This window comes from Agelaius tricolor, unplaced genomic scaffold (assembly GCF_023055355.1).
Source record: "Agelaius tricolor isolate 1412-34295 unplaced genomic scaffold, bAgeTri1.0.p SCAF_1, whole genome shotgun sequence".
Lineage (NCBI taxonomy): Eukaryota > Metazoa > Chordata > Aves > Passeriformes > Icteridae > Agelaius > Agelaius tricolor.
Window position 1 is genome coordinate 834,642 of NW_027269261.1, and position 209,474 is coordinate 1,044,115.

Genomic DNA, 209,474 nt, shown 5'->3' on the forward strand with positions numbered 1-209,474 from the left:
TGCAGCTGGTTTCACAGGCAGCACCTGAGGGTGATTCGGGGTGATTTCTTAACTGCATGCAGGTGGTACAGGGGTTAAATAGGCCCCCACCTGAAAGCAATCAGGTTAACGACTAACGGCCCAAATTCCTACACCTGAAACAATAGCAGGCTGCCTGGGTGTCACGACCCTCCCCATCACAGCTGAGCTGAATTTATCTGAAGCGATTCAGAGAGGGAAAATCTGCCACTTCCCTCCATGAAATTTCACTGAAGTGGAATCTATCACCCCGGCAGGGAATGACATTTTAAACTGCTTTAACTCAGTATCAATGTTCAAATTGATTAGCCTATTTCATCTCAATGGAAATTCTCACCTCATTACATTAGCGGCCAAACTTCAAATAATTTTTGAATCAAATACTGCTTAAACAGTATTTCAAAACACTTAGCTGACAAAATTCATCACTTAATTTCAAATTACTGCCTGCATTTTATGCTAAATTGTCAGTGGATGAAATAGGTATCAGTGTGGGGAGCAGAGCCTGGCAGCTGAGGTCTCCTGCTCGGCAGTTTCACAGAAGCCCATTTTCCTGTCTGAATTGATGGATGTCTCGCTGCTGGCTGAGCAGGGAGCACAGTCTCAGACAGAGGCTCTGGACAGTATTTTCTGCCCTTCCAAAACCTGTGTTTTCCCCTGAGGGGATGGGATGCTCACCAAGGAATTAAATAGGCAGGTTTGATCTTCTCAGGGACATGCCCTCAATTCCCAGTGGTTTCTTTAGCAGGGCTTTCCAGCCAGGCTCTACATGAGCTTAAGATGCTTCACCATCCAGTTCCTTCCATACCTGGTCTGTCATTTGCTCCTCCTTACAGGCTAAAAACCACTGCAGTAGGCAACAGTGTGCAATTCCAGCTCACGGCACTGTCTCCACCAGCTGTGTTTTAAGAGGACATTTTTAATTAAAAGAAAAATCATCATAAAAATCCTGTCCAGTATGCTCTGAAAACACTTCTGCTTCGAGCTCCAGCCAGCACTTAAGCCAGGCTTAGAGAGTGGCTCTCAGTACACAACTTGTCTTTTAAAACATTATAAAGGACCAGGAGCTACCTTCACAGGCTGTGGCATCAGAATGGGAATTCTGAATACTCATCCCAAGTCTGCTCCAACTCTGCTTTAAACACCTAAAGATTCACTGACCTCTGTCTCTGTTGCTGCTACACTGCACTCGGGTTGCTGCATTTCCAGGCTATGCTGCTGCACTCCACTGGGGCAGTTCTCTAGTGCTGCACAATGCTTCTATCACTTATATGAAATTAAAAAAAAAAAAAAAGACTCCTTTGACTAAATAAGCTGTGATAGAAATATATTTACACTATGCACATTTTTACAGGGAATACAACTTGCTAAAAATCTGCAATTAATACCACCACCCTGCAATTCACTGCAGTCAAAACTAAAGGATTTGCATTTTTAAGGTTTTTATTAGAGAAGTTGAAAGTTTCATCTCAGGACTGACAATAACATAATTATCTCTCTTCATTTATTTTGTTTATAGGAATATGTAGAATTTGTTTGTACAAGCATATACAACAAAGTAATTGGTGCTTAGTACATTGAAATCAGAAATCTGATTTGTTCTAAACTACCAGTTTTCCATGCAGTCATCTTTGAATTGGCAGCATGGACAAATTCCAAGCCGAATGCTTACATGCATTGTTTTGCAATATAACTACAGCAAGCTCTGGAAACATGCAAATTAACACTTTAGCAAATTGTTTTTATATCTAATGGACATAAAAAGGTTATTCCTGATATGAAATTCTGAAAATCTGCATAAATACTTCTGTGTAAAATTAAATTAGTTATGTACTTCTCTTTTACTACAAGTATCAAGAATGCCCACGTAATTAATATACACACATATATATAGAGACCTTGTAATGCTAAAAGTCTTTGTAATTAATCAAACAAAATTCTGTGCCATACATTTACTCAGTATTTACCAGCTAGTAGCATGACTGTGGTCATATAGTAGGCATGACAGCCTTAGTAGCATTTGTATCACATGCAAACATACTCTTAGCATTTCTGTTTACTAATTTTATCACGTAGCAACATGTATGTGATTTTCTACAATGTTGTGTTTCCCAAGTGTATAAATACTTTTTACATTTTCACAGTTACAAACTTTTTTTGCCAAAAGCCATTTAAACAATCTTTTAAGTTACAATGAACTGTAGTATCCGGGATCTGCAACAACAGGATCAAAATGCAATTTCTATACAAGCGATGTAGGATGTAAACTTTTCTTAAAGTGCCTAATACATAATTCCTCAGAGCACTGACCAGTTTTGGCACGAATACACTGTATTTCCCTCAGGTTATCCACTGCAGTGACTTCTACAGGATATTGGCTCCCCTCAGAATTGCTAGAGTTGATATGGCACTTGTGAATGACATCGTTAGGCTGCAGAAATACCTTGTCAAGTTACTGCTGCAGCTGATGAATTTGGCTGATGACTTTGTACACACTGTACTTTTGAATATACACAGTTACCTTTCAACTGTCTGCTGTCTGCTGCCTGAAAAAACCCATTTAAATATAATTTAAAATCAAACTCAACTCCTTACTATCCTAATTATTACTTGGCATAAGGTCCCGTTCAGTGGGCTCAGGGAACATCAGGTGTGGAGCATCTGACAAGGCATGGCCTGGCAGGGTCTGGCAGCACGGGGCTTCTGCACAGCACACATGAGAACACAAATGGGAAATTCCACCACTCGAGCTACAGCTTTGCTGCCATCTGAGATGATGTTAACAGTATCTCTTGTGTTTTGAGGCTCTGATCCTGGGATTCTGACGCAGGCAAGGTGCCTGGTGAGATACAGAAAGGGAAACAGGATGGGGTTTAAAAAGCTCTCTTCATCTTCGGGTCGGGGTTTTTCTGAACAAAGGAAATTCTTATGGAAATCCAACAAAGGAAATTCAGTGCCCAGTGTTAAAAAAGAAACCATGCAAACCTTAAGACTTGGTGGTCTGTAGCTACCCTCGATATATTAAGAACAAAAAAACCCAAAACAAACCCCTGCCAAAACCAAACCAAACCAAAAGCCCACTCTTCAACCTCAGCAATGTTATTCTGAATTTTGCTCTCATTTTAAGGATGCTGTGCTCTCCAACTTCAATTTGCTTGTTGAGGCTTTAAACCACTGTTGCTGGCCTGCGATCCATCTCTGCTTCCAGCTTCACCATCTGCTGCATCTCCTTTGCCTGCAATCCAAAATAACCGCATGAAGTGTTGCATTAGACCCTCTGCTCCCAGTGAAGCACGTTTCACGTGAGTGTCTGAGTGAAACACAGGCAAAGCACACTGAAGAGATATATAACAACATTATTGTTACACCCCTCATCCCCCCACCCCATGTCACTCTGTTTTCATAATTGGATGTAATCTGTATATCTACAAATTCTTAGGAATTTTTTTTTTATTTTATTCTGGGAGTCATGGGTTGACTTTCTAAAGAAGTGTGTGATAAAATGCAGAACCCCAGTTTTGGGGAAGAAGTTAGGCAGATGCCAATTTTTTTTCCAGATGGGAAATGTCTGGGAATGTATTCTTACTGCTGTTGTGAGAATACTGTAATGTGTTAACGCCAGAAATTCATCCATGATCTGGACTTGTTTCTTTCATAAAGACAAGGAACGACAAAAACCCATCAGTGTAACATCTCTCTTGCAGTAGGCAAGATTTTTAAAAATAGTGTATTTTTAAAAATTAGTATATTTTTTAAAAAAATCATTTTTGTCTGACCTGGAGATCTTTATGATTACAGAGGGGGTGTTTTTCACCTCAGGATTAGAGCACTGCTGTGTGCTCCACGGGATTACACACCCTGAATCCACCTGAAACACTATCCAAATGCATAATGCAAAATCCAGCAATGAATACATGCCAGACCTCGGGCTCTGCAGGCAGAGTTAAAGCTCTGTGTGTAAATGGTGACTGGCCTGGGAATCCCCTCTCAGAGGGCACTTTTTAAACTCCCTTCCTCTCTCTCTCTTAGATGCACACAGAGCCACACTCTCTCCTCCTCTCATCGTGTTTTGGTTTGAAACTGCAGTTTAAAGGAACTGAGAGTCAGCATCACCATTTTCTCTGGGGGTTCTCAATCTGGGTCCCTAACCCATCTATACAATCAAATTCATGTGCATTAGGACAAGTTTTAGGAAGAGACAAGCCAAGCACTATTTTCTTTGGTGTAATTGCTCTATTATCCATCATGCAGGCAAAAATGGTTAGGGGACTTGATTTATTTAAACTATATTGCCCCAGAAGTTGTAAAAGTTGCTTAGACAGGGAACTTGGCTATACAAGCTGCTACTTAAGGAGTCACCTATTCTGGATGTGCAAACACACATTTGCATAGGTGAAAATGGGCAGATGTAGGTCTAAAGTAATGAGGGTGCACCTCTATTCCTTTTGAAGGTAAATGTGGATTTATGCAGATGTGACATACCTGCCTTCTTGAAAAATCTAGCCCTGCACTTGCTTAATCATCCTTATCATCTTCTTGGGGAAAAAAGTAATTATGATAACAGCAAAGCAACCATCATAAATATGATTAAAAATTAATTGACATTCTCCATTTAAATGACTTAAAAAGCTTGAAAGTAATGAAGAAATAATTTTAACATGAAAATATGGAAACATAATAAATAAATCAATATGGACAACCTCTTCTGAAATGTTGGCTGGATTTTGCCTGTGTGTGAAATGAAACATCCAAACAGAACAAAACCCGGTGTTTTTTTCTCAGTGACTCACACATTTCACGTTTCAGGCTTGTGACTTGACTACAGGCACACAGTGTCCTATAAATATTCTGTGTCCCAGTGTACTGTCTATGGAATTCTTTTAGAGAACCTGGCTTCAAAGACCACATTAGCATCTAGCAGAGGAGCAGGATCTCGTCTGTGCCGTTCTGAGGCTGGGTCAGAGAGTGCATTCCAATGGGAACACACCAACCCAACAGGACAAGCCTCTGGAACCTACAGTGGATCAATGGAGTCAGGGGCAGCCAAGGGACTCTGCTTTCAGGGTGCTCTCTACTGAGACCTCACACCAGCTAGGAAACACATACAGTAAAAAAAAAATATATATTTTTCCCCTAGCCTAATGAGAGTTTTTTCATTATTATGTGTCCGTAAATAAATGTTGTTACAGTGGGTGCTGTCAGTAGTGCAAGATGTTATCAGTTCAAGGGAGTAATTCAGATCAGGCAGTGCTGCACAAGGGGATGTTCCAGCCCAGAGCAGCTCCTTCCCTTGGAAACACAGGGGTTAATAAGGATTTACTGGAGTAACGATTATTTAGGAAGCCACCGCAGCACAGCCACATCGTAAAGTGTAATTGCCAGAGCTTGTAACATGTTGGAATTTGAAGTGAATTTTAAAGTGCTCTTCCACAGACACTAGGAAGCTATTTCCAGCCATCTATTCTATATTTGGCTATTCTTAGAGTGGAATTACTTATTTTATTACCATACTGAGATATGTGGATACCCTTTGTCTGACTATCAGCATTAGCAGTTAATCATATGTGTGTTAACACTAAAATACTTTCCTTAGATCAATAGACACTCTCACAGACACAATTTAGAACTCTAAGCAGATCTTCCAGTAACAGCAGCTAATGTACAAGTTAATCTCTAAATATTTCCTCTGCGCATCTCTGTTCATATTCATCTGCATTTCAGATGCTAAAGCACAAATACTGCTAATATTGTGTCAGGCTCAAATATCTGTGTGCAAACAAGATTAGCACTGTGCTCACTGTGTCAATGGCACTTCCCAATGGTTGCATTTACAAGGAGGGCTCCAATGATAATGATTTAATTTAGAAGGAAAGCACACTGAAATAATAGTTTGCTTATTATACGTCCATCCTACCTTGTGTTTGAGACACTGCATGACAGGATTTCAAAAGCTGTTTGTACAAAAATAAAAATGTCAAAATCGAGTAATACAACAAGAAGCAAATTAAATGAATGAAAACTGAAGTGATATTGAAAAATTAATGCAAGAAAAACATACATAAAACAAAACAAATTTAAATTTACAACAGTTTGTACTGAAGGCTGTTTCCACCCATAATTCTACTTTTTCCATTGTATATTTGTATGAAAATTTTCTTGCCTTGTTCAATCAGGAGAAAAAAGTGTTTCAAAATCCACATTAAACAAACACCCCCTGGATCCAACTAACTTCCATACATCAGTGTCTGTAACAGTGATACCAGAGCCAGCTGTGGGATGCACTGGAGCACTTTTGGGGCTACAAGGAAATAGTCCAAACAGCATGTATGGAAAGATATATCCTGATGGATCAAATTAGAGTGAGTTAAAAAGCTGTTAAGGACAAGCCCTGTGGTGAAGGCCCCCACAAGCCCACACAGGAGTGATAACCAGCACACAGAGGAGCTTATTCCATTTATTAACTGACAATTTATCTAACTTAGATGGCAAATGAGCAAGCTCACGTAGGCTGCTGCCACCCCTCAGCTGCAGAGCTGTAAGCCCAGGTGAGGATGACTCTAACTGCTCCAAGAGGTGACCCTTCAGTGACTCACTTATCCCAGCTCCCTCACACAGAACATGGTTATCACATTATGGCCAAAACTACAATCAGAATAATTCTCTCCTCTCCTTATGTATCTTAAAAAATTGATCCAAAGCTCTCTGGAGCCAGTGGAAAGAAAGAACTGATAACACCATAGCTCTGGATCAAGCCCATCATTTTTCTGGCAGCTTTTACAGTGACACTACAGATCTGCCATGGTCCAAATTCCTCCCCCAGGTCCTGCCTCCCCCAGGTCCTGCCTCCCCCAGCTTCTGCCTCCCAGCCTTTAGATGCTGCTCAGGAGCAGACTGACTGCCAGCTCCATTCGTGCTGGATGTTGGAGATGGCATCTACAGCAGCCCTGTGAAGGATCAGGGTGGCACTCGTGGCTGTCACCCAGGAGGAGGTGCAGTGATCAGCAGAGCCGTGCTGGCTGGGGCTGGGTGCTGGCAGCCACCTGAGATCTCAGAGTGCTGCCACCCCCTGCAAGTGACCGGGCTGCAGCTTTGGGGCTCTCTCCTGACACTGTAAATACCTGATTTGCCTGTTCTATTCCCTTCACTATCTCTCTGCAAGACGGCTTTAATTTGTCTTCCAGAGAGTTCAAGTTCTGAATATTTACCAAACAAAGAAGTGAGTACATAGCCCTTAACAGTAGTGGGTATTAAATGCTCCCCTTCTCTCTCACCTCACTGAACTGCTGGGTATATTCCCCTTGCAGTTTACATTTTTAAGTGCAGTACTGCAAGTCCACACAATTATTCCAGCTCTTCTGGCTCAACCTTTCAGCAAGGGAACTGCTCAGAACGTAGCGTTGCTTCCACCAGAAGTAAGATTAGAATTTCCCTTTCCTTGCCAAGTAGTTTTTCAATTAAAAAAAAAAAAAGAGCTTATAAACTAGCAGAAAATAATAAGGTATTTTAATTAGGAAAGGGTGTACTAGTACAGATAAAACTCCCCATGCTACTGTACATCTCTAGAATTCAGTCCAAACTCACTGTCTCTCGGAGTTCAGAAACTCTCTGGGCACGTTCCTCCTCTAATTTTTCAATCAGTACTAGGAATGTAAATTCCAAAATGAAGTAAACCGACTTGCTTGAGTTACTTTTGGGGAGTAATTAAAATGGATATGCTGGGTCCTTAGTGACTGTCATATCTGGCTAAGGAGTATCAGTGCGGCTGAACAGCTGAAAGGGCACTCTGGCTGAGCAGCTCAGCTCCCACGGGCTCACCTGAAACAAACCTGGTGCTGCATCATCATTTAAGTCACCTCTTCATTTTGACTCCCAAAGAAGGCAGTGACCAGGAAAAGGTCCCCATTTTGGTAAGGACTTACATTCAGAAGGATTCTACTCAGCCTGACTCTGGTTACTGTTTTCTCTAGCTTGCTTTTCTCCTAAGCCTTTAAAACAAGATACCTGCTCATTCTGCTTCTCCAAGACTTCTAAGTGCTCGAGTTGAACTTTTTTTAACTGATCCATTTCCTTTGACTGCTTCATTGCCAGCTGCGATTGAGAGAAAATAATGGGGAGGGGGAGAATATAACACATTATTAACAAGTAAAATAAAAATCTGCTTGAAAGATACACACATGCATGCTGTCTTGCCCCATTTAGGTGGCATAAAACATCACAGAAGGCCTAGTATATCATCCAAACTTAATAAAAACTTAATATTATTATATTATTAATTAATAGATACATATTATACATATTGCACATAATACATAGACTTGGCAAACACACAGGAATGAGCAGTAATTATGTTAATTTAAAATAGCTTTGCCTTGTATAGATGTCAATCTTTTATTCTACAAGCATGTGCAACACAGCAAAGACAAAAATCTACAAGAGCTGGATTCTCAACACAGAATGAGAATCTTTTTCATTCTCTCAACAGAGGAATGAAAAAGAATGTCCAGAAGCAGTGCCCAGTGACTTTCAAGGTTATAGTTACCCTTTTTCTCTCTTCCAGGAACTTTTTTGTGTTGCTGCTGTTCAGTTCTCTGACTCGCCTGAAAAAATGAAAATGTTCTCCATGAAGACTCATTGGGAAAAAAAGAAACCCAAAACTGCAACATAGAAAATCACAAACTCTTCAGGTGTACTTTGTTTTCTGATTATCTGTACCAGGTGGGACTAATGGCAAATTATACACTCCTCTGGCTACAGAACTTTACACTCAGAGATTTCCAAGTGTATTGGCAGTATGACTGAAGGCTTGACTGCTGTGAATGAAGTTTGCTTTTTCCTTACTCAAGAGTGGTGGTCAAAACTTCAAAACAAATTGTTTAATTAATTTGTGCATCCCTTGCTGCATGCTGCTGTCAGTTTTGGTAAAAAAAAGTGCTGTGTGTCTTAAGAGTGGTAATAGAATAAAATCATCCAATGATCATAAGTGAAGTTATATTTATCAATACTGCAAACTTCTTAAAGCTGTGATTTATGTAAAATATAATATTCATAGTTACATAAAATAACTCAAGTGTCTCTGCCCAAGATTTCTGCCACGACAGAGAACAAAAATAGTTCAAACAGTTGATTCAGCCCACAAACCAGAACTGCTTTCAGATCTGGGAGCAGATTTACCTGGAGTCATTAGTGAGGTCTGACACAACAAAGCAAACGGTTACTGAGGGCTCTGACAGCTCCTCCTGCTCATGAGCTGGGGCTGTGCAGCACTCAAGGGACTTGGCTCAGGCTGTGGGACCAAAATAGCCCAGTGCCAGGGAAGGGATGTAAAAAAGGAAAGAACGAGCCAGATGGCAGGGCCAAAGCGAAGGGGAAACCCCAAAGGCTTATAGGCCATCATTGTGTAGATTCTGCTTTTACTCCCTTCTCAGTCAGGCCCCCATCTCACTGAAAAAGCAAAAAAAAAATACAATGCTCTTGAAGTACAATAATTAAAATTTAATAGTGTGATTGGACCTACTCTAGTCAGTCAAAGATGATCAGGGCATCAGAGTTAATAATGGATAAATATGAGAAAATCACATTTTTTCCTAAAAGGGTCATCTAAAAACCTTCGTTTCCTTCCATAAAGCATGGTTTTAATAGAATGAATCCACAGCTTCCCCTGTCAGCCTCTGGCAGCATTCTTCCCTTGTCAGGAAGGGATCCTCACCTCTCCCTCTCAGCTTTGTTTTTGATGGATTTGTCTTGGCTGATGGCTTTGCTGTTCTCCATGGATATTTTAGCCTGGTTGGCACGCATCTCCTTGCTTTCCCTGGGCAAAAGCAAACACAGTCATTAATGCCTGAGGTGCAACGTTGTGAGGTTGGGTTCCTCTGCACTGGGGCTGCTTTTCCCTTGAAGTATTAAGGAAGAGGAAGGAACAAACAACACTAAAATTCCCTTCCTTACACGGTTTGAGCAGGCAACCAGAAATCTCCATTTATTCCAGAGAACATAGTTGGAAAGATGAGTTCAAAGCATTTTCACACTTCGAATATTGCAAAAGGGTATAAAATACTCTCTTTTCTCCCTATTATATGAGTTGTCCTAGTACAAGCTACTATCAAAAATGCAATTTGTCTTTTACAACTGCCTAAAAAAAGTATGAATCCTGCATTCAGAAGGTAACAGCAGTACCAACAGTAATAATGTTTGCTAGTTGTGGTATGAGCTGACACTCTTCCTTTTAAAACTTCTCCTTTGGGCCTGTGGGCCTGAAAAGAGGGGTTTAGGCCATGGGCAGGCTTGTGTTTGGTTTCTCCTACTGGCTCAGTGAACCTTTTAGCCTTTCCTGTGAAAAGAGAGAGATTTTTAAAAATTTTTATTAAAGAGCTGTGGTGCCTTTTTTTTCCTTTTCTCTCCAAGAGTTCATAAGGTTGAACATTTCCTGGATACAGATTTACAAGCAGTGGTATCACAGCAAAAATTAGTCTGGGTTCCGAAAAAAATGATGTGTTGAAAACATATTTCACTCCAACAATCCTTTCTTCAAATGAAACCTTTTATTTTCCTCACTGAAATGGAAGTGATTTTCAAACACACTGTCTTAAGAGGAGTGCTGAAATAATTTATTTTGATTACTGTGCTGAAGGATATGAAAAAAGTCAGTGTAGGTGTTCAAACTGACTTAGCCTGTTTGCATCAGATACAAGTTTAGAGTGGAAGAAGTTAAGAGGATTAGAGGACTACTGTGCATCACTGATGATTTAGAAATGAGGCACTGGCCATGGAGGTGGCTGACAGGGCCAACACATCACGCTGTCTCCAGCAAAAACACTCTCCTCCCACAGGCAGTGATGATTCCTGGAACTGGAAGAAGTGGATAAGCCAGGATGGTAAAGAAAAGAAAAAGAAAAAAGGATTCTGAAAAATGTGGCACTGCACGATTTAGCTGCTGATTCCCTACTGAGTCATAGTGACTGCACCTCTGAAATTTATACAAACATGTCTTTTGAAGGGATACTTAACTTCCAGCATGAAAGTCTATCCTTGGAATTTATATATATATTTAGATGACATCAAAGTGCATTAACATGTCATTTTCTGACACCAGTATTGTTTGAATAAATAGAAATCTCTTTTTCTATTAAAAAAAAACCCACCACACAATTTCTCTCTCTCTCTTCTCAGGTTATTTTATCTGGAGTACATAATGCTTGTGAATAACAGCCTCATGTCCCCAGTTTCTGACCTGCTGCAGGATCCCCACCTCCAGATCAGCCAAGGGAACTCAGTCTGGGGAGGCAGGGGGCTCAGCACCCCTGCAGCTCAACAAGCTTCAGGTTTTGAGCACTATCTGCTGCCTTCTGCTTTGTTTTTAAATGAGCCCAAGGCACAGACAGAAATTGCTTTTTGTGCTGCCATGGAGGGAAAGCACCTTTCCTACAGCAGGCATCATTGGGGATTATTGATCTCCGCTACAGCCCTGTGGCCTCTGCTGTGATATCCAGCTGATCAGCCAGCTCAGAGACAGGGAAGTGGTGAGCACAGCCTGCTGAGAGCCTGCTCTGCTCCCACACTGCCCTCACAGATCCCCCTGCTCCTGGGGACAGACCCGGATTGTCTCCTGGCCTCTAGAGATAAGGACATGTCCTCCTACACACAATAGATTACATTAAAAAGCTTACAAATTATCAAGTGTGATGCCTCTTTGGGGCATTATTATTCACATTTCAATATTTCACAGTCCAAATTCTTCTGAAATATTCATAGATTCCGACACAGTCTTAAATTTGTTTGTAACAGCAAAGTCCCCTGTCTGCACGTAATTCCCAAATAAGCAGAAACACACTAAATTGCAATGAATAAAGCAGAAAGAATATTGAAGGCTGTTGCTCCTGGGACAGCTGAACAAAGAGGCTTCTTGATATTTATATGGATGTAAATGATCAGATCTGGTTCTTAGTGCCTTTAAACACAGAGCAATACATGGACACAAATGATTTCTAGTAAGAAAGCAAAACCCATTGCTAAGAATATAAGAACCATGTACAAGAAATGATAGAGGGATGCTTAAACAACACACAGACACAGAAATTCTAAACCCAAACAGTAAAACGATAAGAAAAAAGCTTTTTTTAAAATTTAAAATGTTGTGTTAGTGTATATATACTGGTAGGCTGAAAGGACAGCTTCTAGCAAAGTTAAGAGAACATGGAATTATGTATGGAAAACAAAAAAATTACTTTTACAGGCCATATATCAGTAAATCATCTTCCAAGCATTCTGATGAATTTCAAGGAGGATGAAAAAAAAGACTCAAAAAAAAAAGAAAGTGACACGATTTCCTGGGCTGATGCCACCAAGTATGACTTAGAGGTACAGAACCAAGGACTGCACCTTCCTCTGGCTAATAGTTTTTGAATGATGAATTTGTATAATAATTTAACAGTTTGTGGACTTGCTATTTGACTGGGTATATTTTGCAGGACAGCCTGAAGAGATGGGTTAACACAGAGATTAACATAAAGATGAGCTCAGTACAAGCCTTTTGCTGGGACAATTCTCTGCTGGATGAGAAGCTTGCAGCTCCCAGCATGTGTTCTCTCTGACGCAGAGACACGCTGCTTTTTCACTCAGGAATTTAAAAAATCATTCCAATTCCTTCTTCAAATGTCATTTGTTTCATTTCTTTCCCACCCCCCCCATGATTTTTATGTGAAAGGTGCTGAAGACAATTACATACAAATCTACATATGAATACATATATTTTGTGTACACACATATTTTATGTCCATATGCTTATAGGCTGCTTTGGATAAGAGAACACAGAATAAAAAATGATTCCTCTACTTACCATGATTTTTAGCACTGTGACTATAATGTGCATTTATTTGATTTCAAATAGGCAGGATGGTTAATTACAAAAGCATTAGGGTCATGTAGCGTCTTCTGTGTGATTATAGCAAAATATTGTATGAAGATAACACATCAGTCTAAAGTAGCTTATCCTGCAGCCCCTTTTGACCTCACTTCTCATGGATGTTTCTTACAGCCAGCAGTGCTATAAACACGAGTCCCCAAAGGATATTTCTGTATTTTATACTTCTTGGTTTTCAGCCTCCAAATTGAAATTCCTGGGTAAAGTCAATGCAAACTACAAATGCTTCATCACCCCTGCTGCCTTTAAGGAGGTTCAGATGATCTAAATCAGCTAAGAAGCCCATTCCTACATCTACCTGTTGGAGGTTAGAATTTTCCTTTTTCTTTTTTCTTTCTCTCTGGGAATTTTGTCCCATTTGTTGCTAAGAGACGATAATGACCAAGTACCTAAGAGAAACAAAATAAATGGCCAAGGTGGGGGAAGGATGCAGGTGTACTCTCCTAGCTGAGGGGCTTTCTTCTGGAGGGCAGAGACAGAGGGGGATTTTGGCTGGGGGTGAGGCTGGGCTCAGCTCCTCTGGCAGGGGGGACGATGTGGTTGCTGTGGGGAGAATTTGCCACCACTGGGGGGTTCTGTCTGCTATGATATTCTCCTACTGCGAGCAAGGCTCTGCTCCTAAGAGCAGCTCTTGCACTGGGACCTTATTGACGCCCAACCTCACTGGAAGGGACCCTCACCATCTCAGGGGGAAATCCAGGACCCCGCGTCCCTTGGGAGCCTCTCTGAGGGAGCCTCTCCGGGCCGTGTTCGGAAGCCAGGCCGCGCCGTTCCTCTGCCCCTGCTCCAGGGGTTTTCTCTGCCCTGTAACCCCACACCCTGGCTCCTGCTGGAGCTGCAGAGTTTCTGCTGCATCTCCTGTGTCCCTCTGGGCCTGCTGGCCCTGCCCTCCCAGCCCCGCTCCGAGGTTCCCCTCAGCCCCGCCGCTGCCCAGCCCGGCCGCCATCGCCGCGTGAGGGAGACGCGGCCGAGCCCCGGCGCCCCCTGCTGGAGCGGAGTCAGCGCCCCCGCCCGGCCGGCAGCCAGCAGCGCCCCTGGTGGCCGCGCCCGGAACTGCAGCGCAGGGAGAGCGCCCGCGGCCAGGAGCGGCCGGGGCTGGGATCTGCTCTGGGGCTGCTGCTGTCTGTCTGTTTGTCTGTCTGTCTGTCTGTCACACACAGTAAAGAACTGCTGCTCCTTTTCCTACAGCTCTGCCTGACAGCCCTGTGATTTCAGAGTTACAATAATTTGGCGGTAAATGGGGTCATATTTTCCATTCCGAGAGGCTCCCGCCTTCCCCAGCAGACATGTCTTACACCAGGACACTACCTAAACCTTGCATGGCTGTTTCTTCCACTTCTACCCTACATTCACCCAGTGCCTTTGGAGCTATCAATGCAAAAAACTAAAGCATTACACAGAGCAGACCTAAACCAAGCGCTCATTATCTGGCAGCACTGCCCTGCTCACCTGTCATGGGAGAATTTCAGCTGCTGGGTTTGCTGTTCGTGAGCATTAATGAGCAGTTTCTTCAGCAGTTCGCACTGCTGGTTCAAGTGCAAGTCACGGATTTCCTGCTCCTCGGCGCTGTGCGTGTTGATCATCTCAGACCACTCCTTGGTGTGCTGAGCCACGATCTCTTTGACCTGCAGGGAGGTAACACCAGCTCTGTTAGAGGCTCCAGACAGAGCAACTCCTCCTGCTGCTGAAGGTGAGGCAAAGACAAGCATAAAACAGGTTCTAAAGAACAAAGCTAAATTGTGAAAAATGAAGTTGCACAAATGAAGCTGCTTCACAGACAGCAAAGCCACTGAGAGCACTGCTGGGTGGGTATAAAAACGATGTAAACCAAACCCTACTATTAAGACACTATTACCTAAAGTGCCCTGAATAGAGTGGCTGAATAAATAGGCTCTTCACTGTATTACCATTGTTTTAATACCTTCTCTAACATCAAGTGAATAATAAAACAGATTCACGCTTTTGTTGCCAAGAAAAATATATGTATGGAAAGTACTGAACTTAACAATGGAAAAACCTAGTGAGCAGGATTTCTCTGAGGGCTTAAAGATAGCCTTTGATTTTGTGGAGACAGTTTCACAAACACAGAGCATTTACAGAGAAATCCTGTATTTAGTACAACCTGAATCTGAAGATGGGCTACCTATTTTTGTTTTACAGTCATTAAGTCAGTAGGGAATCTGACAAGTATTCTTCTCTTGCTTATCTCCCAGGCCTCACAAGAATAATGAGATTAAAGTTTTGGAATGTTCCCAAGAGACAGTATTAAGAAGCCTAAATCACCAGAGTTGTTATTATAATATCTCGCGCTCATTGATTTCAAAAAGAAGTTAATAGAAAGATATTTTTTAATAACCTTTAATGATTATCTTTAAGTATTTTGATATGCTATCCTACTTTTCCATAAATGGTATACAAAATGGGCCTCCCAATAAATCCACCTTAAGGTAATCATTTCGACTACAACCAATACCATCTGGATCATCTTCCACAAAAGGAAACTCGATCCTTTTAACAAAAATTGCCACCATTTTGCTTAGAAAGTGAGAGAATGGTGAGAAAATGGAAGTGAGAGAATTATGCTAAATATCTTAGCTGGAGTTTACATAATGAAGTACAGATTGTCATGCATACAATGGTGAAGGTGAAAAAAGTGGAGATTTTATCAGCCCCAGTCTCCACTGTGCCCTGGCGAGGCTCCTCTGAAGGCCTCTCACCTAAAGCTCATGCTGCCCAATAAAGAAGGGATCTAATGAAATAAAGAAGTGAGTAATTCTGGAAAGAGCAGGATGACTGCTACTACCTGAAAGCCAGATCTGCACTTAACTACTAAAGCTAAATGGTGGTCTCATATCAAAACAGGTAAAAGCAGCTGATGGAGAGCAACCTGGAGTTTTCTGCAGAAAACAACAAAAGCCTTTTGAGGCAGAAGTTGGTGTGACTAACACAAACCCAACTGATCAGGATGCTTAAGAGTCACTGTGCCTCCAGCAAAATGAGCCATGCCTCTTTCTGTGCCTGTGGGGAAGTGTACAACTAAGCCCAGAGCCTGTCAGCCGTGAAATGATATGAAGGATGTGGTGCAGTTTGTGGGAGTAGTGTTTTTAATAAGGTGCTCATCAGCACTGCCTTCAGAGCCTGAAAAACATGAGGATTCAGTTTGAAAATGAGTACAAATAAATGCTTGGATGTTGTGAAAGAAGAAAAATGAATTTTTCAGAGGTTGAGGGGCAGACACTGCAGCTCACCCACAGCACCACCTAAGGCACTTCACTTTGAGCCAAGCTCAGCCCACGCTCCTGGTACTGCTGATGGGAAAACGTGGGCAGGTCCAAAGCAGGATTTATCACTCTCACACTCTCTGGAAATGACCCTCTCACATCTGCAGGGCCTCAAGCACCAAGACACTTGAGTAGGTTGTATCAATCTCCTCTCAACAGTGACCTCATCTGGCTTACCCACCCCGAGGGGGACTTAGGATGGACTCAGGACAGCTAAAAGTCATGGCTGAAGGGTTTAGGCAAACACATTCCTTATTTTCAATACAGAGCTTCCAGATGGAATCAGCTCCATCCACGATTTGAACTCAAAATGGTGCAGGTAGATCAGCCCAAAATGCTGGGTGTAATTTGGAGCACAGCAGCAAAGGGACTGTGCCCTCAGAAAACTCCCACAGTCACAGAAATTGTCAGTGTTTCCCAAAGACAAGTGCTGTTATGTGGCCCAGGCAGCAGGAGGCTGGGTGAGTGTTCACCACCACCACAGGCATTCAGTAAACAAACAAGAGTTTGCTTTTACTTAAGGCCTCCTTACACTGTAGAGAAAATGCAAAATGAACTTTGCGCAAAAAGAGAAGCATGACAATAAACTAAAATAAATAAATTGTGAAATAAATAGTGAAAGGCATGGTGGAAGTGAGTATTTTGTGACTTAATTGTAAAGAGTTTCCAAAGCCAGAACAAACACAGGAACAAAGACTCAAGGGCTCATTGCAAATGAATAATGAGATAATTGGTTTTACATGGTGAATGTTATAAACCACAGAGGAGCCTGAAGGCAGGAATTCTGAATCTCAGGTACACTGATACCACAGGATCATATCATATTCATAGAATTATTGAGTCCAGCTCCCAAAGACAAACCCTGCAAAGTGACAGTGAGGAATACTTAGATAAAGTATTTAATCTAAGAAGGAGGAAATAATCAGAAGAACACCCTGCCTGTGTTTGTGGACAGATGTGCTGTGATGTGCTGCTAATTCCAGAAGCAGCAGGCAGTCTAAGAAGCAGGTACACCTCCTTGTAAAACAAACTTTCCTGTGAAGCTTGAAATGTGAAACTTTCTTTTATTCCATCTCCACCAAGGCAGAAGTCTCATTTCAGGTACAGCAAGATATAACCTGTGAGATGGATGCAAGGGATGTGCCAAACACCAGTCACAAGACTTTAAATACCCAATTTTACTCAGATTCTGAAGAACTTAAAACTCATGGCCATTAAATCATCTGAAATCCAGTTCTGCTGCAGATCTGTGATACACTTCAAAGTTCAGCTGTGGTAAATTCAGAGAGCATCCCTGCTTGTCTCCAATTTATTAGCAGGATAGTTGAAATGACTATTTAATTTTTACTGGGCTGTGCTCTTGTCCTACTTTCTGCTATTAAGGCAGTGTTGCTTGTCCTAAAGGATAGGAAAAACAACCATTAGCTTCCTTTCCTCCTTCCTGTTCTGCAGCCTGAGTTTGTAAGCCTGTCCTTTCATCTGTTCCTACACCGGGCCTAAGAGACTAATTAAAGTCCTGATAAGGAACCTTCTTCTGCACAGCATATATGCAAGAAGTTTGTTTAGTCACTAAGTTCAAGCAGGAATGATCTTTGAAGTATCTTTTTTTCTTTTCATCCTCTGCCCTCTTGATATTGGGACCTACTTTGCTAATGCAGGCGAGTAATTTGCATTTGCTAGGTTAATTGTGTGGGAAGTACACGCTGGGACCTTCAGATTTCATTTCAATATTTTATGTCAAACTCGGGCTGGATGTTTCCTCATGACAGGAGGAGCTTTGGAGATGAAAAGGTCTCTTTGGTGCTCAAGGTGTCTGCAGGCACAGAGCTGTGCTGGAGGACATGAGCTGTAATTAAAGATGAATTATGTTCGAATCTGATATATCAAAATTAGTGGGCCAAATGCTGAGAAATGCTGAACAACTGTTAATTAATCAAACTCCCACTATATCAGTGTAATGCATTCAGCATCTCAGAATTTAATCTAATTTAATTGCACCTACCTTCATCTAAGATAAGAGTTAATTTCCCTATGGTCTTGAGCACTATTTGCCAACCTGTTGCTTGCAAACTTTGAATGATCTCCAGGAATAATTCAAGGGGCCACATATAGCAGGTGAAACAAAAGAGGTTGGTGAATAATCTGGAGAATTTTGATGGAACTACAGTGAGCAGGACATTGAAAATCATTAGAGGAATCCTCAGAGGGGGATGACTTGCAGAGGAGTTCTTTGGGAATTATCCAATAATCAGAAGCTTGAAATTTCAAGTCTTATATTGAAGTCTTACATTTCAAATCTTACATTTAAGTCTCCTTTCAAAATGTCATCCTAAAACCTGACATGGGAGTGGACAAAAAAATCAATCTTTTTTTTTCCAGGTATGGATTAAATTAAAGGGAACCATTTTGAAAGCAGGAGTTTGAAAGGAACAGGGCTCAGAAACTGAATATATTCGTGGAAAGGGAGAACATGAGTCACATTTATTGGATTTGGAAGATTAATGAACATTTGGATGTTCCTTGTGTACAAATGACACCTAACTCCAGACTATGAGTGATTCAGGTGAGAGAGAGATCAGAGCAAATAGATTTCTGAGTAATGTAATTTCAAATGAGTTTTGCAACTCATGTCTGGATGATTGGGAGCCAGTGCTCCTCAGAGAGTTTGTTTCACTAAGAGAGGAATTAATTTTTTTGTTTTTTTGACTTAACTTAAAATTTGCTTTTATTTAAGGAAAGGGTTCTGGACTTTCATAGGGGAAGAAGATAGAGAGATAACAGAGTCCTTTAGGTTTTGTTCCTGGGGGGTTTGCCACATCTACAGCTGAGAGGGCAGCAGGAAGCAAACCTTGTTTAGAAAATGAGGATCTTCTCCCCATGAAATAATAAAACCAGAGAATAAAGTTCAAAGAAGGCAAGATAAAAATTAACTTCTTCTAGCCCCAAAGATGTGACTGTGCTCGTGTGTATTTTCTGTTCTTGTCCAATTCTTTTCAAAGGCTTCAGCTTTTACTGGGGTCAGTCTCCAGTACTGCCCTCCCTCCAGCTGACTTTGTACATGGGTGAGCTCCTGGTGTCCCTGGCACCCCTAGTCTGGCCAGCTTGCAAAGCTGTCAGCAGGTCCTGGATAAGCCTTCCAAAGGGACAGGAAGCCAGTGGACACAGCAGAGGGACAAAAGGACAGAGGAAACAGCTCTGAGCAGCTCCAGGGGAGCCAGGAGTTGGGAATAGCTTTTGCAAATCCGCTGAGGCTGAGTCCCAAGGCACTGTTATTCCCCAGGACCTTGGAAAAAACAAAGCAACAAAGCCATGGGAAAAAACCAAAACAAAACAACACTAGACATAAGAAGGCACTAGAAATAAGAACACTAGAAATAAGAAGGCATTTGGTTCAAGAGCAGCTTGGGCTCCTCATTCCCGAAGAAACTGAATACCAATGCCAAGGCAACAATGATGGAAAATGAAATAGAGACTTCTTTATGTATGTATTTCGGGAATGTGTTTAGCATCCAAATTTCATATAACATATTCTCTTTGTTTAACTAGAGCTGACACAAATGTCCAGTTTCACTTCACGAGGCATGAATATAGTACTTTCTTCAAAAATTTCAAAACAGCAGGAAATTGATGTTGCTTTAAAAAAATTTTTAAGAAACACTTTTAGACACTCAATTACTCCCATTCTTTTCAACGTGTTATTATTGCTGAAAATTATTCATATGCTTCCAAGAAAATTAACTACCACTTGGGTCTCAAAATCTCTCTTCCAGAAGTTGCATGTGTTAAAATTGGCTGTTTGCTTACCTTAGATTTGTGATCTGATGTTAGTGTCTGAATTTTAATTTCCGTTTCTTTCTTCAATTCAACGCAATTACTTCCTCTAAAAAAAAAAAAAAAAAGAAAAATTGCAAATGTGTGCCACAAGTTAAACATCTCCCCATTCAGTCAGCACTTACTAATTAAAATGTTAATCAAAGTTGAAGTGCTGCACCGTATTGGAATGAAATTATTTCTTCTGGCAATCCATTCACAACTTCCAAAATATTGTTGGATTAATGATCAGTCAATTCAAACACCACATGATTAATTCTAGATTGGCCCAGTAATTATTCTGTTGCTGAGGATGTGTCAGGCATCTCCATTTATGACACTTTGTTCCTTTTCCAGGCTTATAATACATTGCCAAGAGAAACCAGTTTCTGCCTGAAAACTTACAGGCCTATCCTTGCCATGATTTCAGACTCTGTTTTTAAAGTAATTTGGTTACTTACATTTAGTTTGAGGCAGAGAAAACCATACAATCTCAATAATTACCTCCCAGGGTGATGTGGGTGCACTAAATCTGGACACCTACAGAAAGTGTGGGTGTCCCTCTGTGAGAATAAGTGAATGCAAAGGAGGGGCCTGAATTATTACTGGAATAAAACAGCATTTTGAGAGAAGTCTGTCTGGACAGCAATGTAACATTTCTGAGTTGGATCACCACTGCTGCAGAGTGATGCAGCTCTGTGTCTGGACAGGGACATGTTCATTTATCAGCTGCAGCTGGCCCTGGTAATGATGGTCATTGCTGACTGCAGCCACATTAATCCATGTTTGCTCCAGAAGAGGAGATTTATTAAACTCTTAACAAGTTTAAATCCTATTTTCATATCAAAGTATGGCTAAACTTATGGAAATTAGCAGAAAATTTTATCATCAAACAGTACCAGGAAAGCCCTTACTGAAAATAGTGTGTCTTGTTTTCCCAAGGGCCACCAGTCATGTATTTTCTACCCAGAGCAAGGGAAATTTTGTCGGTATTTCTAACACTGATTTGACACTTTGGAAGCAATCTAAAGTCATAGAGAGAGGTTCTGGCCACTGTTACCTGTGCCTGAAAAGCCCAGCAGCTGAAAGGGAAGTGTCTCTGATAACACTGGGATCAGGGTGTGGCTGCCATGGAATGTTTGGTTTGGTGATCAGTATGAAGACACTGATTCTGAGGTGTGAATCAGACATACTTCATCCCAAAACAGCCTCATTGGTTCAATCACTGGACTCTTAGAATCCCAGCCATCCAAACCAGCAGCTGATCCTGCCTCTGGAAACAGCTTTCATCCCGTGCCAAGGCAGTTCCCAGCCCGTTTGGAGCCTGGGAATAATGGAAAGTGGGATTGTCCCCAGCTGGGGTGGCACAGCCCATGGCTGAACCACAGAGTCACAGCTGGGGACAAACAGCAAGGGCCAGCCCAATCCAGGGTCACCTACCAAGCTCTCTCTCACACATACACACACACACACACACACACACACACACACACACTTGGATTTCTGGGCAGTCCAATCAACCAGAAGGATCTTTATGTGCCCTGACTCCAGTTCAGAGTGGGAACACAACCATACCTATTCCCATATGCCCCTCTGGGATTTGTAAGCATTTCAAGTGCATGACAGAAATAGCACAGGGAGCAAAATCCTGTCCATCTGTCAGTGAATTAGCATGTAATTAAAAAAATCCTACTTTGCTGAACAATATGCAGTTGGCATTTGTCACACCATGTGGCAGAAATGGACCATAAAAAAAGTGCACAACAAGATCAAAAGAGAAAGCTGTCTTTACACCTATCAAAGGCCTTTTTATCAGGAAATAATCTGACAATTTCAATATGAATGCCTTGAAAACATGTTCTACAAGTTCTCTTACAATTTTTATTCCTTGCAAATGCTCCAGAATGATAGCCAAGGAAATGGAGCATGTCCTGTACCCACTGAACCCAGGACTCTGGATTCATCAGGTCATTTAAGCTGAATAAAATGTCTAAGTGTCAGCCAGTTCATTCACTTTTGAGCATGTCCTTTAATACCCTGCACAGCTGGGCTGGGCATAAGTACTTTGCAGGATGGGCTTTCAGGGCTCACCCTGGAGAAAGCCCTCAAAATATTTTGCTGTGGCATTAAAAAGTGTTTTCACAGCAAGTCTGTACTGATTCTGATTTGGCTGTTCATCAGATGCACACAGTTAGTGTTGTAAAACTGAAAGAGCTGTCAGGCGACTGGGAGCTCTGGAGTCCATGGAAGCATGGAACTGGGGTAAGGAATAGTGTCTGGCCTTGCACTGGAGCTTCTTCTGGAGTGGTCATCTCCAGTTTTACTTTTAACTCATAATATGAAACTAGCATAAAGGCTTTGGTGTCCATGCATTATAAAATTAAAAAAAGATGCTGCAGGCAGCCAATGAAGTCACCTCAAACTGTGAATCAAATTGTGGACTGCTCTGATACTTGTCCCCTTTTGGGGTGATCTGGAAAGCACTGTTCTCCAGGATTTCCCCGTATTTATTGCACAGACACAGCCACTTCCACCTTGAACTTCCTGGCACACCTTCCTTGGCTGTTTTGGCTGGACAGGCAGAGGCACTGGCTCCTTCCCAGGCCAACAAGAACACTGAGATTCTTAAATACCAGAGCTCAGGGAAACCTTTCTGCCCCCACAATAATTATGGTGCAAGGCCCAGAGCTCACTTCTCTGCCACTGTAGGAAATAACCTGACTGTAACCAAAAATCCAGCTGTATCAGTAACCTTCTGTGTTATATTCAATGAGATTGAATCAAAGCAACATTAAATTAATCAATCCTGCAGCTGTCCCCTCTCTGCCTGGAGAAGTAGTGATTTTCTGGAAGAAACTTCATAGATTATAAGTACTTGTGTGCTTACAGCTCTCCTGTCTTGAACAACAAAAGTACAGCATGAACTGTGAGCTTTCAATAATTCAGTGAGGAGAATTTTCCTTACCTTGTTTACTTCTGACAGTCCTGCTTCTGTTCCTTTGGCAGTTTACAACATGTGCACTCAAGACCCCTCCACCATTCCAAGTGATTTATAGAAAAAGCATTCTTGGAGGAATCCAGTGCCAAACAGGCATCTATGTTCAGTATTCAGTGAGGGAGCTGCTGCCAGCTGTTGTTGCCAGCTGACAACAATATGAAATTAGGAGCAACTGTTAGCATAGCTGGGTATGGAACTCAAGTAACTCCTGCTGTCTCAATGAAATTCCAGTGACACAGGAAAAGGTGGAGAGCAGAAACTGCTGCCAGGGCAGCAGCAAGGCAGCAGCAGGTCCTGCCACTGAGCTCCAAATTAGAATTAGGAATTCTAGTGAAGTCATCAGCATCTTCCAGAACCTTTCTGGGACAAACAGGAGACTCAGATAATGTCCCATCAGCTTGTGCAAGTCAAAACAACTCCACCCCAGGCAAAGGGGTAAGACTCATTTATCTCTGCTGAGGATTTGTAAGTTTTTTGTCAAAAAGAAACTTCAACTCAACAGCACAGCAAGAATCTATTATTCTCAAACATTCAGGATTTAAAAGCCAGTTTTTCCCCTAAAATCCAAACATTGCCACTTTCTGGTGACTAGAGCTGTTGAGGACCTGAGTGTGCTCTCACTGAACACAACAGTGACATTGCCTGGGGAGTGCATGAGATCACCCAGAACACAGAAATAAAATTAGAGGCAAATCCTTTGCTTTCAGTTTTAAAATTCTGACAGCAGAAGACTGGAGAAAGGCAGAGTGAGTCCAGCATTTATGAACCATTGCTAGAGCTCATTCTCAGGCTGAAGTATGATGCTGCTTCAAGCTGCCATGCCCTTTTTTATGAACACTTTATTACAGACCACAATAGCGTAAGAGATCAAACCTATTTTAAATCTAAAGAAAAAATAATTTAAAAAAATCTTACCCCTTCTTCTTGATTGCCTTCTCCAACATTTTCTCATATGACACCTTTTCTTTGTCATACTGGGCCACTATTTTGTCAATCTGTGTGCAGTGCAGCTTCTGCATGGCACTGTGCTCCTGGAAAACAGCAGGGCCCTACCATTAGGTCACTGGATATTTGATGGGCAATTTCCTTACAGCCTAGGAAATATCAGTGTACAAATGGCCAGTGCTGACAATGGAACGGTGAGCCTTGGGTGTTTGATGGGTCACACAAGGTGCTCCCAGCCTCAGGCACGCACACAAAGGGCTGCCCAAGGGGAAGGGTGCTCCCTGCAGCACATTTCAGTGCATGTAAAACATACCTGCCTGTCTTGGGACTCCAGCTACCATCCCTAAGTCTTCCCCTAAAATTGAATTAGGAACTGCCTGTGCTAGTGAGCAACTGCCTAAAATGAGGCTCAGAGAACTCTGATTGATCATACCTTGGCATGCTTCTTCTTTAAGGCATTCAGCTCTTTCTGCTGTTTCTTTAAATGCTTTATATAAGCCTGAAGAAAGAGAAGATGGATCAATTCTTCTGTGGTTAAATATTGAATTTAACCAGGTAAAATCCTGGCTACTTAAAACAAAAATTAGGAGCACCTCCTGAGAAGCTTGTGTCAATACTTACCTTCATTTGCTTTAAATCTTCTATCTTCACTTGAGGAATAAGGTCTATACCTGGGAAGGTATTGATACAGTTTATCTAAAACTTCATACATACTACTATATATCATATTCAAAATTTGAGTTCTACCACAGCAACCTACATTTAACTTAACAATTAATTAAGTAATGTTTTTCACCACATGAAAAAAATAATCACAGGTTAATGAGAAAATTATTCATCAAGATCTAGCTAAAATACAGTAATTTCCTTTTCCCATGGACTCTTCAATCAATTGCCTTGTGGAAAAAGAATTGAATCAATGAGTGTATTTTAATCTCTTATGGTTCTGGACTGAAGTGCCAAAACACAGCAACCTAAGAATTAAAAAAGGTCATTTTTGCAAACACAGCAAACCATTTATGAATATTAAAACACCTTCAGAATTTTGGTCCCTAGCTGGAGATTGCTCTGGCACCACTTCTTGCAGAGGGAATTTTCTTTTGTAGGGCTCTACATGACTACAAAACTGGGGCTAGGTGTGCTTCTCCTCGGGTTAAAACACAGGAGGGAAAATCAACTTGCACCCCGTGTGGTAACAGAAATAAAATTTGCACGTTGCTTAATAGCAGGCATTGGGAGAAGGAGCAGAAGTGTGCTCCAAGACTAAAGGAGAGTTAAAAAATGAAGGAGAAACAGAAAACCAAAAGAAGTGAAAATTCTGATAAAATTTCAATCACACAAGACTAACAGTACTGTGCAGAATGAAAATGAAATTAATGAAAATGTTTTGGTCACTTTAACTGCAATGCAAACAAAACCTGATCTTGTTTAATGTTTATACTTTAATAAATGCTTTGTGACATATTAAGGGCTTTTTGAAAACTACTAAGCACATCCTACATGTAAGTGTTAATAAAAATGTCACTACAATGCCATGAGAGTTGTAATTTTCAGGTTTTCCTGAGGTTTCACACAGAAATGTTGGCCTGTGCATAAATACACTGCAAACATATTTAGTTAACTGCTCTTAATAATGTCTATGGACTGTAAGATTTCCCTTGCCTTGAAAAGGACTTTCTGGCTTTTAAGGTGAATTTAACTGGAAAATGCTCAGACACTGGAAAAGGCAAAAAAAAAGTGGGGGGGGGGAGAGGTAGGCAATCTCCTTAGGGAATATGAATATTTTCTTTTCTTAGGAGCATAAGACTCTGCTCAAGTGTATGGTATCAACATTAGTCTAGTAAATGAGACAGGAGCAGATGCAGGCACAGATAGAGGCTGAAGTTTTCAAAACCACAAGTGACTTGACTCTTACTGAAAATCTGGGACCAAAACCCCACATTCTTGTGCATTTGAAAGCCTTCCCCATTTTGCTGCTCAAGTAATTTCTAACAGCAAGATGAGCTGTGTATTTTAACAGTGGTCGAATTATTCAGATCCTAGTAAATCACAGAGATAAGAAACACAAAATAAGGATCCTTACATGGGACATAGAAATGAGCAGCTCTATTTTAACATGCAAGAATAGGGATGAAAACTGCAGTCAGGAGAGTGTCAGGCACTGAGACCTCAGGCCTGCATCAGGCTGCTGGGTTTCTAAGCAGGCTTCCTCAGGATTTTATTTAAAGCATTTACTGCATAGAACCACTACACAGAACATTTCCTCAGCTGTCCAGGTCTGGCTCCATGGCCAGCAGGGATCTGTTGTCAACCCCAGCAAATTTCAAGCTTGATTAATGCACACTAACAATAACACTTGTGCACCTTGGTCATGACACGTGAAATGTAAATGCCTCACTGCATGGAGTGACCTGGGGGTCACACCAGGGAAGAACTTCTGAAGGAGTTCAGGTGCCAGAGACAACAGGAGTTCAGGTGCATTTGATTCACTGCCAAGTGACTCCAGAGAAATGGCACTTGGGTTCTCAGGAGATCCCCAGAGTGTACCCAGCCATGTGGGCTTAAATTTGAGACCAAGAGCCCTCTGTGCTCCTCCTCCCTCCTGGCAATACCCTTGGGCCAAGCTGGATGAGTGAGAGAGCCACATCCTAATTCTCGTGGCCCACCCACAGAAATATTTACTGTCTTTCATTCAGCTGTACAAATTTGCTTTCTCACTTAATCTTCATTACCTGTGATGATATGGGAGAAACAATCCCATTTGACTGTATAAAATGACTTTGTAGAGTGAATGGTGAAGAGTTAGGAAAAAATACTTACTCACTTATAAATGAGCACATCTAAATTTTTTTCCCCAATAAACATGCCATTTCCATAATCACTATTCAGAGTAAAACCACACTGTGAAAACATTTCTAATTGTTGGGAAATCTCTACAGATTCCAGTGAATTCTAAATACCTTTAATTACTTAACTCTGCAACCCTGCCAAGGGATTTGTGAGGGGAGAAAAAAAGCAGAAGAGTTTCTGTGGACTATGCCAGATAATAGTCACTCCTATTGGCACTCCTCCAGGAATCCTTACTAGTAAACCATTCCCAGAGCCATGCAGGTTATGTGTACAATACACAGATAAAATAAACCCCTAGCTGCTTACCAGAGGTGTGCAGCTACACCAAGAGGGCACTTTGTGAAATAAATGCCTCTACACAGGCATTTCAGCAACACAATGCATTCATTTGCAGTGAGCCAGAGACACCTCCCAATGGCAGGGTGCTAAGAAGGAGTGCAGCCCCAGCATGAAAGCTGACTGTGAGTGCTGCTGGGAGGCTCTGTGGCCCCTCAGGGCACAGGAGGACCTGGGTACCTTTCTTGGCGTCGGTGCCAGAGCCCAGGCCCGCGGTGGTGCTGGGCCGCAGCTCGGAGCTGCTCTGAGGAGTCACAGTGGCTTTGGGATTGTTGGCCTTCCCTTTCCTGTCGTTCTTGGAAGTGTCATTTGGTACATCAGCTATGTCACTCTGGAAGAGACATCAGAACACACTCACTGTTCTTTTGCCTTTTTTTGTAGTGTAAAAAGCTGGGAACATTTCTCAGTGGCTTACTTTAAACATAATGAAATTACAGTAAAGCATTTGTAACCTATTCCAAGTAGGTACTTACTAAAATACAACTTGGTCCCCATTTATTAAAATCTCTCCTCCTAAAGGAGGTATTAATGTGATCCACGAAAAGCCAGTCAGTATTTCAGTAATTGACATAAGGCAGACAAAGAAGCTTATATTTGAAAATGAGAAATGATAAGGTGCATTGATTGGAGAAGGACCAGTTCACTTTAAATAAAGAACATAGCATGCACAGAAATGGGTTGTGTTTGTCATTGATTCTACTTACAGTTTCAATGCCCATAGCTCTCATTTGGTCTGCTCTTTTTTCTGTGATAGACAAAAATTTCTTTGGATCTGATAAAGCATCCACAATATCTGTAAGAAAAAAAAATCAACTTTTTGTGAGCTTTGGAGGCATCTGGAAATGAGTACTTTACAAAAGCTTTATTTTATCCCTGCTGTTATGAGACATGGCTTGCAACAGGAGTCCAGCTTTCTGTAGTGAATTTGGCAGGACTGGAAGTGCTTATTCCCACAGCACCTGGAACATGGAACAGCTCTTAATGCACCAAGGTGTGGTTTTCATCCAGAACCTTATTTAGGAGAACCCAGCAACTCTGTCAGACTGCTCTAACTTCCTCCCAGTTACTGATTGCAGAATTTGGGACCAGGATGGGATCTCCTGAGCCACAAAGCACTAACTTTGTCCCTTGGCTGAGGGGTGCTGACTGACTCAGGACTGCAGGGAGTTGTAGAAAATGCCACTCTATTTCCTAGCTAAAGAGCAGTTTCAGGAGGATTAAAGCAATCAGGTAAATCTATTCCCAGCAGCCTTTGTGATATTCCACGTCTGGGACATGGCAGGCTGTGAAATGGCTTTTCTGGGCATGAATCTTGCACATGACACAGGACCACCAGTGGTACCACAGCCCTGGGTACCACACAGATCACTGAATCTGTTTTCCAGTGCAGTGATAAATGTGCAAGCACAGCTTCACAGCATGACAAAGTCCCAGCAATTTTTTACATGCATATCAAATAATCTCTTTCTGTTCCTAACTCCAACAGTCAAAAAAAAAAAAAATTTAAAATATCCAAGCCATCAAGAGGTTTGGCAAGAAACTTGTTGTTCAGAGTAGGGACTGGGCTGTATCACCTCCCTCCCAACCTGAGCTGTTCTGTGGAATGTTCCTCTGAAGCCACAGCTCAGACAGGACTCCCATTCCCACAGAAGTTGTATTAAGCACTCAGCACTTGAGATCTGTTTGTCTACATGAACAGGTCATCTCCAGTAACTGCTGTGACCCACCGATGTCTCCTGAAACTTATTTCACACAGACAAAAGCCATGTAGGATTTATTTTTAGCCATGGCAATGGCTTGTGGCTGAGCACTGAGTGTTTCTCCTCTCCCTAACCCATTAAGGATGTCCTCTTGTCCTTGTCAGCGCAGAGCCAGGGCCACCCTGGCAGCAGCGTGCTGCAAATGTCTCAGTTTCATCTGGAAGCTGAAGCTGATGGCAGGAGCTGCCAGGTGAGGATGCCCACGGTGCTTGGGAGAGCATCACCCCTGTGGGCTGTGTGAGGAACCCCTCCAGCACATCCCCAGGCTCAACCCTTCTGGGGGAGCTGACCCTCCCTGTCCTTGCTGCTGTTCCCTCTCCCAGGGAGGTGAGCTGGGCTGGGGAGCTGCAATTAAATGCACAACTCTGAGAGTCACTGCAAGAGTGCACTGCAGAGGGCACCCACCACCAAGCTGACAGCCAGGCTTACTCACTGCAGAGCTCCAGAATAGAAATTTGGAGAATGCTGCTTCATTTGCATCAGTTTGTGCCATTATTGTGGTTTTATTGGGAACAGAGGGGCTGATGCAAATAAACCACAAGAAATTGCAAAGCTATAAAATAAAAAAGTAAAGCACATCTTTGAAAGCCTACAATGCATCACCTTTTCTAGTTATTATTCAGGGCACATTTTAAATCTTAGTCATACAGGTTAAAAAGACAAAAAAGAAAGAAAAAAGAACGTAGGCAGCTACTGACTTCAGCTCTACCTTCCTACAGGTTTGCTGAAACAGCCCTGGAGATCCTAGTGATGGCTCATAAAACAATGAGCAGCTGACTGCAGAAGATAAGTAATTAAAACCCCCATGCCAGCAGAATACTAATGATTCCACCTGGGTGTCAGAAGTTACTGCCAGGTGTTCACCGTGCTGCTGCTCTGTATCAAGGAGGAAAATACACCAGGCACACACAGCCTGTCTGGGAAGGGGCAGCAGAGCCAGAATGGAGCTCACTGAGCTCCTGTCCATGCAGAGGCTGCTTTTGCCAGGCTGACAGCAAACTACAACCACCAGCCCTCCCTTCCAGCAGCATTTTGCTGTAACAACACTGTTACTGAGGGCTAGCAATGCTTTCCCACCTCTATCAAATAAACCACCCACAGCACTGCTGACACTGTAGCACACAATTTGCAAACTCTAAACTGGTGTTGAAATTCTCTTTGGAAAACAAGTCTTTCACTTCTGCAAGTGCAGAATGTAGTTTAAAAAATTAATTAAACAAATACTTTCTCCTTGTGCTTCCAGCACACTCAGCAGCTCAAGCCACATGGAACTCAGTGCTAAGTTTAAATTCTGTTCTTAGGAAAAGTCTGGTGCCATAGAACATCAATCCCAAATCAGAAGCACGTCCTTAGCTGAGAAAATATTTCAACTGAGTCATTTGCTGCCAAAAGCTTCAGTTCAGGTAAGAATTAAAGGGCACACTTAAACATGTCTCTTAGACTGATGGGTCAATTACCCTTGAGAATCTCAAGTTTAGGCAGAAGCTCACATTTATCTGGAGACAAAGTCCCTGTGGTTAAATACTGGGGATGAAATGTGCTGCACAATGGCACAGTGGTGGTCCAGGGCCCATGGCAAACCTCCAGCTGACTTGCCAGAAACCAGGATTCCACATGTGAACAATACAAATGCTCCTGGAACATTTTTCCATGAAATGTTACTGAAGTCTCAGCCTGTTAATTTTTTTAAGCCTGGATAAGCACCAGCAAACAGAGACTTGAAGACAGGTTAGGTCAACCTTCCCTTCCTCCAGTTTCTACTGTGGAAATCACACAGAGAAGTGCAGCCATTCTTTGCCTGGCTGCAGGTTGGAAATAGGTTTTGTGAAGAGAAAAGCATTGGTTTGATCAATATGTTTCATCAGCAACCCCTGAGGTAATTGCTGCAGAGTCAGAGCTCCAGCATTTTGTGCAATTCCTACTTTACAGTTTTAAATGGTTTATGTATTGTCCAATGCACAAGCAAATTTCATCTGGGGTGCAGAGGCCCTTTCTGTCAGGGGGAACTCAAGCATTACACAGGTTTCAGTGGTGCAATGATTATTCTCAGCTCTGTGCTCCCACACACAAGTGGCAATTTGCCACTGCTCAGTATAAATGACCACAGCTCTGGCAACCTCATCATGGAAATGCTCACATGAAATTAACTTTCCTGAGAGCCCAAAAACAATTAAACCACACTAAAGACTTGTAAAACTGGGGAAGAAAAATGCAGAGAGGTTCTGGATGCTGAATTATTTCACTGACATTTTACAAAAATACACCAATTTTCCCCAGAATAAAGAATTGGTTTTGTTTGAAAGAAACTATGTTTCTGCATGTACTTTATCTATATTGATTGGCCTATTGTTATAGGCCAATCAATATAGATGAAGTACATCCTAACCTTACAGACATTTATGTCAGAAAATATGTAATAAAATAAAAGACTCTAAATTGTCAACAGAAAAAATCAAATGGAGCTAAGTAGTAGTAGCTTATTTTCCACATTATTTTCTCATTTTAGTACATTAATGCTTCTATCATCAACAGAGACAGGCACTTGGTCAAAAAGCAGATTTCTCTCCTCAATATGCAGAGGTTCCAAGGAGCTACAGAAAGTTACCAATCCTGAACCTCCCCATCCTGCAGCACTGCACGTGGGCTCTGGCTGGCACAGTGCCCCTGGAGCACTTCAGGACTTGCACACCAACACTCAAGAGCCACAGCACGCTGAGCCAAGGGCTGCTCTCACCTCCAAACCCATCAGGCACGTAGGTTTTGAGCACAATGTTGCAGAACACCGTGGGAAGAGAGAGGGGCTTGTTGCCCTCGTTGCGCAGGGAAATGTGTCTGTAACCTGCCTGCAGCCCATCCAGAGGCAGGATCCTCTGCCCAATCAGCTTGTTGTTGTCATCATACACTGCTATTCTCAGGACAGCAAGGTCAGGCAGGATAACCTGGAAAGCCACAGAGCACATACATGTAATGGCACTGACAGAGCAGCTTCCTCCCCGCCTCCCGTGGGTGAACTCGGTGCCAGAGACTACCAGCACTGCAAGAGCCCAGGTTTCAAAATGAAATCTTTCCTAGAAAGGCTTTTTTCACCCTAAATAACAGGTAGATTTCAGGTTATGTGAATCCTGCAGCTCACAGTTATGCCAGCTAAATATTCTGTGTGTTTATTTCTCATGACTGAAGACTGGTGGCACTGATAAGAAGGCAGGTAAATACTGCATGGGAAATGACAGATACGGCAGCAATCAAAGGGCACGTAGTGCTGGATCAGGAGGAATTATGACAGAGAGATGGGATTTGGGATGCATCCAAAAGGGCAAGGAGAGTGCAAGCACAGGCTGCTGGGGATGTGTGAGCTGCTGCAATGTGTGCTGCACTCAGGACATGGCTCAAGGCATGCACGGGAGCAGGGATGCTGCAGCCTCCTGGCCCTGCCCAGCTGGGCTGACAGGGCAGGAACAGAGACCCCCCTGCCCTCCCTGCAGCACAGGGGCTGCCTCTGGGCATGCAGCAGCCAGAGGAGGCAGACCAGCAGAGTGCAGCTCCTCTGCCAGCCCACCCCAGTCATAGACTGGGACAGATTTCCCTCCTTCCCTCCCTGGTGCTACTCCCCAAGGCCTGTGGGATACAAGGGAAGAGCTCAGGGAGCTGTGTCTGCCTGCTCCCTTACACCTTCCCCTGCCACTCCCATTCTCAGCCTTCGGGGGCACAAAATAAAGGCTGCTCTTGGTCTCTGAACCCATGGGAGCAGCTCACGGATATCCTGCTCTACTCAACTACAGCTCAGCACTCCCAGCACAGGCCACCACCAGCACCTGCTCCCTCCTCCCCTCAACACAACAGAGGGACAACACAGAACCCAGGTCAGAGCAACTGAAACCTTATTTTAACTAAAATAAATATGAGAAAACGTGACAGGAGAACAATCAAACACAGTACCTGAGAACAACTGTGTGGGGTTAAGCATCAGCCTGAGGAGAACACTGCAACTCAAGCAGGGCAGGTAAGATGTTTCCCCTAAAGGTCACAGACCAGCACATCTTTCATTACATGATGCTCTTTGACACAGATTTGCCAGGGAGGGGACTGAGTTTATTGTTCCCTCTGCATTAATTTGTTCTGTGGCATCCTGCTAGGTATTTCCACCCTCTCATGATCTTTTAGCACTGTGCACCCAGTGCCTTCAGCATATCCAGCTGGGGGAATCCTTCCTGCTGTGTTCCTGCCACCCACCTGCTGGATCTCCAGTGGATGCTGATTACATTGCTAGCTATGATAAGGGCCTGAGGTGAAGAAAAATAATCTCTTGGCTGATCTACAAGTTCAAGAGAGTGTGCGACCACAGGATTGCTCACTGGAGAGCAGTAATGAGAAATACTGGCCTCAGCCTCTGTACCCATGTCCCAGCACACAGGCTGCACTGGAATTTCTGGCCCTTTTGATGTAAGAAATCAGACAGCAGCAGCTGCTGGTCACATGGCCAGCAAGCCATGGGCAGCCACATTGCTTGTACATGAAGCATCTTCCCTGTGCTCCTCACACACAGAGGAAAGCACCTGAAGTCACATTCCTTCCAGAATATGAGTTCAGAAAAAAATCTTGCATCAACTCAATTTCTCTTAAAAACTGGCAATGCTGTTAGGAAAGCAGATTAAGTGTGTAATATACCCAGGTGTGAAGAGCTATCACCACTCGGCAAAAAGTCTGACATTTGGACTAGGAGTCTGAACTTTGGAATAAAAGAGCAACAATTCTGCATGACAACAAAACAGGTGTAAGCAAAACAGATGTTATCCAAGACAGCACTGTAACACATGTAGTCTGGATGAAACTCCAGGCAACAGAAGAAAAATAAAATAAATGTGTATATATATGTGTGTATCACATATATATAAAGACTGAGAGATAAAAACTGAACACGGACAAATGGTCTCTCTCTTTAAATCCCCCATGCCAAGAAAAAAAGGGTTGTTTTTTCTTTCAGTATTGGAAAAAAATAAAAAAATAAAGAAGAAGGTACATGATGCACATGGACCACTGAAGGAGGGAGCTGGCAACACGCCTGAGGAACACAGCACCCTTCCAACTTTTCCATGTAATGACATTGACCTTAGCTTTGGATGCAGCATCTCACCTGCCCTCTGGGCTGAAGGAACAGTGCAAGATAGCAGCCACTGCCAGGGCAGGGAAGAAGGAATCTCCAGGGAATGATGGTGTCCACCAGCGGGGCTCACTCTGAGCAGACTGCATACCTTGAACACAGGCATGGTCACAGAGGAGGTGGCTACCTCCAAGTGGGAGGAGGAAGCAAAGGGGAGGAAAAAGCCAAATGGAAACAAAAACAACAAAAAAATCATGTGATAGCTACAGAGGTTATCCGTTAGAAAAATAAAACCAAAGCAAAACCAAAAAGAAAACAGAACCAAAACAAGGCAAAACCAAGCAGGCTCCTGAAAGCTGCCTTCAGCTTTCCATGTTCACAGCGGCAACCGGGGCCCTAGAACCCTGGCCATGGAGCAGCACTCGTCTGGGTGAGCAGGGAGGGCTGGCTCAGAGGGCAGGGCAGCCAGGGCACAGCAGGGCAGGCTGGGCCCTGCACAGACGCCATCCTACCTTCCTGAAGACAAAGGACTCCTCGTTGTACACGGGGTTCAGGCCGTTGTTCATCACCATGCGCGTGCGGAACTCCTTGCGGATGGTGTCCGTGGGCAGCCCGTACATGTCCACCTCCACGTAGGTGCCAATCTTCTTGTCTGACAGGAACTGCCCAGAGATCACCTGCAACACAGCAACAGAGCAGGGAAAGGCGCTGCAGAGCAGGGATATGGGAAATGGAGGTCATTTCTTACTGACATTGCTCCGAGAAATGGTTTACAGCTAACAGATGCATTTAGTTCCTCGTGCGCAAAGGGTGCATTTCAAACTGCACCTCCTTGGAAAAGCTCCTGGGATCAGACATGGAAATACAGCCTTCACCTGAAATAGTACTGCCAGCAGTGTCTCCCAGATATATGTATGAAAACACTGAATGGAACAACCAGAGCTGGCACTGCTATTCCACAACTTCTAACACTCTTCAGAAGCACTTTTTTCTATGATTTCTATAATTTTCTATGATCTTGAGTACAAAGGTGAAAGGAAACTCTTGCTCTGCTTTCACTCGGGTGAAGGTTTGAAGCTGATCACAAATCAGTCTGACTCCATATTATGTGTTTGGAAAGTGCAGGATGCTTAAAAAGTGAAAAAACCAAAACCCCACAGGATTCCTCAGTATTGTTAGAGATATGAAGATTTGTTGCCATTTCACCCCAAGTCAAGATTAATCTAGCCACAGCAGGTGATTACTCCAGGGAAAATTTTTATTTCACCAAGATGATCTATTATTTAAAAATACAGCTAATGTTTTCATTACTACAAGCAAGGAGGGAAGAAAAAGACTGAAACATGATTTCACAGACCTAAGCTCATTCCAGATCCTGTTGTTTGCATGACCTAACATCCTTCTGCAGAACACTCTGGATAACAGATCTGAAAAGTTTTGTGGCTGAGGGGTATCATTGCTGGCTTTTGCTCCACTCAACTCCTTAATTACAAAATTTGTATGGAATTTTATACTAGTTTTAGTCACAAAAGAAAGGTAACTGTCAAAATACATGACCTAGGAACCATCTGATCCCACTTCCTTCTGGGAGGGGCTGTGCTTTGATTACCATTTAAGAAAACATCTGGAATGCATGAGGAATGCTTGGCCAGCGAGGGTGTGAAACTGAAATGCAGCACATGAAAAATGCTAAATGAAAGGTGAGGTCTTTTGCTCACCAAGCAGGTTTCACCATTGTCAGCCTCCTCCCAGAACTGGGTACCTGACCATGCTGTGGAACTGCAGCAGGAGCTTTATGGACTTTGTTACTCACAGATAACTCCAGAGAAAGGGCCTGCCTCACACCAACATCTTTCTCCAATAATTTTGAAGATATCCTGTCCCTGTGTGCTCAGACTCCTCCCTGCTCTGTGGGGACAAGTGATGCTGTGCAATTCCATACTGTGCATGGGAAGGAACTTCACTCCTTTATCTGTTTGTGTGGGCTCATGGATTTCAAAAAGACCACCAAGGCTGTCAGAACACCACAATGTGTAGTAACACATCATTTCCAATTCTATCATATTCCACTCAGATCAAGGAAACAAAGGCATCTTAGCCAGCAATATTAAAAAAGAAAAAAAAAAGAAACCGATGTGCTGAAATCTGCACAGTCCAAGCACATTGAGTGCATATATCCAATTTCTGGTGATTCTAAATGTGCTCTTGGGTGTGATGGCAGCTGGCTCTGCTGCCTTACCTGCACAGAACACGTTGCAGCAATAACACCATCCACAGGAGTTTCAGAGAACGGGTCGAACGTCCTGTCTGGTCGTCGCATGAAATCTGGCTTTAGTAGGTACCTTATTGCAAGGGGAAAAAGAGAAAATTACCCTTGACTGGAAATTAAAGTGGTATTAAATGCATATGAAATGGATGTTCTGCCTTTAAACAATGAGCTCCCCTACAGCAGTGTAAAATACAGACTCATTCCAGCTGCAAGTGTGAGGAAGCAAAAGAAAGTACTATGGTTGTCTGGAACACAGATAAACACTAATTTTCATTTTGAATTACCAGCTACTGAGAGATGGAATCAATCTGGGATTTTAAGGTAAAAATAAATGTAATATAATCAAGGACATTTCAAAACAACTGAATAATACAGTTAAAAAATGCAGGGAGTCACCATGTAATAAAACACAGATGCTCTCATCTGTTTTAATTCTTTAACACTTTGGAAAATCACAGAGGGATTTTTCAATGTTATTTTTCCAGATGAAGCAGCTCCTTATGGTTCAAGACTCATACACTAAATTTCAGCTTGAAGCTGATTTTTTCATTGTGGTTACGAAACCTTGGGGGAAAGAGCTGATAATGTCAGTGCTGACAGATTGTTAATTATAGCAGCATGAAAGGTACCACCACAATAACACTCACAATGCCTCCCTGAGGACCTCACACTGCATCACCATATCAATGAAGCCAATTTGTGCTCTGGTGCACCAAAACCCAAGGATTCTGCCACCAAAATGAAACAGCAGTTGGTCACTGCAGAAAGGCTGCACATTACAGACATTCCCTTCCACTGATGCAAGAAAAGGTGCAACTGGAAAAATCTTGCTAATTCTGCAACCCTGACAGACAAAGCTGCTTGAAGATGAATTTTTATCCACCCTTAGCCTCTAGTGAATCACTGGTACACAATATGATAAAGGCCTAGACAGAATTCAGGGATTAAAAAAGGCTAGAAAAATTCCAGTGGAAAGAATGTCAGTGCTTTCATCCATTTCTTAATAACACTGTTTCTGTTTGGAAGTAATATTACTCTTTTTTCTTCCATTAAAAATGTTTTCCTTCCATTAGAAAAGTGATTTCTTAATATTTGGTTAATTTAAAGCAGGTTGGGGCAGAAGGGAACTAACTCTGCTTAGCCTCTGTTTTCAGCCTGCTGCAATAAGAAATGCTGAAATGACCTTGTTTGATCAGCATGAAAGCTGCAAATCTGAGAAAAGAGGAGTACAGGCAGAAGGAAATAGTTTTTCATTTCCCTTCTGTGACTGAAACACCACCACATTTACAATGCATATCAAACATTACCACTACATTATTATCAAAACACTGATGTAAGAACCCAGGAATTTAGTTGGTAACTTTGCCTGTCCTTCAGAGACTTTGGCAAAATTAAGCAGGTACTCTTTTACTAAGTTGGTGGGTCCAACAAGAAAGGAACCAAACTCTGGCATAAGAAAGCTTTGGTTTTCTTCTATTCTTGTTGTTTTGATTGAAATTGCAGAGTGCACCTTTGTCAAAGCCAAGAGCCTCTCCTGGAGTGCTCACAGCTGCAATAAAGGCATGGCATGGCCAAGCACTCTGTGCCCATTCTGCAAACGAGCAATTTTACCAAGCTCCATCTAGCCAGACTTTCTCTCTGAGTAAGATCTGCAGCAGTAAAAGAGTAGCTCCTTCCCTGGAAGAGTCTGCAGATTCTCATGTGTTTCTGGACTGCATTTCCTGTGATTCATTAAACTTCTCCTTTTCTCCTGCTGCTAATGACCAGTCCGTCCTATTAAGGTCTATCAACATTTGAGAAAAATCTATCAGCATTCCTTGAACATCCTTTGTCATGCAAAAATAATGAGCATGAGCTTAGATGAAACACTTCGGGATTCTCTGTGAAATCTGTGCTCCAATTAAGAGTGCACAGATTAAAAATATGTTCCCTATGCACTCAGATTCCACTTGTCCAAGTAAATTTGGCAATTCTGTGAACTGTGCAATGAATCTCCACTCTGAGGCACATCTTCAAAGAAAGGCTGAGAGCAGAAGGTGGAGATGGATTTGAATAACTGTGTACAGTATTCATGATCTTCATAATATGAACACAATGCCTCTTGGATCTCATTTAAAAACTGGGCATAATTAAAAGTATACTCATTAGAATACCTCCTTTTGGGGGATAATGCTCCCTGAACTCTGCTGATTTCTACTCCTCACCTAGCATCCCATTTTCCTTTTGTAACACATAATTAATAGTGACAAAATCTTATTAAAACTTTAGTGAAGGACCCTGATGCACAGTGACAACAGTTTAAATCACATCACTCACCCGCACGATCCATTGTACTCAAACTTTCCTTGATTCAACTGCATTGCTAAATCTGCCAAAAGAGAGAATTTACTCACTTTCCTGCTGAATAATGCAGATCATGAACTAGATCAGAAAATAAGACTGATTTTCCAGAATACTAAGTTTAAATAAAAGTTTAGTTTAATGCATATAAAACCTACAGCTAAGAAATAATAGGAAGCAACAGGAAAACTTCATATTTTTTTCACAGGAGTAACAGCTTTACCAAGCATGCTGAAGTCCATGCTGGGCTTAGGAAACAGTATTTCCCTGAATTCAAACACACTTGGCAGGCAGGGAGGTAACAGCTGTGGACATGCCAAGTGCCTGGGATGGGATTTCCATCATCTACCTTTTGGTATTTACAGTGCAGATCAGTATCTACATTTCTGCAGATCACCTTCAATAACAGAGTGATACAGGAGCTTTAACAGTGCAAATAACCTCAGAATAACAAATATACTAGAGGAGACAGCCTTGAGGAACGAATTCCATCACAATGACAACCACCTCTGATGAAGCTGCCTGCAGCCTGATGTCTCAAAGAAGGTGAGGTGCATGTCCCACTGGTTTTCTGAGGACTTAGCTGAATAAAATACCACACCAAGAAACCACAAAGATCACAGCAGCACTGCTTAGTTTCAACATTTAAAAGCATGTGAGTTTTAGTGAGTGCACTGTTACAGCACTGCTAGGGGAACACATACCATGTAACAATCTCCCTCTCATCCAGCCTTCTCCAGAACTCTGAAAAAATGAAATGTTTTCCTATAGCTTTCTACTTACACAAGAATACAACCTCCTGCTTTAGCAACAAAACAGGTATTTCTCTTGCCCAACTGATTGTACCTTCAAAGGGAACAAAATCTGTTCTGTTATACAAAATACAAGATTGTCCTATGCCCATACCAGTTATTACTGGAGTTACTGGGCAGCTGTAACTTTTATTTCCTCAGTCATCTTGACAGCACATCTGGATCACAGAAGAGGAACACAGGAAAGTTGCTGATTTCCACTTAGACAACTGCTACTCTTAATGTGCAATTTAAAGGGGTTGGGAATGACATGCAGTGGGCAGAGGCAGTGCTGGGAGCAGAGTGAGGTTTGTATTTCTGCTCCAGCCTCCCTGGCATGCCCACTGAACGCTCTACAAGCAGCAGATTCCAGTGTATCCCTTCTCCTGCCTCCTCAGCTGGTGAGCCTGGGGCACAGCTTTGCAGGACAGAACTCAGGGGATGACCAAGAGGAGTGTCTGCTGTACCAAAGACACTGTTCAGGGACAAGGAAATGAGCACAAAAGCACTGCCACAGCCAGAGAAAGGCAATGGGAATTGGGTCTGTTACATATCTGACTGAAAACATTCCCAGATAAATTTAAAAACTCAGTCAAAACAGCAGAAAGCCTGCCCTGCTATACTCACAGCTTCACTGAACAGGAACAGTACATCTCCTCTCAGACCACCCTGTGGAGAGGGCATTTCCATTCCCTGGCATCATTCTCTCAGCTGGGATCTCAGACCTGAGCACATGACTGCTAGCACTTCCCAACAACTGGTCTAGAAATGCATTTGTCACACAGTCATTACTTTTTACCATCTCAATCAGTGCATTCCATCTTTGCTTTGCAGACATGCACCCAACTGTGCCAGAGCTGTGTTTTGTGAAAGCACCGATTTCCCTGTAATTAACACTTTTTATTAATAAAAGCCATTTCAGTGGAAAGATGCAGCGCTCCATTATTTTTCCACAAAAGGGGACGGAATTTTCCTTCTGTGCATGGCTGTTTTTACTGCTCCTTGTCTCACGCTCCCGTGCTCCCACCCCGCTGCATTATTCAGCCATATGTCTGTTTCCTGCAGAAATGCCAGCAGCAAATCCACGGCATCTGGCTGGCAGTCACTGCCCAGGCCATTCTTTAGGAGAGAGGGTCACTGCTGCCTACCTGGGGTCTGATAGTTCAGTGAGACCATCTGGCAGCCAGCGTTCCAGAAAATCTGTGGCATGTAATTACTGGAATCCACACGGCCCCCCTTGGGGTAAATCCGACTCATCTGCCGCTTGTTGTAGCTGGGGAGTCCATCAAGGAAATCAAACAAACACCACAGAGGTGCAGAGGCATGGCCTATAACCTCCAGCATTGCAACAGCAAAACACTCCTCTTGTTACTCTCACTATCTCTCCTTCCTGAGGTACTTCCCCTTTCCCTTTGTAGACATGCAACACTAAATGTAGAAAGGTGCACTGGTTTGTTTTAGGACTGGCAGGAAAGTGGGATGAGGAGGTGAAAGGATACATCCCAAACTCAATGGCATGAGTCTTCAAATCTCACCATCAAATCTCACTACCAAAGGATACTTCCCAAACTCAATGGCATGAGTCTTCAAATCTCACTGTCAAATCTCAGTATCAAATCTCACCATCAGATCTCACCATCACTCCTTGCATGAAGTAGGAGAAATGCCCCTTTCCCTTTGTAGACTAAACACTAAATGCAGAAAGGTGCACTGGTTTATTTTAGGATTGCTAAGAAGGTGGGATGAGGAGGTGAAAGGATACTTCACAAACTCAATGGCATGAGTCTTCAAATAGCCCAGTCCAACAGACTCGTTGAAGGAGGACATGTTATGGTGAATATTACGTTCTAGAAAGAAAAGACAAGACATTTTAAAACACCTCTAATGATGAATCACATTCAAAATCATGCACTATAAACAGCAGGACACAGCAGTTTTTGGTCTCTTTCCCCATTATCTATTACTCATAGAATCAAATTATAGTGATAAGAAATTTCATAGAATCAAATTACAGTAAAGAGAAATTTCATAGAATCAAATTACAGCAATGAGAAATTTCATAGAATCAAATTACAGCAATGAGAAATTTCATAGTATTTCTGACTCGCTTCTCTGTTTCTCTCCTTGGGAAATCAACAACATTTTCCTTTTTTGTTTAGGACAACATTGTTATTCAGAGCCTGCACTGTGTGGTAGATAAGGCAAAGCAACATGATAAATTGTCTGGTGTGCAGTATCAGCTCACTGCTGCCCACTGTGACAGCTGTGCTCACCTAACTGCAGAGAGAGATGAACTAAAAAAAAGCATTTCAGTTGGGAAGGCCCACGGAAGAGAACCAACCTCAACAGCTTCCTGTTCTCCCAGTAACTGAGTGACTCCGTGTGGATGACGAATGGAATTACATGCTAGCTTCACATCCAAGGAAACAGGTCTACAAGCATACTGATGATGGTCATTAAACTATCAAAGTCTTATGCCTTTATTTCTAAATTCAGGAAATGTAGAGATTAAAAAGCTACCTAGGTTAAGCAAATACTTGTATTTCATTCAACCTTTTATGTTACCTTCTGCTACATCGAAACCTTGAAATTTTACAGGCTGAGCATAGTTGACCATTGTTGATAAATATGGATGTATATTGGTTGTGGCACCTACATATTTGTAAGATGCCATCCACGCTTGTTCATCTTCCACAGTTACTAAACCCTGGAAACACATTAAAAAGAACAATCACCAATTCTGTCTGCAAACACTGCTGCTGGGTTTTTCAAAGGTGGGACAAAATTATAGCCAAATCTGCAGAAGGTTAAAGACAGTGCAAATTAATACAAGAAAAGTGGAAGTTTAGTGTCACAAGTTAAAATTTATTTTCTTGCTGAGATAAGACTCTCAATTTTGCAGGATGCATGCAAGAGGGCTGATGATAGAAAAGCTCCTAAGCAATGGGCAAATATTACATGAAGTTAGTAGGACAACACTGGCATAAAAGCTAAATATTCCAACAGCCTAAACAATACCGGGAGATAATGATCCATCTTTGTCAAATAAATTCCAAAAAGCGTTATTTAATATGCATTTTCTGATAGAAACTGTGTGTACTTGGCACTCAGTAGAAGACACAGTACCAAGTTCATATTCTTATCCACTTCAACTGATAAAAACCTCAATCCATCACCTATATAAATATGCACTTTATTTATAACTGAACTTAAGAGTTTTCTACAAGTATCTCATCTGCTAGAAACCCACATCAGGAGGCATTTCTTAATTGGCTCTCCCTGTCCAATATGTGCCTTCCCCTAAACCAGTTTGAAACACATTCTTTTCACTGAAATGAAAAAAGAAAAAAAAATCTCTGTCAAGCTAAACAATCTCTGCAAATTCATCATGTTTTTCCCACACATGCATCTTCGGTTGCTCTCCTACCAAAAAACCTGCCTGTAGGCTGACAGTGACCTCCAGCTGGGAAGTACAAAGTGTATTCAGACACTCAGACTGCAGCTCGGGGCTTGGCAGAAGCTCTCCCCCATCACTGACTCAGGAAACAGTCAGGAAGAGGAAGCTGTACCAGGCCCTTGGAGGAAAATGCAGCTCACAGAACCTGCAATACTGCAGCCCATTCACTCCCTGAGGTGGGAGAGTAAAGGAAAAGTGAACCCACTTACCAGAATGGTGGCACATCCCCAAGAATGAAACCCACGTGAACCGGAAGCACTTATGCCTTGCTATGAGATGATTATAGTCACAAGGAACACAATTTTCTGACTGCACAGAATGACTGAGTTAGCAGAATGAGTCCAGGTACACATTGTTGTATGTGCATTTTGGACTGAATTAAACTTCCAGCAGCCCATGAACTGACACCACATTTTAATGCTGATCATCAGGGCTCAACCCAACTGCTTTTCAGAAATGTGCATGCTGAGGTTTCACAAATCTGATCCTAAAATATGCCCACAGCACATCCCTGTGTTTAAAAAAAAAAAAAAAGCCTGTTTTCTACTTTGTTGTTACTAGGTCAATAGCTGTTTATAGAGCTTAGGTCAAATTCAGGCCAGATTTATTCACTGAAACCAGTTCTTTTCAGTGTCTTAACTTCTGAAAGGCCATTAACTCAGGCAGAACCGATCACCCATCCCCTAAAGCCCAGGGCTCCTAAAGTGCCTGCTTTGACTGCTCAGAACAGCTGATCTCAATTAACTGTCCTGATCCACCCACACCTACAAGCAAAGGAGCCCCAGGGAAAAGGGAGCCCCAGGGATTGTGGTGCCTCAGTGCCAGGCAATGGCACCCTGCAGGTGCAGCCCTGTGACTGCATCAGTGACACTTTGGCTCTAAGACAATGCACCAGCCATTGGTTTTATCTTATTCCCTTGCAGACCCCTCATTTTTAGAGTAGGGCTATACTCTGCACTGTTCACAACTTTAAAACTGTGAGTTAAGAAAGGGGCAAGGATGGAATGTTTCCTAAAGTCTGCAGAAACAAAGGAATGGTTAGGCCAGCACAGGAGCCTTGTAGGGGATAGAGAAGACAAGAGGGAAAAGTTGATCTCCATGTCATTTACACCTCCCCACCCCTCAAGAAAAGCAGCAGAACTCACTTAGAAAACAAGACAGACTGAAACAACGTGTGGTTATGAACAGGAGCAGCTTGGATGAGAAGAGAAGGAGGAGGAGAGTGGAAAGAGGTGGGAAGAGTCTTACAGAAGGGATTCCTGGGAGAAGATAAATGCAGAAGTCCCAAGGGAAAGCAAAAGGAAGAAAGAGAGAGGAAAACAAAGTGCAGTCAGGGTAAGGGCAGAGGGCAAAATCAAGCAGGGATGATACATCTCAGCACCATTCAGAGAACAGGTTTCTCAGTGCATGAGATCAGATACTCCTAGGCAGGCAAAGGTCATGCACTTCTGTCTGTCCCCAGGTTTTCTGACAGCCCTGACCCCAGTATGAAAGCACAGCAGAAGAAGCCCTAGAGGACAAAAGGAGGTAGAGTCACTGACAAAAATAGGTGTGGTGAAACTGAGCATAAAATTGTTAAACCACTGAGAATGCATGGTAAGTAATATGCATGTTATATATAAAGCAATAAAATAAACTACATTACATCCTGTGTCACCTTTTTATTGTTTTCTTGCTCAGAATCTTCAACAGCCTGAGGGAAAAAAATATATATACATTACCCAAAGAAAAAGCAATAGGAAACACTCACAGTAAGGAGGAAAAAATCCTCAAAAAACGAATGCATTTAGCAAAAATTAAATCCTTTTTCACCTTCCTGTAAGGCTTTTCTGTTCCACACACTTTCAAAAATTTGTAGTCCATTCCAAATTTGGGTACACAAGATCTGATACTCAGCCATGGGAATAGGATGAAGGATGGCAGACAGTTAAACCAGAGCTATCACTAGATGCTGGGTACAGGAAGCTCCAGAGAAGAATGAAAGAATAACACACCCAGATAAAGATACCACAATAAAGATCATCTGATCTGGATGTGCAAACTGCCAGGCTCTGAAAACTGATGGTAAAGAGTGCTGTAAACTGTGCTTGAAATGTCCACACTGGAGAAGGCCTGTCCCAGGACGTTATTTGCAATGCAGCAGTCTGGTGCCTGCCTTCAATTAAAAGCTACTGAGAATCTCAGGTAAATACTGTCTTGGCACTGAGTGTGCATTCCTGCAGAATAAAGATCAAGTCACTGATCAGCAAAGGAGCAGAGAAGTTACCCAAGGACACGTGCTGAGGATGAGCAACTAATCTGGAAACAAACAAACAAAAATCCTCAAAGCAATAATAGCAACCACAAAAAACCCCATCCAACCAAAACAGCCCAAAACATTCAGGTAGTCAAGGAGCAGTGACTTAGGAAATGCAAAGAAGTGCAATGATACTGCAGTGGGAGGACCCATAAAAGCTGAGGAAGCAAAGTTGATGACAGAAGAGATACCCAGAGCAGGTCTGATGGCTCTGGCGCTGCTGCACACACACTGCTGTTTTCCACTCCTACACTTCTGTCTGCAGAAACATCCAAAGGAAAGCAAGGAGGAGGGAAGAAGTGGCCAGAACACTGGAGTGGCAGAGGAACACGATCTGCTAAGGTACCTCAGCCCTCACAGGTGGGCTCTGCTCTGTAGCCAGCAGCACTAATGCCTCCAGTGCCAGAGCAGCTTACTCCAAACTCCAAATCCTGGACCTGATTTCCATCAATGATATTCAAGTGACTGATAGCTGCAATGGTCAGGTATGAGTGGAATACAGAGAACCTCCCCCTGTCTGCCAGCAGGCTGTCTGACAGAGCCCCTGCCACACCCCACTGGGAATTACTGTCCTGTTTTGCCTTCATGCTGTAGGTGGAAAAGAAAATCCACTCTAAGGGTTAACCATGAAACATGATGCAGGAAAACCCTGCAGTGAACACACAGAGTGCAGCCCTGCCAAAATACTCTGAGCAAGGAAGCTGATGCTCCACCTTTTACTGGGATTCTGCACCTGAGATGCACAGTGGAACACCAGAGGCTGGAGCAGGGAACTGTTTGCTGCCTTTAATTGGGATTTCTGATGAAATCCTCCCCCTGTACACTGCTCCCTACACCCTGATTCTGCTTCCTCAGTGAGTGCATATCCTCCCTGAACAAGGGGAGAGTTGGCTACAAAGCTTTGTGCTCTCATGAACCTGAAGGTGAGGGGCACCTGGTGAAGATCTCAGGTTGGAATCTTCCAACAAGTGCTCTGATGTCTCCACAAAGCAGACTGCCTTTTGCAACAGCCTCCATGGAAAGTTTTCATAACAACATATATATATATGAAAGAAGCAATCCCACCTTTTTGACACTGATGGCAACAGCTTCTTTTTGACTGTAATCATCTACAAGGTCACTTCCAAACTTGTACTCAGGATGAGCTTCCTCTTCCTGGTCAGCTGCACAGAAAACAAAAAGGATCACTGCAAAAACCACAGCAGCTGCTGTTTTCTTTGCAAAGCATTAAACAAATGACAGCTGAACTCACAGGTTTGGGTGTGGCATTTCTTAAAAACAGGAATAAAATCCAGAGTATTAGATTTCTAAGAGTTAGTGAACTGTTTCCAAACTGTTTCCAAGTGCAGTAAATTACAGCTAAGGCCTGAGATGGTTAGTAAGACAAATTTTATTTTGCTGTATTTTTGAAGTAATCAGTATTTACACCTAGCAAAGGTGTAAAAAAAAAAAAGCCAGTAGCCTTGGAAAATAAGAACTGATGACAGAGTTCTTCAAATAAAGATCTAAGAAGATGCCAGTGGCCAGGCTTGAGTGCATTGTCAGGCTCCTTGTGTGCCCCCACTACAGGGAATTATTCTCATCTGCTTTTAGGGGGATTTTCCATTAGAACCTACAGTACTCAAAGCTGAAAAGTAAAGGGGAAAAAAAAAGTCAAATAAATGAGAGGAGCAGGTGGCAGGCTAAAGCTGGGACATTCACTGTGACACAGGGCACAGGCCATGGGCTCAGACATTGGCAGGTGGGGTGTGATTTACACCTTCTGAAGGTGCACATTTAAAACACACAGGGTGGATCACACCCTAAATACATGTACCCTTCTCTGCTGGCCACATCACTGGCTCAGAGCTGCACATTTACCCTGAGGACAACTGAGGTTTGGCAAGAAAAATCCTTCCCCTCATTTTATTCTTATACAGTATAATGCAATAATCCCCTCTGATGCTGACCCAAGTGTTAAACACAGTGACAATATGTGTTTTCAAGCAAAGATCACAACTTCTTAGCCTCTCTCTCTCCCAGACAGAATGAAAGCTGATTTGGTTGGTGCTCTAACACAACTTCCAACCAGTGAATGGAAGGTAAAATTGTCTGGGGTGAGGTGACAAGGCTGGGGTCTGTACAGATGGCCCTGCACTGAGCCCAGAGCTGCTGCTGCTGCTGCCACAGAGCACAGGCATGAGGGAAAGGAGCACCCAGCCCAGGGATCTGCCACAGGCAAGGTCTGAGAGCCTTCTCCAGGAAATCCTCACCACTTTCTATTTCCTCTTCGTTATCATCCTCCAGGATATTTACAGGAGCAGCAGTTTCCCCAGCCTCCATCATCTTCTTCAGAGCATCAAGCTGTTCTGTTAATATGAAAAATGAAATTAAATTAGTCGTGACATGAACAGTTTGTAGCACAAAGAAATACAAGAGAACCATCACAAATGATTCCCTGTTCCTCAGATCATTCTGTTTAATGAGTCCTCTGGCTTTTCAGTTGGTAATAAAATTTTACAGAGTAAGTAGCACCAATAAGCACAGATTGGTGTTAGATCTGAAAAGTGGTCAGCAGTAAGGGCTGTGCCCAAAGCTCAGTGAAGTGAAGGGAAATACTTCACAGAAGCACAGAATCAGGTTGGGAAAGGCCTCTGAGACTGCATCCAAGCTCTGCCTGAAGCACCACCTCTGCCAGGCAGAGTGGCTGAGTGCCAAGCAGCCCTTCCTTAACCTCCTCCAGGGACAGGGACTCCCCCACCTCCCTGGGCAGCCCATCCCAATGTCTAACCACCCCTGCTGGGAAGAACTTCTCCTAAACTTCCATAGGCTACCAAGGTCTCTGGAACAAGCCCATTACTCCCTCACAGGATAAACAGCCAGCTGTCTCTCCAGTGCTTGATCCCTGCCAATGGAGGCACAGTGCTTGGGTTTCCAGCTGTGCTCCCATGGGCATTCAGTCAGACACGAGGGGCACAGCCATGTACGACTGCAGCCAGTGCAAGGCCTGGGGGCTTCTCTTGGGATGGAGAAGGAGCAGGGTTTATCATTGCAGCCATACTGGGAACTAATACAGCAACATTCTTGTTACTGAAAGGAGATAAACATCACAACTGGCAACAAGAGCAAGAGGAGCAATTTGAAATTCCATTTCACTTCATGCTTATCCAGGAAGAACACAGCAATGCAAACAGCCTGGTGTTGGCAGAGCTGACAGGAGATTCTATCTGCCTCATATTTCAGCTCAACCAGCAGTGTGATAAAAGTCCCAGGATTACATTTCTGGGGCTGGCTGTGCCTGTGCAACATGCTGTTATCAAGGCCTAGACTGGCACTCACACGAAACACAAGGGCAAACCAAATGTTATTTACATGGAACTCCTATTCTTCCAGCACTAAAGTACAAACAATCTGGAAACTTTGGTAAGTCTGTGTGCAGTGATCTGGACTTTTGTTTATTTAGTATTTGACAAATGTTACTTACTCTTTTCTACTTCAGGTTTCAGCCTTTTATTCTTTATGAGAATCTTTCTTTTGAGGTCATTGGGAGATGGTAAGGCTTTACCTTGCTCAAGCTGTAAAACAATTCAAAGAAAATGCTCAGTAGTAACAACAGCCCTTTGGCCTCCCTGTCCCTGTTTGGGATCTGCATTTTAGGGCAGCAACCCCAAGGGGCAGTGAAGGAGCAGTGCCACCTCAGGCACAGCCAGGAGGCTGTGTGACTGCAGATCCACAGCCTGCTCTCCTCCTTCCCTGGGCCAGGGGGAAGCTGTGCACAGCTGAAGCTGCTGGAGCAGCCAGCACTCAGCTCTCCAGCCTGTGCCAGCCCCAGATGCACTGCTCTGAACGTTTTCCCACCCTCCTGCCTGGCAGAGGGTGTGGATGTGACCTGCACTCCTCTCAGAGGAATTCCTGCTTCCCCTCCCTCCCTGGCTCACACAGCCCAAGCCACAGCTCAGCCTGTTATCTATCATCTGATCTCTAAACAAGTCACCTGTTATGGTCCCCTGGAGCTGCAGTGACCCACCTGGAGAGTGCAAATGGACTGGCACTGGGGCATGGAAATCTACCCAGTCCTCAGCTAGGTAATGGGGACTGGTTTTGCCAGCAGGGTCACAAATTCACTACTTCTCAAAGGCAAAGGGGACACACACACACACATACACAAAATGAAGTAGTAATAAAAGTTCCAGTTTGGGGAAGGAGGAGAAACAGTATTCAGAAAAGAGAAAAAGTATGAAATCCTCTGATTTAAGCCCCATCACATCATTGAGGCTAAGAAACAGAGATTTGGGTAAGGTGATTAACACCCTCCCCACCTTAGGCTTGCTAAGAATATTATCCAGGGAGTTGCTGGTATAATCACAGGATATTCTGAGTTGGAAGGGACCCACAGGGATCACTGAGTTCAACTCTCAAATGAATACAGAGATTGAACCCACAACTTGGCATTCTTAGCACCATAACACACTGGGGTTTCCAGTGAAGCCTAAATTATACAGGAGCAGAAGGTATTTCCATAAACAGTGACAATTCTTAAAAGAACTATTCAGATATTCTGATCTCTTCATTCAAATCTGAGCTGGAGAGAAGCAGCACTCCAGGAGAACAAAGCACCATGAATTGAAACCAAATAAAGGCAGCAGAGGTGACAAATAGCAAGCCAGAAAAAAACCCCAAAACAAAACAGAAAACCAACCAAACAAAAAAACCCCCCCCATACCAACCCAGCCCCAGGAGAATGGGTGGAAACCTCCCTCGTGGGAGGGCAAGGGTCCTGCCCAGCACCCAGGCAGGCAGTCTGAGCAGGCTGGATGAGCACACCTGCTCCTGCCAGCACTGGGGCTGGGACTGCACTGGATGTGTCCCTCCCCTAGATGTGTAATGTAACTCCACTAGAGGTTCCACTAGATGTCAGTGCTGCAGAGCTCATCTCTGCCAGGCTACATTCCCACACAGGGCCACACTTGGATGCCCCTCAGGACAAACATTTGCTTTTACTTCGCACCAAATCTGCTCCAGCCAAGTGCCAAGTCTCTCCTAGCCTGCCTCCTTCAGGCCCTGCCCAGGTTCTCAGCTCCAAGCCCTTGCCAAGAGCTGCTCCTGCCGTCTCTGCAGCGCTTGAGAGCAGCTGGGAGTGAACCCACCCGCGAGGAGGAGGAGAGGACACAGAACACAGCCCAGGATAACTCTGGGCCCTGAGGCATGGCAGCCTTTGGGCAGCTCTGATTTAGCCTTCCCAGAGAGCTGCTGGGAGCTCTCTTTCTGTGAGGGACATGTCAGCGTGCTGTGAACCTCACAGGGGACACTGCAGAGCCAGCTCTTTGGGATGCACTTTTCACAGAACTCACAGAATCACTGGGTTGGAAGAGACCTTCAAGATCATTGAGTCCAACCCAGCCCCAACAGCTCAGCTAAACCCTGGCACCCAGTGCCACATCCAGGCTTTGTTCAACACACCCAGGGATGGGGACTCCACCACCTCCCTGGGCAGCCATTCCAGTGAAAAATTTTTCCTAAAAATTTTTTAGGATGAAAAATCATCTCTTTTTAAAAAAAAACTAATACAAAAAATAGAGAGACTGGCACAATATAACATACTGGATGTGTTTCTAGAGGCTGCTTCAACAGGAGATCTCCAAAAAGATCTTCACAGTATTTTGACATCTTGTACTGTTGATATTTGCTGGAAAAGATTATGGCAGTTAATTCTTAAATATAAAAAAGAAATCACTATCACTCAGCACAAAAGAATAATGCTAAGTAATGGAGACATCCCAAATTATATACTGCCCACTTTGTTTCAACTGAGAAGTATTACTTTACTGTAATTATACTGTCAATAAAAGTCTATTATTTGACATAGATGAATTTAACAAGACCAAAAAAGTAGAATAACTGAATCTCACACAGCTAATGGAACATCCAAATACATTTCACAGCTTTATCACAGATAAAAATATTGCCACTATTAAGCTACATGAAGATTGATGAGTATATTAAGTGACATTCAGTATGCCTGCATACCCCCCCACAGTTTTCAAGTATCATATCATAGTGTTTTAAACTATATCATCTCTCTCAGACAGTGCACAATTTAAAAATTAACAGTGGGCACTACACACCTGCAGTGATTTTCAAATGAAAGAATGACAGGGTACTCTGATGTTACAAATGCTGTTTCCTTAATGGCTTGAATTACATCCTGCAAAAAGCAACAACAGGATACAAGTCAGAATGGATCAAATTAAAAACATAATCAAAGGGTTTTTTTTATTATCCACCCCACCCTGAGAAACACAGAGATGTCTCAAATGTGCAAATGGAGAGAGAGGCAGAAAACCCCTGTGCTCTGATGCCCCCCACACCCTCCCTGCCCCTGCAGCAGGATGGCACCTCCACCCACAGCCATCAGTGGGGAATTCCCACTCCCACAGGAACTCCTGGCCTTTTCCACAGCCAGGAACTCCTCAGACAACAAAGATATTTACTCTGTGGGCCAAAGGGCCCCAGGGTGTGAAGGAGTGGGGCAAGAGCAGCAAGCCTGCTCCCTGCAGTTTCTGTGGGAAGGCAGACGGAGCACAGGTGCTGCAGGTCAGGAAAGAGCCCCAAAGCCTGGGCCAGAATCCCTGCCCCTGTCAGTGCATCCCACAGGAGCAGCATCCCAGTGAGAGGAGGGGAGGCTGCCCTGCTTGGCCTCCCCTGGGCTTTGCTGCCAGGTGTAGAGGTGTTACCTTGAAAAGGATGTCTGTGCACATTGCTTTGCCATGGGTTATTATTGGCTCTTGGTCTTCACCTTTGCCATCCCAACAGTCCAGCTCAACACACCTGAAGATCCAAGGAAAATAAACTTAGTGTTCTATTCCAGGTGAGCTACCTGGGACATGTTTCAGCACTGATGATCAGAGCAGTAAGTTGCAAATTAGTTTTGGGCATGGCACAACTCTTTCTAAGCTGTACATGTGCTATTTCTATAACTCTGGATATACCACCTTAAATATGGCATGTGTGAGTCAGTATATTCTCATCTGGACATTAATGTCTTTAGCACTGAGCCACTCTTCTTATTCTCATTCTACTAAGTCAATTAGAAATTAAGCAGGAAACCATAAATTTCCTGATTCTCATTAACATATAAACTTTGTCACTATAAAGCAGAAAGCCCTCTGAAATTCTTCAGCTGTCATTCTGAGATCAAACTTCTCCTAACTTTCCCACAAACTCTCCTTATATCAATTTCTACATTCCTCTGCCTGAAGGAATGCTTTTGGGAGAAAAGTAAGATTCTTAAACAAACACATGTGTTTTCATTTGCCACACCAACACATTTACACATTCAATTGTACAAAATATCAACACCAAGGTACATTATTCAGTACTTTTAAAGCATTAGATTCACAAATATGGATTATCTCCTGCTTCCAACCTGCATCCAGCCAAAAGCACTTGTCTGTACATCTCCACTGAAGACTTGCCCCCAAACTGCCTGCCTGTTAAATAGGTATTGTGAGAGGAGCTGATGAAGTAGTGAGCCAGAGGATGGTCCATCTCCTGGTACAGCTCCAAGCGGTCCAAGAACACGGGGGCATTCTCATCTGACATCAGGTACCTGCAGAAGCCATCACTGGAGATGACACCTGCAGGGACAGGGAGCCATGGTGAGTCACTGCCAGCAGTACAGGGTGCACAGGATCCAAACCACCTCCCAGGGCAGGAATCCAGCCCAGAACCTGCTATTTACACAGGTACCTGCAAGCATTCAGCTCTGCCCCTCCTCTGCTCCAGGCTGCCCAGCAGCTGGTGCCAAATGTGCCATTATGTTCCAAATTAAAACCAGGTGCCCACCAGCTCAACACCTGAGGTCCAGCGCTCAGCAGCAGCAGAGCTAAGGCACGAGAGGAGGTGCAGAAGGCAAACAGGCAGTGACATCTCCTCAGAACAGCCCCAACAGCTCTGATCTCTGGCAGCTCTGCAGTCAGGGCTGGGAGCTGGCATGGAGCAGGCTCCTGTGCCCTTCCCTGCCCCCTGTCACAGCCAGTCCTGTGCCACATCACTGTCACCCAGCCCGTGCAGAGCCTGCTCCCCACTGACACACACATGGGGACATGCACCTCAGAACCTCTGCAGTGCCTCATTCACAAAACACCAGGGACATCTGCAATACCTTCCATTTACTGTTTGAAATACATGCTCATACCTTTGTAAACAAAAACAGAAACCTACAATGAACATGGCACATACAGGAATTCAGAACACAGAATTAAAACACCTCTCTCTTATCTGTCTGCTGGTCTATGCTTATAATAAAAGTATAAAAAAATACAAATTAAGGGGTAATTTTTAATGAAACCAAGCCAGGAATAGTTAGTATGGCAATATCAGTTCTAAAGAGGTCAAGAGTCTGAAAAATGAAAATTATCTGTGATAAGGAAGAAGGGATTACTCACAAAGAGCTGCTGCAGGGAATGGTTACCTGGCACTAATTTTGACATTGCTTTCTCTGAAGTAATTTATGAACGTTCAGCTATTGTTAAGGCAAGGTTGCAGCAGTCCTATTTTTATTTTCTTAAAGTCTATTTTTCTCTCATACAGAGAAGTGGAGTGATCCCAGTTTCCATTCTACTTCTAACTTTCTGGAAAAAAAAGCCTAATAGAGCTTAAATTTCCTGTGCTTGGTGTCAGCCAGAGGTGAACTGCTCCAGAATGTTTTACTCAAGTCCTCTCAGCTGATCCTGAGTATGAAAGAAAGGGAGCAAAAAAAAACCCAATGTGATTTTGAAGGGGAGGTATTTTTTCCAGCAGAGCAGTTTCCTGGTCCAGAACCCTCCACAAGTGCTTGTCCCCACACCACAGGGACTGCAAACCCCCTTTTAAAAGCCTGAATGCTTCAGAACCAACAACTCCCCAAATGCCCAAACCCAGTGAACTCTGAATTCCCTCCCCCATTTACCTTTCCTCTTCAAGTCTTCATCTGGCTCATATGTCTCAATTATCTGCATTGCTCTTTTTGTGTCATAAAAGGGAAACAAAATTTCATTGAGCCGAGGATCTCGTTGATGCTGAGGTGAGAAAACAAGGTAATTCAGCAAAACAAGACAGTGCATGGCTATCACCCAAGAGCATTTCATTACTGCAGATGAGAAAGAAAGAAGTAGACATTTAAAAAAAAAAGAAAAAGCAGCCCTAAAATGTACAGATTGTTCAACAGCAACTTCAGCATTAGGTAGAAAATGAACTTTATCTTTCATAAGGAACCTAGGCAGTTTGATCACAAAAATATTTTTAAAAAGAAAAATCCAATGCAATCATGTAACTGGTCTTACTCTTGCTTATTTATGAAAATAATGACTGCACGTGGAATCTGTGCAAATGAGATGTGGAAAACAAATAGCTAAATGTCCCTTTGTTAATTCTCTCTCTCATCCTTTTTTTTGCAAAGACTTGACTGGTGGCACTGTAATCACCTCTCCAAAATGCAAGTCTTACACACTATCTACAGCTAAAGCAAAAAAGTAAAATAAAGCTATACTGTAAATACAGAATTTGAAATCTGAGTTTAGAAATATGCAAGTATTGGATGATTATTTGTGAATCGTGGAAACACTGTGTTTTTAACTATTCAAAAACCAGCACAGGTTCTTGGAGTAAATATGCACAAGAATTTCACAGCATCATCTCTTAATTCACAATAATTTGCAATATTAGGATTTCATAATATATGTCACGTTTAGGTACAATTAGGCAGTGATTTCTAATAGACTAATAAAATTCAGAATTTGTATGTTTTCACTTTGTAGTGTGCTATGCAACTTTGGTTTTTTTCTCCATGCTGGATTAGAGCTGCACACTGTGTGCCTGATTCTCCATTAAAAGAAAATTAAAACCAGAATTAACAGAATAGTGGCATGTAAGCAGATGCAACAAAACAAAGAAATAAATATGACTGTGAAAACACTCTTTTACCCCAGAAGGTGCACAGTTTCCAAGCTTTAGTCTCAGCAGAATTCAGAGATGTAAGAGGCCACCCCCATACTGGCAGTCAGTAATTTGGAGTGACAGGATGGTGTTGACATGGCTTACACAGCACTATCAGCATTTGCTGTAATTCCTTATGTGGAAACTTTTTAATAATGTTTTTCCCATAAGAAAAGCAATATCCAATCCAGTCTCTTTTCTTACAACCAATCCATTGGTCCATGTGCTTAATTAACTCCAAGAAATTACAACCAATGCCAAGTCAATCATGCAGTTAGGGAGGGATGTTTCAGGGGATGCCACTGGCAGTCTGCAGCACCTGAACACAGCAGGGTTATCCAGAGGGGCTGTGGGGATGCTCAGAACACTCAGATCAAACACCACAGGCTGTGGGGATGCCCAGAACACTCAGACCAAACACCACAGGCTGTGGGGATGCCCAGAACACTCAGACCAAACACCACAGGCTGTGGGGATGCTCAGGAACACTCAGAACAAACACCACAGGCTGTGGGGATGCTCAGAACACTCAGAACAAACACCACAGGCTGTGGGGATGCTCAGGAACACTCAGACCAAACACCACAGGCTGTGGGGATGCCCAGAACACTCAGACCAAACACCACAGGCTGTGGGGATGCCCAGAACACTCAGACCAAACACCACAGAGAGCAGATGGAGGCAGGACACACCAACACCACCACACACGGCATGCAACAGCTCCAGGGTGACAAATGACAAGGCTTTACACCCCTAGTGACAATACAGCACCTCAGAAAATGGCCAGAAACAGTGAGGAAGGCTCTGTGCTCAAGAAAAGGGCTCTTCCCCACTCACTTGCTTCTACAGTTAGTAATGAGCAAACAGAAGAAAATAAATGGGATAAAGCAAAAAGTCTCCTCTTGAGAAGAAGTCCCAGAGTTATCAGAAGGAGCTGAGAACAAACTATTCTTCCAGTAGCAGTGATCACTGCTCATTATTGATCCTCCAGTGGAACAGAAGGGTATCCTTACATTCACTTTGTTTAAAAAATAGAGTTGGCAGAAGATAAAGATCTACTTCTAAAAGTGATTCTATTCTCTAGTGTCTCTTGGGGAAATGTCCTGCACCCCAGAGCTTGGTGGCACAGGGAGCCTGCGTTTTGTTTTCCCCCAAAGCTGAAGTGTGAAACTTCATCTCGAAAGATAACACATCCAGGATTAAGTGTGCATGTGCAGCAAAGCTGTGTTTGGCTGTTCTGGTCACCCTGCAACACAGGCACTCCCAGCCAGGTGAGGGTGAGCTGACTGCCAACAGGGGCAGAAAGGGCCCAGAGGGTTTGCAGAGAGCAAAGCTCAGCCAGCCTGCCCCAGCACCTGGGAGTGGGCACACTCTGAGACACACAGCCCTTCAAAGAGTGCTCAGAGCAGTTCTGCCCAAAACCAGCACTGCCCTGGGCTGGTCAGAAGGGCCTTCTGGGGAGATGGACAGCTGGGGGATGGACAGAGGGACTGGGAAGGAAGCCAGGAACTGGGAATAGGAAAGGATCTCCCCATACCTCCCTCCCAGAAGAATGGATGAGCACCGGTCAGACTACTGAAAATTGCATTTGAAGTGTTGCTTGCCTTGTTATTTTATTGCTGTAAATGAACTGCAGGAGCAAATCTCAGTGGCAGTGATTTCAGTCCCTTTCTACTATATTTCCTTTTTTTTTTCTCCCCAAAATTTGACTTTAAAAATAGGAGATCTAGACAAAATACTCAGTGCATGACAACAATTAAGTTTCTAAAAACTTCCCAGAAGCTTTCATACTGAAGCACAATTAAATCATCTGTCAGCCAGCAGCATTTAAAAGTGAAACAGAGACAGGAGTTTGGAAGAACTCCAGGAAAGCTGCTCACTCTCCTCTCATTCCCAGTAACATACCCTTATGCTCTCTTAAAAACCCATAACACTTAGAGCTTCTGCAGCATGCCTTGGAGGTTACTTCAAAATAATTTAAGTTAAAGAGTCTCATGAAGAGCTGCTCTGCCAAGTGACTCCCCTCTCCTATGTAATGGCAATAACCTTTTTATATTGCCAGCAGTAGACACCACTGCTAATTGCAGGGCTGGCCAGCAGCCAAGGGACAGAAATGATCCCTCCAGGAGGCACATTCTGGGTCCTTTTGTGCCTTTCAAATTATGGCCAAAACTCTAAACTCTGTTTGCAGGCCAAAAGACCTCCAACACAGACCAAAGGCATTGCTTTCAGTCACCAGAATAAATGTCCTCCCCTAGAAAAAACACTTGAGTAATTTATCCCAGCTCTGGTCCTGATCCAAAGGGGCCCACCACAGGATTTCCAATTGCAAAATGAATTTTGTCAATATGAACGCAGTCAACAAGATGCATTTTTCCCCAGTACTACCTATAAATTCACCCAATACTACCTGTATTTACCTATATGAAATAATGTTTCTAATTCTGTAAAAAGAACTGCTGAAGTCACACAAAATTGAGAGCACAGCAACTCAAGCTTAATTTTTCAATCAGTTACTGGAGGTAGGGGGTTCTTACAAATGGTGGCAGCTTTTCTTCAGAAGTTTGGGCTTCAAGGAACTACACTTAAAAACAATTAGAGATCAATTTTAAAATGAAGATAAAACAGTAATTTACCTGACAATGAAGAGTGGCACTAAAAAATCCAAAGCTGGATGTGTCACAGCAGTAAGATTAAGCCTGCCAATGATAGGAACTAAGCCCCAAGCATGTACATGTAACCCCAATTATGTAATCAAGCTGTTCATCTTCTCTCTCTCTCTTTTTTTTTTTTTTTTTGAATACCCTTTCTACAAGTAATTCAGGTGAATTTGAATACCCTTTCTACAAGTAATTTAGTGAAGAGTAAGGCACATGTTCCGTGCTGAAAAATAAAATTATATTCTAAATTTGATATCTAGGGAATTTACAGCTTGGATCTTCAGACTGAACTATCCAAGAAATAAGCATGTATATGTATAAACGTATATACAATTGAACTATAACTAGTAAAACAATTTTAGATGGAGAGATTTTTTTTTTTTTTGGAAATGCACCTAAAAGTGTCACATAGTGAGGCTGGCAGCTTCCCATGTTCAGGATGACAATAATCTACTGGTACAACACCAACTGGGATGTGTCTGCTTTCCATGGGTGGGCTCTTGTCAATTCCACATACTGCATTTATTGCTGGAATTGCAAATGAGGCAGTTTTCTATAACTTACTGTGCTTTAGGAATAGAAAAGAGCCAAGCCCACAGTGTTTATTGAACTACTTCACACACTCATGATGCTTTTAAGAAATATTAAATACTTCTGCCAACAACTGCATTCTGGAAATACAGCAATAAAAATATTTCCTCCTATTCTGCACACATGGTATTTTAAAAATCATACACAAAGTCTTAAAATACCCTCTTAGCTCTTAGTTGTGTAACAGATTGAAATACTACTGCTGAGGAGAATGAAATCCCAGTTTATAAACACCTACTTCAGTTTTTCTACTATTCCAGAAGGACTAGTAGATGTATTTAGCTGGGTCCTACAGGTAAAATAACTGCAATCCAATACTGGGTGTATTTCAGAGGAAGGAGCAGCATAAACAGCACAAACCACACAGGACACACACCACAACACAGGCACAGGGAACCAGGAGGGGCAGCTGCAGGGCCAAGGTGTAGAGAGCAGGGGAGCACAAGGGCTGAGCTGATTTTGCCCCTGGATGTTGCCCCAGTGGGGGATCAGCAGGTCAGAAGCACAGCACACAAGGAAGGGCACGGGGCATGCAATGGGGAGCTGGAGGAAGCCACTGCAGACAGACTGGGATGGGAGTTAATGTATGAAAAAGCTTACTTCATTTAGAAAGCTCACTAATTGGTCTACCGTTAAATAATCAGTTTTGTCTCCATTGCTGAAAAGGAATTTATTAGAGAATGTGAGTTTTTGTACACGATGCTACAGTAGGTATGATTTACATGTTGACATTGCTGACACTTAAAAACCACCTACTATTTTCTACTTGAATGTAGCTGTATAATCTCAAAATGAACAGGCACAGAAAACATGCTGACTGTCTATCAGTATTCCCACAACATATCTTCCTATCCCTGAACAACATCACATCATCAAAACAACATGTAAGTCCTCCAGCTGAGAATAAATTTCAAATTTCTTACTTAATTTAATTAGTTCACATACTGTGTTAATCATCTAAAGGAGCAAGTTAAAATTACAGTAGTTAGTAAAGCCAATGCAAAAAAAAAATAGTTCCAGGTGCTTCCTTTAACTCATGTAAAAGTTGCTCTGAAATACAGAGTGAACTTTTACATTAACAGTCTGAGAAGGGAGGAAGGGGTAAAATATAGGCTGGAGCTTGTTCTAAAGTATTGCTGATGCCACTAGGATTCAAGATAGACAAATTTTACAGTGTTCTATCACTATCAGTTATGGACTAAAAATACAACAAAATGTCTTTAAAGCAAGATTATATTAAATTTGAACTTACATCTTCTTAAAGAGGTCCTCTATGTCAGTTCGGGGACATATCTTTTGGGTAAGCTCATAAAATTTCTCATAAGTAAAAGCTGCAGGCTCAATTTCATCATTCTGCAAAGAAATGCAAAGGTACATTTACCCAGACAAGAGAGCTTATGTGCTCTTTTCCCAAGAGAATACCTTATATCAGAAAAAAGCAACTGAGAACTGGTTTAGCTCCTTCCCAAGTATAAATTTACCTGGCTTCTTTTGTACTCTCTCAAAGTAATTCTAACTTCATCTTTATTGTAGATCTGTTAGATGTGCTTGCATTATAACCTCACACTAACAGTAATTCTACATAAACACAGAGCTGGAAAACAACCTATTTTTCTTCTGAAGCTTAAAAAAAACCAACCCAAACCCAAAACGTTCAAGCCATCCCCTCTCTGGGGCTGCTAGCAGGGACTCCCACTGCAAGTGGGACAGAGCTGGAGAGCAGCTCTGCAAAGGAGGGGAGCAAAGGGCAGGAGGAGTCCAAGAAATTCAACAAAACAATCCATTGCATGCATATCTTGTGCTCATATACTTAGCATAAATGAACAAAAGGTAGTTTGTGACAGCAAAGAAGGGAAGCCTCCTCTAGGAGGTTTAAGGACCTCTGTGTCATACAGATTTAATTACATTTTGGCTCTAGTAAACAACCTCCAGCGATTAGTAAGTAACACGCAATAGGCACGCTTTTTGTGATGCAAATGACTTCGATTACAGCTACAAACGTGAATGAGTCATCGCCTTATTAGTACACAAAAGCACTTATTCACAACCACTAAATACCTTTCCGCTGGGAAGACCCAATTCCTTCAGTGCCTGAAAGATCACTTTTTCTGTTTTACCTGATGCAAAGGTTCTGGTTATGCTAAAACGAAAAACAGTGGAGAGAAAAAAAGCAACAGAGAAATGTCAGTCATTTTTAAACAATCAGCTCTCTCTTGCTTTCACTGCCAGCACTTTCCTCTGGCTCCAGCTGATGAATGGAAGCAGCTCCAAGTAGGAGTGCAGTGGGAGAAGTGCCCTGAGCTGCAGAGAGCAGCACTGCTCTGCCTGCGAGCCATCAGGAAATACACCAGAATAATGAACTGCAAACAGAACAAACGAGGGCTTTTCCCCCAGTGCACTGGGGCACAGAGCCACGCAAAGCACCCTTCTGTTTGCTCTTGAAAGCTGTGAGGTGGTACAGTGACTGCTCCCAAAGCAGCAAACGCTGCAAGGGACGAGATTCCCTGGGTCATTCCCGGCTGTGCTGCCTTCCCCTCCATGCCAGGCACTGAACTGGGCTGTGCTGCCTTCCCTTCCACCCCAGGCACTGAACTGGGCTGTGCTGCCTTCCCTTCCACCCCAGGCACTGAACTGGGCTGTGCTGCCTTCCCTTCCACCCCAGGCACTGAACTGGGCTGTGCTGCCTTCCCTTCCACCCCAGGCACTGAACTGAAGCTGTGCTGCCTTCCCCTCCATGCCAGGCACTGAACTGAAGCTGTGCTGCCTTCCCTTCCACCCCAGGCACTGAACTGGGCTGTGCTGCCTTCCCTTCCATCCCAGGCACTGAACTGGGCTGTGCTGCCTTCCCTTCCACCCCAGGCACTGAACTGGGCTGTGCTGCCTTCCCTTCCACCCCAGGCACTGAACTGGGCTGTGCTGCCTTCCCCTCCACCCCAGGCACTGAACTGGGCTGTGCTGCCTTCCCTTCCACCCCAGGCACTGAACTGGGCTGTGCTGCCTTCCCCTCCATGCCAGGCACTGAACTGGGCTGTGCTGCCTTCCCTTCCACCCCAGGCACTGAACTGGGCTGTGCTGCCTTCCCTTCCACCCCAGGCACTGAACTGGGCTGTGCTGCCTTCCCCTCCACCCCAGGCACTGAACTGGGCTGTGCTGCCTTCCCTTCCATGCCAGGCACTGAACTGAAGCTGTGCTGCCTTCCCTTCCACCCCAGGCACTGAACTGAAGCTGTGCTGCCTTCCCTTCCACCCCAGGCACTGAACTGGGCTGTGCTGCCTTCCCTTCCATGCCAGGCACTGAACTGGGCTGTGCTGCCTTCCCCTCCATGCCAGGCACTGAACTGGGCTGTGCTGCCTTCCCCTCCATGCCAGGCACTGAACTGAAGCTGTGCTGCCTTCCCTTCCATGCCAGGCACTGAACTGGGCTGTGCTGCCTTCCCTTCCATGCCAGGCACTGAACTGAAGCTGTGCTGCCTTCCCCTCCATGCCAGGCACTGAACTGAAGCTGTGCTGCCTTCCCTTCCATGCCAGGCACTGAACTGGGCTGTGCTGCCTTCCCTTCCATGCCAGGCACTGAACTGAAGCTGTGCTGCCTTCCCTTCCATGCCAGGCACTGAACTGGGCTGTGCTGCCTTCCCTTCCATGCCAGGCACTGAACTGGGCTGTGCTGCCTTCCCTTCCATGCCAGGCACTGAACTGAAGCTGTGCTGCCTTCCCTTCCATGCCAGGCACTGAAGCTGTGCTGCCTTCCCTTCCATGCCAGGCATTAAACTGTGCCACACAGGGCAGAGGGGGCTGTTCCCAAAGGCAGCTTCCCTCCTCCTCCTCCCTTTTCAAGCAGCTGCTGCTATCAGACTCCCAGCCACAGGCAAATCCCAATCCCTGCTGCAGTGCTCCCTGAGCTCACAGCCATGGAGAATAACACCAAATTCCCTGTCCCAGCCATGCTGCACAGAGACCCTCCCAGCTGCCCCTGGAACATTCCCACCAAGCTGCTGAGCATCCTGCTCCTTCCCAAAGCTTCTCCATGCATGACTGGTTTCACTTGCAATGAGATCAGTCCCACAGAAATGCAGCTCTTTGGTGTGGTTAACAGGAGAGTGTCTATTTCTGATTCCATCTGAGAAGAGGCAGAATCATCCCTCGGTCTGGAAGGGGGGATCCACACCTGACAGCTCCCTGCCTTCTGCTCAGGGCTTGAGCTGCAGTGCTGTGACCCACAACCCTTGACTGTGGTGTCCTCCTCTGGAGAGAGAACCTCTAGTGCGCATCCAAGATGTGTCCCAGCAAAAGCTGTACACTGCAAACACTCCACGGCTGCTGGTAAGGACGTGTTGCTCTTTATCACCAACTGAGACAAACATTTGCTGAGACTTTTAGTCAATCTCATGCATAATAAATAATTTCACTTGGCAAGAGACGTGAAACAAATTGTGGCTGCTATTTGTTGCCATAGCAATTAATGGCTGTTTTATTCTCCAAAACACTCTAAACTGCCTATGTAAATATTTTCATACTAATAAAATTAAGATCAGGAAGTGAAAATATCTAAATGATAAAAAAAATATTTTAACAAAACTTAGCCATGTTTTTCTTCTTACTGGGTCCTCAAAACAGTTGATTTCTATGTCCCTATTTAGGCATCTAAGTTAGCTGTTTCATTTTCCAAAGCTGATAAGTACCAAGATATTTTCACTAAAATATAGACTGAGTTTAACTTTAGGCACTTGTTTCTTAAAAAAATCCTCAGGCAACTATTTTTCCTGCTAATTCTAAACCACAGAGTAATGTTAGCTTTACAACTCACAACCTATTTCCAGCCCTGTAAATTTCTATGTCTTTTATAATGAATTGGACTCCAATAATAAACGTCTTGTAAAACATGTAATATTGGTGTAAGTAATTAATCAGATGTGTGCCAGGATTCCATGGCTGCAGGGAACTTACTTTTGATGCCAAAAGTATTTTTTTATTTCTCAAAAGCTGACAGCGAGCACAGCAGTAATTTGTAATGACAGCAGCAGTGTAGAGAAGATTGCATGAATCAAAAAAGATTGTAAAAATACAGTGTGACACATTCATTTTGCCAAGGCTAGTGCAAATAAAACTGCTTTTCCTTCCATCAGAAGAGACTTCATCCTAGCAGATTTACATTCATTTTGACACCCACAGGTGTTTACTCCTCATGTTCCACCTGCAGTGCTTTGGGGCTCCTGCTAACATGCCAGTGCACTTACTCATAAATATTGAAAGTCCTTCCCACCTCTGGAACTGAGGGCTACGACTCTGCTGTGCTTGTTGATGATTAAATGACTTGGTTACTTCTGACCTTCAGCACTTTCCAACCACCACCTCAAAAATCAAGCCAGCACAACCTGTGGAAATCAATCTCCTACCATGGCTCCCCTGAACTGATCAGCTGGGCTTGACCTGCCTACACTGTACAGGAAATTATCTGACTTTGATTTCCAACCAACACTGAACCATTGCAACAGATTTCTTCCAGACACTCTGGAGTAATTAATATGAAACACACGTAAGAAACCTCTACTTTCAAATTAACTCAATTAAACTACTGAAAAACAGATTTAAGGTTCATTTGTCATAGTTTAGCTCTTTCTTTTTTTACTATGTGTTTTCATAGTTAGAACCTAGACTTGCTTGAACCCTTTTAAATGTAGTGATACAAAGGGAGAAGCACAGTCTGAGCAAAGCTAATTTCTAACCAGGCTCTAGATAAGCAGGTGTAACTCACTCACATAGAAAATATATTTTCTGCCAGCAGAAAGTTGAAGAAACCAAGCAGATTTTTTTTCTTGACAAATGCTGACCTGTTTGCTCATCTGTTACAGTAGTGTTAAAATCTGAACATACAAAATACCTTACAAATGCCATGCCTTTGCAAGAGCTGTAAATGCAGTTCTAGACTCACACTGCTAAAATCTATCAAATCCCAAAAGGCAAAACTACTGCTCTCCCAAGCTTTCCACACTGCTCACTGCCAGGGTTTCTTCTCTCCCAAACACAGCACATCAATAGCAACAGACCTACACCCAGAATACATTAAAATCCAAAAGTGCCTTGAGAAAATCTTTGTGCCTTTGCAATTCCCAACTGCACAGCCAAGGAGTCAGGAATATTTATGGCATTACCACCAACAGCCTGAGGAGTGTCACCTCCTCAAGGCTCATCACTGCCTGTGGGGAATGTGACAGATGCACAATTTGTTTCAAACTTGGGAGGAAATGCAAGGAGCTCTGATTCTGCAGGTGAGGCTTTTTTCCCTTGGTGAAATACAGGTGGATCTTGTGATACACATTCCTGTGGCTGAACAGACCTGCTGGGGGTTCTGTTCCTGAGAGGGAAACCCTCCCATCCGTATCCCCAGAGCTACAGCAACTGCTCCAGGAGCCCCTGACAGCAGCAGCAGCAGCAGCAGGAGGAGGAGGAGAAGCAGGGCTGAATAAATAACAGTGGGTTTAAACAGGTAAAAGGGAAAGGTCAGCTGGAGGGGAAGCAGCAGTGGTTTAAACCAGTGCAAGAGGCACTGGGGGAGCAAATGCGAAGCTTTGGTGGCCCTTGCAAGGCAGAGGCACTCGGCTCTCATTTCCCAGGGCTCCCTGGCCTGCCTTCCTCCTGCATCTCCCTGCTCTTGGTCTCCCCCCTTGCCTGCACCAAGGGCTCATGGAAGGGGGGAGCAGTGAGCCCCCATCCCAGGCTGGCCCTGGGTGTCTGTGTCCCACTGCAGGACCAGCAGCTCCTGCTGGCTCAGGCCAAGCCCATGGCCCGGCCATCCCACCCCAGGGCCCTGGCTCCCCCTCTTTCCCAGTGCAGCCCTGCAGAGCACATTGCTTTTTCCTCTCCTCACTGACACCTCTCCCCATCCTTTGAGTGGGTGACACCCCACTTCCCCTGAGAGCCCCAAAAATGTGCCACATTTCACCCAGACCAAGACAGCACCTTCCTTGGAGTACCCAGATGCAAAGGAGATTCAGCTCCATGGAACAGCAGATCCCTTACAAATTTATAAGCAACCTTCTTTTACAATAAATTAACTGCTAGGGACTGATCTATGTTAACCTGTAAATAGTGCAAATTCAAATTCAAAGATTTAATACACTGGACCCAGTGAACTGGATTTTTAAGCAATAGACAGCCTGCATACACAAATCAGGATGCTGGAGCCCAACAGAGACAATTTATGCCTCACTAAATGTGATGTAAAATATTTAAAGGCAGAAATAGTTTCAGACAAGCTAGCACACTATAAATTCATACTGTGGAATAGGTTCTGTGTTCAAGCACAGGCATAAAGCTGCAAAGGCCTGAAAATTAATTTGTCCCTGTGGAATTGCTCCCTCCTGGTTACCCTCCAGCTGATGATATTCCCCATGGGACTCCTGCACAGGAGGTGCCTCGTGGCAGCTGAGTGAGGAATAAGCAGGGAGCTGGCCATGTGAGAGCTGGGAGATGAACACACTGAAGCAGCTGTAACACTGGCAAGGTGTCACCTGAGCCATGAAGCTAAAGAAGCCTGGAAAGCAGCATGGCAGGCCCTCTGTCTTTTTGCAGATTCTACAGATGCAAAATCCTCTTTTCCTCCCTTGGGGGAAAAAAAAAAAAGTTGTGTGGGGCTTATCTCACAAAGACCTCCCTCTTGCTCCCTTTGGTGAGTTCCTCTCTATGAAAAACCAGCATGCCCCAAAACTCTGCTTGGCATGTCCTTAGTGAAGAGAAAAGCAGCTCTGTGCATGGGCAAGAATGAATCCTAGAGCAGGAGGGGAGCACTATTGCCCAGCCAGAGAGGACTGAAAACCTGTCACCTGTAATAGCTAACAGCTGAGCAGGAGGAAAAAGGCTGTTCTGACCCTGCTGTTCCCAACAGCTACCAGCCAACAACAACCCAACAGCTCATTTACCATGTGGACAGACCCAAACATTATCCTGAGGGCTCCTATAAAACCAGGAGCATTTTTGGCAGATGCATATATGTCTCTTTTCCAAGGAACTGCAGTTTAAAAGTACCTTTTTGTCCTCTACTTAACTGGCCTGCAAGCTTTTATGGCTCTTTTTTTAAAGTACTTTATCAAATTTTACAACTGAAAAACCCATCCCAGGGTTTGAGAAATGTCAGGCTGAGAAATCTGATGCTCTTAGCTCTAAGTGACTTTGAAAACTATTAGAAGAACTCATATCTTCATTACAATGGACTGCAAAAAAAATAGAAATTACTAGGCTGATAAGAAGTCCTGCCTAGCTTCCCAAGGAGAGCAGATGAGAATATCTAGTTCTGTATTTACTATTACATATATATTAGTAATAACATTAATATTATATTCCAGTATTAAGCCACAGAATTTTATTAAAATTATAGAACTAGGAAGTGAAAAAACCTAGAGCTCCCCAATGTGCTTACCTCCGAACTGGAATTTTCCCATTTGTGTTTGTTAGAAAGGCCAGCTTCATCCAGCTGAAATTAGGAATGAAATATTTTTAAAACATTGCTTATTAAAATTGGGGTCTAGATGCTTATGTTTAACTTGTTGCCATGTCTGCTAAATGAGTACAAACAAATAACTGTTCTGCAATAAAAACATTTTTCTGTAACCTTTTAGTGCTTGAGGCAGGGCAGTTCTGTAACTGCAAAGGCAAAAAGCAGCCCAAAAAAATCAGTACAGCAATTAACACCAGTGTGAAGATGAGAAAGTCTCACGGGGTTTTGCTTGCATAGGCATCAAAGAGAAAACAAACCAGCCAATAATTAAAACATACACTACCATAAATCAAATGAACAGTTATAAATTCTCCTGTAATTTCTCCTGGGCAGGTGCCAGATATAGCCTTGAGACATCTTTAGTCTCAATGAAAGACAAACTCTTAACTCATTTAACACCATTTTCTTTCTGACACTGTTTTGTAAATGTCAAACTACAAAAAGCAATTTTTTTTTCCAATTCCAAAAAGGAAAACACAAGGACAGAAAAATAAAGGAGAAGGGGGAGGAAAGAAAGCAACTTACTGTTTCTTGAGACACGTCATTGGACTGACATTGTTCGCTCTGAAGTTATGTATGATGGATCCAAGCCCTTCTACCCATTGCTGAAAAACACAAGAACACCAAAACACCAAATCAGCAAAACTGAAGAGGGGAGATGTAGGAAAGTCTGGCTTGGGGGAAGGCTCCTCCTTGAAGCCATGGGTAATGGTAATAACCTGTGCCAGGTCACAGCCCATACCATGGAAAAGCCCAGCCCCATTTCATCCATTTCACCCATCACTGTTCATCCCCACTAGGCACAGGGACAGTGCTTGCCATTCCTCCAAATGCTACATGTGGGATCAGCAGTGCCAATAAATCAGTTTACTGCCAGCCAAGGCAAATGATCACTCACTGATTTATGCCGTGGCCTCCATTTATGCCCTGTATGAACCTGTGCTGGCCTCCCTTTGGGGGCAGGGGCAATACCAGCCCTTGCTGAGCTGATATTTATTTGTGCTGAGGCCTCCATTTATGCCCTGTATGAATCTGTGCTGGCCTCCCTTTGGGGGCAGGGGCAATACCAGCCATTGCTGAGCTGATATTTATTTGTGCTGAGGCCTCCATTTATGCCCTGTATGAACCTGTACTGGTGTCCCTTTGGTGGCAGGGGCAATACCAGCCCTTGCTGAGTTGATATTTATTTGTGCTGAGGCCTCCATTTATGCCCTGTATGAACTCTGGCCTCCCTTTGGTGGAAGGGGCAGTATCAGCTCCTGCTGAGCACCATCATCCAGAGTGTGAGGACATATTCCACTGGTCCAGCTTAGAAAAGGAGTGAAATAAAATATCAATAAGCTAGAGGAGGCACAACAACTGCTTCAACACCCTGTTACATATTCAAGCCCTGCTTGCTTTCATCCTTCAAATGCACAGCATTGCAAATAATCCCTGGGATGACTTGCAGCCAACAGCAGCATTACAGCCCTTACTTCTGTAATTCCTCTTTCAGGGATCTATTTTTCTGCTGTAGCCTGCACCCCAACCTTGCAGAGCTGCAGAGAAGCAGCTTAAGGCTTAGGCCCTGACATGAACCCCCACTGATTTCAGCAAGAATCCTGGCAGGAAAAAGCCATGGCAAGATTTAAAAATGGCAGAGCTACAAGCCAAGCTCCATCTCAATTATGCCATTGTAACACTAGGATTACTCAACTGATAATTTACACTGGTGGAATTGAGATGGGATTTGGTCCACTGCTAAACATTAACCTTGGGAATAAAGGAGCTTTTTGCCTCTGGCCAAATGCTGTGCATGCAGCCTGAGCTGACTTGGGCAGCATCCAGGATATGACACTCATAAATAGATGCAGATGAGTGTGTTTTTCTTTTCATGAATGAGTGCTGTACATCTGCAAGACAGATGAAAAAAATCATGATTTATACTGGAGGAGCACTAGCCTCTTTGGGAAATGGCATTTTGTAAACTGCAGGCAGCAAATCCCTGGGGTTAAAACAAGGTCTGAGGTGTCAATTCAACACACTTAGGGGACCCCTGTACTCATGAAATATTAAACCTGTTTTGCTTTAGGAAAAGTAGTCACTTATTAAGATATGTGTTAATACTTAAGTGTTCTTTTTAAAGCTACCTTTTAAATAAATACTGCATGAAATATTAATTTAAAGAGATCAAGTGTATGTCTGAGAATCATTTGAAAAACAGAACCATCACTTATGAAAAAAGGCAGCATTTGGCGTTTTCTTGGGTGTGTTTTTGGGCTTGAGACCAAGCCCCAGTCAGAGCCTGCCCTCCCATCTCCCTTTTTGCAGCTGCATGAGTAAGATGACTTTGTAGTCATAGGCTGCAGGGACTGCCTAGGAAGATAAAGAAAGCAAGATTCAGAGGGCAAGGTAATATTATTTTATCTTTATATTAGAACTGATATAACTAGAAAGCACTGACAGACTTAGGAAACACTGATGTTTTACTGCAAATGTTCCCTCACCTCAGATGATAAAGGAATGGTGCTTGTGATAATTCCAGGGTAATTGCCTGAACAAATCTTACACAGAATTCAATTTCCTAGAACTGCTGAAATTCAACTATTGTCAACTGCCTACGTTTGGGGTTTGTGGTTTGTTTGGGTTTGGGTTTTTCTGGTTTGTTTTGGATTTGGGGGATTTTTTGTTTGTTTGGTTAGGTGTTTTTGTTGTTGTTTAAACCAACTAAATGTAACACTCCTGCTGCACTAACACTGTCACAGCTACACAAACATTTGTCCTTGTGTGATCTGCACTGCTCTGCAGCCCTTCAGAACTCCTCAGCCCTCCAACACCGACCCAACCACTCAGTGGCAGATTCACTGCAAACAGAAAACCCTTGCAAAAATCAAATTACACCAAATGCATGTTGGGAATAAGCTGCAGGCTTTCTGCCATTTGTTTCTGCCAGAAAACCACCCCTGGTGCAGTGCTGACCATATCAGCATTTCATTTGGAGCTAACACTACAGACCCATTCTGATTTGAAGGCAATGGATTAAAACTACACCAGATACAACAAAAACTAACATTTAAAAGCAAGGCTGGCCAGCACTCAGCTCTGTAGTCACTTCTGCTCATCTAGAAGAGCTGCCAAAAAGGAACACTGCTAGAAAAAACCACAAGTGAAGAGAGAAATCAATACACTAAGCACTTCCCAAGTGATTTTTTGCAGGAGTTGTCGTGATGGTTCCCACTCTAGAGGTCTCTCTAACCTTTTCTCAGTGTTAATGCCCTTCCCTGACAGAGATGCCAAGTCAGGAGCTGCACTCCTTCGGAGCAAAACAGCACAAACCTCCAGCCAAACACTGCTGAGCCACAGAAGCATCACATTGCTGCTGGCTGCAGGCAGGGGAGGGAGCCCAGAGCCTGTGTCCAGCTCCAGAGCATCTCCACGTTGGTGTGAGGTGCCCTGGGCAGGAGGAGCAGCTCCAGAGCCCCTCCTGCCCATCTGCTCCAGCTGACAGAGCCGCACTGGCTGCCTGCCCCTGGCTCTGGGCACAGCAGCTCCTGCAGTGTCACATCACACCCTGCCCACGGCCACCAGCTGCCCCACAGGAACCAGGAACACAAAGGAAAACCAAATTCAACAGCACATTCAACACTGTCAGACTTTCTGTCCCTCTGAGGCAGAACAGTCTCCAATTAATACTGCCTTCACACTTGCTTTCAGGGAACTGTGATCCAGCACACAGATACTCACAGAATTCAATATCCAGCTGGCAGTATATTGCTTTCCTGACAACAAACCATTCCCAAATTTAATGTACACTGTCTGATGACCTTGCAGGAGAGATGAAAGAAGGGCTCAGGTTTTTCTCAGTTAACACACAGGCAAACACAGCAGCAGCCTTGCTTGCATTCTATGACAGCACCCCTTAATTTACAGATGAAGCTGAAAGTCTGTACACCTACATAAGTAACAGGGATAAAGATCATCAGTTCTCTCCTTTCATCCTCAGCATTTTCAAGTCACTACCTGTGCAAAGGATGAAAATTCTGTAAAAAGTGGAATTCTGAAATGAGTTACCATTTGGGAAGCAATTATTGGTACCATTTAGGTACCAATAGGAAGCACCTTGTTCTTAGAAAAAAAAAAATGTCTCTGATAGAAATCAGGGTACATTGGATCCTTACTGATGCTAGTGCTGAATATTTTCCAGTTTTCAAAATATGGTTCAGTACCCTTAATCTGTCAAGATATACACAAATATTATTCCAGATTCACAGAGGGATCTGGACCCTGATATCTAATCCTAGAAAATGAACAGCCATGAAAAGAAACAAAACCAAACACCAGTGCATCTTAAGCTCAGACCCCCTTAGGCTGGCACAGGAGGCCAAAATCTACACTGCAGGCTGGAACAAACACTGTGTTGTTTTTCTCTGACAAGATCAAACACTGTCAAACATCTCTAGAAGAAGAAGGGGCAAGAAAAATCAATCAAAGAAGCACTCTCTTAGCTTTTGCTGTCAGACTGAAATGCTTCTGAGGCACTTAGTGACCCAGTGTTAGCTGAGGTTCACCAATGAAACACGGGCACAACTGGCAGGGTGCACAAATAAGTTTGGCCTTCCAGCTCTATTTTAGCCATCAACCTTTCATTTGGGCAGGGTTAAAAAGGACAAGAATAATGAAAGGTTAAAAAGCACCATAGCCTGCAGCTCATGAAATTCCAGACAAGGCCATGCATGGCTTATTGACCCATGGGGTCAGTATTGCCAGACCTCTCCAGATTCTCCCTTCCCTCTCCAGTGCAGCCTCTCCAAAGCTGCACATTCACCTACTGCAGGCATCAGGAAAGCCAGGGAGGCACTGCCCTCTGATTTTGGGGCTCAGGTCTGGGACTGGCTGCCAAGGGCTCCACAGCCTGAAGGCTCAGGAAGCCCCAGAGAATCGTTTCCACCTCTGCCCAGGGCACACGTGGGCTGGCAGGAATCCCTGGCACTTGCCCTCAGCCAGCAGATGTCCCCATTCCCTCAGTGCAAACATCTCACAACTCCTCTCTGCTCCAGGAAAATCACCCAGCAGCCACAGCAAGGAGCCCGAGGGGTGACAGTGCCAAACCTCCCCCTGCCGTGCCACACGCAGCACGGATTGTAGCAGGACATGGCTGTGAAAACACTGCCAGGACTTGCACACAGATAAAAGGGATCCTTCTGACCTTCAGCTATTCCAGCAGCAAAGCTGGGGCTCACAGGCTCTGTACTGGGAGCTGCCCAATGTGCCCAGGCTGCTGCCACTGAGTGCATTGCCAGAGTGGGTGAGCAAAGAAGACAAGAAGTCCAGATTTTGGGTGGCTGAAGTACAAGAGCTTTACTGGACTAATGGCAGTGTTGGACAGGCAGCCCATGTGCCAAGGGCTGAGGCCTCACCCCAGCACTGGATCACTTCTGCCCCAAGGGAATTCACCCCCAAACACTCACTGGCCTTTTCAACTGTCCTAGACTGAGGAAAACAGATTATCCAATTACTGGGGCACACAAAGTCCATCTGGGAAGTAAAAAAGAAAAATACACACATATGCTCTCATCTCTAATATATGTGTGTGCATGTGTGTGTGTTAATTTTAGCTCAGGATAATTTATACAACCTGATTTAATCAGGATTCCAAACATCAGGTTTTAAATTCCACCTTTTACAGTCACTCTCTACTACCACAGTGGAGCTGTTTTAGGAGTGGACCGTGACAGCTGCTTGCAATCAGAGACAGAGTACACCCAATTTTGTGGCTGTTTTAAGAGTGGAAATGAAAACCAATTTCTCATCTGAAAACACCAATAAAATTTAAGTAGATAGAATGTAAATACCAGAGCTGGAGCTTGGAGACAAGTGCAGAGATAATAAACACACTCTTGTTGCTGGAGTAGCTATACTTGGAGCCCAGCAGGGCCTTGGCCAGCCCTGCTGAGCACCAGGGGCACAGTGAGGACAGGTGACAAGGGCCTGGAGGGAGGGTCCAGCCCTGCCCACAGCAGGCACCAGCCCACTGCCACAGCTGGGGCACCCCAGGGACTGTCCCCCTGTGCCACCCCGTGCCAGGGACCTGGCAGAACCTGCTTCCCAGTGTGCCACTCCTTGCACTGATAGGATCTTCCACCAACTCCCCTTGTCACAGTCAGCCAGTCCCATTCCAACCCAGCCTTCAGTGGGTAACAACTGCTTCCTTTCCAATTGCAAATTATCACCTACAGAAGCCTTTCTGGGCAGAGAGGTTCTGAGCTTTTGTGCTTGGATCTGCCACTCAGTTCCCCCATTTTAAAGCATCCCAATCAGGTACAGACCAAGGCTCTGTTCCTTACAGCAATGGGGGACAGCAGAAACCACAGGTTTCTTACACACATTTACAACCCTCACACATATCTGGGCAGCTCCAGCTCCAGTCATTGCCCCTTCCCCTCCAAACTCTTGCCTCTGTCATTTCACAGGAGGGGCTTTGAACCTGGATTAATTTGAGGCCTATTTTAAGCTGCAGTCAGCAGCTGCACAGCTACTCAATGCCATGCAAAGGCTTGTTCTTCTACAGGGGATTTACTGTGTCCCACAAGGAAGATGTTCTCTCCTGAACACAACAGGAAGAATGAAGCAGGAGCACTTCTATGTGCAGATAACTCCCGGAAAATTCCATTTTAGCACAGAAGTGCAGTAGCAAGTTGTGGTATTTACCATATACCAAAGATCAACACAGCACAGGCCAAATTCCCCAGTGAAGGCAACTTAGAGAGCTCTGCATTGATTTTTTTGGCTTATCTGCTTTCTGCTCTCCCTCATGCCTCACACATCTCCTATCAGATGAGGTGCATCATCACTGCTGACAGGTCTGGATGTGTATTTTGGTGGGAAGGCTCCCAGATGCAGGGCTCTGGGTTCCATGGGCCACTCAGAGCCTGCCCACTGTGGCATGATTCCATCAGGCTGGGCTGCTAATGAGCACCACATCTTCCCCACAGCATAATGAGCTCATCTCTTGTGACAGCCTCTGTAATGGGCCAACATTCTCACAAACCAATTAGTCTAATACAGGTTATTGAGATCTAAGGTGGCTGAGAAACTTAACTGCAGCTGCTTCCAGAATAAATCTGAGATGCTGCTGGGAGGAGTATGAAAGTGAATGCTGCCAACATCTCCTTTGCTTTACTTCTTTTTTCAAATGCTTTCAAAACATAACTCTGACATGTTATTTCCCTTGAAGTCTGCTGAAAATACACACAGTAAAATCAATTTAGTGTTCCCATGTAAGTTATACAAGTGTTTCTCCTATAAAGGAGTTTACTCAGCATTGCCAGTGCTTCCAAAGGTATGGATCCAAAACAATGAACAATAAACCAGGTCTGGCAAGGGGTTTAGTGATGTTGCATTCAGCAAACAGTTTTAAAGGAGGGGATTTACCAGGTGTGTGATACTGATCACTATTTAATATTTATCTTACAGGCAGAACAGATTATAATGCTAAATACCCTAAATACATACAGACAGAGAAGAAAAGCAAAGAGTGTGTATTTTAAGGGAATGCCCTGTGCTGTACACAGTGGTCTCACAGGGGCACTGAGCAGCTCAGGGAGTGCCCTGTGCTATACACAGCGGTCTCAGTGTCTCTGATAACCCTCTGTGCATGCTCAGGCTGACAGAGTCACTGTTTCCCTCACCACAGCACACTCACATACTCCACAGGGATGTTTGCTGTCCTCTGGAAGAGTGGGGCAGCAGACACTAACCCAGGTATTTCAGTCAGCCACGCAGGCAGGCTTTAGGAAAAACAATTGAGCCCTGCTAATGAGCTCTTCTTTCACCACCCTTACACACTGTTTAACTGTGAAATACCTTGGCTATTTCTGTGGTTTCTGCTACCATGAAAGTGAAGCTGATGTTCACCAGGTCTGTGCCACTGCAAACACACACTATCCGTCCTTCCAGCTCGTTTTCTGATTTTCCAACAGCCTCGAGTGCAGTCAGTATTTTGGGATCCTGTGAGACAGAATAAAGAACTTGTTACATTTGCAACACTTCTGCTATGCAAGGCACTATGGTAAAAGTGCATTTTCACCTCCTTATACATTTACACCTTTAAACCTTTGCTAGTCATCTGAAATGAGTGCTTTCACTCAGAAACATTGTGTGCAAACCTGAAAAAACAACACATTCTAACAGTCAGGAACGTGATTGTGAGAACTCATCTTTTCATCACGAAGAAGAACAATTAATCACTCCAAGGACTGGAGACAGAGGATCAGCACTAATGTGGAAGTTAATTATTCCCATCTAGTCAAGTCCATAGTTCTGGAGTCACCATCTCTGTGACTCTGTGGCTGTTCCTTAGTGATGTGTCACACGAGCTGCTGTCCCTGCTGCTGCTGCTGGAGGTTCCATGGGCCTGCTTTTGGAAAGGCAGAGCTGGAGGCAGGAGCTCACTGCTGGGGCTGTGAGGATGGGGCTGTCTGCATCTCCACAGCTCTTGCCTTTTCTCTGTGGGGCAGAGATCTGGGCCTGCACACTCCCAGGAGGATTTCTAAGAGAGAGGAGTTACCTACACAAAACCACTCCACATGTGAAAGTGGAAATGCAGGGCTGACAGCAGATCTCCCAAACTGAAGGCCTGCTGGAAGGAGAGGCACAGCTCTGCAGAAAACTCTGCATATTCCTTCTGAATACTACTGAGTGTATTTCCAAAGGCTTGGTGCTCCAGAACTCCTAGCTAGTACTTCTGCACTTCACAAAGGCAGGCTGCCCTCTCTGAGCACCTAAATGCAGAAAGAGGGATGCAAACAAATCTTTCTACAGTTTATGCCAATGGAGAGAGAATATAAACTAAATTCAAACAGATTGGACCAAAATGAATGGAAAATGAAACATTTTTTTCTCAGATGCCTAAACAAGTATCCCAATAAACTGTTACAAGATAATGAAAATCTCCTGATATGTGCTCTTAATGTCTGTTCAGCTCTCAGTGCATCCTGAAGCCTGCAGTACATCAGGAAGACCAGATGACTGACCCTTCCCACTGCAATCACAACAAATCACTGCAGATCTGCAAATCTGAGGCTATGATTGCAAAATCAAAGCTGTGTTACTGGTATTACTTAAAGAAATGAATGCCATCCTGCATTTCACCTTCAGCTTCAATATTCCTTGTGTAAATGAAGTATAAAGTGAGTCCAGAGTACCTTTGGTACAGCTCCAAAACGAACACTGTTGATCAGGGAGCACTCTAACACCTGGCCCTCCTGAAAGGACAAAAAGGGTACAAGTTCAAAGGTCTGCTGAGACGTGGTTCCACTGGGAGTTTCAGCAAAAATAAACTGTTAACTTTATTGGCAAACTCTGCTAATAAACACTAAGCAGAATATTTCCCTTTAGTATCAGTTGATTCCCTCTTAAATTCTTCACTTCTGTCAATTCTAAAAAGAACAGGATGAGGATGAGTTAGTTTTGTAAATAACAGTATTTTCGATTTTTAAAAACCACAATATACATAAGTGCAATAACATATAATATACATTCCTGACATAATTACAATATACCTTTCCTTCACTTTTCCAGCTCAGAAAAAAGCCAAATTCATCCACTTGGAAGAGACAGTTGCTTTCAAAGACAAAAGATTCCTATAGAAAAGAAAATACAGACCATTATTTTAGTCAGTTTGCCAAATATCAATTATTTATCATTTGAAAATAAAGGATTGTTCTGTTTCTTCCCAAAGACCCTCCTGCAGAATTTGCTGCTCCCCAAAAAACAGAAACAAGGGAGGCAGGCTTTTAAAAAAGAGATCACTTTTAATGATTTGACTATTGTTGACACTTGAGACACTGGGATGCACTTAATTAATATTTTCCTACCTCTTTGCAACTAAATGATGATGTTTTATTTAATAGAAGCAGTGATTCTTACCTAATAAAAAATCTTAATGAAACAGAACTTCAAGAAATTTATTGAAAATTAAATGCTTGAAGGTAAAAAATATATAATTTGCCAATGCCACCTTCAGGATCAAATGGCCACATGTCCTTTTAAGGTGCAGAATTTGGGAAGCACTTTTCTGTTGCACTGTGGCAGGGTACATACTGTGAGAGCTGTGCAGCCAGAATGAGTGACAAGCAGAGCTTGCAGGATATTGATTTGTACAAGAAATCAGGAAAGAATGGCAGTCCAGAGAGACTGGGCAAAGCAAAAAATCAGATGAGCTGAATTTAAAAAGAGATTTCCTCCACACACCTCCAGCCTCAATTAGAGCATCATAAATTAAGCTGAAATTCAGGAAAAGGGTGTGCAGAATCAATCACTTCTTCAAGAAAAAGAGGATCCAGAACTTCCTGACTTAATTGAATAGTGAGGAGAATTAGTGGGAAGAGTCCTCTGTGAGGAAACAAAGCAGGCTCCCAGGTGTGCCACAGAAAGCCTGGAGCAGGAGGGGCTCACAGGATGGACAGACAAGGCTCTGCTCCACGGGGGAAGGCAGGAGCCCCTTTCTGGGGGTTTGGGGCAGCAAACCCAGCTGAAGGAGCCCGAGCTGCGTGCCAGAGCTGGCCCCACGTGTGCCCAGAGATGGGGTGTCCCAGAACAGGACAGGACAGAACAGCTGTGCCTGGCACTGTCCCTGCCAGCACATCCCAGCAGTGACACCCAGGTGGTGCCAGCAGTGCCCCTGAATGCCACGTGTGCCCAGGACAGGACAGCTGTGCCTGGCACTGTCCCTGCCAGCACATCCCAGCACTGACACCCAGGTGGTGCCAGCAGTGCCCCTGGGTCCCACGTGTGCCCAGGACAGGACAGCTGTGCCTGGCACTGTCCCTGCCAGCACATCCCAGCACTGACACCCAGGTGGTGCCAGCAGTGCCCTTGGGTCCCACGTGTGCCCAGGACAGGACAGCTGTGCCGGGCACTGTCCCTGCCAGCACATCCCAGCACTGACACCCAGGTGGTGCCAGCAGTGCCCTTGGGTCCCACGTGTGCCCAGGACAGGACAGCTGTGCCGGGCACTGTCCCTGCCAGCACATCCCAGCACTGACACCCAGGTGGTGCCAGCAGTGCCCCTGGGTCCCACGTGTGCCCAGGACAGGACAGCTGTGCCTGGCACTGCCCTGCCAGCACATCCCAGCACTGACACCCAGGTGGTGCCAGCAGTGCCCCTGAATGCCACGTGTGCCCAGGACAGGACAGCTGTGCCTGGCACTGTCCCTGCCAGCACATAGAATGCTCTGCTGTAGCTGCCCACGCTCTGCTCCTTGGGGAAGGGTGAGAGAACAACCATGGGCTGTGCCCCTCACTCACAGGCTGTGTCTGCAGCAGGGCTTGCTGAAGGAAAATAAAGCTTTTTTCTCCATCTCCACAGCTATCTACTTCATTTATCTGGCCCCAAATCTGGAAACACAGGGTAAACTAACTATCCCTATCTTGGCAGGCCTGGTGATAAAAAATACCTTTTACTTACATTTCAAAAGATAAGAAAATACTAATATCCCTGAAGGCACTTACCTTCAACTTACAGAGATCTCCTGTTCAAACAAGATTAAAAATAGACCTGATACAATTATCCTTACCAGCATATCAATGCTGAGTATAGGGTAAACTTCTCAGCACTTTATTTCAGCTGCCTGTGTAAAACGTCCTGTTTTGCATTCCTTTAATAAAGGTGGAATTAAAGCACAGCTGAAAGCAGGATCATAGTAATCATATTTCAGATAGAGTGCAGATTGATTTTCTAAAGTAGATAAAACCACTCCAGTTCTCAAATGATGCATTTGAATCAGAAAATGAATGTTCTGTATTCTCTGACTTTCCCTTGTCATAAGCAGGTGCTCAGTTTATATATCCAAAAAAAAGCAATATTCTCAATATTCTCCCTCCCTCCATTTGATAGATAATACAAAAAAATTGAAGGATTCACTTGTTTAATAATGTGCTTTATGAATCTGCAAAGATGAGAGTTTTATACACGTTACAGATATTTTGATCCAATTCTCCCTTTCTCTTCCTCAGGGCTTATGTCAAATCAGAGGGATTAAGTATATTTTAAAGCTATTTCTTTTAAAAGCAAAAAAAACCCTATGCAGCAATAAGGTCTGTTGGTATTGCCTCCCCACAGACATTTCTGAGGATATTACCAGAAAAAATTAAAGTTTCTTTGTGTACAATGAAAGCAAAACATGAAATATTCTGGCACTTCTGCATATTTAAAAGAGAATAGCAAATGAAAGGCAACTGGGTCTTACCTCTTCGTATCTATCAAACACAGCTCCATCTTGCAGAAAAGAGGGAACTGGCTTCTGCCAGTTAAATTCATAAGGCTTTGCCATGATTACAGAAGAAAAACCTGAAATGGAATGGAAAAGCACAGTTCAATTACTGTCCTTCAAAAGGAGCATTTCAAAGGCCAAGCAGGAAAAAAAGTGACTTTTAGCTTTTCCTTTCATACAGAAGTACTAAAATGTCACAGTGCATTTCCAAATTAGGAGCTTTCCTCCCAAGAGTAATTTTGTTTCATATCTTTAAAATGGAAATTACTTGTAAAATGTGTGTATGAACTTAATTATTTGGAAAACACTTGCACTGTAACTTCTAGAGTACAATGAGGCTGGGATTAACCTAGCTCTAGGTGACCAAATACCACAACCTGTAATGCAGACAAATGCTTCTTATTTTACTGGTCATTGATACAGAAATCAAAAACACAGTTTGAAAGTTATATACACACGTCACCATTAAGTGTTCATTTTCATTGAAAACAGGATTATATAAAATAATAGATCTCTATTCCCAAATCTTAAAAAAAACTACTAAATTATATTTAAACTATTCAACTGTACCTTTTTTCTCCCAATGAGGAGATGCTTTGAAGAAAACAGATCATCTATACCCAATATCTTATCAAAAGCCCCCTTTTTCTTTTAGCCAGTCCTGTGCATTTGGGCCCTTGCCACTCTGTAAACAAGGAATATCATCTTATTCCTCAGGATTATGAGATGGTTTGAGATCCTTTCAAAGAAAGTGACAAATTCCTTTTTTTCTTTTGGAAATTACATATAATTCTCGTGTCCCCTGCAATTCAGATCAGCCTAGAGCTGCTTTTCCCTGAGTTCATGAGGGGAGCTGGATACCAGGACAGCCACCCCATGGCAGCAGCATGATGGGGCCATGTCCTTTGCAGCTCATGGACTTCACACAGCAGCTCCAAATAATCAGAACAAACTGAAACTTAGTGCTTGTTCCTGGGGCAAAGGAAACCTAAAACAGACACACCTGAAGTGATAACCACTATCTTTATGGCATGGTAGCTGTTCCTTTATCTATTTAATTCTCTTCTGTTATCAGAATGGTCTTCAAATACAACAGGTAGCTCCTGCAGCAGTAACTGCTGCCATCCTTCTGGGAAAAGCTGACACATTCTGTGCTAAAACACCAGAAACGTGGTGGCACTTCTAAGGCTGTGAAGAGTAGTCCTGCACAGTCCCAAGCCTGCAGAAATGGCTTTTTCCCCTTTTATACTGGTGCTGAACCCCACACAAACCCAATTCAGAAGTTCTGCAGGTGCTGTGTAAGGCAGATCCGAGTGCTCCTTCCAGAGTGGCACACAGAAACCTGGCTGTGAAGAGAGCTTGAGCACACACTGACAGAAACCTGGCTGTGAAGAGAGTTTTCTGAGCTCTCAGAAACACTGCCCACCTCAGCAGCACACAGAGGCACCTGGCCAGCTCTCCATGCAGCCCCAGAAGCACAGCTGTGTGCCAGCCCCTGCACAGGGGTGCTCTGCTCCCTCTGGGTACCCACGCAGCCCCAGAGGCACAGCTGTGTGCCAGCCCCTGCACAGGGGTGCTCTGCTCCCTCTGGGTACCCACGCAGCCCCAGAGGCACAGCTGTGTGCCAGCCCCTGCACAGGGGTGCTCTGCTCCCTCTGGGTACCCACACAGCCCCTGCACAGGGGTGCTCTGCTCCCTCTGGGTACCCACACAGCCCCAGAGGCACAGCTGTGTGCCAGCCCCTGCACAGGGGTGCCCCTCCTCCCTCGGGGTACTCACACATCGGATGATCCCCTTACTTCATCGCTGGCACATTCAACAGGAGCTCCTCAGTTTGGGCTGCAATGTGCATTTCTCAAACCCAGAGCTCCTCTCTCCCCGCTGGGCACTCACCCATGGGATGAGGCTGTTACTTCATCACTCAGACGTTGAACAGGAGCTCCCCGGTTCGGGCTGCACCGTGCATTTCTCCAGCCCCGCAGTCTGCCTGAGCCCTCTGCATTTCCCTCTGCCTCCCTGGAGCAGGGTCTGGCCCAGGAGCAGTGAGGCAGCACCACCCCCTGTCCCAGAGCCAGCACCACAGCCCTCCATCCATTTGCATAAGCCGGGTTTAGGGCAGAGAACGGCCTGACTGCTCACAGCTCATCCACAACTCCCGTCTGGGCACTCCAGCTCCTCGCTGCTCCCACCTTCCCAGTCCCTTCCCTAGCTCTGCTCTCACAGGTCACTGCAGTTTACAGATGCACAGAGACAGATGAAGTGTGAGGGAAAGGCAGCTTGAGTACATGCAGCAAGGAGTTGGAGGAATCGTAACAAACAACATTTTTAAGCCTTGTGCTTTGGCAGCTGTGCAGAAGGTGCAGAAAACTCTCTCTGCCTTTAGAAAAGCTTTTTTCAGCCTCTCACAATTTTTACACTCCTCTCAAAAATCCATTTTTTTCCTAACCCTGTTAGCTTTTAAGATCACCAAACTAAAATACAAAATATTCCCCTGTCACTCTTTGGCCCTCTGTTAATCTTCATTGATTTTTCAGCAGTTCAAAGAGAGTGAAAAACAACACCAACCCCAACCAGCAAACCCGAACAAACACGACATTGTAGCATTCATATGGCTGCAAATACATGCATGCATATATCCTCACTCTGGTGAGAATCAAGAATTACCCTCTTTAGAGACATTAAATAACAATGAAATGTGGGAAGATTCAACTGGGAGACATAGAAGGTTAAGGAACTAAATTTAAAGGCAGCAAAATTTTAATTTGAAAACTTTTATACCGCCTTTAAAAACTGAAATCAAATCTTCTTACTGACTTAAGAGTTCTCAAAGTATAATATGAATACATGCCATTCACAAAAGCAGAAAGAACACATATAAATACACCTCAGGACTCAATTAATGACTACAAGGGAGAGGTGGGTGAAGTGCAGCAGTTAAAAGCCTCTTGCAGTATCTCCCTTTCTCCCAACTCTGCTTTGTGCCTGAAGGCATGATTTGGATCACATGAAACTCACCTGGAGTACCCAAAGAGCGAGGACACAAAATTAACCATATTCAGAAGAGCATTAATTAACAGAAAAGTCTTTCTCTTCTGTAAGCTTGGCTGTACTAAGCTAAATCTGGGGTGTGGGGGCTATAAATCCTGTTTTTTTCATTCTCTGACCAAAAGGAGGACAAGGTGTGGCTGAACAGGAGGAGGAAAGGATTCTGTTAGTACAAAGGAGACAGATGTTTGAGGAAAGAGGTGATATTCTAAACTAACCCACAGGGCTGGCTAGCGTGATGGATAGGACACTCCTTGGATCCCATAAACATCCTGTCAATGTTGAGACACTGCTGGCAAGCACAGCAGAGTTCCTCAGAGCTGACCCCCCAGTTTCAAACACACAAACTCATCATTTCCGCACTTTGCTCGCCCCCAGGATCCTAACAGGACCTGCGGGGTTTTTGTTTTAGTCATTATTATTTTTACCTCTGGAATGAATCCCTGTTTGCTGAGTGAGAGGTGAGGAGGCTCCACACTCTGTGTTTGCCATTTCACCGCTCACCTCTTGGAATGACACCCCCTAAACTTGCCCCAGTTACTCTCTGTGTGGGCTTCAAGGGCAGCACCCACCCAGCACTATGCTGAGTTTAGTAATCATGCCCAGGAATAGATGTTTTTCTTACACATACAAGGAAGCAATTAAAAAACCCCAAAAACTGAATTTATTTCCCATTCCCAGTCACCCCAGAACATTCCCTCACCTTGAAGTACATATAACCTTCACCATCACTCCTGGCTGGTAAAGATTCCAAGATTCTTCACTACAAAGACAACCAGATCTAGATGAGCAGACTTCTCTAACTTTTGGGGTTTTTTTATGGAGTTCATCCCAGTCCAGCAAGCCTCCCTGCAGAGCTATAGACTAGAGTGAAAATCCAGCTGTCCATGACCAAACAGGCAGTGAAGCACTGAAATTCTTGTAAAAAAATGCTCCTTTCATTTTTTAATGAGGCACTGAAGTATTTTAATATTCAAATACTGCAAATATTTCTAGAAACTTGAAGAAAGGTCAGATCTTCATGTATTTACTCCTCAATGTCAAATTCATTTGGTCATAAAGGTACTGACATTGACATAAGCAAAATGCAGAGACAGGGAAAATGAAAAAATGCAAAATGCAGTTTCATGTCTTTTAAATGTCTTTTAAACATGAAACCTTGGCTTTAACTCTAGAACTTAAAATTCAGAGTAAATTTTAAGAAAATAAAAGCCACTATAGTGTGAATTCTATGTAAAAAGTAGCAGGGCCATGCTGCTGAATTTCTGCAGTGCCCACACTATACTATAAGACAATTCCAAGATTTCCCAGCTCTCCAAGGTGTTCCACAGTCAAATTTGGCTGGGTTTTTTTTCCCCTTTTTTTAAAGATTAATTTTTCAGCAGGCTATTTTTAAACACACTATTCCTGCAGCTAATGCAACAACTGGAAGCAATTGTCCCCAGAAGAAGGTCCAGGAAGACCAGCAGCCACCCAAGAGGCACCTGCACCACCCAGCACCTTTTTGAGGGGGACAGCTTTTTGCCTTTATGAGAAGTGAATGGGGCAGAAAGAGACATGCTGGTTTTGTAAATAAACTTATTCTGGTCTATTTCCAACAGGGTTACAAAACTCTGTTCTGACAATTAGAAATACATTTAAATCCAGTCATTATGGAAAGCTTCTCAGATAATTCACTCAGGTCTAGTCCCTCACAAACTTTGAAATTACAGACATTTCTAAGCCATGAAGGCAAATTATTTGTCTGCTCAGCAGCAATACAGAGCCACTGGAGCAGAGTTTCCCTTTTGAATTGATCACCAAAGGCATCAGGACTCATCACCCCCTGGGATCAGTCCTTGTGTGCCCCCACTGTGAACCAGCTTTATTAGTTTCACTTGCTGACCAAAATGAGCCTTCAGATAGATGTCACTTGAAATGCCTGGAAAAACAAAAATAACGCTGCAATTGCAACACCAAAGTGTTCAAAGAAAAGGTAACACGTTACTCATTTTCCAAACAATTCCTAAAGCAACAAGAGACTCTACACACACTCCTAGAAAAAGGTATGACTTGAATAGTGAGCTAAAATGCAGAACTATCAGAACTGGATGTTAATAAAAACTTAAATGTTAAAAAATAATAAACCAGACACAGAAAACTACAAACTTCCTGGAATAAGCAAAGCTGTATTTACTATTCTTTCCTTCTGGTGATAGGAAATTTGGTGTTCATATTCTCAGTTTTGTAACAGCAAAGGTGAGAGGAAAAGGGAAAGGCACAGATCTCCCCAGGGGATTATTTCAGGAGGGAAAATGCTCATGATGCTGTGAATTGTACAGAGGATTTAGCAATCTGACTCATCAAAAGACAGTAAATGACAATTGATGTTCATTTACACATATTATTCAGTATGCATCCAACACTAACACTTTGCTTTAGATCTGTCAAGTGAACTTCCTTTCATGTGAACATGTGATGAGGAACCACTCCCCAGAACCTTCCCTGTTTTTTCTCATTCCAATAACACCAACCATGCAAAATATGAAGTTGTCTAAAAATGTGGAAGATGCTGCATTTTTACCTTTAGTCATGCAGAAGTCTTAGAGGTGCTCAAGATTTATTTAGCATAATGTCAAGTGTCCCATTTCCTGGAAGCCATCTCATCCCCAGGTAGTAATAGAGAGCAAATTGGACTTTGATGGAAACAATGGTTTGTGTAATCGCTGCCAAGATCCTTTCTGAATTGCTATAGCATGTGATGGATGGATACAGTGTGTCTGGATTTAACCTGCAGTCACTTTTATTAAGTTCAATTACTTCACTCTGTGGCTTTCAGTGGAAGGCAGTGCTAAAACAAAGGCTACCTCATGGAATAATCAAACAAACAAACATGTAGGATTTACAAAACATCTCAAGTATTTCCTGATTTACTGAGGCCAGAGTCTCTCTTCACAGTTTTGTAAACTCTGACACCTTGTATCACTACAGCAGAGAATCACAGCCTAAAGGAATGGGATTTGTCAGATTTATTGAAAAACCAAATTGTCAGTATAATGTTTGGACAATTAATACCATACTTAATTTCTACTGTTGTTTAATCTGCTGCTGACAGGTGACACATTTTAAGTCAGTGAGTAGTGTTTCTCACTTTTAGGTACACCTGTACAAAGTGTTTGTGCAAATTATTTGAATTAAAATCATGGGCGATTTTGACATTTAGAACTTCAGTTTCTTCTTTTTAGCTTAATTCTGGAGCTTTGTGCTCTAAAAGATCTCAAGCAGAAGTGGTTTCTGTACTTTAATGTGATAGGAAGAGAGGAATAAATGTTTGAAATTCAAATTCTAGAAAGAGTTCAGGTGGGAGTACAGATAAACAGCAAACAATTGTAAGTGAGCATCACTCCCATTACAAATGCAGGAGTTCAGGAAGGGATCCAAGGACATAAAACAACTGCAAGATCCTAAGAGTGAATTATTAACTACAAATACCATGAAAACAAACTCCCAAACTGCATTAATATCAGCAGTCTTTCCTTTCTAAGTGCAAGGAAAGGGTTTGGAAAGAACACAATGTAGTACCTCAAACAAAAGCAAAACAAGCTACAGCTATCAGCTGCTCTGTGACCGCATCCTGAGGACACAGTTGTCTGCTTCCAAACTCTGACACAGGCCTGGCCTTTGCATTAATAAAATGCAATGAAAGGTCAGGATCATATTTTTGTAATAACCTCTAAATCCCTGCGTGTTTGAAATAATCCCTGCTATGGTCAGGTAGTTTAGTTCAAACCAAACTTTATTAAAGTCTGGACACGATTTATTAGGATCTTTTTCAAAATATACAGATAAATTAAAAACTAATAAGCTGTGAGGAACATAGATGTTACTTTAAAATCTAAAATTAGGAAAGTGACATTATAATTTGCTGGTTTTCTGGATGATTTCTGAGAAAACAAGAGTGACCCACACTGCTGGCTTAAAATTTCAGACAAAGCTAAGGTGATCTTTGGCAATTGTTCCAGCAGTCTAAAATGCATTAACATCAAGCTGCATCCATTGTTTGACAGCTGGCAGTGTGTTAGAAGTAGGTGTTTGTTGGAAGTTTAAACTAATTACAAATTTCTTGGTACCCTGCATAGAGCTGAGGAGCTACAGTCACCATGGAAATGCACAGGGCATTTACACTTCTTAGATTGTCATTATGCAGTTTAACCCATGGCATCAGAAAGATTTTGGTGTCTATCTCAGAAGATGTAATGCTGCTCAGATTCCACCCCAGCACCTTCCCTTCCCTTATCTCAAAGGTAGGGGAATGCAGGTAGGGCATTATCAGCTGGCTGGAAAGGAAATTACCCTTTCTGCATTGCTATAGCATGTGATGATGTTTTCTGCCAAGATTTCAGGTTCCCATCACAGAAAATCTCCCAGTCTGTATGAGGAAAAGAAACTCCATGGGGCTCACAGTGTGTGCTTCAATACTCCTGTGCAAAAAGCAGATCTGGGAATCACAATGACATTTAATGGATGGGGGGAAATAATAACAGCCTGGCCTAAACCCTGTTGCAGAGGTTCAACTTGTTAGTTTTTCTCACCCCTCAGCAGTCACTCTGCCTGTTGTATGCAAAACCAGCACTCATCATCAATTGCTCAGGAAAAACACAGCCCCTTTGGGGTAGGAGGAGTCCAAGGATCCAGGCTGCAGCTGGGGGTGAGCCACACAGCTCTGGAGTCCTGGATGGACACTTGGCTATTTCCCATTTTCCTCTGCCTCCCTCTAAAGAATGAGGCTAGCAAGACTTGTTTGAATTACAGATTTAGTGATGCTAAGTACCCCTTTCATCACCAGTAACACCCAGTGCTAACTCATTAACAAGGTGGGCATTTTGCTGAAGATGAGATTGCCCTGGTTCTAAACACAGGGTATCTCAACTAGGCAAGGCTGAAAATAAACTGCTGCCCAACATTTGCAAATCCAGAAGCCCTCTTTCCAGCAGGATAAATACAGACAGCCATGTTGGAGATACACCAGGTTATCACTTATTTACATCTTTAATTTTGTAGAGAAGGAAGAGGAAAAGCAACTGGTTCTGAACTTTGAGTTATTATTCCTTCATTATGGTAGGTAGGTGGCAGAGTAAGCATTTCTTGTCAATTTGTTTCAGTCACATCTCTTTTTAAATGGTTGTTGTGCCACTGGCCAGAAGCTCTGAAAACAATAGGAAAGATTGAGCAGAAAATGTGGCCAAGGATAAAGGAAAAACATCCCAAATCCTTTAGCTGGCAAGCTCATGGTTAACCAGAAGCAGAAAATGGGAATGCATAAAGCATGGCATCACAATCTCTTCACTAATCCCTGCCTCAGAGAGCCCATGCAATCTGCATATTCATTTCTACTAATCAAATATTAAAGCAGCTCTCTTGACACGGTGCTGTGCTCCCTGTCACTGCCGTGGCCACCGAGGTGACAGCTGCTGTCTCTGTGGGTGCAGGGAGACTGCCTGAGGCTGCTCAGAGCTTTATCTGACCAACAGCTCACAGTGCCACACAGCCACTGCTGAGGCATTCAGCTGTTTGCATGGCTTCAGAATGTCAGACCCCGAATGTCACCCCCAACGTGAATGTATGGCTTGTTCAGAAATGGGGTAAAACCAGGCGTGTCAGCTGCTGAAGAGCAGGGTGGGTGGGGGAGTGCTCCAAGGCAGAACCTCTCCCCGTTTCCCACTGGATGCACTGGGCTCCTTCAGCTATTCACAACAGAGACATGAAATTTCTGAAGGAAAGGCATCTCGGGTTTTGATTGCTCCAAGTGGATGATTTGACAGAGTATTCCTAAAGGGATAAAAATAAAAGTGTTGGTATGTAACCCATTTGTCCTGTATGGAGACAGCAAGGAGGGCCAGCCTGCCAGTCAGGAGTGCTGGTTTGGCCTGCTGGCCCACACAGCCCCTTTGGAACCCTGCTCTGACGGCTCCTAAAAAACAGCAACATCTACAGCATGCTGACAAACTCCATTTATTCTGACTTTTCTGGACCAGCTGGTGACACCAGAGTCAGGGGACTCCATTTCTCTGAATCCCTAACTTCAGGATGTCATTTCAGTGTAAAGCAGCAGGACAGTGGGAGCTGATCCCTCTCCGAGCTCCTCCTCCTCATCATCATCACTGTTCTTTCTTGCCAGCTGCTGCTGTGTCCCCACCTGTGCTGAGGAGGAAGGGGACATACACAGCACAGAGGACAGCTCTGCCCCCACAGGTTCATGGGGAACACACCCACATGGGCAGGGAGAGGAGCTGCCCTTTCTCCTCCTCCCTGCAAAGGTGAGAGCACGCACACCCTGAGGACATTCCTGACTCCAGACAACCACCAGGGCAGAGAGACGTGAAATGGGTGGGGAAGAGCATAACAATTGAAAAGAGGGGGAAGGAACTAGCAACAGGAAAAGCTACAGGAAGCAAGGATGGGGTGTCTGGCACTGATGTGGGCTGAGGCAGTGTGACAAAGTGCCCGAGATGGCCCCGCTTTCACCGTGCTAGAAGAGAACAGTAGATAATTTCCACTTCACTTTCCCAAATTATTTGGGATAGCACAGGCAAGGCTATTTTTAGAGATTATTCCAAGTATGAAGCTGGGTTTCTGCAATATGGCTGGAAAGGAAGGAACTGGGAGGAATATACACTAAGAAAGACCAAAAGAAAAACAAGGCTGGTGCCCGTGTGTGGGGGTGAAAAAGAGAGAAGTGGTGGCAGGAACACTGCCAACATTCCAGTCAAGGGCAGAGGGGTCACTCACTGACTGGGGCAGCTCAGGAGGGGCATGGCAGGGCTCCTGGAGGGGAGGAGATCAGTATTGCCCCATACTGCAGACAGACAAACAGAGGAATGGGGAAGAGGCCTGGAAAGGTGAAAGAACTGAATCTAGATGTGAGGGTGGAGGTCAAAGAAAGAGCAGTCTGTTTTAGCCATCAAATGCAGTGGGAATCAACAGATATAACCAGTTACATCATAAAAATTGATAAAGGGACCCTCGCAGAGACAGAGAGAAAATGTTTTGCCATTTGCACTGGCTGGATGGACTGAAGTGTTCTCAAGTGGTGCTCAGCCACTCTGGCCTCCCACAGCTCAGTAACAAGTGGCACACAGGCTCAGCAAAGGCACAGCCCATCACAACAAAGAGCAGCACCACACCCAGAGCACGGCAGACCCCGCAGAAAGTGAAGGTGACATTTTTACATGTCTAAAACCAGCTTTGTCTTCATCACCGTTAAGTATTTCCAGCATAATAATTACCATTGCAAAGAATAAAAACTTGAGCCCAGCAGGCTTTTCCCATAAGAAAACTGGTCAGCTAGTTCAGACTACTTTTTTTTCCTGTCACATACCTATTAAATGCCTCAGACTGTTTAATGTGATAAAAATGTCTAGACTGGTTTTTGACTGAAAGCTGAAGGAAGAGTGTTCTTTGCCCTTGGCTAGCAAACCCCTTGGAAGCACAATAATGTGAACACTGTCCTTCTGCAGCCCACACTTTCTGCATACATCCATAAATCCATTGCAGGAATCTTCAGAAATCTTGAGATCTGATAGACCAGCCCAGGGAAATGTGAAGCATATAGGTGCAATATAGTTTATATGTAAATACAGTGTTTCTTTGCAAGGAAAAATCTGCAGTTTATAGAGTACAGGCAGAGTACAGGCATTGCTGAGGAGAAGAAGATGACAGCACCTGTCACAAGCCAGTTAACAAAACCTCCCCCAAAAAACCCAAAAATATTCTGCTGAAACTGATGAAGAGCAAACCACTTTGCTGAAGCAGGCAGCAGAGTTGAGTCAAGGAATCCCAATGGGCACATTAGGAAAAGCATTGCCACATGTGAGTCAGTGCAGTCAGAGCTTTGTGGTCCCGAGCTGCCCTCAGTCTCCAACAGCTGTTTATTTTTGTGTAACAAAACTTCTAACATAATTACAATCACTCTAAACTTAGATGCGAGCACAGAGTTTATACTAAAAATACCTCTGGCACTGAAATTACCCAGCTCGAGTGGTGCAGCCCTTTCTGCTTAGGGGCTCTGAGTGTGCACCTGTGCAGTGGGCTGTGCTCAAGGGACAGGTGCATCCAATTCTAGTCAGCAGCGGGGACTTCATGCTGGAAGATCAGCTGCACACCACGGAAAAAGCCTGAGGAGAAACACTATCCCTGCACACCACTCCTCGTGGCCAACTCCTGCAGGAAACAAAAGCTGCCAAAGGAATTCATGGACAGCGTGATGTGACAGGAACATCACTGTGGCCTGGTCACAACTGGACTGTCAAACCACCTATCAGAGCCCCACTTCCCACATTCCTGTACCCTGTTTGTTCCCAAAGCAGTCCTAGCCTCCTGAGGATAATTTTTTGTTTAAAATGCTCTTTATTTTCCACATCAAAAAAACATGGGCCAAGGATTTGTATAGTAGAGGTACAGACCCTCCACTGAGCCAGAAACTGGTTTCCATTCTCCTTAAGATACCATTTCTCCTGAGCAAGTCAGAATATTCCCCTCTGTTAAAAGCAAGAACGTGTTTTTTCAGCATCACCAGGGAAGGTGATTTTTTTGGAGCACTTGGATACTATACAACTCCACCATACAGTGGAGAACAGACCAAGCAAGATGGCACTGTCTAAAATTAATCTTTTGTGAAATAACTACATGTGCAAATTGAAAGCTTGCACCAGGGAGGTTGCACTGTGGGTTTGTTGTTTGATTGCTTAAATATTACTATATTTATATTAATCAATTATATATATATATATATATATATATATATCAATCAATCTCTCCTTTTGTCAGCACACCCTCCTGCAGGGTTGGTTCCTGTACTGTCCATGTCAGAGGATGCTTTGCACAGTCATGGCACTGCTGAATTAAATCCCTTCTTTGCTCCATTTGTTCTGTCTTTGGGCATCTGAGTGAAACGGCACATGGAGGGAAAAGGGACTAGCCCAGGTGGCGTTTCTCTTGCCATCCCCAGGAACACAGAGTGGTCTGCAAGTGCTTTAAGCTGAGCAGCTGGCAGCAGCCTCCTGAAGGCAGGCAACCAGGCTGTGCTTACTGACATACCAGGTTGTTGGCAAGGCTTTTTTGGATGGGAGATAAAAGCAGCACAGGGAAGGGAGAGGCTACTGCTTCTCCTGAAACAGAAGTGGCTGGCACAAAACCAGAAATAACAGATTTCATAAATAAACTAACCAAGCTTTCCCTTCCTGGGTCCTATTTCTGCTGTTTTCTCAAAACCTCGACCACATGGGCTCGTTAAGGGTTAATGAATAATGCTGCTCATTGCTGTATGCAAACCAAAGATATGTGTGTGAGCAAGTGATCAGCTCTGCCAGCAGGCAGGGCAGGGGACAGCCGTGTCCCCAGGCTGGTGCCAGAGTGAGCTGGAGGCCAGCCCTGATGAGGGCAGCCAGAGGCACCTCCCTGCAGAGACCCCACACAAACCCCACAGTTTGCTCACAGCGCCAGCAGAGCTGAGCCCCTCGGAGCCACCAGGGGCCAGGAAGGAACAACGCAGCTCCCTGTGACTGAGAAGAGCAGGGCTAACCCTGCTCCTGCTCCCTCTGTGACGATGCCATTGCTGCCAGCCTGAGCGACCCCATCTCAGCCAGGTCACAGCCCGACACGGGTGCAAAGCTCTTGTTCTTTTCTGCTGCTTTTGTGCAGTGACCAGGTGACACAGCAGCCACAGCACCAACACCACACTGGAGCACGCAGAGCCAAGAGCAGCACATTGCATCTCGCACACACTGATGGGAAAGACCACCAGGGCTCTGAAAACTGGCTGACCTCGAGAATAATTTCTCTCACCTTTGATACTCTGCAGCCCATTTTGCCAAGACTCTTGGTCTGATCTCCCAATCCTAAAGCAAGTTTGCCACTTCTTAAATTTTACAATGTACTGAAAACTTGGCTTTAAGACCTGGTTACAAAGCCATTCAGGAACTTGCTTAATGTAATTTTAAAAAGCAAACCCACAGCCAACAGGTACCCTAGCTGGTAAGCTGAAACATTTTCAAGAGCCTATTTATTTATTAATAAATCCCACGATTTATTAAGAAATTGAACACAAAGAAAAAGCAGAACTTGTTTTTGAAACTGTGGTTTAACAACCATCTGATCTTAAAGTTCAGGATGGCAATACTCGAAAATCAGGTGGAACACAAGATCCTGCAGGTGCTGGATGTGATAAGAAAGGAAATCCTGCTTTTCCTTGGAAATCCAAATTCACACACAAGATAAGGAGGAATAAGTTACTCAGGCAAACCTCTCACTGTGGCAGAACTATCAGATCTAGGAAACAAAGGCTGCTCTTTTCGAGCTGTGTAAGGGACAGTACTCCATTACAATTAAAGAAATCAAACTTCCTTTTGCTTTCACACCCGGTCCTGCCAGGCACAAGATAACATTATCTCTATCCAAACCTGCCTTTCTCAGCTGTGGCTGTGTTTCGGAGTAGAAGCACAAAACCAGGAAAGAAACCCGGTTGATAGACTGAGATAAAAAGGCCAAAGCTAACAGAAAGGCACAGAGTGGGTACGAGCTCCAGCCACGCTCCCTGACCCCTGGGACTGCCTGTGCCACAAACTGAACTTGAGCTCCATCAGCAATCCCACCAGCATTACTGCTCTGCAGAGAAAAGCCACCCACTCTGCAATCAAACCTGCAGCTGCACTCAAGGCATGCCCACACAGACCTGCTTTACCAGTGTACTCAATATTGTCTACAGAAATATTCTTTAAAAACGATGTGCTACATCTTTAAAGCTTCAGTTAATGTTTTAAACAAGAAAAACCAAAATAAATATATAAAAATTAAGGGGTTTTTTTTGTCTGGTTTGTTTTTCATGCATGGGTATTAAGAGACTTCCTTTTTTTTCCTGCATCAAGAGTACAGAGAATTCTTCTGCTCTCACACAGAAATCCTCTGTGTGTGACACACGCATTAAGGGATGTTTCCAGCTGGAACGAGGTGGTCCCTGAGTGCCCACAGTGGTCAAGTGTCAGGTGTAGCTGAGCCCCCAGCTGGCAGCAGGGCAGCAGCAGCTCAGGAATGCTCTACCCAAACCTTCAGTGGCCCATTCACACCGTGCAGGGGTGCGAGCCAGCTCTGACCTGGCAGTGCTTCACCTGCCCTGGGTGCCAGCCCCACCTGGCTGTGCTGGCTGCTCAGTGAGCTCCTCAGCCACACAGAGCTCCCTGGGAGCACAGCCAGCTGCTCCCAGCTGGTTCACAGTGCTGCAGGGATCCTGGGAATGATGGTGTGCAGGGCAGCCATAGGTTCTGCTGCACCTGTGAGTGCTGCTCTGCAGTGCATCCACAGCCACCCAAACCAGGCTGGCTGAGAGCCTTCTATTACCACAAAGCAACCAGAGATGATTCTAGACTGCAGTGATATTCTCCAAAACTCTGCAATAACACTGGTATTTCTTCAGAACAGCCTGCAGATACTGAAACCTCCATAAATCACTCTGTATGAACAGTGTTGCTCTATACCGATTTTGTGTTGTGAAAATGAGTACCTGCTCCTGCATAACATGGCAAGACACTGAAAACACAGCTCTCTAATAGATTCTGTCTCCCAGCTCTGAGCTCCTCCAGGCAGGTGCACTGCAAGCTAAAATTACTACAGCAGAAGCATGGGTGAAATCCAAACCCTGGGTTTGTACTCCAGCCTTTAAAATTGGAAGTTTTCTTCAACATATCCATTGTCTAAGGATTAAATTGTGGCTGAAACTCAGGAAACGGAAGCAAATTGAACCAGAAAAAATAGGCATTTTCCCCACTGACTGCAACCTGTGCTCAGCTTACATACCACTGCTCAGGAAGGGCCCAAGAGAACCCCACAAGCATTTGAAGAATTTGCAAACAGTGCTTCAGGGTAAACCCTCCACTGGCCAGAGTCAAGTGACCCACGTCAAGAACACCTTGAATGGCTCGTCAAACCTATTTTGTTCTTATTCTGCAAAAGACATAAACAAACAATGATAAATGGTGGCAGAGAACACACAGAGATGACACCCAACTGCTCTGCTGCCTTCAGGGAGGAGCCCAGTGCCTCTGCTGTGAACACTGGGAGAGGGAGCTGGGATGGTAGGACACCCGGGAGATGCACAGGATGCAAGTGCCAGTGTTCTGCTGGCAGAGGATCAGCCAGTGTGAGACACACATGCTCATCACATTTTCTCAACTTGTTCTGTTGCTCCCAAAGCCCTTGACAGCACCTGGATGAACAGGAATCTTTGCATCCATCTTCCACACAGAATCACAGAACCAATTCCACTGGAAAAGATCTCTGGGATTGCTGAGCCCAGTGTTTGACTGAACACCAGTGTGTCAACCAGACCATGGCACTGAGTGCCACATCCAGCCCTTACTGGAACACCTCCAGGAACAGGGACTCCATCACCTCCCTGGGCAGCCCATTCCTCCAGCTGATGCCTCAGGTTTAGCTTTTCTATTTTCAGGTTCTGTGCTGCTTTAGTCTGTGGGTCTGGGCTCCATATTAAGGGATGGTGATCTCTCTGCACAGAGTAAGGAGACAAGACAATTCTTTCTCTAGCTGGGACCAAGGACAAATGATCCAAATCTCAGGCCCCAGAGCACAAACACTGTGGGCTGGAGAGAGGAAAACAATCAGGATGGGACTGCATGGGCTAAAGCTGGAGTTGGGCAATGAACTGCAAGATGCAAATGGAGCAGAACTGATCAAAGTGAGAGACCCCATGAGCAGTCCTGCAATTTGGGACTATTTAGGGCTCACCTGGGGTGCAGCCCTGGCTGGGCTCTTGTGCTGCCCAAGGTGGGTCCATGGAGGAGATCCTTTTAATAAATCCCCACTTTATTATTTTGCTCTGTCCAGCCTCTATTCTAGGTCAGCCTTCCCAAGGCATCACAATGTCTACTCATTCCTTCTGTAAAGAAATTCCTCCTTGTGTCCAACCCGAACCTCCCCTGGCACAGCTTGAGACACACAAATAAAACCCAGGAACGTGACTTGGTTGTCTCTGAAACATCCTTAGGAGCAGAGACCAAGACCTGCACACAACATTTAGGCGCTCCTGTTGGACACTCCTTGGCAGTGAGTGCACAGTGTCAGGGAGCCCTGGCTGCAGGAAGGGTCTGAAGGCAGCAGGAGCAGCTGTTTGTAATCAGTGTCCTGCACTCAGAGGCACCTGCCTGTCTGCAGTGACACAAACCACCTGAAGCACCAGCACCACTGCATCTTGCTCATCTGCTGCTGGAGAAGGAGGAAAAAAGAGCTGCTTGCCACACGTTTGAGAGGGCTGCAGAATGGATCCCATAGGAGACAGGTTACAGGTTAAAAAGGAAAAATCGTTTTTAAATAATAGAGATCTAGTCAGGACAGAGGGATGCTGGATCCAGAATCACTAACCTAGGGGATCTTTGGGTTAAGATTAGCAAGTATGATTTGTCTGGCTGTGAGCATTTGGCTCAACTCTTAATTATACACCATTTCTAAAGGTCTTTGCATGGTTTCAATATAAATACTTTTAAAATAGCCAAACCCCAGTATGACAAGCAAACAATTTAAAAAGATGACAGAAACTACAAACCCAGAGGACATACACACAAAACTAAATTGAAGGGAAAATATTAGACAGAATTAATGACTTTAAAGACATTTTGTCCACTGAAATCTTTCAATAAATGGTACAGGTTTACCTTTTCACAGAATGCTAATCTTATTTTTCATTAATATATGCTGACATGTACTAATCAGCTTCTTGAAGTTAAAATTTTTGTGTACATCTGGAGGGACCAATGATCTTGAATTCCTCTTTACATCTCTTTGGGATTAGAAAATCAAATTCTAGTACAGTTGTACACTTGGCTGTGCACAGCATTGTCCATCAGATGGTTGGAAAGCTCCCCAGAAAAACAGACCCCTCTCACAGACAAGGAAAAGGCTATGAATGACAGAAAACAGAGATGACCTAAGAGAATAATTGCATTTCTCACTCTGCAGATGAGCACTGGTATTCATTTTATATATCAAAGGGCAATTTTCACCAGAACTTCTAATCTGACACGGCACAATGACTCCACTCATGCTTTAAACATCCTGACTGGGTGGGATGGCAGAGCTTTGCTCAGCTGATGGACACAGCTCCTCCAAGCCCAGGTCTGAGAGCCAGGGACACTCCACAGGAGCAGGGGGATATAATGATAATGATAATGATAATAGATATGCTCAGTGATGTGGCCAGAAACACCTGTGGGATTCAGCTAACTCACACACTTCTATGAACTCCAGAGAATCAGTTACATGTTTCAATCTTTAAATACATGTGCAAATAGAGTCCAAATACTGAGTGAAATCTTGGTCCCTCAAAGTCTGCTTCTGCTGAAGGCATTTTCTCCCTGGGGGCACAATTCTACCTGCACCTCCCAGCCCACTCCTCTGAACATCTCAAATGCTCACTAATCATTTCCCTCTGGATTTTGACTTATTTATAAGGTCAGCTTTCTGACAGTCACAGAGTGACAGCTGCCACAGTCCCTACCAAATGATTCCAGGGCAGCCTGGAAGCTCATTCCAAGTACAACACATGCATTCTTGCTTCTTGTCATCACAGGATTTATCCCAACCCACTCTGAGAATTACCCCCAGAGAAGCCTCTAACAGATCTCCATTACCCACACAAGCTAATGATGAAATAAGCACCCTGCTTCTACTTCATTTTGGTGCTCCTCAATCAGAGCTGGCAATATTTCTAATAGTCATTGCTAACTGTAGAGCCAAAGTAAAATTCAGCACCTCATCATGCAGGATCTGCCAGATTTTCAGCTCATTTGCAGGGCTTTTTGTTCTTATTCCATGCTTTGAATATGCTTGGATTCAAAGCCATTTTCCCTGAGGTGCATTCCAAAATTCACAAACTAAATGCTGCGGAGGAATCTGTAATTTATAAGATTTAAACTTTGCTTAGTTTTGTAATTCCCTCTATTAAATCACTTTTATTAGATGCTCTTAGTGTAAGTGCTTTACCAGAATGGTCATTTCTTGGAAAATATGACTTCAGCCACATTAAGGACACCAAGACTCCTATTTGCAGTGATCTCTCAACAGAAGGGAAACAATACAAATAGACTGGGCAGACTAAAAAGGACAGATTAAATTCAGTATGAAGATGCCATCAGGTCTAGTGGCACATCAAGGTGCTGTCAGCTGCAGAAGATGTGCCTAGTGCTGTGATGCCTGAGAGCTGACCTAGAACAGAGGCTGGACAGAGCTAGACAGCAAAGTGGGGATTCATTTAAAGGCCTCAAAGGATACACCTTGGGCATGTCACACATTTTCACACTTTTATAAGTTGTTTAAACCCATTTCCATGTTTGGTTTAACTGTCCAATTACAGCTCCAGGTTATGCAGTCCCATCCTCCTCAATTCCCTGTTGTTTACACTTTTTGGGTCTGAAGCTGCAAGTTCTTGGGCTGGAAAAGGATTGTGAAGAGAACTTGCTAACACTTTATATGAAGTTCAGAGTTCCACACTAATGCAGAACAGAATCCGGAAAATATGAAAGCTAAAGCTTAGGGCATCAGGTGAACTCCACTTTAGAATAAACACTGGCTTCATTTTAATCTGATTTTTTTCAGCTGTGCTCTACGTGCTTGGAAATACTAACAAGCACAGCTTTTGCTACTAGATAAGATCTTACCTTTTGGATAGCTCTACCTCAAATTATTTCTCTCCATAAAATGAGCAGGCTGTTCTAAATTCAATATTTAGTGACTAAAAGATCCAGAAGATTTAATCTTCTTATGTGCTGCCAGTCTCATTCAAAATAACCTGTGCTTTAACAGCAGGTCTGAGATTTTGAATATATGTGCACACACACATACAATTTATATATATATGTATATAAGTAACATACATGTAACATGGATTTTTCAATGCACAGAGACCGCTTTGAGATACCTCATTGTTAGCTAAAACATATTTAAAGTTTTTGCATGTTTATGCAAAGTTTAATTGCTTCTAAAGGATTCAACATTACAAGTCTTGTGCAGAGGGACATAGTTGTTAGATTTAATAAATCTCAATAAGTCAGTAAGTGTCTGACTTCAGGCAGTTTTGGTTGTTAATCTACAATAACTTCAACACTTTTTAGTAAATTAAATAATGACAGTAACTTCATGAAAGATGTTTATACAAGGTCTGTGCATCTTTACAGATAAAAACCCCAAACAAATCAAAATCAATCCAAAAACCCACAAAAAAATCCTAAATACAAGACAACCACCAAAAAACCCAAACCAAACATTAGGTCCTTGAACTGGAGGAATCTCATAAAATAATGTACTTATAAAATAATGTAATTATTCAGACCCTGGAAGGGCCAAATCCATTCCACTCAGAGAGGTGACAAATTTTCACCTTTATTGCTCCAGAGGAAACCAGCTCTGCAGGCATCCTATTCAAAGGTTGCACTGGAGAAGATTTTCCAACTCTCAAAGGTTTCTGTATTTCTTACCCCAGACAGCACAGCACATGGATTGTCCCTTTTCTCTTTGCAGAAACCTATCAGACATTTCAAAGCCATGTTTAAACCATGATCAGTTTTCTAAAGATCAGTTCTGGAGACTGTAATCTGTGCAAAAGCTCCTCAGCTGCTGAAATGAGCTGCAGTAAAAGATGATTACTGACAGACCAGGTGGTGCAGGGTGCCCAGCACTGGGTGCTCCAAACCCTTCCCAGCACTTTGTTACCATAAACAATTAGCAAGCACACAAACTCCAGTAATTACCATTCCTTCAGAAGCCATGGAGAGGGCTAGAACAAAAAACCCCAGTCCAAAGCAGAAGCACACCAGGTATGACTTAGCTGTAGTGCTGGACTTGCATTAAACCCTGCAGGAATTTCTTGAAGAGCCCTACAGAAGCTGCCTTCAGGCTCTTTGAAAATTCAGCAGTAGATATTAATTTAAGATTTCTGGCAAGTTCGGTGGTTTAAATGATTTTTCTCCCCTGAAATACAAGCAGTAATTAAAAATACTGATTTCCAGTATGACCTATAACCAGGAGTTCAGATGTGCAGACTCTGGCACATGTACAAAACGTGCAGGATGTGACAGATGAAATACCAGCCCATGCTGAGCCAGAGGGCTCAGTGATCCTGAAAGTGATCCTGAAAGCATCCCAACTTATGCAACTTGGCTGGGAGTACTTTGCTTAAAGAACAAGCCATTGAAAGTTTGAAAGAAATGTGGTAAATATTTTTGCTACATAGTTTCCAGTTTACACAATTCTGAAACACTTCTCTTTAAATATAGGATATTTTGAAATTAATTATTACAAAAATAAAGATGTCCAGTAAATAGGAATGCAAATCTTTAAGAGCTGCAAAATAAACTGGATTTTATCTTAGTGCCAGACTGATGCTTTTAGCTGCTTAAAATAGAAAACAAATGAGGGACCAAAGCACTTTTCTACACAATCCTTATTACCATGTTTAGGACACTGAAACAAATTATAGTACTTGCATGAGATTTACTACCTAAAATTTTCAATCCAGCTTCTTTTAATCCTGGATTTAAAGATGCAAGGACCGAAGGAAGAATGAGAGCAACATGAGCTTTCTGAGCCAGCTTCCCGTGCTGTCCCACCTGACAAAAGCAGCAAGGAGCAGGGTCCTCACAGTGCCATCCATACTGTCCCCTGCCACCAGCTGCAAAGGGGTCATGGCCCTGCCTACAGCTGCCTTCACTCAGCACCCAGCTGTGCCTCACAAGAGGGGTCCCCTGGTACCTGTGAGGCTGATGCTGCAGAAATAAATCAAAGTGGAGTCTCCATCCATGACTCTGGAAGGACCCAGCAGCAGGAATCTCTGCTAAGCTGGGAACACGTACAACACACTGACCTTCAGAGCTGCCAACGCACACCTCTGCTCTATGGCTGCCATGCTAGAGGGAGAAAACACTACTGTCTGACCACCAAGCACCAGGAGAATGAAATCCCTTCTCTCAGCTGGAAACTGGGATCTCTCTGGCCATTGGAACACTGCAGTAAGATGAGAGACAGGCAATCAACAACACATAATTAGCAGATCTACAACTTCCTCTTGATTGCCAAGGCTTATATAAATAACATGTAGACACTACTCCTCCTGTCTGAGGTTTAAAACATGTTTGTTTTTTTTTTTAATGGTATCCGCACAGCCAAAGAATGCAGCTACCATTAAAGGAACCTTCAGTGACGTTAGCATGTTTCAATTAATAGACCTAGCGGGCTAATACCTGCCAGTACTTATGTCTATATTTAGATTTATTTGATAGTTGCAGTAAAATTAATGAGTGAACACATACTGAAAGTGTTTCCAGGATTTGGACCCAACTGCTGAGGAGAAACAGGACCCTGACTGAATTCCTTTTCCTGTTAGCTTAAATCTGGCCACATCCCAAAACTTTTTGGGATTTAAATAATTTACACTCAGCCAGTCAAAATGTTCCTGTACCCTCCATACAGACTCTTTCACAAGAATTTCAATGGGAAATTAAAATACACCACTCCTGCCTCTGACAGCAGCAAACATTTCAGAGTAAGCACAAGGCAAAGATGAAAATTACAGTGGGAGGCAATCACACTCATTTGCCAATGTAACCAAGAACTCTACAGTCCTTTTTTAAGTGTAATGAATTTGCAAATATTAAGATTCATGTGATCACTTCACCTCAGCTTAATTACTCTCCCAAGAGAATATCATATGCATAAGCAGTGCCAGCTGTAATCCCTGATTCACAGTTTAAACACTTATGCAAGATCATCTTCTGTGAGAGAGGAGGAAAGCCCGCATTACAGACGGCAGAATTATAGGAAGCAGGGAAGGTGACAGCGCGAGGTTTGCCAACCCTGGAATTACACTGAATGCTTTTAACTTGAACTCCTGCTGGAGCACAGCCAAGGTTCTGGTATCAGGAGATGCTTTAGAGCAACATATTCCGCATGCAAAAGTGCCAAGAGAATATGTTAGGGAAATTAAATCGTTCTGTTCCACTCCTCAGCACTCATGGAAGCCCGGGCAGAGGCTGGTAATTAGCTAATTTACATGAACTCTGTGCTGAAGAGTATTTAAAGGAATTCCAGCAGTACAATCTTGCAGGGGCAGGACAGCATGGCCTGACTGCCACCCCTGTGGCTGAGGCAAGAAAAGCCATTTTTAGCTGCAGGAGGGTGGGCAGTAGGATGCCTGGAAATAGCTCCATCTCTGCAATTTGACAGTTAAATATGTAATTTCCTCACAAAGAGTCTCATCACTGTCCCATTGAAGTGGACTGCAAAGCTGGATCAGGGGAGGCCAGGAATGCAGCCCTCAGTTCAATAGCCTGTAGGAAAGCAGGGATCACTCCTGGTTTATCCAGCTATCCTGGGGCTGGGGCCAGCACAGGCGCCAGGGCAGGCAAAGCTTTCAGTGCCACGGGGCAGATCAGAGTCTGTGGGGATGCTGTGAGGGGATTTCCTGCAAGAGGTAGATGTTATCTCTACAGGTTTTCAGATAGCAGAGGTCAGGGCTTTATTTTGAAACAGTACTTCCTGTGCATGATCTTTGGTCTTCCCAAACTCCAGTTCTCCAGTTTAAAGCCATTTCGTTCCAAGGTTTGCCAGGATAAAAACGTGGCAAGATTTGAGGTACAGTGAACCATATTTAACAGGGAGAACAAGTTATACCTGCACATTCCTCTGCTTTTACACCACTAATGATCTGCTCATGGCTCTGCAGTCACTGTGGTACATTATCTCTCTATAATCTCATCAATTTTGTATAGGAAACATGCATTGGAGAATTAATGCCCTTTATGATGATACAGCTTCATAACCTGCTAATGAAACACCAGCCCAAAAGCTGTTTTCAAATCTCCACAAATATTACATCTAATCTACTATGCAAACATCTATCTCGGAACCCTGACAACAAGGAACTAACTTTTAATGCTTTCATAACATTTGCAAGTTGGAAAAGGAAAAAAAAACCAAACAAACAAAAAAGAAATGTTATGAGTCAACAGGATCCTCCTCTTTATGGAAATTAAATGCCAAAAGCAAATATGGAATTCACTCATGTGGCCCTGTTGTTTTCTTCAGTTTCCCACAGAGTTTAAAAAAAAAAAAAAGCCTACACAGGGACTTTAAATATTTTAAAAAACATGCATTGCAGACAGAAAAAAGCCATATATTTCTACCAGCTTTTAAAGTAAGTTCCAGATTTTACGGATAAGGTTGACTGATAAAACCAGTACAGCACCTTAGGTGAGACAAGCTTAGTTATTAATCACCCAGTAATTAAATGAGAAAAGCTGAAAAAAAAACCAGACAAGCTTTGGACACAGAGCCATGGTCTTAGGATTGAAACAGAAATAGCAAAGTTGAAGCTAGAGAGACTTTTTTCCCCTTGATCTTCTGATCTTTCTGACATTTTCAGCCACCCCCCACAGTCCCAGGAAAAAAGAAGCAATTCTCCAGAGCATCAAAAAAAGATGCACAGAAGATTGTTCTGGTTTAACTGCTGGAACTCTTCTGTGATTAACCACCAATCCAACTTGTGGAAAACTAATTTCCAGTCATTATTATTAAGCACCACTAGGTAAGGCAGCCTCTCTTCTGAAGCTTTGTGTGTATAAGCCCCTGGTGCTCTCTCCCCAAACATCTCCCTCTCCTGTAAGAGCCAGGGACCTTTCTGTCTGCATAATATGGAGCACCTTCAAGGCCCTTAACATGGAAAGAACTAAAGCAGTCACTTTTTTACTAACTTTGGGGTTTTTCCCCATGCAGAAGCAAACCACTCATTTTTATAAACTGAAGAAACACACAGGCATATTGGGATGCTTAATGTTGCTACGTCAAAGTGCAAATGAGACAACACAATTAAAACCACTCCTTTCTGAAGAGGATGTAAAGAACTGGCAACTTTTTAGTCTTTGCTTCTGCCTGTGACATAGGCAACAGACAACTGATTTACTCGATCCTAGAAAGGGTGAAATCTCCTGCAGCGAACGAGCAGCGTGATGGTGGCAAACAGAGCGATTAAAAAAACCCCAAAGCTTCAAAGTATCAGAGATCCACTCAGGGGAGCCTGCTCTAAAGGGATGGGATGGCTGCAGGGCGTGGGACAATGCCTGAGTGCTGCTGCACCTGCAGGACTCTGCAGGCAGACCTCCCTGCTGAGGCTGAGCCAGAGTCAGCCATCTGCACCCTGTGCACTACCAAATACCAGAAATGAAGGGCACAACTTCCGTGTCTGTAGTGGCTTTGGTTTGCCAGCTTGAGATTTTCTTAATTTTAAGATTTTCTAGTCTGATGTACTGAAGAGTGTGGTAGGTTTTGGTGCTGGTCAATACCAGTGCACTCATCTCCTGCTGTGAGATAGGATTAGGAGAAAGGCAAAGTAGGCTCAAAACTTTAAAAGGGTATAAAGAAACTTTCATCAACAGTAACTAAAAGAAAAAAAGTAGTAAGAGTCAAAGCAAACCTTTTAGAATACTTCTCTCCCTCTACAACTTTTTGTTTTCTACTGATAATGTAAAGGAACAAAACCCAAAGTTTCCAGTCAGTTTATCACTTCTAAAATAGTTTTTCTTTAGTTTATTTATATATATTTATTATATTTTTATATTTTTTCTTTAGTTTATTTATATTTATTTATTTATATAAGCACAAAGGTGCTTAGGGACAGAAGTCCCTCTTGTTAAGGTTATGGAGACCTCTCTAACACTCTTCTTTTGTCCCTAACACGTGTGTTTCACAGAGGTGTGTCCAGCTTCCCAGTGGTCCAACAGACTGTCAGTTCCAAAAAAAGATTTTGGATCACTTCCCTAAATTCCTCCCATCTCAAAACCAGGACAATGTCCCTGCAATGAAAAACTGAAATTATGAGCCCCACACAGTGACCCATCCACCAGCACAAGTGTCAACCTTCATTCCTAGACCAATTATTCCTTCCAACCAAGATGTGACACAGCTACAGATTCATGCAAGTGGTCTGATGCTCATTTGTACTTTGTGCATCTGCTTTTCCAGTCTGGGGGAGAGAGATCAGTTGTTAAAAACAAGAGGCAGCATTGGAGGATTTGCTCAGTATGACCAGGGCACAGGGTTCCCTCTCTTTTTCTTCTCTTTCTGCCCAAGATCAGCTGCTCCCAAGAGTGGTTGGTGCCTCCCACCAGTGAAGAGCCCCCAGGTGGAGGCCTGCACCTACAAAAGGCTCTTTTATTCCCAAAACCACTGGCACAACGGGCAAAGAGAAGGGGTGACAGGTCATCAGAAGATAAGGAGGTAGAAGCAGACACCTGACTGTTCTTTTTTTTACAGCAAAGTATAAAACCCCCCAGCAATATTAAAAAAGATGTTATGCACTGCTGCAAGCTCAGTGATTCTTATCTCTGTGTTTGTCAGGCCGTTACTTTCTATTTGGTTAAGTAAACTTTGTATTTGGTCAAGTAAACTCAGCATACCAAAACATTGCCAAACATGGTTAGAAAGTAACAGAACCCAGTCAAAAGGCATTGTTTGAAGGGAGAAATTTAGATGGATAGCAGGATACTTGCATACAACACATCAATCAATTATGCAACTATCTGCATGACTCAGTAGATGTGAAAGATTATTCTCCTTGGTAGAATCTTTTAAGCACATAAGGAATGTGCTTAAAAACATATGGAACAATAATATTTCTCAGTAACTTCCCTCTACTCTGAACTTTCTGTGTCCATTTAACAAACACAAAGGTGCTTCAGCCCTGCTACAGACAACAGGACACTCCATTAAACCTTAATCTCTCCCAGGAAATAGCAAGAGCAGAATCACAGCCTGCAGTTGTTACACCCAGGCCTCACTTCCCACACTGAGTAACTCCTGCTCTCCATGCATGAAACTTGCTAACCTGCTATGCCCAGACCTGCAAAAAGTCTCTGTTGCTTCACAGGATAATATAATCCCATAACAAATATTCCCCTTTTTTGAAACCAAGAAAAGCACAAGAGCTGCCACCCTCCAGGTGATCACCAAGCACTCAGAGCAGCATTACTGTAGGACAGTCACACAGGGGCAGATCACTGGCACAGGGGCAGATTTTCAAACTGGCCCAATATTATGACTTCAAAAGAATTTCACTCCTTTCAGGCTCATGATGAAGTGTATGAACTTTCAAGTGCTCAGCACCCAGTGAGAACAAACAGTCCTGTTTGTATCACTTGTACAGCAATTGGCCATTTCTCTGAGGACATTATCAAAAGCTGTTCCAGCTTTGTTCTTTTCAACAGCCTTGCTGCCTAATGGCACCAAACATTTCCTGCAAAATAAAGATAGGCTTACTTAGCCTTTCAAAATAATCAATTTGCAGAACTGGGGCAGGGAACATGTGGAATGTATTAACTTGTCCTGATTTTCAGGAGGAGCTGTCAGTCGGTTTGTATCAGAGTAGGCCATTCTCTTGCTGCAAAAGCTTTGCATTTCAGGAATTCAGAAACTGGCCTGGGGGAAAAAAGAAGTCCTTTCCTGCTGAACTCAGACATGAAAGGATCTGAGCTCAGAGGTGCTTTGCTTTCTAAAAAAACCCCTAAGTTCCCTGAAATGTGAGTACATTCTGATAACTTGTGCAAGTCAGAAAAGCGAGTTTCCATAGTCTGGCACTCCCCTCTATACAAAAGCTGTTTCTGTTACAATTACAGTTAAGAAACAAGAGCCAAGTCTGCTGACTGAAGCACAGTAGATGCTCCAGAAAAGACTGTTTCTGCTTAATAATCTCCTGACAAAGCCAGGGGATGCAGAGACTTGACATTGTTTACCATCATTACTCTTATTCTGTTCATCAATAAACATGAGCTCCTTTCTACAGGCAGCTGCTTCTACAGAGGCAACAAGAGCTTTAGTCATAAAACTGAATTCAACTTATGCATAAAAATGTTAAAACTTTTTCCCTCCATTTACCTTACTTTGAAAAAGTCTTTATTCCCCCACACTCTACCAAATTCAAGTACTGCTTCTTGACTTTTATTTTGGCAAACATCTTTGTAAGGATCCCTTAAACAAGGAACAGCAAAACCACAGTTGTGGAACTAAAACACGCACCAGGTAGTGACAGGGAAGCAGCAGTGCTTGCAGAGCCTGCTTCCCAGTCAGGAATTGCTGAAAAGCTATGGAATTTCAGTGGTATCCTGTTGTCATCTCATTGCAGGGGTTCCATGCTGCTGTCTCCTTATCACAAGAGTTCCATACCTTCCTGGTGTTTCTCATGGGCAGCTCCTCAGAGCACTGACTCTTTCCTCTTCACAAAGCACCCAACTGACTTTAGTTCCCTCCTCACCCACCCACCCCACTGGTTTATAGCACTCTTCTGCTCACTGGTTACACCTGTGGCCTGTTAAAGTCAGGCCTGTTCCTAATCTTTGATAATTGGCCCAGCTGCAACTCCTTAGGGGTGAGATTACTTTCTACACTATCTTTATTTTCTTACATTCTATCCCCCCACACAGTATCCAGGCACCTTTGGGTCTCCTAACCCCTAGCACTGCAAAAGCCCTGTGCAAACACACAATGCCTTCATTATTAACACATTCAGGTCCTTGGGCAGCAATCTCTCTGCAGTGGAGTGGAGTTTTAGTCTCTATAAAACTGCAAGTAATGGTAACAATTTTCAAACTCCTAGGGGTCAAATTTTAGCTTTAAATTATGCCTCTGTTAACCTTCTGTATTTTCCTGCTTTGCCACTTCTCCACTGTCTTCCCCCTACAGTCCTTTGTGGCAGCTCCTGCATTTCAGAAAACTCAGCAGAGCTGTAACTTATTCCAGTTTTAGTACTCATCCACTGCAAATACCCTCACAAGCAAACCTGGGCATGACCCTTAAAGCCATTGAGAGCAGACAGAAAATGCCAGGGTTTAATAAAGCAGCACAAGAAAGCCTACAATATGCAGGTGAGGACAGCAGCAGGAGCTGCAGCAGGCTGTGCATGAGGCAGCCCTGACACCACACTGGAAGCAGGGCTTCAGCTCACACTCAGCACAAATCACAAGCAAACTGCAGCCCATTGAGAAAATGGGCTTTGCTGCTCTGTGAGTTTACAAAAATGCAAACTACAACATTACAGCCTTGTTTTCTGGCAAACTGCACTCAGATGTTGCTCCTGTGATATCATGAGTCTCCATGGAAACCTTAAATAACTGTTGGCCTGAAATAGGTTCTGTCATCCCAGATCAACTCAAAAGTAGTCCAGCAGAAGATCTTATATCTCATTTTTTCGGCTGTACGTTCTTACCAGCACAGCTGAAGAGTTACAATTCCTGCAGCCACTCTGAAATAGAGCTTTCATTCCTAACAATCAGAACATACATAAAGTGAACTATTTTTCCAGCTGAGGCTGAGATACAGAGATTCAAAGATTACCTACTTCTAGAGTAAGATATAGACTTGAAAAAACCCCCAAATGATGTGTCTATATGGAATTTTACAAGATGATTAAAGCTAGGAGAGCAGGCTCCTAAAATACCTCCAGATCTCTGCACAGCATTATCCCTTACAAGAAGGGAGCAGGGCAAAGCCAAGAGATTTTTCTGAAGGTATTGATTAAAATTTTCTTTTGAGAAAAAGGGTCTATTTTAAATGTCTGTTTCAAGTGGAGTGCAACCAGATGGGTCATGTTGGGTTTTTCTTTCTCCTTCTCCACACCAGCAAGCCACTCTCTGTGATTATTGTCCCCAGCACAGGGTCAGGAAAGTTGCTCAGAGATGTTCTACCCAGCTAACAGGTCCTCTGCAAACAAGTTTTGTGCTGAGTTGAACTCAGAGATTCACTAAATGTCAGGAAAGCTGTTTGCTTGGCAAGAAGCCCTGTGCACAAATTGGTTCTACAAGGAAAACATGCTGCCTGGCTGTCTGCAAATGCAGAATATGTTACACAGACATACAAATAATCTGGCTTCTCATAGACCAAAACTAAGAAAGTAATCTGGAAATAGGGAATTTGAGACTTGCACAGTTGTGTCACACTGCATTAAAACTGGCATTATTGAATATAATTTGGTCATTGCTATGAATTTCTAGAGCTAATTAGCAAATTGCTGTATAAATTTTTCTGAGATACAAGAAATAAAGAAGCAAAAGAAAACAATGTGGGGGGGAATTAAAATAGTACATGAAGATTTGTATTTATTAATTTTCAACAGTATTGAAAAGAGTTGCCTCCACCTACAGCTTCAAGAATTTAAGATATTTCCAGAAAAATAAAAGAGAAGAAAAGGAAAAAAAAAATCTTCAATTCCTCAGGTCTGATCTTCCCAACTTTAACTCTTGCATGTCATTCTATGATCACAGTTTATCTGTATTCTGGCAGAAACCTTCTTTTATTCTTTTATTGTGTATTTGTCCACTTTCAAAGCTAATAAAGTCCTGGGGTTCTCTGTATGGCTGGGTTATTTTGGCTACTGCTGTCATATGGTAGAACAGAAATTTCTTAGCATGGGGTTGCTGACAGTCTCACCAGCTTCAGTAACACTGCTGATGGCAAATATCACCCAGGTACACTGTTGAGTCTGGGGTTTTTGTTTGATTTCTTGTTTTACCTCAGCAGCATACAGATGTGTGCTAGGCAGAACTGGCTGAGGAATTACTGATACCATCTACACTGAATTTAGGAGTTCATTTGTTAATGAGTAAGCTGCTAAGTGAAACTCCAGAGGTCTACAGTGCAGAGAAGTCCCCATCAGTTCCTAGGGGGATAGAAATACCCCTGGTCTGGGCCCTTCAGGCACTATCTGATGTGCTCAAAGTCAACACTGATTTGGACCCTTCTCCAAGCACCAGGCAGGATTAACAAGGCAGCTGTGCGAGTTTAAGAAGCTTTCACCAAGGTGGCATCCTGGTTACTGAAGTGCTGGGAAAGAGAGGGTTGATGACTGACCTCAAACCCACCTGAACCCAAAGCCTGAGAGGTGCCAGCCTAACAGGCACGTGGCACAGCAGGCTCTCACCTGTCCCTCCCTGTGGGGAACAAAACACACTCCCTGTGCTTGTGCTCACTGTTTATTACAGGGAGAGAGCCCAGCATGCCAACAAGCAGAGCCTGTCTGATACAACAAGAGGGGAAGCCAATGCTTGACATCTTTAGCCCCCCTGTGAGCCCCTTGTAGCCTGGTGTGTGCTGTGCCTGCTCTCACTGGCTGACAATGGAACAGCACCTGCAGTCAGGATTACTGCCTCAGAAGGAGGGCAAGCAACAAACAGTGGGTTTTAACTCTTGAAGAAGCAGTCAAAGACTCTTCCAGCAATGGCAGCCACGAGGTGAGCCCAGGGGACCAGACCTGACCAGACCAAGCGTGTAACTACACTGTTGTCAGAATATTCTTCTGCAGTTTGCTTCTCAGGAGCTTGGAGCCATAAGCAGCATTTTGGTGTTTAATGCTTTTCTTGGTGTGGTTTCATTGTATCATCAATTATGTTAAATTCATAAGAACAAGCTCTAAATAACAGGAAACCAAGCTGACAGATAGCTAATCTAATGTGCTAACCCTGACTAAAATTCCACCCCTGGAAGCCAGGCAGGGGAGTCCAAGGAGAGACAGCAGGATTGCTGCCCACGCCTGTCTCTGTGCATTTCCTTCCAGGTCTCCACTTTTATGATGGCCTCAGAACTATGGAATCACAGTGCAACATGAGAACACAAAACCTTTAAACCACACAAGAATGACTCAGTAAATTAGCTTAGAGCTAAAGCAATAAATTGCTGCTTGTGGGAGATTTTTCTCCCCAATTCTGAAAGTCTGGCTCACCTTCCTTTTCTCTGGCTCCTGCCTCTGAGAGCAAGTTATGAAGCCCTAATAATCCTGCTGCTTGCATGAAGGGGAAATTGCTTGGTTCTTTCTCCCAAAGAGGTTTTTATGAAACATTCAGACTTCACCAGCTCAGAAAACAGAATACAAAACACTGCCTGTAGCAGAGAACATCAAGGTATAAAATACTTGAAGAACAAAATGAAAAGGCAAGTAATTTCTTTTTTTTTAACTGTTAGGTTTCACAAAGGGGGTCCTCAAGGTTTTGTAGAAGACAGGATGTCCTGGTTGCTTCTGTTATTCATCTTCTCCACAATAAAGTGTCTCCTCTGGTCTTAGAACAATTAACTCTAACAAATAGAAGCAGCAGGGACAAAAAGGAAAGAAATAAAGAAATCCACAAAAGACAGCTGAACTTCCAAGCATTTATGGAACAGACTGAGGACCAAAAGAGGCAACATCTGACAAAGGTGACATATTATCCTTGAGAAGCAAAAGCTCAGGCTGTACGATCAGCCTGACGTTGCAAAGCAGCTCCCACTGAAGCTCCAGCAAGTATCAAAACAAGGAGTTTATTAATTGCTGTAAAGTCACTGTGTCATTTTATTATACAAAAAGCACCAGACACAGCAGCAGCTGAAATGTTTTAAATGAAGCCCAAATTTTTTAGGAATTGCTTTTTGAATATGAGCTCTCATTCCCAGTATTTCCAGCAAGTTCCTGTGCTAAACAATCTCATCCACTGTGCAACCTTGTGCACATTAATTAAAATAACAAAGTTCTCCAAAACCTGTTATTTCAAGGACCTCTGTTGTCATCTCATTGCAAAGTTCCATACCTTCTTGGTGATTTCTCATGGGCATCTCCTCACAGCACTGACTCCTCCTTCCTCACAGCACAGCCAAAACCCCCAGCCCTCTCCTCAGCCAGCTAACCCACTCTTTTGTAGCACTCTTCTTCATATTGGGCACAGCTGTGGCCTGTTAAGGGCAGGCCCGTTCCTGCTCTTTGGGGATTGGTACAGCTCCAACTCCTCAGCTGTGAGATTACCTTCTGCACTATCTTTGTTTCCTTACATTCTATCCCCCCACAACCTCAAGAGCAGCTTTTACTTTCAGGACTGCTGTGAGAAAAACTGGACTCTAAGAGAGGATCAAACAAGCTTCCAAGCCATATATAAAATATGGAAAGTCAGCAAGGCCATCACAAGGTTTAACTACAGAAAGCAAATGCAGCTGATGAAGATGAGCCTTGATGGGTCACAGAATCTTGTTACAGGTCAAACAGTGAGCTCCAGTGCTGAAGTCTGGATTGGTTTAAAATTCATGTTTATCTATACTTCTTAAAGAACACCTTAAAACTAAGTCCAAACACAAGCTAATAATTTTTGGCATTTTGAAGCTTCAATAACTGGAGACTCATTTTCTTTTAGGATACACACACACACACACAAGCATCCATGAGCACCAAACCACCACGGCAGCTCTGTAACACTGCAAATGCTTTGTGAACTCCAGGACAGCCTGGATATTATTGTTCTGTCATAGCCAAATGCTTCATTATCCACTTGGTTTCTGAGCAGCATATATTCTCCTTGGCCTCATATGAATGCCAGAAATTACTTGTATTGCTGTTTGTCAGTTGCCATGCTATTGTCAACTATTTCACCCTTTGGGAATACAAAATCCACCCACAATTTCTCAAGTTTGCATTAGTAAGTTCTGCCCAGAACTAGCTTTATTTTCAGGAAAACAGTAATATTTTTCAAGTATTCTAATCCCTGGTTATAACTAGCAACAAACAGATTCAGTTTAGGGATAATCAGTGCCACTTGAATGACAAGCCAAGACACAGCAATATCTCTAAGTATATCTATATATATCTGGTATATCCATGGAGAATATGGAGCTGAGGATGTGAGATGAGACAGTGGGAGTTGTCTGGCCTGGAGCTAAACCCATCTGATGGGTGACAAAGACAACTCCAGGTAACCCCTGTACAAGGCAGTACTCCCTCCTCCCTCACTGCTTTCTATGTGAAGAATTTTCTGGATAGCACAGACTGCAGAGAAAAAGACTGAAACATTCTCAGCTGTCCTCTGAGACTCCCTGGGGTCATCCAGAGCCCCTGGTGACACTGGCCCAGGAGATGACAGCTTTTAGGCAGACTGGGCACTCAGCAGCGATTGTCACAGCTCATCACTGAACCTCACCCTCATTTCCCAGGAGAATTCAGCAGATTAGAGACCCACAATACACAGAGAGCCATTAAGGAGCAAGACATCCAGAACTGTACCAGGAGTTGTTTATGGGAATAGTTCCTTTACACTGGGCTTGAAAAATTGGATTTTCTGGAAAATGAAAAACAAGTACTTCTAAGTGTGGGCCACTGACTCCAGTATTTGTTATGAGCCTGAAGGCTTTGCAGCAGTTTCATCAGTTGCCAGTGCTGTGTGACACTCATCCATGGCAACAGAGTTCAGAATTCAGTCATGAAGAAGTCTCCCATTTAGTAAGAACAAGGACTAGATGGAGCATTTTGCTGATCTTTTTGTGGGCCTGGCTTTGCCATGACAATTCCTGAGGCTGGCATGGACCAAACCAGAGCTAGCCAAGTCCAAAAGGCTTTGCTAAGGTGCACTTTGGGAAGTCCTAGAGCTGCCTAGGCAGCCTTGCTGTACAGAAGCAGTTTGTAAATGCTACCCCCAGAGTTCCTCCTCACAAGCTGGTCATTTATATACCACCACCCCTGACTGTTCCCTGAGCAGGCTCTGATTCTGGAGTAATGCCCCTATCTCCAAATTCCCCAAACACCAGTTTCCCAGCAGCAACAACCCGTACTCCCCACTGTTCCCCAAGCTTTCACATCAGTTATAAAGGTGTTTCTTTTTGGTCCTGGCTGTCTTAAGCCATCGGATCAGGTAACAAGGACTTCAGTGGCACTCCCTGACCTCCCCTCCAACATCAGCAAGTTGTTCCTGTCTCTGCATCAGACAGGATACTCCAGCAGTGACTACACCACAGTACAAAAATTGTGTCTTTCCCTTTGTTCTGAAGGACAAAACTGGCTCCTGATGGGGTTCACAGCCTGACATTTCCACAGAAAGCAGCGCAAACGGTGCTAGGCTGACATTATAAATCACTGCAACCCAATACTGCTGTGAAACACATGAGCCCTACAAACTACATGCTGAAGTCTCTTTGATACTCCTGAAAGCTTTCAGCATACTAAGTACAGGATCATATATGAAGTGATATCCCCATATACATGTGTGTGCACACAGTTGGTCACAACAGTGGACTGAGAGTTCAAAGTGATGCATTGAGAGAGGGACAGGCTCCATCAGCAGCACATTTGCAAATGCCACTCAGCTGTGATTTCTAGTTTAGGAGTGAGTAACTTACATAGGCGTTCTGGGCTGGGCAGATAATCAGTGGTCTAATTGGACTGCTGTGCTGGGAAGCTCTTCCTTCTGTGAAGCAACAAAACAAGATGGTCAGTCTGAGACCTGGTGTCATCTGCTAGATCTCACTACTGCAAAAACACCCCTCCCACGGCCCACAGAAGTGCAGCATCCTGACAAACACTGCAGAACAGATTTGGTTCTGCCCTGCTAAATCCTTCCTGGGAAATGCTCTGCACACAGAAGGATGGGCTGTGGCTGGGAGTGCTGGAAGCTCTGGATGAAGCATCCCATTCCCCACTGCAGCACGCCAGGACAGCTTTTAACATTCATAAAGCATCCTGAATGATTAATAATCATCACAAAGGAGCAGCTGAACAGTGCTGCCACATTTATCTCTTCCCAGAATAAATGCTAGCTGATTTTAATTGTGTTTCGTGTCTTCCTTAGACGAGCAACATAAACTTGGGAAGACTTCACTCCAGGATGAGTAACAGACAAGCTCCAGTAGCAAGGGAGTGCTATCCCAGGAATACAGCATGACAGCTACAAAACACAAGGCCAGTGATGCCCCTGCACATCCATTCCTAAGGTTTCTAAACATCCCACCTGCCCTGGGACCAGGCTGCACCCTGCTGCAGGCTCAGATGTTTAGCATGGACATGTGAGTACCAGTGCCAGGCCGCTCTGCCTGGCATTGTACCAAAACACAGCCAAAGTCATTCCATACCCCAAAGAGAGCTCATGGGAACTGCTGCCAGAGATTCCACATCCCAAAGAGCTCATGGGAGCTGCTGCCAGAGATTCCACATCCCAAAGAGCTCATGGGAGCTGCTGCCAGAGATTCCACATCCCAAAGAGCTCATGGGAGCTGCTGCCAGAGATTCCACATCCCCAAGAGGTCATGGGAGCTGCTGCCAGAGATACACACTGCTGAACTGTGGGCTTCCTGAAAGCACTGAGGGAACACTTTCTGCACTTGCTTATAGAAAATGGACTCTACATGAGGCACTGAAGAAGGATAACGAGGCAGCTCATCAGGTGCCATCTTTTGCTGCAAGAGGCCACAAAAAGAGTATAAAGGTCTTGAGTGGAGAATGGGAAAAATGAACAAAGAGTTGGGCCCTGGACTGGTCAGGGGTGAGAGTATGTTACTTATTAGCAAGAGAAACAGGAGCAAGGGCAGCAGGAATCACGGTGTAGAGCCCTGAAGTACAAAAGGAAAGCTGATGTTTGATGTACAAGGAGCCAGGAGAGACAGAGGCTAAAACCCATGAAACTATTTCAACTTGGTGAAGTAAGACTGTAATTAACAAGGCAAGTTTGCTACAGTCAGAAGAACATAATTAGATCTGTGCACAGATAAGAAGACTTTTCCAGCAGATGTTCCCCATCTGCCTTGCAATCCCCTCACACAGCAGTCTTCAGCCTGCAACCCAAAGAGAGCTGAGTAACGAAGAAGATTGTCACTCGGTGTTGGGGATGCTCACAGCACTCACAGCAAATCACAGACAAGAGGAAAGCAGCAGAGAAGTTTGGGGGAGACCAAGGAGGACAAAGAGGGTACTGAAGTCCAAGAGTGCACAAAAGGTGAAAACAGCTGTTTGCTGTGTGTGTTTAGGAGAAAACTGGAGATTAAATATCACCAAGTGCACCAACAGTAGATGGAGCTGTGAGATAAGAGGAAAAAAATAACCTTCAAAGGGCTAATTCAAATAGCAATTCTGAAAATGAAGGCATAAGAGCCTTTCTTCACCCACCAGAGCTGAGTCTGGAGGAGTATGACAGCCATACCCTGGCAGCAGAAGGAGCTGCACCACCTCGTCACTCTTTTCCCTGCCCTTAGCTAAGACAGCACTGCCCACACTGGCACAGGTGAAATCCCTGCCAGCTCCCTGCCAGCCATCTGCCAAGGCCAGCCAAGCACTAGGCACAGGCAAACCCAAGCTGATCTAACAATCTCATCCAGGGGTTACTCCCATTCCCCACACTTTGCATTCTGCTTTACATTCTAACACCACCTGCCTTTTTTTAACAGAAGCACAGACAAAAACTGCATACTGTTTTCTGAGCTATTTTTTTAAAATAGAATTAGTTATCAGAAGCCTGTTGATCTCTGTGAGATAAGGGCTAAGGAACACTAGTGATGTATAAAAAGATCTGCAGAGACAACTGGCATCACTCATTGCCATAAGGAACTCTGTAAAAGGACTTCATCAACACAAGCCCTACCTCATATCCACATTCCAAACAAAGCTGGACAACTCTAGTAACTCCAGGTGGAACTATGAATTTGACTTGAAACTTTTCTGTAAACAGGAAAAAACCAAACTCTGGTCCTGCACAAAAAGGATGCCTGCATTAGGCAACATGCAGTGAGCCTGTCAAGCATCAGAACAGCTTCATCTGTCAGGGATCTAAGAACTGCTCTAGGACAGGCTTGGACACCTCATTCTTCTGTGAACATCCTCTGAAGAAGCAAGTGCAGCCTTTTATGAAATTAAGGCACAAAAATGGAATAGCTTCTAGCCTTGCTCACTGAAGAAAGATCCCAGTCACATTCCTGTGAGAACAAGCAACAAAAGGGACATTTCATATAAACTTTAATTCTTTTTCCCTCCCACAACTTCACAAGTCATCTCCAGTCACCTTTTTACAAGGAAAGAACTGGAAGCTCCAACGCAACGCTGCAAATCTTTCTGGAGCAAGACCACACACACGATAAGTTACATTATCAGAGCTATTTTTCAGAGACCTGGAAAAGAGCCTATGTCCAAAAGTTTAATGGCTGGTCTCAGCAGTCAGCCTGATAAAAGATACCATCTGCTTTTACCAGTCTTGCTTCTTGACTTAGGGGGAAAAAGGGGGAAAATAAAAGGAATATTTTATATCTAAGCAGCTGATTGGCAACATTTACTAACAATTCACAAGAGGTGGCACTGAGGCCTAACTCCGTCACATGGTGCTAACTGGAGTCCAGGGCCTCCTTAAGCTATCAAATGGATGGTCAGATGGGAATCTTGTGCATACTTACAGGATAATACATGGAAGTATAGGATTAATTTTATCAACAATAACAGGCTGGAAGCCCAGGGTGAGTTTCAGTTTGCAGCCACAGAAATGAGTGTACAGACACACAGCTGGCCTGCTGCACATCAGGCAATCCATTTCTCTCAGTTTTGTGAAGCTGAGCTTTAAACCATGTTGTGTAATTTATAAATCACCACACTGAAACCTGCTGATGCCAGGACTCAACTAATTTCCAGACACAGTGGAAACCACAGAATGGTTCTGGGGCCCTTCAGACTATTAAGATATATGCTAATTAGTTGCTACTTGATAGTAACATATAGCTAGATCAAAACTACATCATGGAAGAGCTGTTGCTATAACATCTAGCTATATGTTATTTGTTATTTAAAACAATTTTACATATTATTACTTTGTTATTTAATACTTATTGCTATTTAAAACAATTTTACAGATTATCTTTTTCAAATCAGCATCACAGCAAAGCCACAAATGGCACCAACAATCATGTTGATGACGGGGGAAAAAACCAAACTAGGGAAAAAAGAGCCAAACTACCAGTGTCAGCCAGTGTGGCAGCTGAGCAGGAGAGGGGATGAGGCAGCACAAGACCCATCCCCAGTCCCAGCTGAGCCTGCCCTGCTGGGCACAGAACAAACCCCCTCTCACCACTGCAGTACCAGGGACAACACCCACACAGCCCTGCTTTGATTCTACCTGTCCACCTCTGACCCAAAGCTGAACCAAGCTGAAGACCCACCATGAGCAGAGGCAGAGCTGCCCCTGAGATGTCCTGCCCCAGCACAGCCCCTGCTCTGTGCAGTGACCTGGGGCCTGGGCAGCAGAGGGACACAACCACCAAGGGGCTCTGCACACACAGCTGCCACCTGCATGGCACTGCCACCTGCATGGCACCGCACTGCCCTGCCAGGAAAAGGCACCCCCAGGGAGGGGACAGCAAACATTTTCTGTTTGTTCTAAAAACTCAAACACTCAATTGCTATAAGAGAACACAATAAAAATATAATGGAGCAGGATTCAGATCTAGCTACTGCCAAAGCCAAGAATACAGAATATCTCAGGTGCCCAGCATGGGTAGTCAGCTGTACAGTATGCTAAAAGCTGAAATGTTTTATTCTTGCTGTAGCAAAATAGTATTTGTGACTGGAAGCTCTGCAGTAGCAAACCAGGCAGAGCAGTCGTTTCTGCCTTAATACAAGGACTGCTAGACCATTTGGAAGATAAATAAGAAGGCCAGCATTCACCTGGGGATACAGCAAACAGGGAGAGGGAAGAGCAGTACTGTGGTTCTTTTCTTGGAGAGTTGTCTTGGTAGTGCCTCTGGCCAAATCACGTGGATCAATTTGTCCTGATTCTGGCAGCAGGAAGAAGACATGTTCTTAGAGACATTCCTAAAAATCCCACAGCAAAAGAGTAGGGGAAGTGGGGGGTTTGTCCATCCAAGAGCAAACACCGGCATTAGGGCCTTCAAACCATCTACACGGCTCACACAAGGAATGCAGAAATTACACAGGGACTACAATTTAAGCTGACCACTGCAATTTCCCAGTGGCAAACACATTTTACAATGTCTTTATTTTATTTTAACAGGGAAAAAAACCCAACCAAAGCCTGCCTCTTTCCATCTTTTTTTATGGGTTCAGTGGTGAGGGTTAAGGTTTGGATTGACAAGCAGAAACATGAGCACAGCTGAGGGAATAGCAAACTTAGAAAGCTACAAAAACTCCATACAGAGTATACATACGCAGAGCAATACAGCAGGGACCTGCATCCTCACACTTCTATTTCTATTTCATGCAATTTGTCTTTGTCTCCACTGCTGCCTTATGTGTGCTTTAATTGCACCATGCTAACAAGCAGCTGACATTTGATGTGTAGGAACAAGGGATTAATGCTTTAAGGGATGTAAAGGCTGTGATTTCAAGCTGCTTTTGTGAGGAACATTGCTGTCCAGAGGGCTGTAAGGGGACCAGTAAAAGCCATGTCCAAATGATGTGGGGAAGAGGGTATTCCAAATTTTGAGATTCTGTATCTGGTAAGATTTTGATTGTGTGTTGAAATGACAGAGTTACACATCACTCCTCTTTTCCACATCACTCAATCTTTGATATTATTTCCTCTGTTCAAGCTGGAATATTAAAGGAAGATTTCCAAACCCACAAAGCCATTTCATGAAGGGAAAAAAAAAAAAAATCAATATATACCCCAGCTGCAAAGACGTGCAGAATGCTCTAACAGAAGCCCGTGGTTGCTACAGAAAACAAACAAAAACTTTCTGCAAAACAGGCTGTGGCAGGAACAGGGGGAAAAACATAAGAAAATGCTTTGGTCACAGCAGTAACTGCCTCATGCACACTGGTAGCACCCCCTGTTTGCTTCTGAGGCATCCCTGGCTCCTTCCCTGGAACTCAGGAGGGATAAAAACCTTCCAGTGCAGAGCAGGAGCACTGCAATCACTGCAGCAAAACAACCAGCCCAAAGAGGGGACTGAAAGTGGCCTGTGCCTGCCTTCTCCACACTCAGGAGGCGCCAGCCCTTCCCCATGGCTGCCAAGCACAGCAGGGCTCAGGGATCTCCCTCCCAGAGCTGGGAAACTGGGAAAAAGCAACACACACAGGGACCCAGCTGTGAGCTCCAAAGGTGGGGAATAAATACATGGAGCAGAAGCCAACTGCTAAACCCCAGCCAGTCTGCAAGCAGGGAAAATGGGACAGAAAGAGGAGAGAGAAATTGATTGATCCTTGGTGAGGGCTGCACGCTCTGAGCAGCACAGTTCTGTGAAGGATGGCAAAGAAGAAATAACAAGGAGAAATACCAGGTGATGACTGCAAAAACTTCCATCTTGTGTTCTTAAGGATTAAACCTGAAACCTGACAATGGTGGCCCCAGCATGGCAATAGAAAAATCAGTGAAGTTTTTTTGCTGGGGACAGTTTGACAGTATAAAAAGGTTGTGACAACATAATAAAGTCAAGGCAAAATAATATTCTCAATAAAATAAGTAGCATATTTTACATTTAGTGTCTCTAATTTCCTTTTTCTTCATAAAACTCTGATCAAAACAGATTTTCTCCTCTATATCCTTTCCCACCACTGATATAAATGAAAATAAGAACAGAGTGACTCTCATTACAATGGATTTGAAGCACAATAAAGGATTTTGGAGGGTTGCATGTGTTCATTTTTGTCCTTTAAAACCACTTGGGTGATGATTTATTGAAGTCAACTTGATGTTTGTTGCTGGCCCAGTGCTGAAGGGTCAGCAGTGCTAGGAGAATCCACACTTGTGCATGTACAGGCACGTAGTGCTGTCCTATTTATATTTTTTTAACTCTCTTGGTCCCAAATGCATCTGTAGCAACACAGGACTCATGGAGCTCACTAAACTTACTGCTGTTTCCCATTTTAAAAAGCATTCCTGTTGGAGCTCATACATGATAGATGAGCTTTGAATATTTTCACATCATTTGAATGGTAATGATTTCAGCACTGGAAACTTTTTATCCAGAGAAAAGTTCATGAACACACACAAATATTCATGATCTCACCATGGTCAAGTGATCCTGGTTAGAGCTGAATAAAAACATATACAGACATTTAACACAGGACTGAAGAAAAGAAATTCCAATCTTAAAAGTATCGAGTTAAGTATTTCCAAAAATAATGCTACAATATTCCAAAACTATGATGACATGTTCAGTTTGATGTATTTAGAGATGGAGTAGATAATAATATTAAATAAACAAAGAGGAATAATGTATAAAGGAAATATTCAAACTTGCAGAGACAAGCACATACCTTCATCCAAGTGGTTGGACTATATGAGTAAACAGTTGAGATTTGGATTTCATTTAATAGGACAGTTTTGGCAAAGATTTTAATGCACCACCTAAATCTTCTACTCAATTTCAGTGCATAATTAAGTCTCACTCAAATTGTATGCCAACCCATCAGGTTATTTGGTAATATATCATATTTTGTAATATATCATTTTGTAATGCTTTCTAATAAAATGTCACATAAAACTTCATGGATAATTCTTTTTTACAGTGATTTTCTGTGAAGTTTATAATAATAATTTTTAAAAAGGGTAGGTTGTCAACTATTTCTTTCTAACAGACACTGGAAAAAGAAAAATAAAAAAGGATCATTCCAGAGCATCCTGCATTGAAATTATGTTGTCAGTTCAGTGTGTTCTCAAAACAAAGCCTTATACAAGAATTTCACTGAGGACTTCTAGCAAGACCACTTGGAGGTGGTGTAAAGTTGCACCCCAATACAGAAATCTTGATCTTTTCACCTTGCACATATTTAATCCTGTGATTGTGCTCACTTCAGTGAGGCTTGCCATGGAAAAACTGTAAGGAAGTTGTAAGGAAAAATTGTATACTTTTCAAAGTAAATTTGCTATCATTCTGATGAAAAAAAATTCTCCACTTGAAACAGCTCGACAGCAACAATTTGGGGTTTTATTTTACTTATAAAAATACAGGCAATAGTGTGCATGGGCACTTTATAACCTCCTTGAAACCCAAATCTCCTAGAGCTATGAATAAATTCCTTCCACAAGAAAGATGGGTCTCTTCAGACATTCTTAGAATTCCCCATGATCATTACTGAACAGAGGGACTATTCATGGTGATCTTATCACTCACTCCCACATATCAGACCCAGTCCAAAGTGTGCTGCAGTGCAGGCAGGTGGAATGCAAGTGATTGCATCTGGCCTGCCCTGGGCCCTGATCAGAGCTGCTGGAATGAGCTCAGGGAGAGCACATGAGAGAATTCCCAGCTCTGCTCTGCTGTGCTTCCAGAGCATCACAAAGCCAGTTGCATCAGTTTGCTTGCTCCAAGCCATCCAAACCTCTCTCTGCTCTCCTATGTATGCCAAAAATGAAGAATACAGCACAAGAAAGCACTGAATTCATATTTGTCACTGTCTGCAACAGATGGATGGTGAGAGCTTAAAAACCACAGCTGAGCTGCAGCTTTTTAGGACTGAGCTCTGAGCTTCTCGTGGCCATGCTGAACAGGAAACAGTCAATACTTGTTCACTCTCTGCTTTCCCCCAGACTCCCCAAGACTCCAGTAACAACTTGCATTCCTGCTTTTTCCAGGCTGAGATTTCTCCCAAGATTACCAATTTTTTGGAAGAATAGTCCTTATGCATCAGGCAATGAGTATGATTTTGAAATTGATGTGAATTCTATCACTAACTTAGGAAGAACTAGGATTTAATCCAAAGAATGCAACCATATGCTATTTAACATTATCTGTAATGTAAACTGTGATGTGAAACACAGCCTGACTGTTGAAAGAACCAGAAAATTGTCTAGAAGCTTTCTGGTTCACCATATTTCCTAAATTTGTCTGCTATAAACTCCAGCTCAGTTTTTGTCAATTCTCTACAAAAGACCATTTTTATTTTAAAAAAACCCATACAATTAAAAGGCATGAAAGTCTCATAAGTTACTTTGCCACACAAACCCAGGAACATTCCTATGTATAAATTTTCCCCAGTAGTGCATCTGGCTGATGTCAGGTTATCAAAATGATTGACTTGATGAAGTCTGGAAATAGGAGTGACAGGAAATTATAAGAAGAATGGATTTTTGACACTTTAAAGACAGAGCTTTCTGGCTAAAGCATCTGAGCATACTGATCCACCTGCAAAGAGGCAGCGAGCACAACTCTCCCTCCTACCCTGGGGAAAGATGCTTTGAAAGAGGAGAAAAGGGAACTGCCCCCAGGACTGGACCTGAGAATCCCACACCAGACATCCAGGGCTTCCTGGCCAGCACCAGACCTCACCTAGGCAGCTGAGAATGGCCAATGTGATTAGCACAGAGCAGATTTAATCCCAGAGCTTTCCCTGGCTGCACAGTGGAGCCTGTCTGGATTTACAGACTCCATGGGATTGCCTTCCCTACACCACGCACATAAATGGCCATTTACAGTGCAGGTTCCCCACACAGGAGCTCCCCACTCCTAGAGGGATACCTCTCCCCAGTCACACAAATCTCTGGGGTTGGCTTCCAGGAAATTTTGAACAAGGAATTTTGAAGAGGGGATGCTTTACCAGATTCTGTCACAGCTACGTGCTTTGGATGTAAAGTTTCTGTTCTTGGCGTTTATTAAAAGGTTCTTCAACACCTCATAACTTTTCTGTAGGTATTTGGACCACTCTGCTCATTTTAAGAGCACTGTGAGCCACTGGAACAAGTAGCCCAGGGAAGCTGGGGCTGCCCCATCCCTGGAAGAGTTTAAGACCAGGTTGGATTGAGCTCTGATCAAGTTGGTCTAGTGGAAGGTTCCCTGTCCATGGCAGAGGGGGTGGGAATCTTTAAGGTCCCTTCCCACCCAGGCCACTCTATGATTCATTTAACTCTATAGGGTAAATTAAAAAAAAAAGGTATAATTTCATTACATTGATTGGACAGCATTTCTGAGAGTCTGTGCAGTTTTATGTGCCTTTTTTTTCAGCAGTGAAGAGTAAGAATTTACAGAAAACAAGCCTCTTAAATCCTTCAGTATTCCAATTTTCTACACTGTAACAGGCTGTGGCATAAGTCTGTGGCAAAGAAAGCCAACAAACCCTCTGCCAAAAAGTCAGAACCTGTTACATGCATAATCAATTAAAAAGATAATGCAAGCTATTATCTGACACGTAAGACATCCTCCAAGTGCACTTCTGAATTAGAACAGTGCTTTATATGAATCTCTGTATGTTAGGCTAGTTTTGCCTTTATTTGTGTATGTGTACCCATCTTATTTGCAGTGCTACAAAACAGAACTGAATAAACAAATGGTTCATAACTGATGAACACGACTCGACTGGTGAAGGGTTTATTTCATTTATGTTTCCAAAGGAAAATGTCTCACTCGTGCCCCAGCTGTATTAACCATAATTTAACATAAATCATGCAGGCAGCCTCTAAGTCAACGAACCAAGATCATGATTTAACCCTTCTCCCTTAACTAGAAAGGCTGTTAATTCAGGAGGATATCACTGACTTAGAATCTGATGCATTTCAAATAAAACAATAACAGTCCCATCATTATAGCTTCAATCTATCCAGCTGCTGGCTGATTTTTATGATTTTATTAAATTTTTTTCCAGTGTCTTGTGCTGTGCCTGCATGCTACTGTGTGAGTGGAAGAAAATTCCACTGTCACTCCCATAAATGTTTTCCAGTTAAAAATAAATCAGACAAATAAATAACAAAAATAAAAGTGACCAAGAGTGCAGCTTCACATAGCGAAAGTGCTCATAAAGGATGTGCTGATAGGTCCTAAGTGACTGAATGCAGAAAGGAGACCTTAAAAATAATGTTAACCACTGTGAAGGTAAAAACCTGTATTTCACTAGGAGTTTTCTTTTCTGCTGTTTCAATTTCAGCTCATTGATGCTAGACCAGGAGTGCTGGAAACAACCTTATACCCTTTGAGATACCTTAGATATTCTGAAGGATGCAAAAAGAGTCTGATAACAAGGGAAGTGTCGTAAATGTTAAAATACTTCTTCAAAGAAGGTAAATATCTTTTTGCTGCTTTCATTTCTCAAATATTATAGTTTTTTCCACCTTGAGGCCTGACCTGCAGTGGAAGATTGATTTACCTTAGCTGTATCAGTTTTGCATCATTGAGATACAAAGAACATATCCTGTTGTAGAGCAGATAAATCAATGTTTACTAAGATGGCTGCTTTCACCCTTGGGCTTGCACTGGTTCAATTGCATTAGCCAGTAAAATAAATAAACATGTTCCAATATTAACTGGCAAAATCAGAATCAACGCACTTTGAATTCAGGTGAGAGTCGACTCCTAACTACCAAAACCTACAGAAACCAAATTTGAAAGAATATTTCTTACCCAAACAAGCCTTGAGCTGCACAAAGCACTGTATTGAACCATTAATGATATCAATTAGTGCTTGGCTAAGTAAAGGTTTGCTGGTGTGTTCACTCAGTGTTGAGGCACTCCAAGCCCAGCTCCTGCAGGATGGACACCATCACCCACAGCAAGGGCAGGCTCTGATGGTGCTGCTCTCTCTCCCTTCCTGGGAAAGCAGCTCCTCCTGCTGAGGACACAGCTGTATCTGTACATTAATGATATCAATTAGTGCTTGGCTAAGTAAAGGTTTGCTGGTGTGTTCACTCAGTGTTGAGGCACTCCAAACCCAGCTCCTGTGGGATGGACACGATCACCCACACCAAGGGCAGGCTCTGATGGTGCTGCTCTCTCTCTCTCTCTCTCTCTCCCTTCCTGGGATAGCAGCTCCTCCTGCTGAGGACACAGCTGATCACCTGGGCTGCTGGGCACCAGAGGGTCATGGAGCCAGAGGGCTTTGTCCTGAGCAGAGAGGAAGGGGAGATATCCATTGCTCCTGGCCTCCCAGAGATCTCACCCTTCCAGCCTGCAGCACCTCGAGCTCTCACCAAGAACTCCAGCTGTGCATCCAGAGCCAGCCCCTGCTCTGCCTGGGAATGAGCCTTGGACACAGAGGGCATTGCTCATCCATGGCACCCACCCTCCTGGCATGCTGCTGGCCCTGGCTGCACACCTGGGAAATGACTGCAAGCACCTGCCATTCTACCACACTAACCCTCTCTACATCTCTGCGCTCATTTTTAAGCAAGCCAGTTGTGCTTTAACCAGGCAGAGTCTCTGCACTTAAGACAGGCTAAGCCATGCCTAAAATCTGCAAGCAAAGTGCTACATTCAAGACAGATAAACAAGTGATAACTACTGCCATAAATCACAGCATAGTATGAGTAAATACCTGTGACTGCATCCTCCCAACATCATCGTGACACTGGATCGTCACTGCCTGTTGCTCCTGAACGCCACCTAACCTAGAAACCAAATTATCCACTGCCTCTGCAGTTGTTTCCATTTTGCTGATCCAAGGGGAAAAAAAAATAGAAAACAGAAGAAGAAAACATCCAGCCAAAATATGACAAAGATAAGTTACTTGCCTTCTAATTTTGCCAAAATCTTCTAGGAAATGAAATCAGAATTCCCTGGTGCTGCATTGCGAGCGGAAATGCCACGCTCCGAGAGCACTAAATGAATGTTGCACTGCAGCTGAGCAGGACAATAAAAGCATTGTGACAAATGGCCTCAGTGCCCCACCACACTGACTCTTCTCCAGTTATCCTTAAAAGCAGAGACAAGCCACAAGGAATAATAATATTAATTCTGCTTGACATACATTTCCTACCAGACAACAGACTACTGTGGAAGAACGCCTGGTGACAGATTTTATAGACAAACACAAACCAGCCCTGCCCAGCAGACCACCCAGATCACTGAACATGATTCTATTGCTCCCTGAAAACACTTGCAGATCAGATCCATTCTGGAAGCAAAATTAATACGGTTTAAATTCTGGACAGTAAATAATCCTAATCCCAGTCATCACATAATGGGCCAAATCTATAAAATTCTGTTTGCCTAGGGCATGAACTGGGCCTTGTGCTGCTGTTAAAAGTAAGGACAAGCATGCACAAACACTCAGTGCTCATCTGCGTGCACTGTGAGTGGGACTGCACCCAGCATTCCTGTTCCTTGCTTTGTTTTTTGCTGCAACCACCCAGTACTGGCAGCAGACCCCAATGCAGCACCAGCCACAGCTTCCATCATGCAGGTCCAGTCACCCCCTGTGTTTACCACAGAGATGGAGCAAAATGGCCTTAAAAGTCACCAGCAGCTCCACCTCTCCCTCTGGCAGCAGCAGTACTTGAATATGCCAAATGGAGAAAAAGAAAATCCACAGGAAGCAGCAGAAAGTTGATTAATTTTTAACTTGTTGAGGTTTCTTTTGTCTTTGAGAAATAGAAAATAGTTTCCCACTTCTGCTGTAAACGTAGCATTGTTTTCAAATTATCTGCAAACACAGTCTAATCAATTTTTCTCCTTATGTGGATATATCCTGGAGCAATGCACACATTCCCAAATCTCAAGATCCCTAACACAATAAGGCATGAGAGCACTCAGAAGAATATCCCAGTACAAGAAAATAAACATTTCTTTTTACTAATCTTAAAATATCATATCCACAAATGATGCTTTTTAGGGATGGAACGTACAGAAAAGCTTCTTACAAAACATTTAGTTTCATATTTATGAGAATTAATTCTGAAAAGCTCAGCTGATAAGCTCCTGTTAATTATAATGCTTTCTGTGCACGCCTTTCATCTGAGGTTCTGGAAGCACATGGAAAATCTTAATTAGGTCTCAAAACACGACTGTGAGGAAGGCAGAGTCTCCTTGCACAGAAGACAAGGCACAGAGAGCTGATGTGGTTTGCCAAGGGTCACCCAAGCGCCCTGGTGCTGAAGGGCAGTGGGCAGGCAGCAGCAGAGGGGCTCCCACCCAGGCCACAGCTCAGCACCACCCCAACACTCACTCCTGTCCCTGACAGAGGATCTGCACTCACACACGGCACAGCAGCCACTCAGGCTCAAGAGCTTTCCCCAAGGAAGGTGCTCTTCCAGCTGGGGGCAGTTGTGGGAATCGCTCTTCTTCAAACCCAACTGCTCCACACAGACACAACTGCTCATTAAAGCCAAAGCAAACTCTGGCTGCTATAATTAAATGTTGTGCCTGGAAGGCTGGAATATCCTATAGTATCAAAGGTTTCAAATCTCATTTTCAGCCCTGCCTGATTACTTAAACCACTACTATAAAGCTATCATGGATAAAATCTCACCTGAAGCTGATTAAATCTCTACTGATGTAATGGAAGAGTACAAGAACAATTGATTTACATTTTTCTGTGAATATTTATTTACCTCTACTGCAGCTTTGGGTTCTGCACTGGAGCATTTTGCTTGCCAACTTCCTGTAACTTACACCCAAAACTTCAATCTCCCTCTGCCAATTGTCTGCTTCAACAAATCATAAACATTGAATATGCTTTCATTTGCCTAAAATGAAGGCAGCAATTCAATCTGAATGGATTCATGATAGCTGCAGTACAAAAGTGAGGTGAGAAGACGACTAAGTTGCAAAAGAAAAGCTCTATCTCATAAAAAACCACCAGAAATAAGGCCAAACATGACTGATTTTTTAAATTGCCAGCTAAAACATATTCAGCTTTATACACAAACTTGTATTCATGTGTCCAACAGGACAGCAGATGAATACACACTGTGCAATCACTGTGTGCCCACAAGCAGAATCAGATCCACTCAGACACCCCAAAACCTCCCCTTTTCAGGGGTGATGAGCACACACAGCACAAAACCCTTGTGCTCACCAAGAGCAGGCTCTGGTGACAGCACAGCTGGGATGGAGCCTCTCCTGAAATGCTGATATTCACCAGGGATCCTGACTGACAGCTCGGCCCTGGAGCTGAGGGGGGGCTGAAAATCAGCTTCCCACTGTCAGATTGTACTCAGCCGGCTTTAACCTTTACCTAAACCCAAACAAACGGGGAGTAACCCCTGTCAGTGAGGCATGCTGCTGAAACCAGGGTACCCAGGATACCCCTCACTCATTAGGCTGAGACAAGTTCAATTTCTGAGCAGGGAACAGACCACTAAGAAATGATTCCACCTCCTTTCACATTTGGTCATAATTTCAGCTACTTCTTTAATCACTCCTTGACAATACAAGATACATTTTTATTCATTTTAGGTATCATTCTGCTGCTCCACACTAGTCATTAATTTGAAGCTCTTACATTTGGAACCATCATTTACTGCTCAAACAGTACTTGGTGACATGCAGAGACTAAAGAGTTGTCAAACAGAATGACACACAGTTTTTAAAAGTTAGCAAAGCATAAAAGCTTTAAGATTTAGAAAACCCAAACAACCAGCCTTGCAAATAGTATTTGAAAGGTGTAAATGTGGGCGTAGTCAGCACTACCAGAAAAAAAGAAATACAAACCTTGAATGAAAACAAACTTTCAATACAGGCCTTCAATAAGCCTGATGTGCAGTGCTTCTACTGATAAAAGGCTGAAGCAGCCCCTTTGGCACATAATAAAAGCTGAGTTAAAATGTTTCTCACACAGGCCCCGTTGAGATGAAAACCCTGAGGAGAAAGCCAAGCCCTGGCTCCAAACTGAACCAAATAAAACCGAGGTCACCCCAGTACTTTCACAGACCAAGAAATCTGCAGTTGTGACACCACCATCTCTCTGCTACTACAGAGAAAGGGCCACTGCCAGCCCCCCAAAATAACTGCAGTCCAGATTATACTTCCCTTGAAATTAGTTAGGGATGTCTCCATTTACTGTTGTGCTCAGAGATAAGCACCACTGAAAAACAACCACAATTGAATATGTGAGTGTGTGTTGGCCCCAAAGGACGCTGCAAATTGGAGGGAAAAAAAGAATTCCAGTCTTCTAGCCCTCAGGCATGGGAACAGCTCTCATGAGACTATCTGGACACATAATTCAAAACTCACTCAGTGCTTGGAAAACATACAGAACACAAATACCCTGAGCCCACTGGCACAGCCAGTCAGAGCCCCCTTGTTTACAGCTATTCAGATTGCAAGGAAGCTGAAGATGGGCTGCATTAATTTTATATCATGTCTTTTAATTAAATCTTTCTGGCTACTCAGAACCCAATTTTGTCTTCATGAGTCTTTAGTAGATGGCTGTAAATAGAACATGGATTCATTTCCATATAAAGAGATCCGAATATACTACCCTTCACTAATGGGAAAAACCAGGAAGCCCCATGTTAACTAACAACTCATCTTTCACAAACTTGACACACACATTTTAGCAGAACAGAGTGTCAGTAACAGCTGGAAAAGCAACACCTTGAGAAGAACTTCTGCTCCTGCTCTGTAACCATGGAAGAGTCCAAGAGAAAACTGAACTGGCAAAACAGAACCTGAGATAAGGGAAGAGTTTGGAGGCTTGGGAGCTTTGTTGTTGTTTTTACAGGGGATTTCAAGCTTCATGGTTTCACTTCATCACTGCAATAAGAGGATTTTGTCTCAGGTCTTCATTTCCAATTCAAGTTGTACATTGGACTTGTATCTCTCAAAGAATTATGCACACCCTGGGCCATGTTAGGCTGCAAATCCAGTGGCTTGTCTGTGCTCAGGTTACTCCTTCTGTCACAGGCAAGTTATCACCATTCCTAATATACTGATGATACTCATTTTCTTTAATAAGAACAAATTCTAGCAGTGAAGTGCAAAAGCACAAAGATGCCACTGGCCTTAGAAGGCAAAATAGCAAGAGATAATTCTATTCACCTTTCATAGCATATTCAAGTTAACATTTAAACTAAAAAGCAAAAAGGTTTAAATATACTCTTTTCTAAAAGTATTCTACACAACAAAAAAGGGAAGGCTGGTTTCATTTCCAGGCATTGCCTGTTAATGGGCTGAGAACTAAATACCTATTGTGAAATTCCAGCAACTACGTGACTCAACTGTTAAAATGATTGCAACACCATTCAATAATTTGATTGTCTGTAGTGAGAACTGTTAGATATGTGATGGTCCAGAAAATATGGGACTCGTTTGACCAGGCACCAGGAAGCTTCCCAAAATCTCACCAATTACTTATGAGGGAAGAGCCAAGAATTAAGAAATTCTGACAAATCTCACATCTCAACTTCTAAAGCCCAAGATATAGAAGTATTATAATTCTGGTGCCAAGCCATTTCAGCAGGAACACAAAAAAAAACAATGCTTGGGGTTTATTCTCATATAGTAGCAAGGAAAAAAAAAGGAGTATTAATTTTTTTAAGGAACAAATTTTTTTAACAGGCAATCAAGCAAAAGCCAGTCTTAGGTAAATTATCTTGTGTAAGGAATCAGTACAAGCAGTTAACTCCTACAGAGCATGAACTGTGTGTGTAACACCACAAGGACTCCTAGTGTGCCTCGAGTATTCAGCAGCAGCTGTGGGGGGAGCAAAGTGTTGGCTATCCCCTGTGTCTGGCCAAAATGATAGTCCTTGCATCAATGACTTGAAACACTTCAAGAATTTTATCCCTTCATGAAAAGCAAACCTGCTCATTCGAGAGAAGAAATAAAAAGAAAAAAAGATGAAGAGAAAGGATTTAAACCAGTTTGCAATCTGCTACTTGCGGTGCTCATTTAAGACAGGTTCAGAAAAGGCAATTTCCATCATTAACAAACAAAGCTTTGGTAAAATCTGGTAGGTAATCCTCCTTTGATAATTGTCAGTGAAGGCTGTTCCTGACTTTTCCATACACAAAACTAACAGGGAATCACAAAGCCCATCCTGCCCCCTGTGACATCCTACACATAGGCCAAGGTCTAGAGCTGCTGCTGGTGCTACAGCCTGATGTGAAAATGGAAGCTGGCAGCTCAGCCCTCTGCAGCCACCCGGGCTCCCCTGCTGCAGGCACTGTGCCAGCCAGGGGCAGGAGCCAGGCTCTCTGCTAGGGCTGTGGCAGTGCATGCCTGTGGAGCAGGAAATCTGGAAGTGGAGGGTAAAAGCACCTAGGGTGCACAGGAAAAGGCGTGTGTGGGGAGGTGAAGGAGGCAGGGAGCACAAAGAGAAGGGGGTACCTCAGGGTGGAGCTCATGGAGGGTGGGGAGGATAAAGAACGTGTAGCTATGGGAACATGGTGCAAAACCGAAAGTTAAAGAGAGCAGGGGAGACATGACCTGTTCAGGAGTCAGGTGATGCACACGCAGAGTGGAAGGGTGGAACAGCCAGTTTCCAAAATCAGCATGGGTAAGCAACAGGCACAGCCAGGACCATGAGGATCCCAGCAGCAGAGCTGCTCACTCCCTCACCTCTGGTGTGCAATAGCAGACCTGCTCTGTAAAGCCAGCTGTCATCTCAGAGAGAGGGAACGATTCACTGGAGCACAGCAGTGTGCAGCAGAGCCACTCCAGAGCACGGGGCCCAGGCACAGAGCTCCCACTGCTCCCAGCTCTGCACCCTGCCCAGCAGAGGGGAGGGCTCACCTGACAGGAGAAGCATCACAACAGGGACAAGGCATGGGTGAGTATGAGCCTTCCCTTGCACTTCCAAGCACATGGGAAATGCCCTGCCAAACTCTTCCTGTCTTCACTTGGCATGGCAGAGCAAGCAGTCCAGGATACATCCCTGTTTCTACCAGCAAGCTGTCACAACTTCCAGCAAAGTCCTGGATCTCTTATTGTGTGTCCATGTCACCCCACTGGCATTTTGTTCTTACACACTCCAATGCACTTTCATTCTCTGCCACATCTTTTTCACTCTTCACTCCTCAAAACAACAATATTGATCACACTACCTTCAAAAGTTAATAAATTGCTGAAAAACAGCAGCCAGCACTAACTGAGCTAAATTCACTTTCTCTTTGCATAGCTTCCTTGCTCAATCTTTTCTAACTTTGACACAGATTATTAATTGGGCTGGTTTAAATTTTTCCACTCAAAACTGAGATTTTTAAGAAAAACATGCATTTGATTACATTAAATTTTGCCTGACCCCCAATCTCTTCAGTGATTCAGTTTTTGAGCTGTCATCATCAGACTGATATTATCACTCCACCTTCTTCTCTGAAAGGAAACGGAGTTGTGCTGAACTGTAGTTTCACACATTTCTGGGTGAGGCCTCTGCTTCTTGTGCCTATCTGCTCAGCACCTCAAACGCTGCATCCTTCCATCCATGTGAAAGGTTTCCTCAAGTCTATCACCACAGCTGTTTTCCAGTCCACCCTACTGAGACACTCTCCAAAAATGGATGTGCATAAAAGTAATACAAAATGCTATAAATTACACTAAACCAGAAACCACCAGCTTCACTAGTCCTCACGTTGTTTCCTAACAACCAAAGGCAAATGCTTAAGGAAATCTGTCAAATGTTTTATTTCCCCAAAAAAGCAAAACACCAGGTCCTATTGGCTTATCTCACTCAGTGAAATTCTCAGGAGTGATGCTATTTTGGTTTCATGAATGCACTAGACTAAGAGCTGTCAGCAAACTCAGTTAAGTTAGAAGAGTTTTACACAGAAGTATACTTTAATATACTTTAGGCTACTGCTGACTATTTCAGAGATCTGGTTTTTAGGAAAGCTTTTAAAACAAGTACAAAGCCAAACAATGATTTTGTCAATGAGTTTACTACACAGCACTTTGTTACTCAAGAAAATCTTTCTTCCTTCCCCTCGGATGCTTTGACAGAGAGCAGATGATTTCATTCACCGGGACTTGCAGAGAAATTCAATGAGGGCAGCATTCCAGATTGCCTTCCGGACGCAACATGACATCCTCATCACCTCCAGAGGAAACACACGCCAGAGCTGAAATTCCTGCTGCAACATGTGCTCCCTCTGCACTTGGAACAATCCCACAGCCCAAAGAGCCTCAGCTGCTGTGTGATACCACATGCCAAAACACAGATAAAGCCTTTGACATCATTCAACCTCCAACAGGAGGAACTCTTTATACAACCACGAGCAGAAGTTTTAAGTAGCAACATTTCTTAAAATGACACTTGAATGCTCAAAGGTCTTTCTTGCTCCATCCTTCCCCATTGATGCTGTCTCTATGTGAGCAGCAGAACACCCACTCCCACCCCACCCCTAATGGCCATGCTAAGAACAAAAGGTGCCATTATAATCTTGTTCTAGCTCTTACAGGCAGAGCAGCAGCATAAAATACTGTGATCTGAGAGAAAAGGATGTGCTTACATTTTGAGTTAGTCTGGACAGTACTAAACAGGCAGAATTTGTAACCTAATCCCTTTTGGAGACTTACAACAAAAGCAGATCGATGGAATGCCCTGCTTTTTGTCAAGGATCATCTCATACAGCAAAGATCAGATGAGATGAAAAAGTTGCTTTACAGAATAAGTATCAGCAAATTTCAAAGCACTGGAAACACAAAGTGGATTAGAACACGGCCCTCTAAAAAGGAGGGCTGGGGTTTAATCTCTGATCTGACAACGCCTGGCTACCCACCCTTGAACAATACACTTATCTTTGAGTTCCACCATCTGTAAAACAGGGGATGGTGCCATCTCATGGGACTGGTTTGAGCTTTAATTAATTACTGCTCACAAAGGACCTCAGCTTCCTCAGCTCTAAGGCACTATTATAACTCTCATCCATAGCTCCTGTAACTTACAGCCCTTAGCAGGCAATCCCATTAAATACCAGACTATGCCACGTATGTAAAACCCATGAGGGCACACAAACACACAAAAGGTTGTGCAAATTATCCAAATTATCTCAGGCTCTATGACCAAAGAATCTCTGACTTGCCCACACAGGTGAAGTGTTCATATCTAAATGGTCCAGTAAATCTAACAGAAATATTCTTCTGCTAAGCACTGGACAAAGTTTTAAGGAGCTTTCAATACTTCTGAAAAACCCCTTGCCTAAGAATAGATACAAGTGGAGGGCTCAAAGTATTTTCACCTCTAGATAAAAGAGAGTAGCAGCAATCAAATAACAGAGCAGTCAGTTCTCTGCAGGAGGAGCAAGTAGTTGTATAAAAAGTGCTTCTCTTTGGGGATTGCCATCCTTCCCCTTCAAAAAAGGCTTCTGGTGATAGATGGGAAGCAGGTGGGGCTACCCCATATTACATCTAATCTTGATTTTCACATGAAAATCATACAGCCATTATTTATTCTGATTTAACAAAATAATGGCTTTATTCTGAGCTACTGCAATTACTGCATTTTACAATGTCATCTATATATTCCCTCCTAGATGATACCAACATGGACATGCAGCAGTGCACTAAAATCCTCAGTACAGAATGCTCTATTTAATAAATTCTCCCAGTTCTGACAGTCTCTGAAGTTTCAGAAAACCAAATGAGAAAGTTAGACAAAAAACCCCGATATTATTATTCAGCATTGTATTTCAAGAGAAAGCAAAGTGCTTTGAGTTCAGCTTTTCTGTTATGAGCATAGTCTGCCTTCAACACAAAAATACAACTGAAAATGCTAGCAGTGATCATCAGCAATTCATTCCTTTCCATTTATAGTTAAATGCTGCACCCTCTCAATATGCAAATAACTGCTTTTCCACTTCAAATCTCAAATACTAAAGACTGAAAAATCAGTTAGCTTTTAAATTGCTTTCAAGAAACCAGTGAGATTTACCAAAATTATTGAGGATTCTTATTGATTTCACTTTGCTCACAGGAATGTTATGATCGACGTACACTGAGACAAAGCTTCTTGCTGAGAAGCAAAGTTTTCATCCATTCTTGTCAGAGGAGCAAGAGAAAATCCTCTGTCCACAGCAGGCTGTGGGTGTAGGCATGGCAAGACCATAAACACCTGGACCATGCTCTCATGGGAGTCAGGAAAATCCTGTATCCACAGCAGGCTGTGGGTGTAGGCATGGCAAGACCATAAACACCTGGACCATGCTCTCATGGGAGTCAGGAAAATCCTGTATCCACAGCAGGCTGTGGGTGTAGGCATGGCAAGACCATAAACACCTGGACCATGCTCTCATGGGAGTCAGGAAAATCCTGTATCCACAGCAGGCTGTGGGTGTAGGCATGGCAAGACCACAGACACCTGTACCAGGTTCTCATGGGAGTCAGGGGGCTGTGAGAGCATCAGCAAATCACCTGTACCTGGGGGTTACTGCAGCCATTCACCAGGGAGTGATGAACAAGCAGCACTGTCAGGCAGCAGGGCTTGCACAGGTTTAATGCTAATGTGGGAAAACAAATCAGTTTATTAGCTAATGAACAGGCTGGCCCACTCCTCCTCTCCAGCTGGGGTGTTACATCTGGAGAAGTGGCCAATTAGGTGGGTAAACACTGAGGTGGTTGGGCTCAGCAGTTCCCAGAAAAGAGCAAGGGTCCTTCCTGGCAGCAAACAGCGAGCAGAGCACGAGCCAGCAGCGTGCTCTGGCAGGAGAGAGCAGCAGCAGCCTGGCCTCAGCTGAAGGCAGGCAGGGCTTCCCCTCCTCTGCTCAGTGCTTGTGGGGCCACACCTGGGAGTGTGGCACTCAGGGAGGCTGGGAGCAGAGCAGCAAGCCCAGAGCAATCCATGAGACTGGCAGGGATGGCAGCACTGTCCCTGTGGAGCAGGGCTCCTCTGCCTTCAGAAAGGGGGGCTTGGGGGGACACCCACAGCACCTCCAGCAGCACCCATGGGGGTGTCAGAGGACATGGACCAGGCTCCTCACAGGGAGCAAGGGGGTAGGAGGAGCTGAAAACACACAGCCCTCAGTTCTCTGTTCCCGTGGAGTGTGGCACTCCAAAAACAAGGGATGAGGCTGAGCAAGCTGCAGGAGGGCAAGGAGGATGGGATGGAGATCACAGAAGATGGGCTGTGCATCCTGAACACAGAGCTGCACTCAAGGAGTGGAGCAGAGCAGACTGCTCCCACCCAGCTGAGGCTGAAAGGCTTCAGCAGAGCCACCACAATGAGCTGGCAGCTGCCTACAGAGCAGCAGGATGGAGGGAAAAGAAAGCTTCCTGCAGTATCACCACTGTGGGAGAGGCTTAACACTTGTGCCATCTTCTATTTATGACAGTTTTATATAATAAAAAGAAGGTATTAATTTTTGAGACTTAAAATAAAATTTAATCTGCAAAGGTCAATAAGCAGTGCCTGATTACAAACCATATAAAGGCCAAAGAGACTATTGTGTCATTGCTGAGACTCGGTTCTCGTTCTGTAACCTTTAGAATGACTTTCTGTTCAATCTGAGTAATCACGACCTTTCTCATCAGAAAGCTGAGATCAAATTCTTAATCCATTAGGAACATGACAGAGACCTCCCTCCCCTTCACTGTTACAGTGTTGATGTAGGCCACAGATGAGTGAATAGCCTCAGATGATATTCTGATGTTTGAAGATAAAGACCAAATGGATATTTCTGCAGACACTGGCATTGGGGAACAAAGCTGTGTTAGTATGGTTTTCAGTTCAACTTTTATCTGCTTGTCTGGAAAAAACCAAATCAAATAGAGACTTGTCCAGCTATTCTAGAATGAAAATAAATACCTACTATTCCCATTTGTTAACCATATAAGCCACAAGGTGTTAATTTATATAAAATTGAACAAAATTCAGTAACAGATCATACACTGCATCACCTCAATATAAGTAATTTTTTTTTAGCACACTTGACAATTTTAAGAGCAACTACTTGAACTAGAACAACACCACAAGGGAAAAATGATTCTGTGTAAATCCTGGACAACAGCACATGTGGTAACTGTAAAAATGAAGAAGTACAAATGCCCTTAGCTTCACAGAGAAGCTGAGAGGTGGAAGAGGACTTGAATGCAGCTGGCAGGTCCCCCCAGCTGAGCTTTCTGGCTGGCCACTGATCAATGCACAGTGTCACACCTCCTGAGGACACTCCTGGCTGAGCCAAGGCAGATGAATCATCTCCCAAAATGCCTTCTTCTCTCCTGGGACGTCACCAGCAAAACAACAGCTTCAACAGATTACTTGTTTTAGGCAGCCAAAGGCAGGCAAGATAAATCCTACCTGTGCAGCTAGACAGCATTATCTCCTCAAACTGCATCTCCACTTCTCTGGGCACATAAACATTGCCATTTATGTGCCCTTTCTCCAGGGTGGCAACTGCATACTGCATTTCTGCTCAACTCATGCACCAACCAGCTTCTGCTTTTATCACACCTTTGTAAACATTTTCTCTCCCATTTATCTCTCACAGCTCCTGATGTTTTTTAAGGTTCCTTTGGGTTTTAAAATTGTGGACATCTTGTTTAGAATATATTCCTTAAACTGAAAGGAAATTCTTAAAAACATCTAGAAGCATCCACTGCATTGTAAGCTTACTCACAAAATGAAAGATTTCAGCATCCAAGAAAAGAAATGTGAGCTTTTCTTTATGCATGTTAATTAACTTGTTCTAGCAAAGTTTCACCTCATTTCCCCAATGTAATAAATTATAAAATCATTAGAAATACTGCATTTTACTGGAAGGCAATACAATACAAAATACAATCAGTGCAGCAAGGAGTACTTGAGAATGTCAGTAATCATAAAAAGCTTAGTATCAGTCACAGCTCTTTTCTAAGTAGTACAAAAATGTGGGGAGAGAAATACAGAAAGCTCAGGAGAGTGGAGGATTAGGGCTTTCTTCAACCTCTTATGATTATGTTCCCTTAATGTACTATTCTTCAATTCAACCAAGAGTAGAGATGACAAGACAACTTCTGAAGGCAAATGAAAATAAAACCAGCAAACAGTGTAAGGTCTTGAATTACTGCAAAATCACCGTGTAAGTTAACTACAGAAATTAACTCGTGTGGAACATTTTATGGCTAGAAGTGATCAGAACGTTGGCAGCTGTTGCTACCCAGTGAATACCAGGAAAATGTAATTATATGAGAGCACAGCTAGAATAAATATCTTCCCTCAGAAGTAGGAAAAGGGAGAAGAACAGATGCATATTTGGTGAAAACTAGAAATTTTGCTGAAGTGTAGGGCATCTGATGATTTGGGCAAACTTTTTTTGCTTTAAGGGGAGGGAGAAAAGAACAGACTTTACAGAATATATTCCTTAATAAGCAAATACTATAAAAAATATTATTATTATTATTGTTTTAAACCAAGAAGGCTGTAATTTTGCATTGCATTAACCAATGTGACTTGGCCCTAAAAAGGCTGTTAAGCAGTTTAGGTGTTAGTAGTGCCCTACTTGGGTATTGCAGCAGCCTGGTGCAAGCACCCCAGGGCTTGCAACAATATTAGATGTAAATAAGAGAACAGTTCACTGCTCCCAAGCTACTACCTGCCTGGTCACACAGCATCTCCTCAAGCATTCCTGCCATGAAGCATGTACAGAACAGCTGAAGCAACCTTCCTTTTCCCTGGGCTGAGGCTCTCCAGGAAAGTATTTCAAAAATGCCTTTTGCTGGTCCCACTGCACAGCTGCTGTCCTGACACCAAGGGCAGCTTGATGAACCCAAGGCAGATTTGCATGGGCTCTGCACAGTTTCCTCCTCATGAGCAGGCACAAAAATGCACCCCATGTGTCAGAGTGCAAGGGCAGAACCTGGCAAAGGCTGGTCTTCTTAGGTGTGTTAGTAATCAGGCCAAATGAGCCCCTTTTCTTTAAAACAAACAAACAAAGGGCTGAGTTCAGAACTGAGTGAGAAATTCAGTTTTTCATCTCTGTTTTGGGGGAGCTGGCAGGAACTAGTGATTTTAGCAGCTATCCTAATTTTGCAGCAGATATTTTAATCTAGACTCGAGATGTAGCTGATTTCTCTAAAAGAAAGGCCCTAGTTGTAGAGAAGGAACAGAACAAGATGGCTTTGTTTACTGTGCTCTGCACAACTTCAGCTCTCTCCTGGAGCCTCCCTCTCCATCCAGAGGCACACAAAGGTCAAACAAGGTACGTTCTGCAGTCCTCAGTCAGCTTCCTCAGCAGTGCCTGAGCCGAGCTAATCACTGAGAAGGAACAGCTGAGGGACCTGAGCCCCAGAACAAACACTCCCTGCCTCTGGAAAAGCCTTTTGTCAGGAGTTGGGGAGCTTCTCAGCAAAGGCTGTGCCAGCTCTTCCTCCTCTGCAATGGCAGTGACCACTTGGTGACTGCAACTGCAGCTCACATTTCTATTCCTTACTGATATAAACTACAGATATCAGTTGATCACTGAATTTCCACCTTCACGTGTTGCCATCTCATTGCAGGGTTCCATGCTGCTGTCTCCTTATCACAAGAGTTCCAGACCTTCCTGGTGTTTCTCATGGGCAGCTCCTCAGAGCACAGACCCTTTCCTCTTCACAAAGCACCCAACTGACTCCAGTTCCCTCCTCACCCACCCACCCCACTGGTTTATAGCACTCTTCTGCTCACTGGTTACACCTGTGGCCTGTTAAAGTCAGGCCTGCTCCTAATCTTTGGTAATTGGCCCAGCTGCAACTCCTTAGGGGTGAGATTACTTTCTGCAATATCTTTATTTTCTTACATTCTATCCCCCCACATTCAAGTAGCATTATTTTTAAAACGTAAGGCAGAATTTAAATTCTAAAGATCAAAGTTTAAAAAACAAAGCAAAGCAACGGCAAACCATCCCTTCACAGCAGGAAAGGGAGGGGTAAAGAAAAACAATCCATTATATACTGCACTGTCCATTAAACAGCAAAGTACACAGACTCACTGGAGTAAAGGTGAGAGAACATGGAGGCTGCAGTAGTCCTTTTAAAAAGTATAACTTAAAAGCTTTTTCAGAGCTATTCTACTTTATGATTTAGATCATAATTAAAAGAACAGATGAAAATTGCTGCATTCTCCTTCATTTCCAAATGTTCCTCATTGACTAATGGAAGGTTTATCTCTATTTTCATAAGCACAGGCTCCTTAAAGCCCAAAAGTGAGACTGACAACAGTTTTCTACACAGTGAGCTTATTAAATTCTGATTCAGCAAAGGCAAACACAGGAAAAAAATTCAGGAAAGCTGTTATTCACAGTGCCATTAATGAAAACAGTCCCACAAATAACACTGCTTGACATTTAACAAATCAAATCCTCTCCCTGTAAAATCATCCATTGAACAAAATACATTTAAAGGCCTATTTTAAAACCTCTGAGGGGAATGAAATACTTTAGGTTTTGATGTTAGCAAGATTAATTAGTATTTATTTATTTTAAAAACAATGAACTACTGTGAACTCTAATCAGGGAAAAGCAACGCTTCTCCTGAAGAGCTGAAAACTAAACATTCATCAAGTTGAGCTGAAGTAACTCCACTATTGAAGAAATGTGTTGAGAAAGATCTTTTGTCCTCTTTTCCTACAGCCTACAAATAAGGAAAGTGTAGGAATATGGCTGGGCAAGCTTGAACAATGCCCTAATAAATATTCATAGAGCATTTGTGCTGCAGTACAGAGTTCACAAGGAGTGAAACTATACAGCTGCATATACCTGTCACAAACCTTGACATCTGTTCTCTTTTAAACCTTAAATTGACAGTACAGGTGCTTGTAGTGCACAGTGCTACGTTTAACAAATCAAAAAGATAATCACTTATTAGCATGCTATCAGAAAGGTAATTTTTTTTACCCAGAAAGTACGAAAAGAGCTGATGTATCCAACAGAAACATCTTAGTTCAAAGAAATCTGAAGCAAATTTTAGTAAAGAAAACAAATAAATATAATGTTAAACTTATGTGGTTGTCCAATAAATATTAAGTATGTCTCAAAGATGTGTATTTTCATTTTTGTAAAAGTTTATGTTTAAAGTTACCAATTTTTCCTCCATAAATCTACTGCTAATTCTATTATTTGAGTCCTTCAATGAGCTGAGCAGCATGAAACAGCATCTAAACCAGTCACTATTCATGCTTATAAAAGACAATTTTTCCATTAATCGCCTCTGCTGAGTTCCCAAACTACAACAAAACTGTATCTCATTATTGCTGGCAAACTGCCATGCCCTCTCAACTTTCCAAAATTTAAACTACTAATATGGAAACAAACAAACAAAAAAAAGTAACACACAATAAACCAAAATTATCTTCAGTTTTACAGTAAAAAATGTTACACGTCACAACCAAAAAACTATCCTTTAAAGCCTGCACTATAATTTACTGAAACAGTGAAAAATCAAAACTGTTCCTTGGATAAAGCTGTGTGGTAGCACCAGGAATAAGAGTTTTAATACTTGCTAACACCTCAAAACATCTTCCTGTGCTGGAATACGCTGCTCCCTCCCATATCTATTGTTCCTCTTTGTCTAGGTTTCAACTATGCTCATTAAAAAGAAAACCACTCACAGATCACTACAGATGCATGTGCAGAATGGACAGAATGACCATCTCCTTGCACTGAGCTACTTCCCACCCCTCCCAAACTTCTGGCACCTGGGGAAACCCACCTTTAAAAATAAAACTTCTCACATTTCCCTCAGGTAACACATCTCTATCCCAGCCTTTTGTTTTCCATTTGCTATCAGAAAGTTATCCCCAGACCTGATTCAGTTCAACTGCTTTCCCAATTTCACACCCCAACAGAACAGGAAGGGCGAGAACACAAAGAAATAGGACACAAAAAGTGCACCACACTAAGACAGCAGGACACTGTATTTTTAGGAGCCAATTTAATTAACCTCACCCCCCATAAACTGGAGTCAGACCGTTATTCTAGTAAGGAGGACTTTTCTTACATTTAGATAAAGTTTAAAAGCAGTGTTATTTTCATTATGACTTTTCACTAACCCATATGTGACATGGACAAAACATCAGAAACAAGAACATTACCAATCTGAAAACAAGTGACAAAACAGATCCAAGAAACTTCTTTTCCCTGTGCTCTCCTATTCCTCCCTCAGCAATTCACAGAATTTTACTATTTCATTTTTCTATGTTTTTAAAACATACTTCTCTCTGCGAGGGCTGGGTAACCTTTAAACGGGTCTCAGCACAAGTGAAACGGGAGCACGCCTGGCTGACTGTTCAAGAGAAAAAGTGGAGCTATAATTTACAGAGCACTGTCTAATGCACAAAGTAAACTGGGCAAAGACAGAAAAATACCACTGTTTATTTTGTGGTTGCCTTCTGATAAATATAAAGGGCAAGGCTGAAAGCTACCAGTTGGAAGGTGGCTTACAGTGTGTTAAATGCTGCTGAGGAGAAAGGAAAGGTTTCATCAGTTTGCTCTGAAACACGACTGGCTCCCTGGCTTTTGCAGAAGCTGAGGAAAACCATGGCCAGGTGGTGTCTGTCAGCCCATCCAGCCAGCGAGGCTGCACATGGAATCACAGCACACCTTGTGACCAGGACACCTCTCCAAAGTCACGTGGCAATTCCTGAAAAACCAAAGTGGATTTTTACAGACAAAAGCCAATGCCAGGAAGTTTTCCCTCTTGCCTGGTTTTCATGTGCCTAAGAACCAATTTCCCATGTAAGCAAACCTGCCCAGTGTCCTCCTCCAGTGCTTCCTCAGCCTGGGACAGGCACATCCTCCCAGTCCCAGCCTGGGCTCAGCAGCTCCTCAAGGGAGAGGCCCCTCAGTCCCTGAGCATGGAGAACTCCACCTTGAAACTATCCAAAATAAACACAGGAATTGTTGCCTTACATTCTCCTCAGACTACTTTTGCTGTAAAATGGAACAGCTACTTATTTTCTGTTTGGATTTTTTTGTTCCCTCTTGCCTAAGGACAGGGTTTTCCTGTATTCCAGAAGGGTGCATGCACATAACAATATGGAAGTCCTCATGTGTAATTTTTATTTTATTTAAGTTTTTATAATTTCATTTTATAAATATTTTTGCATCTGTTATTTACAGTTCTATATTCTAAATACCCATAGGGATGGCTGCTGTTTGCAGGTAAGATCTACACAGAGATGATACAGGTGATAGAGGTAGATATAACAAAATGCTCTTTATATTTTTCCTTCTCCCTCCTAGAAAGGAAGCATTTGTAATTCATCTGGGCAACACTACTTATCCAACTCAAGGCAGTGGAGCAGGAAATCAAACTGAGGTGGCAGTTATTTATTTTCTAGAACCTTTTTTTCAATGTATAGCATGCGTTTCATTGTTGAGGTTTTTCTGAGATAGAGTGATATTAGGGATAAAATAAAAATTGTAGCAATATATAGTCTGGAACATTGTGTTGGCTTTGGTATTTTATTGGTGTAAGTATTACAGACACTTGAGTGTGTCATGCAAGAGTTGGTATTTTTTCTAGTATCCACAAGCATAAAGGTGAATGTCAGTCCAATAGATGCATTTACTTAAAAATAAGTAAATACCAAGAACACAAGGCTTCTCTCTCACTGACTGCCTTTACTGGATGGTTAGAGATTTTCCTTTCGTTAAGCCATAAGCAAAGAAGCAGCATGAGAAAGGATTTTTAGCCAAAGCCTTAGTGACTGCAGCACAGCAGTCAGGTAGGAAGCAGCAAGGAGGGCTGAGCCAATGAGCCAAAGTTTTACCAGACCTCCACCCTTCCCCTGCCCTAGGCTGAGCTGGGTGATACACACTGCAATTAACTGAAAGAATATTTGGATTTATATTATGAAATTTAAAAAAATAAATAAATTAGGAGAAAAGAGAAAAAAAAAGACTGAGTTCCAAAATGGTTCAGCTTCATTTCCTCTATCAATTTTACATTTCTTTTTGCCACCTCCTTGGTTGCCTTTTTACCCCTTCACAAAATAAAACCAGGTCCAGGTATTACAGCACAGCTGTAGAAAATATTCCACTGCCAGTGAGATAAAGAGCCTCCCTGAGTTCATTCTGCAGGTTTGCCTCTGGCACGTTGCATGGTCTGGCTGCCTCAGAGGCTCAGGCTCTCCTGCTGAGACAATAACCTGACATTTCACTGCACTTTACTCCCTTTGATCCCAAGATACACCATTTGCCTGTATTTGTCTTTGAAAATAAGGCCTGAATAATAAATTCCTGAAAATTATGTTCAAATTATGGCTGATCTACAATCAGATCCTTGGAGGTACATTGGGGTAAATAACCCTGGTCTCTTCCTGCCCGAACACACAGGTTTTTGACAGAGCTGCCATCGCCCCTCGCCTTCACCCTGGCAGCCTCTTTCATCTCCTCCCTGCCTTCCCCCTGGAGCGCCTTCTCTTTGCCTCTGGGGCAGTTCCTGACTTCTGGCTGCTGTTTCCCAGTGACCCCCAGCTCTGAGCTGCCTTTCCTTTGGAAGGGAGCCTGCCAGGGCCAGCTGGTGCAGGCTAATGGCACTGGGCTAGAGCCCTGCTGATTTCTGGTACTTGTTACTCGTGTCTCAGTGCAAGGGAGGCTCTCCTTTCTCTAAAAGAAACCATCAGCTGTGTCACAACCTCTGGAAAGCCAGATCCCTTCATCTTTGCTGGCAGGAACACAGCTGCAGCAGCATGAAAAGGGAAGAAAAATGTCTTTTCCCAAGGAAGTGACTTTTCTGTATCACACCACTAAGGCTGTTTTCCCCAGGATAAAGAGTGAAGCACAGACTTTGGACTGCAGTATAAAATGGAACCGTGCTCTTTCCAGACACAGAAAGCTCCTTCCTGCCCGAGGTGACAGCAGCCTCTGGACCAGGAGCCAAGTGGGAATAGTGCCCTTCCAGCAGTGTCACACTCTGAATCCTGCCACTGATAACAACGTGACACACAACACAAAATCAAGGGGTTTAACGGCCCCACATACAATCTAAGCTCCCACCATTTTATTTATTAATTTTGTAATAAAAGGAATGTAAAAATGCTTTCATGAACAGCTCAATACCTTGGGTGGTCATGCATGTACTCACAAATTCAGCACGTATAGTTTCACTCTCTCCTACATTGTACTACAATATCCATAGATAATGCAACACTACCAAGATAAGAAAAAATCCATCTTTTACTTAGCATCTAGACTAAGACTACCCTAAATTGTCTTGTATTAAAACAATTACTCAATTCATTCAACCACCCTGCTCAGTGTTAGGTTTTGACATATCACAGCTCTCATTTGACAGCAAATCAAGTGCAAGCTACTTCTCCCTGAAGATGTGTTGCTCAAGAAGGGATTTTATTCAGCAGTCTGCAAGTGCCCTAGAATTGATATGTATATGTTAATGGAACAGTATATAAAGTCACCTCAAAGGCAATTGGTTTAAAATTGTAAACCCCTACAGATGGGATGTAGGGTGACAAGTTAATTTAAAATTAGATATACTGCACACCTGATAATTGAGAGAAGTGGGAGGAGGGAGAAGAAGGTTACTGCTCTATATTTGAAAAGGTGAATCCCTCCTTCACGAGAGGATGAGGAAGGCAATCCAGAACCACACTGCAAGGACTTCCAAAGAGCTGCATAGGCTGGGAAGGAGTGTCTTGGTGCTTATTATTGCTGCAGACTATTTCTACCTATGGCAATTATCATTTGTGGGATGCCACTACTGTGTGGGATGAAATATAATACAGAAGGAAGCAACAGAGATTCAGCTTTCAGACAGGAGCACTACTTTTAGGAACAACAGCTAGAACAGAGACAATGAGCAGAAAACACAGTGACAGTAGCTTCCTATTTTAATAACAGTTCTAATTGCTGCCATTCAGTTATTCAGAGCCAGCTCCACGTTCCTGTTGTGCCAGGAGCACTGGAGGGACTCTGAAGATAAGAGCTGCCATCCTGCCCTTGGAAGTGCTCTGTCCTAAAAATTACTTGGGCAAATAGCTGTGTGTGACATTGTTCCTAGACACAATGTGAGCACCATGCAAGTGAGGCTCTAAACCAAACAAAGCAAACCCGGTAGGGTAAAGCAGCATGCACTAATGGGCCCCACTCCCAGCTCCTGAGGCTCCAGCATTTTGCCTGTTGATTTACAGGATGCCCAAGTCCATTCTGACACCTGATATGAGAACTGCAACTGCAGGTGAGTACATACACACATTCTGAGAAAGCAAATATGCAAACTGGACAGAACATGGCTAGGGATGTTTCATGACTGAAAGCAAAACAGAAACAGCAGTTTATCTCAATTCTAAAAAAGAGTAATCTAAAAAGACAATAAAAACTAGACATGCAGCTCACATGGCTGAAATAAAATCTAAATCCAATCTCTGTAATGCCCTTTCCCCCCTTTTACAGAAAAGTCAGCCTAAAAGCACAAGGATGTAAAAATGCTCTAGTTTGGCAAAATAAGTCACATTCCATAAAAGACCTATTATTAGCTTTGTCACTGTTCTATTTGTCTTCAATGTCTTTTCTAATAAAACCTAGAAGAATGAAGGGCAATATAACTATTTCTAAATCTCCATGTAAACAAAAAAGGAATGCGCCTGTTTATTTTTTAGTACAGAACTAAACGCCACATCAGTGATAAATGATTTAGGGAGCAGGCTGTGTTCATGCTGACCTTACCTGCCACTGACTGAGAATTTTCCATCCACACCAAACAGGGAACAGCTTACATGACACAAAGTTGATTTTTATAGAATCAGACAGATTTACATTTCTTTCTAAATGAAAAGTGTACAACAAACCTTATGGGCAGCCTCCAACAGACTTGTGTCTTCTCCTGCATTATAAGGGAGAATTTTTAAGTGCTGCCAAATGAAGTTCTTAAGAAATCATACCTTGGAACTAGTGAAATACTGTGGAAAGCATCAGCCACTGAGTCACACTCCCTTTATGCAACAACTGACCAGCACAGCTCCTTCTGTTAGATAAGCCTGCACTACACATTTTCTTCCATATTAGCCAAAGACTATTTGAATTAAAACTTTCCAGCTTTTCCTCTTTGGTTACTAAATATCCTTCAGCTTCACATTATCCAAGGAGCCTTTGTGGAAAGGGCACATCCTATTCTTTGATGTGCTGTAGGAGAAAGGGGAAACTGAGGGAAGAAGAACAAGATGTTTGCATCTGTCAGCAAAGAGAGAAAGAGCAAAGGAAATGGTAGGAGCACCACAATAACCCCCAGGGCTCTTATCCACACACAAAACTCAGATCCATGTCTGACATGCTGTGGACTTGAGATAAAAACAGATCATGGGTCACAAACACATTTATACATATATATACACATACACACACACATTTAACACCACGTGACATTTTTCTGGCTATGATCTACACAAAGAGTCTTTGCAGAGCAGCATTCACTCCTTCCATCAAGAAGGATGCAGCAGTTCCATTTTCAGCCCTTCCTTACCTATCATACTCACACATACATGGGCCTACTGTGAGACAGGAGCTGGACTCAGACAGCCCACACAGAGATTCCAAGCTCACCATTTTAGGTTTGATGTGTCCTGGTTTGAGTTATTTTTAAGAAACATTAATCATTAGCAGCAAAAAAAATGTTAAAAAAACCTATTTCCTTCCTCTGCACAACATGGTACATGCCATGGTTCGATTTTACATCATAACCACTTGTATGCTGAATATCAGCACAAAAATCAAAATTAGGGGTGTAAGATTCATGGGTTTCCCTTTCACACCCTTTAGATGGCATGGCAAATGCTGTTTCTTTGCTACTTTTCTGGGTGTGGAACATCTCTTTTTATGTCTCCAGAAACAAAACACAGTCAGACGCACGTGGTGCTTTGGACTTTTGAAGGAGCTCTGTGTTTTGCTGACCTTTAATTTAGTTCTGAACACTGACTGTTGTGGTCCAACACATCTACCCCAGCGACTCCAAAAGATGTTTATCTACACACTGCTCTACCCTGTTATTCAGCAATTCTGCAGCAATGCTCTAACTCACTGTCCCCTGGGAGTGGCCTGTAACATCTCCCATCATGGCAAAAGCAAATGGATACAGCATGGAGAGCACCTCACTGCACAGGGCTGAGCAGCGCCCCGGGCAGCAACAGCAAGAGAGAAGAACCCACTTGTGATGGAAAACACATTATCCATGGCAAGGCCAGCAACTACTTCCAGCAGCATCAGTCCAGTGGCAACCTAGAATTAGCTTTTAATTAGTTCTAACTTCTGCAGCCAGTAGGCACAGCTGGTGAAATTCTGGCATCCCAAACTAGGAGAGCAATGCTCCTATTCACGCTAAAGGAAGATCAGGAATTTCATCTGTTCTCACAGCAGCAAGTAAGTACATCATTCACTTTTGTACCCCCTGCTAAAAGCAGAATAGGGTAAAAAGAAGTGACCACATGATTTCCTTAGTTGAACAGGGTGCAGAAATGCTAACCTGCTTAGCTTTGTGTTAGAGCTCATTAGAGAAGCCACAGGGGAGGAACTTCTCTGTGTCCTTCTGCACATGCATGGAAAGGGACAAAATCTCCTCTGCCACCTAACAAGAGGACCTAAACCAGCTTCCTCATTTTTTGTGTTTTCTGTTACAGGGCAAATTAAGGGTTCTCTTAAACAAAAGCAGACTATAAATATTTCTTCTCTTTCAAGCCAAATGGAGAAGAGAACAGCAAGACTATCTGCAACCATGCTAATTCAAGGTAAGCCCCTGAGACACATTTCTTTAGATCTTTCAAGAAATGGAATTGTAATTTGGCATGTTAGAGTCACACAAACCCCCGACCCATTACCACAGTCCTGTGCCCCACCACAGTTTTTCTTTTCATGCTTGTTTGCTGATTGACAAACAAAACCTTGCCACTTCTTGAAATTGCTGAGTACAGCTGGAGTGGGAATGGCAACACTTGCCTGGTTAAAGAATGAACTGCTTGTTGAGAAGAAAATCATTGCTGTGATTGACCAGCATCACTTTTCTGATGCTCTGCCTTCCTACATCAGTGCAAGATATGAACATGAGACACTCAAGCACCCAAATAAAGCATTTCAACCACAACCTGCCACAGGAGCTGCAAGACTTTGTGAAAAGACCTGATCCTATCAACAGTTGCCAACTAAGTTAATAAACTGAAGTGACCCATGGGAAAGAAAGGTCAAAAGAAAAACAAGTAAAAAACTCCACAAAAGCACCACAATACAAATTTATACAGCTTCTTTCTTAGAGCCTGGTCATACAGCTGGAAAAACTGGTCCCACTGATGTTAGCAAGCTATACAGCAAACTCATGATCTTTATATTTTACATCAGGGGAAACTCAACTGATATAAAATGTTATTAGTGCCTGTGAAGTGTCCTGGCTGAAAAGCTGTCCAGGGATTAGAATAATTAAAAACTATTCAGGCTCTGCCCCTTAAATCTGATTCTATTCCAATAAAACCAATTCATTTTTTTTCTTTCAACTGTGAGAAGGATTTGGCCTTAAATTACAATACTCTGATAGCTAAATTTACAGAATTAGCAATACCCTGAAAATGTAAAACCGCAGAGAGAAAAGAGAGCTCATAAAAAAATAAACCTTATGGGATTGTCAATTAAGATATTTTAGCTTCCCAACTTAAAATAAATGGAAAATATGCCATATGAACCTCTGTAGATATTCAATCATTTTATTTTTATTATATTGAGACCCATAATTGTACCTGGAAGGAAGGAAAAACTGGATCACTTTGTCCCCATTGGTCTAAAAGCACAAGTACCATCAGGAGACATACCTGACTCTCTGGCAGAGTGATGAGACCTCCATTAGCAAAGCTTCAGATGGAAGAAAAAAAATTAGGACAGTCAGAAAAATTTCAGAGGATTTAATTGTTCACACAGCTATGGAATAAAATCCACACCATTTTGAACATTTAATGAAACCATAGTCGAGAAAGGAGTGCAGTGCACACCTAATCCAATATAAATACTGCCATGTACTTCACTACATATGCTGAATAAAATTACTTTTGGACCCTAATTTCACCTTCTTTTGTGTGCCCCATGCTCAAAAATCAGGATTTGCTCTGGAAAACGTGTTTTGGACTGTGCCATGCAGTCTGTAGTAGGCTATGAAAAACAGAATCCTTCATGGAATCACGTGCATGAGCTTCACCAGGTAGCTTTGGCAAATTTGCCTTTATCCCTTCCTCACAGCATTTGCATAGAAATAATCTCCTAGGTAAAACCAGCTTGACTGGAGTTAATAATGTCCCTTTACTGAACTGAGGTGTTTAAGCTGAAGAAGAGTAATTTGTCTGTGGAGAGAACTTGAGTATAAAAAAACAGCCAAGACCAAGAGTCTCTGCACTTAGCATCAGGCATTTATCACAACTGACAATGGAAAAATAAAGAAATGCCAAAACAGAAAAAACTATTCCCAGGAGGACAAAACCAAGTTTAAAATTCTACCAACAGCCTGCTCCCATCCTTCTCTTTATTTACACATGTGGCCAACTGCACCAGAAGATGCTCAAAACAGAAATGTTTGTGCAAGAAAGGCCTTGCTGGCAATGCTGCCTGAAGAATTGTCCTCAAGGAACATTTCTGTGAGAGACATTTTATGAAGGCAGTCCTGCTACAGCCCTGATCTCTGCAAGCAGCAAAACAACACCTCCAGTGAAGCAGAAGCAGCAGCTCTCCCAGTGCAGCCCATCAAATCAGGGTAAGCAAATTTCTAACAGCCTCCTGTTTCAGTGCCAGACTTGTCAATATTCCCCATTTACAGCTCCTCTAAAAGGAGCAATAAACCATCTGCATCTCTGGTTAAGTAAAGCTTACAGAAACACAGGAAAAGGGACAAGAGTTTCAAGTAAAGAATGCAAGGAAAAATGTTTCTACACTTAAAAACCCCGTGAGATGAATGAATCTGAGCTATTTATTTTTATATCTGAGCTTTTATATTTTCCCAAAGTATCTTACAAACCGCAGGTACCTGGCACAGCCAGACCTCGGAGTGGAGCTGACAGTGTAGCAAACATTTTGTTTACCAGAGACATTTATAACTCAATTTGCAGACATTTGCAAATGTTAGCTCTCAGACTGCTCTCCTGATGGGTTCTTTAACAACTCAGGAGATGCCCAGGAACCGTGGCACTATTAGGATAATCACTCTCCGGAGTAAATCTTCCCATCTAGCCTTTTAGTAATGTTTCAGCCACAAAATGACAAACAGAAGAAGCCATTTCAAGCAACACGGACTCTGGCTCTAAGGAAATCTCTCTGGTGGATATGCTACACAAGAAAACCCAGTATCCAATAATTTCTAACTAATTCTATCCTGAAGATTTGTTGTGACACTTGGAAAACCTCTGGATGGCTTAGGTACTCCAATCTTTGGTGTTGAGTACAGATGTGCAATACCCCTCAAAGGAAGCTACGGATTTTCTTTTTCTTTTTGGGAGGTGAAAAGCAAACTTAAAATTTAGTTTGCAGTAAAATTTTCATTTTGAAGAGGTCTTTAAATAACTTTTAATATTTGATACCAAGTTATTAATTTAAATTACTTCAGCAATCTAGCAAAAGAATCAGTCGATTGGACTTTATTGTCAAATTCCAAATCAAACTTAGAGATAACTCCAAATGTCAGAACATGCTACATACCATGCAACCATGGGATCATTAAAAAAGAAAAAGTAATGACTTTTAAAAAGTGTGAAGAGGAACAAAATGCTTTTAAAAAGAATTCTTAATAAAAACACCTAAGAAATCCTAACTGAAACCCACCCAACATTTCAAGATCTTCAAGCAACTAAGAGAGTTCAGGTACAAACTTCCAAAGCTAGAGAGAAGGAAGATTACTTTTTTCACCTTTCTGTAAAGTGTCAAAATGTAATATTAATTCTTCCTGTTCTCAGAAAATCTAAGGAGGACTACCAAGCTATTAAACCTTCTAGTGGATCATTTGTGGTATGAGTTATTAGCATAATTGGGGGCACACTTTATTCTGACCTTTGCAAAACTTTCATTTCCCAAATGTGATAGATACAAAGTACTTTTATAATACCAATAATGATTATTTCCTATGGGAAACTGCCAATTATAAGTTGGTGAAAAATGCTATATCAGATGTACATTGAGAAAATGAACACACCTACCAACAGTCAGACTAATTAAAGCCATTCTTCAAATATTAATAAAGCTTTCCCCTTCCATGAAATACAACCTGTACATTTTAGTCCAGCTCCATCCTTGTCAGATCATTCTTTCAACAATAACAAATGTTTGATTAGTGGTTAAATACAGCATTTCTGCTGTATTTCTTTCCCTGGCAGTAAACCAACACATGTGGGAAGCTGTTTTAACATTTAACCACTTGACTCGAATTCACACTGTTTACATCAAGTCACATCAAGTGCTAACAAAAATACTCAAGATAAGGAAACAAACCTCATGTTCTGGACACAGTTCTTAAAGAAAAAAAAAGGCAGAGGAAAGATAAGCAGTAAACTGTCAGAGAGCTTGGGTTTATGATATTGACTCCAGCACCTTCTGCTGCAGTACCACAGGCAGTGCCTTCAATGGCATCATCTCCTGCTCTCCTGGGTCACCTCTGCCAGCTCCTGGGAAGTGCCAGGAACAGAAGGGACAGGGAAAGCACAGCCAAGCCAAAACTGCTGAACACACTCACTGGGCAGAGGACAGGACACCCGCCCTCCCACCAATATTCCATCACTTTCACAGCACATCAGTGCAAACTAACACAGATGAGTATTAACAATGAAAAAACTGACTGCACATTATGAGACAATAAAGAGCCTCCATGTTGATACGTCAGTGATGAGCAGAGGAAAGCCTCTGATTTCCTTCAAAATGCGCACCTGGAAACAGCCTCAAACTGCTTAACATTTTAAAAGGGTAAGCTTCCCAGTTCACCAACTGTGTTTAAACACAACTTAACAAGAAAAAAAGATTCTGTAGAATCCAGGCAACAAATTGTTCAATTAAGACATGGGCCAAAAGAAAAATAATTTTAAACCACAGAAGTTTATTTTTTTGATTTTTCAGAATATCTAGCTAGCTGCTCACTACATGTGTGGCACAAAAGCCGACCATAAAGGCCTGCAGAGAAAAAAGGAATCCTGCTGGTTTTCAGAAAGACAGACCCAAAAGACTTCTAGACAGACTTGCGTGGCCAAATGTTCACGACCAGGAGCTGGATACACACGTGGGACCATCTGATATAAAGAGGTGAGTGAGGTCATTTACAAACACACCCACTGCAAACCAAGCACAAACGGTCAAAGTCTCCCAAGAGTACAAAAATGTACAAATGCCTAAGAAAGGGGTGCTGCAGATCTTGAAAAAGCAGTGCATACCTCAGCACAAGAAATACCTGCAGTATCTACAGCTGCCCCAGAGATGTCCTCCCATTTGCTAACTGCAAATGATTGTGTTTCTGATCTGAGTTCTCAGCCTGGTACCGGTCACAGAGCAAAAAGTGCAGCTATGAAATTGCAGTAGATTTGCTTGCTACTTTTCATTCCTATGTTTACCAAGTCTCATTAGTTTTGAGGGGAAGAAACAACAGCTAAAATATAAATAACTGAAAAGTGGCAGGTGTGTCGTTAAGCAATAAACAACATTCCCTGTTTGTCTGTCTCTACCCTTTGGGTACAGAAAATAACGAGACAGCAGTCTCATCACTCCACATACTGTACCTTTCAAAACTTGGCACAGCACCTCTCACACACTGTGTTTCAGCTCAAACAGCTCAATACGTGCCTCAGAGATCCGGCAGCAGTTCTTTTGGGAGTTATTTCCTACTTTTCTGGCTTAAGCAACCTGTCGAGCGTGGAAAATTTACACTTAGCAGATCCCAAATATGTACACAGAGAAAGAGGAAATCATAATAACCACGATTATAAATGAAGTTTTGAATGTCAATTCAATTTGCCACAGGTATTTCCATTGCCTCCAAGAAATGATTCTGATGTGGAACAGCACGTGCCACCTTCTCAGCCCACAGTTTCCACAGGTACTGTGATCAAAAGGGATTAGTTTGGGTAAGCAGCTGCAGTGGGCAGACTCCATCACACACACACTCCCTGCTCTCCACTGCAACACTCCTTTTAAGAGCAAAATTACAACAGATTAGATACAAACAGTAGAACAAAAGCAAGCTCTGGGAAAGCCAGACAATACTGAGAAGTTTTGCCTTTGATTAGCATCTGTTTACAGATTTTTTTTTACATTCAACCAAATACTGCTCCTCCATATTATTACCATCTCATTGCAGGGGTTCCATGCTGTTGTCTCCTTGTCACAAGAGTTCCAGACCTTCCTGGTGTTTCTCATGGGCAGCCCCTCAGAGCACTGACTCTTTCCTCTTCACAAAGCAGCCAACTGACTCCAGTTCCCTCCTCACCCACCCACCCCACTGGTTTATAGCACTCTTCTGCTCACTGGTTACACCTGTGGCCTGTTAAAGTCAGGCCTGCTCCTAATCTTTGATAATGGGCCCAGCTGCAACTCCTTAGGGGTGAGATTACTTTCTGCACTATCTTTATTTTCTTATATTCTATCCCCCTACAGAGATCACAAAAGCAGTCAGAGAATTTTCCATAATTTTACAGTTTAAAGTAGTTTAAAGTACTGGAAGAAAAGAAAAGAAAATTCCTTTAAAAACACAATGCGTTTTTTGGCAATAATTTAGTAATTTTCCTTTTTGGCTTTGCCAGAAAACAGTAAGGGTTAAAGATGAATGTGCTATTCATGTGACAGAAGGAGACACATCAGGTTAAAAGAGAGCATCCAACAGGCCAGTAATCTTGCTGTATCAATAGTAGGTCTTGGCAGATAGTTTCAACAGGAGAAGAGAGTCAGAAATGAATAAAACATTTTGTCCAAACTCAGCTGTGCACGACCTCTCTCTTTCTTTCCCACCACGTAGGTATTTCCTGTATCTGACAGTTTTATGATGACATTTCCCACTTTTGCTACTTTGCTGCCTTTATCTCACAGCTCTCCCTGTACTTTCCAGATCATCCTGCTAATTCTTTCACTCTCCATTTCTCACATAATTGGCATCAGGTGAAGTCAATGGCAAAAATCCCACGAATGTGTCTGCAGTGGTTTCCCTTGGGAACACTGGAATGTCACTCAGGTCTCTGCCCTCCAGCTCTGGCACCGAGTCATGCCAGCTTTGGGCAGGCTGAGAAACACAAAAGGGAAGAGTTTCCTTCCTCCACTCCCTCCTATTGCACTCTCTCCATTGCACACTCTCCTCGGGATAACTACAGCAGACTCTTGTGCTCTGGTTTGCCCCTGGATCCAATACCATGCACTAAGGAAACACCCAGAAAACAGAAAAGAAGGGGGAGAGGAGAAGCCATAAAGAGCCCCAATATGTGTTAGAGAGCTGAACCTGCACAGAACAAAATGGTTTGCAAGAACCTCACTTCCTTCAGGTTTTATTGAGGCCAAACAGTACACGGTGCCACTCTGTGCCTCTTGTTTTCTGACCTGCTCTTCCCATACTCTGCACTTCTGGATTCAAAATCAGGTCTTCACACATTTTAAAAGAAGAAGGTTTAACTTCAGGCATTGATGAAATAGAAATTCTGAATAAAACAATGCTATGACTTAGTTCTTTACATAATCTTTTCAAAAAACAGCAAATAGTCTCTCCTTCCTGGGGAATGGCAGATAAATCTTCGGGGACAGTTTTACAAGGCAGTCACTTAAAGAAATACACGGACAAAGAAAACAACCTTTCTCAGCCTAAGACAACTCTTACCATAAACAACTAAAATTTACAGGAGCCAAGATTTGTTTTCTCCTTTTTTCTGCATTAGAATGTCTGATGATTCAGGTTTCAGACAGACCTACCACAGACCAGTTTGAGGCAGCAGTCTGGTAAACTTTGGAATCCTCTCCAGAAGTCCACCAGTCACTCATTCTTTCACCATTAACTTTTGTTCTGGCAGAAAAAATGAAAACTGACTCAGATTTAAAAAAAAAAAAATCCCAGAATTATGGAATACTTTTGGCTGGAAAGAGCCTTTCAATGCCATCTAGTCCTGCAATGAACAGAGACATCTTCAATTAGACCAGGTTGCTCAGAGACCAACCCAGCTTAACCTTGAATGTTTCCAGGGATGGGCACCCACAACCTAACTGGGAAACCTTTTTCACCATCCTCATTGTAAAAAATTTTTCCCTTATGTCTCCCTTAAATAAATCCAGTTTCAATTTAAAGCCATTTGTCCTGTCACAAGACCCTACTAAAAAGTTTGTCTTCATCTTCAAGACCCTCCTAAATATTGAAAGGTGGCAGTAAGATCCCCTGGAGCCTTCTCTCCTCCAGCCCAGAAATGACCTTTTAGAATGTTATGTATCAGGTCTGCTTTTGGGCCAGCTCAGCCCCTGATTCACTCCTCACACCGATTTTGGTGTGAACAAGCATCCAGGAACAAGAAATTAGTCTCCTTTCTCACTCCCAGCCTCTGTTTTCTTTATCACAAGTGTCAGTTTAAATGTACAGGAAACTTCAGAGACAGTCACACTGCCATAAATTATCAGTATGCTTTTGTTATCACCTGCTTTGAGCTCCCAGGGCTCTGCCTCCTCTCCAAACCAACAATCTTGCTCAGGCTGAGACCTTTGCCACTACATACATTTTCTGCTCCTTCCATGCTCACCTCTCTCACATAAATGTCTGCACAATGCTGGATTTTGCTGTAATTAAACAGGACAGTCTCCCAAAGGAAAGCACAAAGACAACAACATGATCACAAGCAGCAGGGAATATTTGGAAAACAATACTTCATCTGGATGCAGTAAGCTTCATTTATTTTTCTTTTGCCTCTCTATTTTTGTTTTATACTGTTGACTCCAAGTTTTAATGACCAAAGATATTTTAAGCATTCCTGACCTAGAAATGTGCTAAGAATAAGAGAACTTTATTATAAAGAAAACATTGGCCATCTGAGGGGAAACTCAGAGCATACCCCACCTTAGTGAGCTATACATGTTGCTTATGAACAGCAGATAAGTTTTTAGGCCCATAAGGACTCAATTTCCAGAAAACAGAGATAACATGGGAAAAGAATCAGACAGGCTGTAGGATTCAATGGACCTGATTAAGAGAACAGTTGGGGGATTCATGGCTAAAATGGATGCAAAATCCAGCTCAAGTAGAAAATAGCCCCACAAAATGTTAATTGCTATGTTTTCAGGAACAGTAAGAAGATATCCAGTGGAGACACAGCCTAAAGCTGTGAAAAAGGAGTGAAAACCTCTTTATTTTGACAACAGCAATCTGAGCAAATGGCTTTGGTCTCTAACAAGAAGGGCAGCTTTCCTTTATTCTCTCCCCTATAACGTGTCACTTCCATTTGGGACCAGTTACCATGCCCCTTATAATGAGTAGGCAGCAAATAGTTTGGGACTAAAACTCAGCCTAAATTATTCTCAGCAGGTGTGAGTTCCACCCTGGCACAAGAAAAACAAAATGAAAAATGTTTCTGTGATTGCAGCAGGCAGATTACACAGAGGGAACTCCATCAAGGTTTGGCCAAGGAATGCTGCTCTCAGCTCCCCAGCTCAGAGATTGAGTACAGTGACACACAAGTACCCACAGGAGCACAGGTAATTTAATCAAAAGTGCACATGCCAAATATTCAGACACTCTGTCCTTCACATGAAAGGTCTGTAATTCTGTAAATATACCACAGGGATCCTATTTCACCTCCATAAAAATCAACTGTGAAGTGTTGATGAATAAAATCAATGAGCTAACTGCAAGGAACAGTACATTGTTTTAATTATTATTCCAATCAGGAATGCCTAGTGAACATCATGCCCAGTTTCACACTACAAACTTGAACAGGGATCCAGCCCTGTCTCCTTTCCACAGTTCTGGAAAGCACCTTTAAATAAAAGATTTTCTTTGGCTAGTTTTCTCTTCAGCTCAATCTCTTTCAGACTAGGAGAGGGGTCAAAGTTCCTGCAGCTCCTGATTATTCAATAACATGACTAATGCTCTCCTAAGGGGAACATGATTACAGGTAAATGATGTGTTATGATAAAGGCACCATCTCCCATTTGCACAGGCCTGTCCTCCCACCCACCACTATGTAAACACAATAAACCTTTAAGGATGCACTGCCTGACCTCATCTCCTGAAGAAATACTGCCTGGAATCACACTGTAGTGAAACACAGGATAGCAAAGAATGGCCCTATTTAATCTTTAACAATATGATATTTTAACAGGCTTCTACCCAGAAAACCTCTCCCAGGCATCCTCAATGCAACCAATACTAACTGCAGCATGCTGTTCACAGACCCTAAAACTGGCTGTACAAATTGTGACTGCCTGGGGCTACTTTTGTTTTGTTATGGAGCCAAGTTCTCCTCATATTTATTTGATGCAAAAAGTCAGGAGTTCTGAAATCTGCTGTTCCTTTTTTCACAAAGTTTTTGAGGTCTTGGACTTCCAGGATGGTGTGTAAAGCCTATGGCATATCCTTCTTCATGCTGTGTTGAAATGGTTAAAAAGAGGATCCAGTGGAAAATGAAAAGCAACATCCCTAATTTCCTTCACTAACTCCAAAGAGGCTTTTCCCTCTAATATTTACTCTTATTTTGAAAGCATCAAATGTAACAGACACTCGAGGTAAACTCATTCATCTCCTACTCCTTTATCACTTTTGACAAACGAACCAACAGTTCTGCCATTAAGGGGAATTCATTCTAAGTCTCTTACTAGCAAGGTTTCTACGGCTGCACCTGGATAAGGAGTCAGCCCTATCTGTATTTTCAGACCATTGCTCTACAAAGATATTTACAGAAGTTTCTACTTTCCAAGAAAGCTATTTCTGGCCAATGTAGGCTTATTTTTTTCTTTTTCAATTATTTTAAACCGTACTTGTGCCCAGAGAAGAATTATTTTTATCAGTTACAAATAAACAAACCAACTGTGACAGAACACCAGGTCACAGTGCAGCAGATTCCCAACTGCTTATGGCACAGACTACATGGATAAACCAACAATCCAAGAGTGGAAAACAAGGAAACAAGTCTGTTTTAACCACTAATGCCAAGGTAGGATAGGTAGAGCACTGCCTACAACCTTTGCAACATATTACTTCTAATTCTAAATTCTACAATTCTAGATAAACACCACAACCACATCCTTGGGTGTCAATGACTTGTTCTGCAATAAAATTTTCCTGTTGTCATCTCATTGCAGGGGTTCCATGCTGCTGTCTCCTTGTCACAAGAGTTCCAGACCTTCCTGGTGTTTCTCATGGGCAGCCCCTCAGAGCACTGACCCTTTCCTCTTCACAAAGCACCCAACTGACTCCAGTTCCCTCCTCACCCACCCACCCCACTGGTTTATAGCACTCTTCTGCTCACTGGTTACACCTGTGGCCTGTTAAAGTCAGGCCTGCTCCTAATCTTTGATAATGGGCCCAGCTGCAACTCCTTAGGGGTGAGATTACTTTCTACACTATCTTTATTTTATATTCTATCCCCCTACATTTTCCTACTAAAGATCTCTTTAGAGCAGATCCATCAGCAACTGGAATCCTCATCTGAGATTTCTCACATGATTTCATTTCAGACAACATGGGAGAACTCTCATATGAATTTAGGTGTGGTTTTAGAAGAACAATTAAAAGCAAATGCACCATCTAATCATTATCACTTCAAAAACTTCATGCATGAAATCTGTGCCCTGCTCTGCACCTGTGCAGTACAACAGGAATCAAAGAACTCATCTAAGCTAAGCTTGAGGTCTCAGTCAGTATTAGCCAGAAACTAACACTTGTCACAACTTTTTGAGCCTGCTCAAGGCCTGGATTGCTAAAGGAATTGGAATTTGGTGCTGCCTTGGTGCTTCTGGAGGAAAAGTGGTTTTCAGGCAGCAGAAGCCAATAGGGTAGGAATCCTCTATGCCAGTGGGATGGGTAAAACTTTACTCAGACTAGGAAGAGAACATAAATTGGTATGCAAGTGACCCATCCCTGAGTACTAAAAGAAAGAAAATAAACCCTGTTCTCCACAAACACAAGGTGAGAAGAAGCTGCTGGAACACAGAGACTCCAGAACTTAAACTGACTTTGCAGCCGTTTAGGCACGGTTATCACTGGAGTTTATTGGGCCTGAGGGGGAACACACCAAAGAACAATTTCTACTCATCCAAACTTTCCAGAACGTTAGACTCCAAAGAGATAAGGCCTCTGAGAAATATGAATACCCTCATCTGCCTGTGTCTGATCAACCTCACACATACACACTTCCTTAATGTCAGGATATCTGGTTTCAGGAGAGCACAGCATCCTCTGAATTTGCAGTTATGATCTAAATTTCTAATAACTTCTCTCCTCTCATGAACCCCAACCGCTGCTTTTTCAGAACACATTTTTCATTCTAATGACATGGACAGTGCACCATTGCAAAGGTAAATTGTATTTTAAACAGGAAGTAGATAATCTAGTACAAAACAGATTTAAAATACTAAAAGAACAGAAAATGCATACCTTCTGAAAATCAGAAATTGTTCCGTAGAAATTCACATTGTAGAAAATGTCTTCCTTTCCCTAAAAAGAAAAAAAAAGAAAAAGAAAAGCCTTAATTGTGCATATTCATATTTAATTACCTAATAAAATCCCAGTAAACTACTTCAAGACCTTCTTTTTCCTCCAGAAATAATTTCTCCTTATGGATCAGAATATTTACACTGTAGCAAACAAATACTGAGTGCCCAGTGAGTTTTCGTTTGAAGTTCATTTTATTTTGAAATTCCTGTTATTTAAGCAGAAGCATCATAGCTGCAGGTGACAAGAACACATGGCACCCATTCTTCAAAACATTTAAAACTAGAAAGCAGCACAATGGAGACTAAGGATGGAGCAGTGTGTCAGGAGCAGGGAAAACAAAGTATTTTATTTTGAGACATATAATCAGGCCTCTTTATCATCCCAGCTTTGGGTAAAAAGTAAATTATGCCATTGTTATTAGTGCTAGAATGTATTTCCTGCATTGCTTTTGCCAACACTCTGGAAGGATGGAAGCACCCACTTCTCCTGTTTTCCCCATCTTTGGAGGGGAAGGGGCACAAACCCCATAATTTCCATCTGTAAGACCTAAGTGTGAGACCTTAAATTGGACATGAGCACAACAGCCCTCCAGCAAGCAAAGCAGCAGGTTTACACAAACAGGAATGAAAATGAGTGCTCAAAAATGAAATCAAATCCAAATTCACATTAGAAATCCATGTTTTATAGGAGACAGTATTTTATTAAAAGAAAACAAGTCTTCAGCATTATTGAAAATAACATGAAATTGACTGCTGCTTTTTCAAATGAATTTCTATCAAGAGCTCCTACACATTAGATCAGAAGCTGTATTTTTCTCCCTTCTATCAAGCTAAATCTTTCTTCCTTTATAGAAAAAATAAATTGAAGCCTAAAGTTGAGAACATCTCAATATCCACTAGGTGCATACACAGAATTAAATTTGACCTGATACTCTTCAGTTTTATGAGGTTTAAGTTTTATGAGAAGGAGAAATAAAACCTCAATATTAGAAACAGATTGCAGAAAACAAGGGTCTCAGCCAAGGGAAGCCAGAGCATGTTGTGGCTCTAGCATTTGCTTTGAAAACTCATGGCACATAAAACACCCTGAGTATGAGACCAGAGGGACTGAGAACCACAGCAATCACAATTACAGCAATGAGGGCAGTTAAAGAAAATAGTTTCCTCCTCTGTTGAATCCTCCCAAAGTTGCCAAAAATGTCCATTAAAACAGAAGATGTTTCAAATCATAAATAGCAATGCTGAGAGGATGATGGCTATGTACTTTGTTCTCATTAAATATTGACAGCATTCTCTTCTAGTAAGAGACTACACAGTGATTTCAATTCTTTTTTTAATTATTTTTTCAAAGCCTCCAACTCTTTCATTTTGCTGGTGCACTTTCAGACCGCCCTCAGCAGCTCCTAATTACATGACAAGATATCTCTGGGTCTCCAGAACTTTGCAGCTTCACACAAAAGCATCCTTACACTTACTTCTGGGTCAACTAGAGCCAGCTTCATGCTAAAATAAACTCCCTGTCCAAAACAGGCCTGTGCTGGGAAAATAAAGACATGACAAGATTATTTTCAAGCATACAAACTGCTCTGTTAGTGTGCAGTAAGAGATACACCCCAGCCCTTTTTGTTCCCCTGCAGACTGCAGGCAGATTTCAGCAGGGTTACATCAGTGTGGGATCCAGCCAGCTCCACTGGAACCAGGAGCATCCCAGCAGCCCTAATGCACATTCCAGAAACACAACCTGCTTCCCACTGGTTTTAATCAGCCACAGCTTTCTGGGCAGAACTGCCACTGGGCCCTGAAATTTCTCATGTTCCATGTAAACACACGAGTACAATCTCATAAATTTAATGAACAAAATCAGTTTCTTTTTAGCTATGCAAATACCAAAAATCTCTCTCTGTGTCTTTCCACCGGTTAAGTATTTCTTCAGAAGCTTGTTTGTGTCCAAAATCTCCAGTGGCCCTTTCAGCGAGCCTGTAAATTCTTTGAGGGAAGCACTCAGAGCCAGAGTGCAGTCTCACTCCCAGAACCAGTGAGCAGCTTGTAATTCACAGCACCAGGACAACTGATGGAGGAATGGACAGAGCCTGCAGCCCAGGTCTGCCCTGCGTTCCAGAGCTGGGTTAAAGGCTAAAATACAAAACCCCCACCATTTTCATTTTTCTCATGTTCTAAAGGAAAAGAAAAAAAATTTAAATGAGTCAGTCTTAAGTACCTTAATGCCTGCCTCTTTAATTTGATGTTCCTCACTTCCTGAACACCTAACTAGATATCACAGGATTTCAGCTGCACCTGAACACCAGGGCAGGTGCAGAGGAATCAAATTCTGATGTGGCCAGTGTTCATCCTGGCCACAACACACATTTCTTCACCAGTGTTCAGTAAGGCACAAGGTGTTCCTTCACTTGTCACCTGGCCTTTCCTGTCACCTTAAATACACCCCATGGGTTTCCTCTCTCTTCACCACCTAGCCCCCCTTATAAGCTCCAAGGAAAAGACTTACTTTTGCAAAAGACACAGCTGAATCATAACGACCCTTAGAAGGATGGGGAACCTTCGTCAAGACTCTGGGCTTGTCAACAGCATTTTTTTCTTTTTAGTTGCAAGCAGAAAACAAGTTTTCATGCAGAGGGATCCATCATTCAAGGTTCTTTTTCACCTGTCACTCTGAAATGCTCAGAGAAAATGACCTGACAAATACACACTTCTGCAAGACTTTCCCATTGATGGACACTTGGTTACAGATAATCACCTCCTTGAGTTACCCAGAGTATAACTTTAGAATTCCAATAAGGACCTTTTGCCTCATTCTAATTAAAAGCAAAGTACAAGTACCCAATTTAGAAAAGACCATTAGAGACTTAATTTAAACATGACAATTTTAGTCTGTCAATATACTGAAATGATCATTATCTACCAAACCTTCTCTCATTTTGTGCCGGAAAGGAGCTTCGACCATAGCTCATTAGTTAATTTTAGACACACAACTGTTACCATTTTTCAGACATGAAATGCCTGTATATCCCTAATCTGGATGTGTAGCTTCTAAAAAGGTCCTTTCTTTCTTTGTATTTTTTTTTTCAGGATCTAGGAGTAAGGGGAAAAAAACCAAACCAAAGCAGAAGAGGAGGCAAACACACAAGGCAGGAGGAAAATGAGAAGAATTTCCTGTCATTCTGGCACCTGGGGGCAGGAGAGGCCAGTGAGGGATGTGGTGTCAGCAGCCTGCCTCCCAGCAGGGCAGGTGTCAGCTCCTGCCTGCCTGGGCCAGGCTGCTCCCGGGGCCTCGCTGCTGCACGTCGCTCACTCTCCTGGGAGGCTGCTGAGAAAGCCCAGCTCCTTCCTGGCGTGGAGCCTTGCCAGGGACATCAGGCTGTTGCTGCTGACATGCTCCACACACAATTCGGTGGCTTCCTGCTCGAGGCATTACATAATTTGAGCCTCTGGCATATCTTTCTGGAACATTTCGTGTGCTCGCCCACAGGATCAGCAGCATCTTCAGCTACCAGAGCTCTGCACCTTCCTGCACTCATTCTGACCTGGATGGCACTGACTACAGGCACAGATGGCTGTCCATCCCCAGGAAATACAAACTTGACAGTATGACTCCAAAAAGGACAAAAGAAGCAGGTAACCACGCAGTTAAACACAATTAATGGTCACAGGAATACCACGGTGGAAATCACTTTCAGAAACCACAGAATTCCATCAAGGGCTGTTGCATTCAGCTTCACTAAGGCAGAAACTTATTAACCAAAGAGAGCACACAGCCTCCTACAAGTACCACACACAACCCACCCCATCAGGCCTGAATCTGCCTCCAGCCATGCAATCCTGAGTCAGGAGAGCTCCTGACTCGGGATCAATGTGCCTATATGCTACTAAATTGAAAGGTACAATCACTCCTTGATGTTTGCTGAGCAGGACTCAGGGCACTGCACTCCTGACACAGGCAGACTGTTTTCACAGAGATGTCAAGTACTTGGAGCCCAGAGATCCCATTTCATGAAAAACTATCAACTGATAACAAAGTACACCCTCCAAAATGATGTGTAGATAACAGAATCTTTTAGACCTTTTTCTACAGATTTATATGATAAACCCCACATAACTTAAGCCAAGCAATAAACAACAGCAGCATTTCTGCAATACAGAACAGTTATTACAAACTCTAATCAGTATGCAAATGTAATAGCACCAAGATACACAATCTGCAATTTGACTCAGAGAATTTCAGGGTGTCCTGCATGTAATTATATACTATCCTACAGCTCCTGGAGGGAATTTTACCTACGGCTTAGGAAAAGTTTTTTTTGGTTTTGGTTTTTTGGGGTTTTTTTGCCTTTTTTTTTTTTTCTGGGGGAATTCTCAATTTTCAGTCACCTCTAGTAATTCTCTGGAACCAAAATCATCATGCTGCAGTTTAAAAGGTTTTCAATCTATGAAATTACTCACTGCTGATGAAAGCATTAACAATCCAAGACTTCATTTACAGCATTACAAAGAATCCAGGTCAATTATGGGTAAATGCTTTTACTCAGCTTGGGCCAATGAAATTAATAATTATCATAAAAACCTGCACTCCAACCAAGAGTAAAGTTTAAGGGTGTCTCACCATATTCAAAGAGGACAGAAAGGAGGGAACAGGCCTGGAGTCCAACATGAAAGTGGGCAGCTGATGCAGGCCCTGGGGAACGTGCAGCAGGTGACAGGATGGGAAGAGGATGGATACTCCTTTCAGGCCAGCAAGCCAGCACTTTGTATCACTAAGATAAAATCTGATGTCTCTAGGGAAAGCTCAGCACCACCACATAAATCCTACTGCAGCCTAATAGTTCTGTTTGGGATGTACTCTGTGTTCCAGAAACTGGGAGCCTGCTCCTTGCCAGCCTGGCTCTGAAATGTAGGCCAGCAGCTCAAACCAGCCTGGTGATCTATGCTTTTTCATCCCAATCCTCCACCACAGCAAGAGAAAGGGATTAAGCAGCATTATTTTTCCCCCTGAACATTTACTGAGATAATTACATCCCATACTATAATACAAGATTATTTTGCACAGTACAAAATAACACAGAATGGGCCCATCGTTTTATGGAAGCCCTTGGTCCCATCACTCTTGGAAGACTGCATGGCTGATCACGTTGGGCACATTCCTCCAGGAAAGTTTAACAGCAAACTCTTCCAAAAGTACCAAATAGATGCACTCAGCTTCTTCATACAATCCCTTTTTATAGCAATCGCATTTTTAAAATTATTTCACAAAACATTATTAATGACTTAAGCCATCTGTGTTTCTAGAGAATGCTCCCTTCCATCCTTTCTTTCCTTCCTACTGGGTTGCACAGTAAAGACTTTTTTATTTACAACCACTTTTATGCCAGCAGATGTTTTACCACACAAAACTGCTTTGCTGCAAAGTTCAAGAAGAAAGTGGTGGGAAGAAGTTTACATAAGCAGACATCATCAACAAAAGCAGGAGAGCCTGGCAAACCACAGGCCACAGTCATTTAATTCACACAAATCTCTCTTCCCCTTTCTCACTCTGCTTTCCAATTTGATTTAATTCCATAGGAGGATCTGACTGGCAGTCACTCCATAAAAGCATTGCAAGGTTTAAATGCCAGCAGCTTTCCTTGTCTTGACAAAATGTACAGAGCAGAAATTTAATTACAACTGCTTCAAACGCACTTTTGTTTTGCTTCTACCCACCTGGAACACGGAGGCCATTTAAAGTAAACATGTGTTTAGTCACTGGATAATATGAAGTATAAAAGAAAAGTTACACTGCAATAAACAGAGATACATTTAAAAACAATTTTGATTTCTTATCGCTGAACCTGGATGGAACCAGCTAGCTGCAAGTGGCATGACTGTGATGGAAATAGCGTGGTATTTCAGTGCAAGAAAGTAAACATCTTCTCCAGACAGCAGCACAGGAGTTGAAATCCACCCAAGAAAACCATTTGCATTATCGGTGTGCATTATTCTGCCCTAACGTTTTGACACTGAGTTTAAACATTAAGCTGGGAGTACAATGCCTCTTTTTTAAACTAATGCAATTTCTTGGGGCAAAATCTGATATGGCCAGCCAGATTTCCTGAGTGCTAGTTTCTCCTAAGGAAAAAGAAAAAAAAAAAGAAAAGAAAAGGGAAAAAAAGAGACATCAGTTTAATTTTGATTTGTCCAGTAAACAGATCAAAGCCTTGCAGTTCTGCAGAGGAGGTTTACAAAGCCTCCTTGTGCAAACATCCTGGGCCTGATGCTGCCAGCTGCACTGAAGCAAATCTCATCTGATGGCAGCCAGGGCTGGTCTGTGCTACCCTGTCCAATGCAAAAATTTACACTTTAAAGGGAAGTCAAAATCTTTGAAGTTCCACTTGATCAAAAATTATTAAAACATGCAGCTTGAATTTTTAGGCTGATCTTAAACACATGTAGCTGGAAATGTTTCACACTTCTATTCTGTTGCTTATATACCAAAAACTGTGTTCAGCTCTAGGCTCCTCCTATTCCAGTGCAATAAATTCTTTGGGTGAAGGAGCATTTTTAACAAATATGTACAACGCCTAAAAGAGAGATTCCAGAACCACTATTAGGTCACTGAGAACTGCAAGACTGCAAAGTGTAAATAATTTTTAGCATAGCTGAAACATCTTTCTAGATCTGTGCTTTGTAAGATCACAATTTCTGCCCAGCCCCTTCTATTTCTTTTCTCATCCAACTGAGCAGTTGAGCTTGTTCAGGGTTTGCTGCTTGCTGCCTTTCAGAGAACACAAAGAAAGAGGGAGGAAACAGAAATTACACAACCCATATAAATTAGTTTTAAAATGTTCAGTGGTAGGCCTGATGTCTGCAGCTACTATGATTCTTTGCAAAAGACAATTCCTTTCTATACATATATATGGTTGTCACTCGAGTGTCCCTTTAAGCCAGCTTTGCTGATTCAGACTATGCCCATACCATTTTTATTGCCAAAGCAATAAAAAAAAAAGGTGTTCCTGAGTTATGTTCTGACTTAAAAGATTTATACAGGGAATCTTCAAACTAAGAAACAAACCCAAGAAGAATATTGTCATTTCTGCTGCAAGACTGCTGTCAACGTCCATATGAAAAAAGACTGCTTGATAAATATCCTATAACAGACTGTGCTTCTAAAACTGAAACTGCTCTTTCTGGGCTACAAATCAAAACTGGATCTGTTGCATAACAAAGGCATTAAAGATAACGGCCTCTAACACTGCGTGGCACATGAGTGTGAGCAGTGTAAGCAATGCCTTGCTCCATACATTACCCTGCACCCCTGGGAGCTGGGCTGGTAGAGCATGGCCATGTCCCTGATTTGCTACATTTGGATTTCCAAGTCAAGGTCAAGAAGTAATTTACCAGGATCCCTGTTGCTAGCACACATGGGCTGCAGGCTTTGGAGAAGTCATCTTGCCACGTTAGAAAAGGTCTCAACAACTGGAATATAAAGAGATTAAATAGTCTGAAAGCTGCTTTATACCCTTAGGTACTTCAGCACATTGGACTGAACAGCATGGATGCCATTTCTTTTTAACCTGCATGTATCAGTTCTGTACATATATTCTAATTAAAAACACTGTATTGCAGTGTATTCCCTCATCTGAGGTATCAGCAAATGGGCACCAAGCAGGTTAAATAAAAAATAACAAAGAAATGTATTGGAATAAATGCCATAAAATAAATAATGCAAGGATAGTCCCTGCCCCAGAAACCTTGCAATTTAGGCCATGAACAAAGAATCCTTAAGGGATCATACCAAACCTACCTCACATTCCTGAGCTGACATTTACATTGTGCTGTACTTCTTCAGTTCATACTTTCAGGGCTGGAACTATGCACTTCTTCTGATGTGCACTGCTGAAATCTGCTCTGGATCTCGTGGTTCACAGGACAGTGAGCCTTCTTGTCAGGCATTATCACGACATTTAAGATAGATATTGAAAAACACCTAATCAGAACACTGTGGGTGAGGGGGTGTGTTATACTGTATTTAACACAAGTCCTGCTTTAGAACAAAGAAATCTAATTTTTAAAGTGTGACCAGCTATGCCCATACCCAAAAGACACAGGGGAAGAGGGAAGGGGGACAGGGTGGTGGAATTACCAAAACAATCCCAAGCAACAAGCAGCTTTCTGTCTGGGCCCCTCTCCTCCTGTGCCACAAAGGGTCACCTGTCCTAACCCAGGAGTATTACCGCTCCTCCTACAGCATCAAAAATGTCCTCACTGCCACTCCTTGCTGGCTGAAATCGAGCTAAAAATTCGTTTTGAAATTGTAGCAGCCTCACCACAGCCATCTAAAATTCCACCAGTACCTCTCCATCCTTAAAAAGGGAATGCTTTTGACATCTGATGTTACAAATGAGAAGGCCTGAGACCACTTCGTGGATGAAGGCTTTACTTTGGAAGGATAGACGGAGCCCCATCGGATGTGCAGACCGTGGGGAACAAATAAAGGTCTGAAATTAAGGTCTCAAATTAACTGTTTCACCTGCAAAATCTACAGACTGATTTAATCAATCTCCAGCTCTGGAGGGCTGGGTTTGTGCACTTGCAGGGTGCTGTACTCAGGTCAGTTCTTTCCTCATACATGGCAAATCCCCCTTGCCAAGTCCTGACACTATTTGGATTCTCGTTACCTTTCTTTTGTTAGGTCAAATTTCAAGATTAAGAAAGAGAAGAAAACAAAACCACACACTGCCAAACAATAAAAGAGAAGCTATTATCTATCAGTTAGAATAGCTTTTTTCCCATTATTTTCCCTTTGAAAGGGGAAAGGAATGAAGCACTGAGTGGACAAACACCATTCTGGCCTATGAATCATCCCTGATAAAACTGCAGATGCACAAACCCAGTCACAACAGTATCACAGTAAGAGAGATCAGATAAATTTCAATAACCATCCAAAAAGCCCCTGAGATGAGGCAGGATGATTTTGAATTGAATTTTGAGATGCAAGACTCAAATGGACTCAGGTTACTTGCTTGCAACACCCACGCTCTGTCAATAGACAGTGCTGAAAAGGGAGAGCCAAATCTTGTTAAAATGATGTCTCAGTCACTAAGAGAAGTGCTAATTACCAGCTGGACTGAAGACCACTGAGATAAGCAAAATATTCCCTGCCACAGCCTTTTAGACAACATTTGTTAATTTCTAAAATCCAAGATGTGATGATAGCAGGGAGAGATGGAAGGAAGGGAAGGATTAATCCACTTTCAGTCATATTTAAATAAGTCTTCCTTTAAATTATTTAAAATTAACTGAGAAGCATTATCTTTTCATCAACTTCTACAAAAAGAAAGGCAACCAGGAATTTATTTGTGCAATTAATGTGATATTCATATACAGAAGCACTTTTAATTGAAACTATAAGTTGGCTTTTCAGTAACTGAAGGATTTCAGGTAATGGTTTACGAAATCAAGAAGTAACACCAGAAAAGTGGTTATAATTTAAATTATCAATCACTTTTTAAGGAAGAGACGTAGCTCACCTGAAAAAATACCATAAGTCTACAATTTTGAAATGTTTACATATATAGTTTTATAGCTCCTAAAAAGAAAAGCAAAAAACAAACACAAACCAGACACCTTACTCTGATAATTACTTCCACTAATGTTTTGAAGAAATGCTTCCACAGATGTTTCAAAGGAACCAGGTGAAGCAACACAAGTTTTGGTGAAAATGTCAAATTCTTCATGAAGGTTTTCACGAGCATTTAAATGCTGCTGAAGGCTCAGGCTGTTCTTTGAGCTGTCCCCCTGTCCTGAGGGAGTCCAGCTCCCGGGCAGGAGGCTGTAAGCAGGTGAGGGCCAGCCTGTTCTCCCAGGGCAGCACCAGGGGACACGGTCTCAGCTGCACAGGGGAGGTTCAGGTGGTCAGACACTGCAGGGGGCTGCCCAGGGAGGGGTGCGGTTACATCCCTGCAGCTGCTTCGGGAAAGCCTGGACGTGGCACTCACTGCCAAGGTGATGCTGGATCATAGACTGGATTCAATGACTTCAGAGGCCTCTTCCAACCTAATTGATTCTGTGAAAATTAAATAATTCAAAAACTAAACCCCAAAAAAGACTAGGGAAAAAAATCTTGTAGTATTATTGTCTTCTGTAAAGAAAACAATTGCACTTAAAAGCAAGAATGAAAATACCCAGCAAACATTCTGACACTAAACTACAGTGGGATGGAGGCAATTCCTTAAAACCAAATAATGTAACTCTTAACACAGCAATGCAATTTCCTCTTCCATTTCTACCTGTGAGGATCAAAAACTGTTTTCCAGCTTTCAAAAGCCTCCAAGTATCGTCACATTGCTCAGCACCTGACTCATGGAAAACCACTCACAGAATCAATCATTTGATGATTCAAAATTACCTGAAAAACTACCTGTATGTTTTTCCACATAATTTCAGATCAGTTCAATTGATGTTTTTAACGTGTCACATATCTGAGAGCTGCACTTAGATCTTTGCTTTCACAATATTATTATTCATTCATTCTACTGTGGGGAGGGGAGGTGGTTATTCCAGATTAAAGTCAGCAGTGTCTTTTCAAGGGTAAATTAAAAACTAAAGCAGGATGAGATCAGGGAAGATTACCAGGCACTGTTTATAAACTGAGCATAACTAAATCAAAGGTATATAAATCAGAGCATGCATTTCTTGGCAGATTGATTCAGTTTGGAAAACTGAAGTGCCACAGACTTCATTTAAAAAAAAATCCCCAGCAATAAAGCTCACCTTTTTTTCAGAAGTAACCGATTTCATGCCAATCCACAGCTACTCCTGTAAAGTATTGCTTTCACCTCATGTGTTTTAAAATACAAGAAGCATTTACAAAATAAATACATGTGTTTGTATAGCAAAGAATTACTGCAAACATATACTTTTGATTTCCCCACATCTGGAAATGCAGTTAGGTTACATGAGGCTTTCAGTTCATCACAGGAAAGCTGTAAGAAGCTAACACACAGGAATCCACATAAAACAAACAAACAAAAAAATCATTACAAATAAGAAGAACAACATTCTTTAAGCTTAAAAAAAAAAAACTCAAAAAAATGTCTCCCAAAACCCTGAATCAATCAACTGGTAAACTGTCACCATAGCCAAAACCCAACACATCATCTTTCTTCTCAGACTGCAATCCAAAGATTTAGCACTGAAAATGAAGATGCAGCAGAGAATATGAAGTTTTTTTGCATGATTTAGACTACCAGATAAAGGTCTAAGCAAGCAGTGATTCTTCTATCCACACAGGGACCACAACTCTGCAGTACAAACTTCACTAGTGAGAAATCTTCCAAATGAACTCAACCAGACCAGCAGAGCTGAAGATTTATCCCGTTCATACCCCGCAAACAGAAACATGGCACAGGAACAACACGCAGCATTTCTCCACAGCAATGCTCACCCAGCTCTCTAGAGAGGTAAAAGCAGAATGCAGAGGACTGATTTCAGCTTTTCCTATCCCTCCAAGGCTCTGTGCACCTTCACTCCCAGCTGGATGCAGACAGCTCTGTGAGCACCAGCAGCAGCTGGGCTCACCGAGTGCCTCTGGGGCTCCTCTCTCCCAAGCACACAGCTCCAAAACCACCCACCTGCAGCTTACAGAGCCCACCAGCACCACACCAACTCACTACCTCTCCCAGTTAAGTACCACATGCTTCCTCCAAGGTGTCATTCTTCATTCATCCCACACGGAAGAGATGGGATTACTCCCATAAAAGCAGTGCAAATAGTTCTGTTACCTGGTGCAAAGACTAATTTAAGACATTTTCTTGTAGAAAGTCACACAGATGAAATGGCACACCAACTATTTTTATATGGCTCTTCTAGTTAAGTTCATGCTCTCATTAGGATATCTCAAAGGAGAGCATTTTATCAACATCTGTTGACCAGGCTTGGCACACATGCCAATTCCAGCACTTTCTCAGTTTGTAAAGAAAAACAAACAAAAAATTAAAAGCATGCAGAGCCAAACCCACACAATACTTTAGAACGCATCCAAGTAGACAGGAGCCTGCTCGAGAAAAGCAAAACTATACCAGTGACGTGTGAATGCAGGAAAGCAGCAACCTGTACAACTAAAAAAAAACTTTGCCCAGTTTGTCCTCACCTGGACCAAGGTCTTCTCAGAAGTTATTTCTCTTCCCAGCCACCTGGTACATCTCAGGTCATCAAGAAGCTACTCTGTATTTCATAGCCAAAACCGAGGGCATCAGCAAAAAGAACAGCCAGCCTCTGCTACATGCTGCCAGATCTGAAGGGCTTGGGCAAAAAGGAAATGAGTGCCCGTATCAGCTCAGTCGCAGCAGAGATGGCAGGACCTTCCCCCGGGCAAACGCAGATGCACACGGGGGCTGCTGCTGCCAGCCCCGGAGCGAGCACAGCAGGCCGAGGTACCCCGAGCCCGGCTGCCGTGCCGGGGAACGCAGTAGCCCGGGACACCGAGGCCAGCCGAGCCTCTCCGCCCCGGCTGCCCTATTTGAGCCCTCCGTTGTTCTCCCTGGGCACAGCGCTCCCCGCCCCGCCAAGCCCCCACCTTCTCCTCCAGCGCGGGGATTCTCCAATCAAAGCAGATAAGCGCATCATGTGAGGGATGGCAGACACGCTGAGGGGAATTTCCGAGAGCTCCTGCAGCAGCCACGGCTACAGGAGATCTCCCGGCTGAGAACCAGGAGCCAAGCAGGGGTGCCAAAGTGCCCACGTTACCTGCAACTCACGGCTCCTGGGGCAGACTGCAGCACCTCATTTGCAATCTGCTCTGATACACCTGCAACCACATTCCATCTTCCCCTGTCATTTACTGTGTGACCACTATTCCTGAGCGTATCTTGCTAGGCAGCAGTACACAAATAACACAGGCTGAAAGACCAGAAAGCAATAATTACTCAGTCTCCTCTTTGCTGATGTCAGACATGCAGTACGGCTCTCCAAATCCACCAGAGCACCCAATTAATCTGCACTAATCCTCAAGAACTATATCTGAAAAACAAGTAGTAAAATCAAATCATCCAACAGCCTCTGCCTTGCAGTCACCACACCATGCTACCCAACCTCTCCTTTAACACATCTGAGCTTCCCTCTCATCTCTGCCAACAAACCTACAGAGAATTCATCAGCCTCTCTCCCCACCTTCTTCAGAAATGCTTTTCTTTCCATGATCACAGTCCTTCATAGAAAAAATTATACCAATTTCTGTTGGGTTCAACAGATCACGTGAGCCTTGCCAAAGAAACCACTCCATGGCTCAATTTCCTACTTCCCAATAAGGCATTCATATCCCATTTCAACACACACTTGACCGAGAAGAATTCTGTAGGAACTGTCCTAATTTGTGTATTTCAAAACAAACAGGCTCTCACTGCTGCTCAAAGCTATCAATCCCTTTCTTCCCTGGGTTTCCTTCCAGCAGTGGCAGCAGCAGTGAGACGGCAGAGATGGAGTCAAGCCCTGGATCCAGCACACAGCCTCGGCTCAGAGGAGAGTACAGAGCATCTGTACGTGCAACAAGTACAGCACGTGCAGCAACATCCCCAGCGCACGTTCCCAGAAAAGAAAACCAAAGGGCAAATTTGAGACACATGGCAATTTTAGGCATGGGAAAGAAATATGTTCAAGGAGTATAAAAATGGGAGCAGAAAACCCCGTAGAGTTTTGGAATGGTCTACAAGAACAAGGAGGAAGAAAATGCCACTTTGCTATGAGAAGTTCTTTCATCCAGCTTCATTCAAGACCACAGCTTACATCTCAGAGAACTCCCTTATTACTTGTTATTTTCCACATCATCAGTGTTCACAGGATCATGGACACTCTAGATCACTGGAATCCAAGAGATGCTCCTTATTAACCTTCCAAGTCCTTCTTCTCTTTTGCCCCCTTTATTAGTCACTGACCTCCTGGCTGATTACTTCCAGTCTGCACCAACGTGCGTGCTCAGGCTGAACGGAGAAATTGTTAGAAAGGGAAATTTATCTGTAACTTCAAGAATAAAGAGCCTGCTCTTTAATACCTTTTTCATACCCATTTCCTCCTTACTAAAGTGCACCCAAAATTCTGTAGCTGAATATATATCCCCTCTTGGCTGGCATATTGCTAGACCAATTGCAGACATAAATTACTTCTATGTAACTATTTGATAGTTCGATGACATTTGTAATTTTTTTATCTTCATAATTTCAGATGGTGCTGCACATAAAAACAACAGAATACAAACACCAAGACTAGATTAAGACTTTTCAAGTAAAGGGTCTATTGGTACAACATCTGAGAAGGAGCAATGTAGAGGGTTTAATTAGAACAGTCCCTTTTAAATCCAGCCTCTGTAATGTTGCACACCAGCTCAAGGTCTTCTAGGTTGCAAGGTTGGCTCACAAAGGAAGTTTCAATTTGAGAGTCCCAAAGTCAACTGAACAGAACCGGTTTCTTCAGAATGGAGAGGGCAAAGGCACTTTGTTACTTCAGCACCACCAATTTCAACCAGTCTGCAAACAGCCCTTACAATGGAGCACATTCCAAACAGGCTGTCTCACCTCATTTGCCAAAGCTCCCAGTGATTGTTACTGGGGAAAGAACGGGCTCTTACTCTGGGGGAGCTCAAACAAGGGGCTCTCAGCTCTCCTGGAGCAGGGCCTCATGGTGGTACAATTATACATCCCATAGAAAATAGAAGGCAAGGCTCTAAGTTTGGATGTACGACAGCTGCCAACCAACTTCTTAACCTGCACTTTGGTCCCTGGCTATTGCATACAGCAGGGTGAGAGACCCACCATGAGCAATTAGGAGGACATATGGGGTATAGAATAGATTTCTTTATCAGGCAGCTTGGAGCAATTGCATAAAGTCAGATTATGGATTCACCTGTAAGGTGGTCATGAAATACAGGAGGACAAGCAATGCTCCATGCTGTCCCCATGGTCTGTCTGTCCCATGACCAGCTATGAGCCACAGGTGGCTCATGTCTGAGCTTAACAACACTGACTGGCAATGGAAAAGAACAGGAAACCACAAAGAGATCCAAGTGACAGCCCCATCTGCCACAGAAACCTACATGGTGCAAAAGGCAAGTGGCCTTAAAAGCTGGATGCCTTGTACTTCTCCCTTTTCACGAGCAGATACACCACATTAACCCAACCTTTCAGTGACACCACACTGCTCCCCAGGAACAGGCTCTCTCCCACAGGAAGACTGACTAGTGCCTCTAAGAACTCTAAAGGTGAAATGAAACGTTATAATCGCTCACAACTATCATTTATCCAAAAGTAGTATCAAGGGAAACAGGATACTATGACTTCGTGTTTGGCTAGGAGGCTCTTCAGAGGAGAGGAAGATGAAGGTCTTGTCTCATTCTTCTCCAAAACACAAGATTTTGAGTTTTGCTGTTGCACAGGCACAACTTTAACATGCACTTCGTTCAGTGGCTGATATGTACAATGACTTGTGAGGCAAACTGACCACAGCTCTTCACTACCTGGCACAAGCTGATGTTGGTCCTCACAAGGAGGGGATGCAAGTGTTGATTTCCCTCCAAGATCCCTGCAGGGAAGACACCAGCAGCCCACCCCCCAGGAGTCTGCTGGAGGAACCTCTAGAGCCACAGCTGAGCTGCACCATCTATTTCTGTGACTGGCAGAAGCCGCTTGGGAGCGTCTTGCCCTAAAAACTGCAGATTCCCAGCATCAGCACCCCACAGACAGCGACAGAAGGGTTGTTCTGCTGCTGCTCCCCATCTTGTGGCACCCTATTCCAGGCACTCAGATACTCCAGCATGTCCTTCTGGAACAAGGGCCTCACTGCTCGGCTAATGAATTCATTCCAGTATGGCTGGGAACCTGTCCTCTTCCACAGTTTCACAAGCCCCTTTAGCCATATTTCCTAAACTTCCAGAAAGCACTACCACCGTAAGATGGGCGAGGAGCAGCAAGATAGATTTGTATAGTTTAGTGCTCACAGGGCAAGATACAAGCAGAGCAGGATGGCTAATGCCAAAGCACAGTACCTCTGGTATTTATACCACTGATATCCCACACATTCTAACCCTCTACAGGTCAGCTCTTTGGAATACAAAGTCCAAAAATCACATTCCTTTTCTGCAGAGGCAAGAGGACCGCAAAACCTGCTCCCAGAAAGTCCTGCTGAATAAAACTCATCTGAGCCTTTGATGCGTGCACCTAGGTGATTTTGATGTGGCACTATGCATGAATCTTTCATAAGAATAAGATGTCCTAAATAGTATAATCAAAAACTTTTGAGGGCTGGATCATACACACCTCCACTGTGTGCAACTTCTCCAGACATCAAAGAGTCTTCCCCAAACCAGATGCATTACATATCTTGCAAAATTAGTAAATGTACTCAAGCCATCAATTTTGCAATTTTTGAAGTAGCACAATGCATCTATTTATTAGAGAATGGAACTAAGCCCAGGCTGCTGATTAGCCATCCCACAAATAATGCTTATGCAACCCTTCGTAATGATTTCCACTAACAACCAAGCGGAGATTTTATGACTTGGAAAATTTCACTTCTAAACCAATTTACAACACTTCCCAAAATCTAATGGGACAGATGATTGAAAGTGCAGAGGAAAGCAGCCTTCTCCAAAATCAATGAGGTACAATTTTCATAAGTAGTCTCTCTTAGGTAAGATGCCTGCATTAAGTTTTGGTTCTCATTTCTAAAATTCTCATAAGTACTCCTCTTTCCCTTCCTCCCTTTCCTCTAGAAAAGGGATTAATTCAATTTTAAGGAAAATATTAAAACAGCAGTTTCAGACTTCAGTCTCTGGCAAATTCCAAAGAGGAAGGAATAGCAATTGAGCTGTTAAAACCACCAGGGAAAGCAAACCACCAAACAATTCGAAAAGCCCACAAAAACGACAAGATAAAAAATGAAACAGAAATACAAAACAAGTCATCTTGGTAAGCACAAAACTTATATCCCTACAAGCTTTCAACACGGTATACCTAAGCCTGGTGAAAATGAAGCCATCAGTTCCTACACAGCTGTAACAAATACTTGACAGACTTCCAGCACAGCCCCAAGTTCACCATCACAGCCAGCTATTACTGGAACAAATGCCCAAAGTCTGCAACTGAAGTCAGCGGTGTATGTCAAGCCCAAACAACTCGCCATTGTTTTTGAAAAGGTGAAAACAACACAGTATTTCGTGTGAAACCTAACAGAGAATTTCCCTCTGTCAGTAAGGGAAATTCAAATGACTTCTCTTTCCTGCCCCTTTTGGTCTTCCCCTTCAAGAGGAAGAGAGTCTCTTCCCTGCATTCTAAGAAAAAGCAGAGAGTGTGGGTTATGCATAAATTCATGACAGAAAACACTATTTTAGAACAAAGCTCCTGTGCGTGGGTGCATGTCTTTAAAATAAAAGGCATTGTTACTCTCCCAAGTGCATATCCACAGCCAGCAATCAAGGCAGATCCTCACATTTTATTTTGACAGCCACGCAGTCATATTTTCACCAGGGGTTTGACTTTCCCATCAATACCTGGTTTTTAGCGATATCATCAAGAGCTGAATCAAAACTGACACGTGAAGGCACACTGGTATTAATGGCTGTGGAAGGGAATTCTCATCCTACAGCTCTGTAATTTAACCACTTCACCAAGGTACCAGTTGCAGGGAGGAATAAATCTGTTCTCAACTCGTATTTAGGAACTGTCTCTGCACAACACAAAATTGCTTGGCTGCATATAACAGTAATTATTTTGTAGTTCATGACACTATTAGGTACCCTTGATCTGGTGAAAGCCTGCAAGTACTGAGGCCGTAACACTTCCAGAAGCTGGAAGGAAATTGACCTGAAGTGAGGAGCATCAGCTCGCTAGCACTGCTCAGGTAACCTCCAGAACACAGCCCTGAACACAAGCGTGCTACGGAAGAACCTGCTCCATCCCCTCGCAGGATCCCAAATACGAAGTCTTCCCCGGAACCCTCGTTAACACCAATTACTAAATCGAAAATTCCATGGTGCAACAGCAAGCAAACTTTGAGAAACACAAACATTATTTATGTATTAACAGAGGATGATGCACACTTTACTGAAGATTTATACTGTGCAAGACTTTGTGTCAAATCCACCCTTCCTACAGATGCATCCCCATGGACACTTTAACATTATATAAACTCCCCCTGAGATAATGATTATTCTATAACTTTCTAAAATCATCCCCCTTTGGGAGAGTATTACCTAACAAACACACATTAAATGCCTCACAAGCGCATTAGATCCCTGGGTTTCTACTAGATGCTAGCATAATAGAATGTTTGTACTTTATTTTGAGATATTAAAAAAAAAAAAAAAAAGAAGACCAGGCTGGATAACTGTAACTGCAAAGGATAAACAGGATTAAGTAACAGGTGTCTGACTGCACATAATAAGTCGTGCATGGAATACAGTGCACAGCCTCGGAATGGCTATGGAATGGAAATGGAAACATTGCTTTTGCACCTTGCTTTGAAAATCACCAGTATAAAATTTACAAACGTCTTATAAATTTCAACCACACAGACAGTGGCAACAGGAGCACTTGTATCCCCACAGACCTTTGGATATATACAAAAGAAAACAAACAATCTTCAAAGGTAAGCCTGCGAGGAGGGAAAAAAAGGGGGGAAAAAAGGAAACAAAAAAGGGGAAAAAAAGGAAAGAAAAAACCCCACTACAAGAAAGTTATACTTAACTACACAGAAACATTTGTCACACCGCCCAGCACTGACAAAATCCGGATACACTCAGAAACTACAGCAGCGAGGATTGAGGGGAGGACTCCAGCGGCCAGGCGCGCACACAGAGGGACCCACACACGGAGGGACCCACACACGGACACGCATGAACTGACACACAGACACACGCGTGTGTGCACAGCCCTGCATGTGTGTCGCACACAGGCGTGCATGGCACGCAGACACACCTATGTGACACACACACACCCACACGGGTGTGAGGGACTCGCACGGCGGCAGCCCCTCGCAGGTGGCGGCCCCTCACACTCGCGCCGGCCCCTCACGCTCGCGCCAGCCCCACACGCTCGCGCCGGCCCCTCACGCTCGCGGCAACCCCACACGCTCGCGCCGGCCCCACGCGGCCGGGGGAGCCCAAGGTTACGGCCCGGCGCGGGGGGGGCCCGGGCAGCGCCGCTCCCCGCCAAGGGCGCGAAGCCGCGGACACAGCCGCGGCCACCCCCCGTCCCCCCCGCCTCAATGGTGGCCGCTCCAGCCGCCCGTACCTCAAGCGCCGAGGCTGCTTCCTCCTCTTCCTCCTCCTCCGCCTCACGCCGTGCCAGTGTCTGTGTGTGTCTGTGTGTGTGCGACCCGCCCGCCCCACAGCGGCGGCGGCTCCTCCTTCCCCCCTCCCTTCCCTTCCCCTCCCTCCTCCCCCGTCGCCGCGCCCGCCTCAACCCCCGCAGCGCCCAGAGACGCGGCAGGGACGGGGGAAGCCCCAGGGCGGCCGCCGCCTGCGCTGGCCGGGCCGGGCCGGGCCGCCGCCGGCTCCCCCCGCCGCCACCGCGCAGGCTGCGGGCAGCGCATGGCAAGTGGGCGGCGGGGCCGCGGGCGCGGAGCTCCGCCCGCACGGCTCCCCCCGAGCGCGGAGCTCCGCGGCCCCGGCCGGTAGCCGCAGGTACCGCACGCGTGCCCCCGGAGGATGCCGTGCCGGCGCGCCTCTGTTCGCTGCGCGGATCGGAAAGGGCGAGGAGGAAATCCCCCTTCCCCCTGTGCTCCCGCCAGGCCTGCTGCTCTCCAGGCTGCCAAAGGCAGAAAGGCGATATTGCGGAGGCCGCTGGAGGGTTCCCAGACTCTCGCAGTTTTCATCTCAGAATTACAGTGGGACTCCTTGGGGTTTATTGGAGTGAGCCTTGGAGGAGCTCAGCGCACACGGAGCGCGGGATTCCCTCTTCCCACATCCCCTGGCCAGCCCTTTCCAGCTCATGACTGTCCACAAACCACTGCCACGGGCTGCCCTGATGCCCTCCCTGTGCTCCCCTCTTTCTGTCACCGTGTGCCCGGTCTCAGCTTTCCCCGTCTCCTCATGATTTCAGAGAAATGCTTTCCCCCGCATCAAGGAAAAAAAGCAAACGTGAAACGCCCACAAAACCAAACAAATTGCTGAGCTTGACAGGCAGGGCAGGTTCCCCATCCCTGTTCACCTGCAGCCCGACTTTGGACTTTGTTAGCGAGCTGTGGAACGTGTGGGACCGCTCCGAGGGGACACCGGCACCGAGAGCCTGCGTCGGGAGAGACAGCAAGCGACAGACGAGAAGTTATCCAGGGTGAGCTGAGGAAACAGTGCAGGAAAATCCTTCCTGTAGTCACAGAAAGGGCGCTGCATTGCTATGAACTACTCGAGCCACTAACACAGTAGCCAACATCTCAGGCTATATTGTCCTATAACATGCACTGCACAAATCCAAGCTTGGAATGGGAGCCCCCATCCTGACACCACTGCTAGGATGTGATTAAAAAAAATATATATCCTGCTTTCAAGAGCTGCCACAGTGCTCCTATCGAAGAAGTAAGCGAAGGGGGGGACTGAGAGCAGCGGCAAGGATGCCAGGCGATTGCAGGGCCAGCCTGTCAGCAGAGCAGAGCTGCGCTCTCAGGGGCTCCTGGAGCCCAGGCAGGTACTGCCTCAAGCAGATGTGTGCGTTTGCTGAAGTAGCCTCAGTTAGAAATCCCTCATGGGCGCAGAGGCAGGGCTTTAGAAATCCACCAAGGGCAGCAGGGCTGCAGCCGGGGCTGGGGTGGGCATTGCACGCCAAAGGAGGTGCAGGAAGGAAATAACAAAGGAACCTGGAAGAGAAGCACGTGAGCTGGACCAAGGCCAGTGTTGCTGGCAGGGCTAAGGGGATCTAGTTAACAGGATATGGGAGCAGCAATTACAGCCATTAAAGATGGAGGGTATCGGCTTGAATGTCAGATGGACGGGGTTGGGGAAGAGGGGTTTTTGTTTGCGGTTCCAAAGCGTTTGTTTCTAAATGAATGGGAGATGGATGCATTTATGTGTACACAAATGAAGTGCTCCATGTCCTTTTCATTGCTTTCCTTTGGTTTGTTTTTTTTTCTTTTTGCCATTGGGCTTTATGTAAATTAAGTTATTATATAAGTAGTAACAAAAAAGTGTTTTAATTCCAATGAGACATAATCAGTTGCTCGCTGGAAAACAGTATTGGATTCTCCTTAGGAATCCCTGTGTGGTTTCTCTTCAGCTCTCTAGAGCTGGCAGAGTCTGTAAGCACTGACATTGTTATTCTGGTCCATAACTCTATCTGGCTTTTCCCATGATTTCTTATCTCCTTTTCCCCAAAAATGGCTTCTACGTGACTGTAAGTCATGGCTGCCTGCCTGTGCAAGGAGATTTTATTCCAGTGTAAAATTAGGCCTATTAGCTTCATTATTGCTGTTCTTAAAACAGCTTTAGCAAAATGTAGGGACCTGAAACACTTGGGTAACTGCATGAAATGCAGGCAAGCAGTGGCATCTCAGAATTAGTGGAAGTATAGTTTCTTTAGAAAAAGCTGCTCTTTGTCCTTTCCCAAACACTTCTTCCCCTTCTGCTGTCACTCCCTGACCTGGCTTGTTCCCTGAGAGAAGGGCAGTCAGCAAAGGAACCCGTGTCAGGACCCTGGGTCTGTGAGGAAGCAGAGTTACTGACAATGTCAAGGGTTCTTCACACTAAAAGGAGTTTAAAGTCATAGAAAGTCAGGCCATACAAAGGGTCTGAAATTCCCCACACAGTTGCACATGGCTGGGCCAGGCCCCATATCAAGATAAATTTCCATGTCTGTGAATTTTGTTGTGGCACAGCTCTGTATACACACTTGGACTTGTAAACACAACAGCTGATGACAACAGTTTCATCTTTGTTTGTGTCCTCATGCCCTCCTGGCTTCAGCAGTCAGTGGGACTTGGCTTCTTAGGGATACGTAAGGAGTAAATCCCAGAACCTCTGAATTCCCAGCTAGTTCTTAGGCTGGCTTGCTGTGGACAACATAGAGCTGTCCTGTTTAATTTGCTTCCAACAGGACAACATTGGGTATTATAGCTTTAGGAGCAGCAAATACAAACATATGCAAATGCTAAAGATTTCACCTTCATGACTTACCAAAAAGATTTAGGGAAAGATGAACTGTGCCAGCAATTCCTACCAGGTGAAAACAGTATGTCTCAGAAAACACAGCAGAACAATCCTAACCTCTGCAGGTTCAACCTCAACCACCTGAACCCTGGTGCATTTAAAATGGTTGCCCCATAAAGGTAGAGTGCCACCTCACCTGATTATAGTTAGCAAAAAGCTAGAGCTGCCGCCACAGGAACCCACGTGAGCTGCAGCATATTCAGAGTGAAAAAGAATTTTCCAAAGACATTGGTATTTTGGTGTGTGTTATTTCCAGTGTTATTCCTTCTCTGATACAAGGGTGCAGGACGTTTCATAATCACAGCCCCACTAGGTCTTAGAATATCCACCCAAAGGAATTAATTCTCAGTGGTTTATTTTTGGGCTGTGTAGAGCAAAATTTTCCTTGGCCTAAAGCATGTGCAGGCAACAGGCATAGAAACGTGGCGGGTACTGGAGTCTGGACCTGCAAAATTCAGTGAGAGTGGTTCTATGCCATTAGCTTACAGCCAATCTGTGACAGATCCATGTTGATCTGACCTGTGTGTGCTCCTCACTGGTTTATGCCACCTCTTGGTCAGGCCATTGATTATGGATGTTCTGCTGAATGCCTTGACGCTGCATGCTGAGGGAAGTTCCACGTGCACAATTAATTGCCATTCGAAGCGTGGTTCATTAACCTGGGCTGGGGGCTGCACGCAGCAGCTCCGGTGCGTGTGGCTGCATGGATTTCCACCCCCGCTGTCCCTGGGGAGAGCCGGGCTGCTGCCCTGCTGCCACAGGGCTCTGCTGGGCGTGCCACCATCGGCCGCTAATGGTGCTGCGGTCGCTATTGATGGGGAAAGCACTGCCGCCGCACAGTCGATAGCAAAGCAGCCGCCTAGGGCACTCATTTGCCAGCCCCGAGCATCTGCAATGCAAAAAGGCTGATCAAATGGTCACCCGAGGGCCAAACTGCAGGCTGAAGTACACAGACACTTCATTTCAGGTCTTCTTCCAAAAAAACCACCAAACCAGCTGAGGTGAATATTTTTGATTAAAAGTACTTTTGATTTTTTTCATAACTGTTTTTGTGAACATTGCTGGGCCATTTTGTTGCAGCTTGAGGCAGACAGCAAGCTTGGAATATTTTAGTCTGGTAGTTAAAATTTTGGCAAAATACTGGAAGTCTTGGCAGTTTTAAATGTAGATGTCTCTACCAGCTCTCCCTTGCAAAATGTTCGTCTACACAAATATTTTGGTTAGGCAGGACACAGCAAAATGAAAGAGACTTTAGTCTTGAAACTGTCCTTTTCTGTAGGTTTTTTGCTCAAGATTATTAAGTTTCCACACCATCCCGTTAAGTAAATACCATCCTGTTCCAGACCTTCATGGTCCCAATCGTTTGTATCAGCTGTGATCCCTTTGTTTTGTGCACCCATATCCCATCAAATGCTTTGATTTAGGAAAAGCTGAGGTTACTTTACTGGAAGCTGAAGCAACATTTCCTCCAGTATCAGATCTTTGATTTATTATAAAATAAAATTATCTGTGATCATTTTTCAAAGAGACTGTTAGCTTCCTTCTGGGCTTTTCAGGGAGCTACACATACAAAGATTGATACAATAGGAATGAGTGGGAACAAAGGGAGTGTTTTTCCTCTGCCCACAATATAATATTAATGACAGACATTGCAATTATTATTTTTGAGGTCTTTCTTATTAAAAGGAGTGTATATTACTAATCAAGAGTGCCGTAGTGGATCTATTCAGGATGCTAATTAGGCCCTTCATTGTGCTGGGATATATTTATCTTCAGGCTTGTGCTTCAGGTCTTCTGAATGCAGCACTACAGAAGCACAGGGCTTGAGAAGGGTTCCTCCAGAAGCTGCATAATGCAGCAGGGAGGGAAACAGAGCTTTCAGGGTAATGCTGCTAATGAGATTGTGTTTTTCCATTTGGATGTTAGGGGAAGAAAAGGGTTGAGTTTCTTTGCCTGACTTAATGACAAGAAATTTAATTTAGCATTGAGCAATACTTTTTGTATCTTTTAAGGTACCAGTAAGGTGTCTCCACCTTCCAAAGAAATGGCATCAGTATCAAAAATAGCACAGTACTATTCAGCCTTCCAGACAAGGAGCCAGTCAGGGTTTATGTGTGCAAGACAAGGGGCTCTGTCCTTCATCAGCATCCTGTCCCCATCCACTGTGACCTGAACAAGATTTGTTGCTGCATGCCAGGTTCAGCAGCCCCAGGAGGGAGCCCTGGGGCTCCTTTCTCACTTCTGGGAGCTCATTCCTCATTCCTGTCTGTAGAAGAACAAAGCCCCACTGCCCCAGTGCAATGAGAGAGTGAGTTTCACCTCCAGTCTCACCCTCTGTGTACTTACATGGCCAATAAGACTCAGCCTGCCTGCTGAGCTCTCAAACCTGCTTCTGCTCCCCCTCCTCAGCTGAGTGTCTGCAGGGGTGCAGATCAAGTTGACTTTTGCCTAAGTGTTCCAAAAAGGTTGGCATTGCCTGCAAGGAAATCGTGAGAGTATTGGCACAACCAGGCTGAAACAGCAGCGCTCAGTGTTGTAAATGATCCATAGAAAGACAAGCAGGTTATGTAAAAAATGCTCTTTGAAAATCATAAAGGAAAACTTATTAATAAACTGTAACAAATCTGTGCTCACTCAGAAGTACTCTGCTTTAAATATTAATGCAAAATGCAAGAACTTTTCAGTTCAGGATTTTTCTGTCTAATGAAAGACTTTAAAGAAGTTGCAGAAGACAAAAGCAGTCCAACCCATGAACCTTCCTATGTGACTTCTAGTTCTGTAGTTGACAATCCTTTGTTTTCTGTCCCATCAGATGCTTTTCAAAACCCATTTTCCTAGTGTCTAACCACTTGTGATTTGTTTATAGTGATGGAGCTAAAAAAATTCACCATCAGTGAATTTCGGTTCCAAAGTTGCACTCTAACATCAGCAGCGAGTTTTTGCATTAGCCCTCCAATGTAAACAGTGAAGTCTAGGGACTCTTCAGCTTGTGGAGTTGGTGTTTTTATTGTGGATTGTAGGACTCTTCAGTTTGTGGGGTTGGTGTTTTTATTGTGGATTGTAGGACTCTTCAGTTTGTGGGGTTGGTGTTTTTATCATGGACTGTAGGACTCTTCAGTTTGTGGGGTTGGTGTTTTTATTGTGGATTGTAGGACTCTTCAGCTTGTGGGGTTGGTGTTTTTATCATGGATTGGACACCGTGCTTGCAGTGGAGGGTCCCTTCCAGATGTCTGTATACATTTCCTGTATCTGCTTCTCTGTAGTTTCCATTAGATCTTCTAGGAGAAGTAGCCTAATCAATAGCATTACTGTTTGTTTCCCCTCCTATAGACATATTCCTCTTCTTCCTTTTCCAGGGCTCAGGTTGTTTTCTCTTAAAACTTCTCTGAGTAGTTGGATGACGTGGTTGGATTACTAAGGTGCAGAAGGCATTTAGATGTCACCTGAGTCTGTATTTATACAATGCAAGTTTAAGTGCTTATGGAGTATCCAGAGGCTTTCCATGCTGCTTTGACATCAGAGATGGCCCTTGAAAATGGCAGTGTGTGTAGTCAGACCATGATCCTGGATAGAACAGTGAATAAACAAAAGAAATCATGTCAGCACCCTGTCTGAATGGCCCTGATATTTCAGTTCTCCTGCCACTTGTCACGTTTCTGCTCTGGTACCATTGCAAAAAGCCAGGTGGCCTGGCCTGTCTTTGCTGCCCACCCAGGGGAGGGGACAAGCCCCCTGGGAGCCAGCCAGCCGTGTTCTGTGCACTTCAGCTGACAGCAAGCAGGGCAAGGCTGTCTGCTGGTGAAGGAGAGGGTGGAAGGCCAGGGCAGGCACCTGTGTGCCAGAGGGGCCCAAGGATATGAATGCCGCCCACTGCTGAGCCATCTGCAGGTTATTGCATGCCCTGATGGACAGTCAGTTATTAGAAAGGAGTCACACCAAGTCCACTGCGTGGGCTTAAGCACATCTCCTCCTGCTCTGCTGTTATTTATCTCTTCCCTGAACTTCCAGCATTTGTTTTTAATTCATATACTGACAGTGACACATGGCAGGAGTCCACAAATGCATAAGATAGCAGCTGGTTGAGCCCCAAAGGAACTGTGTTTTGGCAATAAATCCGAGGAGCAGACAGCAAACCACACTTTGATAGGTACAGAGCAGGTTGGTCTCTTGAATGCTTATGTACCTGCTTGCTGCAGGGCATGCACTTACTCAGGCAGCACCAATGCAACATCAGTGCCCTGCCAAAGCAGTCCCTGGAGACCAGTGAGGTGAGGATCACACAAGGTCCACCGGGTTAGCACAGGGGAACTGCTCTTACCCTCCTCCTCCCTCCTTTGGCCATGAGTTGTTGCCACATCCATAATTAAACTGCAGCTGAATAATTCAGAGTCTATTCAGACTGTCTATTGTCTGTGCTGAGCAGGGGATGACTGTCTGCAGCAGCACACAATGCACAACAATGCTGTAATACCATATCCTTGCTAACTCCAAGGGTAACTTCTTTTACCACAGAGCCACCTTTGGAGCTTCCTTTGTTTGTTTGGTTTGGGGTTTTTGTGCTTGCTCCCTTCTCTATGCTAATACTGCCCACAACTGGATCTTGAGCTGTCAGTGACCAACCTGCCCTTGCCATAACGAGGGGAGCAGTCTCCAGTAGCAGGCTGGTAAAGAACTTCCTTCCTGCATCACCTGGCCAACAAGCTGCACCACAAAAACAAGGTGGTGTCCTTACCAGCAGCCTTGTCCGGGCATGCAGCAGGGAGGTGCTGCATTTTCCTCAGGCTGTGTGACAGGGCCCTGAAGAGCTGACAGAGGATGGGCCTGAAGGAGCTGGAAAGGGGCTTTGTGACTGCAGCCAGGAGGAGCTGGCATGCAAAGGGAGCTTCCCACTTGTCTCAGCTGCTGGGAGAGGCACAACCTTCCCCAGCCTTCACCCCCACCATTGCCCCACTGGTGTGCTTCCCCTGCACTTGGAGCACAAGGCCTGACCCTGCTTGTCAGCTTGACCCTAGGCTGCTGGGTGGGATACACTCAGTCAAATTCATCAGTGCCAGCCTCAGAACATATTCAAAACAGAGAGTAAATACATTGTTTCTGTCTTTCTTTTTCTGTCACCCTGCACTCCCCGTCACTTTCCTTCCTGGATCTGTTGCTGCTGCTGCCTCCCACAAGCCTTTCCCCACGTTCTGCTCTCCCAGCAAGGGCAGGGGCTCTCCGTGGGGAGCACAGGGTCTGCCCCAGCAGCACCACCAGGCACTCACTGCCTGGCAGGAGCAGAGACAGTCCCCAAGTCACCTGGGCTCAGCAGAGGCTGGGACAGAGCTCAGGGCGTGCCAAGCAAGCAGCCCTGAGCAAATGAAGTCAAGTAAATTATTGATGCAATCTCACCAGTCCCACCAGCTCTGCTGAGGATGGATTTGGCCCAAGGAAGCAGCAGGAGGGCAGCACATGAAAAAGTCAGACCCTGGGGAGCGGAGAGCTGAGCTCCACATAGCACCCTGACGAGGCTGTGCACACACAAGAACTGCCATGCAGCTCCACAACTGCTCATCTTCTGTTCTCCAGCTCTGGAGTATCACTGCTCAGACTAAAACCTTAATGAGTGCTTGCCAAGTTCTTGTAATCACACCAAATTTCATAATTTAAACATGTTTTGAAGCTCCAGAGAAAAAATGTACATCAGTGGGAACCAGCCATCTGGAAAGCTTTGGTTCTTTTTTTGCTCATTTGTTTGTTTGCAATTCAGCTATTCCAGTACTGTAAGGGTAATTTAGTTATTTATTTATTTTCAAAGTTTTTTAGGTTACAACAGGAGTTTTAAGTAACTCAAGCAGGGATAATTCACCACTATGAAAAGTAAATGATTCCTGAATGATGAATGAGGTTTGTGGTTATGCCAAGGTATGGTCCATACTGTTAAAAGCCATTACTTCCTGATGCTCTTTGCATGACAGTTTCTTGTAATGCCATTTTTCTCTTGCCTCCGAGTTGTAAGAGAGGGGTAGGGTCATAAACTTAGGGTGCAAAAGAGACAGAAGCAGCCTCACCAGCCATGACCTATTGAAAGGTCAGATCATCAAAAGAAAAAGGGCTAGTGATACAAAATGCCTTCAGAAAACATCCTGTGCAATATGCCATGATCCTGGCCCAGGTGCACCTAATGAAATTATGTATTACAATATGTGCCAGCTCTGCTTTCATACAAAGTCAGAACTGCTTTAAGTAAGTGATAAGATTATCTCTTCCACATTCACACTTATTTTTTTAATTATTTATCCTTGCTGAAATGAGTTGATATATCATTTTATTCCTTTCATTTTCTGGACAGGTTTTTTTGTTGTTATTTGTTTCAGTGGTACTTTTGAGGCACCTAAACAAGAAAATAGAGTCGGGAGAATTGAACATGAATTAAAGTGAAGGAAGAGAGAGACTAACAAGTGAGCTATGACAGCAAAGATTACTTTTGGGGGAAAGAAATCGGCACAAGCAGAGGAATGAATGGACACAGAGGAAGAAATAAGACAAGAGAGAAAGAGAGGACACAGTAAAAGGTAAGAGATGGCAAAATTTGTAATACTGAAGAAAAAGGTACACAATAATCTGCTGTAGGGGAAAAAAACATTAGGTTGTAGAGACAACTGAAAAGGAAGTCAAAAGAATACACAATTTTATTCCAAAACCAATTGAGAGGCCAATAAAGTGTCAAATATAGAACAAAATCAAATAATCCTTTAAATGACAAGATGCATGACCTTGGAGGAGACACAGCAGTTTTCAGGTTTTTTTCCCGGCCAGATCTCAGGCAAAAACTGGAGGTGTTGAGTAAATTTTTAATTGAGAGCATAAATGATTTACATGTTCACAGCAATGCATCCCTCCTTCCTCTGCCACCAAGTGAAATTCTTTCACAGCAAGCACCAAACCTTGATTTCCAATGTCATTGTCATAAATAAAGGCTAATCCTCTAAGCTTTCTCCCCTTTCTGCCAGTACATTGCTTTGTGCCCACTGCCCAAGAGAGAAATTTCTCTTTGAAAATCTGTATTTTAGAGGAACATGGCAATCCAATCAAATTAGCTGTTTATAGCCTTAGGAGGCAAAAAAACAACTGTTAGCATTTGGATGTTTCCACAATTAATGTTTGTATGATCTTACATCTTAATGTGAATGTATTTGAATGCTTTTGGGTGCTGCATAATAAAGAGCTGGTTACTAAACTTAGCAGCACTTCATGTAGATTAGACATTATAATTGATGCTTACAGAACAGGACCCAGAGAAATGAATTTTATGTTGCTCCAATTTCACTGGTTTAAATTAAACAGTTACAAAAGGTCTTCATACCACGTGGGAAGGAAAAAAGTGCACGCATTCATGGGTGATGGCAAGCAATTGTGTTTGTTTGTTCTCTGGAGGTGCATGGATGTCTTGTAATTCCTGCCCAGGGTGAGCTCTCCCAGCTCAATTCCCTGTGCTGCAGTCTCAATTCCCTTGCTGCATCAGACTTCAGCCTCCTCCTCCTCCAGCATCCCTGTCTCTGATATTTTCCCTGTTTCCTTGCCCTTTGCTTCAGTCCCTGACTAGTGACAGTATTACAGCCTTGAAAGATGCCCCTGTCCCAAAAACCAAGAAGGATACTGCTCACACTGGGGTTTTCTTCAGTCCTGTATCCACCCTTTTCCAGTCTGAGGCCTTGGACATGCCCTGGCGTTTGAGCTCACAGTTCAGGAGCAGGAGCAGGCTGCCTTGGCTTGCCTCCTTTGGCTGGCCTCCCCAAAATCCTCATGTACTGGTACATATTCCTCTGCCCCCTTCCTTCCCCATCCCTGCTCCTCTTCATGCTTCATTCAGCTCTGCCAAAAATCCCAATTTTTGGGTCCCAATCTGTTCTAACACCACCAGTTAGTCCAGGTTTTAGCAATTTTCCAGTCAAAGACCTGGGTTCATGCATAAAGCTTGGAAGAAGAGTCTTTGCCTAGAGCAGAAATACTCTCCTTTCTTTCTCCAGAGCCTGTTCATGTGCCAAAAGCCTTTATTGATCAACCTGTATAGATCTGCTGGCACTCTGTTGTGCCTTCAGCAGAAGAAAGACTGCCCGAGGAACAAAGTGGGAATAATTCATATTAGTCAGGCTGGGAGCTGTATATTGGGATAGATAACCCAAATCATCCCAATATGATCTTCTACCTGGGAGACAATTTCCTGTCCAGATGCCAGACCTGAGGTCAAGCAGTGAGATCAGCACCTCCTGAGCCAGGAATGTAACTCAGCTGCACTGATCCATGCCAGCCTGAGGCAGGTGGGGCAGCTGCAGGCTTGTATCCAGGTACAAAAAGCCCTTATCCCAGGTACAGAGCCCTTATCCCAGGTACAGAGCCCCTATCCCAGGTTACAAAGCCCCTTTCCCAGGTTACAAAGCCCCTTTCCCAGGTACAGAGCCCTTTTCCCAGGTACTGAGCCCCTTTCCCAGGTACTGAGCCCTTTTCCCAGGTTACAAAGCCCCTTTCCCAGGTTACAGAGCCCCTTTCCCAGGAACAAAGCCCCTTTCCCAGGTACAGAGCCCCTTTCCCAGGTACAGAGCCCCTTTCCCAGGTACTGAGCCCTTTTCCCAGGTTACAAAGCCCCTTTCCCAGGTTACAAAGCCCCTTTCCCAGGTTACAAAGCCCCTTTCCCAGGTACAGAGCCCTTTTCCCAGGTACTGAGCCCCTTTCCTAGGTACTGAGCCCTTTTCCCAGGTTACAAAGCCCCTTTCCCAGGTTACAGAGCCCCTTTCCCAGGAACAAAGCCCCTTTCCCAGGTACAGACTGCAGCCTTGGCCAGCTCCCTCCCAAGCAGGTGCCACAAGGCTCCCAGTCTGGCACTGAAAGGCAAAGTGGTACCCACCACATTTTAGATTTAAGGAGTGACTTGGATGTGTGACCCCAGGAGACAGCTCTGAGTTGTGCTGGATTCATAAGACACTAAGGAGAGAAATCTCATCCTTCTTTGCCTATCCCACAAAGGAATATCCCAGAAGGTGTTTTGGATGCCAGTAAGGAAGCAGGAACCCCCTGAATCTGGAATTTACCTCCATCACAAATAATCCTGAATAAACACCGTTAATGAGCTCTGACAATGCTAGTATGAAATTCTGTCCCAGCAGTTCCTCATTAAGCTGGCCTGTTCCAAACACTCTAATCTAAAATTATGTGTATCAGGGAAGTCATAAAAAGCAGGAGCTCTAATCAGCAATGTTTGATGAAAGAAAGGAATAGATAAGATTTTTCGTATGCCTAGTTAAATAATGGCAGAAAAGGGAGGTGAAGACAACCACAGGCAGGGGAGAACCTGTAATCAGGCCTCATTAATACTATAGTTAATTGATTTTCTGCTCAGATTCCAAGGAGGAACAGGAATCTTTCTTTAAGGTGGGTAATAGATTAACAAACATTGGAGAGGCAGAGAGGAAGGGACACACTTGTATCTAAGCAATGTGAACTTTTCCAGTTTTTCAAAGTCTATTTGCTTCAGAAGTTAGCATGAAACTCAGTGCTACAATAGTCACAGCCTTAAAAGATTTTTTCCCCCCAAACTTTGCGTGCTTAACAAAAAAAAAAATTGTTTTTCCCTTTTTGTGAGACTTCCCCTCTCCTTTTATCATATCTGGGGAGCCATAAATTGAAGAATCCAGCATTGCTCTACTCTGTTAATCACTTGGCCTACATTTGATTCTCTTTTCAAGTGGTGATTCAGGTGCTGTGACTAGTGAGACACGGAGAGAGAAACAAAAACTATTTTCCCAGAATGAAAAAGGCCTGTTTTAATTCAGTTCAGGTAAACTATGCAGACTTTTTAAGTGCTTGGTGCTGACTGAGATTAAACAGGAGCAACACAGTGCCAGAAGTGTTGTCCAAGAATATTATCAAAGTAATGGTCTGTCTAAGCACATAAATATGTTTATATGGGGTGTTACTCTCTGAAATCCCATAGGCTGCAGAGGGATGGCATCTCCCCCAAGCCCTGATATGTCCATTGTGTCAGTGCTGAATTCATCCCAATAGTCCAAATCCAAGAGCAATGCTGCCTTACAAATCTGTTTACCTCAAAGTGCACCTTTTTTTCCCCTCTAAAACCTTTTCCTATTTATACCCTGCTTCAACAGCTGTGCTTTATTCCCCATTCAACATCCATTTTCCCTTAAGAGGGATAATTAATTTAGAACTCCAGGCAATCAGACATAGGTGAGAACCCAGCTTTCCTGGTGTTGCCTTTCTTTTCTTAGCCATTAAATGGTGCAATTGTGCCTCACATTTACATGGCAACAAGGGAATACACTCAAAATCAACACCAGAAAATAATTGCTTTTAGTGCTTATGCTAGCATCATGAAACATAGAAGTGCAGAAGTCGTATTCCTCTACTACAGTATTAATTCATCCTGGGTTCTTAGGTACTAGAAAATCAAGAACTGACAAAATTAGGCTTTGATGTGTCATTTTCACTTAAGCAACCCAATGCTTGCCCAAGTAAATAGTTTCAAGAAGTGTTTTCAGGAACCTTGGGCGCAGTAACACTTCAGAGATTTCTTTTTCCCATCAGAGAAGAGCAGCCTGTTTGCATTTATTGGGGATTTCTGTATGTGCTCCCTGCTTTTAGTGCTGAAGGCTGCCAGCAGCGGGGAGCTTAACCTACAGGAGAATCTCAGCCCTTCCTTACCCAAAGGGATGGATGCAAAAGGTCACATTGACACTGCTAAAAGGAAAAATGAGTCCCCAGGCTATGGGAGCTGTCAGCTTAGGTGTTTTGTCTGAACTGGTCTCAGGGTGTTGTTGACCCTTAGGAAGAAACTCATCCTCTGGGACCTGAAAAGGAAGAGGGGAGCTGGGAGATAGTTGATGTCACCCTTCTCTCAGTCAGGTTTTAATCCTACAATCTGACATCATCTCCCTCACTGCCTTGGGTGACCTGGGTGCTCTCAGCCACCTTGTCCTGCTCCCTCAGGGAAGGAATACAAAGCAGGAATCAGGTCATACGTGTCCTGAGAACATATAAATGGGCACATATTGGTGATCTCAGTTATTTAGTGAGATCTGTGCTCATATTTCATCACCCTAGACTGAGGTCAAATCCTCTTTTGATTTTAGCATGTAAAAAGCCCTTTCTTGATGCTGTAATTAAGTATTTATTCCATACCCTTCATGCAATGAGTGACTTCTGCTAGCCTGCTTTTTGCATGATTTCCCTTTAGAGCTAAAGCAGTGGGGATAGTGAAAAATATATTACTTGTCACCTCCCACCCCCCAGTATTGGCAGGGTGTGCAAAGTATGAAAGGGAGAACATTCACACACGCAGTGTTCTGTCACAGAGAGTCTACCTGGACTCCTGTTTCAATAAAATCCAGGTGATTCCATGTGATCCTACCTTTGCAACACAGCATGTGCTCACGCTGGGTGCATTGTGTTTTGCAGACACTACGGGAGAAGCCTGACGGAGAGGGGCTCGCGGATGAGAGGAGAGAAAACCACACTTGCAGTCAATAAAAGCAGCCCTCACAGAGGATCTCTCCACTCAGTGACCTTTGGAGTTGCAAGGACACATGGCCTAGACAGGTAAGGGAATTATGTTACTCATTATTTTACCGTGGCTTGTGCTGTGAAGGATGCTCGTACAAGGGAAGAGCAATTTGCAAAACTGTGTTTAAAAAGAGCTGGGCTTGTCAGCCATGACAACAGCTAGGGGAAGATTTAAATAAAATAATAGGTGTTTTCTGCCTTTAATGTCTATAATTAGTTAATGCAGCGTAAAAACCAGCACATCATTACTCTTCCTCTCTCCACTGTAGAAAAAATCAACAAAGAGAAAACATGCAAACCCAGTATTTTTTAGTTTGTCTTTTAAGAGCCTGGCTCCTGTTTAGTATGCATTTAGTAACGATGCATTCAAATGAATAATTTAGACCTCTCATGACAACTTTTCAAGAGCAGTTTTATCAATGTCAGACAGCTTCCCGTTTTTGACCATAGAAACACAAGACAGAAACCACCACTGCCATTATTAGTTTTGGCTCATCTTCCTGCTGTTTGGATAGGAAAGCCCCATTTAATTTTTATTTTTTTTTTCCTGGGAGTGAATTGGCATCGTTACTTTTAGAACTTCCTGATTGTAAATGCTGAATCAAATGTATTATCATAAAAGAAAAAAAAAAAAAAGCCCTGCCTTGTACCAGCACTGCTAAAGCTGCAAAGCCAGACACTCCTGGGAAATGTTAGAATTTACACTGTCTTAATTTTGCAGGTTATTACTTCTGTGTTCTAAGGCACAGACAGTCACCTTACAGGTACTGACAGGCTTGTTTACAACAGACCCAGTGATGCCACATTTACTTGCAGAGGCTGGAAGAGGGAACCATCCCCACTCAGCAGAGCAGTTCCCTTTGTTGACAGTACTTTTGGTGGCAGTTGTGTGAGCAAGGATTATTTTAAGGGCTTTTATGTTCAGCTGCACACAATTGCTGCACATTCTGGTGCTCACACCGACAGCCTCACAGGGGTTAGTTTTAAATCATGGACTGTGTCTGTCCCTTTCTGTTATGGTCTATGGATCTAGCAGGTGTAAGGAGTTCAGCTTGCCCTGCATGAACCATCTCAGCTGAAGGCAAAACAAGCTCCAACCTTGTACGAATTTTTCCCATCCCTGTGGGTTTTTTTCAGGCTGTCACTTAACTATTTCACTTTGTTAGGGAAGGATACGTTGAGTAAAAAGAACTTTGAAATCAAGAGGTCAGCTAAAAATATCACAAAACATTTAGTATTCCCTTCCACATGCTCATGGAGATTTTTTCCAGCTTTTTCTTTAGACCTTATTGATTCCTGTTATGAACATAATCTTATGTAGGTGCACACCCTGCATAAGGTGCCAAGCTGCACATTGTTCTGTTGGATTCAGTAATAGACTTAAATTTAGCAATTTTCTGATTGGAAATAATGCCATTATTCATGTGCCCTTGTACCAACTCCCAAGCTGCTGCCTGGCTCTCTTGACAATATGACGTGCCTGATGCACATTATCTCAGAGGTCAGTGCAGAAGGAAAGGTGTTATGCAACACTCAAGAACAAATCCTCCAAGGAGGAGGTCTCAGATAGGCACAAAAATCCAATCTTGGCACAATATCTGCTGGGTCCTTGCACACTTTAAATATATGCAGTGCTCCCTTCCTGGGTGTTACTTACAGCTGAGACATCAGCACTGGCTCAGTACACACAGTGGTGTAGTCATTGGACAACTGGCCACAGGAATGATGAAGAACAGTGACTGAAGGGATAAACTGGGAGGAACAGGAGCTTATTCTTATTTTTTGAGGTTGTATGGAGGTTTTCCTTATAGCATATGTTACTTTGTGAGCACCCTGCAAAAGCACCTAAAGACAGCAATCTAAATCCACAAGCAGTTGAGCAGCAGCAGTCAGTTTGTATTCAGAATTTTGCTTCCCCATCAGATCTAAACTTAAGATTTTGGGTCCAGTTGTTCAGTGGCTTGATTGCCATATCTGAAAATATGGCAATAAAGTCCTCAGGGCATTGTGAAAAAGCAAAGGCTAGAACTTCATCAGCCCAGCAGCCAAGGTGTGAGCACAGAGTAAGCTGTGAGGCATGCCCAGAGCAGCCTGGGAGCAGGAGCCAGCCTGGGCTGGGCTGAGCATCCTGCTGCTGCAGCCAGCCCTGCCCTCCTGCTGCCCGCTGTGCCACAGCCCAGGCACGGTCAGGGCTGAGCGTGCCAAGGGAGAGGCTGTGCAGCTGCAAACAGCTGGCACAGCCACCTGGCACAGGGACCTGCCACAAGGAGCACTGATGGGGACATGAGCCCCTCCAGGCCCTGCAGCTCTAAGGCAGCCTCTTCCTTCAGAGGCTTGCGTGCAGCTCAGCACGAAAGCTGGGAGGACCTGGAGATTAAAATATTTGATTTGCCTGAGCAGAAAGCCCTTACTGACACAAACCAGGGCCTGTGATGAGATCTTGTTTACCAGGCAAGTGTGGGGCTGGAAATCAATGCACCAAAATTGCTGTGACCAGAAATTAGACTCACTTAGTGAACGAAATTCATTAAAACAAGCTATGCCTCACATCACACCTTTTGCATGACTGATTTAACAGTGTTACTTCCTTCTTACTTTCTCCCAGAATGACCTTTCTAGAGCAAAACATTTGTAGAAAGTCACTTGTAAAAATTATGAAGTAGAAAGTAATAAAAAATGTCAGTCTTTTATAATGAGGCACTTGCTAATAAAGCCTTTAATTAAAATGTTGTTGAAAAACTTAAAAGACAATTTAAAAAACCACAGATGTGTGCAGTAAGTCACTTGTGCAACATCTTTAGCAATTCTTTTTAAGAACCTTTGATGGGTTCTCTTTATATTAAAACTTTCCTTTAATCCTTTCCCCTAAACATCAGTTGCCCCACACTTGCATTGGCCATAGTCTTATTAAATAGGTATAAAAGATTTTCTTACCAGGAGTTACTCTGCAAAAGTGATTTGAAGTTGAAGGAAGAAGCTTTGTGACTCAGAGGTGCAGCAGACACAATGGCAGGAGTGTGTGGAACTGTAGAACAAGGGGAGAGACAGGAGCTGGTGACTGGGTTACTAATAGAGCTGGGAGTATCAGTAGCTAATAAATTCCCTGTATCTCTCAGACACAGGACAGAAAGCCCCAAGGCCCTGCCCACAGAAATTGGTGTTGTGCTGCTGACTAACAGCACCACTGACTAATTTAGGCAAGCAGATCAAAATAAGCCTGATAAAAACAAGGAAAGGAAAGATTTGTGTCCCTTGTATCTTCCTTTCACACGGATATCCTTGGGGTGGCAAAGGAGAGCTGGATCAGTTCCATGTTTGTGGTACAAGCATCAGGTGTGTGTGCTGTATGCACGTTTTTATGAAGCACATTTTGGGGGCTGACACTTCTTTCCTCTCTTTTTCTCTCCACTTCTCCATCCCAAGAGAAATATCCTCCAGCTGGTGCTCATGCCAGCAAGAACAGCAGTAGTACATCTATGTGTAGATGGTGGAGAAAAAGAGCTTCAGTTTCCATTGCATTGCTGGCAATCAGCAGAAACTGAGAACTGTCTTTTCTCTCCTGAATGCTCACCCACAAGCTCAGCTTCTCCCTGAGCACGCTGTGTGGGGTGCACAAACCTGCAGAGCCCCTAGGCACAGCTGTATAATAAAGGTGTTCATTGCCAGCAGATTAAAATTCAGTTTAACACCCACTGGCCCACACAGAGCTGCAGTGGTAGCAAGGAGCAGGTCTCATTAGCACTCTGCTGTGCTGCCCCATGGACCCAGGAGCTGATAGCAGTTATTTATACTTTTACAAGGTAGGTAGAAACCACAGAAATTATCACAGTTGTGCTTAGACTGGGAGACAAAGGTGTGTTGGCTCACTCTGTGGTGCTGGGTGCCCCAGGATTTGGGATATCAGGCTGGATAAGGGATGTGCAGGACACACACCAGGGAGAGAACAAGGGCTTCACTTGACTCCAGAAGCCAGAGATGCTCTAGGATCCTGTGGTCTGGCCGTGGCTCTGGGCAGCATCCAGCAGTGACAGGCAAGTCCTCTGAGTTGCCTAAAAAGAAAGAGTTTGTTATGAAGAAACCCTCTCCTGACATGGAAATCATGCTTTTTATTATTATTAAATATCAATTTAAAATAATCAATAGGAGCAGGGCTTTTAATTTCTGAAGGCACAGAGGTCCAGAGCTGCAGGGCTACAGTAGCTGACTTTCATCACAACTGGTTTCAGATTGGGATTTGAAGAGCCTCATTCTTCCTGCAGATCTTTCTTTCCAGGAATTGGAAGAAGAATGCAGCCTAAGTTGCATTTGCAGCTTGCCTAGGAGTTGTTCATCTGCACGTCCCACACGTTTGGTAGACAGGATATTGCCTTACATTTGTATTCACCTTTCTGATTTAAACAATAGCACCTCTTCCCTAGGAAACCAGCACTGTTTAACTAGTGCTGAATTACAAGGGACATTGAGGAACCTGCTTTTGCAAGGAAAAAAATATGAAAAAATTGCATTGACTTCACTTACCAGCTTAAAATGAGTTGTTCAAAGTTCACCCACTGCAGTGAAACCCCCATAAAACCAACCTATTGTAGAAAGTGTATGCATATAATTTGCTCAGCTGCCATTCAGAGGCAGACAGGGTAGAAAATAAGAGGTTACAGCAATTCAAGCTCTAACCCCAAGCCTCAACTCCTTCCACAGTCTCAGCACAGCTGGAGGTTTTTTGCTAAATTTGTCCCCACTGTAGCAGGGAACAGGCAAGAAGGATGGAAAGAGCATAATTAGACTTCAGGCTCAGTATCTCAGGGGTGGGAGCAGAGCAGCTCCCCACCCCTTTGGAACCAAAAGCTGAGCTCAAGAAATATCATAAACCCAGCCAAAAAAAAGAGATGTCACTAAGTGGTTGCATTTGTATTTAGGATAGTTAAAAAGACAGAACTGTATTCAGTTGCACTTTTGAAAGAGAGAGTTTAAACCAGCTAAGAGTTCTATTTGAAACTGAAATGCTGTGTTCTTGTTTGTTTTATGAATGTCCATAAATGCTGCACTTTTAGGTGATTTAAAAAAAAAAACCAAAACATTTTCAGTGAAATGATGCTTCAGGGGTAGTGAGGTTATGGCACATTTTCTGAAGGGTGGATTAACATTGGGTAGGATGCCAAATGCCAATGAGTGCCAAATCCTGCTGTATTCTAGATTATCAAAGCATATCTTCATGTTTTGGAAAAGAAAACAAAGCAGTCAATCTTGAAAATTTTTCCTATTCATCCTTTAGTTTCTCAAAAAACCCACTCTCATTTAGGTTGATATTTCTGAAGTGGATTTTGAAAAAAAATGCTTCTCTGGTGTGAGGATCTCCAGTTTCTCATGAAATCAATATTGTGTATTAGTTGTCCTCTCCATCTCTGAAAAAAATCAAGTCATAAATCTTTCTGGCATCTCTATTCATTCTCCTGATTACACCATATAATGCTGAGGAACAAAGCAAGTTTTTTTTTTTTTTTGCTAAATTGCATGTCTGGAGAGGCTTGTGAGGGGGACTGTGTAGCTGTGGAGATAAAGCCTCTAACTCCACATTAATATATAGCTCAAAAAGAAAAGAAATTGGAACAGCCATGAAATATGGAGTACAAGATACACCTTGCATTAGTATTTCTGAGCTAAAGGAATGGGCTATCAAGATTTAGGTGGCATAATATTCTGAATTCTATTTTAAAAGCATCATTATCATCAGAGAACACTTAATATAAATCCTTCCTACAGATTCCCTGCAGGAATAAGGTGGCCTAGCTAACAAAGCCTTGATTTACTCAATAAAACATACTCCATTTTCCTATGATATGTAGACAAGGCACCTGCTTCTACCATCTCCATGGCTCAGCTGCCACTGCACAAATATTCCTTTATATCCAAGGAGTACCTGGGCACTACCACACATCCTGATGTACAAAGGACTCCATTCACACGCCTCACAGGAAAGAGCAAACAAGGACACCACAACTGCTAAACACACAGGAACTTGTTCAGCTCCAACAGACACAGCATTTCCACCCCCTGCCAGGATTCTCACACAGCAATGCCGTAGCAGGCACGTGAAGGAAGCCAAAACAAGAGCAGGATTTGCTGCCTTAGCTCTTCCCTTTGCAGCCTTGCAGGAGGAAGGGTGACAATCAGGGTCCTTGCACTGCACAGCCTGTAAAAGCAGTGCCAGTGCAGCTTCACCTGTGCCCCAGACACCCTTTTGCTTTTCCTTTATCAGCCCTGCCTCATGAAAACGCTGTGCCGTAAACCCGCGTTCATCTCTCTGTCCTTCTTGCTGTCACTAATGAGTGCCCCTTTGAGCCATGAAATGCCCACAGGCTGGGACACAGCACACCACACTGACCAGCCAGCAGCTCTGGCTCCTGTCTGTGTTGTGGGCTCCCTCTGGCAATGCCCATCAGGGCAGTCTTTGGCATGATCTAAAACAGCAGGTCTAGAGACTGAGTAGGTCTTAGCAGCACCCCGGTGGGTGCTGGCAAATTCCAGCCCTAAATTAGGCACACAAGGAGCCCACTGAGGTCAGGGAGGCTGCTCAGCTGAGCAGGGCTTACGCACAAGAGCTGCTCCACAAGCTCCTGCTAATTGCAGTGAGAGCAGACTTGGCCCCAAGGAAGGGAGGCACCAAAAACATCCAAGAGGATTCTCTCTGTGTCCTTGTGTGAATTCACCTGTGGAGTACACGCCAAAGGTGGATGTGTGCTAGGAATGAGAGATACAGAATCCTGAATGGCATCCAGGCAGTATCCCTGTCATGCAGTACACTGATTATCCTCCCAGATCCATGCCAGGGCTGTGTGACAGCCCTGCTCCAAACCAGTGTCTTACATGAGCACAATTTTTCCAAAGGAGACTTTCCAGTGGCCGTGCACCAAAACCCCCTTGGTGAAAGAAGCTGTGATGCTGCTCCTGGTACAGCAATCAGGAACCCAACAGGGAGAGAAATGCACTCAGGCAGTGTAACTCAGAATTACATTGCTGCAAGACATCTGCTCTGTGGTGTATGCCTCTGGTCAGGTCGTAAAGAGCACATGCATTGAAGAGTAACCTCCAGACACTCACCAGTGAATCTGTGACTGCACACCTTGACTGAACACATAGAGGGGTTTGGCAAATATCTGTGTGTAATGTTTAGTGCTTTATGAAACCCTCCCCTGTTTTTCTCTAAACAACTCTGAATAAAATAGCAGCCTGATTTAATGCAACCCCAACCCAGCCCTTCTATGATAAGGATTTAAAGATGCTTAAACCTAGATTGTAAGCAGCTTCATTTCTGATTAGGATTAAAAAGCATCCTGAGTATTAATCCTGCATTGTTCAGTAAGCTTAAAAGAAAGGAAAATATATAGTGACAAATTCTTCACTAACCAATCAACCAACCAACATTAGTGTCAGGATGGCTACAAAATTGCTTTCTACATGTCTGCAATAATTCAATTATCGTTTGTGCTTGCGACGGAACATGAAGCGTTGGTTACTTTGGGACAGTACTCTCCCAGCTCTCTTTGGAAACCATTTGTGCTATTAAATCATTGATTCCCAGCACTGTGCTCAGCTGACAGTCCCAGACATCAGCTCATCCAGAAGAGAAGATCTATATAAGGTCTTTGAGCGGCTCTTCCCCAGCACAGGCCGCTCGTGTCTTGCCTGCGGCCAGGACATCGCTATAGTACAGCACCACCTTCTTTGGTTCTATCAAGCCTCAAGGAAGGCTGGTAATTTCCATTTCCCCCCTCAACACCCAGACCTACTTTCCTTTAAAAACTCTGATCTTTGCATCCCTTTCCACCCCCTCGTACACGGCAGTTTCTATAATCATCCCCTTATATAAGAGACCCAGAACCGGGAGCGGTTATTTATCCATGTTTGCGTGCCCTGCCTTTCTCCCCAGAGAGCACCAAAATAACCCAACAGATCCCCATTTGGTGCACGTGGGCTGGCATACCCTTGTCATCAGTGGTGCCCGCTGTCACCCTGAGGGGAGTGATGCTGGGGACAGAGAGAAGGGTTCCTGCTGAAGGTATCCTACAGGGTCCTTGCTCTGGTGCTGCATTTCCAAATATTCAACTCCATGGCGTGCTACACAGCAGGTGATGGGGTACCCAGCTCTGCCAGGCCCTGGGCTTGCACAAAAGGAGGCATGCAGGGAAGCAGCAGGGAGCATCCACAGTGCCAGAGCCCCTGTAGCAGACAAACCTGCACCCACCCAGAGTAAGGCTCCTGACTTGGCCCCTGTGCGGCTTTCGTTATTGGCCTGTTTATTTTCAGGTGGCCCCATTGCAGCATTGTGACTCAGCTGGTTTCTAACTGACCTGGCAGGTTTTTACTGCTCTTCTGTCCTGCTTGCTGGCAGAACAACAAAGTCTGGGGGATTTATGTGCCCCGACACCCACGCAGGAGCTGGGAGAGAAGCCTCCTCCCAAGGAGAGGAAGCTTTTGCAGACAGATGCCTCTGTTTGAAGTGTCCATGTGTATTTAGGCCCAGATCCATGGGAGCATGGGAGCACTCAGCCCTAGGCACATCCATACTGCTGTCACCAGGCTATGTAAAGTGAAGTGGGTATTTAAGTCTTTCCTGAGCTTAAAGCTTCAGGTTTTTGTCCTGGCAGCTCTTGTAGCCTGCAGTGTTCTAGGTTGATGATTAACAGGGCAGCTAAAGAAGAAAGTTTGCAGCATACACATATTTCTGCAGTGAAAAAGCACAGGATAACTTGTTTAATCCATTCTGGGGAAGGGCTTTTACAAGCAAACATGCATTTACCCTTTTTATTAGGCAATTCAGCTGCAAAATTTATGACCTCAGTACAGTCTTGCCCTGTGCAGAGCACCTGTAGGCAGGAGTTGCTGCAGGAGAAGTCAGTGGTGCATGGCCTATAAATGCCTGTTAGACACCATACAGTGTGCTTGGGTTAGCAGCAGCTTCATAGGGACAGACACATCCCACATTTAGTCACTGTTTCAACCCAGCCCTTGCCTTGCCAATTTGGTTCCTGCCCAGCTCTCCACTGACTTGGTTACTTTGAGGGAAGCAGATGGGAAGTAGTGGTATTCCAGAAGGCTGGGGGAGTTTCTGATGGGCCCAGACAAGTTTGACAACAAAAGCCTAGTCCTGAAGAAATACTTTTCTTCTTTAAACAAAAAAAAAAAGCTTGGTTTTACTGGGAAAAAGTCTCAACTTATTATTAGCATGCAGATTTTTTTGTGCAAACCAGCACCCCAGCTTGAGCTTTGTATTGGAGGATACCATCCTCCATCAGCTTTGTTCCTTGGCCAAACCATTTCTTCAGTGAGCTGCTTTAGTCTGGTGCCCTCAAAAGCTGATTGTCCCAGCCACTTCCCAGACAACCTTCCTTCCGTTTCTCCCTCATTTCTGCAGAACTGAACTCCAGACTCTACAATCCAAATTAAAAGACTTAATTTTTATGACTTGTCAGCCAGATAAAATTAGTTTTGCTGATAAGGGAAATCCGCTTGTTTGCTGGAAGAGAGACGGAAAGTAGCTGTGCCAGCTTGGGGATGGTTCTGAGCCAGGACTGGAAATAGCAGCACTCAGCCTCAGAGTTCATCACTGAGCCACTTCTTCAGTAAAATCACCCAAACAATTTCCTGATGCTTCCCCAGTTCACGCCTCTCTGAAATTTTTCTCCCCCCCGAGCTGTTGATTTGGAAAAGTAAGTAAGTCCCTTTTTCTTCTCTTCAGAAACTGCATTGCTTTACTGGCAGGCTTGAAAATGGACATTATAGGTTGATTGGCTTATTCACTCATCTTCCACAGTGATGGCACACAGCAGTGATCAGTGAGTACAAGCTTTTACATTTGAAATATAAAGCTACCTGGTGTCATCATCACCTCATCTGTGTTATAATAATGCTCACTTTTCACCTGACCTTTAGAAATCAGCAGATTCAATTACTTGTAGCATTTGCTGAAGATCCTCCAGGGATCTCACCATAAATTATACTGTATTCTACAAATAGATATGACAACACTAATCAGCAAATTAAATGACAGTGATCATTCCTGCAGAGATACTTAAACATCTGATTGAGCTGGTAGGTTGGATCTATGCAGCTTCATCTTCAGCAGAGCCACTGCTCTCATGCATAGGAAATGCTGACCTTGCAAGCAGGCACCTGTAGGGCACTGAAGATGTCTGATAAGAGAAGGGAGCAAAAGCCTGATGCCTCCAAGCAAATGGACATGGGTGGATGGTGACTCCAGTTCTTTCATTAATGTTTTGCTCTGATTTTGCACCTATTTGACTTTACACAATTATTCCCAGACAGAGCAGGTCTGGGCACTTCCCAGCACTCTTTTCCCTAGGCATGGGAGAGCCACCCCAGCAGCAAGATGCTGCCTCCCTCCAGGCAGTGATTGCCAGGTAGTCCTGGGGCTATTCCTCCTTGAGATATATTCCATAGCCTACCCAGTAGCCATTTTGCAGTGGACAGGGACTAGATCTTGTCCCACCTCTACCCTCATTGCCCTGTCCAGCTGCAGTAGAATAGTACTTGCCAAAACCCCCCATCATCAGCTGGCTGTGTGTGACTGTGCTCCATGTGTTGCCTGCAGTGTGGTTGGATCAGAAATGCTGGGCAGGAAGGGCAGGATGCAGAACTTGGGGCTGGAAGGTGCAAAGGCCCTTCTACAGGTCATGGGGCAAAGGAGACATGGCTGGGGCCAGGCTTACAGTGCAAAAGGCTGGGGAGGCCTGAGGCCAGGGCTCTGCCGGGGAGGTCAGCCAAAGGAGCCCTGAGCCATGTCCTGCACTCACAGGCAGTGTCACCTTCATTTGGCCTGGTCCTGCAGCCATTCCCTGGAAGCAGGTGCTGCAGGAGAAGGACAGCATGGAGCCAAGAGGTGTGACTGCATCCTCCACCACAAGCTGTTATTTTGACAGCTCTATTACAGTCATATAGAAACAACTCCTGGGAAGTGTAAAGCACTATAAAAAACCAGGCAGGGAAGTCATCTGTCCTGCAATATGCCAGCTTTCACTGCAGAAGAGGATGGGATGCCAATGAAGATCTGCAATGGGTTCTTTCCCTGCCTCTTTCTTTGGCCACAGTCAGTTATTGTTCACCCCAAACCGCTATTTCTCCTAAGTCTGTGTGGTTGTCACATCTGATGTTTATTTCACAGCAGCCCTCTCCCCCAGATACATTTTTCATACAAGCATGAAGATCTCAGCCCAGCTGAGGTAAAGGGATGAGCAGCCCTTCCTCGAGCTGCCTTTCTTAGGGAAAAGCCAAAGCCACTTATATCTTTCTAAGGATTCACTAGCTGTGCTCAGAGGTAAGGTGTGGCTCTGCATCCACACAAAGCAGGGCTGATCATGGGGATACTACAGTGATTTCCTGCCCCAGGGGCCACTGACACAAAGCCCAAGGTGCTGCTTGCTGTGCATGTCAGTGAGGGATTTGGGGAATGCAGGTGCATTTCTTGGTGTATTGGAGTGTCGGATTGTACAGACCAAGGTTTACATCATATGAAAACCCAGCAGCCCTCAGAAGAGCATGAGACTCCTGGAGTGACCTCTGCTACAGCAAATAGAGTCGTGCACTCAGGCTGGTACGAGCAGAGCAGCCCTGCTGGGACCCCAGCCATGTTCCCACTGCTCTGCTCCTTCAGGAGCCTGCAGCAGCACCTTGGTCACCAGGAGAGGCCTTTGCTCTGCACACCTGTGGGTGCTAGGAATGCATCTTCCTAATCCAACAGCAGATACACCCAGCCACTCTAGCACCAAAAATTCAGTATAAAGTTCCTTTTTTTTTCCCTCTTCTAATCACACATAGTACTTGGTAGCAACACCATCTGATAGCCCAGCATAAACAATCCTGCTCATTTGTGTTGCCTCGTTGGCGTTCTCCATGGAGACACACACACACACAAGTCTTCTCTCCGTGTGCCACTCCTCCCACCTTGGGGAAGGAAATTAGAAGTGCTGATGGAGGAGCTCCAGTCACATTTCCTTCCAGCTTCTGGTGGCATCAGCTCAACAGTGACAGTTTGTAAGGCAAAACAAATGGCTTGTGAAGTGAGTGTGTGTTATGGAGCCCTACCCAGGAGAAATGCCTGTCAGGTATTCCAGAAATTCACTCTGACTTTGGTACCTTTTTGTTTGACAAGAGCTATCCTGCAAAGTTTAGCTTTCACCCTCATTACTGCAAATTATTCCCCCAGCCGAAGTGCCTTTTCTCTTAGGCAGAACACTGCAAACTGGTGCTGTACTCCCAATCAGCATCACCCTTCTGTCAAGGGAATGCCTTCAAGGGCTTCTCTCTGCACCTGGCACTTCTTGTGGAGGAGCCCTTGCAGCAAAAGGAAAGTTTTCAGCCTGAGGAGCAACACCCAAGTGCTGCTGGCAGGAGAATCCTCACTGGCAGCTTAGAGGAGCTCTAAGTACCACACAGGCTGACATACCCACTCTCTTTCATCCCTTTACACAACAATTGTCCCTTCCTTGCCTTTTTTGTCCCCATATTTCTAAGGCAGCACCAGTCCTCTAGGGCCACAGGCTGAGCTGGAGCTTTGTGGGAGGCTCATAGTATACATTAATATTACTGTATTAATATTGTAAGAACTACAAATAATGCTTTTGCTTTCTCCCTTCCCCCTCTCCTGCATCCTCTGTCATGGATATCATGGCATTGTTCTGAACCTCTTGTGTCTGGGAATGGTTACAGGAAAAAATCAGGACAAGACAGATATTTCAGCCGTGGAACACCAAGGAGAATTTCATTTGTCATGAGCTGGAGTAATTAAAAGTGATTTTTGCATGTTTTGGATGCTGACTTCGGTCAGAGCATGAGCTGTGCAAAACGCTTATTTTTATAGTTTTGACGTAAATCATGGAATGTTTTCTTTCTTAATTTGGAACACTTGCCCCAAATGTTCCAAGTCTCTGTAGATAAGTCCAGGCTCTTTTCTTCCTGACAACATCCATCCATCCATTAAAGTCCCAGGGTTGACTGCCCAAGCTGTTTAGCTGGACTGAACACAGGACAGGCATCTTTTAAAAGTGGTAACTTCCAACAGTCTTCACAGACCACTGATTCCAAGTAAGATGCACAGTTTTGCTGTCTAAAATCTGCCTTCTTCTTTGCAGAAGTGCCATGGGTCATTTGCTTAATAAAATAAACCCAGCCTCCTCCCCCAAGCCCGGCACATACACAAAAATAATTTCCTTGGTTATATTTTTCTCTGGGGATGTTTAAACTGTCAGCTTTGCTGAGCTACATTCTCCTTCTCATTCTTTCTCATGGGTGATGTCTTGTCACAGGGGACTCGGTGCAAAGTCACATTTTGAAATTTTCCAGAGGATTTAATATTAATGCATGTATAAAAGACTTGCAAAATCTTTCTCTTTTGAAATGATCATATGCTATCAATAGTTGCTAGAGCTGGAGTTGTTCAGCTTTGCAAATAGTTGGAAATATAAGAAGCCAACACTTCTGATCCCAGATACATGGATGTATAATTTTTCAGATCAGTCACTGTCCCAGGGTATGGGCACATGATCATTGCTCACTCACACTGAGATCCATTTGAAATTATCCCACATGATTGGAATCAGTGTTGAACGAGGAGCTGTCTGTTTCCAGTTGTATCTTCTCTTATCCATGGAAAGTCCTGCTTGGCCAACAACAATAAACTCTTGGGAATGATCGCACACATCCTGAAACCTCTATCAGTGAACGTGGGAAAAGCAGAAGCTTTAGTTTTGTTTGAACCTAGGACACTGGCTAAGAATCAGTTACTGTAATGGATAGCAATGCAGAAATGTCAGCCCACAGGGCCTGTCTCACATGGATACACATTTGGGAGTTTCTCACATTTGCAGTTTCAGCTGTCATCCTCTTCAGCCACCCACAGCCAGAAGTAGCGGTGGGAGATCACTGCCAACACCCTCACACTGGCACTTGGGCTCAGTGTTTAATGTCCATGATAACCCAGCAGTTAAAATCCATGGCAATTCAACCTCAAAACACTTGAAATGATTAATAATTAAAAGCTGCCTAGATAGGAATGTAACAGGCCAAAATGTTGGCTAGCACAGGCAGCTTGGCACAGCGATTTGCATTACAGCCTTTTCATCAGTTACAATAAATGAGTGTGGTAGAATGTCTCCTCCACTATTAAATTAATATGGCTTTTTTTTTTTTTTTTGGCTCACATATGGCAGAAATATCCTTGTGGCAGTAGGAAGGGTCTTGGCAGACCTGTGCCTAAACTGTGTGTTGATGCCTTGCCTTACAAGTCTCCTGTAGGGAGAGCAGGGATTTAGCCCGGGTGCAGCCACCATGATCACGAGTGCCTGGCTGTCAGCGTGCCTGGATGGGCTCCATCTGCAATCAAAGGCACAGTGTGGCTCCCATAGAAAGCTGCCTGGGAAATGGAGGGGTTGCATTGTAAGACAAGTCCCAATCCCGCTGTAACTTGTGGCAAATTGCAGTTTTGCCAGGAAAAGCAGGATCAGGCGCTGTTGGCTGATGCCTGTATTTCTGCTGGTAAGGAATGCTAGCCAGAAAACCCAAAATGGTTGTGTAGAAACATCCTCTGACTGGTTCCCCCCCCCCATTTTATATAAATACTGCATGCTTTAAATCAATTACCTGTCTTCTATAGCTCCCTGTGTTGGTGGTTTTGCAGCCTTCACTGATTTGGGGTTGCTAACTCTGATTTTACTGCAGGTGCTATAATGTTGATTGATTTTTTTGCAAGTATCATCTCCTTGAGTTATGTGAAAACAGTTTCCATTTCACAGCTCACAATGGTCCCACATCTGCTGCTGGTCAAGGAAGGTTGCAAGCATGCAACCGGTAACTGCTGTAGGCACCAGAAATATTAGTGGGGATAATTCTTATAATTACAAATGAAAATGAAGTTTTTATTTAAGGGAGGCCTTATGAATGTCCCAGTTTGGGTTTTGAGTGGGTGGTAGTGCGGAGGAAGAAACCACCTCCTGTCCTACTGGACACCAGTGCTCCATCACCCTGCAGTGTACAAGTCTGATTTACGCCATACTGACAGACTCAGCATCCCTACAAACCTGGTCCCAATTCTGAGGCCTGAAATAAGAAATTAATTTGAGTGCCTGATATTGAATTCTGATCCTCCAACCCTTGCATTTGTCCCTGCATCCCCACCATCTGCACCCACGATGCTGCTGGGTTGCTGGAAGACGACGTGGTTTGGACCAGATCCTCTCCTGGCTCGGGGCAAGCACAGCATTATTTTCATTCCACTATCTGAAGGAGGCAGATCTGGTGGCAATTTAAGAATTATACATTATCACAGGCTATGAAAAGAATAATTTATGCCCTTGAGCATTTCTCAGATCTTTCAGCAAAATCAGACATCTAAAGGAAAATCTGGTTCTTTGGAGAGCCACAGGGATGAGTAATGCACCCAAGAGGAGTTGGGGTTCAGACAAGAAGGGATTAGCATGCTCCACCAGTGTGGTTTTGTCCTCTCAGACACACTCAGGCACATCATGTTTCCTTGTTTCATAACAGCCATCTGGATGTGAAAATGGGAAGATGGGAGCTTGTTCTGTGGCTCTGGTTTGTCTTCCCATGGGCCACACGTCCCCTTCTGTAGAGGGCTGAGGGCTGCCTGAGTGGTGCT

At 43.5% G+C, this 209,474-nt stretch overlaps 1 protein-coding gene and 2 long non-coding RNA genes across 12 annotated transcripts; 1 reads left to right on the forward strand and 2 right to left on the reverse strand.

The window, feature by feature from the left end:
- Positions 1-1,443: 1,443 nt before the first annotated feature.
- PLCB4 (phospholipase C beta 4) lies at positions 1,444-179,655 on the reverse strand. 10 transcript variants are annotated; one of them, XM_071438734.1, is made up of 40 exons: positions 179,355-179,655; positions 160,031-160,090; positions 113,354-113,421; positions 79,088-79,188; positions 76,400-76,480; positions 76,043-76,102; positions 74,703-74,846; positions 67,386-67,465; positions 66,783-66,836; positions 60,429-60,510; positions 59,623-59,723; positions 58,971-59,028; positions 54,095-54,203; positions 52,571-52,781; positions 51,879-51,972; positions 51,270-51,349; positions 50,746-50,830; positions 48,629-48,719; positions 47,418-47,513; positions 46,231-46,328; positions 44,527-44,562; positions 41,978-42,119; positions 41,175-41,259; positions 40,561-40,685; positions 38,598-38,649; positions 36,252-36,354; positions 34,525-34,689; positions 31,649-31,853; positions 27,859-27,947; positions 27,335-27,485; positions 24,590-24,639; positions 24,402-24,467; positions 23,939-24,054; positions 20,020-20,095; positions 14,384-14,559; positions 9,725-9,826; positions 8,558-8,615; positions 8,020-8,106; positions 5,933-5,969; positions 1,444-3,253 (listed from the first exon to the last, which is right to left on the reverse strand). In XM_071438734.1, the coding sequence occupies exons 4-40, from the start codon at positions 79,169-79,171 to the stop codon at positions 3,165-3,167; spliced, it is 3,618 nt and encodes a 1,205-aa protein (XP_071294835.1). In that variant the 5' UTR covers positions 79,172-79,188; positions 113,354-113,421; positions 160,031-160,090; positions 179,355-179,655; the 3' UTR covers positions 1,444-3,164. The 10 variants fall into 10 exon arrangements, with proteins under 10 accessions (XP_071294835.1, XP_071295019.1, XP_071295118.1 ...); XM_071438918.1 differs by lacking the exon at positions 179,355-179,655 and adding an exon at positions 172,229-172,601; XM_071439017.1 differs by lacking the exon at positions 179,355-179,655 and adding an exon at positions 167,882-167,947.
- A 97-nt stretch (positions 179,656-179,752) lies between these two features.
- On the forward strand, positions 179,753-193,884 carry LOC139595847 (uncharacterized). Its single transcript, XR_011681159.1, has 3 exons — positions 179,753-180,395; positions 188,614-188,811; positions 193,706-193,884. It is a non-coding gene; the product is annotated as an uncharacterized lncRNA (long non-coding RNA).
- Positions 182,463-197,858, reverse strand: LOC139595890 (uncharacterized). The gene is made up of 3 exons (XR_011681172.1): positions 197,744-197,858; positions 196,745-196,835; positions 182,463-185,824 (listed from the first exon to the last, which is right to left on the reverse strand). It is a non-coding gene; the product is annotated as an uncharacterized lncRNA (long non-coding RNA).
- Between the last annotated feature and the right edge of the window lie 11,616 nt (positions 197,859-209,474).

Coding starts and splice junctions, on each gene's coding strand:
- PLCB4 (XM_071438822.1), bottom strand. CDS start 79,171: ATGGCAAAGCCTTATGAATTTAACTGGCAGAAGCCAGTTCCCTCTTTT. Junction 76,481..79,087: donor TGTTTGATAGATACGAAGAG/GTAAGACCCAGT, acceptor TCTTTTCTATAG/GAATCTTTTGTCTTTGAAAG. Junction 36,355..38,597: donor GAGTACAATGGATCGTGCGG/GTGAGTGATGTG, acceptor CCTTGCAATAAG/GTACCTACTAAAGCCAGATT.